Here is a 288358-nt window from a genome sequence, read left to right as displayed (position 1 = left end):
ATGGCGCGAAATTCAAATGTAATTGAAATTTACATTTCATCGTTACATTTGTCGAATTATAATATTATTAATGATTCGATAATTGTCATTTAATTTAATTAATATTAATTGTTAAGAATACAGTTTATGGTAATGTAACTTAAAACTCAAAGATTTATTACCAAATTCTCAGATTATCAATTATCTACACTCATCGGCCATGCATCGAGATTATTCCACACGTTTACCCTACAATATTCCTCTTTTACGTAATTTTATTCCATTCGACGAAACAATGACTCAGTACGAATTAATCATGCAGCTCAATTTCGAAGAAGTCACCTAATCAGGAAGTTGCCTCACCAGAAATTTACGTAGAATTACATTAAATAATCGATCAATTCAACAACTTTAAAAATCAAACGAAAATTTCTTTAAATCAGCCAATCATTAAATAAAAAAAAACCATCCTGTCACTTATCTTATATACATAAATATATAAGTCAAATCCAAAATCTTTATCCTCTCCTATCAAAGAATCGATTTTACATATCTGTATTATAAAACCTATATTTTCTATATATATTTTTATATTTTATATGTATTATAATATCCACAATTTCATATACATATACTTCGTTGAAAAAAATATCGAAAATATCAATGAAATCGAGGAGCCAAGACCGAATACTCGAAAATTCCATATACTATAATATACTATAATACGTATATTATAATTTCATATATATATGTCGAAGAGAGATCGAAAAAAATCGATTTCATATACTATAATTTCATATACATATACTTCATTGAAAAAAATACCGAAAATATCAATGAAATCGAGGAGCCAAGACCGAATACTCGAAAATTCCATATACTATAATATACTATAATACGTATATTATAGTTTCATATATATATGTCGAAGAGAGATCGAAAACAATCGATTTCATATACCATAATTTTATATACATGTACTTCGTTGAAAAAATATCGAAAATATCAATGAAATCGAGGAGCCAAGACCGAATACTCGAAAATTCCATATACTATAATATACTATAATACGTATATTATAATTTCATATATATATATGTCGAAGGAGAGATCAAAAATGATCGATTTTGTATACTATAATACCTATACTATAATTTCATATACATATATTTCATTGAAAAGAATATGGAAATTAATAAAATCGAGGAGCCAGCACTAGAAACCAACACCGAATGCTCGAAAATTCTGAAAACGATCGATTTCATATGCTATAATACCTATATTATAATATACTAAATATCTATATTATAATTTCATATATATATATATATATATGTCGAAGAGAGATCGAAAAAAATCGATTTCATATACTATAATTTCATATACATATACTTCATTGAAAAGAATATTAAAAATATCAATGAAATCGAAGAGCCAAGACCGATTACTCAAAAATTTCCTATACTATAATATACTATAATATACTATAATACCTATATTATAATTTCATATATATATATATCGAAGAGGAGATCGAAAACAATCGATTTCATATACTATAATTTCATATACATATATTTCATTGAAAAGAATATGGAAATTAATAAAATCGAGGAGCCAGCACTAGAAACCAACACCGAATGCTCGAAAATTCTGAAAACGATCGATTTCATATGCTATAATAATGTTACAATATACTAAGTACCTATATTATACTAGAACTAGAAAACAATCGATTTCATATACTATAATACCTATATTATAATATACTAAATATCTATATTATAATTTCATATATATATGTCGAAGGAGAGATCGAAAATGATCGATTTCATATACTATAATACTTATACTATAATTTCACATAGATATACTTCATTGAAAAGAATATTAAAAATATCAGTGAAATCGAAGAGCCAAGACCGATTACTCAAAAATTTCCTATACTATAATATACTATAATACCTATATTATAATTTCATATATATATATGTCGAAGAGGAGATCGAAAACAATCGATTTCATATACTATAATACCTATATTATACTATAATACTTATACTATAATTTCATATACATATACTTCATTGAAAAGAGTATTAAAAATATCAGTGAAGAGCCAAGACCGAGTACTCGAAAATTCCCTATACTATAATATACTATAATATCTATATTATAATTTCATATACATATGTCGAAGAGGAGATCGATTTCGTATATTACAATACCTATACTTTCTATATATATATATACATATATAATATAATATACTACAATACTTGTACTATAATTTCATATACACATCGAAGAGGAGATCGAAAACAATCAATTTCATATAATACTATAATTTCGTATCTGGAAACGAAGCCGCGTGGAAAATTTCAAGCACGGTCACTCCATAATAGAAACGTAAAGCAGTTCCACTTTCCAACGGTGCATAACGTATTCGTGTCCTCGGGGGTCGCGCTGCTGTCACCCCAACCGCACGCAGAAAGACAGACAGAGAGAGAGAGAGGCGCGCATCGTGGACGAATAAAACTCGCATTTCGCAGGAGGAAAAAACGGATTTTCTATTTACGATGACCATTTGGATTTTCGACGGGGGAGGGGGTTTCGCACGGGGGAAACTCGGCAGCCCCGTGATTTCGTCAGCTTTATACCCGAAATTCCTGCATAAAGGCCGGCCGCCTAAAGGACACCCCTCAGCTTTATGCCATTATTACGTATGCAAGTTGGCGGCTCGATTCTCTACCCCGCAGCGACGGTATAATATCATCCGGCCCGATGCTTTTTCCTCCTCCTCCTCCTCGCCGCGGAAATTCTAGGATATCCTCCTTCTTCGAACCTCTTTTCTTTCGTTGTTTCCCTCATCTTTAGGTGGTCATAATATATCAATTTCAATATTTGGAGACACTGAAGAATGAAAAAAAGCTCAAAAGAAAGAAACAAAAAATATTAATTCTGAGATAATGAATAGTAATATTCTAAACTTTAAGAAATTGATAACTTAAAGTGTATGTAATCCTTGAAATGTTGTTTCACGAATGATATCTCGAAATCAAAGTATTATAATTACTGTTGCGTTAGTTAAATTAAGAATTATAAATAAAATATTTGATCTGTAAATTCAGATAGCTGTTCTAATCAATGAATTTATTAATCTAAATGATAGAATAATTGGTCAAGGTCTATTTGTAACTATGCGAAAATGAACTATGGAAAATTTTTTTTCATTTTTATTTTATAATTATATAAATTAATTAGATTTAGTTTAAAATAAAGAATTAGTAAAATTGAAAATACATAACTTTGAATAATTGATATAAAAATCTCTAAAGTTAATAGTATATTTTGGATCAAAAGATTAATTGGTAAAATTGTAATAAAATTTCCAATAAAAATTCCTAACAATGTTAAAATTAAATGTCCAGAAATTAAATTAGCTGATAATCGAATAGATAATGTTCATGGTCGAATAATTAATCTAATTAATTCAATAATTATTATAAAATTGGAAAAACATTCGAATTCGTCAATTTTTTAAACTCGAGTTAAATGCGGCTGTAATACGATTTATCAGCATTAGAAATATTCAATACCGAGAGGCGATAGAAACATTGAGAAAATTACAAAGAAAATATCAGAGAACGATTTTAAAAATCCGGGAGAAAAGAGTTTTCGAAATTCTGAAATTTTTATTTCGAAACGTGACGAGGAACGCGAGCCATTCGTTGTTTCGATGATGGACAAATTCGCCTTTTCGGTTTCGACGGTCCGTCACGCCCAAAATAATGGGACAAGTCGAGAGACGGGGGGGGAAGGAAGGTCGGGTCAGCCTTCGTCCCCGCTTCCTCGGGTCGCACGACGACCGCTGTCCACGTATTTCCGATACAAAGTGCTCATCGTTGCGAATATTCGATGACGATGATTCGAGCAGGAAGGGGGGAGATCGGGGCCAAGGGTCCGGAGGAAGCACCTTTCGAATTTAATTTCAACTCGAGGGAATAAAATTTTTAAACTTTTCAAGATGCTTCTCTCCTCGAAACGCATGGGACAGGCTCGTGGAATAATTCTATTATTTGGTAAAATGGAGGATATTTATTATTTCGTAATGTGCGATTGGGGAAAAAAATATATACGAGAGGGAAACAAGGGGCAAGAAAGATTTCCATCTAGAAGAATCCGTTGGCGGAATAATTCCGAGTGATAAAGAGCGGAATTTACGAGAGTGTTACGAACCGACGTGGCGATCGTTTATCGAGTATTTCCGCTATAAATATGCATGGCCTTAAAAGAAAAAAGAATATATTTTAAGCGCCGTCGCTTTATTAACGATGCACGAGTTAAAAAACTCTTCCTCCTTTCCGATCTCTCCAATTGAACAGAAAAAAAAAAAGAACAAGTTGAAGAATAATGGAAAGAAGTAACGTCGTGGTCGAAAGGTTCTTTTCGAAAAAGAAAGGGAGGAAAAGTTCGAAGGAAAGGAAATAGGAGTCCTAGCCATTATTCGAGATTTCGAGCTGGCCCACAGAGATATCGTGAATTATGCATGGTCAGAGTGGCGGGACGCACCGGTTTCCTCGTGTCCTTCGTTCCCATGCATACCATGCATATGTCGAATGATAGATGGACGTGTCAATTTCATTGGGATCCGGTATCGATGCGGGCTATCTTCATCCGCTAGATCGTGATACGTCCACGACAAGACAAATTTCTTACGCGATTAAAGATTCGTTCGGGCGCGAGGAGGGGGGCAAAAATTTAAATACCATTTTTTTTCTTTCACGATCACGATCACGAGCAAATGAAGATAAATGTAGAATCGCGACGAACGAGTGTCAAAAAAAAAAAAAAAGAAGAAAAAAGAGAAGGAAAAAAGACGCGGAATCAATGCGGAGAAGGAGCGAGCGACATCTACAGCGAGCTCGGAGGCTGGTGCACCGAACACGGTCAAGCCGCATCGTAGCGAGGCATCGAGCCGGCCGTCACACAGCCTAAGGATCCTTCTTTGGGCGCAGACACGCAATTAACTACAGGCTATATTCCTTGGGCGAGGAAGAGGGTGGGGAGGAGATAGGCGAGGGAAAGGGAGGGGGAGCGAGCACGGCCGGGGCAAAAGGGCAGCGATTCTCAGGTCGAGCGCGGCCAGGTTGCCCGGTTGGCGAAGGAACAACGGCACCGTCCGTAAGAAAGGAGAGACACGGCCGAGAGTCTGACGGGTCGAGAGATACCCACCCATCCCCCATAAAAGCTTCCATGCGTGTCAAGCGTTATACGACCACGTTACTATTAAATACGTCAAAGCTTCGTATGTTTATTGCATATTGGATGCCCGTGCACTTTGGCTTCTCCGCCCGGTCACTATAACCCATAACCCATAACGCGCAGCAACCCGAACTGATCACCATTGTCATCCTTCCAATCTATAGGTAGCTCCTCCGCCAAATTTTGCGTCCCTTTTTTCTCGCTCGCGCTCTTTTTAACGGGGCTCGTGGTTCTAAATCTTAATAACTTTATCCGGACAAATAGATATTGCGAACGATACGTGGCTCGAAAAACTCGACTCATCGAATCGATCAGAATCGAGGATAAAATTAAAAAAGAAGAGAGAGAGCCGTAACAAATGTCTGCGTCGAACGATTCGAATGGATAACAATTGGCGAACGATACGGTGGAACGATTCGAATTGAATAAAACGCGTTTCGTTGAGATCGGCCGATAAAACAGGGGAAAGGCGTCGAACGATTTTGCTCGGCGGAGATGATCGGTGGAAAAGAACCCGTGGAAAATTGTGTCGTCGAGACGTGCACACGCTATCTTCCACCAATGTCGTTTTCCCCTTTATTCGCGAGATGATTACGCGGGACGCGAATGAACGAAGCGAACGTGAAACGAAACGAAACGAAGGAGCGTGGGGAGGAAGGGTGGGAGGGGGAAGGAAAGGAAAGGAAACGAAGCGAAAGAAAGAGCGAAGCGAACGTGTTACCGAACGGTGTTTCAATCTCCATAATGACCGCTCTGTTCCCTTTCGGGCTCGTGCGCGCGCCACACGGATACGTATATACACAAGGAGACCGAGTAGATGCTAATAACTGGAGAAGCTCCATACTGTCCGTAGGCATCGCTCATTCAGAGACTTCTTTTGCATCCGCGTTTGTTCATCCTGAAAGAGAAAGCACGGATACACGCGCACGCGCGCGCCTTCTTTCTCTCTTTTCGTTCTCCCTCTCTCTTTCTCTCTTTCTTTATCTTTGCTTTTCTGCTTCGAAGCGAGGCGGCGCGATGCGTGTTTCCATCCATGCACGCTAGATGTACGAGTAGCGCGAGAGGTTATACCGTTCCGTTCCCCTTTTTTCTATATATATATATTTCGAAAAAATGGATCGCATCGTGATCTTTTATTCTCGATGCTCTCGAGATACCGATACTCGATCATCGTAGAGCCGTGGCGGAAAGTGTGACGTAATGTAAGTACAGAAACGATCGAAAAGAAAGAAACCTAATTAACTATGAATTCGCATCGTCATGCCTTCAAATTCACATCGTCAAAGTACGAGTATATCCACTTAACCTCTTGCCTCGTGACTTAGGTTAGATTAATCTACTCCCAAAAAACGTTTCATCGATCCAAACTCGATGGGACGAACGAGAACGAGCACGATACGGAAAGAATAATGGAAGAATCGCCGCGTTCGCATTCCCGTTTACCCTGCGACTAGGAATTCGAGCGGGCAGCTCTCGAGGATTTGGAGGGGGGAGGAGGTAGGTGCGGCAGCGTTCTCTCCTCCTTTCCATTGAAACGAGCAATTCTCGAAAAGCGTACACGTAGACGCGGCGGTAAACAGAGGACGACACGGGCCGGTGGGCGCACAATGTGGCGGGGAGCCCGGAAAGACAACGCGAATCCATCATCTCTCTAGGAGTAGAGGCTGAAAGGGCTTTGCGGCACCGCACTCTGTGTAATTGTGGTCCCGGCCCCTGGTGGCCCGGACTACCCCCGACCAGCACCCCCCTTTCTGGCTTACCGCGATACGTATGGCCGGCCGGCAACCACCTCCACCCCGCAAGCTACTCAACCCTGCACTCCACCGTCCATCGGCCCAACCCAACCCCCGCGCCGTCCCTCTTGATCAACCATCTTCTCTCCTATCGTCTCTATACTCTTTTTTTTCCCCTTCTCTCTCTCTTTCTTTCTTTTTTCTCGAATTTATTTATTCATTTATTTATTGCAGCTGTCGAGATTATCATCTTGAGAAAATTCTCCTTCTCCAGAAAATCGATGTCGTAATTATAACGATTGTATAATAAGAAAAAAATATACGCACATATTCGAATATAAAATTCATTCCACAGAATTTATATATATATCACAGCACAGAAGAAAAGCTTTTATATTTTTAGTAGTGACACGGAGAAAAAGGGAAAATTCGAAGATCGATCGTCGATGACGCGACGCGTGGCGGGGATCGAGATACACCGACGGCGGCCGAGGGCCACGGGGGTTAGGCCCCCGTGCCCTGTAGAGGTCCAGGTCCCCGATTAAGAGGTTCTTCCTTATAGCTGTTCCGTGAGTCGTGGCCAGAAGAGATCTCCTCCTCCTCCACGGAATCTTGCCTTCTAGACGGCGTGGCTGCGAAACGAGAGATAGGAAACCGTCTCTTTTTAATTTCTTTGCTTCCTTTTTCTTGCCTTTTTCTTTCGAGCAGAGAGAGATTAAAAATATAAACGATGCAAAAATATGGAATAATATATCGATGAGAAAATTTTTTGATAAGAATGTTCCACTCTATCTCAGGTTGATTCCAAAGAGTTTGCACTTGCAAACCGACCAAAGATTCAGAAATAACCGTCTCTTCCCCGATATGGCCTTCCCCCTTTCTTCCCTTTGCTTCTTTCTTCTTCTCCTTCCCATCCGTCTCTCGGCCGAGATCGTCGCTGTAGCGCAATACGATCGAAGTGTCGCCCGGCGTTCATACAGGGTGTTCACGAAATACGTGGAAGATTCGAACGATATCGGTTGCATATATACGACTTTAATAATAATTCTACGAAATGTCGCGAGAATGAGAGAGCAAAAAAGTTGGCGCGAGATAGGCGTGTATCGTATCCAAGCAGGGATACGATTTACCTCGAATACTTTTTATATTGCAGTTAATTTCAAAAATTACCACAAAATAGGCGTGATATATCGTAACGACGCAAGCAACGCGTTTCGATAAAATTTCCAAAACGATTTTAAAATTTTGCCAGGTGTGGGGTTCGAACCCACGCTCCCAATCGGGAACCAGAACTTAAGTCTGGCGCCTTAGACCGCTCGGCCAACCTGGCTTCGCGCAATGTCCACTAGCGATAGGCCAATAACTCTCCCAACTTTTATACCGATCGATAATTTATTTTTCCCGTTCCGTCGAAACGAACTTTCAATCCGCTCGTGTCTCTGCACGATTCTAATAGATCGAGATTGAGAAACGAAACAAAAAAAAAAAGAAAAAAGGAAAAAAGAAGAAAAAAAAATCCGAACAGACTGCTGCTTCTTACACGAAACAATAGTCGGCGTGGTGCGCATTCGATGGGAAAGCTCGATCGGGAGGGCCGATATAACCAGAAAGACAAAAAGGGACGGCGGAATATCGAACGAGGAATATCGAATTGGATCGAATCGTGGCCGCGTGGCCGCGTACGTGGCGAGAACGAAATCGCAATGGACGATAGTGGACGGCGGCGAAACGATATTACCAACCGTCGGTATCTATGTTGTACGTCACGCGTCAAACCGATACACGATCAATGGTATCTCTTGCGTGGGAAACGCGCCTAACGGATCTTCGCTATTCAACGCTCTTTCAGATGTGTACATATATATATATATATATCGGAATCGGAGTACACGCCGTTGTCTCTGCGCGGACGGAAACGAGCCGAGAGAAATTTCTCTCTCTCCCGAAAGCCGAGTGGCGTCGAAAGCTGTAAGAGCGCGAGGAGACGATTCCATTAACGGTGGCGAGCATCCGTCCTCTATACAGGGTGTTAATATATACCCGATGGCGGGAGATTTGGGAGGTGGGGGGAAGGGGAGGCGAGCTGCAGGTTGAAATATCCTCGTACTCGCGTACGATGCGATTCGAGGGAAGCGTGGTATTCCAAATTCGTACGATTTGTTATTTTACGTTTAATTATCTTGCTTAACTTTTTTTTTCTCCTTTTTCTTCGAACTACGAGAGCACACGATTATCTCGATTGTTGAAATTCATCTCGATTTTTCAACTCAGCTCACAAGGCTATTATTAATAAACGAGCTTCTTTGCACATCGATCCGTTTCGAACGATCTTGGGGGGGCTCGCTCTTCCATATTATTTTTTTTTCTTTTCGGCACGGATCGATCGGCCCGTCTAGCGGCGATGACCCGTGCAACGTTCCTTTCCTCTCGAGGAGAAGCAGGTGAGCATCATCTCATTGTCCTAATCCGCGCCATCAGCAGCGCTCGAGAGCGGCTCTCCTCGGGGCTACGTGTCACCATAACCGTACCGACCGGCTCCAAGTGGTGGATCGAGCATGCGGGTGTGACAACTCCTCCTTTGAAACGTGCTCCTTCTCGGAAAGTGGAGGGAGCGATTATCGACGGCGTATTTTTTATTTTCCTCCACCGTTTCATTATTACGAATTAACCAACCTTTATAAAGCAATAAATAAATTTAAAAAATAAAAACTTTTTTTTGAAGAATATAAATATAAAATTCACGACTCGTGAAACGAAGAACGAACCGGCGGAAACGAGAAGGAGGAAGAGGAGGATGCGGCGTTGGCGGCGCGTCGAGGGATAGATATCTCGGCGATTCGGCAATATCGCGCGGTCGACAAATTAGCGTTAATCCCGGGTCGTTAGCAAGATTGATGCCAGGATTTCACTTAAGGGCGCACCAGGCCGAAGGGAAAGTTTGGGACGGATGGGTAACCATCCACCGCCGCCGCTGTCATTGTCGTCCTCCTCCCCCTCCTTCGTACGGTTGTAATGAAGTGGGTGGACTCGGTATACAACGCGTGCCTTGTACGCGCACACACACACACACACACATACACATAGACTCGTCGAGACGTTGGAGGAAGGAAAGAGGGGTGGCGAGGAGGGAAATGAGCAAGGGGAGAGGGGAGAGCGGATGACCACGGGATCAATCCACCCTCCCCCTTCCCCCTCTCGCCGAAAAGTCCTTGCCTTACGGATTATAAGCGCGCGTGTGCGAGAAATACGCTCGAGCATATAATTTTTTTGGAGAACCTCCTTTTTTATATATATATATATTTGGAAAATTTTTTCTCCTGAAACGAAGAGGCGAACACGGTGTCGGGTTGTAGGAGAAGGAGAGAGAGGAGTCGTAATCTCGACTCGAGAGGATTCGTAATCGAGGGGACGAGCCGTGTTCCGGAAGTTGGGAGAATGTGGGGGGAGGGAGAGGGAGGGGAGGATCGTAAAAATTTCGAAGCGAAGAGTTTTGGAGATTGGAGAAGGCGATCTGGATTCGTTGAGGAGGGGGAAGGGAGGGGGGAGTCTCGCGCGTCCATGAATTCGGCACGGTTCGATCCGAAGGGAAGAACGAAGCGATGACACGCCGCCTTGGGCGAACATATCGACGAGGGGGCGCCCTCGTCTTTACTACCTCCCGATCCCCTCCTCGAAGCCGCTCTCTCTCTTTTCTCGTCCGCTTTAACTTTTACGAGCATCCTCCACCGACGAGTCTCGTAATTGCCTGTTTAGCGGTAACCCTCCCTGCTCCCTGCCTCCTGGTACCGACCGAGTTCTTCTTCTTCTTCTTCTTCTTTTCTTTCTTCTTCGCTTTTCACTCCTCCTCTTTCTCTTCTTTCATTTATTAGGGAGGAAGAGATGTAAGATGTAGACTGGCTTTTTCTTCTTCTTTTCTTGTTCGTTTCTTCCTCTTCTTCGTTTCCGTTTATCAGGGAGGAAGAGGATAAGGTGTAAGGAAGATGATGGTGTGTAGTACAGAATTTCTTCTTCTTTTCTTTCTTGTTCGCTTTTCACTCCTCCTCTTTCTCTTCTTTCATTTATCGGGGAGGAAGAGGATAAGATGTAAGAATGTGTATAAACCGACTTTTTCTTCTTCTTCTTCTTCTTCTTCATCTTCTTTTCTTTTTTGTTTTTCATTCCTCCTCTTTCTCTTCTTCCATTTATCAGGGAGGAAGAGGATAAGATGTAAGAATGTGTGTAATACGATGGAGGATGGATCGATTTCTTTTTCTTTTTCTTCTTCTTCATCTTCTTCTTCATTATCTTCTTCTTCTTCTTCTTCTATTTCTCCTTCTTCTTCTTCTTCTTTTTCTTTTCCTTCTTGTTCGCTTTTTACTTCTCCTCTTTCTCTTCTTCGTTTCCATTTATCAGGAAGGAAGAGGATAAAATGTAAGGATGTGTGTAATAGGATGGAGGATGGATCGATTTCTTTTTCTTTTTCTTCTTCTTCTTCTTCATCTTCTTCTTCATTATTTCCTTTTTCTTTTTCTTTTTTTTCTTTTTATTCTCCTTCTATTTCTCCTTCTTCTTCTTCTTTTTCTTTTTCTTTTCCTTCTTGTTCGCTTTTCACTTCTCCTCTTTCTCTTCTTCGTTTCCATTTATCAGGGAGGAAGAGGATAAGGTGTAAGATGTAAGGATGTGTATAGAACGACTTCTTCTCCTTCTTCTTCTTCTTCATCTTCTTCTTCATCATCTTCTTCTTCTTCTTCTTCTTCTTCTTCTTTTCCTTCTCGTTCGTTTTTCACTTCTCCTCTTTGACTTCTTCGTTTCTATTTATCAGGACGATGGAAGAGGGATGGATGAGAGAGGGTTGGAGAGGATTTTTGAAAGGAGGATGGAAAATGGACGACGATGTGGACGAAAAAAGAGGGGTTGAATTGTTATAGTAACAGAATCGAGGGCATTTCGTTTTTCCAGGCGAATAACAGATGATAATAAACGAGAAGAAGAAGAGAGATTTGACAATTGGGAGGAATTTATCATTTATTGTCGATGATCCGTTTGATAATTTTTTATTTTCAAAACAGAGAATCTTTTCTTTTTTATTTTTTAAACTCGCGTCGATTCGATCGTTTCTCGTCGAAACGAACGCATCCTCGTTGGATGCCAAGGAAAGAGTTAAATCTTTTCCTAAATTGTCATCATGAAACTTGCACATCGTTGTAATTGTTTGAATCGATTCATCTCTCCACGTTATCTCTTCATTCTCGTAAAGGGTTTTTAAATGAAAAATAGAAAGGAGAGTTACAATTTTACGATTAATCAATCGTTTTCCAATTAATTTCGATTAATTATCAGAAATCTATCATTGAGTGTCGAGAAGAGGATTTTTAAATCGAAAAGGAAAAAGGAAAGATATTACTTTACAATTGATCGATCGTTTCACAATTATCCAACACATCATTGAGCGTTAAAAAGAGGATCGAAGAGGATCTCTAAGTGAAAAAGGAGAAGGGAAATCTACAAAATTAATCACTTGAGTATTAAGTGAAATTTTTATAAAATTAATCATTTGAGTATTAAGTGAAATTTTTATAAAACTTCACCGTTTCCGAAGAAATTCATCGAATACTTTGATTTTATTTTTAAAAACCAACTTAACAATGGCGATAACTTGATATAAATAGATTAATCATTTCACATTTCGATTCTAATTCTTCTCATCCTCATAGCTCCAAATCCAAAAATCCAAAAATAGATCCATCGATTCTTTTTAATCGACTTCTTACCAGTTTCGAGAAAGCACGACAAAGCCTTCTTCGAGCGTGTGAAAACCATCCAACCTCCTTTCAATTTACCCTTCTGCTCGACTCACTTTATATCCTGAATTTTTGAATGATACTCAAACTCGAGAGAATAAGAAGAATAATTAAGAAAAATCGATATCGAGGATACTTCCTCAAACTCAACAACTCAGTCCAAGATTATCCATCTTCCAGTTGGAAAAACGGTTTTTGAAACCGAGGCGGGCGGTCGGTTTATTGTTACGGCTAATTAATGGAGTGGAGCGCGGGGGGAGGAGAGGGAGGATCCGCGCCTCGAACGTGCCAGTTGCTCCATATCTGTCACGAGCGCTTCGCGAGTCACGTTTACGGCTAGCCGTAACGGTTGTACGTGCCCGCGCCGCGTAATTGATTCGTCTTGGGGCCAACCTCTGGGCCCCGAGACGAGAATAACGATGATACTCCGCCGCCAAACCTGCCTCGAAAAACGTCCTCGAACTCGATTCGTCCAACGCTAACCGATTCGTCTCGATACAGCGATTCGCTTGCCAGGAATTTTTGCTCCGAGCGAGGGCCGCTTTCCAAAGCGAGAAACGCGTGGAGTAATAATTCGATCATAACGTATTCATTATCAGGACTCCTTTTTATCCATCGAATCATCTAAAGTAAGGATAAAAGAAAATCCAACGTTGACGTCGAAATTTCAAGAAATCGTCGTGAAGGAGCGCAACTCTTAATCGCGAAGATATCAGGCGGCGCGGGTCGAATATGCAAAGTAGGTTTTTCCTCGAACGGGAGGTTTCCTTCGAGGGGGCGGAAGGAGTTGGAATCCGGTTTACGAGGCTCGTTAAAATATTAGCGAGGCGTGAGTTCTTGGTGACACGCGGCGTGATCCGCGCCTCCAGCCGGCTCTCGTCTATGCAAAATAATCGTTTCTTAATTGCGGAGTAATTGGAAATTCGGGAGGGCGGCTCTCCTCCTCCTCGAGAGAAGTGGAACCGGCTCTCTTAAACTGTCGCCGTCTGTCGCCTCCATTATTCTCGCGAACTTCGACTTAACCCCACCGAAAAACTAGCCTGCGAAAAGGCAAGTTTCCTCTCCTCCATTTATCCGAGACGGTGTCTGCCAAAATATTTCCTTCTTTCATATTTTAAAAAAAAATATAATTTTTAGATGGAACGAATCTTCTCCCCAAATTCGAAAAGAAATTTTTATAAAATATATATCTATTTTGTAAAGTATATATTTTTGTAGTTCGAGTCGCGAAAAACAGTTCGAGAGCCCGTATTCGGAGAGCTGCACTCCGCTCTCGTCTCTTTTCCTGGATAACACGTTGCAGTCCTTCATGCCCGGTCGGCACGGAGCCCCGTGAACAAACGGGCCGCCAGCGAGCCTTATCTCAAGACGCTTTAATGTGTTTAACCCAGCGAAGATAGTGGACAATTTATTGCTCCCTATTTTAGGCGTACTCTCTTCCCCCCCTCCCTCCCCGCAAACCACTCTCCGCGCTCCCCAACGTCTTTCCTCCCTCCCCCCTTGCCGCCCCCCTCCCGCTCGAGCTCTGCTTTTACCGCACTTCGCTCGCCCACCTTCCACGTCCATCTATCTATCTCCGTTTCGTTTCGAAATCGTTTCGAAATAAGGGAGTAAATACCCTTTGCGCGAGCTGTAACTGTTTAACTTTAAGGATTCACATCCGTAATTCGCGCGACGTACGTTTCGGAACGAGCGATCGAGGAAACGAGGAAATGTTTGAACTCGAGCCGAGACGAATCGAATGAAATCGGAGGTCTGCCCTTGGTTAAGAAACGACAGATGTTTTTCATCGAGCTGCACAGGTCAAGGGGATTCTAAACTGTCCCAGGCTCGAAGATTTACTAGCCGATGATAACGTTGGAAACACGTGCACCGTTACGGATACCATTACTCCCGAATCGGAGATTTAAGAGTTTTCTCGAATATAATACTTTTTTTTCTCTCTGCTCTTCCGCTCGGTGCGAAACGAGGGGATCGAGGCGAGCTGATATCTCCATCTTGGGAAAGAATAGAAATTAAATCGGAAACTTGACACGGATAATATAAAGCGAGCGAAACGTTTGTAATTGTACGTCTCTTACATCATACTCTATAAACACGAGCAGAGTGTAAACACGACGCGATCATTAATGTGCGATGATTAATCGTATCGCGTGGGAGAGAGGTTATCGGCGAGAAACGAGGGATCGTTGGAAATCGCGGATCGGAAAATTCGAACACCGCGTAAAATTGTAAAACGTTTCCGTTGCTCGATGAAAAATCGAGGCGAGTGGAAAAAATTGAGTTTCGTTCCGTTCCGTCTAATTTTAATTCGCGATTAATCCGCGAATCGTCCCAATAGAATTTCATCTCGGTAGGAAAAAAAAATTGGATGTCGAGGGTCAGAGAGATAAGCGTCGAGAAGCGTGATTCGAACGAGCGTAAGCGACCACTTACTCGGATAGATGTTTTCGCATTAATCTCGCTACGTTGTACACACGTAGCGGCAAATTTGTTCGCGACCTTTTCTCCTTAAGTTGCGCAATCTACTCTGCGCGTAGGAACGCGTCGGTTACGTTAGCCGGTTAACGAAAATATCGTCGTGGAACGATCGTTTCTCGCTTTGATCCAAACGAATATATCAAATGTATTCGTACGAAATACGTCTCTTTTAACTAGTTTTATCAACTAGTGTCAAGTTTACGAACATTTCTTATATATACGTATCAAGTTTACGAACAATTCTTACATCGAGATTTTTCGAGGTTAGAAAGTTTAGAAGAGTGATATTCGTCTCGTTAATCACGATGAAAGTGGAGAAATGTAAATGGTTTCCGTAATTTTCTTTGTGAAATGTATCTCATAAATCTGGTGTTAAGAACTAGTATCAGTTGTACTTGTCCTCGAGAGAATATGAAACTCGTTGTTACGTACAAGTTTAACGATTGTTCTTCAGCGATCAAATACACTTGTGCCTTTGATATTTTATCAAGTATAAAACTAGTATCTCCAAGAAACTTATTGTTGCGTAGCTGGCTGAATGAAAATATCGCACAAGAATGATTGTTCTTTATTAAGCAAAATGATACGTAATGTGAAACGCGTTTTCTCCCTTTTTACGTCGGATCGGAACAAAAAGTACAAATGTATCGTAATTCTAATCCAAATTTTCCAAACTACTGTTTAAATCGGAGACTGCTATCGTAAGAAACGATATTACTCGAATGGTATATTTTCTTTCTCGATATGTATAACAATCTCAATTTCAAATTACATCGTTCGATAAATTTGAAATAAAGAAGAAGAAGAAGAAGGTAACATTTTGACCTCCCTCGTAAAAAATTCCCAGCTGCGACCGAATGCAAATATCTGGTTAGCGAAGAACAGCGGATTCGGCTGAGAACGACACGCGGCGAGGACTTTGTCGTCGACAAATCGGAAGACATCCGCGCTGGCGTATCCAGTTATAGCTCGGCAGATGGCATCGAGCTCGATCATATCGCTCGAAAATTTGTTCGATTAACGCGAAAGAAACTTGGCGCAGCTGCTCTCTCTCTGCGCGTCGAAATTAACGTTTTCGAGATTCTAAATTATTCCCGAAAAATCTGTTCCTCTTTCGAATCTTTATTACAGTGCCAATACATATATATATATTATCGATTCTTTCCCTTCGCGCCAACAAGAGAGAGAGAGAGAGAGAGAGATTTAAACGATCGTCGAATTTTTTTCTCTTTTTTCCTCGATCGTATTATTACACCCGTTCGCTCGTATTTCCAACGTTGCAGTGGGGAGTGGAAGGGGGATCATCATTACGTTTAGAGATACGAAGCGGCGCGGCACGTGACTCGTGGCTTGATGAAAATGTTAATCATCGCTTTCCCTTTTTTCCTCTCTCTCTCTCCCTCTCTCTTTCTCTCTCTCTCCCCCACCCTCTCTCTGATCCGATACCCTTTCAATGACTCGGTTGCGGAGTTTTGACGATGAATGAGCGCGCGCCCATACGCGTCTCCGGTTACCTCCGCGGATTAATTATGGGGGGGAGGGGGGCGTAGATCAAAAGAGCATGGCGGCCACAAAGCGGGTAATGGAACGGGTGGCGGCTCGTTTTTAGGTGGGCGCGTTCGTGCGCTGGGGAAGGAAGAGGGGGAGGGTTTAAAAGGCCCTCGACTCGTGCGAAAAAGTTTCTCGATCGCTCGGTTTGTCTTCTTCGAGATTATTATTAATCGGTTTGATTAAATTTATATATATATATATAATTTTTTCTCCTATCTTATTATTTTCTCTTATATCGTTATATTCTGGATTTCGAGGATCAAGATTTCCGTTTCTCCAGTTTTAAAACACGATCGGCCGGGGATTTTATCGGGAGTTTGGCGCGAGTACCCTTGACTTTTAGGGTTATCGAATGGAAGAAGGAGAGGTCGAGAGGTCTCCCCCTCCCCCTGTCCCGATACGTACGCGTAGAGTGGAGCGAAAAATCGGTGGCAACGCGATTCGGCCTGCGCTTATTTCGCTCGTAAACACTCGTATCGGCGTCGCCCGATTTTATAATTGTATCGCCTTGATCGATATTCCCCAAATTCTTTTCTCGTTATCTTCTCCTCGAGGGGAATGCGATTCGAAAACAAATTTTCAAAACTTTCTAAATCCGTCCGATTCTCGAACGGAATTAATTTTCGAGCGAGTTTGATAAGATAAGGAAAAAAAAAAAAAAAAAGGAAAAGTTGGGACGAGGGAAAATGGAGGACGCACGCAGTTTTTATATTTAATCTTTCATAACTCGCGTCTCTTTTTGGCATCGCGACGACTTCTAATCCGGCTGGAAAAAACTCGAATATTTTTTTGCAAGAGGAGGGGGGGGGGGGATGAAGGAGGCCGTCTAAAACTCGGTTTCGGAACAGGATTTCCACTTTTGGGATTAGGAAGAGGCGGCATTATTCTCTCTCCCTGAATCAGAAACGAAAAGTTTCGGTATTTTCCAATGTTTTTTTCCCTTCTCCTCTCTTTTTTCAGAACCCGGCTTCCCCAGCCGCCCGCCTCGAACAAACTCTCTCTCGATCGAGAGATTTCTCTAAACGAAACGACTATTTCCTACAATGTGTAGTGTATATAAAATTTTACTCGTTTTAGAATTTTTCCAAAGCTGCTTTCTGATTCGAGAATTAAACCGTGTTACGTTCGATAAATTATTTATTTCACGCGCGTTGTTGTATCGCGTGGGGCGAGGGGAAACGGGTTGGAGGAAGAAGTAAGGAGTTGGGAATCGGTTGACGATCGGTGAATCGGAAAATAATGGTCGAGAGGCGGAAGTCGGAACACACATATATGTATATAAGGGTTGCGGTTGCACCAGCGGTGACTAACTACTGTACAAAGAGTTGTACGGGGGCAAGCGTGGGGCGAGCCGCGACAATGCTCTAATCAAATGTCACGAATCAGCGCCATTATGCGCATCTGCGGCGTGAATTCGTAAATAGCGCCTCGAGGCGGCCGGATTTTCGTTGGAAAGGAAAAAGAAAGGAGAGAGGTAATTCATCGAACGCGTCGATTCGTCGTAATCGCGGTTGTTGAATTTTGAATCGTTCTTCATTCGGCGATGGATTATGGAATTTGGAATTTTTCGGTAATCGTGGATATTTTGAATAAATGTAAATATGTTTCGATTCATCGAGTGGTGAGAGTATAATTGCGATACTTTTGTCGAATGATGTGGTTAAAAATTGGGCTTTTGGACGGAGAATGGAATAGAATCGAAGTGTAGGAATATTGTATGCAACTTTTTCAATTATAGGGGAAATATACGTTTATTGAAAGTTTCGATCGCATTCGTTATATAATAGTACGCGTGGCTGTTGTTAAATTTTGAATTGTATTATTTTTTCAGCAACTGTAGGATCAGAGTTACAGTCGATAATAGGTAATTTTTTTATTTTATTGTTTCTTTTTTTGTAATTCGTTAAGTAATAGTGATTTTTGTGATTATTGTCAAATTTTGAATCATGCCATTTTTTTAATAACTATAAAATATATATCGTATTATAGTCGATAATATAATATATTTTTTATTTTTTTTGTAATTTAATTTGTAATTAATTTATAGTGATTTTTGTGATTGTCAAATTTTGAATTATGCCATTTTTTTCAATAATAGGATCGCATTATAATATATTTTATTGTTTCTTTTTTTGTAATTTGTTAAGTTATAGTGATTTCTGTGATTATTGTCAAATTTTGAATCATACCATTTTTTTCAAGAATTATATAGGATCATATTATAGTCGATAATAGGTAATATATTTTAATATTTCATTAAGTTTCATTAAGTTATAATGATTTTTGTCAAATTTTGAATCTGATAATGTTACTTTTTCAGCAACTGTAGGATAACAGATTTCTTTCTCGAGTTGCAATTCATCAATAATATAATTGTGATGATCAAGTTTTGAATCGTGTCATTTTTCCAACAATTGTAGGATCACAATCAATAATAGATAATATATTGAATGTCTTGTTCGAGTATAATTCATTAAATGACAGTATATGTGATTATTGTGATTATTTTGAATCGTGTCACTTTTTCAACAATTGTACGAATGTTTCCTCTTCGATCGAGTTTCGAATCGTGTCATTTTTCCAACAATTGTAGAATAATAAATTTCTCGAGTTGCAATTCGTTAAATAGTAATATAATTGTGATCATTGTGATTGACAAATTTTGAATCAACTCATTTTTTCAATAATTGCAGAATCGTTACAATCGATAATAGATGTATCGAATGTTTCTTTTTCAAATCGTTAAATGACATTATATATGATTCTTGCGATTATTTCGAATTTTAAAATAGAAAATTAGATTAAACAAATTAAATTAAACAAAATTAAATGAAACAAATTTTAAATTAAAGAACGCACGTTTATCGAGTCATTATCAAATTATTCTCAAATTTTTTATTATACAACACATTTTCAACAACTTCGCCAAATTTTGTATTACAATTATTATAAAAAAATCGCATAGAAATATTATATATCCAAACCGTCAAATTGAAAACGGACACGATTGGAAATATTACAAATCCAGATTGATATTAAATTTTCCCTTAAATCTTTCCCAATAATTAAACTCGACGAATATTTCCAGTTTAAATTCCAACGTACATATACACGCGTTCATAATTACGTTGCACGTCCATAACAACAAAAAAGGACGTCTTACGGTCGAACGCTTGCCAGAGACGGAGACGAAGACAGAGACACAGAGAGAGAGAGAGAGAGAGAGAGAGAGGCGAAGGCGTCACAGTTAGGGTAGCCTGATCGCCCGCGGGTTGGTAACGAGGTTACGGACTCATCTCCTACTCGACCGACTACTCGAGCCCTCGGTTCATCAGGGCCACAATATTACTAATCAGCAAGGAGAATTGGCCGGGCCTCGGCGAGCGCCCTTCGGATTCCCAATTCACCGAACATTTTCGTTGCACTCCCGAAATCTCCAGCCCAATTTCTTTTCCCTCCCCCGATACCTTCATCCCAAACAGAGACGAACCTTCCACTCTGCACAATGCATGCAATCGCAATTGCCAGTTTTTTAAAAAATCTTGCCCGATCATTATCATTTTCTCTCTTTTTCTCTATGTATAATAATAATAATAATGTTGACTGGGCGATGAAAACAACAAATTTGATTATACGTAATTGTACGTATCTGTTTACAAAACATTTAAAGTATCGAAGAAAAACAAAGAGGTACCAACTATGAAGTAGTGGTATTGCTGGCAACATTGAATAATAAAACCACGACTTTAAATTCTATATATATATATATATAATAATAATAATGTTGACTGGTCAGTGAAAACAACAAATAAAAACGTACGACTTTAGCTGAATGGATATATTTGATCGTACGTAATTGTACGTATCTGTTTACAAAACATTTCAAGTATCGAAGAAAAACAAAGAGAGACCAACTATGAAGTAGCGGTATTGCTGGCAACGTTGAATAATAAAATAAAATTTCAGTGAACTTTAAATAATTGGAATAATAATATATATATATATATACACACACGCACACAATTCATAGGTGCTCCTGCACACGAGACGCGCTGTTGATCTTCGCTCGAAGATTCTTGATGGGCGAAAAGGATGGGATCGGTGGAAAATGGGAGCGACGTGGCAGGTGTCGATGCAGCGAGGGGGGAGGGGTTGGCGCGTGGGCATATTATCGATTGGGGCGTTGCAACGTTTCCTCACGAGGCATCGCGACAGGAAGGAAACTCCTCGAGGAAAGATACCGCCCCCCCCCCTCCTTCCATCCGATCCCGTGACATCTTAACGCATTGTTGCCAGGGGGATCGTTACGCGTAATATACACGTACACACCAATTCCGTTTGCTCATCTGATTACGCGCACGGCTAATTACGCCCCGACCGTGTAATTAATAGGGCGAGGAGGACGTCTTGTGTTCCAACATCTCGAGAAGGATTGGAAATTTATTATTAGCTTCGAAAGGAAAAACGAAGGATTATTCCATTCTATCGTTTGGGAGAAACTTTGGAAGGGATTCGTGAGTTTCGAGAATTTTTGTTTTTGTTGCGTTTTCTCCATGAGCCGATGAGAGGTGATTGTGAGGATGAATATTCGGAGAAAATGGAAGGGAAGCGTTGTAAATTGTAAATTGGCCGAGTTTTTTTTCGAAGAAATGTTAATCATACCAGGGATCTGGAATGTTTGGGTAATTTTTAAAAAATCTTGGCCTATTATTATTATTCTCGTCCCTTTTAAAATCGAAAATTTTCTCTCTTTGGAATATCGGGAATGTTTGGGTAATTTTCCTATGGTCGAGATTCGTGAGTTTCGAGAATTTAGAAAGACGATTCTTTACGATACTTTTTTTAAGGATTTTATAATTTATAAATTATTATAAATATTTAATTATTGTAAATTTATAATAAATAAATTATTATAAGTTTATAAGAATTTAGAAAGATATTTAAGCGATAATTGGAAAGATTCTTTGCAATTGTTAAAGTGTTTTAAATTTATGTTATAAATATTTGGACACTGCGATAGAAAATAGAGGATAAACTTTTTTGTAAAAAATGTTAATTATTTCAGGGACCTGGAATATTGGGAAAATTCGTGAATTTCGAAAATTTAGAAGGATATTTTTACGATAATTGGAAAGATGATTCCTTATGGTTTTTAACCTGGATTTACATAACCAGAAAAGAGAAAATGGGATGACAAATGTTTCATCGAGTAAAATGTAAAATGTATTAGTATACATTTCGTCTGGAACAAAGACAGTTGACAAACAAACAACTTTGCGTTCGCCTATTGATCTCTGCTTCATCCGAGAAAATGGACTCAACAATTGAATTAACAAGCAGCCGAAACGAATTTAAAAAATCGATATTATTATCTTAATCCTCCATTACTTCGATCCGAAACGAGATAAAAATTCTCTCTTTTAATAAATCGTCGCAAGAATAAAAATAAGAAACAAATTCCGTCTTCATTACTCAAAGGAATCGATCTCAAAGAAATCGATCATTATCATTTTAATCGTTTCTCCTGTTTTCCTTGCGGGAGAGAAAATCCCGTCGTTTCATTCTCTCCTCGAAATTACTCGAGATTCCAAAATCGAAATCGAAATCGCCGCCGATTTTTGCCGATTTTTTGCCGATTTTCGCCGATTCTTGCCGATTTTCGCCGATTTTCGCGAATTACCACGAATCTGGGAGCGTGAATCGAGGGCCAAGGTGAAGGATCGTTTCGAGGGAATTGAAAATCGGTTCCTACCTCCCCCTTTCCCTTCCTGCCATGGAAAATTCCCCGGAAATTCTTTCATGCGCATATGCAATCGCGTGCAACGCGAGCAGAAGCCTTCCTCTCCCTTCTCCCCCTCCCTTTTTTTCCTTCTCGACTTTTACGCGATAATTTCTCGTATCGCGGTGGCTGGGATTTTATCTCCCTCTCCCCTCCCCTCCTGTTCAGTGGAACGCGATGGAACGAGTCGTGAGGAGATAAGGGAGTAAATTATTACATCGATAAAAAATCGATATCTCGCGCGTTGGTAATCCAGTTTTTTTTCTATTTCTTTTTTTTTCGCTTTCCTTTCTTTCTTCTTTTTCTTCTTCTTTTCATGGATCACACAAATCGGCCCGCTCGATAAATTAAGAGAAATTATCGGGGGAGGAGAGACGATTTTTAGAATTTTTTCCTCCTCTTTTTTTCCCTACACGTCTCGAGTAAGCGAGATCGATCGGTTGGAAGTTGTTGATGGAGACGGATAAGCCGGGTAAAGATTCTGGAAACGGAGAGTTTAATCTTGGAATTTTGGAATCCTACGAGTTACAGCTTCTAGAATAATTTAAAATTTTTCCTCTCCTATTTCTTTCGTGTAATTTTCAATACTTTTTAAACGAGTCGAGGAGTTGTTAAAAGGAGGTAAAAAGGAGAAGGAATTAAAGGGTTAAGGATTTAAAGGCATGGAGAGCGGGACGAAATAATACAACAGGACGCGCCAATTCCCTTTGACGGAGCATCCGATCAATTAGCGCCGTCCCATTTCCTACGATTATTCTCTTTAATCGTCTTAATCTTCCCTAGAAAAATCAAACTCCTCTCTCTTTCTCTCTCTATATATATATATATTTATCTCTCGACATATCAATTAAATCGAAATCACTTCGCGTAGAAATTTTCAACAAATCATCTCTTCAAATTTTCCAACTTCGTCTTTCGATGGCTTCGTTTCGAAGACTTTTCGATTTTTGGCACATAAAGTATGTCCTTGATAAGTATGAGTCGTAGGGATAATTAATAAGGGGAGGGGAGAGGGTAGAAGGGGAGGGTTGGTCGTCGAGGGGCGAGCGAGGAAGAAGACAAAGGGAGAAGGGGAGAGCCAAGGATTTGGGTTTTCTCACAGTGAAAACGTCCTGGTCCCGTTGCCGAAAACCGGACATCTGGACACGGGACAGCTGTGCCATCGTGCTCTCGAGCCTCCTTCCCTTCCGAGGAAAGGAAACCACGAGGGGGCGAGGCCTTCCTTCCTTTCTTTCTTCTTTCCTCTCCTCGAATTATTCGTTTATTGGCCACCGAAGACGTGAATAATAAAAACAGACAAGGATTTAGCTGAATATATTTAATCGTAATTATAACAAGTGAATTTTTAATTAACTCACGTTTCAAATTATTTTTAGAGAAACAGCTACTGCTCGAATAATTTCGGGGGATCGGATTGATTTAATAAAAATAAAAATTATTTGTTAGGCGTGTACGATAAGTTCTTTCTTTCTCACAAATTCAAGATTTCGGGATAAATTGGTTTAGAAGAAGAAGGATCATTCTCCATTAATTCTCTACGTGCGCGAGATTTGAAATTTTAATATATCAGAGTTTCGTTTATTTGTCATTGCGCATCGAACGATTGTATTTATCTCTTTCGCTTAATTAATCATCGATTCATTCTCTCCATCTTTCGATTCTCCCCGTCCGCCGAATTAAAATTTCCGGCTCTGAATCTTCGCCACCGCTTTTTCCACGTTCAGCGAGACGCGGCGGCGCCAAATTTCGACAGCTTCGACTTCCCAAGCTGCGAATGCGAAAGCAAGTTCGAGATCGTCGCCACTCTTTTTAGAAAGGAAAGAACGCTGTTTCGGGTGGCGCTGCGAGCGGTAAAGCGATTAGAATTCGGCGAGAAGTTACGATTCGCGCACCTAACCTATTTCGATCCTCTCGATTATCCTCCACGTTAATTAACGACAATTCGCAGATCGATGCGCGAGACTATCGACGATTATCTCGAAAGGAGTAACGAGTTGTCCCGAAGCATTTGAATTTGAGTGTAAGAAAGTGAAATGACGTCGATGTAAACGAATTATCGATCGAAGATTCGTTAGACAATTTTATTGTCAGCACGGATAAAACGAAAGGTGGTGGAACGAATTTAAATTTAATTCGAAACAAGTTTATTCGATGATCGAAAACGAAACAAGAAGATGGAATATTAACGTTAGAAAAGTAAATAGCGAATTTGTGAGACTCGAAGTATACAATGAAATTCGATGCCAAGTTTGATACGTGTAATATACATTCGTTCGATTTCGATTCCAGAATCGGCCAATTCCAGTATGTATATATTTAAGAATATATCCATTCCTCTCCAAATTCTCCGCTTTCGAAAAGAGGGGCAGTGATTCGTGATTTATATTCTCATTCTTTCGGAGGAGGGAGAAAATCCAAATACCCGTGAGACCTTCTCGTGGTGTGAAAGTACCAACGAATTATTTTTCCGGCCACTCGTTTCTTGAAATTCGCGAATACAGGACGAGATTTGGAAATTTCGTTGCCCTCGATCTTCGTATCGAACGGACGAGGATTCGAAATCTAAGGGAAAAACGTTGTCGGGCGAGGAGGGGAGGGGAGAGAGAGGACGGGAAACCCGAGACAGGGACACATGCCGGTTCGTAAAGTGGCACTCCTCGAGGACGATGATCCATCGACACCGGCGGGGTTTCGTCCAACGCCGCTCGTTCGCGCTCCCTTAACCACGAGCCGCCTCTCGCCACTTATCCTCCTCCTACACCGCAAGGTGTTCCATTACCTCCCCTCCTCCTCCTATTTCTCGTCCACCTCTTCCTTCCCCCGTTTCGTTTTTAAAGAGCGTATAAACAATTGCCCGGATTATGGATCGGGTTTCGATCGAGTTCGATCTTGGCGAGTGTGAAAAATCGAGTATTACAGATTTACAGATGGCGTAGCAGAGATATTTATTTCTTGGAAAGTTTCGATTTTAAATTTTAAACGGATCGACGGGTGTAGTATTAATTTATAGTATTTATAGTAGTATAATAAATGGATTAATTTATAGATTAATTTATAGATGGCAGAGATATTCGTTTTTTGGAAAGGTTCGATTTTAAATTTTAAACTCGAATTTTAAAATCGACGTGTAGTATTAATTTATAGTATATAGTATTTATAGTAGTATAATAAATAGATTAATTTATAGATTAATTTATAAATGGCGTAGCAGAGATATTTGTTTCTTGGAATGTATTTTTACGTTTCGATTTTAAATTTTAAACAAATGTAATATTAATTTATAAATAATATAGGATATTCGTTTCTTGGAAAGTTTCTTGGAAAATTAATTTATAAATAATGTAGGAGAAATATTCGTTTTTGAAAAGTATCGAAATTTTAAACGAATCGACGTGTAATTCGTTTCTTGAAAAGTTTCGATTTTAAATTTTAAACGAAACGATGCATAATATTAATTTATAGATGGCGTAGCAGAGATATTTGTTTCTTCCTTCGATGATTCCGTTTCTTGGCAAGTATTTGAAGGTATTTTAACGCATTGCAAGTGTCGATCATAGATCGTGTAAAAGAAACATTTATTTATACCCATTGTCCATATTCGATTTTTATTCGAGTTCATACTCGATTCGAAACGACACGTATATAACATTACAAATCCTGATATTATTTAATATTTATTTATCTCCAACGATTTCAAACCTTTAAATGTGGACAAACTTCTTAAAAAAATACACGCACATAATACTTTCTAATATCAATTACCACTTGTTCCACAACTTGTTCCACAATCGGAATAGAAAATCTGATTCGAAGCTCACTTTTAATCTCGAACATTGAAACGCTCATTCCCATATCTCTCCCTACGATTCTCATACTCCCATAATTCTTGCCACCATAATTCCCACTCCATCCCTTCATTCGTTCCACGCCACGGAAAAGACCAGACCGGACCAGACCGGACAAGGGCAGAAAACAAACTGGAAATATCGAATCCATCCGCGTATCTCTCGCGAACTGGGGGAGAAAGGAGAAGGAAAAAGAGACTAGGCTAGGGGAAAAACTCGTCCACCGCTCCCGAATCGGGATGTCCCGGACACGGACAACCCGTTTTCGCGTTTTCGTGGGATCTCGCCCTCCCTCCCCTTTCCCATGTCCCCGTCCCAAGAAACTCGATTTCGCGGCCTGCTCGGGGACCCGGTGGTGTTCGATTTCCTGGAAGGGGGGCGCGATCGTGACTGGCGGCCGGCCAGGGTGGAAAGCGATGGGATCGAGAAACGGTTTTTCGCCTCGTTCTCTTTTCTTCTCCGATTTTGTCTTCGGTGGAAGAAGGGAAGGAGGGAGAGGTTTATTTTTTTCTTCTTGGAAAAGATTTGAACGGAGTTATTCGTTTTGGGATTGTGCAATGGTGTAATTTTGTGATTTTGAATATGATGTTTTTGAATGATGTTTCTGGAATTATTGGAAAGGATATAGAATTATTAGCTTTTTTGAATCTGTTTTTGAATGATGTTTTTGAAATTATTGGAAAGGATATAGGATTATTAGCTTTTTTGAATCTGATGTTTTTGAATGATGCTTCTGAAAGTGTTGGAAAGGTTATAAGATTGTTAGCTTTTTAAGTTTTTTGCGACTGTTAATGATTTATAATTTTCTGATTTTGAATATGATTTTGAAAATGATGTTTCTGAAATTATTGGAAAGATTATAGGATTATCAGCTTTTTTGAATCTGATTTTTGAATGATATCTCTGAAAGGTTAGAGGATTATTAGCTTTTTTGAATATAATTTTTGAATGATGTTTCTCAAAGTATTGGAAAGGTTATAAAATTATTAGCTTTTTTGAATCTGATTTTTGAATGATGTTTCTGAAAATATTGGAAAGATTATAGGATTATTAGCTTTTTATATAATTTTCTGATTTTGAATATGATTTTTGACTAATGTTTCTGAAAATATTTTAAAGAGTTATAGATAAATTTTATAACTTTTAGTCTCTTTTCTTCGAAAAGATTTAATTGAATGGAGCAATTTGTTAATCGAGATGGAAATGAATGATTTAAATGAAGTATCGAATATTGAATCCGATAGTTTTTGCTATATCGAGCAATGATTCGTACACTTACTTCGATAATTTTCTGATTTTTTATCAAAGATAAAGCGATGAAAGAGTTACAGATCATGATTATATATTTTTTATTCTTATTAAAATTTATTTAAACGGAATAATCTTCCGATTTTGAATTTGATTTTTCGAATTCCCTTTAATTATTCAACAAACGATAGAAATTTCACAAATTCTTTTCTTTTCCATCAATATAATATTTTTAATAATTATCTTATTTAATGAAATTTCCAATAAAAATTTCCCTTCCCCATAGAACAAATTTTTCTTTCCTAAAAATTCCTTCTCAAAAATTTAATTATTCAACAAAGGATAGAAATTTCACAAATTCTCTTCTTCATCAATACATATATATCACAAATTTTTCTTTCTCAAAAATTCCTTCTCAAAAATTTAATTATTAATTATAACAAAAAATTTAATTATTCAACAAACGATAGAAATTTCACAAATTCTCTTCTTCCATCAATACACATATATCACAAATTTTTCCTTCTCAAAAATTTAATTATTAATTATAAAAAAAATTTAATTATAACAAACGATAGAAATTTCACAAATTCTCTTCTTCCATCAATACACATATATCACAAATTTTTCCTTCTCAAAAATTTAATTATTAATTATAACAAAAAATTTAATTATAACAAACGATAAAAATTTCACAAATTCTCTTCTTCCATCGATACATACATACATACGCGAGGAAGAGACCTCTCAGCCCCCCACTCTCCCTCCTCCATAAGAGAGAGAAAAATGGGATCGAGTCGATCGTGGGAGTGTATCGTTCTCCTATTTAACGTCGCACTCGAGTTCTCTCTCTTCCTCTGTCGACGAGGGCCGAGTTTTCGGTGAGGAGAGGAGAGGCGGCGGCGGGGGACGATTGCACGCGACCCGACAAACTTGCGGTTGTCTCGGCCGCTGGCCAACGTCCAACCTTCCCCCCCGCGCCGAAATGGACACGATGTTTGTTTGTTCCGGTCTCGGTGTGCGTCACAACACGCAGCGGGCTGCTAACTGCCATTACATGTATATATATATATATATATATATGTACATGTATCGTTACCTGACGATCCATCGAGCGTGCGATCGGCTCGTTTCCAAATTTCCTTCCGCGAGGTGTACGAAGCTGGATGCTTGCGTTTGGCTGTGAGCGTTTCTCGAGGGGCGCGAGAACGTTATTTATCGCGACGAATTCGTTTATAAATTTTGAGAAATAAGTAGATAGGATTTGGATTTGGATTTTAGTTTTGGCAGGATAATTTTTAAGATTTTTAGTGATTTATAGATTTTTAATAAATTTTGAGGTTAGTTGTGGAGAAAGTGTCTCTGGTGTCTGAAGTATAGAAGATAGGAATAATTTTCAGGATTTTGAATGTTATTGATTGTCAAGAAAATGCGTCTGGGAAATATTGAGAAATATTAAGGTAAAAAATATTGGTATTAATTAAAAAATATTAAATATTGATTGAATAGACGATTAGATTGAATCTCGTGATAATTTTCACGATTTTGAATATTAACGATTGTCAAGAAAATGCGTCTGAGAAATATTAAGAAATATTAGGGTATTTGAATAGATTAGATCGAATCTCGTGGTAATTTTCACGATTTTGAACATTGCTTTTGAATAATTGAAATTAAATCAGAAGATTTTTTGAGAATTGAATCTCAAAATTTTCAAATCATCGAAATTAATGATTGTCGACAAAATGTGCCTGAAAAATATTAAAATAATTAAATAGTTTTAGACGATTGATTTAGATTGAATCTTGCGATAATTTTCACGATTTTGAACATCGAAATTAATAATTGTCAACAAAATCTGAGAAATATCGAAATAATTAAATACACGATCTAACATCGAAAATAATTTTCACTTTTAAATTGATTTCGAATAATTAAAATTAAATCGGAATACATTCTCTGAGAAATAATTAAACAACCTTAGACGATTGAATCTCGTGGTAATTTTCACGATTTTGAATATTGATTTTTAATAATTGAAATTAAACCAAAAAATTATCGACATTCTCTGAGAAACGATAGACCCTCCTGAAAATTTTCACGACTTTGAAATTAACGAATATTAAATATTAAAAAAATAAAACAATTAAATGATTCGAGCCAATTTCAAATTCTTGCTCCCCGAAACAAAACTCAAAGACCTAAAAACCCCACAAGAAGGTAAAAAGAAATTTTTACTAACCTTCCATCTTCTCATATCTCAAAGAAAATTCGAGAATTGTTATCCGATCCCTCTCCCTTCCTCCCGTATTCCTGCGAGGAATTTTATTTTATTTGCATCTGGAAGAAATTTATCAGGTGGGGAGGCCGGTGTCCGGCTGCGCAAACTCGGCCCCGACCCTCTCCGACACGCATCATAAACGTTTTAAACGAAATCCAGGGAAAATTTAAATCGGTGGAAGGAGAGAAGAAAGGCGGAGGAGAACGGTTGCGGTTTGTCCACTCCGCAACTTACGTATCTACGAGCCGTCCACCTCGAAGTTTTAATTCGAGAGAGAACGACCCTTCCCCACTTTATCCGTCGCGCGTTCGTCGATGCGAGACGGAACCGAAGCCAAACTCGTATAAAATTTGCCATCGAGCGATCGTCCTCTCTCTCTCTCTCTCTCTCCCCCCCTCCCTTCCCATCTTTCGTGGGATTTTTCTTTTCCAGAGGTTTAAGGAGAGTTTATGTGTATTGGGAGGGGGGATACACTTGACTCGCTCCAGTAATTTTCTCTACGCGAGATCGAAAGAGGCGAGGACGAAAGGACGTTATATTGTTTGGCGACTTTAGAACGGTTAGAATACGATGCGCGGAAAAATTGAAACGTTGCATTTAATTGCTGTGTATATATATATAGAATAGAAAATAGAGAGTAATAATAATCGTGAATTCTTAAGAAGCACGGTTGCACGAAATTATTATTATTTTTTTTTTTTCCCTCGCTTTTGATATAGGAAAAATTAACGTGGAATAGAAATATATAATAATCGTGGATCCTTATTATTTTTTTTTCTGTCGCTTTTGATATAGAAAAAATTAACGTGGAATAGAAATATATAATAATCGTGGATCCTTATTATTTTTTTTTTCTCTCGCTTTTGATATAGGAAAAATTAACATGGAATAGAAATATATAATAATCGTGGATCTTTAAGAAGTTGGATGAATATATGGATTTTTATTATGATTTATCGTTTAAAAGTGCAAGTATAGTAAAGTTAATATAGAATAGAAATATATAAATAGAATATAGAATAGAAATTTATCGTTTCGTTAAAAATAAGAATAAATATATATATATAGGAAAAATTAATATTATAATTTTTATTATAATTTATTAACTGATATATAATTAATACAATTTATTAATATTAATTAATTTCGTTAAAAGTGCACGTAAGAATAAATATATATAGAAAAAATTAATATAGAATAGAAAATAATCGATATTCGTGAAATTATAATTTTTATTATAATTTATTAATTAACATATAATTAATATAATTTATTAATATTAATTAATTTCGTTAAAAGTGCATTAATTTTTCCTATATTATTAATATTATATTAATATAGAAAAAATAATCGATATTCGTGAAATTATAATTTTTATTATGATTTATCGTTCCGTTAAGAGTGAAGACGCGTAAGAATAAATGTATATAGGAAAAATTAATATAGAATAGAAATACGTAATAATATTCATGATTTGAATCTTTAAGAACCGTAATTGAATATACCGATTTTTATTATAATTTATCGTTTAAAATGCACATAAGAATAAATATACATAGGAAAAATTAACATAGAATAGAAATACGTAATGTTCGTGAAATTATAATTTTTATTAGAATTTATTGCTTAGTTAAAAATATATATAAGAAAAATTAACGTTGCATTCAATCAGTACATGGAATAAGAAAAGAGAATATTTGTGATTCGAAGCCTCGAGTACGATAAACTGGATCTTGAAAATTGGATGTTGAGAGATGTAATGGGTAATGAAAAATTGCCAACTAAAACGTTAGGAATATTTCTAATAATTGATCAACTTTAATTCACAAAAAAAAATTTATGAATAATTTATAACTCAATTCGATAAATTTTCAATAGTCTTTCATGTATACACACATTTTCGTTGAAACAAAATTTATATTCAATTGAGAAAACACGTCTCCTAAATTTCTCCTTTCTTGTCTAATTAATTGAAGAAAGAAGAGGGGAGGAAAAATTTTCGATCTTTCCATCCGTAAAATTCAACAATGACGAGTCTAGTGTACTAAATTCAGAGAAAAGTAGCTATTCGAACATTGGAGAGAGGGGGAGGGGGGGAGACATTGGCCTAAATAGATTAGATCGGGCGGTTAAGACGCCGGGATTTAATAAGACAATACGCCATCATCATCTCCGTCTTCCGCGTCTCCGGAAAGCGAAGCGGCGGGAATATCAATCGGGCGAAATTTCTAGAAAATCTTCCATTTCCATCCATGGATCCCAATCATCCCCGTATTCACGCCGCGATATTTCCAAAAATCGAATTAATCCTTCTCCTCCTCCTTTTCCTCTAACCAATCCCCCAAATCCCCAATTTTTTCCAAATAATATATATATAAAATTCTAAAAAATGCCCCCTCCCCTCTCCCAAGTTTGAACAGAAAAAGAAAAGTCTGAAACGTTGCACTCTCTTTTTCCTCGCGCCCGCTAAAAGCGAGAAAGAGAAAAAGAAAAAATAATAAAAACAAATATTCAGATTTCTTCCACGTGACGCGAAAAGGCGCGAAAACAAATCTGTCTCTCTCTCTCTCTCGAGATCGACTCTCTCGAGGAATTCGAGGAGGCGTCCTCGCGGTTTCGAAGCGGGCGAGGGGGACGCGAAAACGGCGGGAAGCCGTGGCGGCTGGCCGTGGTAGGGGGTAACTCGTTACAAAGTACTCGTTCGGCTTTTAATAATGCACTTCCGCGCACGCCGGGAGATCTCGAACGAGAGCCGATCACCGTAGAATGGAACCGAATGGTTTTCGGTCCTCTCTCATCGCCGTAGCAACCACCACTACCATCACCGCTATCGACGTCGACGAAAGCGGGACGGAGATAGAGGGGTGGGGGGAGGCGGGCATTATGTCAGATCCCGCGGAATACGCCGCCGCTACGTTTCGAGTGGCTCGCATCCTTGTCGAGAGGCGACCGACCGAGGTACGGGCAAACTCCGCTTCGAACTTGACGCCCCGCTGTAAACGAGCCCCGCAATCGTGGTGGATGTGTTTCGAGAGGGGGCGCAAGGGAGAGAGACGAAGGGCCGAGGCCGGCCCTGTCCCACCGCCTCGCCGCGCTCCTCGCAGCCACGACACATTGATGGAAAGCAACCGACCGAGGTGGATTAATTCTGGCGGATTAGCGGCTTTGCGCCGAATTAGGCACCGTTAACGGCTAATACGATCGTCGTCGTAGTCGTCGTCGAGTGGGTGGGTGGGGGAAAGGGATTCGCGAGGAGGAGAAGCACGGTCAATCCACGCTAAGTTTTCCGTTAGTGGGAAAGTGAGGCTAGGTCTTCTTTTTTATTTTCGGGACTGGCCGCGCGTCGCGTGACGGTGCACAAGTCGAACGGGCAGTCGCAAAGTTTTTTGCAGGCGTTTCTAACGACTTTCGTCGTATCCTGTTACCGTGTTTTCGTTAGAGGATCTTCCAATTCTCTTAACGACTCCCGGCTTCGTGCGTTTTATGCGTTGTTGTGGAAGAGATACGGGGAAAGGTCGAAGCAAGGTTGAGTTAAACAAGTCGAAAAGTTTGTTTTAAAAATATATATAGTTTCGATCGATCGAGATGGTTTAGTAAGTTTACTTCGCGTAACTGTTGATTCCGATTATTATTATCATCCTTACTTCTTTTTTCCATCATCGTTGAAAGAAAATAACGAATTATTCGAAACGAAATATCAAATACTTGCCTCTTAAATGCTTAAGATATTTCCAATTTCGCAATTACCTATCCGTTAAACTCGAAAAAAAATATTCTCTTTGAACGAAGAATGGAGAGAGAGAGAGAGAGAGAGTGAGATTCCTATCCACGGATAGGATCCGTGGAGAGCAAGTGTATACATATATACACGTGTACATCCATCTTAGAGAGTAGTAGGATTCGGAGGAAAAGGGAAAATCTGGATGGAAGATGAAGAGGATAGAAGGGAAGAGACGAGGGGGGAGGGAGCGTGGAAGAATCGAGGGGGGAAAAAGCGGTGGAGGGGAGGGGAGGCTCGTTTTTCATTTCTTTCCGCGAGCACGGCGGACAAAGGCCATTGTGGAGGATCCTATTGTGGAGGATTAACGTATGCACGCGTGTACGCATACGTCGAGCCGATATGGATGCGCGCTCGCGCACCATACCGATCGCACCCATACGTATCGTCGCACGAGGAATCCGGCTTGACCCATGCCCCAACGGTTACTACATATTTATATATATATGTATATATATATGCTCGGCAGAGTTTTCCAAATTTGGTATAGAGCATTTTGAAAAATACTCAAAATTTTTTTGCTATTCAATTTTGATCTTTTGAATTTGTTTCTTACCCCAACAGTTACTATATATATATCTCGAGTTTTGCAAATTTAGTTTGGATATTCGAAAAAATATACTTAATCGGATGTGGAAAATTTTTTATTACAAGTTTGAGCTTGATTGTTCGAATATGGCTCTCGTGTTGGCCGAATTTTCCAAATTTAGGAAAGGCAAAGATTCGCCACTTTTCACTCACCCAACCTAAACGCACTCTTGCACTCCAGTTTGTATCAGGAGAATATGATTTGACAGGAGGAAATTCGAATCGAAAGTCGACGTAAATCACTCGATCCCTTCGATCCAATTTCGATCTCGAAGGATGTTCCTCGCAGAGAGGATCACGAAGGAAGATGGACGGATAGGAGTGCAGGTCGCGAGCTTGGAATACGGCGTACGCCATATGGCTAATGGCTTCCGCGTTGCCAAGCATCATCGATATGTGGCGGTGTCAAGGATCGCGTTCGTGGCCCTTGTTACGCCAACGGCACTCGCCTCCTGCGATCGCTGCTCTCCCGCTCTCGTCGCAAAAAATCCACCCGTTTCCTCATCGCGCTCATCCTCGTTCCAGAGGGAAAGAAAGAAAGAAGGTGCAATTTTCTCTATGGAAATTGATATCGTTAATACATGTCGTTGTGATCTGTAAGGAGATAAGGTTGCATTGCGACTCCAATCGTGGAGACGGGAGTTTAAGATTGTCATCGAATATTTTTCAATGGTAACGGGTGATGATTTAAGTCGAGACTTGAGTCAAGAAAAGGTTAATTCGTGTGTACAGGAGAGGTAAGTGTGGCGTGAAAGAAGGTAAAAGTGTTAATTTTTATTATTATACGTTCTCTATGATGTAAGTTGATAATTTAGGAATTTTTGTCAGATTTCAGGGGAGTGTAATATCGCAGGAGGTGGAAATTTTATTAGAATTTTAAAATTTCGACGCCAGGAATTTTCAAAAATTCCAAAATTTTTGCCAAATTTTCGATTCCGTATCAGGAGAATTTTTGTTGAATTTCCGATTTTATATCAAGTGTTTCATATAATATTACGGGAGACTTTTCAAAAATTCCAAAAAATTTTGTCAGAATTTTAAGATTTCGACTTTTTTAGCGCGTAAAAATTATTCAAATTTTCTAATTCGTATAATTCGACAGGAGGTGAAATCTTTTCTAAAATTCGAATCCAAAATTGTGTATTAGGAGAATATAATCTGGAGGTGGTTTTCCCTTGCTCGTACTTTTCTCACTACACTCTCAACATTTTTTCCAATCCCAAAACAAATGAATTTTCTTTCAAAATTCATCATCGCGCCATCCAGCAAGCCCTAAAATCGATCCGATTAATTTATCACTATCAATCGATTTTTAAAACCCTTTTAAAACCCTTCAAACAACTTCTTTTTAAAAAATTCATCGATCCAATATCGATCGAAAAGAGAGGAACGAGAAGAAAAATTCCAGAATTCCGAATTGACACCGAAAGCAAAAGCAGAGAAGAACAAAGGATAGGGGAGGGGGGCAGATATTAATCCAGTGGCATTAATCCACGTTTCAATTAATTATCCCTCGGTGACGGGTGGAGGGGGAGGGCTCGAGAGAGAGAGAGAGCTTGGCTTCCCCTAATTAGCCGTGTCCGCCACTCTCACGAAACCTTGCACCGTTTCGCCCGCTTCTTGTCCACCGAGCCACGGTGTCAGCTGCTCCGCCAATTTGCCAACGCGTAACCACCGCAGCGCCTCGCATTTATAACGGTAAAATTTCAAAGTGTTCCTACGACACTCTTCCTCTCCTCGTTATTCGCGAAAGACGTTCGGTGGAGAAGGGGGTGGGGGGAAGGAGGGGCCCTCGTCACGTTGATAGAATTTCTCGAGACGAGTGAACATCGTTTGACGAGATATTTTTCCATCTCTTCTCGAATTTTAATATTCGAGTTGATTTCGATGGGGGAATATTTTTATTATTTATGATTTATCGTTACGCCAAACGTACGTAAGAGTACGATGCATTCGACAATAGAAATAAACTGGACGTGACAATTCTATCTCGTAACAGATGCGGGGATAATTCAACGAAAAGCAGATAGTAAAGATTGGAAGGAATAAAAAAATTGCCAACTAAAGTTAAGAATATTATTATATACATATTTTGTACGATTTTATAAATTGTATTTAAGGCAGCTTAGGTGGAAATTAATTTCAGTACAGTTTTGCAATGAATCGAATTTCTAGTTAACTTCAACTTTAATTTACAAGAAAAAAAAAGAAACCGAAATATCTCTCAACCCCTATTTAAATTGCCTGTGTATATGATATATTTTGTTCCAAAATTTATTAAAAATTTCAACGTGTATATATACACGCAATTCGAACGCAATTCTTAAACGAATAAAGAAATCGGAGGAAAAATGGGAGATTCGTCGTTTGTCGAGAAAACGAAACGACGACGACGACGGCCCGACATCGGGGACGGGCGTATTTATGGTAATCCCGTGGATGCGTTTTTATCGACAATAGAGGAGACGATACCGCAAGTATTAAAAGCCTCCTCTCTGTCAACCCTTTCTTCGAGCCCTTGCTCTCCCCGGGGATGCACCCTATCATCGGTACAACTCTCCTTCCCTCCCCGGGGAGAGAACGATCCCCCTTCCCCCTACTCACTCCCCCCTCCCCTCCCCCCGCCGCCCGTGCCGTGGTCGGATCTCAATCGGTCGCAAAAAATCTCATTTAACCATTGTTAAACGCGGGGCGTCGTTGGCCGCGCGAGAAACGAAAGGCAGCGGGGGAAAGTGGGAGGGAGGGAGACGAGCGATTTCTACCTGTTCGCTACACATCCACTCCTTGCCCGTTCTGGTATCCTGTTTCCGCGCGCCGACCCCACCTCGCGCTCCTTTCCAACTTCCTCCACTCCGTTGTCGCGGAACGTGTTTATTAACGGTATCGCTCTTCCCCCTCCCTTTTTTTTCCGCTTTCCCTCCTCTATTTTAGGATCCCAGGCGTGGCGTGGCAGTAGTCGAGGGCCGCGGGTCGAGCTGGCATCGAATTTTGTGTTTATGTTTACGTCGCGTATCGTATACCGAGACGAGCGGGCAAATTTGCCCGAGAATTTGGGAAAAGGAAATAATTTATATTCGAATATAAAGAAATATATGTATATATAGAATTTCTTCTGTCGAATTATAAATTGTATTGAATATAATTGGGGAAGAAGGAAGGAAAATGCGGCGCGCTAGCATATATATATATATATATAAAATTTCTTGTATATATATTCTATATATCGAATTACAAATTGTACAATTGGGAAAGGAAAGAAGGAGAATACGCGCTAGCGTTTCACGTTTATATTCGTATTGTAGAGATGATATACATATCATGGAATTACAAATTGTATAATTGTCGAAGAGAAGAGGAAGGAAAGAGAATTCATAGAATTATATGTTTGTATTGTGGAAATGATATTGTTTATATATACATATAGGATTTCTTCTATGTATCGAATTACAAATTGTACAATTGAGGAGAGGAAGGAGAATGCGAGTTGTGGAAGGGGGGGATGGGAAAGGGAGGGTGCGAGTTTCGAAATCGGTGTGGCTGGTCGCCTCCTCTCTCTCTCTCCGCGCGGTTGCACCGCGAGAGAACCGCAGGGATGCGAATGAGCAGATTAAGGGATGATCCTTTGCCGCGGGAGGGCGCCCCGCCGGTGTCGGCTAACAGGATTCGCGATTAACGTGTGGGCGGTTGCGGAGCGTGCAACCGTTTTCAACCGTCCCCCCCTCGCGTAATCGTCGTCGGCCGCGAAATCTTGGCCGGATGGGAAACCGCCGATAGTCCGTGAATATTTAATGACACTTGTCGCGATTCCGCCGAGATTTTTCTACGCGCAGATCTATTGTTCAAAATTTATATCCCCGATTTTATTTTTATTTATATTATTTATATTATTTTATTTTCTTATCTTATTTTTCTTTATCGAATAAACTTGTTTCGAATTAAATTTAAAATTGTCTAATAAATTTTCGATCGATAATTCATTTATGTTGATATTTTCGATTTTAATCGTAACTATCGTTTCGAATGAATATTTTTATTTTTATTTTTCTTTATCGAATAAACTTGTTCCGAATTAAATTTAAAATTGTCTAATAAATTTTCGATCGACAATTCATTTATGTTGATAATTTATATTTTCGAGTTTAATCGTAACTATCGTTTCGAATGGATATTTTTATTTTTATTTTTCTATTCCACGTATAAATATATATATACTATTTTACTTTCTTATCTTATTTTTCTTTCGAATAAACTTGTTTCGAATTAAATTTAAAATTGTCTAATAAATTTTCGATCGATAATTCATTTATGTTGATAATTTATATTTTCGATTTTAATCGTAACTATCGTTTCGAATGAATATTTTTATTTTTATTTTTCTTTATCGAATAAACTTGTTCCGAATTAAATTTAAAATTGTCTAATAAATTTTCGATCGATAATTCATTTATATCGATATCATTTGACTTTTTTATATTTAAACCCAAATATTTCGCAACAACAATCTTCCCAAGATCGTCGTCGATGGTTTTGCGCGTTAATTTATAAATAGTCGTTAATTATCGCGAGGAATAATCAACGAAGGGAGGATCGAGATACATCAGGCGTGCGAGTAACTTGTCACCGAATTTCATTGTATATTTCGAGTCTTACAAATTCGCTATTTACTTTTCTAACGTTAATATTCCATCTTCTTGTTTCGTTTTCGATCATCGAATAAACTTGTTTCGAATTAAATTTAAATTCGTTCCACCACCTTTCGTTTTATCCGTGCTGACAATAAAATTGTCTAACGAATCTTCGATCGATAATTCGTTTACATCGACGTCATTTCACCTTCTTACACTCAAATTCAAATGCTTCGCGACAACTCGTTACTCCTTTCGAGATAATCGGCGATATTCTCGCGCATCGATCTGCGAATTGTCGTTAATTAACGTGGAGGATAATCGAGAGCATCGAAATAGGTTAGGTGCGCGAATCGTAACTTCTCGCCGAATTCTAATCGCTTTACCGCTCGCAGCGCCACCCGAAACAGCGTTCTTTCCTTTCTAAAAAGAATAGCGACGATCTCGAGCTCGCTTTCGCATTCGCAGCTTGGGAAGTCGAAGCTGTCGAAATTTGGCGCCGCCGCGTCTCGCTGAACGTGGAAAAAGCGGTGGCGAAGATTCAGAGCCGGAAATTTTAATTCGGCGGACGGGGAGAATCGAAAGATGTAAATGCGAAAGAGATAAATACATTCCATGTGCTATGACAAATAAACGAAACTCTGGTACATTAAAATTTCAAATCTCGTAGAGAATTAATGGAGAATGATCGGTTTTTCAAGAATTTTTCAAGATTCAATTTTTGTAAATTAAGCTCGAGTAAACTCTTTCTATTTCTTTTTACTGCCGTATTAAGAAACTATATTACTATTTTACCATCTTTGATCCAACGAATTCTTCGATTCATATTTTTAAAATAAATTAAATATTTAAATGATGTAGATTCAACTATAATTATATCTATGGAATGAATTACATCTTATATCATGATATATCCACATTTCCATCGTTATTCATTTCTTCACATCTTGGAGAAATAAGCAATAACGATACTCCACGATTGCCACTTTTTCACCCCTTTCGATCCTTCAACATTTGTGCATTAATATTTTCAAAAAAGTCATAAATCGTAACAAAAATAACAAGCTCAAAATCGAAGAAAAATAACTTCATCGTATGAAATCATATTCAACCAAAAATCTGTCTGAAAAGAACATTAAAAATACACATACTTTCTCTCTCTCTCACACACGTTTCACCGTTGAAACGAGCTACGCGCGTATTATCGACTCTTACGTGCTTCTTAGGCTGCTCTTAATGGAGAGAGAAAGAGACAGACAGATAGATAGAGAGAGAGGGGAGAGCTGTCACGGTTACGGATGATTCGGACGGGCCCTCGAGACGGTTGATCAATGCTTATATAATTCATTGGGCGAGAGAAGGTCCGATGACCGGCCAGGTTTCTGGATCCGTTACAACAGGTACGTAGAGAAGAGGACGGGGGGAGAAAAGAAGGGGAAGAGGAGAAGGCTCGGCCCGCCGCGAACAACAAACCCGGCCCGGGTTTTTGTCTCTCACACGCCGAGCAAAAAGGGTATACCCGATACCCCCATTGTTTGCACCTAGAACAGAGTAATTACCTTTCACGAATCTTTTCCTCCGCGGCGACCCACTCCGGGGGGATCGCCCTTTATTTCTACCCTCCACCCCTCCCCCCACCCCTCCACGAGGAGTCTGAAAATTAACCGACGACCACGATCGAAGATCCAGCTCCCGAGGATCGTACAGATATTTCCGATCGGAAGATCCAAGCTTCATCGAGACGTTCGCAATATCTCGTCTAAATAAATTTCTCCTTTCCATTTTTCTTCTCTCCGTCATTTCCCACGTGTCTTCCTTTTTTTAAAAACGAAATCTAACTTGAACTCAAACTGTACAATTTATACGACACAAGGGAAAAAAATATAGTTACGCAAAAAAATACGTATGCGATAAATATATCGGTTCCTAAATTCGCGTGGACGAAAACGAAGGAAGAAAAGAATCGAAGGATGCGCGAACACCGCTCCAACTCGAGACGGGGCTACGTACACGCGCTGCGCGCGTAGGCAAAGGTAGGGCGGGTAGTGGGGTAGGAGACAGCCGGGCGAGGGGAGGGGAGGCAAAGCTTAGAAGCGGGTTCACGGGTCACGGTAGCGGATTTTCGGCGCGCAAGGTCATCGCGTTGCCGGCTCTCTTCCTTTGAGAGTGGCGCGCGTTAATCAGTCGAGTCTCGGGGACCGAGCCTCGGAGGATTAATTAAGCCGTAATTACTGGACAGCCTCTCTAGTCGCTAATGGGCAACCTGATATCCGTGAAAGGCCGCGTAACGCCGCGTGAATAGGCCCGCTCCCGAAACTACTGACCGTCAGTCAGTCAGTCAGTCAGCCAGCCCCCCTCTCTGCCGATAATTATCGAATCCGACTGGATGCGCATCATCCGTGTGTACGTTCCATCTCCCGAGTCGGGCTTCTCCCGATTATGCGCCTCGTCCATCGATACTTTTCACCCACGATCCCCCCCTCTCCCTCCATCTATCGGTGATTGTGAATCGGGAACGAGAAACGTGTCCACAATGTCCAGGATGGATTACAGAAATAATTAATCGAGATGTATAATCGAGAAGTCGTATCGATTTTTTCTCTCCCTCTCTCTCTCTCGTTTCGCGATTTCTCGATAGAGTTTAAAAATTATGTTTATTGTATATATATATATATATGTTTCTTTTTTTCTCGTTCGATAAGGAGTAATTTTAGGGATGAAAATATTAGGAAATAGGATAGTTGCGAGTGATAACGAGTTAAAATGGATAAACGATGACTTTGATTCTGTGATTTACGCGCACGCACACGCTCGAGGCCCCCTTTGAGCCGTAGCTTAACTCGTTCGATTATTCGAGCGTGCGTGGTGGGGTGCCGGGTGGCTCCTCTCCGCGCCCCCTTTGTCGCACGTTGCGCGACTCGTGTGCTCGAGAAAACAGTAGGTACAGGTGGACAGGTAGATGACAAACAACTGTATCCGCTTACCACACCGTTTTCCACACGAGGGAGTTCCCTGGGTTGGAATTAAAAGATTCGTGGACCGGAATAACAGCCGTACCACGTCTCCTCCGATCGAACGACAAGTTGGCTTTTAACGCGTTAGAATTTGAAGAACGAAAAATTTCCTCTTCCTTCGTTTCTAATTCGTAATCGCGTTAGATCGCGTTGAAGTTTTTCCTTTTTGTTTCTTTTTGTTTCTTTTTGTTGGTGACCAAGTTAACGTTACGGAAAGTAGGATAGGAGATATACGCGAGTGAAGAAGGGAATGGCAAGTAGCGAAAAACGAAGAGAGATCGAAGAGGTAAGGGTTTAGAGAAATTTACGATGCACTTTTTTTCCGTGTAAAATTACACGCTTCACCGAGCCCGCCAAGGTTTCGAATATACTCGAGGAGCTCGAGCGTTACACGCTCGAGCGACGAATATATATATATACTATACTGTACATTTTTTTCCTCAAGTTTTCGAAGTTTCGGCCGCTTATCTGATCGTAAATCTTTTAAAGCGCTAGTTCTGACATTCGATACGTCGTTACTTCACGTTTGACTGATTTTACGATCTCGTTATATCGTGGAGCGTTGTGGTACGTCATTGTTTTCGTCAGATGAGAAGTGCGATACGCGTCGACTTACTTGCTTACTTTTGGACGAATTAAAAGAAATAGGAAAAAACAAGAATACAAAGAAAAATTATAAATAAATTTCGTCGTGGCAATGTCGAAAAATTTCGAAAAAGTTCGTTACATTTTTTCTCATCGGTGTAAATTTCGCGTAAAAATATCGGGAAGGAAATTTAATAAACGGTTGGAATAAAAATTTGCAATTATACCTGCCCTCCCCTACACCCACGGGATAAAAGTTTCGCGACGATCGCGCGCACAAGTGGAGTGGAAAAACCGAAAATAAGAAGAGGAAAAGAGGAAAGAGAGGGGGGAGGCCGATCCTCGTAAACCGAATCGCGGTATACACGCGCGATATAGCCGGGTACTCTCGAATTTTAGGTTCGAGCGAGTTTCTAAAGCGCGTAACTAGGGAATGGGTTTTTAATCAGGGTATTCCGGACAATAGGTCCCCCAGGGGACTCCCGCCACCCTCGTAGTAGTACCTTTCTTTGCCGTTGCTGCGCGTAGGTGCTTTCGATCACCCTTCCTCCGGGATACGTTTTCATTCTCGGGCGCAACGTATGTCATTAGTGTCGGGTATTTCCTTTCCGCGCAATTAATTCGCCGCGTGGAGCCGCTTTACGCCGCTCTTCTCCAGCCGTCTTCTGTTTCGCGATACCGCGTTACACAAGCCGATGCGCGTACACTCTCTTATTACATCCATCGTTGCGGTATCGACCAATTATTTACGCGCAACACAATTTCAGCCTCGACCAGACACCGAACGGTAGGCAATTCTGAAAGAACGGAAAGCACTATTTCTACGCACTTTTCGCACTTATACACACACACACATATATATATATACGTTTTGCTTTCTTTCTTCTTCTTTTTCGCGTGTCCATAACTCGCACGCTCGTTTTCATTTTTTCAGGCTTAAGCGAGGCGAATGGATGGACACGCGAGTCGTCATAGAGACGAATTCGACAACTGCGCGTTGGAGAGGAGTAGGAACGGCGGACAATCGGTATCGGCCATATGTCAGCGCGGTTTGACGCGGTGTACGCGCGCGCGATCGAGGGGAAAACGGTGCCCGTTTCCTTTTGTGCGGCCCGATGCCGTTGCGGGCTGACATTGTCCTCCCTGATAGCGGTCGCTTTCTTTCAAAAGAATCGATCGCTCGGCAAAGGAGGAGGCCGCAGGTCGATTAAATCGATTTTTCGCGTTGACACAATCGTTTGTGTCCGGTTTAAAAGAGTTTTGAAAATATCATTTCATTCAATTTCGAGATTAACGATTTACTGGAGTTGGTTGGATTAGCAAATTTTTAATTAGACGTAAAAAAGAAAAAATATCGTATTTCGTGTGATATTAGTTTTATTAAAAAATTATAGGGATTAGAATGATGATTATAATAATTTGGAGAATAATTTATAGAAAATTAATATTCAATCCGATATTAAAATCGATATTAAAATCGGAAATTTCAGGATTAAGTTTAAAATTTTCGAGTGCAATTTGTTCTTTTTTGTATAAGGTGTTTTTTAATGAAAATAAAATAATTTCAAAATTATGATTATTCTCGAATTAATTATAAAACAAAAATTATAACAATATTCGATTAAAAGTATTACTTGAATGCCAATAAAATTGGGATATATCGAATAATTAAAAATTAAGAATCAAAAATTCAAATTATTAAAATAAAATTAATTGGAATAAAAGAATAACAATGAAATAAAATAAAACGAAATAAATTTCTTCCGGATAATAGATAAATTATCGTTCAAATGTATCGTAAAAATAAAACTCCCTCTTCGAGCGAAAAACCCACGGCAATATTTCTAAAATACACCGAAAAATGCAACAATGTAACATTCGAAGTCACTTCGATCGAATTTATTCAAATCGCAAAATAGTGCCAAACGTTCTTGTTAAATCGAATCGATACAACGAATTTCATTCACATAGTGAACATTATTTTCCACCACTTTTTCCGATCTCTGCACTCGAATTATATCACTGCATTCGTTAAAATTACAAAAAATATATATATATATATATATATATATTCGAACCGCCTTAAATTCTTCAAATCCGTAATAATCGCTTGTCCGCTCGAGATTATTCCGCGAATAAATCTAAAGATCCCGCGAGCGAAAAGAAACGGGAAGAAGGAAAAGCGGCGAGGAAGGAAAGGGGGGGAGGCGGAGGGAGAGCATCTGCGGCTGACACGGGCTGACCGGGCTGGATGGATCGATAACCGCGAGAGCGAAATGATTCGAGGAGGTTGGCACGAGATCGAGACGCGTCCCCGTCGATAAACCTGTTTACACAAGGAGAAAATTTCACGGAAGATTAATGAAACGACAGAAAAGTTTGCCGCGCCTTTTTAAACGGCCGTGTCCGATGTTTGACACGAGAGGACCATTAGCGTCCCACCTGCACCCCCCTCTCCCTTCCTTCAAGCCACGTATCGCTTCCTTTCCACCGGGATTACCGGACAACCTTCGTTCGCAGGATCGTTAATGATCCTGCCGATCGATTGTTGTTCGGTTTTGGACGGTTATTGGGGCGAGGAGATTGAAACGGACCGATCGTCGCTCCAACGATTTCCGCAGACGATCCCTCCAACTCTCTCAATTTCCATCTGGGAAATTTGGGCATCGAGCCAACTCGTTTATTCGGGTGACGCTTATTCTATTACTTACTTACGAAGGATCTCGGTGTATTTGGAGATAAGATAGGTATTCCACAGAAACTGCAACGAAACTGTTGAATCGTTGGATAAAAGTAATCGAACGTAAAAACTTTGAAGTATTTTGAAGTACAAAGGTGAGGTTGGTCGGACAATTTGGACGAAAAGTTGTTGCATCTCTCGAACGAATTAGCTCGGCAAACATTCGAACTGTCGCGTGGAGCGGCGAGGACCTCTGGAATGCAACGAAGGAAACAAATGAGTCGCGGGAGATTATGACTCGCGTTACAGCGGCTCGCGAAGGTATTTGGAAAGATATTGCACTGGATGTAACGAAACTGTTGAATTGTTTTTATTAAAAAATATTATTCGGAACAAATTAAACCAATATGATATTTGACCAAGGAAAGACATAATCTATAAATGCTATAAACTGGTATTGACAGATTAATAAAATTAGAATTCCAATTCTAATAAATAGAACTCGAGGTTTACGAAGTAAGTTGGAACAATTTGGCCAAAGTTGTTGTCTGGTGTTTCCATTTTTCTTCTCGACATTGCAGAGGTGACGAGCAAGGAACGTAACTATGGAAACGAATGATTATTCGACCAGCTCGCGTTACTAAAATATCGATGGAAGAACTTACGCTTGGTAGAGCGGCGCGCGACTCGGTATGAAACCTGATATTCAACTTCTTCTAGGAATTTCAGTTGTAAATAAGTTTTAACAGTTTACAAAATTGCAACAAAAAAAATATAAATAAAAAAGATAGAAGATTTTAGAGAATTTAGGAAATTATTAGCTGCTAAAATTATTAGGATTATTTGAAAATATGAAACGTCAACGTATCGCCGTTCGGAAAAATAATAATAAGCATTAGATGTGCATGCAAATTATATTATTCATAGATAAAAGATGACAAATGGACCGATCAAAACGATTTAAAAAAGACAACCGAACTTTTTCTTCAAATTGTCCGGATCAACTTCAGCTTCGTATAGAATGTTTCAAAATTTTATATATTCAAAATAACAATATCTTTCCAAATACCTACGAAGATTCTTCATAAGTAGTCGAATAAGTTTAAGTTTTACCCATCCACTAAATGTGATTCGGAAATTTTCTCTATAATATTTTTTCTTGCCAGAAGTAACTGTAATTTGGAAGAAGCTCTTTTTTGAAGCCACGATAAACCACGTTAAAAGGGAAATTAGAAGAGGAGGGAGGAATTTTGCAAAGGAAATTTTTCCAAAATCAAAAAGAAAAAAGAAAAGCAAACTGCGCTTCCTTTTATCGAGATTCAGTAGCGATCGGCTCGGAAGGGAACGAGTTCTTGGGCCGGTCGAGTGGTTTCGGGCCGAAATATTCACATAGCGGAAGGGGCCATAAATAATTAGAGGGACAGTTGGCACGATTTGAATTTTCGCGTGAGACCGGCCTGCGAAGAAGAAGGTTGACCCTCGAAAAACCATTAATTTATCGTAAACTCGAACACGTCCGGAAGACGTCGTCGTTCCCGGCCTTCCCTCCATCGGCCCCTCCCCCCTCAATCTTGACCCCGGATAATCGTGGGACAGGTGATCCCCAAAACGGAGCCGGCCAACTGACCACCGTGTCCGATAGTTTCGCTCTCCCCCCCTCCCCTATGCAAATGCTTCACTCCCTTTCCGGAGGGGTCCCGTTACCCTCCACGGGGGTACGCTTTGATATATCGGCCCGATTTTGCCCGATCATTTCCCCGTGTAAACTCTCCGATACGTATCCGTAATTGGAACCAGTTTCATGCGTCGTATAAAATATGTGTCTTTTTTCTATAAATTGCGATATTTTTCTTTCTTTTTTTTTTTTTGATATCGATATTTGCTACAGATTTCGAAGGGGATCGTAATCCTCTTCCACGATTCGATTGATTTGTCGGGTATTTTTATCGACTCGTCGTGTTCGATAAAAATAAAAAATTCGGTAGTGGGGAGAGAGGTTGATTCTAAGAGGAATCTATTCGAAAATTTGAATTTTCGAAATCGAATCGAAAAATTGGATATTTCGGAAATTTAAACGATAAAAATTTGGCAGGGGAGAATTAAAAAGTAACTACTCAAAAATTTCGAAAACTTTAAATATCGAAGTAACGACCTCGTCGACTATCGATCGAAAATTCCGAAAGATGGACGAAGGGAATCAAAAATCGGGGGGATCGAAATCGTTGGAAGACGTAAGGAAAAAAAAAAGAAAGGAAAAAAACGTTCGAGAACACGGGGACCACCCTTACCGAGCCACTTTCCTTCACCGACGATAAAGCGAAGAGGCAATAAAGGAGAGGAAGCGTTATTAGAGCCCTGTCCTCGAGAAGAAGAAATCCGCTTCTCGTCCTTGCACTCGCCTCGACCATTCGCCTCGACCAAGGGGTTGAACCGTTCAACCTCCTACCTCGGACGAATCGTCCTCCCAGCGGGACGATCTCCTATTCTTTTCCTCCTTTCCTCTTCCATTCTCCCCCTCTCTCTCTCTTCCTCCAACGAGTTTTCGTTTTGGCTCATAAATAAATTAATTAAGCGGAGTAACAGATAATGTTAAAATAATACGGCTCTCCCCCCTCCCGAATACAATGGAGAGATCGGGTTCGGGCGAGCGGTGTTTCGAAATATATATATATATATATATATATATACCTTGTAGCGGTTCTTAAACTCGCTCCTCCTGGCTGGAGTTAATTTCGCGGCATTAACAGTCGAAAGAGTGCGAACAAAAGGGAGCCGGGGTTGGGGAAGGAGGGAAGACAGATAAGGGAAGGAAGGAGGCAACGCAGGAAATATGAACACGCTCATAATGCAGCCCGCGACCATAACCACCGCTCCGAGCCAGCCGGGGGACTTCTCCCTCTCCCTCTCCTCCCCCCTTTGTCGAGTTCTCGCCTTCCCCGCCCGCCCCGCCGCTAATCGCACGCCCTCGCGTAGCCCCCGTGTTTTTTAATCCGATTTTCGAACTCTTCCACTCTACTCCTCCGCGATACAAAATTTACGGTTAATAATATATGTGTATGTATATATAATGTGGTTGTATCAAATCTATATCCGTTTTATTTCGTCAGATCTGTTGGAACGTTTGGGAACGAGCGAAGGATATGCGGGACGATTCGAATCTATCCGTGTTTCTATTAACCGTTCGCGCTGCAACGGTTGACTGTATGCGGCGCCACTCTACTCCACGCTATAACTCGAGCAAGGTGACTTTCAGGCACCGCGAGACGAACGATGTATTTGTTTACGTTAGATTTTTTGTAACGAATACATCGCTACGTTTATGTGTGGTCTTATAAAGCGTGGAACGGAATGTTTAGGTTTTTTTCCATCTGAAATTAGATCGTGAAGCAATGAAAGTATTATTTTCAATGTTTTAGTGGAATACGCGGGTAAAGTGAAATTAGTTCGAGGACGAGTCAATTATTCGTCAAGGAATAATTTGAAATTATTGGTGGGTCGAAAAAGACGTCTCGAGCGAAACAGTGGAAAGAAGAATTAAGAAACCAGATGAAAAATATAGATCGACGTTTCGTTCGACGAGAGTCAAAGACCAATTCGAATCTGTCCTGTGCTCTCCTATTACAAATCTAACTACGTGAGAATGATTCCAAGCATCGTATTCGCGTCTGAGAGGAAAAAAAAAAAAAGAAGAGAGACAAAGTTCCATTGGAGCACCCTCTCGCGGCGATAAGAAGAGAATCGAGTCGAAGATGTGGGACAATTCGAAAGATATTTCCGGATCGTTGGTCCGTGCCACGTTACGCGATCACTCCCGATGGCTACCTATAATTTAAAATACTTTAAGCGAGCTTCCATTTACCGCCCTTATCGAATATCCTATCCTCGAAACTGCCGCAAACTCTCGAAGCAAACGCTCGGAAAGAAAGAGATAGAGAGAAAAAAATTCATTCTCTCTCGCGAGAATGAAAATCAAGAGAGGAAGAAAAAAGAGAAGGAGAATAAGAGAGAGGGGGGGGCCGTGGTCGACAATTTCGATAAATCATCTCGAGAGCAGCGCGTTAACGTTGGCTGGCACTTTAAAAGCGTCGCGCGTGTCAGCGCGTACGGCGAGTTTTTTAAAAGAAGCGAGAGAGGGAGAGAGAGAGAGAGAGAGTTTTAACTGGCGGAGAGAAGTCAGAGAAGGGGGGACGAAAGCTACGAGGGCTACGTTTTCGACGTACAAAAAGTAATTATGGGATGGTTTCCGGTAATCATATCTAGAGCGCATTGAACGAGCGCATTGTTCGGCCACCCCTTCGCCGATATGCACTTGTACGCGGCGCCAACCCCCTCGACTCCTCTCTCTCTCTCTCTCTCTCTCTGGTTCTCGGTTGAACCGTCGCCAACAACCACCTACCATCGCGTTTAAACCACGGGTTTACACCACCCTTGGATACGTCGCACGCCATGGATACTCGACACGTGGTGTCCGATCCATCCACGTTCCTTTCGTAGATTCATCGATATATATATATATGTGTGTGTGTGCATATATGCGTAACATTTTTCGACGTATTCTTTTTTACCGACGAAATAAGAGGGATTGAAAAAGAGTTGAAGAGAGAAAAAGAGAAGAAGAGGAGCCTTTCGTGTCTACGAACGTACCCGCGAAGGAGAGTCGGAAAGGGGTGTGGAAAGGGAGGAAAGAGGACGAAGGGAGGGAGGAAAGAGGAGGAGGAGCAGAGGGCAAAGAGCGGAAACGCGAGGAAGCGGAGACGGCGAGGTTCGGGTCCACGACCCGACTGACCCTGCGTCGACGGCCCGGCCGTCTTCGAGGCTGTCGGTCCACCCTACTCCTCGGCCACCCTTACCCTCACCCTTACCCTCGGGGGTGGATTGAAGCGGGCCGGCCCATTTTTCGCGCCCCACTTGACTCCTCGTCCCCATTGGTCGCCGCCCTCTCCCCGTCCCTCGTGACCTCTCATCCCCCGTAGTCCGAGCCGCGACCGTATATACAACACGCAACGCAGCGCCGTGTCGCCGAACGAGGTACAAAAGAAGTATCCAAGGAGACGGCGAAGAAAATCCGTGAAAGGATCCCGATAACGGCCGACCGTTTTCTCTCCTTTCTCCCCGCGAGCGGACTTCGAGTCGATCCCCTTCGAAACCCGAGGAAACTGGAATTGGCGGCGTAAACGCGATCATCGGATATCGCGGCACGCGACGAGGCAACGTCGCAAAAGCGGTACGAAAAAAAGTGGCGAGAGCGAAAGAGAGAGAAAGAGGGGAAGAAAGAGAGAGAGGTAGACAGGATTTTCGTTCGGGATGGAAAAAAAGGGGATCGGTCGAGGGATCGGGTAACGCGCGAGAAAGTAAGGATAAAAAGGGAAGAGGAGAAAGATAGGTCAGTGGATGGCGGTGTCCCGGCCGGGCAACGGGAGAAAAAGAGCCGCGGGACCGCGCGAGAGGGCGGGGGGTTGCGGTTCGAGGAAAGGAGGAGGGAGACGGCGAAAAGGAAGAAGAAGCGAAGGAGGAGAAAGAAGAAGAAGAAGAAGAAGGAGAAGAAGGAGAAGAAGGAGAAGGAGAGGAGAGAAAGGCTCGCGGGCCGGTGTACGTACGCGGAAGGACTCGGCGAAGAGGGACGGAGAGAGAGAAAGAGAGAAAGAGTGAGAGGGAGCGAGGGGTCGGAGGGCGCGAGGGTAGGGCAGACGCGGAGCCAATGAGAGGCGCGTCGGGGCGCGCCCGGGACTCGACCCCACCTTCGGTAGCCATGGCAACCGGCGAAACCCGCGAGAAAGCCGCGAGAGAGTCGGCAGTGGTGGGGGGCAGGTCGGTGTCAGGGGTCGTCTTAGTCGGCAGTCGGTCTCTGGTCGGCCCCAAGAATAGTCGTATCGAGGCGGTAGTCGAGTATCACCTCTCTTCTTCTCCTCCTCCTGCTGCTTGTGCCGGCACGAGCGCACTCGTCGTCGCAACCCACCGCGCGCACACGGGAGAACACGCGCGGCTTATCGACTGGGCTGTGCGCGCGCGCGCGCGCATTCCTCCTCCTCTCTCGCTCTCTCTCTCGCTCTCCCTCTCTTTCTCTCCGTCTCTCCTCACCCGGCCCTCCATCTCGCCTTCCTTCCTCCTCCTCCTCCTTCTCTTTCTCCACTCCGCACGCAGTACCTCGTGACTGGCCTCTCCTCCTCCACCACCTCCTCCTCCTCCTCCTCCTCCACCTTCTCTTCCTCCTCCCGGTCCGCTCCTCCTCCACCTCCGCCACCTCCACCACCTTCGCCTCCTTCTTTCCTCTTCCCTCTCGCACACACACGCGCGCTCATACGCGCCCCCTCCCTCCCCCTCGCCCATCTCCAGCGGTACACTCCACCCTGCGGTGTCGTCGTGCGTGCGGAGCGCACACCCTCTCCGCCCTGTGACTCGGCGGCTCGTGCCACCGCGCATCCACCCAGCGCCGATATACCGCGATACCGCGGATACCACGACGCGGGGATACGCGGCTGATCTACCGCGTGCGCGCGATCGCGATCTCGATCTCGATCCCGATTCAGATCCCGATTTCGTCCGAGGCTCGAAGGCTCCGCTCAGTGTCGCCGCTCGTTCTTTCGCGTGTGTGTGTGTGTGCGCGCGCGCGCGCGTGTGTCCTACGACCCGCCTTCTCTCTTTCTTTCTTTTTATTTCCCTCCTTTCCTTTTCCCTTCTCTCTCTCACTCTCTCTTTCCGATTCCTTTCCTTTCCTTTCCTTTCCTTGCTCGTCCGCCGAGGAGCGTATATACGCACGGAGAGTAATATCCACGTTGTTGCGAAACAAGGTGCGAAGTGTGTGCGCGCGATCGTCGATCGTCGTCGTCGCTGGTGGATCCATCCATCCGACCAACCTATCCATCCATCCATCCATCCATCCATCCATCCACGTTTCCCCGTATCTCGTCTGTCCCCGGCAGAGCGACGAGCAAGCGTCTCTCCCGACTCTCTCGAAGCTCGGATGCTCGGGTCGGCGACGAAGGCAACGAACGGGGAACCCCGCCGCCCGACCGAGATGTCGCGCACGGGACAAGGATCCCAGAGGTCGCGCGAACTCTGCCTAGTGCGCGAGTGAGTGAGGAAGAAAAGAGTGCGTGAGAGAGTTTGTCGCCTTGGCCGAAGCCGAGCGATTTCGACCGCCTCTCTCCGAAATTTGTCTTTAAGGTGGTGCGCGAGACACGCGAAACTCCGTTGGAAGAGGGAACGGGACCAAGAGCGAGGCCAGGACCAAGCCCGAGGCCGAGGTACGCGGCCGTGCGAGCGCGTGCACCGGAGCAGCCGAGGCAAGGAGAAGCGAGTAAGAAGCGAGTGACGAGAAGGGCGAGGAAGAGAAGTTGGACGGGGTGGTCGCGGCCGCGGAAGAAGAGGAAACCGGCAGGGTGGTTCGAGGCGGGACAGGAGGCGCTGACGCCCTGGCGACTGCCGGGGTGGTTTACCCGGCCGCGACAGCGACGTTGTTCCCTGGCCGGGTGTCAGCCGGACACCACCACCCCGAGTTCACCACCACGTTGGAGGTGGGGTTCCCGGCGCGCGGCACCACCGCCTCCATGGCGTTGGTGGCCGCGCCGCCCTCGTGGCCTTCGCGGGACCCTGGGGCCAGCCTGGCAGCGACCGGCGCGGCCGCGGCGGCAGCCGCTGCCGCGGCCGGCGCCGCGGCCGCCGCCGCATCCGCCACGGGCCCAGGCCCCATCCAGATCGCCCCCCCGCCCCCCATGCCCCCGACCCACCTCACGCCCTCCGCCACGCCGGAGGACATCACCTGCCTCGTGCCCCCGGCCGGGGTTCTCACGCCCAGGGACCCCTTGCCGCCCAGCACCACCCCCGGCAGCCAGGCCAACAGCTCCCAGTCGGGCAGCTCGCAAACCGACAAATCGCCCAACATCGAGTGCGTCGTGTGCGGGGACAAGAGCAGCGGCAAGCACTACGGCCAGTTCACCTGCGAGGGTAAGCTCTCCTTTCGAGGGAGGGGGGCGTGATTAATAAATCCGTTCCTTCTTTTCCCTCCTTACCCCGCTTTCCTCATCCCCCGAGGACGCGAGGGAGAGTGACAGGGACGAGGGTTAATCGAGACGTATAGCCAGGAAGAATCAGGAGTTACGCGTCCTCCCTCGGGGAGGTTCCACCCGTAATTTCGTTTTTCCCGTTTCGAGGGAGAGGGAATTTTTCTCGCGCGCGTGCTTGTTTCCTCGAGCATGCGAGAGAGATGACGTTACCGTTTAAAACGCCGCTAAAAATAATGCCGTGGGGATTAGCTGTCGCGCATCTGGGACTCCTCTCCCCTTCCTCCTCCTTGCTCTGGGTGTTCGCGCTCGTTAATTTCCAACAATTTGTGCTCGGCTCGGCCCGCGCCAAGATTCGACCGGGTTAAGAGTCCGTCTCTTAATTGAACGCTCGAGTTACAGCTATCCTCTCTCTCTCTCTTTTCTGCTCGGCCGTTCCAATTACAGTCGTGCTAACGATATTTACCATTGTTAGACTCCCTCTCTTTCTCTCTCTCTCTCTCTGGGTGTCGCGATAATTTCTATTCGCGGTAATCTTAATTGCCCGCCACTCCCTGATTTTCCCCTGGCGCCGAACGCTTTCGACTCCCCCGTTTTCCCGCTCAGTTCCACTCGAAGCGAAAATATTTCGATCGACGATTCTTCTCCGCTCCTTTCGTCTCGTCTCAATTTCGCCCGATCAACGACCACGCATCGAGCAACGATCGAACGAGGATTTAACGGCGGCCGGGATTGGCCGGCCGCGAATCTTTATTGAGATTCATAGAAACGTGTATATATATGTATATATATATCGTACACGCCTTCCGCATTCGACGTTCATTGGCGTAATCGGGGTGATTGTCGGCTCGATCTCTTTATTACGACGAATTGATTTTCATGTCAACCGATGTCAAACGGTCGCGAATTACCGTCAATTTGTCGCTTCTGAAACAACGGGATCGATCGGCCGATCGATCGATCGATCGAGCGATCGAAATCGTCCAGCTTGCACGAGTGCTGGAATGGCGGGGGTGGGAATGGCCGCCGAAATCGTGGGGATTCGGGGGGCCATCGATGCCCCGAGATTAAGTCGGAGGAGCGGACATTAATCTGCCGATTACAGGGGCCAGGGAACCTCCCATTCGCGGTTACGCGCCCCGTACAAGGTTCTTCGTCTCCGGTTATTGCGCGACGCACGGTCCACCTACACGCTCCCTTTTCGCACTTCCCATCTTCGACACCCTTCTCGAAAACCTGCTTCGAGCTCCGTCGTGTGACGATAAGAACCTCCGCGCTTTTGCTTTTCTCCTATCTTGCCAGAGCGAGAGATCAATCTATATTTTATATATATATATATATACATATATATGTATGTGTATTGGAAGATGAATCGATCCGATCGATGGAAAAATGACAAGTGAGCGGAGCAGATTATTCGAAATAATCTCCATCCTATCCGAAACAATTGCGCTATTGTCTCTCTACCCTCGATAACCGATTACCACTGCCTTCTCTCCGATCAACTAACTCTCCGTTCCCCGGCTCCGTCCAGCTGAATTTCGGACTCTTTTCCTCTCTCTTTCTCTCTCTCGATGCAAAAATAATGGTAGATACGTTTCATCGAAGAGCAGAAACCTCTTCTCTCTTCTCTCCGATTGTAATAAAAATAAAACTCGTGTAAAATGTACGCGTGTGACGCGTTTATGGAACGACGTCGTCTCGTAGCGAATCGAGGCGAGGAAGACCTTGATTTTTTCTCCTTTTTTCTTTTTCTTCTCCTTTTTTTCCTTTTTTTTTCGCCAACGATTTCAATCCGTTCCGTCATTGCAAATATATATATATGTGTGTATTTGTGTGTGTAATGTATGCGCGATGTGAAAAGAAAAAAAAAGGTGTATATATATATATATGAGTATATTAAGATGTAATAACGGTCAGTTACGAGGATGGGGAGAAAAAAACTCGGAGAGCGCGAATTCACCTGGTTTAACGTTCGAAGATTCGTTGGAAGGAGGATCTCGCGGGCTATGGAGAAATTAATTCGCTCGGCGGCCGCTAGGCCGCATCCATATGCATGCGTTTTTCAACGCGTCACGATGATAACGTCAATTTCTCGAGCTAGTTTCGATCGAGTCATTTCCTTTACGTAACAGCTCCTTTTCGTCGAAAGTCTCTTGTTTCGAAACTAATTTTATATCGAATAAAAATATCGAGATAAGACGATGCAAATACGAGCGAAATTCTTCTCAACAATATACGTAAAAATAACCTGTCTCCCCTTCTCTCTCTCTGCTTCGCTTTTAATTGCAAAGCAACAGTTCAAGCCCTCTTTAAGCGCGTTCGTCGCTTCGAATCGAGACGTTGAAATCGAGTCGCGTTACGAGGATCATAATTCTTCTTCCCTCCTCCTTATTATTTTTTTTTCGAGGGGGAAAATTCGGGAGCGGAAAAGGAAATTTAATTCCGGTTTCGCGGTCTCGAAAGGTGTGCCTGCACCACCCGCGAAGGGGCTTCCTGTTGTTCGGGGGTCTCTCTCTCTCTTTCTCTCCCTCTTCTCTCTCCCTCTTCGTCGTCGAGTCTTACTTACGGTTACTTACCGACTTACGGACTTATGGCCGGGTAGGCGACCGCGTGCAGGAAGAAGCCAGACATTCTGCAGCCCGCTGCTCCGCGGGCTAATCGCTCTAACGAGATCATATTATATTATTCCGACTTTGCTAATCTTTATTAATCTCATTTCACGAGCCCGCGTTTCCTTCGTTCACTCCCCCTATCTCTTGCTCGCCAGTTGTTGTTGTTGTTGTTATTATTATGATGGTTCGAAAATTCTCGAAAAGGGAACGCTTTTAAGAGAATTTCTCGTATTTATTCTCTTCTCGTTCCTCTCCGTTCTCGTTCCGGCCACGGTCGACGGAGTTGATCGAGTCGAGGAAGTTGGAAACGTTTGCGCGAGTGAGCACGGCCTCTTGCACCGGTACGCGCGTGGACTTTACGCGTTCCGCGGGGCGCGGAGTGGATAGCTCGAGCGAGGAATTACGAACCGCGACGACGCATCTCGAAACGCATCCTCTGTGACCAATTATCCCTCGCGCTAACGAAGCCCGCGCGCGCAACAGCCAAAGGCTAATTAATTATAACAATGTCGTTAATTTTACGCGGCCGACTCGAAACTGGTTACTGACCGAGTCGTCCCTCCTCTCTCTTCGAGGCTAGCCTCTTAAGTATTTTTCTTTTGAGAAGAGAAATATGGACGGACTCGCGAAACGCGGCGGTATTTGGAAGCCGTTTAGTCGTTTCCGTTACGAGGGAGAGCCGCGGCATTTGCGCGCGATCGATGGGAAGGATAGATCGGCGATTCGATACTCGAGGAGCATTGTATTCGAATACTCGGTACGCGAAATGGCAGCGAGCGAGCGTGGAACACGGAGCAATGAAAATTCAATGACGCGAGCAATTTGAACTCTCTCTCTCACTCCGAAGGGCCGCGTATACGATCTGAAAGTATAAACAGTAGTTGTTTCAACCTTCTTCCTCCCCCTCCCTCTTCCTCATCCTCCCTTTGCCGCCGCACAGCTTCCACCCCTTTCCGCGCCCGTCCACCATTTTCTCTGTGGCGGGCTACCTCGCGACGCGCGCATGCGCCACACTCGCGGTGGTTGCCTCGCGCACCGTAATCGCGTAATTTGCGTGTAACGATGCAATTTGTAGTTACGCCGACCCTCGCGACAACCTCTTTCGCAACGGAACAACGATTACGAGCGTGGTGGTGGTGATGGTGGTGGTGGTAGTGATGGTGGTGGATACGTTCGGGCGCAACGGATCGGGCGCGAGATCATCGAGAGATCGAATCGTTGACGTCGAAACGCGGCCCGATCGGATCTCTCGTCGACCATGCGTCGGTCACGTGACCGCCCGCTCGCCAGTCGGCCATGTCCATCTTTCGTTTCGCGCTTTAACGCTCTCTTTCTCTCTCCCTCTCGCGATGCGTTCGTCCCAACGAATTTTCGACGAGATTCGGAATCGACGGAAAGTGTATCTATATTCCGCGGCATGCACGGAAAATACAGCTTCTCGATTTGTCGAATAATCTAATCGACGATTCTTTTTCTTCTTCTTTCTTTCTTTCCAGTATCTCTCGCTCCCGATAAGAAAGTTGAGCTCATCGAAACGTTTTGTATTAATTCTTCAAGAGAGAGGATATAGGGGGATTCGGACAATTCGATCATTCTCTCTTTCTTTTTCTTCGATCACGCTGAATCGTGCATCGTCTTTGGACTAAAGTTTCTCGCGTATACGAAAATCTTTTCTACTCCTTCGAAAAACGGAGAGACACTAATCTCTCTAAATCTTTCTCTTTCTCTCCTTTCCCCGGATCCGATGTACGTATCCTGAACTCGTTAACGGCTTCTCCTCGCGCCGATGGGAAGCGACCCTGTCGCTTTTCGTTATCGCCCACCTTTTTAAACGTGGACGTAGGAAGAAATGAAATTGCGGGGAACCGGTTCCGTGAATGGGCGCGTGAATGCTCCCTCCCCCCTCTAATTAATTTTCTCGTTAATACACGCTGATAAATCTGCGCCGATCGCGATTCCGCCTTCTAACTGTTTTAACTCTCGCGGGCAAAACTGGCCCGCCTTCGAATAACATCGTGGATCATTTATTTTCGCGCGAACCACGCCATCACCAGCGGCCGCGCAGCGTCGCTTCTTGAAAAGCCAGCGGCCGGGAATCGAGATACGTTATCGATCTCGAGGAACCGTTTCGAGCGTAACGGGTCACGGTCGAACCTTCCAGCCTAAATTCGTAAAAACGAGAGTGAAAATTTTTATTTTATTATTCCGCGCCACATTTTGGATAATATCTTTTCCAAAAGGACGAAATTCGTAAATATTTATCTCGTGTTTCTTTCGCGCTACAGTTTCGATAAATATCGAACATCGTAGAGTTATTTCGATTTTTCGGTTACGTATCTCTTCCAAATTGATTAAATTCGTAAAATCGGGAGTGAAGATTTTTATTTTGTATTTTGCAACGCATTTTGGATAAATGTCGAACATGGAAGATTTATTTCTTTCAGTTACGTATCTTTTCTGAATTGATTAAATTCGTGAAAAGAGAGCGAAAATTTTTATCTCCTGTTCGACATCCTCCTTTCGCGCTACGATTTGGATAAATATCGAATATTGGAGAATTATTTTTTCCAAATTGATTAAATTCGTAAACGAAAATTTTTATCTTGTATTCTTTCTCTACGATTCGATCCTTCTTGCGTATTTCTTGCAATTTTACACGTATCTTTTCCAAAAGGATGAAATTGATTAGACTCGTAAAACGGGATTTTGTCAAATTTTGTCAAACGTCCGAGTATTTTATTTAAATTTTTCAGTTATTCCAAAAGTATGAATCAATTCAAACATTTCGATCTTTTTTCCTTCGTCGGGACACTGTCTTTCCGAAAAATTAAAATCAAAGAAAGAACAAAAGAATCGACTAATTTCGACTAGATTCGAGGCAAGATAGATATAACGTGACGTGAAACGGCGCTGAGGCAATCGAAAGTTGGCGATCGGCGATGAGAATCGCGAGGGAGGGGGCAAGGCGCTCTTTATCGAGCGGTCGAAACCGTTTTCATACAGTGAACGCTTTGTTGCCGCGATATGAATTGCCTCCTGATTGCTTCCAAGTAGTATACTTGTACCAGTTGTACGCCAAGTTCGATGAATCGCGGTGCAAGCGATCCCGTCCTTTCCCCGTCCACCCAAATTCTCGAAATAATTCGCCGAAGTAACCTTCTTTCTTTCCTTCCGTTCCCATTTTCAACAATTTTCTCGTACTAAATTAAATCGATCCCACCTTCTCAGATTCCATACTTCTCAACGCGTGTCGTTATCTTTCTTCTTTCTTTCCTTCTCTTTCGGTCGCATTCGAAGTATATTCGCTCGAGAGAAAGATGAAAAAGAAAGAAGGCGTTTAAAGGAAGGAGAGAAAGATGGTCGGAGAGATTTCTAACGCGTATTAACGTTTAATTCCCTCTTTTCTTCTCTTTCGATCGCGTTCGAAGCCCGAGAGAAAAGAAGGAAGGTGTTCGAAGGAGAGAAGGAGGGTGAATATGAACGTATGATTCGATTTAACGATGGCGCGTGACAGTTAGGCAGGGGAGGGGTGGGGAGCGTTAAACAGGTTAAAGGGGCGATGGTGGCGGCGTTGGCGGTGATCCGATCAACCTCGACGTTACGATTCCCGCGAACAACACGGGCAAATGGGAAACTTTTTATTAACTTCTTCTTCCTCTTCCTCTCCTTCTTTCTTCTACATCGTTCCTCCGACACGCGTCTTATTTTCAATTCCTTCTCTGAAATCGAATCCCTCATCGGTTCCACGAGCATCGAGAAAAATAATCTGAGAAGAGAACGAGGAGGAAGGCGATCTTTTCTTTTGCTTATAATATATATATATATATATGTATGTATATATATATATATGTATACATCTTTCACTTTTGCCTCTTTCTAGGATGCAAAAGCTTCTTCAAGAGAAGCGTAAGGAGAAACCTAACTTACTCGTGTCGGGGGAATAGGAACTGTCCCATCGACCAACACCATAGGAATCAGTGCCAGTTTTGTCGATTGAAAAAGTGCCTGAAGATGGGCATGCGACGGGAAGGTACGTAACACCTGATCGTAAAATGATATTTCGCTTTCGAGGGGGATTTTCGAAGCGAAGAATAGATTTGAAGGGAGAAGGAGAGAAAGAAAAGGGGGAGGGGAGGGGTGTTGGCCGAGTGATCAAAGTTCAACGAGGCGGAAACGGTTTCTATTTATTTGCCGCGCGCCGATTCTGAGCTGGGCACCGACCAGGAGAGGCAACGGTGTTCGAGCATCCTTGGAACTCGTCGCGCTCCAACGCGGGAGAGACAAGTGCGCTTATTTATATCCGGCCGAGTTCCTCGCCCTCCCCTCCCCTCTTTCGGCCACCGAATCGTCGATCAGGATGATCGTCGAAGGGGGAGGGGGGGGATTTGCGAGATCTTTTTCGCGCTGTCGAAACGTTTTTCTCGTTTCTGGGGAATAGATAGATATCTCTCTCTCTCTCTCTTTCTCTCGTCGCGCGGATTCGCTGCTCCCCCCCTCTCCTCGAACTGTTCGAAGTTGTCGAAATCGTGGAAATTTTGCGGAACGAGACCTCTTTCCGCATTATATTCTTAATAATTCTTTCTTAATATTTTCTTGATAACTTAATTTTCTTAATAATCTAACTCGGTTTGAAATTAAATTTCTTAGGATCGATCGAACTGTTCGAGGTTGTTGGAATCGTGGAAATTTTGGGGAACGAGAGCGATCTCTTTACCTTTCCTTTGTATTTTTAGTAATTTCTTAATATTTTCTCAATGTTAATTTTCTTAATAACTTCGTTTGAAATTAAATTTTTTGGACGAAAGAATTTCGTGGAATCGTCGAACTGTTCGAAATTGTCGAAATCGCGGAAATTTTGGGGAACGAGAGCGATATCTTTATTTCTTATCTGTCGAATTTCGAAATTTTTTGAACGAAAGAATTTCTTAGAAATTCGAAAATTTCGTGGAAATTTTGTACGATTACGAGATTTTCTTTCCATTCTTTAGATTTGAATTTCCCATATATCATAAAATTTGCAACGATTCCGAATGTTTCTATTTTCCTATCGAATTCCTTAAATCTTCTTCGAGATCGAATCGTCGAAATTTTGAATATCTTGAATTTTGCTTTTTATGTTTTAAAATTAATCCCTCGTCGAAATTTTCAACGATTCGATTAGAAACTTTCTTCTATTTTTCCCCACCTTCTTTAGAATCAATCGCTCGTCGAAATTTTCAAGTGTGAAGGAAGCCCTTCTTTTTTTCGCTATCAAAATCAAATCATCGAAATTTTAAACGATGGCTAAACTCCTTTCATCTTCCCTCGAATTCCTCGCACCTTCTTTCAAATCAAATCCTTGAAATTTCGAATATCTTATTCAATTTTTGTGTCGAATTCTTTATCTTCTTTCAATCGAATCAAATCATCGAATATCTTGATGCTTTTAATTTTTATATCGAGTTCCTCATCTTCTTTAGAATCAATCCTTTCCTCGAAATTTTAATCTTCTTTGAAATCAAATTATCGAAATTTCGAATATTTTTTTCAATTTTTGTATCGAATTCTTTATCTTCTTTCAAATCAAATCCTCGAAATTTCAAATATTTTTTTCAATTTTTATATCAAATTCTTCATCTTCTTTAGGATCGATCTTTCCACGAAATTTTAAACTATGACTAAACTCCTTTTCAATCTTTCTTCGAATTCTTCATCTTCTTTGAAATCAAATCATCGAAATTTCGAATATCTTTTTCAATTTTTGTATCGAGTTTCTCATCTTCTTTAGCATCAAGCAACTTCTTTCTTCGAAATTTTAAATCATGACTAAACTAGTTTCATTTTTCTTCGAATTCACGCCTTCGAATATCTTTTTCAATTTTTGTATCGAATTCCTCATCTTCTTTCAAATCAAGTCATCCAAATTTCGAATATCTTTTTCAATTTTTGTATCGAATTGCACACCTTTTAAATCAAATCCTCGAAATTTCGAATATCTTTTGAATATCTTTTTCAATTTTTATATCAAATTCTTCATCTTCTTTAGGATCAATGCTTTCCACGAAATTTTAAACCATGACTAAACTTCTTTTCCATTTTTCTTCGAATTCTACATCTTCTTTGAAATCAAATACTAGAAATTTCGAATATCTTGATGCTTTTTCAATTTTTATATCGAGTTCCTAATCTTCTTTGAAATCAAATCATCGAAATTTCGAATATCTTGATGCTTTTTCAATTTTTATATCGAGTTCCTAATCTTCTTTGAAATCAAATCATCGAAATTTCGAATATCTTTTTCAATTTTTATATCGAGTTCCTCATCTTCTTTAGGATCCTTTCCTCGAAATTTTAAACTATGAATAAACTCATTTCATTTTTCATTGAATTCTTCATCTTCTTTCAAATCAAATCAAATTTCGAATATTTTGATGCTTTTTAAATTTTTGTATCGAGTTTCTCATCTTCTTTAGCATCAAGCAACTTCTTTCTTCGAAATTTTAAATCATGACTAAACTAGTTTCATCTTTCTTCGAATTCACCTTCGAATATCTTTTTCAATTTTTATATCGAGTTCCTCATCTTCTTTGAAATCAAATCATCGAAATTTTAAACCATGAAAAAAAACTCCTTTCATCTTTCTTCGAATATCTTTTTCAATTTTTGTATCGAGTTCCTCATCTTCCTTCAAATTCTTCACACTTTCTTTCAAATCAAGTCATCCAAATTTTGAATATTTTTTCAATTTTTGTATCTAGTTCTTCATCTTCTTTCAAATCAAATCCTGGAAATTTCGAATATTTTGATGCTTTTTAAATTTTTATATCGAGTTCCTCATCTTCTTTGAAATCAAATCATCGAAATTTCGAATATCTTGATGCTTTTTCAATTTTTATATCGAGTTCCTAATCTTCTTTGAAATCAAATCATCGAAATTTCGAATATCTTTTTCAATTTTTATATCGAGTTTCTCATCTTCTTTAGCATCAAGCAACTTCTTTCTTCGAAATTTTAAATCATGACTAAACTAGTTTCATTTTTCTTCGAATTCACGCCTTCGAATATCTTTTTCAATTTTTGTATCGAATTGCACACCTTTTAAATCAAATCCTCGAAATTTCGAATATCTTTTGAATATCTTTTTCAATTTTTATATCAAATTCTTCATTGTGATCAATGCTTTCCACGAAATTTTAAACCATGACTAAACTTCTTTTCCATTTTTCTTCGAATTCTACATCTTCTTTGAAATCAAATACTAGAAATTTCGAATATCTTGATGCTTTTTCAATTTTTATATCGAGTTCCTAATCTTCTTTGAAATCAAATCATCGAAATTTCGAATATCTTGATGCTTTTTCAATTTTTATATCGAGTTTCTTATCTTCTTTGAAATCAAATCATCCAAATTTCGAATATCTTGATGCTTTTTCAATTTTTATATCGAGTTTCTTATCTTCTTTGAAATCAAATCATCCAAATTTCGAATATCTCTTTCAATTTTTGTATCGAGTTCTTCATCTTCTTTAGGATCCTTTCCTCGAAATTTTAAACTATGAATAAACTCATTTCATTTTTCATTGAATTCTTCATCTTCTTTCAAATCAAATCAAATTTCGAATATTTTGATGCTTTTTAAATTTTTGTATCGAATTCCTCATCTTCTTTAGCATCAAGCAACTTCTTTCTTCGAAATTTTAAATCATGACTAAACTAGTTTCATTTTTCTTCGAATTCACCTTCGAATATCTTTTTCAATTTTTGTATCGAATTCCTCATCTTCTTTCAAATCAAGTCATCGAAATTTTAAACCATGAAAAAAACTCCTTTCATCTTTCTTCGAATATCTCGCAGCTTTTTCAATTTTTGTATCGAGTTCCTCATCTTCCTTCAAATTCCTCACACTTTCTTTCAAATCAAGTCATCCAAATTTTGAATATTTTTTCAATTTTTGTATCTAGTTCTTCATCTTCTTTCAAATCAAATCCTGGAAATTTCGAATATTTTGCTGCTTTCTCAATTTTTACATCGAGTTCCTCATCTTCTTTCAAACCAAATCATCCAAATTTCGAATATCTTTTTCAATTTTTATATCGAGTTCCTCATCTTCTTTCAAACGAAATCATCCAAATTTCGAATATCTTTTTCAATTTTTATATCGAGTTTCTCATCTTCTTTAGGATCCTTTCCTCGAAATTTTAAACCATGACTAAACTCCTTTTATCCCGCTGCTCTTCAATTTTCCTCTTCTTCAAAATCAACAAATATCAAACGATCACCAAATTCCCCTCTATCATTCTCCCTAAACCTCCCTAAACCACAACTAAACCCACTTCATCTCCTCATTATTCCTCAACCTTAACATCTCGAATTTTCGAATCCTCCCCCCAATCCCTTCATCCAAATTTCCTCTCCTCACCTTCCTTCTCTCTACCCACCTGCCCCCTTCACCCCGAGAAAGCCAAAAATCCCAAAAAGCAACAAAACTTCCCTCCCTCTCCAATCTCACCCCTTCGAGGAGAGCAGAAATTCGGAAGGAACGCAACGACTCGACCCGCCGACTCCTCTCGACCCCTTCTCGCCACCAGATACCATCTGACCTTGTTCGGGGCGTAAGAGAGCGAGACGGTCGTCGACACGAGCCAACGGTCACGGATCCGTGCAAAACTTGCCGATCCTTGGATTACACGCGTCCTCGCGAGCGGATCACGCGTTTAAGGAGGCTGCGAGCGACGCGGGAATGATAAATCGCGGAGGAGAGGATTTCACCTCGGTGGAAAAAGGGAGGAGAAGAATTCCCACGCCAACGTCCGCTCATTGCCCTCCCTTTTCGATAATAATTCCTTCCTCCTCCAGCGTAGACAAATCTTCCAATTCTCCTCGATCTCTCGCCCTTGATGCTCGGCGGGATTTTGGGATCGAATTATCGGGGCCGAAGAATCGGCGGGGAAGGCAAGAAGGCATCGCGGAGGAGCTGTTTCGAGGCGGCGAGCGAGCGTTGCTTGGCTGCGAGGGGAGGAGGGGAGGGGCGAGGAGAGCCGCGGTGGAAGGGGCCTAGAAGAGGCGCTGGGGAGGGGGAGGGGGGCCTGGGGCGAGTCGGTGGTCCGAGGTCAGCGGGGTGCATGACCTTACCTCGGGGCCCCTTCCTTCCGTGGGGCCCCCGAGGCAGACAGGATGCGCTCAAGATTACCCCGCAGATACTGTCCGCGATGATTACAGAAATCTAGGAAGCCGCTCGATTTAATTAACCCTTAATTGCGAGAATCCTCTCGACGGGGAATGAAAATTCCAATTTCTCCGTCAAATTTCCCGAGACCGGCCATCGCTCGAGAAATCGTCCAAAAATCGTGAAAAAGGAGAATTAATTCTCCAATTCTTCTGGATCGAGGGAAAAGAATTGTCTCCAGAAACGGAGAGGGAGAGAGATCGAACGGGATCGATTAAACGCGGAAGAAATAATCGATCGGTCGAATCGGTGTTATTAGGGAGCCTAGCCGATATATCTGGCTAGCCGAGGGTAGTGGAATCGGTGTGGATTTCACTCATGTATCTCCCTCTCTCTCGCTCCCGTGGCTTCGAATCGCCATGCTGCGCGGCGTGCCGATGCAACGACGACGATGGCCATTATAGCCGCATTAACTGAAATTAGACATTGTTTCCCTTGGAGCTGGTCGGAGCGATGCAACAATGGGAGGACGACGAAGGCGGATAGCTCGAACCGACGGTTCGGGGCAAACCAAAATGGATGAGAGGAGGGAGAACGCGAAAAAAAGTGGAGAGGAAGAGAGCTGGATGGAGAAAAATTACGCGAGAGGCTAACGTACTGGCTCTCGAGGGTGGAGAGAGAGAGAGAGAGAGTGTGCAAAGTCCACTAATTTACCTCTTTTCCATCTCGTGCTCCATCTATCCGTCTATCTATCCATCTCTCTTCTTCTCTCTCTCTCTATACTTTCCTGCCTTTGCCCCTCCCATCCTCCGAGTCCACCTTTCTCCCCAGTGTACGCCGAGAGAAGAGATTGCCGATATTACGGCGGGGTCAGGATCGTGACTTTAATCAATTAGCGAGAGGTTTCTCAGACCCGGGAAATGATTAGTAATCCGACTGACGCTCGATTCTTGATCCTCCGGCGCACCACGGCCAGATTCTTCCTCCACGGCCGATATCTCCTTCTCGAGTTCTCAAGCGTATATTGCACGAAACACCGGGTCAGATAACGTCGGGTAGAGAAGCGCGGTTGCTCCGTCCCGGGGGAAGCTCGAGGAACGAAAGGCCATCGAGCGCCGTTTGATAAATGCCATCGTCTGTCAGATTTTTTCCCCCCTCCCTTCGCCAATCTTGCCGGAATATCTCGCATCTAGGATAGCGAAGCCTTCGATAAAGCGGCCACGAGTGACCGAGTTAAAAATTTCGAGCAGCGTTGTCGTTAAAATCGTCGAAACGCTTCTGGAATTTTGCGTTTAAGAACACGTAGCTTTCGGGTTAATCCGCTCTCGCATCGAGGATGTGCGAAGCCTTTCGATGCTGGCGCCCCTAGCGGCGCAAGTTTTAAAAATTTCGAATGAAGTTTATCGTCGTTGAAACGCTCGAATTTAAACGTTTTTCCTTCCAATGTTGCCGCGTATCTTGCATCTAGGATATCGAAGCCTTTCGATACGGGCGCCGCCAGCGGCACGACTAACAACGACTAAGAATCTCGAGCAAAGTTATTATTATTAAAACGCACGACTGGTTCAAAATTTCGAACAAAGTTTATCGTTGTTAAAATGCCCGGATTTTTCCTTCGCCGATCTTGTCGCGTATCTTGCATCTAAGACGTAGGATATCGAAGCTTATTATTATTATTATTAAAATACTCGAATTCAATTTATTCGTAATCCGCTCTTGGTCGTTATCATCGGTTATTAATGAACGATTAACGAGACATAAATTTATTTTTAACTTAATTTAAATTTTACCCGTACGAATCGTAGGAAGCGAAAATTTTCACGGCGCTCGCACGGAAGATTAGTCACGAATAATGTTTTCTCACGACCTACTTACGCTTTTACCGAAAACAAAAAGAAAAAAAAGCCAAGAAAAGGAAAAGAAGTCTCGATGATAATTAACTTGTTTTACACGTATTTATTTGGACGTATACCTCTTTTCCAATTTTACGTTAGATTTAATTATTAATCGTTCGATCAGAGAAAATGGAGAAAAATTTCAACGTTCGGCTTCGACGACGAGTAACTCTAATAAATATAATTTATTGGATAATTTATTATCCAGATAATTTCACTCCATTATTAGCCGCATCCGTTTCTATCGCTCGACAATTTTTCACGTCACGCGTTATAATTTAACTCGATTCGATATCCTACTCGACGAGAGTAAACACGCGATTTTGACAATATATATACATATATATATATATATTTATGCGCTTAACAAGATAGCGCATTCGCGGTACACGGAAAAATCCTGCCCCGTATAACTCTCCCTCTCTCTATCACTCTTCTTCAATTCTCGCTTCAATTATCCTCTCTCCTATTTCCTCTCTTCCAGAGAGGCAACGATTTTAAAGATACTTCTTTAACCGTGTCTCGAACCATATTCGACAATGTTCGATCAAAATAATGCTCTCTTCCGTTCCCTTCTGAGAAGAAATTGAACGACGCATATATAACAGAAATATAACATTACACGTAAAATATATACAAAGATATCGATCCGCGACGCTGTTGTGCCTATCCTTCGGACAACTTGGAAACGTCGTTCGTCCGAGCGTTTATTTTTGGAACAATTCCAAATCGCGGAGCGAAGGGGGAGGGAATGAAAACGGTGCCCCCTCCCCTCCTTCCCCTCCTTTATGTTTACGCATAATCTCTTTCCGGGGCATTAAAATATAATAAAGAAGTGGACTTATTACCATGACAAAACTGTCGCCGGGTCAAGAGTACCTGACACCGTTTCACCGTTGCGAGTGGAGGGAAGGGGAGGGGGGGGATCAGAGGCGATCGGAACTCGGCCTCGTTATGCATATTCAGAACGGTGCAAGGTCCGTTGCTCGCGCGTTACCCTTTGCCCCCTCCGCCCGCGCGTACGTCTTCGTCTCAGGACCCGCCTCGGATGGACGAATGTCCTTATCTTATCTCATCTCGCCTTATCTTATCTTCGAGCAGGCGGTAATTATTCGTTGCAAGGATGGATTGGCGAGTGACGGATCGATTTCGGGGGAGGGGAGGGGGTATGGGAGGAGAGGAACGACGACCTTCGAGACGGAGTCGGAGCTCTCGCGCGATCAGAATGTGAAAGTTCAACTCGGAAAAGGCGGTCAAACGCTACTACCACGCTTAGCCGCGCACCCACCACTCGCTCTCTGCGCGTATTTATATATACGTACGTGCATGCGCGGCCGTCCTATAATTCTTTTTTCCTCTCTCATCCTCTTTCAGATACACTTTGACCGGTTTCCAACCTGTTTTCCCTCTTCGACTCGAAAATAGTCTCTTTTGAGAAATCTCGAGAGAAATTGGACGGATTCGATCGCTGGTTTTCTTCTTTTTTTTTTTTTTTCGTTTCCTCGAGTTTTCTTCTCGCACAAAAGCGACGGGCCGAGTCGACGAAGGGGGGGGAGAGGTTAAACTCGATGAATAAAACTCGGGACCAGAGTTCGAGCTCTGGAATGGAATGCGAAATTTCGATCCTCTTTTTTTCTCGAACGAGAAGAAGAATTATTATTATTATTATTATTATTATTATTATTCTTATTCCTTCTTCTCTTCTCGAGTGTATTATATTCTTGGAGAAAAGAAGGATTCGAATTTGGAATTTGGAATTTTCTCGCCTCGATCGAGATTTGTTTATCGCAAGGAGGGGGGGAGAAGAATCTGGGGAGGGAAAAGGATGGATGAAAATATGAACTGCTCGTAAAACTCACCTGCATCGCGAGCCAGTCCCTCGATAAACGTGGGCGGATAGAGTTAAAGCGCCTTGTTTTTCTCCAGTTCGAGCTTTCCACTGCTTTTCGAGCAATCTTTGAGAATTTTCTCTCGTTCCAACGGGGTCGAAAATTTTTGTAATAATTTGCAATAATTTCAAAAGTTTTTCTCTCGTTTGAACGAAGTTATCGAAACGAGGAAAAGGAATTGAAAACTCTCTCAATGATATAATTCGAATTAAATATCGAAATTTCGAAACCCATTTCAAAATGTCTCTCGTTCGAAGCGGTTTCCTTGTTAAAAGAACGAAAGTGATTAAAAATTCTAGAAACTTTTGATACAGCGTTTAAAAATTTCAAAATTTTCCTTCTTCCCAACAAGGAAAATTCGAGATGGTCTCCTCGTTAAATTCCAGAAACTTTTGATATAGCGTTTAATAGCGTCTCCAATAATACAATTCGAGGTATTGAAAAATTTGAAAATTTTCTTTTCATTCCAAGGAAAAGGAGAATTGATCTCTCCGTTGAAAGAAGAAAGGATGCAAATAGAAAATTTTCCAAAAACTTTCCGTATCGCGTCTTCAATTTTTCCAATTCGAAATTTTTGTCATCGAAAAATTTCCAAACTTTTCTTCTTCTTTTCCAACGAGGAAAGAAATTCAAAGTGGTTTCCTTATTGATCTCCAAAAAATATACAATTCGAGCTAAATATTATTAAAAATTATGAAAAATTTTCAACGCATTCTTTTTAACGGGGAAAGGAACTCGAAGCGACTTTCTTATTCAAAGGAATAAGGCGATCAAAAATTTCGAAAACTTTTCGCATGATTCGAATTAAACATCGAAAAATTTCGCCGCGTTCCTTTTTTACTTTCGTTCGAGGAGGAAAGGATTCGCCTACTTCTATCGAAAGGAGAAACGAAAAAACTGACTCGTCGGTCAAAAATTCCAAAAACTTTCAGCATAGACTTCAATCGTGCCTCCAATGATACAATTGCAAAAATTTCAAAAAGAGAAGTGGTCTCCTTATTGAAAGAAATTTTAATCAAAAATTCCAAAATCTTTCACTGTCTCCAATTTTCCAATAATACAATTTTCGAAGTACAATTTGAAAAATTTCAGAAAAAGGAACTCGAAGTAATCTCTTTATTAAAAGGAGGAACAAGAGGAATTGACGCAACGATCAAAAATCCCAAGAATTTTTCGCATAGATTTCAATTTTTTAATAGTACAATTTGAAAAATTTCAAAACTTTTTCTTCCAACAAGGAAAGGAAGTCGAAGTGGGTCTTTTTATTCCAAAAATTCCAAAAATTTTTCACAGATTTCAACCATGTTTTTAATTTTTCCAATAATATACAATTCGAGAAATTTCAAAACCTTCTTTTTTCTTTCCAATAAAAAAAAGAAATTGAAGTTTCTTTATTCCAAAAATTCCAAAAACATTCTACACTGTGCCCTCAATTTTTCCAATAATACGTAATTTTCAAAATTCGAAAACTTTCTATTTCTATTTAAACCTTCCATTTTCTTTCAAATAAGAAAAGGAACTCGAATTGGGCCTCTTTATTCCAAAAATTCCAAAAACTTTCCTCACAGACTTCAACTATGTTCAACTCAATTTTTCCAAAAATACAATAATTTCCAAAATATAATTCGAAAAATTTCAAAACTTTCCTTCTTCCTTCAAATAAGGAAAGGAACTCGAATTGGGCCTCTTTATTCCAAAAATTCCAAAAACTCCACACAGATCTCAACCGTGCCCTCAATTTTTCCAATAAAATACAATTTAAAACTTCAAAACTTCTCTTTTTTCTTTGCAACAAAAAGAACTCATAACAAGAACTAATAATTTCCAAAATATAATTCGAAATTATTCTTCAAAACCTTCCATTTTCTTTCAAATAAGAAAAGGAACTCAAATTGGGCCTTCTTATTCCAAAAATTCCAAAAACTCCACATAGATCTCAATCGTGCCCTCAATTTTTCCAATAAAATACAATTCGGAAAATTTCAAAACTTCTCTTTTTTCTTTCCAATAAAAAGAACTCGAATTATATTTCTTCATTCCAAAAATTCTAAAAACTTTCCACACAGATCTCAACCTTGCCCTCAATTTTTCCAATAAAATACAATTCGAAAAATTTCAAAATTTTCCTTTTTCCTTCAAATAAGGAAAGGAACTCGAATTGTACCTCTTCATTCCAAAAATTCCAAAAACTTTCCTCACAGACTTCAACCGTGCCCTCAACTTTTCCAATAATACACAATTTTTCCAATAAAATACAATTCAAAACTTCTCTTTCTCTCTCCCTCTCTCCCTCTCTCTCTTCCTGTCTTCCACCGAACTCGAGCTCTCCTCAAAATCAAAAGGAGGCACGGAAAGGAAGCGGATAAAGTATGGGAAAGATACGAAGGATTTCGGTGGGTCGCCGCGCGAGTGAATCACGTTCCGAAAGTGGACGGGCGGGCGGCGGGAGCGGGGGGCGATTGGGAAAGACAGTGGGTCAAAAAGTGGGGTCTGTCGGCCGCGCGCGAAACAAGGACATCCGCGTAAGAGGAAGAAATTCTTTCCTCTTCCAGGAGAGACTCCCACGCGATCGTCGTCTCTCCTCTTCCTCCAGGCGATCCGGGGGGGCGGCCCCCTCACGCGTGCCCTCCATTTTCCCCACAACGCGAACCGGAACGAATTGCGATTCAACAGTCGCCACTTCCTCCTCCTCCTCCTCTTTCTTCTTCGAGGAAAGGTGTTGTTGTTGCGCGAAATTAAGATTTGTTGTAAAAATTGTCACTGAGGGAAAAAGTCCTGGTTGGAACGGAGTTGGAATTGGAATAAAAGGAGCTCGGTTAATTTGGCGCAATTATAAAACAGTTTCTTGCCAAAATTTAACTGTAATAATAATAATAATAATTGGGAATAATCATTTCGAAAAATCGATATATATATTGTTTTAAATTAAAATTCTTGTAACAACGAAAGTGTATCGATGGTTGCTCCAGTTCAAATATCTTCAAATTCGTTATCGAAGATTAGATGGATAAAAAGGAATATATTGAGACACGCGTAGAGATCGATGTATTCGAAGGAACGTTAGTTGCGAACAGGTCGTTGGAGAAGTGGAACGAGTAGAAAAGATGGAAGAAAGCGTGTTATTGATATTCCAGATCGATTTCATAACTCGTCGTTTCTTCCATTCATTTCGGTAGATCTCTCGTTTTTTCTCTCGAAATATATATATATATATATTTCTCGCGAAGTTGCTCGCATAACGCAAGATCGTGGGGCATCGAATAGCATGCGAGCGGAGGTCTGGCCGCGAGCAGGCACCGTGGGAATGTTAGGCGGGCCCACTGGCCGCTGCCCTCTCTCCTTCCTCTTCGCTCTTCCTTCCTTTGCCTCGACCTCTTCTCCTATCCGTTCTCCTATTTCTTCCTTCCCTCTTCCCGCCCCCCCCTCCATTCCGTTATTGGACGCGTTTAACCACACTTGCGCGCAACTTTTTCTTCCTTTCCTCCTTTTTGTCTCGTTCGCCGATACAAATTCCCCCTTGAGACTTTTCTCAAAAGCGATGAAAATTTCATTCGTCATCCTCGTCCGTCTCTCTCTCTCTCTCCGTCTACCGTGCGTGCAACTTCCCTTCTCTCGCGCAATTTTGTCTTTAAATCGTTCTTGGAAGGGCGAGTTGAAAATTGTCCCAGTTGAAAATTTCACACGCGCGGAATTTGTACGTTCTTTTCGCCATCGAGCGGTAAATTATCCATCTGAAAAGATACAGGTACGTGTAGATATAGATTTTTGCTAAAATTGGACCGAGTGTGAACGATCGAAGAGAGTTGGAACTCGCATCACATAGCTCCGCCGGCTACGCGAAATTCTCGCTCCTTCGCCTTTGCCAACAGTTGGGCATTAACCCTACTTGAAAAAAGTAAACTGGTTAAAAATAAACTTACTTACGAGTAATCGTTTGTTAAAATTGCTTCCGATTGTTATTATTATTATTATTATTCTTTCGAACGATAATAAATCGAATCGAAGTAATTTTATTATTCGTATCTTGCTTCGACTGTTACATTCACGAGTACAATACACCCAAACACGCTTACGCAACCACGAATGACGAATAAAATGAATCGCGAGATCACGGAATGACACTTATTAAAAAAAAAGGGGGGAAAAAAGAAGGAAAAAAGAAACGAACCAGATTCTCAGTAATCTCGGTAAGCTTGGTTACCAACGTATCGTCGAATTAACGACGACAGGACGAGTAGGTAAGGGAGGGGGGGCGAGGAAGGAGGACGCTCGCTGTCTCTTTCTCTCGAGGAATGGGAGGGGATAGGATAGTCGAGGACGAGGCAAAGTCGGTAACCTTCTTTCCGGCGAAATTATCATAATGGCTCGGAACAGAAGCATGGCCCGAAGCGACCTCCGCTCGAGTCGAAAACTGGCCGTTGTACGAGATGCATGCGCTACGCTCGCTTTGGACGGGTATGTAAGCGCGTGTGCTCGCCTCGAACCCGACCGAGGTTGCCCTGGCGGGCCACAACGCCGGCTATATACACACACTTCCAATGCCTCTCTCTCTCACACGGTAATTACGTGACGTATTAATACCAGTTATTCCGCGTCGACTGGTTCTCTTGCCCGTCTCGATCCGCAGGTGTATTTCGGATCTCTCTCGATCCTTCTCTCTCTCTCTCACTCTTCTCCCTATCTCGCCGTCTCCGTCTCGCGCGCGCACGCGCTCTCGTCTTCCTTTCGTTCGTCCCGTCCCGTCTCGCCCGTCCCCCTTCCATATAGCGAGGATTCGTTCCTCTCGCCGGTTTCGCGACTCGCACGTATCCTCCCACGAGGAGAGTACCGCGTCTACGTGGCCGCCGTTTAATGGGATAGTTTTTTCTCCTTTTTGTAGAAGAAAAGGAAGAGTTTTCGAAGGATGGTGCGCCGCGTGTTAATACCCGCGTGAATCGGAATAAGAAGTAAAATTCGACGGAGTCTCGAGCCGTCGATAAAGAATATATTCGAACGAAGAAGAGAGAGAGAGAGAGAGAAGGTGAAAGCGAAGAGAAGAATCGATATTCGTCGCTCGAAACGTAATAACGAACGTTGCTCGCTTCGAAATTTTTAACTACTTTCCTCACCGCGGATCAACTCCGGTCCGAAGCGTGAACGCGTGTAACGGGACGACGATACGGAAATCTTAATAGCATCGACTCGCGGCACTTCTCCCGCCTACTCTTTGCCTTGCCACCTTCGAGCCGGAACTGTTGCCCGCGGGGACGAGCACCCGCTTATTAGCCGTGTAAAAATCACTCCACGCGATGCTGCGTCGGCCACGCGATACCACCACCCCTCCTCTCCGCTTTCTCCTTTCTTCTCGACTCCCTCCTCAACTTTTCGTTTCCCATTTTTTCATTTTTACGTAACGCAAAATTACGTAACTCGCAATACTCGCGATATAATAGTCGAAAAGAAGCAATTACTCGTCGGTACAATTTTAAAAAATTCGCCCTACTCGCGATTAACGCTCGACTCATTGACTGGCTGGCTCGAGAATCCATTACGGTGAAAGAAAGCTTCGATACGGCCGGTTGAAAAACTGAAATCGTGGCAAGGTAAGAAAGGAAGGAAAAAAAGATGGATAGGTGGGTAAGAAGCTCCCTTCCCATCATTAGGCCGTTTGGCCGCGAGGCCGCCGCAGGGTTTTACGTAGGTGTTTATTTATCGTCGGAGGCCGCACGGAGGAGAATTAGTACCGGCCTGTATAATCTCTATTTGGAGTAATTATCTTGCAAACGTTAATGGATCTCGTTCCGCTCCATCTTGGTCGAGACGTAGAACGGAACCCTTCTCGATCGTTGCATACGAATCGATGGAATTTTCTCGAAAATTACTATAAATTCAAAGTTTGGAAAGAAAGGAAGAGTTCATCGGAGAGTAATAATCCATTTTATCGATTCTATCCAATTTTTCCGCAAGGGAAAAATTTTTAGGAGGGGATGGGACAAAGTTGGAGGAGAACGCGGAAGAAAGTTGGTCTCTGCAAGCGGCACGTACGAGTTTACGAGTTACGGCGAGATACGAGATATGTCGTAATCGGCGACCCAATGACCTCGTGCCTGATGTTCATGTAGGTCGTCGTCACCGTGTGAATCGGCGGGAAAATCGCCGATTTCGACTAGACTCCCTCCTCTTACCTCGTTCCTCGAAGCGTTTTACGTATTACTCGCTTTGGCCCGGCGTGAAAATAAATCCGGGCTCGAAAAAAGAAAAAAAAAATACAATCGAATGGAGCGCGTTGGAAATCTGCATGTTCACGGTTCGTTCGTCGAAATTGACGAGCGCGCGCGACCGTTGGAGCGTGACGAAAGCCCGAGCGCGGGTCGGATCCGCCTATTGAACTTTAACTCCTCGCGATACACCGTGAAATTTTTGCCAACGCCAATGGAATTGCCCCTTCCCGATCGAGCTCCTCATTCCGCTCATTTTGCTTCCGACCGATTCGAATTTTAGCAAGCAAGTTTATATACCCGTTTGTATTTATATTTCCGTGGACCGAGTAATTATTTCGAGTTTACAATTGTATTTATATTTCGCGTGGTCGGTCGTTCGAGTAATTATTTCGACGTTCCGTCGCGAGGGAGATCTCTCTGCGCCCGCGGAGTGGAGAGTGGCGAGTCTTTCTCCTCCTGCCTCCCCACCCTCGATCGCTTGACCGCTTCGTTCTCTCACCGCGGCGGCGTCACCGTCGTCAATCCACGTCCGACGATTTCTCTGTGCTTCTCCAACTCCCCTCCCCCAACGATCGAAGAAAGAACGAATTTCCACGAGCGAAAACCGTCTTCCTCTCCTTCTTCCTTTCCTCCCCTCCTCCTGTTCGAGATTCCGGATCGGAATCTTTGCTTGGACGCGAAGAAAAAGAAGAAGAGAAAGGAGGAGGAGGAGGAGGAACATTCTGGAATGGAAAAAGATTTCTCGGCCTGGACTTTGACACGCCGGCAAAGTCGAAGATAACGCCGTTTATCGCGTTTGTATGTACGAAGCTTGTCGAGACACGCTTTTTTTTTCCTCTCCTTTCGCCTCGACTCGGACCGAGTTCTTCCCGAGCGCGTGTTTTCGCGCCGATTCGCGACCGTCCCGCGATAACCGTGAACCGGCCTCCCCCTCCCCCGCCCCATTTTTCGGGACAAAAAATAAGTAGCGGCCGCCGCCGATAACGATTAATGGCGGCCCGACGGTTATCGGCCGACCTTCGACCTCCCTCTCCGCCTCCTCCTCCTCCCCTCCCCTCCACTGCTTCCTTCGACAACAGAAGTCGCGGTTAGGTGGAGGGGGAAGGACGCTAGTCGTGTCGAATTACTTTGTTGTTGTTTGTGTCGTCGTCCTCGTCGCGCTCGTGTCCCGTTTTTTTCTTTCCTCTTCTTTTCGGTAATTTTCCTCTCCTCGAACGAGATACGCGTTTCTTCTTCCGAGTGAGACGGTTTCTATGTTGTGTGAACTTATACGATCGAAGGATAATATTATTTCGCAAATGTGAGAAATTTGTCAAGGGAGGGACGTTTAATCTATTATAATCGAAAGAGTGGAAGAGTGGAAAAATATTGCGCGAAGTTGTAAATAAATGGTTGTTACAAAATTGTAGGCAAATATTGAATTCATTCTCTTCGCTTATACGCGCGCATTCGCTTTGAGTCGTAATCCTCCCGGCGCGGACAAAAGCCAGCTCCTTTTACGAACGTTATACGCGAATAAAATTAAAATACATTCATTTATAAATTTATTACGTATCCATAAGCGAGGGAATTCTCCTCGATTTCCCCGTTTCCCACTCTCTCTCTCTCTCTCTCTCTTCGAATACAGAATTCGCGTTTGTTTAAACAAATATTTTATTTTATATCGAATGCGCGAATCTTTACGAGCACGAACTTCTTAATGCGAATTCTTTCTTCTTTTTTTCCGTCTCTCTCTCTCTCTCTCTCTCTTCTTTTCTTTTCTTCGCTTTTCTTTATTTTCACCGCGACGAATAAGAGTCGAACTCTTCCCTCGCGTACGTTTCGAGAGTTCTCTCGATTATCCGGCTACGAATTTCCACCAGCCAATTATTTTCCGCTCGAACGAGCCACGAAACGAGTATCCGTGTTCGGGCCGGCCGCGGGGTAACGGTACCCCGCTTCTACACCGAGCGAAATAACAGAGTCTCCTCGCTCGATCGTAAGGGAAACCGATTCGCTCGATCGAGAGATCGGCGCCGATCCTTTTTGATATTTCGAATAACCCATTTTCGAATCACGATTTTTTCTCACGTTCGTATAAGAGTATAGGAGGGTAAATGGGTAAATGAGACGCTGTACGAACGCCTCGCGAGTTGGCGAAAGGAAGCCATTGGGGGGAAACGTATATTTTTCTATATTTTTCTATTTTTAAATTCTTATTTCTCTCGATCTTTCGAACGGCGATTTTTTTGAGCAGTGTGCTATTACATCTCACGGGTTGGTAATTTTACGACGTGAAAGAGGAAGCGAAAGGGAGGAAAGTCTAGATTTCGTTATTTTTAAATTGCAAATTTTTCGATCGAATAACGATTTTTTTTCTTTCGAGCAATACGCTGCGTATGTTACAATCTCACGAGTTGGTGATTTTCCAATATGAAAAAGAAAGCGAAGGAAAGGTAAATTCTAAAGTCCAAATTCCAGGATCTCTCGAATGGCGATTTTTTTCTTTTAATTTCACGAATTAGTAATTTTCTAACGTAAAAAGGAAGCGAAGGAAACGTGAATTCTAAATTCCATGATCTCTCGAATAGCGATTTCTTCTCTTCGAGTAGAAAGAAATGTGAAATTTTCTTATTAAATTCCTATTAAATTCCAATTTTCCATTTCTGAAATATGAATAGCGATTTTTTCTCTTCGAGTAGAAGGAAATTTTCCTATTCTCAAATTCCAAATTTCTCAAATATGATTTTTCGAATAACGATTTTTTTTCTTCGAGTAGAAAGAAACGTGAAATTTTCCTATTTTTAAATTCAAAATTTCCCTTTTCACGATCTTTCGAATAGCGATTTTTTCTCTTCGAGTAGAAGGATATGTGAAATTTTCCTATTCTTAAATTCTCATTTCTCAAATACGATCTCTCGTGATTTTTTCCTTTTAATTTCACGAATCAAATTAATAATTTTCCGATATAAAAAGGAAAGGAAAGAAATGTGAACTCTGAATTCCAAATTCCACGATCTCTCGAATAGCGATTTTTCTCTTCGAGTAGAAGAAAATATGAAATTTTTCCTATTCTTAAATTCCAAATTTCCATTTCTCAAAAATGATGATAAATAAAAAATAATATAATAATATAAATAATAAGATATGAAATAGGAAATATGAAATGTTCCTATTCTTAAATTCCCATTTCTCAAATATCTTTCGATTTTTTCCTTTTAATTTTACGAATCAAATTAATAATTTTCGATATAAAAAGGAAAGGACGGAAATGTGAACTCTGAATTCTAAATTGATCTCACGAAGAGCGATTTTTCTTTTCGAGTAAAAGAAAATATGAAATTTTTCCTATTCTTAAATTCCAAATTTCCATTTCTCAAAAATGATGATAAATAAAAAATAATATAATAATATAAATAATAAGATATGAAATAGGAAATATGAAATTTTCCTATACTTAAATTCCAAATTTCCATTTCTCTAAAATTTTCCTATTTTTAAATTCCCATTTCTTAAATACGATCTCTCGATTTTTTCTTTTTAATTTCATTAATAATTTTCCAATATAAAAAGGAAGCGAAAGAAATGTGAATTCTGAATATTCCATGTAGAAAAAAATACTAAATTTTGCTATTCTTAAATCCTAAATTTCCATTTCTCAAAAACGATGATAAATAAAAAATAATATAATAATATAAATAATAAAATATGAAATAGGAAATATGAAATGTTCTTAAATCCCAAATTTCTATTTCTCAAAAATAATCACAAATAAAAAATAATATACTAATATAAATAATAAAACATGAAATAGGAAATATGAAATGTTCCTATTCTTAAATCCCAAATTCCACATTCTCTGTAACAACAATTTTTCCCTTTTAACCTCGTAATAATATAAAAAAATATCCATTGCCCCAAACATACTTCTCCCTTCTCCCTTCTTATATCAGAACGATTCAACGAAAGAAAAGCAACAAGAAAATCCGAATTTCGCCACTCGAAGGACGACGTCGACGCAGGAATTCGAGCGTTGCCCAGCGGGGTGTCGGCCCCGCCAGACCCCGACCAAGAAGAAGAAGAAGAAGACCGAAACAGCCTCCCCCTCCCCTCCCCTCCCCTCCCTCCCCCAATCGCGAAACAAAGCGGAAAGAGACTCGAGCCCTATTGGAACTCGAGGCAGGAAGCGAGCGAATAAACGAACGAAACGAAAAATTGGTGTGTTGCAGCGGTGCAAAGGGGACGAGTGCCGCCGTCGCAGCCGTCGCTGCCAGGCCTGCCGGGCCAGTTCGCCCTGACGAACGGGGACGCCGTGGCGTGCGCGAGCCTCAACGGCCACTCGTACCTCTCCTCGTACATAAGCCTGCTGCTCAGGGCGGAACCCTACCCGACCTCGCGCTACGGCCAGTGCATGCAGCCCAACAACATCATGGGGATCGACAACATATGCGAGCTGGCCGCCCGGTTGCTCTTCTCGGCGGTCGAGTGGGCGAGGAACATCCCGTTCTTCCCCGACCTCCAGGTCACCGACCAGGTAGCCCTTCTGAGGCTAGTGTGGAGCGAGCTGTTCGTGCTCAACGCGAGCCAGTGCTCGATGCCGCTCCACGTGGCGCCCCTCCTCGCCGCCGCCGGCCTCCACGCCTCCCCCATGGCGGCGGACCGCGTCGTCGCCTTCATGGACCACATCAGGATCTTTCAGGAGCAAGTGGAGAAGCTCAAGGCCCTCCACGTAGACTCCGCCGAGTACAGCTGCCTCAAGGCCATCGTCCTCTTCACCACAGGTCAGACCTTTTCCCCCTTCTTTTCTCTCTTTCTTTCTCTTCTTCGCGAAATTCGAACCAATTTCGGCGAGTTTCGGGCACGGGGATAGCGATCTGGGGAGGAATAATGGGACGGCGGAGGAGGAAACGTCCGGATAGAGGCTTCCGTAAATGGCGGCGGTTCGATAGGGGGGACAAGTCCGCCTGGATCCTCGCCTTTGATCGGGACGGGGAGAGAGATAGTGTTATCGATGGAGGGGAGGGCTGTCACGCGACGAGGAGAGACACGAGGGATGGATTCGATCGGCGTCGAGCACAATGCCCCCTTCTCGAAACACCTGTCGATCGCTCTCCTTCCGATTTCATCGCGCAGACCCGCCGATTTTTCCCTCTCGATGCGCGGTGTACGTTTCCTCGTCCTCGGCGCGAAAAACTGCGTGGAAAGGAATATCGTGTATCGATCGAGGAGAGAGAGAGTTCAGACTCGGTTTTTAGACGCGTCTGATCGGTAAAACAGGGGCACGAAGCGCGCCCAACCGGGTTAGAGATCGGCGCGCTTTCTCCCGTGACGCGTCTGACCGGGCGAAATAAATTCGTTTTCGAACGAACGTGGGGGAGAGAGAGAGTGTTTCTGTGTTTCGAGAAGCAGCGAGGCTAAGTTTTTCCCGTGGACCAAAATCGAACTTTTTCTTACTCGAAATTTTGGGGAATCATCGATTTAATTTTTTTTAGTATTCTCTGCTTGCGAATTGTTGGTAAGAATAGATTATCAACTAGGACATCAAAAGTTAAAAGTCGTCTCTCAGATTCGAATCGCAAATATCGATAAATTGCAATGGAAACTTCGGGTATCCCGAAAGCTTAAGAGGGAAAACTTAAGAGTTCAAATCATTTCCGTATACCGACTAAACGTCGATTTTATATATCATATATATTTTTCTTGTACGCTCATACTCTCGCGTTTTAATTTCAACGAAGCGATAAATCGCGATAAGAACCGGTATTAAGTCTCTGGTCGTTCTCCGATCGATCGTAATTGCCGTTAAAATCGTCCGATATTTCGGCACGATCTCTTTCTCGTTCGAGGCCACCCCATAGAGCGTTGCAAATCCGCGCCGCGGATGTATTTATGCGGCGAGGCATTACGGCGGTGAGTTATATATATATATACGTGTACCTCGATGGGAAACACTCCCACGATTATGCGGCATGCGATGCAATTCCCTTTGCCTCGGCGGAGGGAGAGCACAACTCGCATGCTTTTCGCCGACGACTACCTTGCTCCCTATTAACCAAGTAATTGACCATGCGTATATAACTCTCTTTCCTTCCCTCCTCGACTCAGCCACGCAGAGAAATCCACGTGGAAAGCGGACGTATTCAGCTTTTCCATCCACCCATTCCGTCTAATGGATGTCGTAGTTTTTAAATTTCTATATATATATACTCGAACGTAAATGTATATAAGCGAGAAGTCGGTGTGAAGGAAAGAAGAAAAAATCTCGATCTCGTCGTCGAGAAATTTCGCGTAGTAGTAGCGAGCAGGAGCAGCCTCTAAAGAGCATCGCGAAACGGGGACACGGCGCGGCGAGGAGAAAGTATCGAGAAGTAATCGTGGCTCGACGCAACTCGACATGCGCCTTCTGTACTACTGCTCTATCGGTAACCGGATTTCGAGTCAGCGGGCCTAATTCCTCGATCGATCATCGGAGGCTGGAAAAACGTAAAATTCGAGACGAGCGTTGAGGTAGGAATGTAGGTAGGCCGTTACGAAGAAGCAGCAGAGAAGGTGGAGGGGGGAGGAGGCGGTTAACCCAAATCGAGAAGGGAGATATTCTCCGTCGCGTGTCGCGTTCGAGTTGGCGATTTAATACGTTGCCTGTCCGCGTATTATTGACGCGTTTATCGGTGTCGTTATTAACGCCGTCTGCCGTTCGCGCTCACCTGTTAACCTCGGATAATTTATCGACGCGCTCGAATAGAAGACAGAGAGGGAGTCCAATCAGTGTCTATCTAGAGGAGGAGAGAAAAATTTCTCTTACGAGCTATTCTATTGGTCGGCCGATACGGTATAATTCGATCGCGTATACCAATACGAAGCTACGTTTTTAAATCAGCGTCAGATAGAGAATTCTAACGTATATAATACAATGATACAAAAATTTGCACGTTTCTCGTGCAGTTAGGACGAAGAACACGAGCGATAGAAATAATTTCTACGATTTCGAATATATCCAAGCTACTCTACTATTCTTATTGTTCCAACCAGTGAATGCAGTAATTATTATTATTATTATTATTATTGCATTATCTCTAGAGAGAAACAGGGATCGGCCCGCTTCTTTTTCTCTCTCTTTCTCCTCTTATCAATACGCAGCTCGAAATAATGTTCGATCGAAAAATCTTCGATCGTGGGTCGAAAAATTTGCGAATAACGAGAGAGTTACGATCTCAAGGGGCGAGAGTGAGAGGGTCGAGTCGGGAGGGGGCGAAAAATTGGAATTAATGCCGATGTGAACGTGTGAAGAGACGAGGGGAGGGAAAAGGAAGGGACGAGGGAAGGGGACGACGGAGGGCGCGTTATCTGCGTAACCGGGACCACGAGAGCGCCACGGCTCTCGCGGCCGCCCGCTTCTCTATCGGGCGCATTGTTGGCCGGTGTTGAGCCGAGTCGGGGTCGCGTCCCTTCCCCCCAACCCTTGACTTTCAGCGTTACCTACCCATTTTCCTTTTATTATCTGCCCCTCTCTGGCGTTCCGCTCGCCGTTCATCGAAACCGGATCTCGCTCGCGGGACCTTGCCTCTCTTTCGAATCTCGTTTTCTTCCACCACCGTGAATCGTGCACCACCTTTTTTTCTCCCCCTTCCCTTCTTTTTACACTTTTTTCCCCCACCTTTGTTCCTTCGAGCTTGTTCTAGGGGAATAGGTATTTCTGGAAACGGTATTTAAGGTATAAAAGGAGGATTTATCCCCTTTTCGATTCGATGACTCGTGTCTTCCTAATCCTCGAACACATCTGATTTAAAAAAGGAAAAAGGAACACGCAAAGAAAACAAGAAAAATTGAAAGGAGGAATGTCGTTGTGGAAGAACAGAGATGAGACTCTAATAATCTGACCTAACTTTAAACCTAGAAAAGGAAAAAAGAATACGAAACGCAAAGAAAACGAGGAGGAATATCGAAAGAACAGAGATTCTAACCTTAAAACTGAAAAGGAATATATCGAACGTGAAGAAAACAAAAAAAATAGAAAAGGATGAATATCATTGTGAAAATACATGAGATTCTAATAATCTAATCTAACTTTAAACCTAAAAAATGAAAAAAGAATACGAAACGCAAAGAAAACAAGGAGGAATATCGGAAGATTCTAACCTTAAAACTGAAAAGGAATACATTGAACATGAAGAGAACGAAAAAAAATAGAAAAGGATGAATATCATTGTGGAAGAACAAAGATGAGACTTTAATAATCTAACCTAATCTAACCTGAAAACTGAAAGGAATATATCGAACATAAAAAGAACAAAGAAAATAGGAAAAGAGGAATATCGTAGTGGAAGAACACGAGACTCTAACAATCTAACCTAACCTTAAATCTAAAAAAAAAGAAAAGAATACGCAAAGAAAACAAGAAAAATTGAAAGAGGAATATAAAGACACGAGACTCCAACAATCTAACCTTAACCTAACCTAACCTCAAAACTGAAAAGGAATACATCCAACGTGAAGAGAACGAAAAAAAAATAGAAAAGGAGGAATATCATTGTGGAAGAACAAAGATAAGACTCTAATAACCTAACCTAACCTAACCTCAAAACTGAAAAGGAATACATCTAACGTAAAGTGAACGAAAGAAATAGAAAAGGAGGAATACCATTATGAAAGAACACTCTAACGATCTCAACCTAACCTAACCTAACCTAAAAAGGGAAGAAGGAATACATAAAACAGAGGGAGTAAAATTAAGAGATGAACAAATCCCTTGCACGAACGTAATCCTCGTACGAGGAAAAACAGCGTTGGAAGGAGAGAGAGAGAGGGAGAAAAGGAAGGAAGGAAGGAAGGAAGGAAGGAAGGAGGAAGTTTTGCGGGCCGGTCTTGTGTAACCCTTATCGGCGTATCGCAGGGCAAAGGGTTGGCCCGGTATTGGAGTAAGCCGCGGCATTAACCTCGCAGTTTAATATAAACGAGGCGTCGGGCCGGGACAAGGCGTCGTTTCGGGATGGCGAGGGTGGCCACGTGACCACCCTCGCCTCGGACAATGCGACCCGCGCTTATCGACGTCCTCGCCCGAACCCCTCGCGGCTCGCCCGTGCCCCTCGCGCTTCTTCCCTAACCCACCCCCTCCCCCCCGTTCCGCCGCGGCTCCTCCGCTTAACCCGCGTATTAACCGCGCTCCACGACACCCGACACCAGCCGGCCTTTTCCGGCCCGTATTTCCGCCCCTCCACCGGCCCCAAAACTCGCCCGACCGTGATATCGGCCGCCGACGTCCACCACCGAACAAAGCGCCCATCCTTCGCCTCCTCCTCATCCGGCATGGAAAAAGGTTTTTTCTCGAAAGAGGTTTTTTCTTTCGAGAGAGAGAGAGAGAATTTGGTGTTTTGAAAAGGAAGAGGAGTTATTTCTCTCTGGCGAATTTCTCTCTGGGCTTGGTCTGATTGATCTTGGGAGAGAAGGAGAGCGTTATTGGGAGAGGAGAGGAGGGAATATAAATTTGTAAGGGATTGAGAGAGATTGTTGGGTAAGTAAGAGGGAAAATTGAGAAGGGGGATGATTTGATTTAAGGTGTAATTATTAAAAGAGAAAAAGGAATGTGTATATATGGAAGGAGGAGAAGGGAAGAGGAGAATTATAAGTAATATGATCTTACTTGATTTTGAAAAGAGAGAAAGGAATACGTATTCTTAAAACAAAGAGGAAGAGGAATAAGAGGGAAAATTGTGCTGGGAAAGGGAGGATATTTTGATTCTTGAAGAGAGAAAATGTGGGGAGAGGGAAATAGAAGAGGAGGAGAAAGGAATTATTTATAAAAATTGCGAGTTTTCCAGAATGAAAAATTTTAATAACCTGATTCTTAAAATGAAGAGAGAAAAGGAATGTATCGAACAGGAAGAGAGAGGAAAATAGGAAAGGAGAAGAACCAGAGACGAGACGAATTATTAATTAAAAGGAAAAATTGCTTTGGAAAAGGAAGATCTTCTTCTATAATTTAATAACCTGATTCTTAAAATGAAGAGAGAAAAGGAATGTATCGAACAGGAAGAGAGGAAGAAGAAACGAAGAGGAGAAATTTGACTCGAAGAGAAATTCGAATACGTTGAACGCGGAGAGAGAAAACTTTTACTTGCGATTCTAAAGAGAAACAGAAAGAGAAAGAGGAAAAGGAAGAGGAAAAGGAAGAGGAAGAGAAAGAGAAAGAGAAAAAGAAAAAGAAAAAGAAAGAGAAAGAGAAAGAGAAAGAAAAACACAAAGAGAAAGAGGAAGAGGAAGAGGAAGAGGAAGAGAAACATAAAGAGAAACAGAAACAGAAAGAGAAAGAGAAAGAGGAAGAGGAAGAGAAACATAAAGAGAAACAGAAACAGAAAGAGAAATAGAAACACAAAGAGAAAGAGGAAGAGGAAGAGGAAGAGGAAGAGAAACAGAAAGAGAAAGAGGAAGAGGAAGAGAAAGAGAAAGAGGAAGAGGAAGAGAAAGAGAAACAGAAATAGAAAAAGAAAGAGAAACACAAAGAGAAAGAGAAACATAAAGAGAAAGAGAAAAAGAAAAAGAAAGAGAAAGAGAAAGAGAAAGAGAAATAGAAACAGAAACAGAAACAGAAACAGAAATAGAAACAGAAACAGAAACAGAAATAAAAAAAGAAAGAGAAATACAAAGAGGAAGAGAAACAGAAAGAGAAAGAGAAAGGAAAAGGAAGAGAAAGAGAAATAGAAACAGAAACAGAAACAGAAACAGAAACAGAAATAGAAACAGAAACAGAAACAGAAATAAAAAAAGAAAGAGAAACACAAAGAGGAAGAGAAAGAGAAAGAGAAAAAGAAAGAGGAAGAAGAAGAGGAAGAGAAAGAGAAATAGAAAGAGAAAGAGGAAGAGGAAGAGAAAGAGAAAGAGGAAGAGGAAGAGAAATAGAAACAGAAACAGAAAGAGAAATAGAAATAGAAATAGAAAGAAAAAGAGGAAGAGGAAGAGAAAGAGAAAGACAAAGAGAAATTTTATTTAAGCGCGCACCTTCTCCCTCCCCCCTCTCCCTTATCTTATCCCCGCGGATCCTATCGCGGAGCTATTAACACGGGGGATCCCCGCCAAGAGGGATAACCGTCCTCCTCTCCTCGGAATCCGAAAAAACCGCTCCTCTTTCGTTCCTCCCCTCCCCACCTCCACCTCCATGGAACGAAAGGAAAGCACGAGAAGGAAGAACGTAAGAAACAGCGAAATAAAAACAGGAGAAAGAGCATACTGTCGTTTTTTCCACGGATTCCCGAGCTAAAACCGCCTCTAAATTAAGAACGAGATCCCGAATTTGTTGCGCGCGTGCCAATTCGCGCGTACGCGCGCACGCTCGAGAACTCGTCCCCAAACTTTCGTTCGCGCGGATACGCGGGACGAGGCGAGGGCGAGAGGGGGAGGGGAGGTGCAACATTCCTAGTCCCACATGCCGGGCGCAACCGTCGGAACGTGGCCGACCGCGACTCGCTGCTCGCCTCCACCACCAGACAATATCGCGCATTCACAGATTGCGCTGTCAGGCGGCCGAATAATATTCGGGGTGACGCGCCATGTATCCGCTATGCGGCCTGTATGAGTCAGCATCCCCTAACCGCCGCGTCGTCTAAGGGGGTGTCGGGAAGGAGGATCGTGGAGGGGTGGAAAGGAGATGGAGGAACAGCAGGAGGGGTCCTTTTTCGTTTCGAGCGAGATCTCGCGCTACACGTGTCCGTGACCGATCCAATTTTTCCTTCTTCCCCTCCCCTTTCTTCTTCTTCCTCCTCCTCTTTCCCTTCCCCTCGATACGAGACCTTCTCCCTCTTTCCTCGATTTCGAAGATATCGGATTTACCAACGAGATTCGTCACGGTCGACGCGCATTATTCCGATTCCGAATTATTCGTGATCGAGGGAGGAGGAGGAGGAGGAGGTTTGGAGAAGAGTAAGAGGGTCGATCGATTCTCCGCAGTTTCTTCTTTTGCTTCCTTTTTCGCTCGGTCCTTCGCTCGATACCTTTTTCTTCCTCTTTGTATTCGTATTCTTCTTCTTCTTCTTCTTCTTCGTTCACCGGAGTTTAATTAATCCGATTTACATCGAGCAGCATCGGCCCTCCTCGACCGTGACAGAGGCCGGTGCGCATACCTTCCGTTACTTCCTAATGGGGCACTCATTAGGAGGGAAATAGCCTACCGAAAACGTCCGCTCTGCGGGGAATTACACGGGCCGTGTTGCGCCCGAAACGAGAGGAGTCCGCTTACTTTCTTCCACGCTTCTTGAATCTCTTTAACCCTTCCGAGAGGATGAGAATTCGGAACGAAACTGTGGAAAATGGGCTGTTTATCGCTGTTGTTACGGGCTGTTTTCTGTCGACGATATTTTGAATACGGGAGGGATCGTAGCCTTTCTCTTCACGAACAATTGTAATTATGTACAACGAGCTCGATTTAACGTTATAAAGAAAATCGTTTGTCCACGGATACAAATTTATCCATGGATTGAAGAATAAGAATTAGACGAATTCGTGAATTTTTGACGAAGAAGGGATACGAAATAACGGAGAGAGGAGGAGGATCGGTAACTATTTGGTCGAGTGAGCAGAGGGTTCCGCGCCAATGCTTGGAACGCGAGACTTTCGGCGGTGAAGTGTCAGGCCACTGATAAGCCAAAGGCATTAATTTTACGGCAGGACCCCTTTTGCTCTCCGTGCAACCCCTACCCGACTAATACAATTACGTTATAACCCCATGCTGACACGACACCACTACCATCTCCCTCCCTCTTCCTCTCCCCCCTCTCTCTCAGGATTCTTCCTTTCCCTCCCGAAACGCGTCCCCCTTTCCACTTTTGCCGACAATCTAAGATAAAGCTTCCGAATCACCTACGATCCGAGGACGTATCGCTCACTGGCCGAAAAGAAGGAGTAAATAACATTGGAGTAATAATATTGTACGAATACGGTATAGTTTCCAAAATGTTATTCCGCGAACGTTATTATTCCCGCTCTTCGTTCGCGCCGAATTCGGACGCTGGAATTATCGACGGGAAAAAAGGAAGCAAAAAAAGCGAGTAACTTCGTAGACCAGCCTCGTCTATCTCTCTCTCTCTATCTCTGTCTCTCTCTGCCCTTTGGGAAACCGAGAATCGAAGTAAAACTCGCGGCGCACAGGGAAGGGGAAAGGTGGGAGGAGGGGAGGGGAGGAGACAGTGAGTTTTTGCGAGACTCGGCGTATGCTAATCTCGGCGCTAATTCCTGGACGAGATTGGCCGGGACGGGACGTTGGATCTCTTGCCCTGGTACGGGATTACCATGCGACGTATACACGAGCGCCGCAGTGTGGAAAGAACCATTCCGTCTTCCAAATGCAATAATCAAGGCTGGATCTACACTTGTCACGTATCCTCATTCGAGCGACCGCATTCGGAATCCTTAATGAAACGCTTAATGAAACGCGAAAAAAGAAAACGAAGCGATAAAGCGTTTGCTCGTTTCACGCTTCGACGCACCACCGAGGTGGTCGAGAAAAATTTTTCAAATCGCCGTGCCGCGAATAAATATTGACAGACGATTAATTTTATTTAAAACAGTTTCGATAAAATCGCTCGTCCGAATCTTTTTCCCCGATCCGAGGAAAAGGAAGGCCACGCTTTGTTCGAAAAGTGAAAATCACGCGTGGAAAGGCAGAGAGAGAGAGAGAGAGAGTACAAGCGGGTCGAGCGAGGGTTAAATAATCTGATTAGCCGGTCTCGCTGACCGTCCGAAGTATGGAAATGAAGGGCATTCATTGGACAGCGGCTGGTACATCGGCGGGGATCCGAAAAGGGTGACAAAGTTTAGTCGGGGTGGTGGCGACTGCGTACCATGTAGCCACGAATCGTGTTACACGCCGGGGCCGGGAGTGGATCTCGCGGACACGAGAGAGTGTCGCCCGTACCGACAATTAACTAACGAGCAGTTGACACAACTTATCAAATCGTATCGCGTCACGGAGCCCTGCCTCAAATACCCTCGTTCAATTATCGCTCAGACGACGGGGAGGAGGCTTTCCTTTTTTATATCCTTCCTGCGAAATTTTCGAACAAATTCGAAATTTCGATCTGTAAATCGAACCTGTGTATAATATCTCGACGATACTTTTACGGAACGGGCCAAGTTGGAAACGGAGAGAGAGAGAGAGAGAGAGAGCGGGATAACGTTTCGCACGCACTTCTTTTTCCCATGCTTCGTTCGATAAACTGGTTGCCGGCCAACGCGATATCCTCTCCCCTCGACATTTCGAATTTATTTCGAAACGTTTTATCAACCGGTGTTTAAGAGAGATTGTTATATTCCTTTTCCTCGTCTCGAGCGAAGAAAGCAGAAATCGTATCGCGCGGATACGTAGGTGGGATGGGGGCGCGAGCGTCGAAGCGAGAATGACGGTTAATCGTAACGCGTGGCGCATGCGCATGCGCCACGCGTTACGATTAACCGTCATTCTCGCTTCGTCGCTCGCGCTTCTCTCGTCCTCTCTATATTTTTCAGTGTATCGTTTCCCTCGATGAACCGCTAACGTATTGGCAATGACCTCCGGCGCCGTTTCTCTATCGGTGGCTCTATCGGCGTTTGAAAAGTAATCCAGCCTCGAGGAATGTACGTATCGTAGATTTCGATTGGAAATATATTTCCATTCCTCTTCTCGTTTCGTGGTGGATGGAAATTCGAAGCGATCCTTCGTAAAAAGAGAGAGAGAGAGTTATCGTTAAAAAGAATTCGCGGAAGACGAGTCGCGAAGGGTGATTCGCGTGTGGAGGAAGACAGCGATAGAAGGAAGGAAGGAAGGAAGGAGGGAAGAGGAGCGCAATTCTCCTCCTTCTCCTCTCTTCTCGAGATCCGAGATGAGAGGGCAGGCCGCCTCGGATCCCGCGAGTGGATAATTATTAATCGTTATTTTCGCCAATCACGGCCGTTTATCTGAAAGCACGCAACGCCAATTATCTATCGGCCGTTCTCGAACTCGGGGGAGGGGGAGGAAGGAAAGGCGAAACGAGAAAAGAGTATGTTGAGCCAGGAGGAGGGCGAGGGAGGAAGAGGAAGGCGAAAGATAGAGGTGGATCGAGAGGTGAACCGCGATCGAGGAACGGTTCGGGGGAGGAGGGGGGGGCAGAGTGAGAGAAGGATAGGGTCTGGGGGGAAGGGAGAGATGGAACGGTCGGGACCTAGGCTCTTACGTCGTTTAGCCGTGTTCTCCTCTTTTCGATCTTCCCTCGATCGACGCTCCACGCGAGCGGTCCGTGTCCGGGCCACATGCATCCACCCCTCTCTCTCTCTCTCTCTCTCTCTCTCTCTCTCTCTCTCTCGCTCTCTCTCTCTCTCTCTCTCTCTCTCTCTCTCTCTCTCTCTCGCTCCCTGTGTTCGCGCAGAACAACGTTACGAAATAAAGCGGCGTTGCGAGTGTAGTGTATCGAGTAGCGAATTTTTATCTCGGTTACCGAGAAAGGTAAACGTTGAAGCGTTCGAGGTCGCGCGCGTCCCCCCCTCGATTTCGATCCATTTTTTGGCGAAGAAAGAAAGGAAGAAGGGAAGGTGTCGACGTTCGAGGAGAGCAGAGTAGAGTGGTTTCACGTTTTCAATGTCCCCTCTGACGCAAAACACCGCGTGATTTTGCAACGTGGATTCGTACTACTACGCGTGACTATTTTTACCCTCGAACGATTTCACGGCATCCGCGGGATATTGCAATGTCGCTTGCAAACCGGTTTTATTTTTTCTCTCTCTCTCTGTCCGTCCGTCCGTCCGTCTCGGTTAAATAAACGACAATACACCTTTCGGATTGTAAAATCGATCTCGAAAACCGATTCTCAATCGAAATTTTTGGAAGAAAAATTCTTCCGTGGACGAAATCTTGGAAGAATCTTGGAGAATACCGGTGTAGTGGTAGTTTGAATTGAAGGAGAAGGAAAAAGATTTCTCGAGATTTCATCTCTGTGAAATTACATAAATCTGACGCGTGAGGAGAGGATAAGTTTTGGCCTGGAAGAGCGGCCATCGAGAAGCCCGATGAAACTTCTCACTTAGCTAAGAGGAGAACCCCTTTCGAAAGGCCCCGCTCGAAAAGGAAATCGCAAACTTTCCAACCGCAGCGCCGCGTTTGTTCGCCTTCGAAAACGAAGTTTAAAACTCAGCCACGCCGCGAATCCAATTCCGTTGGATTCAAGGATCCCCTTCTTTCATCAGAAACGGCTCTCTCCTTCGAACGTCCAGATCCGAAATATCGCGAGGGGTTCACGAAGGAAACGTTTTAAATTCACAACTTCTCCCCGAGAAAAAGATCTGGGGACGTTTCCAAGCTCTGAATTCTCAGGTTGGACGTCCACGAAGGGTGTAAAGATCGACCCAAACAGGATTTATCAGGATTTAAATTCGGCTTCGAGATTCCTTTTCTTCCTCGAAACTTCATCCAAAGAGGAAAATTCGACTAGGTTGAAAATTCGTGACCGTCGTTTTTCCCAAAAGTTGATCGAAAGAGGATTCATTCAGATATTGCTAATTGGATATTAGATTCAAAATTCGTAGCCATTATTTTCTTTCGGTCCAAATAGAACGTCAAATATTCATTCTAAAGAGACTTCACGAATAGAAGACTCGATTCTCTTCTCCCTCGTTCACTAGTTTTCCTCTGAAATCCATTCAAAGGGGACTGGTAAATTCGACAAGGTTCATAATTTTTCCCCATTATTTTCTTCCTCGTGGAAAAGATCGAAAAGACGAGCAAATGTTCCAAATCAAAATTTAAATTCTCTTCCTTGTCCACGAGCTCTAAATCGAATGGAAAAATTCACGATTCACGATTTTTCCTCCAAACGAAAGATCCATCCAAAGAGGATATCGAAAAATCGGCTTCGTCTTGTTCCAGACGAAGAAAGGGAAAGAAAGATTCGTGACTAAGATAAATTCACACGATATTCCAAACCTCGATTCCTCTCGATATTCAAAAGTTCGGAAATAGCTGACTCCGTGTTCGGGCCAGGTATCGTGAGAGATGACGCGCAACGTCGTCGTCGTTGAAGAGTTTTCGTGGAAGGAAACGCGGCACAATGCCGTCCGAGTCTTGGAATCGAACGCGGCACAATGAAGAACGGCCCCCGAACAGCGTTGAATAAACATCGATCATACCGAGCGCCAAAAAGGAAATATTATTTTCATATTCGAGCCAGCTGCCTCGCCTCTCGCCTCGAGCGAGTGGACAATGCCCGATGATCCAATAACGGCCCCCTCCACCGCCGAATCCACGCCGGAAGGAAACACGACGATCCTTGTTTCAGCCGTCGCCGTCGCGACGATCCGTTTCCTCCGTTTTTCCTACCTTCGAATCCTCCTCTTTCCCCCTCCCCCTCCAATAACCGGTTATGGAAAGTTTATCGCGTCTAGCGTAAGCAATAAACGGCACGGACATTAAAAACCTCGCGCCTCGTTACAACAAACCGCTGTCACTCGTGTTTATTTACACACGCCGGGAAAGATCGGGATTATTACATTATTATATCGGCCGCGATCAACCTGTCTTTCGAATAAACCTCGCCCTCTAATGGCTTCTATCCCAGCGAATAGACGAATGGAAGGATGGATGGATGGATGGATGGATGGAAAGTGGCGCGCGTGAAACGGTGGCGCGCTGCAAATCGGATAATCCGGGGGCGACAATAGGTCGGGAGGTTAAGCGTGTTTGCTCTTCTCTCGAGAGCCGCGTCCGTGGCCGACAATGGGGGCCCGCTTGCGAGGCCGCTTTTCGGTGAAAAAAGAAAAAGGAGAGGGGAAATGGACGGGGAGATAAAGAGGAGAGGGAGGGGGGAGACGATTTTCGAGAAGGAAAGAAAGGAAGGGAGGATGGCACGAGTCTCGGGCGGGCCAAGTGCACGCCCGAATCGGCCACAATGAGGCTAATCAACCGGCCAAGTGTACACACAATCGACAACAAACCGTATATTATATTCGTCGAGAAACGGTCGCAAAAACCGATGATCTTTATCTCTCCTTCTTTCTCTCTCTCTCCTGCAGAGAAATTTGTCGAGCGGGTCTGAGAGGCAGATGCGTACCCTCTCTCTCTTTCCCTCGCTCCTTCTCTCTTTCTCTTCGCTCGGTAGCCGAGTGAATTCGCGCGACGAATCGCTCTCTTCGCTCGATCCTCTCGGTTATTCGAGAGGTATTTAAAGTCCGTTAGAAACGAGGCTCTAACGACGGATGACTCATTGCGCCGTTTCGACCGCGGTCGGCGGGCGACGAGGCTAATTAAAATATCTCGAACGAAAGAAAAAGATGGAGAGAGAAAGAGCGCGGCTCGCTTAAAGGTTATCGCGATCGAGGTTTCGCGAACTTTCCCTCGCGTATCGCGTTCGAATTATATATGCGGCCACGGATGATAATCGAAAGTAAGTCGATCGTGACTCTGTCGAGAAATTTCAACGCATCCCTTCCCCGTAATTGGACACTGAATTTCGCGAAAACAAGCCATCGCTTGGATCGATGCGGCGATAATATCTATTTACGTTCCACTTTTTCGGAATATCGCTTCGCCAAGGTATACTCGTAAGTTGTTTACGTATTATAAAGCGTTTTTTTCAATCTCAACCGTGATCGAAGTACATTTGGCCCGAGTTCTGGGCATAGAAATGTTATTCTTTCTTTAATGAGATTCCATGGAGATTCCTCGATATTCTGCTCTTATTATTCATCCTCAAATAACCTAACAACGGTGTATATATATACATATATCTTCTTCAACGTATCTCATCATAAAAATTGATAAATTATTTTAATCGATAAATAAATTCGTTTCACCCCCTCCAGCCTCTTCTCGTCGAGAAGCCAGAACTTTTTGAAAGAATCTTGAAAAAAAAATCGTCGTTCACGAAACTTGGAATTCCCCCCTCTGGTACGAAAGATACATCGATCGGTCGTTTTGTAACGGAGGATCGGCGATAAAGGCAGAGGGGCGCAGCTGGCGAAAATCGGCACGCCTACGGGGGCCGTCGGGTCTCTTTTCGAAAAGAGGAAAACACGGGTTGCATAGAATGGGTGAGCCGGGGCGAGAAACGCTCGAGGAGAGGTGGTTATCTCTTTCAGTGGCACGGCGCGGCGCGGAAACCGTACGATCCTTCGTCTCGCACGCTTCGAGGACCTCTCTCCCCCCTCAGAAGAACGAGAAGGATGCCTTTCGACGTGGCATTACGCGGCTGTCAATGTACAAATCACACCCCATTTACTCCATTCAAAGCAGCGCTCGTTTAACGACACTCGGACAGGAGGAGGCACGGTCGTAAATTTTTCACGAGACCAGACTCTCTCTCTCTCTCTCTCTTTCTCCTTTATCGAGGCCAAGAGAAAAGGTGGCTGGAAGACGAAAAAACGAAGAAGCGTGTTTTCTTCTCCACGAAGTAATTGCTCGATCGAGTAACTTCCGTTTTAATCCTTTCCTCCAACAGTAGGAAAGATTCCATCTTGCTAGATGTATTCCTTCGAATAGTTAGGATAGTCGACCGATCGAGCCTTTCTCTCTTTTTATTCACATACACACACACGCGCGTATAAATACACTCGAAATAATTGCGCGCAATTATCCTCGATCGGACGGAACGATTCGGATCGGGCATCGCGTTGGAAAAGCGGGGGAGGGGAGGGGTTACGACGCGCAACGGCGCGCGCGTGGACATGGACGCGACGCGGTGGACGGTAGGGAGATAACGAACGAGACGAGTGGAATTGATTCGAGCTGGCAACTCCGCTGTTAAATTGAATTAAACGGGGGAAATTTTTCGGGAAATTTCAATCGCGGGAAACTCGATCGAGGATATCGCGCGTGAACTTTAATCCTTGGAACGGGAAGGAGAGGAGAGGAGGGGGAAAATCGAGAGAGAAACAGAGTTGCCGGGCAAGATGCCGGGAACCCGTTCGTTTAATCGGGCGCGCGAACCGCAATTTGCGATAAACCGCACTGCTTCCCTCTCGCGGCCGTTGTCGTGGTCTCGATCAACCACGGATAGACGTAATTTATCGCACGGCTCCGACCGAACAGGTTCGCTGGAGATCCGATCCAGAGACGACTTTCCAACGACGATTAACTTTCGGTATCGAGTCATTGAAATTCAAAGAACCGTTTTCCTCCTTCACGATTTTCCGTAACCACGTTTCTCGCGTGAAACTTTTGTCGTTGTAATCTCGATACGTTTCAAAGAGAGAAGGTTCGTTGAACTCTAATATCGTCGTTGTTCTAAACGCCATTCGCCCTCAATTTCTTCGCGAACAGAGGTAATCTCGTCGACTCGAAAACATTGAAAACGAATATTTCTATCTCGATCTAATTTCGGATAAGAAAATCCACTTACTCGCATTATTCTACGCTTTGTAAGACGACACGTAACAAGGAATCTATTCGAAGATTTAGAACGTTAGAATTGCAAAGATACACAGGTGGACGCTAAGATTCCGTTCCGGATCGCGCGATAAAGCAGGCGAGAGAAAAAAGGGGGACGGCGAGGAGGGGAGGGAGGGGGACAAGACCCCCCAGCGTTCAATGAGAGACATTTCTCATCATTTTCCATTCAAACCGTCTGAGTTATTGAGCCCCGCCACCCTCGAAGCCCTCTCGAATCCCGCCACAATCGTTCGATTTATTATAACCGCGAGAACCCTAATGAATTTAATTTCATATTTCACGGCCGGTAAGTAGCCAACGGCCAACGTCCGCTTCCTTCCTTTCTTCCCTTTTTTTCTTACCTCTCTCTCTCTCCTCGAAAGAGAGAAGTCGTATCTCGAGACAGGCCAGGGTTATATCGTTCGATATTTCTCCACCCTTCTCTCTCTCTCTCTCTCTTCACCTTTGCTCCTAACTCCTTCGAGTATATGCAAATATATATATATATATATATAATCTCGGCCTCTAATGTTTCTCCAAAGAAGGGAGCAGCACACCCAACGCGACGCATAAAAAATCGAAGGACCACGGCGGCTTGTATTCTTTATCGTGGCCGGATTTATCGCTAACCGTTGCGAATGGAAGAGGGGGAGGGCAAGGGTTGGCGAGCGAGGCGACCTTTCTTCCTTCCTTCTCCTCCTCTCCTCCTTCTCCTGCTCCTCCTCGAAATCCGACTGATTTTTCCGGCTTTCTCTTCGGGAAGGAACGTTAACGAAATAACGAGAAGGAAGCTGAGTAGAGGTAGCCGAGTTATTAAATTTATATCTCCTTTCTCGAGCCAGACTCGAAAGATCGGGTCCGGTGATTTATCCGTTCCTTTTTTTCTTGCGCTGCTTAACGACGCGGCTACGGAATATGGGCCGTCTCCCTTCCCTTCCTTCCCCCTCTTCCCCTCCCCTTTTTTTCCTTCGACCACGCGCCGCGATAAATTTCCCCGCTTCCTCCCCGAGGAGGGTCCTCCCCCCTCCGAAACCGCAAGAACGAGAGAAAGACAGAGAGACAGATAGGTCAGACGGAGAGAGAGAGAGTGTCCTTCTCGAATATCAACAAACAACAACACAACACACCACGACCGACGACGGTTAATTGCCCTCCGTCTTCTTTCCTTCTAAACTCTGCCAAGTTTTTCGAGAACGAAAGGGAAACACGCGCACAAAAACACGCACGGGAAGAAGGAACGCACGGGCGCAGGCGAAACGAGGCGAAGCGAGGCGAGGCGAGACGGACGAGGCGAGGCGAGACGTGCGAGGCGAGGCGAGGCGAGGCGAGGATCTCTCTTCTAGGTTCCGCATTCCCCGAGCGGCCGAGAGAGCGGAGAATGCAGGGAGGAAGAATGCTCGTCGTCCTGCGGACGAGGAGCAGCGCGCGCGGTAGTTGCGCCTTGACGCGATGCAACCGCGACACGGTTCGCTTCGCGCGCGTATATACTCGGGGGAGGGGGAGGGGGGAGAGGAGCCTATCCTCTCCCCTCTACTGCGCTCCGCGCGGGCCGTTAAACGGAGGATTCGCGGGAGGGCAAACGACCGTACCTTGGGACGGCTCGGCTCGGCACGGCTCGGCTCGGCTCGACGGCGTGGTCGAGGCCAGCCAGGCTTCGAGTCCGGCCAGCCTCGATGCGCAACCAGCTTATAAAACGATGGATTCCCTCGAGTGTATCCAGCGAGAGAGGGAGAGAGAGGGAGAGACTCGTTCTCGCGCACGAACCTTGACGCTAATGGCATGCATTACCGCTAATAATAGTCGGACAAGGAGAGGAATAGCCGGGAACGTAGACGGGTGGATGAGGATACGTGCGACCACCATATCACCTTTGGAAAAATTCAAGCGTAATTAGAGAGATAGAGAAGATGTTTCTAGATACATCTGAAACGAAAGCGGGTAGATTCGTCGCGTTTTTCTTCTTAGTTGGAAACGTGTGTGTGTGTGTGTACGCGGTTGGAGAGATCGGTTTGGAAGAGAGAGAGAGAGGGAGTGAGAGAGGATGTTGAAAGACGCGCGAGCCGGCCACGGTCAGTACCGTTACCGGCGTTAAGAGATCGCCGCCGCGTCGATGACCTTTCGCGATGCTTAATGTTACGACTTTGAGCTCGGCCGGCTCACTCGGCTCGGCTCACGCCGCCGTCCACTTTCTTTTCACTCGGGAATTAGCGCTACGGTTTCGTCGAATCATCCGTCGGGGACAAATTACACGGGAAATTTATCGTTAAATTTATCGCTGTGACGAACGCGTTCCCTGAAAAATACAGCGTGTCTTAATAGTCGAACGCGGCTCTCTCCCCTCCCGCCCCTCTCTTTCCTCCACGCAAATAGTATCTCTGAATTATACTCGATAATAACAACTCCACGCGTTTCTCTCTCTCTCTCTTTCTTTCTTTCCGTTTCGAGGTATCATTTCGAGGATCGAAAAAAGTATTAAATTCGAAAGAAAGGACTAATCGACTCGCTTCGTACCGTTCGCTTACGTTGTACGAGAAAAAGTACGGGAAAACAGTGGTGGATGATAGTAAAGAAAGAAACGGAGAGGGGAGGTTGATCGGGAGACGATCAGCAAGACGGAAGACGGTCGATCGCAGGTGACGCGAGCAACGGCAGAGCAGCAGCAGCAGCTGGCGGTCGATAGGACGTTTTGGAAAAGTGCACGGTCATCCGACGTAACTGGCCGACCGTGGTGAAAATCGCCACGGTTTTACGACGCGCTCGTAACGCGAGAGGCGCTGCGAGCAATCACGAAAGGAGGAAGCGTAACAGCGGCGGCTAGCTTCAGCGGGCTAATTGCAATAATTGCGTTACGCGTAGTAACGCAGCTCGCGCCAACAACGCGATAACGAGCGCGATTCGTGGCTCGGACATCCTGATCCGAGTATCAGTCGGGGAAGAATCTCTTGGATAATTTATCCATCGATTTCTCCATTTCTGGCGAAGATTGATTTTTTTTTTTTTTACGCCAATCTTCGATCCCATTCCGTTGATTGCCGTTAATCGTTCGATTTCACTCGGTCCAAAAATTCGATCGGTAATGTAGGACCGCAAATGTAGAACACGTTCGAACGATTAGAAATATATCGAAACTTGTTTATCGAGTTACAAACAACTCTCTTCGCTATTCTCCGATCCAAAAATTGTGCGCATTAGAATATACACGTATATAATCTCCTGACTATTCTCCAATCTAAAATTATATACTTTTTACGAAAGAGAACGAAACTAAGTGAACTAAGTTATAAAGAGGCGATACACGTACGGTTCGCTAAAAATTCTTCTTTCCTTACGCGTGGTCTCGTTTAAAGGAATAAATAAACGGTGAATCGGGTGGATTATTTATTTGCCCGTCCCGTTTATTATCCCGCAGCCGTAAAACCACGGAACGAGCAAAGTGGTACGAGGGCTGTTGCAGCATAGGGCTACATCGAGGGGGCTAGGTTGCTGCGACCCCTGCTGCCGCGGCTCCTGTCGCTTCCTGGGGGAGCCACGACCCCTCGTGCTCGGAAAATAATTCTATTAGGTTATATCGCGGTCTGCGTGAATGACGCGCGCACGCTTCGCTCAAGGGTGGTCAGGGAGGTCTGCGGTTTGTTACGCGTAACCAGCAGCCTCGCTCCTCGTTCCGGAGAGCGGAACGAATCCGCCTCGGGCCTCGTCTCCTTCGACCCTCCTCCTCCTCCTAGATTGCCCACCAATCTTATTAAGCCCCTAATTACGTCCAATCTATCGCGTTACCAACTTCCCCCTCTCCCTAATTCCACAAAGATTCCAGAGATTCTTTTTTCTCTTATCAATCCTTATCTCCTTGTCCATTTCTCGAAAGAGTCGCGAAAATTCCCCTCTCGTCCGAAAAATGAAAAATTGGTCCAAATTGAAGGAGGCAGCCCTCTCCTCTCCCGCAGAATGTCCTTAGGTAGGTGGCGCGTATGCTGGGTGCCCGGCAGTATATCTCGGTTGTGTATAAATCAGCAATGGGCGGAACCGACATGGAGAGACACCGTAGAGGTTGGAAGGAAACCCCTCTCGAGGCACGCCGCTTCCTTCGATTTATCGCGGGGCAAAGGCAAAGAGATTTCGCCTCCCTTCCTTCCTCCCTCCCCGCGATAATCGTCTCCTTACGCGCCCCCTGTTTACGCGCCCCCCTCCACGCGAATTTTTGAGGAACGAGAGGGATGGAAACGTGCAGAGTGATTTTTAGAGGGAAGGAATGGAATGGAAATGGTGGATGCATCGAGTTTATCTCGCGAGTGGTCGTTTACTCCTCTACTCGATGTGTAACAGCTCGGACGGAGAGCGTGATCGCCTCCGGAAGCGTATTATCTCGAAGGATTCGCGCACACGTCACTCCACGCGTTAACCGTTCTCCTCCGTTCACCTTCTTCCTCCGTTTATCGAATGCGATAGATATTTATTCGCGATAACGGCACGGAAAATGGAATGCGATATCCTTTTGTAGAAAGTTGATTCATTGAAAATTAGGAAATTAGGATTTTTAGAATCGAATATTGTCATCCGTTCGAGTTGAGCATTTTTTAAATTTGGTTGGATCTGGATAGACCGAAATATCGAGGGAATCCATTTTCTACGATTCTCGACCGATAACGTAGAATTCGGGTTTGAAAACATTCTCACTGTCTCTCTCTCTCTTTCTGTCTCAGTCGCTCTCTCGCGGCGAGTCGCTTCTCGTTGCTCGTTTGCATGGCAAACTGCGGGTCTCTACAGGTTACGAATCGGCGGTCATGTACCGGGGAACGGAATCGCGCAACATCTCGCCAGGATGGAACTGGTTTTCTAGTCGTTACTCGTGACTGCCCACCGCGAGTTTCGACGCCGAGCACCGCCGTACACGCGATCGCTTGTAACGTTTACCAACGATCCCAGCGCACCACGCGGTGAAATTTCATAAACGCTCGAATACGTCCAACAGGAATCGTAACGTACGTTACGCGACATACGCGGAGAAAACCGAGACTAATTCGTTATCTCTATCGTTTCTTATTTTCCTCTTCCCCTTCGATTTACGGCCCCAAAGATTCGATTCGATTCGATTACCGACGAGATCGAGAGAGAAGATAGATTCGCGGCGCGAAGGAAATGGAGGGGAAGTGTCTCGTTCGCATCCGAAAATCTTATTATTCTCTCTCGCTCGGTCTCTCGAGCGCGGAGAAAGCAATCTCGGGGCGACGAAAAACGCGCTTCCTGCCCATAAAATATTCCGCGCTATTTTCCCTTCCCCCCGGCCGTTGGTTGGAATAGGGTGACCACAACCCTTTGTGTCGCAAAGCGTCTCCTTCGCGGCGAATTATCCGATCCGCTCCTCGAGCGGAAGGAATATAAACTCGATCTCGGTCGCAGCGAGTGAACCGCCGCGCCGCCTCGATTACGAAACCCGGTGATATCGACCACCTCTCTCTCTCTCTCTCTCTATCTCGAAATTTCCGTGGAATGAGGAGGAGCGGAAGAGAAGAAAGAAAGGAAAAAAGAAGACGCGGAGAAAGGGCATGAGAAGATATATATATATATCTATATATATATATATAGATATATATATATATATATATAGATGGCAGAAGAGAGAGAGAGAGAATGGTCGTAGTAGAGTTTGCCGGAGGCGAGGCCTGACATTTGGTTACTGACATTTTCACCCCGGGGTTGACGGCGGGCAACCCTTTGGCGTTACCCGCGCTCAATCACTCCATTGTCTCGAGCGGCGCTCGTTTTATGCTCGCGTCAACGCTTCATTATGGGGCCCCGGGTCCGCTCGACTTGCCTTCTATAGCCCACGTGCTCGCCACATTGTCTATCCCAAGAATATATTACGCGCCCACGCGATCGCGAGCCTACCGCCTCGCACCACCGCGCGCCACGTAGCCGTAAGCCGCTACGTGTACCGCTACGTCTATGTCCCTCCCTCTCCCTCCCTCTCCTCTCCCTCCCTCTCTCTCTCTCTCTTCTCCTCCAAACACCGTTCCATATAGCGAGCGAAGTGAAAGAGAGAGAGAGAGAGAGAGAGAGGGAGTTTTCTCCGATTTCCTCGACCGATTCGATATCAACCGGCCTCTCGATTGCTCGCTTTTCGAGGATGGAACAACACGTGTGCGCATGTACGGGCGCGATACAGGTATATACGTACGGGCGCGTGGAACGAGAGAGCGGGCAAAAGCGGCGCGGGCAATTAATTACGGCGCAAAGTCGCGGCTGTTCGTATTCGATTAATTACCGCGGGTGGTGCGCGATCGGCGTCCGCATAATTGACATTGTTGCCGCATTGTTTACAGTAGCCAGTGAATTTATCGATAGGCAGAGGGCAGGCAGGCAGAGGCTGGCTGGCTGGTTGGTTGGCTGGCTGGCTGGTTGGCTGGCTGGTTGGGCTGTTCGAGGCATTGCTCCGTCCCCCCTCCCCCCCTCCCGTTTCGCCGCTTGCGTCTCCAAGGTTATGGCGTTTTTTTTCTCTCTATCTCTCTCTCGCTCCCTGTTTCGCTAGCTTTCGCGAAACATTGGCATTGACGACCGCCCTTCTCTCGGTCGAATCAATTTCCTTCCAACATTTTTCTATTATTACATCTACTATTTAAGTTGTGTGAAGCGCGGGAGGGGAAGGGGAATATATACATCGATATATAACTTCTCGCCACTTTTTCTTTTTCCTCCCTGCACATTTTTTCCTTTGGCATTTGAGAGAAGGTAGAATTTGGAGCGGAACGAAATCTGGGGGGGAAGGGGGAAAGGTCGAGGCGAAAATTTCGGGAGAGGAGGAAACCTTTAGCGCGTGGAACCCCTGTCGTTCCCCCTTTCTTCCCCTTACGTTTCGATCACGTTCGCCTTTGTTTAAGTTACATAATAACAGCAGTAGTAGTAGCTGCTGTATATTCGCCCGTCTTCAATCCTGCAATCCGAGGTGGAGCAGGTACAGCGAAGGTCAAGTTTTTTTAGCAAGCAAGCGGCACCTTCTCTTCTTCCTGTTCCTGTTTCCCCCTTTCCCCTTCGCCCGAAGAACGGACCCCTTGTCTGTTTTCTTTTCTTTTTTTTCTTTTCTTTTCTGGCCTTGTGCGTGTTGCGTAGAAACGAGGAAGAAAGAACAGAGAGAGAGAGAAAGGTATAAAGAGAGAGGGTTTCTCGGTCTGTTTCTCGGCACACGTAACACCATGGACCGGTTTCGAGAGCGGCCGCGGGGGCTAAATGTCAACAACGGCATAACGGCCCGGTTAGAGGATTACCCCCGTTGGCTCTCGCCCATCGCCCAGAGGGTAACGCCAGACAAAAGGTCGTGAACTTTCCGCGTGTTATAATCCGTCTGAGAGGGTTCGCCGCGGCTTCTCTTTCTACGCTTATTCCTCTCTTTTCCCGCCATCGAAACGCGCCAATTCGAAATTTCCTATACGGCCTCCGCCTCGCGCGAAACCTATCGATTCCTCCTCCGCGCGCGCGGAGCAAGAAACGCGAGGCGGTCGCTCTTCGCGATGCGCGAAAATTCAGTAAATTTCGATTCTCGAAGAGGAAATGGAAGACGATATCCTTCACGACGCGTGGAAAATTCAAAAATTTCGGTAGTCTTCACGTGTATAGAGGAGGAAATGTAAGGCGAATATTCTTCGTAACGCGTGGAAAATTCAAAAATTTCGATTCTCGAGGAGGAAACGTAAGACGATATCCTTCACGACGCGTAGAAAATTCAAAATTTCGATTTTCTATAGCTTCTCTGCATAATTATCGTTGCACAACTTCAGAATATGTGAAAATTCAAAATTTCGATTCTTGATAGCTTCTCTTCGTAATTATCGTTGCGCAGAGGAAGAAATTTTAAGATGTAAAAATTCAAAATTTCTATTCTTGATAACTTCTCTTCATAATTATCGTTGTACAGAGAGAGAAACTTCAAGATATGTGAAAATTCAAAATTTCGATTCTCTATAGCCCCTTTATATAATTATCGTTGCACAGAGGAAGAAATTTTAAGATATGTAAAAATTCAAAAATTCGATTTTCAATAGCTTCTCTGCATAATTATCGTTGCACAGAGGGAGAAATTTTAAGATATGTGAAAATTCAAAATTTTGACTTTCGATAGTCTCTTTGGATAATTATCGTTGCACAAAGGAAGAAATTTTAGGATATATAAAAATTCAAAATTTCGATTTTCAATAGCTTCTCTTCATAATAATCGTTGCGCAGAGGAAGAAATTTTAAGATGTAAAAATTCAAAATTTTGACTTTCGATAGTCTCTTTGAATAATTATCGTTGCACAACTTCAGGATATGTGAAAATTCAAAATTTTGACTTTCGATAACCTCTTTGGATAATTATCGTTGTACAGAGAGAGAAACTTCAAGATATGTGAAAATTCAAAATTTCGATTTCGATAGTCTCTTTGGATAATTATTGCACAACTTCAGAATATGTGAAAATTCAAAATTTCGATTTTCGATAACCTCTTTATATAATAGTCGTTGCGCAATTTTTAAATAATTTTAAAATATGTAAAAATTCAAAAATTCGATTCTCGATAGCTTTCACGTGCATAGAGGAGGGAACGTAAGACGAATACCCTTGGCGACGCGTGGAAAATTCAAATTTTCGACTTTCACATATGGTGATCGTCGCGCAGAGGAAGAAACGTAAGACGAATACTCTTCACGACGCGTGGAAAATTCAAAATTTCGATTTTTCGTACGCGCAGAAGAAGAAACGAATACTCTCCACGATTCAAGATTCGATTCTCGATAATTTGCACATAAGCGGAGAAAGAAACGTAACGCGGTCGCTCTTCGAGATGCGTGGAAATTTCGATTTCGGATAGTTTTCACGCTTGCACGGAGAAAGAAACGGCGTGAAGATCGGAATTTTCGATTTTCAATGGCTTCCGCATACGTGGAAGAAGACGAATGCTGTTCACGTCGCGTCCAAATTCAAAATTTCAATTTTCGATAGCTTTCGCGGAGAAAGAAACGCAAAGCGTTCAAATTCAAAATTTCGATTCTCCATGGGTTTCGTTATATATCGTCGCGCAGAGAAAGAAACGTAGGGCTCTTCACGAAAATTCAAAAATCGATTCTCGATAGCTTGCACGTGCATAGAGGAGGAAACGTAAGACGAATACCCTTGGCGACGCGTGGAAAATTCAAAATTACGACTGTCACATATGGTGATGGTCGCGCAGAGGGAGAAGCGTAAATCGTTCTTGAGAATACGTAAAAATTCAAAAATTTCGACACGGAAGAAGAAAAGTTCAAAATTTCGATTCTCGGGCATGGCTTCTCGTGTATACGGACGTGAAAATAAGACACTTGCGTACGGCTCATAATGCTCTGTTGGAAATGAAAAATACCGACGCTAGAAGAAACGAGGGGAGGGAAGGTCGGCGGGAGGGGCCTTGGGTCCCGAACGAGGCGAGGCGCCCTAATGGGATCGGCATCAAGTCGTTAACATGACAATGCGGATCCTAAACGGTGCGCTTATAGGTATGCGTGTACAGCGGTGTAAGTAGCAAGCAACGAGGCACGTACGGCGATTAAATGCGTGTCGCGTCTGCCCGATGCGTACGGCCGATAGGGTCGCGAGGCATCTTGTCTCCAAATACGAGCCTTGTTATGATAATCGCTCGCTCGCGCCCCCGTTATACGCCACCTCTCTCCTTTCGTGCCTCCCTCCCCACCACCACCACCACTTTCCTCCTCAGTTTCCTCTTCTTCGAAACGAAACAGCCGACCTACCTCTCCCTCTCTTTCTCTCTCCCTCTGTCTCGAAGGGTCCCAGGCCAGCAAAGGGAGACCAAGTTTTGGCTCGTATTGTACGAATATTTCCCGTCCACGAATAAATAGATCGCGTTACATAGAGGAAGGAAAGGTGACCACGGTCGTTATACGGGAGGAAACGCATTTCGAGGCGCCGTCGCGTTCATCAAACTCGTAATAACGTAGGGAGAGGGATCTTGGAAGGATTTAGAATCTCGTCGAAATAGAAAATTAAAGAACAACGTATAGGAGATGGAGCAGGTTAACCGCATGGATGCTCTTATCTGCGACAGCTGCGCGACTCGCTCACGTGACTCGCAACTTCTACAGTCTACCGCGAGACGTCACTCGATGCTCCGTTCGTTTCTCAGATCGCCTTGTCTATCCGCCTGACTGGCGGACGTCGAGAAAATCGGAAGGACGACTTCCTTCGTTTCCGACGCTTTGTCGATCGCGAATCTCGCCCAGACGACGACGGCCCATTTGTAAACAGCGTTTAGAAGAAGTCTACGGCAAGTATCGAGACGCGATCGATACTCGGAAGAAGTGGTTCCTTTCCGTTCCATATTGCGCCCGTAAAGCCTTACCGTGCCGTGTAATCCCACGATATTTTCGCGAATCAGCGACGCGCCCCTCCGTCGGATAATAATAATACTTTTTCTCGATCTCTCGATTTCTCGAAATTACGTGTCTCGACTACGAGAGAGGGGGGGAAGAATTATCATAGATTCGAGCATCGGCGTCGAACGATAATAACAATAATAATAGTAGTAGTAATAACGAAAGACAAGAGGATCGGACGGCACGGCGGCTCGTGGGATTGTGCACGCGCGTAACAAATAAGGCAGCGAGGAGAGACAAATGACGCGGAGAGGGATCGGCGGAGCCGCTCCGACACAAAGCATCCCCCGAACACCCTTTTCGAGTCGGAGGTGACGTCACTGACAATGGAAGGTCGAGCTGTGATTAAAGATCGAGAGACTCCGTAAAAACTCCTTCAAAAGTGTAGGAACGAAGGAGGAGAGGCGGCGGGCCTACCGGCGTGAAATATTGCCTCCGCGGCACCCGACAGCTATATGACGTTTCCGAAGGGCATGAAAGAATCTCTCTCTCTCTCTCTCTCCTCGCTATCATCCCGCTGACCATCTTTTCTCTTCCTACCACCACTACTACTCGTCTATTCTTTCTCCTCGATTCTTTCTTCTCTAACCACTCTCTCTCTCTTATTCTCTCTCTCTCAAGAAGCGCGAATCTCTCGATTTGGAAATTACACGTCTCGAGAGCGGCGTAGAGCGCGCAGAACGAGAGTGTGGAAGAGAGGAAGAGGGAGAGTCCGAGTTTAAAATCGGTTAATTTAGCGGGCAGCGGTCAACGAGGCGCCAGGGCATTTAATCGGTGTTGTCGGCGAGAAGTGGGGTGGGGGAACGTGATCGGGAGAGGAGACTCGGCCGCTCGACTCCTCGTATTATTCGAATTGATGCGGTGAATTGGCGCTGACGACGTCTCTCTCTCTCTCTCGCTCCCTCTTCGCCCGCCAATCCGACCGTTTGTTTATTGACCGCGTTGGCGCGTTGGCGTTGGGGATTCCTCGCGGGTGTACGGTTTTAATACGAGGCGCCCGTCCCCCCTCATGCGCTACGGGCCTGAAACTCGTCGTTCCAATTCCTTTGGGCGGCCGCCACGTGCTCGTAATGGGCCATTACGGCGCCGTCACAATCCGTGAACCGAGAAGTTGCACCCGCTCTCTTCCTCTTCCGTTCTCCACGCGGGAAGAGAATCGCGAATCCCTCGATGATCGGCGAAGATGGCGGAGTTTTCAGGCGACAATGGTGGCGGAAAGGGGCACCGCCGCGTGATTAGTCCGCCGGGGGAGGGGTTTCTATCTCGGTTGGCACGCATTCCAACGAGTCCCTCTCGTCACTCGACTGCGTGTCTGCTCGCCCGCGGGCTGTGCAGCCGACGAGGTTTAAAAATCCGCGTCGGATACTCTCTCCTCCCTGCGCTCCTCGCCAGCGCCAGTTTAACCGGGGGATCTCCCCCACCCTCTTCCTTCTCTGTTTCAGACGCGTGCGGGTTGTCGGACGTGGCTCACATCGAATCGCTTCAGGAGAAGTCGCAGTGCGCGCTCGAGGAGTACTGCAGGACCCAATACCCGAACCAGCCGACGAGATTCGGCAAGCTGTTGCTGAGGCTGCCCTCCCTGAGGACGGTCTCGTCCCAGGTGATCGAGCAGCTGTTCTTCGTGCGCCTGGTCGGGAAAACGCCGATCGAGACGCTGATCAGGGACATGCTGCTCAGCGGAAGCAGCTTCAACTGGCCCTACATGTCCACGATGTGACACACCGTCTGGCGACACTTGGCTTCCGCGTAATCGGCGCACCCCCTACTACCCCCTCCCCCCGAGTAATAACCAGGTGATAATCTCGAGAGGATCGTGTGAAGAGGAAGATCGAAGGTACGGAGAGGACGAGAGGAAGGAAGAGCTGCGTCAACGAGGACGACAATAAGTGGAGGAGGGAGGGGATGGAAAGAAGAAATTGTAAATTGACGGGGGGAGGAGACGCGCTTCCTCCCCTGCCGCCCTTTTGTTTCGGCGAGCTTAAGTAACGGAGAGCGATAAGCTCGTTGGCGATCGGGACAAAGCGTCGGTGCCAAGACCTGTCTCGTTGTTTAATCCCCCCTCCCCTCCGCTCGATCGATCGATGGGGATCGAGCAACGATTATTGTTGCGCGACTCGAAGAGGCGCGCGACCAGCCTGTAACTGAACGAACGCCTATATTTTTCTCTGAACGCGGATATATGTTCGATCGAGGGCTGGCCGCGTGTCGCGAATTCGAATATGTGTATAAAATGTTGTTACACGGCGATTCTTGGGAGTAGTACTCGGGGGGAGGGGACGCAATGTGATAATAAGCGTACGTGGAGATTCCCGAAACACGGTGCTTTCTTACTTTATAAATAAATAAATAAATAAATAAATAAGTAAGTAAACGAATGAATGAATGAATAAAATAAGTGAATAAGTAAGTAAATAAATACTGTACGATAAAATGCCGGGGCTCGACGCGTTGTACAGGGTTGGCCGGCGACGAAGAGAAGAAGAGATAAAGGAAGGCGGGGGAAATGATCGAAGACTGCGCCCACGACACGCGTACGTGGCAACGTCGAACTAGTTACTTACAATTAGACAACCATTTAGGGGTATATGGGAATATTTCTAATATTTTTAAGCAGCGAGCGATTTTCTTAAAGAAAAAAAGAAAAAAAATGCGACGCGCGCGCGCAACACACACGCATACACGTAAACATACACATACAATATATATATATATATACGCAAGGAGCGAGGGAGCAGCGCGTCTCGGTGAAAATCTACGAGGAATCGAGTCGAGTCGAGTCGAGTCGAGTGGATTCCAACGCCCGAGACGCGTCCCCCTCGTCGAACGCGATTTTTTCTCCCCGGAGAAATTGTATTATATATATATATCGAACACGAATGTGCGTTGTGTGGTTGAATGTACGTAGACCGAAAATCGGACATCTATGTAGCGTTATGTATAAAGGCGCGAGAAGATTTTTGTATAAAAGAACGTGTACATAATTAATATATATGCATATATATATATATATAAAAGATACAGATATAAATACGATTATAAATATACGAACGTAAGCGCGAAATATAAACACGTAATATACGTATGAATGTAAAGAAATATATATGTCAGAATTACAGTGTCTTGCAATCGTTCAATCGCATATCCAACGAAGAGGAGAGTGTGTATATATATATATATATATACGCACGCACACGCGCGCGCAAAGGTAAGTTTTAGAGAGAATGAAAAATCGACGATTCCTCCCCTCCCCCCTCCAGGTCTGGGACGAGCCAGTTCGAAGGAGAAGCATGGCACTCTAAGTATTTTCGAGCTAACAACCATTTCCGAGCATTCCTGCACGAACGTATTTCAATATAAACAATCGCCGGGCGAATTTCCCTGGGCGCACGGCAGCGCGGCGGCAGTGATTTCTGGCCGACGTGACGGCGATGCCTTCGTCTGCGAGCGCGACCCCGAGTGCCCTCGCTCGAGGAACGCAACTCGTTTCGATTCTTCTTTAACCTCTCTCCTCCTCCTCCTCCTCCTCCACCTCGCTCGGTTGTCCGCTCAACTCGCTGCCACTCTTCCTCCTGTTCGTATGCCTGCCCGAACGAAACGTAAGTAAAGAAAGAAAGAAAGAAAGAAAGTAAGTAAAGTAAGTATGTATCCTTGTTTCGTTTCTCTTGGGATTCCTCGCGGTGACGGAGCTTTCAAACTGTACCGAAAGGAAAATCCAGAAGAAATTCCAGAAACGTTTCGCAGGTGTCTGCCGGTATATACGGAGTTCGGAAGCGTGGCGAGGATCGCGCGTTCTACGGGGAGAACGCATAAAACGGGGATAAATCACGCGAAGGATGCCGAGCTGGGCTAGGGCGGAGAAGCAAAAACCCGAGTGCGAGAGAAAGAGAGGCTCGACGAACCAGCCGGATGCTTAGAATTTCGATAAATCTAACTTGGCAGGAGAAACAAACGGCCCAGTGAGAGGCTTTTTTTCCGTCCGATCATCGTCCGCCGTTTTTGGCTCCCGTTCAAAAATCTCGCTTCTTTTTTCGTACCCTAGAATCCGTATCCTGTGCACGCGATACGTAAACGAATAATGGACGGACGGAATTAACGCGAGAACGGGATCGAGGGGAGGGGAGAATATCGCGATATCGCCCGACTCGCGGTTACGTCATCTTCTATCGTCGTCCACCATCCGCTATCGACGATATCGACGAGAACCGCCTCTCCCCGCCGCCCTGTCGGACTTAACTTTCGAGTAAACAGCCATTTCTTACTGCCGTCTTTCTCCAATCGTCGTGCGACTCGACCGCGTAACGCGATAACGATGCTACGTAAGTAACAGTTCGTGGCGATCAAAAATGGCCACCTTTCGAGCCGAGGACCGGTAAAGAACACCCATCGATCAAGGGGTACGCGGCTCGTCAAACCGACTTCCGTGTCCGTGTTCCGTTTCTTGATGGAGCAATGCGCGTCGTGTGTTTCAATTGGTAGCCGCGGCCCACACGCGACTCGCGATTCGTTCGATCGAGCCTTACCTCGCCCCTCGTCGCGGTGAGGACGCGTGAACGCGACGAACGAGGCCGTTTTTAACGAGCTCGCGCGCCTACCCCGTACACGCGGTCCCGCGTAAACGAGAGGCGGAGCAACTGCTTCCAAGAGGTCAGAGGCCACTACCAATCGCAATCTCCCGATAACCACTCTTCTCACTGGCTCCTCTCCTCGGATCAACGCCGAAGCGCCACTTTTTTCCTTTCTATTTACACGTACCGAGGATGCGTGGACGCGTACGCGCCGCCTTCTCCTTTCCTCTCTTTCCCACTTATTCGCGTCACATTTTCCTAGGTTACGCTGTTTTTTCCTCAACTATCGTAATTCGTAATAAGGCCGAAAACCTAACCGGATATCAACTCGGAGGACTATTCGTCACAGGAATCGATCTCATCACGCTTCTCTTTTCGACGACCTCGACCGTTGCGATAAACGATGTGTCGCGGCATTCGCATAATCGTTCGATTTGTACACGTCATTCCTTCGCTCGTAATAATTTTCGACGAGGCGACGTTGAAAGATTCGCGCGTGCTTTCGTTTCTCATTCGATTTCCTATCGACTATGCTTTACACGGAAAGAATCGTTTTTTTCTTTTTTTTGTTTTTCACTCACGTTGCATGCTATTTATGCATATATACGTGTGCTTTTAACTAATCGTTTCTTTCCACTACACGACTACTTGAACTACGTAACAATAGAATCTATTGAACTACGGAATCACGTATCTTTGTTTCATTGTTTTATCTTCTTTAGCTGGTTTTTCTTCTTTCACAAATGATTCATAGGTAAGTACGATCCATCCAAATGAAAGTAAAAATTTTGCTTGTTCTTGTCTTTCTCTTCGACTGAATATGTGGAATCGGAACGAGAAACATCGCGGCACTTCGTCAAACTTTTCTCCGATTATCCTATTAGCGCCATCGTTTGATCAATTTTTGAATCTCTTACGTCGTGGTTAAAACCAATAATATTGTACCTATACTATCGATATCATTCTGTGAGTTTCGATTTGATTCGATCAAGGAGAATCGATACTGTTTTGATACTTGACGAAAATATCGATACGACGAGTTCGATTCTGAAAACGATACAACGATAAATGTTAATGCGGTGTTAACGATCACGAACGTGTTTGATTCCAAAGTACACATCTCAGAAAATTACGTAAGTAAGTAAGTAGACATTCGTATATCACATATTTACTGTAACGATTTACTGTAACAGTTGTTGAAGAATGGAAAATATTTTTGTTTCTTATTGATAGAATTTTATAAGTGGCCTTTCAAATTCTGAATTGTCAACTCACAATATTTTAATGTGATATTTTTATAAAATCATAATAGAATATTCAAATTCGTCGTTATCATTTTATCCTCTGCAAATACATATGATCGTAATTACGTTCGAGGTAAAATATAGGTTAAAACATCGTATAAAATCACGAGAAAAACTCTTCGAGTATTCGTTAGATAAAAGAAATTTTTAACAATTTGTAAAGTTAATATAATATATCAAACTGTATAAACATTTATAAGTATTTCTTTTTGAACATAAATAATTAATCGTTTGAATCAAAATATTACAAATTCGAATTAAATATTTTTTATTATTTTTTAAGTATAGACCGTTTATACATACATATAAGCCATTATCTCTTCCATTTAACATTCATTTATTCAACGGTCAACTTCTAAATATCGTTTTTATTCTTGATTCTATATTTCTTCTTTTTTTTTTTTAGAAAGTTAATAAAAGAGAGCGTCTTTATCGACATTATCGACGGATAGTCAATTAATTAGTTGAGCGCATCACAATCGTGAGCGCTTTCGTCCTGTTCTTTTTCTTCCTGTATTCACATAGTTGAAAATAAATCGTTGTAGAAAGAACATGTGTTGAGTTATTGCATTACGAATATCCTTTTTCCTTTAATTCTTTTTCTTCCATTATCAAATTCAGTGAATATAGTCACATCAAATCAACAAGTGTAGAATCAGTTAATTAAAGTGATGTAATTCGATCTTCAATTGTGATTTATAAAATGAAATGTAAAAAAGTAATGGCCAATTATATCGATTTCGAAAATATCAAATACCGTATTAAATCGATTTAATAAAAATAACTAATGACTAAAATAAAAAACAATTTATTAACGACAATATCTATAATTACACTATAATGTATCGCGCGTGGGAAGCAGTATTTCATTTGATAATATCGCTTAGCTTTTTTTTCTTTTTTTTTTTAAAGTCGGACTGTTAAATAGATTAACCATCGTGTAATCGATTAAGATAACCAGCAAACGGAACCTATTGAGGATAAGATCAAGTCGAATAGTGACGAAGGATCAATGTTTCGGTGATTTCGTGCAAATCCTGATAAAATTGTAAAATCAAACGAAAAACATAACGGGACGAGAGAAGATTAGATAACGAATTTGGATAAATTATCAACCACATTCGAACTTCTGAAAACAACTATTTTCTATTGGACATTGTATTCTGTTCATCTTTACCTCACATTTCGTAAGATAAATAAATATCAACGCGAAACTAACGTTATATGCGTATATATATTTATATTAAAATTAAACGTGCACGCTGATGAAACGCGTCTGGAAACACTCAACAATGATCAATATTGTTTTTGTTGAGAGTCGTGTTACGAAAGATACGTCCAATGTTGAACGATGCATAAAATGTATATATACATATACGATAATAATCAGTTTGTGCAACACTAGAGACACTATTCGTAATATTTTTGTTTTGAAGAAAAAAAAAAAAATAATTACACGCATCGACCCAATTATTAAACAATTACGAATTTAAAACATCTTGTCTCATTTAGCGTTCCTTCGCGTCATTATTATTAAAAACTGTCGTACGTAAATTACAACGACACGAGAGATAATTTAATTAATCGGTCAAAACATCGTAAAATTATTCTGACGAAATATTATCTCTTTTTTTATTCGACATACAATTCGATCTGCACTAGACACTCGAGTGCTTTCGAAATATATATTTACAATATACACCGACGACGATTATCGCATAATTTATTAAAGTTTTTTTTTTTTGTTTAAATACGTTCACAAAAAAATTGATAAAAACTTGTACACGCGTGTATGAATTATTATTTCGATTAACTTTCAATCGAAGATTAGACATTTCTTTCGAGTCGATGTATTTTCGTAATTTTCATCTAAATTTCACGAATTATATAATTTCCCAACTTATTCACGGCATTGCATCTCTAATGCATATGTATTCTTATGCTCAGGGCACCAAACACTTGCTGCATCGAAGGCATCTCGTGGCTATTGTTTTATTTTATTTAATTCTCTTTTCAAAATAAATAAATCGTGATTACTTGGTTCGTTTAGTCGGTAGCATTGGACGCCAAAGTATCTCTATCGGTAATATCAGAATATTTCAACTCGACAGTAATAAGTTGTTTAAAGATAATTTTCTCGCGTTCTCTCTCTCTCTCTCATCCTCTCTCTCACTCTCTCTCTTCTCTTCACTCTACTTTTTTCCCTCCTATAGTTTTTCTTTTCGCATTTATTGCGTAAATCTTTCTGCACTCCAGCGCCTCTTATCTTTCTTTCACACGTTTCGCGCGCGCAGACACACGGTTACGATGCATCCTGTACATTACACTAGCACACTCACTTCCTGCTTTTTTTTTTTTTCATTTCTATCGGTGCAAAAAATAGTCTTGCTATTATACTTTTTTACTTCGCGTTTTTCGCGTTTAAAAACTGTCGATTAAAATTGTACTTCATAAATCTAAGCACTCTGTATATAGTAAAGTTAATACATCGAAATCCGTTCATTTCATATGACGCAAAGGTACTCGCGCTTCGAGCATGAGAGTATGGAGTACTAACGTTACAACATCTCATCGTACTTACGTCCATTTAAATACATTAATTATACGAAGAATTACGCGAAATATATTCTCTCGTTGGCAAACTATTCTCCAAGGATAGAATATCGAGGCTCGAAATACATTTCAAATATCGGTACATGATCCGTTATAATCGAGTCAATCGGGTATTTCATTCGATTACAAAAGCATTTCCGTGAATATTTACTTCACGTCGCGCGAAACGTTACGATGGAACTGAGGCCGTTCAAATAAGTAAAGCAACAACAAAGCGAGTTTATGCTCCACACTCGTACGCTAGAAGTGTCCGCGAACAAAGCTGTACGAAGTTAATGCTTTGTAAATATATATAGTGTATACTACGTGCAGCACATCGCGTTGCGTGACTGTCGTTAAAGAAGACACACCGGATCGTATTAGGAAGGAGCGAATAACTTTGAGTTACAAGTACTATCAGCCGGAACGCGATACGTCTCGAACGTGCACACATACGTAGGTACTTTTTGTATGTTAACCTCCTTACGGTTATCTATTTAGATGTCTTGTAGCTTATTTATCATTAGTACTATTACTACCACGGTGCCCTGGCTGTCGGTAAACTACACAACGTATAGCTATATTATTAGTATAGCTAAATAAATTAAATATATATATATATATATATTTATATATATATATAGCTATATTTTTGAAATAAATCTATATTCATCGACCGAGATTGCGTTATGCACCATTCGTGTGCTTCGTTTTCCCTTCGTGTGTAATCGATTTTTCATAATCCATTCGCTTCTGCTAGATGCTGAGCGAGATATCGATCTCTCGAATCTCTCCATCATTCGATCAGGTTCGATAAAAAGAAAAAAAAAAAGAAAAAAGATAGGTTAGTTGTCCGAGTTGAAAATAGAAATATTTTATTCAAAATTGAGTGGGGTGTATTTAAAGAGAGAGAGAAAAAAAAAGGAATGAAAATATTCGCGGAAACCGAATAAGAAATTTGGAAATTCCCCGTATAATTATAGATTTCTATTTTTAATTAATGTAAAATTACTATAAAAGATATATACATCAACCACTAGATTACATCGATTATCTCTTGATTAACGTTTCCCTCTTTGTTGTGTTCGATTATTCACTATGCTTTACCCAGCGCCGTAAATTTCTCTCGTTCTCGCATTTTGTAGTTTCTGAATTGGGCTGCGCATGTACATGTGTTAGGAACCTTAATAAGGCAACGAAGGAGCCCTGAATTTTACGAATGTAATCGATTTTCGTTTTCACATTCTTTTAAGATGCTTTTAAAGCTATACAAATTTCACAATGCTCAGGCACGAACGAAACCGTTTATAAATAAGTAATTATTTTATAAGAAAGAGACCCGGTACCTTGTATGATTCTCCTTCTACACGCCATTTATTTTCTATACATCGTATTTTTCTTCTCTTAACCAATTAATCGATTAATTGCAATACATTTTATTTGATGATACATCGTATATTGATACAAAAAAACTATAAAGCACAAAAAATTACGCAAAAGCTTGTGCCACGATCACCTACAGATTGATTATTATTCCATATTACAGCGTTTTCATAGCGAAAATATTTAATTACATGTAAATAAAAAATTAAAAAAATATCTGTCGATATACCGATATAAGTTTTCGATTATCCATATAATATTGTTACATTCAACATAAAAATTAAACAAAATCTATTACGATTAAACATATAATCAATTATTTTTTTTCGATCAATTCATAGATAACACTCAGACAAAAGCTCTCAAAAAATATATAAATATAAAATATCCTTTTTTTTATACCAACAAATTTTTAAATTTTTTGAATGAAACGTAAGAGCACAATCGAACAGAGTACAACATTCGTAAAGTTCAGTAATCATTAACAGAGAAAACAGTGATTTGTATACAAAACTTTTAAACAATATCATATCACAGTACTAGCTATAAATACAACGTTTAAAAGAGAGCTGGAAACGAGAGCTAAACCAGTGCTTCGTTCGAAAAAGGAGAGAAAGAGAAAGAGAGAAAGAGAGAGAGAGAGAGAGAAAAAACACCGAAAGAAGTCCTACGAAAAATTTGTACACGATTTGCGAGAATCACGGGACCGAGGCTCCATCTTTGTTTTTTACCATTAATATTTTCACTATAAAAAGAAAGAAAAGGAGGGGGGAGGGAGAAAAAAGAAAGGGAGAATAGAGAAAAGAGAGCTTATTATGCTACGTATCGAAGATCGGATGGAAACGAATATTCACGAATAGAACGATAGAACGAAAAAACAAACGTATTTTATAGTTGTGACATCACTAAAAACGTTACAGTGCGCATGAAAATATGTCGGTTCTTCCTTATCACATGTGCAACGATTTTCGCACCTGCTTGTCTACAGAATATTTATCATTTCCGTTCTTTGTAAAAACAACACGACATTTTTCTTTCTTTTTTTTTTTTCCCCTTTTTATAATCTTTGCCATGTTCGTTTTTCCTTTGCCCTTTTCTTTTCTTTTTCCTCTTCATTCGTATCTTGTTGTGACAACGTACAACGTATACGTCGCGCTCATCTCGTCACGTATATATGTACATGTAAAAGCGACTGGCTGCCGATGATTGACTGGACCGTATTCAAAAGATAAAACGAATCAACCATCCATTCGAGATGTCGTTGATGACAACGGAGGGTACGGATTATGTACCAAGGCCGGAATTCCAGTTGCGTCAGGCTGCTGACTGGTTGAAACCGAGCAAGAAATAGAGTGTTGCTATTTCTTAGTCGGAGTGCCTCGTTGCGTCAATCCTTCGAATCGTTTGAACGTGTAATTGATAAACACCCAGTCCTTGTATATTACTTCTCCGTCTTGAGGCATTGGTGCAGATGCTGCGATCGTTGGGAGGGGAAAGAGAGAAGAAAAAAAAAAAAAAAAAGAAAAGAAAATTACATTTAATCTTAATTTAACCAAATATTCTATCGTCGTCGTTTTAAAGTGGAACAAACGTTTCGTACACTTACGTATTTCCAGTTTCACATCTGGAAATTCGTCGAAATTGGAAGTATCGTCGATGGAACGTACTTCGACTGGGATCGCGGCAGGTCTTTCTCTGATATGTTCCCAGTCCACGCCACGGAAGAAAGGGGCGAGTTTAAGTTCTTCGATACCTCTTTGCGCGCCTAAAGGAATAAAATGATTTTATTATTTATTTAACAATAAAGAAAATGTATTATTATTCAAAATTTGAAAACGAGATATTAATAACCTAATCTTCTATCAGCTTCGCAACAAAATCTGATTATGGTATCCTTAGCTTCCTCGCTAATAGGAACTTCTGGTGGGAAAACTAAAGTCTCTCTCCAGTTCATAACTTTCCTGTAAGTTTCTTGAGGATTTTCGCTGCAGAATGGAGGATATCCTGAAATAAGTCAGCCAATAATGAATAAAATTGTTCCAAAACCGGATATGGCGGTCTATAATAGAAGAGTATAATATACCTATGAGCATCTCGTACATAATAACTCCCAAAGACCAGCAATCACAAGCAGGTCCATAACCAGTTTGTAAAAATACTTCCGGGGCTATATAATCGGGTGTCCCTACCGTGCTGTAAGCTAACGCTCTCCTATTTCTTTTCCAACTCTCTGCCCTTCTTTTACTATCCATCGCTCCGCCGCTTCCGCTTCCACATGACGTCACTATAAACAAAAGCATTTTGTTCAAACGTCGCCCCTTTCGATACAGAGAAACGGAGAATTCAGAAAGAAGGAAAACTTCTACCGAACTTACTGAAATCCGAAGGTTTCGCTTGGCTAAGATCTCTGTAGAAATCGGTTCTATGAGATTTTTTCAAACCCGTGCATAATCCAAAATCAGAAAGCTTTATATGACCTCGCGCGTCTAACAACAGATTATCCGGTTTGATATCTCTGAAAAAAAGGATCATTAAAAAACGGTATCACTATAATATACTCGTTTTCGTTTTTCGAATCTCATCTTACCTATGAATAAATCCTAATTTATGAATAGAATCGATCGCCAACGCAGTCTCAGAAATATAAAATTGTGTACACTCCTCGGAAAGCGTGTCTTTCTTCATTAGCAGTGTCATCATGTCACCTAATAAATTATCGTAACGCGATTTTATCGAGACGTACAAACATACATAATGAAAAGTTATATTTAATCAATCATATAATAAATATTTATCGTGTAATTACGTATAATGAAATCAAGTTGCGTATAATCAAAGTCGCGTATTATATTTATATATACTTTCAACGATAAATATATTCAATTTGTGAGATAAGGAAAAATATATAAATAAAAAGAAAGGATAGACAAAGAGGGAATATCATTTGTATGGAAACAAAAATGGCTTACCGCCTGGAAGAAACTCCATGATTAGATACAGATTTATAGGATCTTGAAAGCTATAATACATTTTTACGACCCATTGGTGATCAGCCTCCACCAATACGTCTCTTTCGGCCCTGACGTGCGCTACCTGCTCCTTCTCCAACATGTCCGCTTTTCGTAAAATTTTCATCGCGTACACGTGCCCGGTGTCCTTCTTTTGCACGAGTCTTACCTTTTTCGACACGCAAGAGAGGTCGACAGATAATTAATCTTGAACCGGTCGCATTATATATATATATATATACATATGTCTCCATCTATGCGGTGAAAAATTTACCTCTCCGAAAGCGCCTCTGCCGATAACTTTGAGAGGTTCGAAGTCTTCGACGCCGAGCCGAGAGCGTTTCAAGCGAAGAAATTCAGTTTCTTTCTGGGCATGTTGCAACCGTTTCTCCTGCTTCTGTTGCTCCGACAGTCCTTCGTCTTTCAACGATTCCTCTAATTTCGCAAGCCTCTGCTTTCGCTCGATATGCTGGGCTATCAAATTGCTGTAGTAATTCTCCAAGGTTACCTAAACTCAAAAACATATAAATCTTGACGTAGAGAAAACAGTTATCCTCATATTTGTATATAGCGTATATATAGGAAATGGGTTAAAGTATTTTTTTCTAAAAAGACGAAAATTATTATTTTTTTTTTTTTTTAACGTATTCGTTGTTCAAATTTTAATTCGAAACGATTTGAAATTGATTAGATAGAGATAGAAAAAATAAGGAGATGAGAGAGAGAGAGAGAGAGAGAGAGAGAGAGAGAGAGAGAGAGAGAGGAAGGGAAGGAAGACTCACCTTGGCCTTTGTAGCCTTGTCCAATGTGTGCCCGCTGAAACGGATCGTGCTCTCTGTGGCCGCCATCTCCAACACCCCTGTAATACACGCAAAACGAGGTCACCGAGTGTCGCACTACGATCTCCAGAAGCGAGGTCTCGTACTATGACAATGACACAAATCCTTCCGCACTCGAATATCTCAATGTAATTAAAAACAGAGCGCGAAGGACCAGTAACGAAAAATCTTACGATTCGGATCTACCGATCGATTGTCGGTCGGTAAAATAATATTCACAAAAGAACTATCTCGATCCTAACTCTTCTCTTAATACCCCGTACTCGCACATTCTCTCTTAACTTTATATAGAAGAGCGAAAGATACGTGGAATACGAGATATCGTATTTAATTGAGAAGAGAGAGAGAGAGAAAAAAATTTTAAACAAAGCATTTTAACCGAGAAGAGCGAATAAGAATTATCCTCGAATCAAGGAGACAAGCCACGTACGTGCAGGAAAAAGATAAAGTCGAGTCGATTCGTTATTCTTAACGAATTTCCTCGACAAAGAAGAAGACGCAAATACGTTAACGAGGAAGGCTCGTTTGGCGGTTAACGTTTGCCTTAAACGTTGCACGCCTCGAATGCAGCGATCGCGGAAAGGTTGGCTAGCTTTTATTAAAAATAAACGCCGCGGTGAATACCGTGTGCAACTCGGTCAAACAACAGTGCATCTATTTACAGAAAGCATGGAGGTCTTTCCTTAAGGATCGCAACGCGGTGACGAGTGTTCACGAATCGACATTCTGTTTTATTCTGATCAAGCGAGGATTACTTACAGCAAGGATTCGAGCGTGCAACGCGTCAACGCCAACGTTTCTCCCGCGACGTCCCCGTGAATGTGACAACCATAATATTTCTCGACACAAACACGAGCAAGAGGGGGAAAGAGCGGAGAAAGATCGCGCAAATAATCACTGTACGCGTATTAGTCGATAGATGGAACGGCACGATTTGCCGAATTCGCGTGTGCGTCCGCTGCGCTCGTCCTCAAGGTATATTTCGCGATCCGATCCTCGTAGAACTAGGGAGTAGGTACAATGACGTCACGCGCTGATTACATTACGGACTACAAGGCCGTATTAAACTATTCTAGAAGCCGTACTTTGCGCGTCTCTTGCGTTCAGTGTGCAAATAAAGGGTAACATAAGACACGCGAACTGTGTTCTTCGCGAGCTCGTTACGCTTCCCGCTTCGCCACATTGCGCCACTCGCAATTAATCTAAATTTACAGTTACGCGTCGCTAACCAGACTGCATTATCGACGTTTCGAACGCCAAGAAACTTCGAATCGCCGCCGGTAAGTCGATACTATTGTTCGATCACTTCAAATCGAAGAAAGATATACGAGTGATTCGTTTCGAAATCAAAACAATTTATGTATATATATACAAATATATCGAGTATAGAAGTTTGAAATAATTGAAATAAAATATTGTCACAGAGATCAAAGATACGAGAGAACGGTGCTCTTCCTACTGTTGATCGTACGGTTTCTCTTCGACACTGATTACGTAAAACATGTTCGTATCGCGCACGCGGTGAACCTTTCAACGATGGAACACACAATGGTTTATCCGTGCAATGACGCATACCGTTATTATTTTCGTTGTTAGCCTGCCTGCCCTCCTCTCTTCCTTCGACCTTGTCCGGTAACAAAAAATTGACGCTAAGTCTTCATCACGCAAGCCTCCTCGTTTCTTTTAATTTTTTCTCAAAAATGGACGACCTGGAGCTTAAACTTTTTCTAGAAAGCACAGAGGAGAAACAGATGGGTATTGTCTACGATTAAACTAATTGGAAAGAACGATGGATAAAAATCTGTCAAATTGTGCGATATCCTTCCTGCATGGTGATACTTGCAGCTGAAATGCTGACATTTCGAAAACCTTCGTGTTATATGCTAATTTCTTTGGAAGCTAAAGCAAACTTTCGTAGACTTTAACGCTAAAGAGCTATAGCGTGTCATGAATAAATATACCCGCGTTCAAAAGTCGAAGCTATTCTTGAAGAAAAATAACTTATGTGTAAATATTTTTTATAGCTATTATATGTATTCGTGAAAATACATATATGTACGTATATAGATGAAAACGAAGTTATTTTGATACATGTACGAACGCAAATTTTATGTACCAGAAATGGGAAAAGAAAATATTCGAGATAAATGATAATAATAATCGTACGAAATAAGAGCATGAATAGCTTGCGATACAAGAACGTCGTTGAACTTCAGTTAGAAATCGTGTGAAAGTGAAAACGTCGATTGCATCGTGCTACGGTGACCTCCGATACGAACCAACAAGTAGGAAACTATCGTAAATATACATTCGAATCAAATATATATCCGGATAAATTGGAAAAAATCTTTATTTCGCGTTATTTTCTTCGCTTTTTCCTTATTTTCCTATCAGTCATCGGTTAACTTTCCTTTCACTTGCTCAACTTTTCCTTCTCTTATTTCAAATATCAATGGTTACATTTATCGACATTTAAACGATCTGTTTCATTAGACGTTATAAAAACTTGTAGTAAATATAACAAATTTGTATATCGTACTATATTTAAAACACGACTAGATAAGTGAAACAGTGTTTATCGAAGTTTTCAAATATACGTATCAAAGTTTTACGATTGAAATCTTCGATATTATACGTACGAAAAAATCACGTCACAAAAAGCGAGAAAACGTATACTCAGCACATGGAGAACTATCAACAAAAATCGCGTGATGCACTGAACAAAATTGACGCGTCAGCGGCAACGCTTATGCGATCATATCGTTCCATCTATTCTTCAAAGAAATATTCTCTAACCAAAAATTTACATTCGTTTGAACTTCGCTTGCTCTTCTTTTAGGTTATGTCCTATCTAACATTTCGATACATCTATAAAACCGTTCGTTTATCGTTTCTGTTTGTGTCATCCGTGTCAGGACAAATAAATTGCACTGTTTCTAGACTTTTACGAAAATACTTAATACTTTTTAATTTTATCCAAAAGATCCCAAGACATGTGGAACTTCAAATTTCAACGTATCTTAGAAAGTGGAAAAATACTAGGATATTTTTACTGAAGAGGGCAGCACGGATGCATTAAAGGAACATTGAGAAATTTATCTTTTTACCATTCGATAACGAAACAACGGGATTCAAATTAATAATTCAAATAAGTTTTACACGTGAAAAGTTGTCAACGATAAGGGCTCTCCCATATAAGTAAATAAATTGCCGGTTAAAATATATTCTCGAACGCGGTAAAAAATAAATACGTAAAATTTAGTGGAATTCATTATTGATTTCACATCTTTCTTTAGATAAGCGTCTTAATAAAGAAAGGCGTTCACGTATATACTTATATACACAGAAGTATATGTTGGTAATCAGCTAAGGGTGGAGATTACACGTATGCACATATGTAACCCGTACTTATACGTATCGTGCGTTATATGAGCGTACCAACTATCGAGAGCATGAGTCACCCTATGCGTAGGCGTAGATGGTAATACGCTTATCGGCATGAGCGCTTTTAGAAATTATTTACATTCGGCGACCGTGTAATGAAGGCTTTCTGTATGGCGCGGAGACACATACGTTACTAAGTAATCGCGGAAAAACCAATTCCTACGTGATCGACGATTACGAACGTTTCAACCGGCGACACATTTTCAAACGCGTCACGTTTTCGCGACGGTGAATGAACGGGTAATGACCGCCATAAGAATCCCGCATAGACATTCTTCGAAATATTTGCAATTCCCGATGGATCATTCCTGTTTTCTAAATGGATATTATTACACTAAACGAAAAACTATGTCGAATCGTCGACGTGCGCGAATTTATATACTACTCGATGACGCGTAAAATCCTCGTTTTCATCCAGACTTTTCTCTCTTCTTTTCAACCTTTCCTTTCTTTGTTTCTCTCTCTTTTGAAACACCCTTATCGATCTTTGCAATTTGCATATTCCAAATATGTATTTGACGTATTATACGTACGTATGTTTGTTAGGTTAGGTTAAGTTCTTTTCTTTACCGCATGCGCGTTTATAATCTGGTGAATGCTATTACTTTGAAAGACTGAGAAATTTTCGCAACCAATGCCAAAGTTGCCACGGATCTAAAAACCAGCATCTAAATTTATCTCGAGGATACACGCGGTGAGTGCAACCATCGATCGATATCTCGCCGCAAAATTCAACAATGGCTTCTTCAATAGCGACAAAACCAATTTATTCGGATGGATTAATAAATACATGCGAATACATTTTGATTGGAATACATTTCCTCTTGTTTTAAAATTTGCATTCTTGTTTTTAAATAATGTGCAGTGAGAAGAATCAAGATACAATTTTATAAGAAATTTCGAGGCGAAGCGAGTTCAAAAACGGTATACTTTTATTCGGCCATGATATCTCACGGTCAAGTACGGCTTACCTCTTCGAATCGATATGAAACTACTTCTTCACGAGATACACTTAGTTTGTGAAACCTACTCTTGTCTCTTATCGTACGTGTCGAAATACGCGTCACATATATTATACGTAACACAATAATAAAGCTCGATATATTTTAATGAAAATATTCCGAAATAAAAGTAAAAAAAGAAGAATCACGGAAAGGAATAACTTTCTAACCGTTAACGATTATTCTTAAAATTACCGAACAAAATTGAATGAATAATTGAAAAAAATATAGAGAACAATAAATTTCCGTCAATTAACACTTGGATGGCGCGTGTTCGCAAATAATCGCGGTGATTAATTTTTTATGGTCTGTGTATTGATTTTCTCCGAGTAACGCTAAAGGAGAATCCATCGCGTGGTATAGCGGAATTAAACAAACGGTACATTCACCTACAAAGCCGGACGAGCATACGATTTTCTGAGAAGGGGCCCTTTCCGTACCCCGTTTTTCGAATCTTTTTTTTCTTTCTTTCTATCCTTTCTTGAGCAGATCGATCAGAAGCGTCGTTTATTTTTGTTATATCGAATAAACAGTACACAGTGGTGAAAAAAAAAAAAAAAATTACTCTAATCCACTTCTCTGACACGGCCGATATGCTTGCTCAATTGGAATCGAGTGGAATCAACGTGAAATAGAACAATCTTCTTTCTTTTCAAATCACATTTTAAATTGCTTTTTTAAACTACATTATCGATAATAAATGAATATATATAATCGGCGCACGATGAATTGGAGAAGAAAGAAAAAAGGTCAGTTTCGATTGCTCAATAATTTCTCGAAAATACATAATCAGGTTATCGCGCTTCTTACACGCGTATCGATACACACATGTACGTGGTTCGAATTATTCGATGCATCAATTCAAAAGAATATTTTCCTACTTTCATTTCTTCCAATTTTTATTTCCTAATTTTTAAGTTTTAACGTCAAGAAAATCAATAAACACGTGGACGATCATTGTTGGTATTTGCTACGTAAATACTGTGCAATCGATCGGGATCCGGTCACTTTATTCAGGTCAAAACGTTCGTATGTCGGCTCACTGGCAAAGGCGTACCCCGGGGAAAGAATTTTCCTTCGAGCGAACTATGAAATCGCTGTTACAATTTTTAGACAGTCATCGTCCTCTCTGGTCGAAATAACGCGCCCCCCATAATCATTCGAGAACGATATTTTAAAAAGAATTCTTTAAAGAATCTTAAAAAAAGAATCTTACATAGATATTTATTATATGTGTATATATATATTCAGAAAATCTCGCAAACAATTTTTTTTTCTTTTTAAATTTCTAATATCTCGTTCCCTATGCTCAAATATTAAAGTTATTAAAAGGCGCTGTATCAACGTGCCGATTTCCGAAGAAGAGAAAAATGAAATCACATCAAAGACCGTTTTTAACGTTATTGGATTTTCATGCGTCGTAGAGCATAAATTATTACTCATAGAATAATGAGTGGTGGAAATGGTGAAAAGATTAGAACAATAATACAGTTGTGGAGCATTTACATAGGTAGATCTATGTCACGCCGGATACCCAAGTCTGAGTCATTCGCTCCCGTTCGCTCGCTCGAGAGTTCGTTGCTCATCGTGTTTCGTATCGTGCCCCGGTCCCGTGCTCTTTCACCTACTAACGGTTGCTTTACCGTTCTTCCACTCTTGCCAAACGCACCATCGTTTTACATCAGCCACGCTGCTCGCACATGGAAAACATGATCGATCTTTTCTCTTTTCTGCCGCGAGTCGTAACGAACGTTGGAAATAAAAATGGATCGAGAATAAAAATCGGTGGAAAAACGCAGTTTCCATATGAATGTTTGTCTATAATTTCGAGTTCGGCATTTATTCTCGAGCTTTAATAACACGTCATAACGGTGAACACGTTTTACGAGGACATGTTGCTATTTTAGATATGCACGGTATTAGTCGATGCGCGATAAAAGCGTCACTTTGTACTCACACGTAAAATAAATCGTCGTTCCTAACGTTAATTCAAGTACCACACGTTCGAGAGTGGTGGTTGCCGTTCAAACGCTCGTTCCGAATTCGAATGTGCTCGCGAAAAATAAGAGAAAGAGATAAAAATAAACGAGATAAAAGTGGCAATAAATTGTAATTGGTATGGAATTTAATAATGGCAATAATAAGCCTAGGTACACGGTTTCGTAGCTTTGAAATATCTCGAGAACGGTTAAAATGTTTTGCTTGCCTCTTTCCGATAATTATGCAATACTTTTATTCAATTTTCGCAGAAAGTTTTCCTCGAGGAGCGTCACCTTCGCGTTGTCCATCGAAAGTTCTTGGCACGTTTCTAAAGAATGTCAGTCTCTCGATTCTCGATACGATTCGTCAACTCTCTACGACTTACCGTGGAGAAAAGTGTTTCTACGTTACGTAAAGGAAAACGTTCAACGTGTATCGCGACGCGAAGAAAACTGTACGAACGTGACAGCTACGAAACAAGTTGAAACAAAGTGCATATATACCTTTCTCGTTATCGTTTTCGAAGCGATTTTGCGCGACTGCGCATCATTCGAATATGGTGTCGGTCAACTAGGGACATCGTGCGGTCGAAACAGTAGCCAATTTTAGCGGGTTTGGTCAAGACCGTAGAGCACGCAGACGTTCGAACGGGTGCGAAAAGGCATCGGGCAAAAAACTGCACCACTCTTCTTCGGCTCCTCGAGGATCGATGAAACGACGAACCACCAAATAACGGCTATCCACTTGGAACCGTGCAACCGCGCGATTTTCTTGTCATTCGAGCCTCTCTCTCGAGGAACGCGACAGAGAAGAGACGGTTCGAACCGTGCGAAACAAACGCAACGAGACGCGTCACACGAGTGCCAGCCGGCGACTCCCGATCTCTTTCTCTCATCTCCTCTCTCTGTGTTTGCTGCGCGGCGAGATCCTATACAGACCGAGAGGAAGCTCGTCCAGAAACACTAGCACAGGTCGAGATCGACAGGCGGCGGGAGGGTGGGGGAGAGGAAGGGGGAAGGGGACAGAGGGAGGGGAGTAGGAGAAGACCGAAAGTGCGCGCGACTACCGAGACCACACCACGACCACGACTACGACCACGCGGGCAACGCGACGATGCCGCGACGTAGGATTTGTCACCTGATTGCGGCCGCCCGCCTGCGCTTCTGCCGTTTCGTTTTTCCCCCCTCCAACCCCCTCTCATATGCTCATTCTTTATTTCTGCCCCTATATATATAACACCCCCCCAAGCGTTCGCTGCTCAACCAATCTCTTCGACTCAATCTCATGGTTAACGGCGCCTATATGCCTCTCTCCGCTTCTAACGTGTTTATCACCCCCTGCTCCGGAGGAATTAATCTCGAGGTTTTCGGTCACGTGACATTTTCTGCAAGAACGCGCGAATCGGTTTTTTTACCGATCTATGAATATTCCAGCCAATAATTAAATATTCTTTTTTTTTTTTTCTTCCTACCAAGTTAGTTTAACTCGTGTGAAGATCTATTCAATATCAATCATTAATTTTTCAATATCCAGAAAAGATTAATAGATATTAAATTATCATTTTGAAAAGCTACGTAAACCTGTTCGAAATTAATTTCTAAATATATAGAAGATAATCATCTAGAGAAATGATTTCTTTTTTTTCTTTTTTTTCTTTTTCTTTTTTTTTTCTATACGGTTATTTGTGCTTGTTATTTGAATCCTTTCACGTCAATGTCGCTTCAAAAGCCGAGCTGAACTTTGTCAAATTTTTCGAGTTGCAATGCTCGTCGATTTCGAATCTTTCTCTTCTTAAGCAACACCTAAGATTTGGTTTGTTAATCGTGGCAGCGAGAGATTGTGTACCAGAAACGAGTGGAGTAAATTACGCGGATCGAGATAAGAAAATAAACGAATAACGCGAGATGAAGAAAAATGCGGTAGAAACGGTGCGGTTCGACGCGGTGCGGCGCTCACGTTGCCCTCTATATCTACATCGTTCACCTCTTCACGTGGGAATATTGATTTCGCCGCGTCAGCTGCTCGCTCGGTTGCTCGACTTTGCTTGGCTATTCGTCCACCGCCGTTTGTCCTCCGTTTCCCCCTCCCCACGATTTCGTTCGTGCACTTGTTCCACCGCTTTATACATTATAATTTGCATAGCCAGTCTATCACGTGTTTCCCACCTCGCGAACTTCATATATTATCAATTTTTCACGAGGGAGCGTATCTCGACCAATTATCAGCTATTACGAAACATCGAAAAAACGTTCGAACGTTTGTTTATCCTTTTTGCACGCGTTAAGCGATTTACCATTAAATCGTGAATTTTCCCGACTCGTTTCAATTCGTCTTGAAAAAAAAAAGGAAAAAGTTAAAAAAAATTGTCACGTTTGATGCAGATTTTAATTTTCCGCGATTGGGAGCAGGTCGATTAAAAAAAGAAAAAATTAACACGTGCCGAGACTTCGACCGAGGTCGAGCATGAATCACTTTCTGCGATCGATTCTACAAATTCTACGCGTCTAAAAGAACGTTGTGTAAAAAATAGGAAATTATTATAACTTCATATCTATCAATCTGGTATCAATTAATCTTAATAAGAAACGATCTAAAATCGTTATTAATGTCGTAATTAACGTTGCTAATATTACGTTATTTCCATATTAATTGGATTAATATCTAGTTTTCTTCTCGAGCACGAGTTATCCTTATCCAATTTTTTTTCCTTTTTTATATTAATTCGAACAAAAAAGGAAGAGAGAAAAAAAATAAAATTTATCTACATATCTTCTAGCTTAATAAAAATCGCGTTTCGTTATAATAAGATCGTAGCAAAAGATGACGATTATTAACTTTCAATCGCGATATTCATATTCGAATTGAATCCGCCAGAAAAATGCTTAATTATCGTTTTTTTTTTTTTTTTTTTTTTTTAACTTTCGTTGATGGATTCATCGGAATATTATGAAGACAATAACGCAGTGGTTGCGCATTCCTCCAACGATTTCTCTTACCGTGTAATCGGAGAGCGATATCGGTAGATTTTCTAAACTCTGTGATTTACCGTCCATTTTTTTCCCCCGGAGAGTTTACACGAAATGCTACGATACTAACCTGAAACAAACAAAAAAAAGAAAAAAAATCATACACAATGAATTTTGATCAATTTTATAAACGCGTTTATATTTATCAAATTTATTATTCATTTCTCTATGCGTCTCGTTTTGATACGAGCAAGATACAAGGGAAACGAGAGAGAAAAGAAAAGAAAAGAAAAGAAAAGGTACGAAAAAGCAAGAGTAAAAAGTGAATAAAAAGTGAAAGAAACATTATTGATTTTTCAAATATATCTGATCCGTGCTAACAGCGAGGGGAGAAGAGCTCTCTCATCGCTACCAGTCTTGTCCTATATTTGCCAGTAAAACCTTTAAACAAATATGGGAAGAGACACGTCGAAATTGATATTTCACACCGCGATCCCAATACTGTTCGTCGACGGAAAAAAACAAAAAAGCAATCGAACTTGCCGCCCATCTTAAATATTGTTAAAAAAAAAAGAAAAATACATTAATAATTTCCAACCTGTGCTTTCACAATCGAGTTACAAAATTTTCTTCGCCTTAACCGTTATTAATATTACATACAAAAGAGGTTAATTTAAAAGAAAGAAGAGAGAGAAAAAAAAAAAAGAAAATTGAAAAACCGTGTTTCGAAGAATGAAAAAAAGAAAAACTTCACGTTCGGACTTCGTTTCCGCTTATCGATGCAAAGCGCTTCTCGCATCGTAAAATTCTTTCCTTCTCTATTCCTCTATCTGCGTTGCCACGGTAACAGCCTAGATTCGAGAGGTTGAGAGATGCCGGACCTACGGAGAAGACAAAGGGCAATACGCTCGCGCGCGCGCTTACCGGTTTACCTATATATTTACGCATTTATATGCACTCATACTCGTGAGACCTTCGAGAAGAAGAACGAAAGAGAAGTGAAAAGAGAGAGAAAGAGAGAGAGAGAGAGAGCATTGTCGTTTGATTTTGTTCCTTTGTTAAGGATTTCCGGTACCGTAGGCTTACGACGGACGTAAACAACTATTCATTGAAATGTACAGATGTATACCTGGCCTTTGTACACAAGCGTGCGTATGTGTACGTGTGCACAGTTGACGCGAATTCCCATTCGAACAAAGTCGACGAACGCTTGACCAATTTCCTTCCCTTGAAAATATCTTGAATATCGTGATATTCGTTTCCAATTTGCTAATAATTTCCGCGTTCTATCTACCTATCTATCCATTGAAACACGTTATACAAAGTGGTGCGAACGAACGAAAAACGGGTCACGATTTTCCCAATGTATCTGGGAAAGTGGATTCGGTTATAATATTTCAGTCAACGTATTATTATTATTATTATTATTATTATTTCACAACAGGAAAAATGAATCAGGAAAAATTCAAAGAGGAAAAGAGAAAAAGGAGAAGAAAGAAAAGTTATATAGTTTTCGATTATTAATTCTTTCGGTCAACGTACGATTGGTATATGAGCGGTACAAGGACATCGAAGTAACCGCGCGTTGTAAACACGACTCGACCGTCCCTTGGAATCGTTTATCTTAATTGGAGGACATTTTCTCGACGACGAGCATTCGTCGATATTGTACGAAGGAGCTTACAGAAATTATCGAAAGAATAGTGAAAGCGAAACTTTTGCGGAGAAACGACTATAATAGATTTCGAAACAGGATTTCACTTTTGATTGTACATTTATGAATAAAATTAAACGAAACTATTCTTTTTCTTTCTTTCTCTCTTTTTCCTTCAGACGGCTCAATAATACTCGAAAGCTTTCGGAATTTTATTATCGAATTCCTCTCGCTTGGCTTTAAATATCGTATTATAAATTATAATATATGGTATAAATATATCGACACTTTGTTATAATTTTCGAAATATACGTGTATCTCTAAAATTTTGTTTCGGTATCAAGAATTTCGTACACGACCCGACCTTGCCCTGAATTTCATTCCTCCTGAACTGTTGGAGAATTCGATTCCCCTTCCATCTAACGTTTCAAGCCAACGTTTTTCAATCCGCGTAACCCGTTTTGGGGAACAATAAAATTGATATAGTGACTCGTAATCGTTATTTCGATGTACATATATCACCATATAATATCGTGTAATATTTATATCCGAATTTAACTCGTGGTAACAAGATACGAAACAGCTACGACGTATCAACGAGATCGAGAACGAGTGACAAAGTATTTAAAAAAAAAAAAAAAAATAGAAACCGGCAAAAACGAGCACAACTAAAATTTTCAATAATTTCAAATCGTTCACGGATGCGTGACAACATGCAAAGCGCACAAAACGCGACAACATTATTATATACATTTGAATAGATTAGCACGCGGTGGATAGTGAATTCAATAGTGGAAAGTGAAAGTACATCCGTCTAGCGAGCAACGTTTCCACCGTATATTTCGTTGTGAATTTTATTTGAGCCGGTATCGTGCATATATATATATATATATAACCGTGTATATACATAATTATACCGATAGTTTAACGAGGCTTAAACAATTTACTCGAGTTCGTATCGTTAAAAGCCGATTATTTAAAAGCAATTATCAAAGATAAGAGAAAAATGTTATCGTCTAACTATGGAGGAAGGCATTAAATGAAAAAGAAAAAATTGAAAATTTTTTTTCTACATCCTTAAATAATTGTCAACTAGATATTTCTTTAAAAAAAATTGTTAACCAGATAGTCGCTTTTCTCCATAGATTAACCAGTATTTGAATTCACAGTAAAGTTTGGATAAGTATCCGAAACAATATATATATACAAATACAAGTGTCCAATAAATTAGTCACGCTAATGGAGATAAACCGTTAATGCAGGTACTTTTAAATTTCAATACCGTTACTCCATAAATTTTAATATTCTGTCAGATTTTTAGACACTTATCCACCGTTTACCGTAGAGTATAATAATAACGATGGAGCGTGTCGAACCCTTTAGGCGTTGGGACAACAATATGATTCATACTGGCTCGTCGAACTGACCCGAAAAATAAGACTTGGCACAGGTAATGTAGCTGCACATCTGCCCTATCCTCGTCCACACAGTCTTGAACAGTTCCGAGTCGTACATTGATGCCAAGTTGCCGCTTCCTTCTCGGTAATGGTTTCACTCGGTTCCACACGATTCAAACGCACTCATGGACGTGGACTGTATTCAACTGTACCGTCCAAAGTTTTCTTGATCTTTTTTTATCCGATAATGCTTGCTCTTTTCGACAGCATGCTCTTTTCTTTCCACCAGCGGTTATGTAAGATCGTTACGTTACTTATGTAACATTTACGCGTTATCAATGAAATTATACGTTTCCATAATGCAAACATCGAACGGAAATCGAATTTATGGAAGCTCGTTGCCGGAACGTTTTTTCATTTCTCTTCATTTTTTTTTTCCTTTTCTTTCTTTCGTTTCAATTCGCTATACGAACTTTCTTCTAATCTGTCGAAAAAAAGGATAACGAAACGAATTTTTAATCGAGCACATGCGGCGTGACGAATACACGAATTAGAAGAGAATCTTGCACTTGACGAAGCGAGACAGAGAGAGAGAGATGACATTCACGCTCGTGTTTCGCTTCATCTGATGCAATGATTGACGTTTAAAAAATTGATGGGAAAAAGCGATGATTTGAAAATGACAAATCTCGAAAGACAAGTTGGAAGAAAGTGTTACGCTAATGTTACGAATCTTCTTCGAGGAACACTCATTCAATCATAATCGATGCATAAGTAAGTAAATTATTATCCTTGACTCTTTATTAGCTCCTGCTGCATCGGCCTTCGCACCGCGATTGATTACGTCATCGAAAATACGTACGATCCCGTAGTCGGTACCCTTTCTTTATGAACATTAAAATGTTTATTTTTATTGTTATTTTTTATTCACGAGTGCGATAGGATCATGTTTAATTATTATTTCTATAACATTCTTTCATCTATAAGAAAAATAAAAACAAATTTCGTTAAATATAATCTATATGCGAGATAATGAGAAATTGAAATTAAGTGAATAAACACTTTCCCTATGGGTTATTTATGTTCGTATTAAAAATATTATGCAAATATAACGACGCAATAAAAACTCGAAACCACTATTTCCGTATTCGTCAAGGTTCCACTACTCGCGACATTCTGATAAAAGTTGAGCCAATGAAAACTTCCTGCCTCGAAGAAATATCGATAATCGACAATTAATTGGAATATTATCGACAGTAAATACGATAATACGTTAAACAAACTTGGTATTTTAGATATCTTTTGCAAAAGATATATATTTCTCAACTTTATTTTATATATTTTATTTAACGTTAGAAAAAAATTTAAATATTGCATAATTTTAGAAACTTTCAAAAACAAACTTTCAAAAATCTTGCGATGAATCGCGATTTCGTATTTAACGTATTTAATTTCGTATCAAAACACAAATCGTTCATCCAAAAAGTTAGGTTAGGTTTCACGATAATTATAGATTAAGATTAAATTTATTGAGAACAATAGTATCACGTTACTCGTACACGAACAAAGTTGTTTCGAGGAAAAAAATTTGAATACAAGATTGGTTGAGATAAAAGATGAAGAAATACATCACGAAAATGATCAAGATGAAAGCGAAGGCGAATCGGTGTGAATACAGCGTGGCGTTCTCGGTACGAAAACAACATGTGTCATTGACACGACGCGAGCGCGATAGTAAAACAATACGAAGACTTGGAAAGAAATGGAAAAGAAGGTATATATATATAGAATTTCGCAAATCTTTGAAATTAACTGAACAACACGACACGATTTTGAAAGGGGGAGCACGAAACCCACCGAGATCAAATGTTCGAACCAAATACTTAAAATATCCGCGCGAATATGCGAACGTAAACCGATGACCGTTTAACCGAGTGACTGAAGGATCGACTAACCGTTCGATGGTCGGTCGAACGCAATCGAGTTCGAGTGTAGATGACACACAGTATGAAGAAGATAGGGGGAGCTTCGATGCGTGTCCACGTATACTTGCGCATGTTTCTCGAGTATTCGAAGAACGTGCGTCGTCACTCCAATTAGACAATTATTCGTTTCACGTTCGAGAGAGTTCCGAATCAAAATCATAAGTGTTTTAGCGCATTTCACGTTTAATGCATCTCATTTTATCCAGCGTTTCTCGCAATTACATTTTGTAATTCAATAACGTTCTTTAAATAGAAAAATCAAAGATAACGTAGATACGAATATAAATATAAATTTTATCGCCATTTTTATCTAATTCTATATACCGATTGTGCGTCACGAAATTTAAAAATTATATTTTTATCACATAACGTACACGTTATATATATATATATATATACCTACATACAAAAGCCAGTGAAATGAATACGACGATGATCTTATATTGACGCCATCGACCTAAAAAGGTGCGTGCGATTAACTGTATTTCGAATCATGACCAAGTACATGAATAATCGAACGACAAACACATAAATATCGTATGCATCTATAATAATTGATATTGAACGAAACAATGTCATTTATAATGTGAAAATATTGTGCGAGATATACCACTTTACGCGGCATTATTCATAGATTTTTTTTATACGAATGAATGCGTCTTCTCGTGTCGATATTCAAAAGAAAAATACGAGACGAGGTAAATCATTTTAGAACGAGCAATCGGTCGTAAACTCTTCTTCTTCTTCTTCTTCACCAACGATCGAAACACGTGCTCATTGTAATAATCGTTACGTTGCCGGCACGCATCCTACTTTTATCCGTTACTTGGTTCCGTTTCACCATATCGCATGCGAACAATAAATTTCCATGACCTATTATCCGCTCGTTTCGTTTCGTATATTTAATATAATATATTATTCGCATAATGTACAATTTAATGAAAATGAATACACGCGATTCGCACAATCTGATCATCGTATTTATTGAGAAATATATTTTTTCCAATTATTGAGAAGAGAGGAACGAGGACTTCGCACGGGTGATTAGCAAGATTAAAAAAAATGACAGATGAACTCGAATAACGTAATATAAATGATGAACAATAAAAACATCGATCTTAATTATCTTCCTTTCGGATGTATATTGTTTTCTAATATTAATGATATATCGATATAAAACGATATTTCTTCAATTCCATTCCTATCACTCGTTATTTAAATAAAATAATATTAAAAAAAGGAGGGGGAAGAATATCTTCGCTTCGTGAAGATCATAAATTTTCTAGATTCGAAATCGTAGATTTTGCAATCGTTTTTAATTTTCGATGCAAAATTAAAAAAAAAAAAAAAAATGTTATTCTTCTTTGAAACGATAAACGATCATTGTTATTTGAGAAAATGGACAGACAAAAATAATCGAAAAGATGAATTTATATCCAACGTTTATCGAATGATCCATCCTTTTGATATTCGTTAAATATTTTTAGTAGTGATCATACGCCCGGGCAAATATCTGCGCATTTTTATGTTTCGAACGACGGGCAAAGATTCGTCGAATCCGTCCATTGTTTAAGAATAACGTGGAAAAATAAAAAAAAAATAAAAAAAAAAAGAAAAGAAAACGATAATTTTTTTTTTTTAAAAATAATTGTTCTTCGGTTTATACAGATTTAAATTAACGATCGATCAAAGTGTAATAATGATACATTAATCGAGAGTGTACTTACGCAGGAATTCATATCAAGAAATAATCGTTGAAATTATTTAAACTAAAACAAATAAACGTTTTATTCGACACACATATATATATATACAAAGTGTTAATAAACACGTGGGACACCTTCGAAGAATTCTAGACATCGAAACGATGAAAAAAGTTCATATACACATATACCCGATAAGCCTTAATTAACGAGTTATAAACATTTTAAGTTTGTGTTAGATAGAGCGAGACGGCGAAAGAGCGAGAACGCTCAGCTGGGCGCGCGCCAGTGCCGTATTGCAATGTCGCGGAGCCCCTCGATGACAAATAAATACACCGATATTTTTTTAATTAAAATCTACGTAATTGTTTAACCTACCTCAGACAAATATATTTCATTTAAAATCATAAATAAATTGTATTTCATTCAACCTGCCGTGTTTATCGAAATCCATAGAAGCGAATCAAAACACAACGCCTCTATAAGATCTTATAGAGATTTTTTTGATTACTTTCACATGTACAAGAAAGTCCGAAATTGAGTCAATTTGAATTTCAGATTAAATTATCACTGACGGATATTTATCTTTATCTCACTCGGACTAAATATTTTTTAGTTTTATGAGAGAGAAATAATAATCGACCTGAATATCACTTGTTAATAATATGAATCGATATTACACATTAATATCCATAAAAAACGCATACATATCGCAATTGTTTTTTTTTTTTTTTTACGTATGCTCGAATATTACAAATTTACTAATTTTATTTTCACACTTTTATTTCTAATATAAAACATACAAACCCAACATTCGATTTTGAATATTACTATCTCATTTTTTCTTTCTGTCGAGTCTTTCAATTCTCCTTTTCTAACGCAATTCTCTTTCTAATTCAATTGTCAGCAATTTAGCTATTTCATTTATAACACATTGTCGCGTCGCGGAATCAGTTCAGAATTTGATGAAATAACATTTGAATATTTCTTTAAAATAATTTTATTCAAAGAAATTAATGTGAATAAAAAAAAATCTAATCTAATGTAATAATAACGGGAAAAAGAAAAATGCTTATATTATATCAAAATACAAATTTCATATCGGAGTAAAAAAAAAATATTGAATTGGATGCTTGATGAATTTCAAATTGATTCGAGTATGATTAGTGACTTTCTTGTGTCATACAACGATTCAACTATGGATTTAAATAATATATTTGTACCATAAAATAATTTATCTATGTAAAGCGGTGTATATGTTAATATTTTGGAATTTAATAAAACTCCAGATAAGATTTTGTTAAATAAGAAGAATACGTACATTACATTGTATATAAAAAAGTATCAGTGTATTCATTTTCATCCGCAAGCGACATTGCAATACGGCACTGGCGCGCGCCCAGCTGAGCGTTCTCGCTCTTTCGCCGTCTCGCTCTATCTAACACAAACTTAAAATGTTTATAACTCGTTAATTAAGGCTTATCGGGTATATGTGTATATGAACTTTTTTCATCGTTTCGATGTTAGAATCCACCCTCCAAAGGCGTCTCACGTGTTTATTAACACCCTGTACATATACATATATATATACATATGCATGCATGTACTTTGAACTTAGACGGATCACGTTGAATGCTCTTTTAACAAGCCCGAAGAACTTCTGCCAAAGTTATAACGTCGATCTTTGGCTGTGATTCCGAATTCTTTGACTTAATTTTAGTAAAATTGTGCGCGCGTGTCAAGGGCATAATGTTATAAAATGACGATTCACCTATCGTCCCTTCGAATGCAATTTTCGAATAATCTAAAATTTTACGCAAAATTCTTCTCTACATACGTTATTCTCTACTCTAGATTTATCTCGTCGTTTCTTGATTGAAAAAAAAAAAATTATCGGAAATTTAAAATCCAATTAAAAATTAGATTAAAACATTGTTCGATTTCCAGTACACTGTGTAACTTGTACATGAAATTAATACGAACGTTTCTCATAATCAAACTTGTGATCCAACGATATATATATAATCTCTTGTTATTTCCGCTGCCCGATTTTAACAATTGTTTATCGGATGAGACACGTTCCATGGAATACGTTCGTAATACAGATTCAACGAACGCGAACGCGTTAAGATATATTAATGAATTTTTCGATAATATAATTAATTTTTTTACACGATAAAGTTTCACGAATAATTGAAGTTATTTAAGTTGAATGAAGTTTTTATAATTATATCGTACAATGGGATAATAAAGTATGCAATTAACTGTTACGTTATTAAGGAATATATAATGTATAAGAAAACTGGCGGCGAGGAACGGATAGGTGAGAGACCGAGTAAGGCGAAAGGAGCAATGCTAAGTGGTAACGCAATCGATTGCATTTTATCCTGCGAGAAAATTTAAGACTTCTTACGAAATATATATATATATATATATATACACACGTGTATGTATGTATATTGAACCGACTCGTTTCCGCGTCGTTAATTCAAAGTGGAAGTGAAAATAGGAAAGAGAGAATCGAATAAGAAATAGAAAGCTAATAATTCGATTGAAAATATTATTTCTGAAAATATACGTACATCAAATGATCGATTTTTCGTTTAGTCTATTATCAATGATTTCCATCGATATTCCTTTACAATCAGTAAACATTTCTCGTTCCAACAACGCTTATTGATCCTGATGGTTAGATAACAATGGGAACAAGTAATTCTCACGATATAGGCGGCAATCGATTACACACGATTAATGGCAAATAGTATTTCGCATTCCCTTCTAATCTCCGTTTCGTGCGAATATATCGCATGATACGTAATCCATATAAACAGAAAAATTCAAATGTATCGTTCATCTTATGGAAATATATTTTTATAGTTGTTTTTATACGATATTATTTGGATGATTGAATCGGATCTCTTTACGGTTAAATTTGGAGGTTAGGTTAAGTTTGGAACACGTCGAAGAGTTCAATAAAAATAATAGAAAAGAAAATTATATGGAAATATGTTTCAAAATATAGGAAACATATTTCATTGATCAATTTATTATGTAAATGTCGATACATGTATCGAATTGCACATAGAATTTTACATCCTGCATAGCACAAAGTATAGAATGACAAACTTCTCGGTCGGTAGATTCACGCGCTTGCGCACACGTGCGCTGTTTATTTTTTCTCGATCAACAATGTAATATTTGCGTAATATCTCTTCATTTTTGTTTTAATAACATATCGGTGCGTATTATGTAATTATAAGTTAACGTTAATGATTTACGTTACAATCATTATGCGATTTCTCTTGTATCAACAGAAAATATCGACTTCTTTGAGAAAGATAGAAAACAAGATAGCAAACAAGGTTATGTAATTTTTAGAAAATTTTCCATCTATAGTCATTTCTACAACTGTAATACACCGATGATACATCATACTTTTAATAACTTTTCGTCACTATCGTTACAAAACTGTCATTTATTACGTATTATCGTGATATTTATCGTGAATTCTTTCATGTTTTACATCTACCTGAAAGATATATTCTTCGTCGACAATCGATAGACATTCAATTTTATACGACTTAACCTCACCTAACCTAACTCTCTTTATTTTTTCAAATATAAGATATCACAAATTGCTGTATAATTAAAATTCACAAATATGGTATTTATCGCGGAGAGAACGAAATTTTGAAATTGCCATTGTTAACGGATACACGTTCCAAAAATAAGGACGAGAAAGTATCAAGTATAATTTCGCGACGCGTACGCGCGACAATGGTCGCTTTGTTCGCTAGTCGGTATTTAAGCATGTATTAACGTAACATATACAAGTCGAGTTACCATGATTTGTAAATACTAGTCTCACTCGTGAGTAATCCTTGACTCGTAAGATTATATTTTGTCTTTCCGCAGCACCGATTCACAAAGAAGAAGAAGTCGTGACGTTACGGCGGGGATACACGCCTATATAAAATTACTCTTCGGCCACCTGAGGCATAACGATTTAAATGACGCTCCGTCCAATTTGAAAGTTTGAGAGCGTTAATTCGATACGATTGAACGTTTCGCGATAATTATAGCCGTAAATAAATGGAATTTCTCGATAAACGATAACCCTTGCCACCCGGGTGGAAACGCGGAGGACTTGAAAATAATAATGTCGTTGGTCTCTACGAGAAGAAAATTTTAATTCGTTATTAAACGCTTCTGTTCCGAATTTCGAAATACCGTTTACGTGCCTCGAAAAACAATCGCACTCTCGATCTCTCGAAGGAAATTCCCCCTCAAATCGAGCTTTTTCTTTCACGATAATTTTAGTAGTAGTCCCCCTCCTCCTCCCTTTTTCGAACCTGTCTGAACAAACGCGTCTCGTTGCGAAGTCCTCGAATTGAAAGAAATGATTTATGATTCACAGTGGAAAACGACGCGGGCATGTTTGCATTCGCTTAGGAATATAATTTAAGGCAGGTGACATGCCCGACGTGTATATTCTCGCTCGAGCACCTGTGTGTAACCTCCTTGCGAGATTACGAGCCATTGCCCTCGTATCTGATAGCGTATTGCGTGACAACGGAAAGCCAACGCATAAAGAAACATTCTTCGGTGTGAAAAAAGAAAAAAATTAAAAGTACAGAGATAAAAACGTTGATCCGACGTTAAATTTATTTAATTTTTACCTCGAATTAAATTAACGAAAAAGGAAAAAAAATGTATTCTTTTTGTCGCAACATCCGCAAGCTGGCGTTCCCTGCAAAAAACTAATTCTCGCGGTTTATGAATTTCCCGGAAGCGTTTCAACCATTATCTCGGCGCAAAGAGAAACTGATCGTGATTCGAATCCTAACTTGCATTTTAGCCGCAACGTTGCCAGGTGGTACTCAGCTTCACCCACGCGTAAACGAGCCAAGAATTACACAACGCGTGTATGCGACATCGTTGAAAAGTCCCTTCTGCTTTTTCCCGTATGGAACGACCGTGGAATATCCAATTCCAGCGTGCTATTCTCTATAATTATAAATTATCGACGCTCCTTTTTTCTTATCTTATCGACAAATTATTCGCTATTATTCGTGAAATCGTCTTTTTCAAAAAGCGTATATCTAAAATCGCAAAAGTTATCGAAATTTGTCGCAATGCAAATATATGTAATCGAATTATATAAAATATTAATTCCTGACAAATTATCGGACCAATTATCGAGTTATATATATATATAACAGTAATAAAGCTCGTGCGTAAATTACGAATAAGATGTAATAATCAAGGTACAGTTATAAACGGCAACCTTATGTAACTTGTTTTTTCGCTCATTAGACTAATTAAAAACTCGAATAATGCCACGACATTGTATACATTTATTCCACGTCCTTGTTGTTACTTTATTCTAGATTTACTTGCAACTGGACAACGTTGTACTTGTTCGTTATTAATGGATTATTATGAAGCGCGATGTTGGAGAATATATCGAGAATAATAAAAGATATCCCCCCCTCTTCATCGCCGGTTAATTGCCGGCCGGAGAAAAAAGGGCCATAACAAAGAAGGACGGACGGCGTAGCGCGGTTATTATACGAATTCTGCGGTATGCCGTTGCCAGCAACGATCGCGACCTGGTTTGCACACCGAGTCTAATGTTTATTTATCAAGTTTACGGTTCGTCCTCTTTCCGGCCTAGTTATCGTGTCGCGCTACGTTGCCGGCCAGTTTTCAATCTCAAGAATAATCTTCTTTTGTTCGTTATTTTTCAGACAAACGCGTTAAACACGTTTCCTTCGGGGCCTCGGGTAACGTAATGTGACGAACGACGTCGATAATACGACGATTTATTACCGTCACCGCATAATCGTCGCTCATCGTTGATACATTAAAAAGCAGAATTACGATATCATCAAGCCCCGCGTAATTCCTAACGAATTGTATGAAATCGTTTGACATTGACGATTCACTCACACGGCGGCGAGCGTCGATTCGTGTATACAAGCTACACACGTCGTTTTTCTCTTATTAATGAAATACCAGGCAATATATATATATATACTATATTACGCGCGTATACGTGTAATGGCTGTAATGTCATCATGTTAATAGCCGGGAGGCTGAAATACGTAATCGATATCAATATCAAAAGCTAATCCAAAATGCTGCCGGATTGCAACATCATTCCTTTATTTTACGATGACATTTTAAGTAAATTAACTATTACTCAACGGTTTAACAACGTTTTTAATTTATCATCCATGAAAATACAAATATCCATCTCCGTGAGTGTAGTTAATGGATACACGCGTCTTGTATATTTACGATACGACATAAAAGCTTTGGTAAGTACTTTTGTAATTAAAGAAACGGACGAAAAGGGGGGGGGAATCGGCAACTACGGATAGGACGTTACGCAAACGATAATAATTCGCGCATAGTTGGGAATAGAAATGCATAAGAATGGAATTTGAAAAATCGATGCGACGAAGCCTGGTCTCCTCCGTATGCACAATTGCATATTAAGGAAAACACGTTATAAAGCCTGTTGAAATATCGTACAATGGAAGCCCCGTTAATACGATTCTGCATTCGTCATGGTAGCCCGAGTACATTGCACCAAATACTCGACGTATCGTTAAATAAACCAGCAACTTGACACTGATCAGTTGTTAGATTTATTTTATTTGTTTTATATAAATATATATCCATACACGTGAGACAAGTTATTTCGATTCGTTTGCTTACAACACGCAATTTCACCAGTCTCTTTTCATCTAAATCACCGTTAATGATTTTCGTATTAATCACAAATCTATTCAATTATCCGTTGCCGCGAATGCACATAAATACGCACTTTTTATTAATGGGCGAGTGCCATATGTACGGAACACCTGCGATGACTAACAGTACCGCGAACCTAATAAGACGAGAGTACACTCGAGTATATTCGTGTCTATATTCGCGTCATTCCGCGGGAATATCGATTTTTCCGAACTCGTCCTTTAAGAGTGCAAACACGTGGCTAGCTCGATTGAACGGAGTAATCTATCTACAAGAGTGTTTATTTACAATTTTATGATGGAAAAATATGATTTCGTTTAAAAATTGTATTTTATATTTGCGTATAAGCGTGTCGAAAATAAATTGGGACACGACGTATTCCAAATTTCTCGACGATGGTCGGTTCTTTCAACGGAAATGAATGATTAACAATTTTTAATTCATTACCTGATTTCCCCATTGGCGGTTGACCAAGTCTGCTGAACCACCTGAGAAACCTTCTAGCAGTGGTGGCAGCAGGTGGTCTACATCCTTCGAGTATGACAACTCCATTATTATTATTATTATTGTTGTTGTTAGAGGTTGGACGTTCAGAGGGAGACGCTCTGCTGTATGGCGACATCCAAGATGTAGTCGTGCTTTGGATAGTGGCACCTTTGACAGTGGTAATAGAACTGGTTATCTTAGCCGGGTGCGGGACCCAATCTTCTGAAGCGACGGGCATTTGTCTCGTCCTCTCGTCGGACGAGTCAAAAATGAAGCCGCAAAACGGGAAAGTCATTCAAAGTTTCACGCCCTTCTGCGAATAGAATTGCCCGGCAAATTCAAACATGTTGCTACATGCTTTCGAAATACGCGACAGCACACAAAACGACGATTTCCAACTTCCCTCGATTCGTGACCAACAAACCGATCGCAATCTTTGACGTTTCCTTTAAACTCGGCCAGCGAGTTTTTCTTCGCGACTCGTAAGTAAAAGAACGTATATACGTATATATATATATATATGCGGGTATATTTTTTGCGCGTATCTCAAGTTTTGCGGTCGTCGCTTCCAATTTTATCTATGTTGTTCGGATGTTTGCTCTAGCAGATAACAGTCACGTGCTTCCCCTTAACTTGTTGCACATACCTCGACGATTCTTTCTGTATTCTAAATGGGTCTTTGCTTCGCTCTCCGATCGATCCGAATGTTTTCCTTTTCTCGACTAATCTCTCTGCTCTTCTTTTCCGTTGTCGCACAACGAGCAGGATTTCGTTATATTCCCGACGATCATCTCGACCGATCTCAATTTGCCCTTGTTTTTCTATATTTTTATCTTTTGCGCAAACAGGATATAGATATAGACACCAGATTAAACAGTTTCAAGTTGATAACGACACGTTTTCTTAATGATTTAATTCTCTTAAAATTCCTAAACAAAGTGAATCTACTCGATTTATTTGGTACTTTCTAAGGTACTTGGTTTTCATTTGCAGCCTTTCTATGTAATACTATGCTATCCAGTAGAATATATCCAGATAAGTTATTAGCAAATAGAAGAAATATGTATATAATATGTATATATTTAAAATATTATTATTTATGATTTAAGATATTTTTCAGAGATCATTAGTTTTTTAAAAAATTTTAAAAGTATACAGCACAGATTTTTCCTTAAGTAGGATTATTGCACTTTGTCCTACTTTGCTCGATCCGATCCAGTCTCGATTAACGGTTTCTCGAGGACCAGTATAAAAATTTCTTCATAGAAGTTCGCACACATCGAACGATGAAAATTTTCTATTATGATCATGTGGTTTTCAAAGTAGATGGATAAAACGATTGTATTTCCTGAATACACTTCTTAACCCTTGGAAATATAAACTCGTCGAGATTATACTGTCGGCAACGTATTTGGAGGTCGAGGTTGATCTTTCTTATTGCTAAATGTTGCTCGGTCGGTCACGTAGTTGCCGCATTATCCGTGTTTCATTGCGCTATTGCCATCGACTATCCCCTTCGTCCTCGTCTTCGACGTCGTCGTCGACGCATACGGTTCATTCGATTTCGATAAACGAATGTTCACTTATATCGCTTATTTTTTTTTTTTTACTTGCAATTGAATAATCTTCTCTCGGTTCTTTACCAAAACGAAAGAACGAAACGAAAAAAGAGAGGGACGAATACACAAGTAAACGTGCCACCTCGATCAGTGAGCTGCGTTCAAACAACTTGCACAATACGCACACTAATTTACACTTTGAAACACAGCTTATCGAAGTTTGCACGTAAGATATGATCAAGAAATAACGGAGAAACACTCTTTAACCCATATTGAAAAACGCCGCGAATACCCCTCAATCACACAATTTTATTCGGCTCGCGAGAAACTTTGACGAAGATAAGAAAATAAAAATGCGAAGAACGTTGCCAACGAATCGAATCTAACCACACGTTTCTTGACCTGACGACAGACTCGAACTGCCACCGACCGACCACTTCTCTCGACACTGTCTCTGGCAACTTGGTTCTTCGTGCTCCTCTACCACTCCTCTTGTCTACTGTCGCTCTTCCTTCTTACTCCCTCTTATTCTCTTTCTCTTTCCAATCTGCGCGCGTGTTCGTGTATCTATGCACGCATATACCTTCGGCACAACACCGACACCCGCGTTACCACTACCGGCATACTGTCGCTAACTGCCCCACCACACCGGTACTTTTTCTTCGGTCAACTCCCTCTCGCACTCGATACTTTGTAACTGTTTCTTTATCTTCTCCTTCCTTCTTCTTCCATCTCCGCGCTCTTTGTTACTCTTATAACACTTTTGCTAGAGAATACAGTTCAGAAATGTCGGAATAAATACAGCTAGACTTTTGCGACAACTTGCCATTCTCAGACACAGCAACACGTTGTCGTATTCCATTGTGTTGACGTTCGTATACAATGTGTTTCCACACTGCGATACGACAAATATGGCGCCTGTGTATATACTATATGCTTATAGACACGATCGGTGAACAATTCTATGCGACGAACGTAGTAGCTAGCCGAAAAAGACGAAAGATCGGAGTAAAAGAGATGAACGCATATATAATAACGCTGTGCAAAAATGAGATTTTGTGCGAGTAAAATACGTATACATAACGTGATTTCTTCAAGCTCAAACCATTCCTCCCTATTTACTTGCAAATACGCTCACGTGACCATGTGCTATGAAATCCTTCATGTGTCTTTGTATTTCAAATTGTACGTGTTTCTTGTATATGTTTAATTTAACGTTAACATTTGTTCAAGATTTATTAAAAGTGAAATTGACGATATATTTCTATCGTTGCGTTAGTTTTGTGAAAACTTTGGGATAAAATTTAACAATATAACTTGATTTCAAAATTAATCATTATTTATTACAAGGTTTTAATTGGACATTTGATTAGTTTAGTGCAAACGCGTGTAGTCGTATATTTACCAAAATATGATTTCAAAAGATCCTCTTATTATTTGTTTTTGGGATTGACAGAAAATCACTTACGTTGAAAATGGAAAGTCGTATTTATTATTCGGGCGAGGAGCGTAACTGCTTGTTCTAGAGACGAAGTAAAAACAGAAAGCGTGTCCGATCGAGTTCACTGAGACTTCACGCCTCTTCCATTAACTTCCTCTTTACGCGTTTTATATATTTTTATAAATTGCAAAAGTTCTTAAATAAAATTTCATCAATTTATTAATTTGTAATAGAGAAGGAAAAATAATACAAAGAATGATTTATAAAATATTTAATACCAACGTTTATATTATACCACGTACATGTTTTGATTATTTCAACATATCAATCGCATAACGCAAATGATTATCATCAAAGCATTCAAACATTCGGTTAAAACACAATGTGAACATTGAAAGATAAATCGTATCGAAACAAAATAAAGAATCAAGAATCATTTCAACCACTTGAAACATAATATTATCTTTTATTTTTCGTTAGATTAAGTTACGTATAATAGAAGATTTGAAAACTTTTATATCACGATGATACAATTGACAATGTGTAATTTTTGTTAAAATTTTAATTAAAATTATCGATTTGTAATGATTGAAGATTATACAACTCGATAAATGTGTACAAATGGTACAAAAAGTAGTATCGGAATTAACGCAACTTCCCGCGCTTCTTCCATGATGAAAAGTGAGGTTAGAACGTTGTGCCAAGTTACGTCAAATATTAAGAATATAATATCAAGTTATCGTATTTAATTTCGACTGAACAACTTTATTTGTATAGAGTGTCATTAAAATTTGATGCCAACATAAATATGAAAGTGCGTCAAGGGAACGATATTTCCATATCATTACCATATTTTTGATCGTTGTTAGAAACGCAGGATTCGAAGATACAGAAAATCGCAGAGAGCATTTCTACTTAAATATCGATTATAATAACAACATAATTATAAAAATAACGCTTTCTTGCAATTTTTAAAAACCAGATGATTTCATTCCTGTTACGAACGTGAATTTTCAGATTCTCTTAAGAAAAAAAATAAAAAAATAATCGTCAAATCGATAAGATAAGTTGTTTCAAAATAGAAGTTTGACTCGCGATAAGTTAAATTAAGTTCAACGATTTTATATAAAGACTGACTGAGGAAATGTCGATAAGCATCTATTATTGAATAAATTTGCAGTTAAACAGACGAAATCTAGATGTCTAGGGTGGATGTTGATTGGCATCGTCGATCAGAAGGCGCGACTAACGCGAAGAGTTCAGTAATATATATATATAAAATGGTTAGACGCCAGTGCGGTATTTTCCGCATAAAAATAGAGGCGCCAACGAGGATTCCGTAATGAACGTAAGTTATGCAATCCATTAAGGACAGTACCCTCCGTGTACAGATAAGGAAATTCACGTGTGGATAAATCGTTCGATTACGCTTCGAGATCTTTTCTTAATGTATCTTACTTAACATTTAATTTTCTTTTATAAACTCATAAATCTTTTAACCTTAATTCTTTTTCTTCCTTCTTTTTCGCGATGTTCGCTCGATACCAAATGAATTCAAATAAATACAAGAAAAGGTACAATGTCGATGAGATCGTTGAACTGTACAGCCACCTTACCGTTTGTTCTCGCGGAAAAGAAAGTGACTTATTAACGCTCTGAAGATAATAACTCTCGAGTATACAAGTTTCGATAATTACGATTTTAAAATGACGATTTTCTTCGCTTTACTTTTATTTCTTCTCAAAAAAAAAAAAAAGTGCAATTCTGATCAAAATAGATAAGATAATAAGTTACAAGATATAAGTATTAAAGATTTGTTATTTCAATTAAAGATATCGCGAGGATATGATTGGGATCGAGTATGTATGCGATTCAAAAAAAACTTCATTTTGGTGACGTTGATGATCATTAAAATACACACTTGACCTAGAATATCCATAGGTGAAATGAATACAAAGGCGAGGTTACAGAAGGTTCGAACGACGAAGAGGAAAAACCAGGATGACAAAGACAAAGAAATTGTTGGCAACGGTTCAAAGCGCAGTTCGACCTAACTAAAATACTGCAGTGCTCTACTACATGTCGCATACCAGGTGAAAATATTACGGAACTGTTAGCTTGCGAACTAAAAATACATACTGTATAATTAATTTTACTTTTCTCGCAAGATCGATTAAATATTATTTATTTCCTTGTTGTGTAAAAATATCGAAATTTGAAGTATTTCTTATAAACAAGACAAGTATTGTTCGTTTTAAAATAAAAAAAAAAAATTATCCGACAATGCACAAAGAATTAGAAGATAATTTTTATGAAAAAGAGGAATCGGTAGAGCGATCGCATAAATACAACCAAGCAGGATTTCCACTCTAATAACGTCAACACAGTACTCGGAACGTGCATGGTAACAACGATAGTATGAATCAACAAATACTAATTGTAAGCCACGTCGAAGATTTTAACAATTTCTTTGTAACGGCGGCATTATTCGAACGGGTGCGTCCTGTTGCTTGCCGTTCGAAGATATCTACGTTACCAACCGATAACGGATAAAAGATGCCCAACCGATAATATTTCTTGTATTCGTTCAAACAGAATCGAAAGAAACACTTGTTCGATCCTCCATTGTAAGTACTTCGGCGTCAAACTTGGATACATACTATGCAATATTCCGATATAGCATAATTATTGTATCGATCATAAATTTACAATTTCTTTCTGTATTTGATATTTATAGAACAAATAACGTGTCTATATATAAAAACACATATAAAAGATTTTTAAATTTGATTGTGAATTGTTTACGGTAGAAACTCACGGTAACGATATTATTTCCGCGTATTATAGGGAGATTTACGAGAAGATTTACACACTTTCCATTTCTTTCATAGAAATTGCGAATACAATAGTCCTTACACAATAAATTACACGTCGCACGACACAAAGAATACTTTTTTCTTGTTATTCTTATAATACATATACACATAAACTCAAATGCAGAAACGTTTTAAAAAATATATATATTTTAAAAGTACGTGAGTTAAAAAAGTTGAATGAATTTCGATCGAAAATATCACAGAGAAATGTTTGAGAATACGTTTTCGGAACAAAGTTTATATCGACGAAAATCGACTTATCGACGGATCATTTTCTACGATATGTGCGCACACTCATTTCCTTAATTTATTTAACGTAAAGTAGCATATATAAAATACACATGAAAATTAATTTCACTTCTAGTTTCCAGTTTTCGTAAGGATTAAGAATCGCGAATAAAATTGATAATACTACTTTACCGACCCACGTCATAAAAGAAGTTTTATTCGTTCGAAACCCGTTAACCTTCAAACACTTGTTAACATTGTCTATTGTTTTTCAAACACGTTGAATTTAAGTAAGTAAATTCTCGTTTCGACAAAGAAACGTTTTATGCGTGTGCGAAGGACACTTTGTAAAGATGAAACCGCGAGAAGGGAACTATGGTATCCCACATTTTAAGCCCGATGGGCTAAGATCAAAACACGGGCTAATAATACGGAGGAGACGAGAAAAGGATAAGGGTCGTTAAGTTCGCTACAATAATCGTTGTGTGAGAAGTGCAGCTTTGTCGCATCGAGACTTTCCGTATACTTCCGTGTTCGTGTAATTAAACGGATTAATAACCGCGCGTTTCTTAACGTTTTTCCAAGTTAAAACGAAGAAAATGATACAAACTGTGAACAATACTAATTGCAAATTCTTAAAAAAAATTATATTATCTTACATCTACTTGTTCGTTATATGCATTTCTAATTCAACAACAATAATAATAATAATAATAAAAGTTAGAAATTATTTAATTATTCGACGATAGCAACATTCATGACAGAGCATTCGTGTTGTATATCTCGATAGATGCACACAAGTGAGTCAAAAAAAAAAAAAAAAAAAAAGAATATTTATATTTTCAAAAAGAACTCACAGTTCTGACACACGTACCTTCTTGGTTGGGGTTGTTAACGTTAGGGTTAGGATGAGAAGTCAAAGAGGACGGCGTCTCATCCTCGGCGACGCCCATCGTTGTTGCTGCCGTTTGCTGATGATGCGTCTCCACTTCTGTAGCCTCTTCGCACCTGCAGTATAACAGAGCTTTGGATTGGAATACGCTTTGAAATGATCAATAATTTAATTAATGATTAATGTAATGACAAATAAATTATAAAGAAAAATTTGTTAACATCATGATCGCACATTTGATAATATCCCCCCCCTTTTTGTTTTTTCGATTTTTGAAAAAAAAGAAGAAAAGAATATCAAATTTTGCGAAAAATTAAATCGTGAAAATTTCGAGCAACGTATGCTGTATGAGAAGACCTTTATATTTCGACATTTCTAAACAACCGTAATAACAAGGCGAGTATATCCTCGTGGATAGAAAGTACTTACGTAAAACTTTATTTGTAGTGTTAGAGTCAAGAACCCGATAGCTGTATCGTAAAGCATATACAAGCGTGAATAAATCAAGATTTATATTTACAATGATTAACGTAAGTCTAATTGTAATCTCATTGATATTCAATGAAGTAAAAAAAAAAAAAAAAAAAGCGAGATGTATTATGTGCTATTGACTATTTGTTATTTGTACATCATACGATAGATCGTGGATCATTCATTTCCATTACCAATTCCAATGTAATATTTGTCGATGAAAATTTTTATTTGACTTCTGAACGCTTGTTAAGAAAAGTTGAAAACGAACAAAATTACAAAATGATAAAATATACCGCAAAGGCTGAGTAAATTTTCTGCACGAATCTATATATCTATCTTACGATATATGATTACGTGATGTTTTTACGTCGAATGAAAACAAGAGGGAGATATTTAACTGAACTCTAACTTATTAACAAAACATTGTGCAGAAAAAATACCAATGATTCATCGTTGCATAGATATTAACACATTAAACTGGCTTGAAATCCATTAAGATTTTTTAAGGTACAATAAAAATCAAGACAAAGGATCGTTACGTTGAATCCTTATTAAAGAACGGGAATAAAATTAAAAGTGATATAGTCTCAAATAACGATATTATAAACTCACTTGGATGCAAAATAAGGTATTACATCGTATAATTATATCGTATCATTATCTAATTGTAAGAACGCTTTCGTAAGATCAAGTAAATTTATAAGAAATGGAAAATGCGATGCTCGTAAGTTAGCGCTACGTGACGCGCTCAGCGAAATAGAAAAGAAAGAAAAGAATATCGTGGTGTCTCTAACGGTATATTGACCTCCGCGACGCCGATTACCGTAAACACATATTCCATATCTCGTACGTGACTAGTATGCTTGTCGAATTTTTAAATTTCGACGCTTCTTTTTATATACCATATTTAAATTACCTAAATTAATTTATATCGTTATTCAAATGTACAATTGCTTTTACGACGGTTCGATTGAATCGAATAAAAAAGAAAATACACAAAAAAATAATACGTGATTTGAAAATATATACGTGTATTAAAATAAACTTAATATAAAATAATTCGTAAAATTGAGAAACAAAGAAAAAGCGAATTATTAGTAACGAAGCGGAGAATAAAGTGATAAATTAAAAAAAAAGCTACTTTATTCGCGTGCTAAGGTAACGTTATCGTTTGTTCGCGGAGCTTGACTTGAAAGCCCGACAGGTTGAACAGACTCAACCGCGACGAAGATACGTGTTCCCCGTAGCGAAACAGGCTCTCCTCCGTTGACTCGAGCAAGACTTGCTGGGTCGTTTCTCCTTCGGCCAACGACCGTCTCCTCTCTACCTTTAGTTTCAACGCCGCTCCCTTTACGCGTGCTTTTATGTAAATACGATAGTATTTAACTAAATTCGTACATCTAATTCGTATATCTCTTGTATCATTCGTATATCTCTGAATGGCATTGTGAAAGGGAACATCTCATTTAAAGAAACTGTCCTTGAAAATATATATGTTTGAATGCATTGAAGTTCCGAATGCATAATGCAGATATTATAAATTGATATCCACACAGTAGAAATGAAAGATATGTTATGATTAATATGTACATACATATTTGAAATAATAAAGATGATATTCACATTTACATATATATATATATTATTATATATGTATATTACAAATCTATTAATACGTATGTTTTTATTTGCATGCAATAAGAAATGAATTTTACAATAACGAACTATGTTATTGTAATATAGAATTCTAAAGAAATAGATTTCTTTTCGTTAAAGATATATATTTTATTTAAGATATTTTATTCAAATAATATGATTAATATTTTTAAAAAAATATCTCTGAAAAGCTAATGTATTTTGGTGACATATATGTAATAAACTAATTAAATATAATTTATTAAAAGTATATTTAATAATATTTTGTAAATTGAATCGTTGACGAATTATTTGATATTGATAATCAAAAAATACATGTTATACAATTGAGAAAAGAAATGTGAAGGAGTAAATATATGTATTTTTGTAAAAAAAAAATATTAAAAAAATTAATACAATGTCCATTTTGAATTTAATGTAAATGTTCAAAAGACTAAAATTGATAAATCAAAATTCGAAGCTAAAACGAGAGTGACGGAAGAAAGAAATCGTGGAAAAATTGAAATTTTAAAAAAAATAAGACCGATTTCACTCACGTTTCTGTCATGATATTCATGATAGGTATGCGAATATAAGTAATAAAAGTATAAGTAAAACTGACATCATTGATAAAGCACATGATATATGATATAGAAAGAGACGTGCGCGGATTAAGCGCGAATATACATAAAGGGTTATGTGTTGTGCAGAGTTCGATATAGATGAATTGTATTTACAATAATATTTTCTACTTGTATCGGTAGTTTTCCGTACCGTCTACAAAGACAATTTTTTCCACTGTCTTATACTTGATGAGGAGCCGTTGCGATGAATGCAATGTTCACTGGCAATGAAACTTTTTCTTCTTCTTTCGCTACAATTTTCTCGTGAAATCCGGCACGATTACTCACATCTTAAAACGCGATTCCGTCTTGAAACTGCATTCGTAGGCCCGGTATTTGATGCTTGGATGTTAAAATCGCGTCAGCTCTTTAACTGTTATTCTCGATCTTTGATATTTCACTGTATTACACTCACTCACCACCGCGCTTCCCCCGACCCTTAAATAAGATAGATAATATACTCGGCCGAGTTACAGACCTACCGAGCTACCAGCTATCGTCCCGAGTCCCGGCCAGTCTCGATGTCTTTTTTCCGCGCTGAGAACTCTTCACTTTTCAGTCTGGTTTATATATCGATTCGTATAGAATAGTAAATTTCTTTTTATTTGGATCACTAAAATCACTTGCCTTGATAAAAATTGCGCGATAATTTCTTATGAACATGTATGAACCGTAAAAATCGTGAAAATGATGAGATATTGACAAATACGTTGCGGCGTCGCGACACTGTCGACTAAATTTCACTTGACCACCAGTTGGCGCCACGTTGCGATCCCTCGTCTTTTGATTTGTAAAAATATTCTCGCCGACAATGAAATATTTTATACTTGGTATCTATGCTCTTTTACATTATATATTGCATAGATTTTTACATCAAGATATTATATGTTATCTTTTAAAATTTTCATTTTAATTTGATTTTTAATCTTTAAATAATATAAATAAATATCATCTATGATCACTTTAATTTAAAATTTTATAATAATTTGTTTTGATATTTTTTAGTAATATAAATTATTAAAATTCTTAATTTTTTGAATTAAATATTTATTTTATAATTATATTAAGTTTTATATAATTATCGCAACATTTATTTATTTTTACTATAAATTAAAATAATTAAAAATTATAACAATAATTATATTATATAAAATTTAAAAAAAAATTTATTATGTTTTCGATTGTATCGTTTTATAATTTATATGACATCTAATATTTTACAAATCGAAAATATGGCGGGTTTATTTGAATTAAACCATAAATAATTAAGTACTACAAGGTAAGGCTATCTTCTTATAATTCACATTAAAATGTTAAATAAATCGAGATAACCATTTTTATATATTTAAAATATTTATTTTAATTTATTTGTTCAATTATATTTTTTAATTAAATATTCATAAAATTTATATAAATTTTTCATCAATATTTATTACGATATGTATTGTAACCTAAAATAATTCATTTTAAATATCAAATACATTTTCTATATTATTTATAATTTATAGTGTATTTTATTATACAATGGATAATATTTTTGGAAAAGAAGATTCTGGGAATGAAAGTGAACATATAGATATTGAAGGAAAGGAAGAAAAAGGTAGTCCTTCACAAAATTCTGGAACTAAAGATGTAGAATCAATAGATGTTAATGATAATGATAACGTACAAGTTAAGGTATATAAATAGGTTAATTATATCATAAGTATAAAATTGAATTAAAAATAATAAATTAATTTTTAAATAAAAATTAAATTCATATAGTTTTATTATTCTAATATATTTACTTTTTTATTAGATAGAATATGATGCAATGAGTTCGCAATCTCAATCTGATGGAGAAGAAGTAGGTTCTAATTTATTATGTACAGTAGTAGAGGATCAATTGGAAATTGTCAAACATGAAAATGATAATAGGGAAGAAGAACAAACAACGGAAGACATATTTGAAAATGATATAGTACTACCTCATGCAAATCCAACAAATGTTAAAGAAAGAAGAGAAAGTAAAGAGAAAAGTAAAAAAGAATTGGAAGAGGAAGAAAGGGAGAAAATGCAGTATGTATTCATTGTTCATCACATTGTTATTATTACAATTATATGTACTACTTAAATATAAATACAATAATATTATTTAATTTTGTTTGTTTACAGAGTATTAGTATCAAATTTTACAGAAGACCAATTAGATAGATATGAAATGTATAGAAGAGCTGCTTTTCCAAAAGCAGCAATAAAAAGAGTAATTGTGTTTATTTTTTCATATTAATGTGTTTCGTATTTTTTAATATCTAAATATCTATCATAAATTGTATTTTGTATTGCAGATTATGCAAACTATAACAGGTTGTTCAGTGTCGCAGAATGTGGTTATTGCTATGTCCGGTATTGCAAAAGTATTTGTTGGAGAAATAGTAGAAGAGGGTAATATTAATATTTCTAATGTTGAAAAATAATTTCTAATGAGAAAAAACAATTTTTTCTTTTTATTTAAATATAATTTTTGAACTAGCTCTTGATGTCATGGAAGCTCACCAAGAATCAGGACCATTACAACCAAAACATTTAAGAGAAGCAGTTAGAAGATTAAGACTTCAAGGACAAATTCCAAATGGTCGTGCCTATAAAGCATTTTTCCGATTATGAATCATCTCATTAGCATAATCATTTAAAACTGTGATTTAATACAAATGCCTCCAATAAGTTGCAGAAATTAAATAAATATTTTTGTATAAAAATATGATTATTGCAATATGTTAATATTCACATAAAAAATTGTTACATTGTAAAAATATCTTAGAAGTTATAAAAATAAGGATATACATTTTAATAAATAAATATATACATGTCTATTATTTAAATATTATTATATATTAATTATAATCTAATTTTATCTATTTTATCTATTTTTCTTTTTTCTTTTTTCTGTTATTTGATTTTTTTATTTCTAAATATAATTCTGAAAAAAATATTTGATCATTTTTTAAAATATATTTATTATTTCAAAATTAAATTAAATCACTTGAATTTTCTTGAGAAATTAGATTATCTTATTAGATATTTATTATTGTAAAAAAATTCATTTTATTAAAATTACAAAGAAAATAGTAAAAAAACAGTTTTTTTTATCACTTTTTTATCACTTTTTTATCGCTTTTATTTGAATCTATAAGAAAAAAGTAAATGTACTTTGTAGATTTATGTCAATTATATACACATATATGTTAAAAATTTTATTGAAATTAATTGTCACAAAAATAGCGATGAACATTGAAAGATATAAATTTATAAATTTTAAAGGATCATGGAATTTTGAACTTTCTGTCAGCAATTGATTAATAATATGCAAATATAATTAATTGTAATTACGATATATTTTATCATAAATAACTTTCTATACGCGCGCGCGTATATATGTACACATAATATAGATATATAATGCTGTCAAATTTTATTTACTTCATAAAGTATATTAATTTTTAACCTATTAATGTTCAATTTATCTTATTAATATATACGTCGTATTTCTTTGATAAAACATTGCAAAAGTTTAATATGATATGCGATTATTATTTACATTGTTATTAACTTGCATTATTTTAGAAAAATTTAATAATGGAATTAATTTTGAAAAATTATATATTTTTAAATCAAAGAAAAATTCTTTAATAACAAATCCAAATATTTTGAAATCCCACATAATTTATAAATGGTATGAAAAATGTTTTGTTTATATAATTTGTTTATGTTTTATTGAACATTTTATAATCATTTATTATTTATCAATTACATTATTACATTAGTTATGAAGCTTAACCTTAAGTTTGTGAAATTAGTATACACAATAATGAAGAAGTAAGCTCTTTTTCCACTGAATTGAATTCCTTGCAAATAAATCGGGCAAATATTAAAGAGAAAATTATTCCATCTTTTTTTGTACCGAATAACAAAGAATGCAGATGTGTCAAGGTCAGTTACTTAAAATAAACATATTATTCATTCCAATAATATATATATATATATATAAATATAAAATTTTAAATTAATGTTAATTTTAACTTTATGTTGGATCTTTTTTTTCTTTTAAGTTTGGTCAATTAGTACTATGGTATGACGAAAGATTTTATCATAGTCCATTCAATCATAAAACTTCAACAATTCGCCAACGCAAATTACTTAATTATTTAAAAAAAACACATTTTGAAAATAATATAAATAATGAGCAATTACAACGAAGGAAACAAAAGAAATTCTTGAAATATGCAAAAAATGCTAAAAAGAATAATTCTTCTAGTAAGAATGATTATATGTATATAAATTTATGCATATTAACCCTCATTTTTGTCAATTATGTGTCAGTCAATTCAGTATCAATATTTTATGTCTGGATTAAATCTGGTATTGTTCATTTTAACTCGTATCAGATTCTCGAGATTATTTTTTGATTTTTTAATAATAATTACTATCTAATTAATAAGATATCTAACTAATAAGATAAATAATTCTTTAAAAATTATAGGTAATGAATCATGGGATGGGTGGGGTAATTGGAGTTCATGCAGTGTAACATGCGGAAATGGTCGTCAAGTTCGTTGGCGTCATTGTGCAGCAGAACATTGCACAAAAGGATTAAAGAAAGCACAAATAAAAACGTGTCGTTTGAAAGAATGTGAATCTAAAAACATTCTTAATTGGCTTGGAATTAAAATTAAATAATAAATTTAAAAAGAAAAATGATAATGAACATAATGAAAATGAAATACATATATTCATATTCATATTTAATTGTAACTTATTTATCTATTTATTCAATAAGATTAGTAAAATAAATTGCAATATTTTTTATATAGTTGGAAATAAAATATATAAATATTTTAAATCCTTTATATGTAAGGACTATTTTACTGATCGTCGAAATATTTCCATATATATATATATATATTTATATTAATTATATTCATATGATTTTTAAATATAGTTTAAATTAGAATTATCAATTATATCTTTAATTTTTTTTATTATATAAAAATATTGTGTACTCTTTTTTTATTTTTATTTTTCTATTATATTAAAATATTATTAGATAATTTCGTCTATTAATAGACAATTTCAGTCAATAAAAGATATTACGTGAAATTAATTAATAATTAATAAGAATGTAAATTATGTTATATAATTTGATAAAATCGTTTTTTAAATCATTCATCATTTTATTTGTTCTTATGGAATGTTTATTATTTTTTCAATCCGAAAGTCATTTGAATAACACCACATTAAAACCTTATAAGAAATCAGTTTCCGTATCTAAACTTACAAACGTTCAAAAGGAAAATTTGCATCATGAAACACAAACATCCGCTATTATGAATGATGAAAATAAAGATGAAAAAAATGAAAAACAAAGTATAAGTTATAAGCAAAAAATTTATTATTTTATTGTTATTCAATAAATATAAATATTCTAAATTTAAAGGTTATCATGAGATTGTTTTTATTAAAAATATTGATTTCATTGTTACTAATTATATTACTAAATAATATTAATTTTAAAATTTAATACTTTATAATTTTTTAACAAATGTAATAATATAATCAAATAATATTTTAATGATAGATAGAATGGGTCGTCAAGGACCAAAAATATGGGATCAATGGGGAAACTGGTCAAGTTGTAGTGTTACTTGTGGTATAGGCAAACTAACAAGATGGAGACATTGCATAGGGGGAAGTTGTTCATTAGGTGAAAAGAAAGCACAATTAAAGACTTGTACTCTTCCAGCATGTTAATGGCTAGATTTGTAAAATATTAAAATTAGTAAAATATATAAAATTCAAAAAATTATTTTGTATTTATTATTAAATTCAAATTGTAATGATATTTTATTTGTTAATGAATGTATCTGTTTGTAACATTTTATATTAATCCTGAAAATAATTAAGTTTATTGAAATATTTTTATTTTATATTTATAAAATTCATTTAATACTTCTTAATACATACCTCTTAAGAATTAAGAACTTTTTTTCATTATTTGATATAATTATTAAAATAATTGAATTTATTATTTTATTTCAAAATAAAATATCATTTCATTCATTCTTAAAATAATCATCAGTTTTATAAATTGTTGGAGGTTCATATTCTGGTAATCTATTTGATACTATAGGTTCCTGAGTTTTTTTCTGAAATAAAAGAATTCAATTAATCTTATTAATTATAATATCAAAAAAATAATAGCAACTTACAAAGAAAGATAAACGATTTAACATTCCAAATAATTTATCAGAAATTCCTAGTTCAGTTTCTGCATTATCAACAGCAGCTTCTAACGTTGTTAGATTTACATTAATCATTGCTATAACATGTTCTAATGCATCTATTCGCCTACTAAGATTGATAACTTCTTGTTGCATATCTTTTAATCTTGGTATATGTTGATCGATACATTGACTATTTTCAGATTGAACCTTTTAAAATAAAATATAATGTTTCTATTATATGTTTACTGAAAATATATCATTAGATTAAATTATGATTTCTAACCATTTCAATAATTGATTGAAATTCTTCTAAACGCATCATTACGTCTTCAATGGTTTCATGAAAATTCTTCATCTGGAATGTAATGTTGTATTGTATTTTATATTTTAATATATATAGATTTCTGCAACTATAAGATATAAAAAAATATTCTTTGATAATAAATTAATATTTTGATATTGAGGTTATGTATACTAAAGTGCATACTTGACTAGATAAATCTAGTTTTAAATAATTTGCATAGTCCTTTGCCAATTCGTCGACAATCGGTGTAGTATGTGAAGTCATTTTTACTTGCTTTTTTTTTTACAACTTATTAAATTAATAATGGAATGTTTACATTCTTTAATACTAATAATAGAACAACACTTTTAAATAGACACCATTTTTTTACAATGAAATATATGAAATTTGAAACATTTTCGATTAATTTCTTATCTTTACAAAATAGATTAAAAAAAAAAAATAAAAATGAATTATATGATATATAATAAATCCTCGTATAAAAGAGATTCGTTTAATATAAATTCTCGTAATGATAATGCAGTATAAAAGATATGTTAGTAAAGTACTTTAAATGTGAAACATTTAAGAAAACACATAAAGACAATATTTGAAAGTAAATATAAATAATTATTATTTAATTTTCATACTGTAAAAAAAAATCATTAAAACATTTTAATAAATAGTAAATAAAGACATCAAGGATTATTCATTCATGAAGAATTATATTTTTAAATATATATATATATGAAATAATAATAATAATATATAATAATAATGTATAATATACATATAATGTATAATTTATATTTATTTAAATGTATAACATATAAATCATATCTTTTAATTATCTATGATATTATATTATACATATTATACGTATATATTAAATAATTTTTCAATCAAATTTTTTATTTATAATTATTATTATATATTATTTATAAAAAAATTTATGTTTCAATCTATTTATGTTTATTAACTTATTTATGTTTATTTATTTTAAATAAATAAATAATATAACTGATATAAATGCTCAATAATTAACATTATTAAGAGAGAGAAAAGCGGAAGATAGAAAGAGATTTTCTAAAAGAGTAATATACTCAAATGTCAATGAACTATAATGTATATTGATTTTATGTAAGGCTTTGCGTAACGAAAATTTTTGATATATAAAAATATAAGGTGATATAAATAAAATTAGTGAAAGAAATATTATATGCAAAAATATTTCAATCGAAATTATATCAATCAAATTATATCATAAAATATTTTTTGTATTAATAATATTTAAAAAAAGATGTTATATAAGTAATGTAATAAATTATGATTTTTTTAATATAAATTTTTGAAGAGTAATATTAATTTTTTTTTGTAAGTGAATTGATAATCTCAATTATAAGATTCTGAAGATTAAGTTTTAGAAATATCTCGTATTTGTTCCTTTTTTTTCAAAATATATGCAAATATTCAAAATATTATGTAATTTGGTTTTATGTATATTTATAAATAATAATTAACGAGCGAAAGAAATAAAATTGCGTGTTTTTAATTTTCTTTAATTGTTTTATTTTATAATTATCAGATATATCCATCAATCTTATCCATCAATTTTTAAATATTACTTACAAAGAAGATTCAAGAAAAATATTCATAATTTTATTATATATTATAAATATATAAAAATATTTTTGGAAAGTAGAGGCATATTATAAATTATTGAATTTAAGATTTTCAGAAAAAAATATTAATTGAAAAAAATTGAAATATATTCAATTTACTTAGCAATTTTTACAATAAAAATATTATATCTAGATTGAAATATTACATATTTTTTGTAAGAAAGTATTATTTAAAGAATTACCTTGTTATTTAAAAAAAAAGATTTATTTGACTATTTGATAAAATTTATATTAAAAGCGAAAGTCTATTAAATTTATAGAAAAATTGGTGGAATTTAAATAACATAGTAATCAGTAGTTTCAGAATCATTTAACATTTGACGTTGGAAGCAATAATTAATGAATAAGTTTACAAAGAAAAATAAAATGCGCGTCTTTTTTGTATATAATACGTTGCACCAAAAGATGCCGCAAGAAAAATTGTTTGTTTGAATTGAAAGAAAAAGTGTAATTCGTTAACCTAAGCACAGGTGGGGATACAATATTACTCCTACTTCGACTCTTACAATCAAGTCAGCTACGTTGAAGCTCAGTAGGTTCGAACACAGTGGTCCACGACTGTTCTTCCTGTACTTTGGTTTAGATCAACTGATTATCCGTTACATTTGCAATTCTCCTACTAATCTTACACATTAAAATACTGAAAGAATTTTATCTCGTTTTTACCGAACTAGTTTGATCAGGTAAGTACATTTTTCTTTTACGTCCTTTCTATGTCATCCTTCCTTTTTTTACTGGTATATAATTTTCTATTATAATTACCATATAATTAAAATAATTTTCAATCTTTTTATTGTTTTATTTATTTTCAATTTCCTATTCAGTTCATCGTGTCTATTTAACGAAATTTTATGAAGTTATATTTTATAGTTTATTCATTTGTTTGATATCTTTTACAAATATAGAAAGTAATTGCGCTGTAACGGACAAGTGAAGTGATACTTGTTTGTTTTTATGTATCGTTCGGTTTTCGTATCGTTTCATTTCCTTTATATGTAATTTACTCGTGAAAAGTTTAACGTTAAAATAATTATTCCAATTACGAATCAGAATAGAAGTTAAACAATTATTTAAAATAAACTCTCTTTAAAAAATTTTAAATATCTAATGTTAAAAGAATTTTATAAAATTCTGGAATCATATTTGATTTTTCAGTGAAAAAATATCTTTTAAACGTTATTAAAACATTTTATTTTTATTTTTTACATTAAAAAAAATGAATGTTGGAAATTAATTTCATATAAAAATATAAAAATTATAGAAATAAAAAAAGTTGTGGTTTTACATTAGCAACATATTTTCAAAATTATTAAATGTATAATCGATATCGTTAAAAATTAAATATTAAATTATTTTAATTAATTAAATATTTTACGTGATAATTTATGATAATTATAATAGTTTTGTATTTCTCACTAATTTATAGCTATAATTCGTGAATATTTTTCACTGATGTTATTGATAATATTATAATGTTTTAATTAAATCGCAATGATAATATAAATATCAATATTCATTTTCTGAGTTAATGGTTTCTTTAAAATCAATTTGATTTCGATTATTGATTATCGATTATCGATTAATCATATGTTTAATTTTTAAATAATACATGAATTAATGCAATAATGAAATATTGCCCTCTTTATGCCAAATATGTAATTCGATAACTCGAAGTTTTAAAGGTAAAATATAAGAAAATAATTATCGAGATCAACGTTTCATTAAAAAACTTCAATTCGACTAATTAATAATAAAACATCGTTCTATCATTATGAATTGAAGTTATAAATAAGAGAATTAAAGAAAACAATAATGCTTATTCTACAATGTTTATTCAATATTTATTCCTTATCAAATAAAAAATTTACAAAAATCATTTTTAACACAAGATTTGTATGACCAAACTTTTAAATAATTTTTCGTACATGTGCAATCAATCTATACATTTCATCATTATTATCATTATTATGGAAAATATCATATTATTATGAATTTCGAAATTAATTGCAATTAGAAATATTCGATAAAATGAAAGTACATACATTTCTTATTCTTATTAAAAAAAAAAAATAATAATCGTGTTTAAATTATTTTACGGAACATTAAGCTTCTACATTTTGAACTATATTTCAGTTTTGTAATTTGAATTTAATATTATAGTTGGGAGGATCTTAAGAAAGCGAATCCTATTCGGTGTTGCCACATTTTATACTATCGATTCAGTAGACCGTTCACTTTCCGATGAAATAAATTGTGCTCGAACTTTATCATAGTTAGGTGTTTCGTGCAATGCTCTTTTTTGACGAAGGCAAATTTTTTTCCCAGTATCACATTGCACCGTATCGATTCTAAATACTTTCGTAAATTGCAAATTAATTGCATGTCTTCTGTTCTTTTTCGCTGACTAATACTAATTGCGCGATATATCCTACATATATCTTTCTTATAACAACATCGATGTACTTTTTTCGAAATTTATTTAGCTTATATATGCGTTTTTATAATTTTCCTCGTACATTTACATTACATTACATTTATATGTAACATTCGTCGCATTTGTGGAAATGTTGTTTTATTAAGTTGATAGGATTAATTTATTCTTTTATAAGTAAAATTGGAGTAACAACGTATTTCATTTGAAAATTATTTAAAAATTCATAATTTCTTAGACGAAACAAATGCTTGTACATTACGCATAAATGAGAATTAAATGTAATTGTAACGTATGTAAAATAAATAAAATAGTTAAATAAATAATGAATAATATTTGATATATATTACTTTCTCGGGAATAATTCTTTCGACATCGTAGTTACATATATTATATCATAGTAAAATTTATTTCATAACTTAAATGTTCATATATCACGTTTAAATATTTCATCCGATAAAAATATGGAATCACTATGTTGCGAGAATACTTTCACTCACTCTCGAGTACACACGCGGCGTACAATTATATCGTAAATGTGATTGCGATTCATCCTGTTCGTATAACGAGAAAATGATTTTCTTAATAAATCAAAACAGTATATTATATCATACAACGTTTACAATAATTACTCATTTCGATTTGTTTTATTCTTCAATTAAATGTCGAGTATCTGTAATTGAAATTTTTTTCTTTTTTTTTTTGAAAAAAGAAAACAACTGATTTTCGTTCTTAAGAAATTGGAAGAATTTGACAAGATCGAAGATTCATTAAAATGTCATAAGAGATATATGGCGAATAAATTGTGTTTCACAATACGAGCGAATAAATAGTTATTTTATTGCAAAATAAATCTACTATGTTATATTATTTATTATTTAATAAATTAAAATCTGTTTAATTAAAAATTATGAGTTGCACAAATATTTTAATTATGCAATATATCAACGCAATAATGTGTATCATTATAATAAAAGAAGAAAAAGTAATCCTAGTTTTTTTAATAATTTGTAAAAATTATTCAATTACACAATACTTAAAAAAGATTAGTTTAATTTTATTTTCTTTTAGACTTCGTTTATGTAACGGAATGATGAACTTTGCCAAGATTTATAGATTGATGAACATGCAATTATTGCGAAACCAAGAAAGGAAATAAAAAATTCGAAAAAAATAATGATTGAAAATTAGATAACATTAAGCAAAGAATTTTAAATTTATAGATCTTAAGAATACATTTTTATTATTTTAAATTATATATTTGTTAAATAAACAGTTGAAGAATATTTATGAAATTTTTAGAAATTAAATTTTTATTTAAATTCATTACTCTTAATAAATAATAAACTAACTAAAAAACAAAACTAAACAATGGATGTATAATAAATAATATAATAAAAAAAATTAAATTTTTAAATCAACTCTTCATTCGTATGCGAAAAATTTTTCCAATTTATTTATTCACCGATGATGTCTGTTCTGTTCAAAACACGTTTGAAAAATTGAGAAATAATGCAAGAAAGAAATAAAATGAAAGAAGAAAGAAATATGAACATGGGAAAGAAGATGTAGTGATAAGATTACATAAATTAATTTTATTTTAAGAAACCTTGACCTCGATTGATGAAATTTGTCTAAAATAAAAAATCACTCTTTCGTAAAAAAAAAGAGAAATTTACGATTGCATAAAGCAAAACACTCGCGCATATACTTTATCATTGAACTTTTATTCGTATATTTGTAATAATAATAATAAACAAAAAACAAGAAAATAAGAATATGCTTAATTCATAACATAACAATAATTATTAATAATCAATTTTTCGATTAATTTTTTTCTCTTATTCAAAAGTTTTCGTGTTATAAATTTTACACGAGTCGAAAGAAATTATGATAATGCGCGATTCACAATTGTTTTAGATTTGAAAGAAAAATATGAGCGAATTAACGGAAATACAATCTTTTTATAAAGGAAAGAATATCTTCGTAACCGGTGGAACCGGTTTGATGGGAAAAGTTCTTATTGAAAAATTACTTTATAGTTGCACTGATATAAATAAAATTTATGTTTTGATACGGCCAAAAAGGGGTCGTACTCCGGAAATTCGTATGGACGAAATGCTTAAATTGCCCGTAAGTATTTAAACTTCCTTCCTCTCTTTCTTCTTTTTTTTTTTTTTTTTTCCATTAACGACATCGAATTGATCTTGTAATATTATATCCGTATACGTGTTATTAATTATGGAAAGTGTATATATAATTTGTATCGTTTATACGTTTATTATATTTGACGAAAATTATTACATTACATTAATGATACTTTTCATCGTCGATATTATTATTATTATCTGTTTGTAATGACTAAAATTTGAAATAAATCTTATTTCAAAATAATATATATTTATTTCAAAATAATATTAAATAATATATAATTTGAAAATCTTAACAGATGTTTCAAAGAATACGAAAACAAAAACCACAAATGATGAAGAAAGTAGTAACGTTAAATGGGGATGTTAGCGTGGAGAATTTAGGACTGAGTAAAGAACAATCGGAGATATTGATGAACGAAATTGACATAGTATTCCATTTTGCAGCAACTCTCAAATTGGAAGCTAAATTAAAGGATGCTATAGAAATGAACACAGTAAATTCAATTATTCCATCTTCTATATACAAATTTTGTAATGTGTTTAAAATATCAATTATTTAAGTGAAAAAAAAATATTATTCAATTTTAAGATATTTTTTTATTTATTTATTTTACTATCTCGTTAACGTTGTTGTTTTAAGATTGGAACGAAAAGAATATTAGAATTGGCTAAAAAAATGAAAAAGTTGAAAACATTTGTACACTTAAGCACGGCTTTCTGTTATGCCGATAAAGAGGAACTCGACGAAAAAGTGTACGACCCATCTACCGACCCTCACGATGTTATGAAAATGGTCGAATGGCTAGATGAAAGTGCTATCGATCTCATTACACCCAAGTAATTCACTCTATAAGGAATAAGAAGTATCAATTAATTTTTTCGTAATTGTTACGTTACACGATATATTTTCGTACTTAATTTCTTTAATCTTCCATTAGCGTACGTTATCCATCTATTAGACTAATCCATATTGATTTTGTTAAATATAGGTTATTGAATCTTCATCCAAATACTTACACGTATTCAAAGAGATTGGCCGAGAAATTGGTAGCAGATGAATATCCGAATTTACCTTGTAGCATCGCTAGACCATCGATAGGTAAAAAAAAAAAAAAAATAAAAATAAATAAATAATTACGCAAATTATACTTTTACTTTTATTATATAAACTTCGATTTATTTCAAAGAAACAGAAATATTTGAGGATACTATGGACAGCTTTGTGTATCTTTGTCTTTTATTTATCTCAACTGATCGGTTATTTCAAAATATCAATGCAAATGAAAATATCTTAACCTGTAACATACATATTTATAAGTTGTGCCAAGCAAGTTTGTCAAAATAGGGATTTTACGTGAAAGCAAATTTTATGTTGTCATATTTACAGTAACTCCAGCTTTGGCAGAGCCGTTACCCGGTTGGGTGGATAATCTAAATGGACCTGTGGGAATTATGGTGGGTGCAGGCAAAGGAGTTATAAGATCGATGCTTTGCAATGGAAACTATCACGCCGAAATGATACCGGTTGATTTTGCTATCAACTCTTTAATCGCCATTGCTCATAAGACTGCTACAAATGAAAAGTAATTGACATTTTTTTTTTTTTTTTACAAATAATCCGTTTCCCAAATAATTCTAATATTTCTTCTTCCACGTTTACCACGTTTACGTTTTTTTTTTCTTTTTTTACTAGGAATACAAGTATACCGGTTTATAATATTACGCAAAGCGGTGTGGTACCTATCACCTGGGGAGAGATACTGGGGAAAGGGAAAAAGATCGCTTATCAGTATCCTTTCGAAGGGCAAATTTGGTATCCGGACGGAGATATACGTAATAGCAAATTCGTGCACAATCTAATCGTCTTTTTTTTTCACATTATACCGGCATACTTCATCGATTTCCTCATGTTGATATTTCGACAAAAAAGATTGTAAGTGTCTTTCAGTAACTTTCACCGATCTATTTTTTTTTTCTTTTTTCTTTTAGAGGTTATGTAAGTCAATTATGCAATTCAGTTATGCATTTCACGCGAGAATTTCATTTTTCTCTCTTTTTTTGTTACTATTGCTATATTATTTTTTAGCATGGTTCGTATACAAAACCGTATCTCCATTGGGCTTGAACTTTTACAATATTTCACTACGAGGGAATGGGTTTTCCATAACACGAACTTGTTGATATTGTGGGGCGAGATGAACCCCAAGGACAAAGAGATCTTTCCAATTGATTTGTTGTCTATCGACGACAATGAGTATATAAAAACTTGCGTCTTAGGCGCAAGGCAATATTGCATGAAAGAAAATTTATCCACACTGCCGAAAGCTCGAAGGCATCAAACGATGTAAGCGTTATAATATTATGCCACTGTCGGAGAGTTTGGATTAATAATTTTTACGAATTATCGAGATTTAACTTGTATTCTGCTTACAGGATGTACATCATTCACATAATTGCCGTCTATCTGTTCTATTTTGGGATATTGTATTTTATTTACAAAAACTTCGAATTGGTAAGATTTGGCCTGGATACTGTCACGGAGCACATGAAATCTTTACCAATTTTGAACAAAGTTATGCAAAAATTTGATCATTAGTGCAATATATGTAATAATATAAATTTTTATCTTTTTTTTTTATATTTTAAAATCATCTTGCTTATTGTAAATAGATTAATAAAAAATGAACGGGAGGCTTTTTAATAAACGCTTATAAATCATAATTTGATAACGATTTTTATTAATAATACGAATGAAAGAATATTGATCATATAAAAGAATAAATTAATAAAATTATTTTGTATTAAATTTTTAAACTGAATAAAAAAATTTGTAATCGTTATACGTGTAAATTCTTCAATTTGATATCTAATACAGTAGCGCTGAGAGAAATTTTAGGTTCAACACCGAGTCCATTATTGATTTACCCTTATCTCACCAACCTTCGTATCTTTATTTAATTTCTTTTGGACTTATTTTTTCCAAAAAATGCAATTCAATTACACTTTTTATATCATTATTGTAATTAACTAAATTATCTGAAAAAGTTCATAAAATATTATCGTTTAATAAAGAGTTTGGAATCACTAACGAAGTTTCATAAAATCCAATTATTTAAAAAATAAATGGATTAGTTTAAAAAAATTTTTTCATTTTCAAAAAATTCATTACGCTATCTATAACGCTAATATCAATTTAATAACAAAATTAAAAAATTAAAAAAAAAATTTGATTCCAAATTTTTGATTATGTAAATAAAGTGTACAAATAAAAACAAACTTACATGATACATCAGAAACACGAAGTTGATATAAAACACTGATAAAGATTGGTGGGTGAGTGAAGAATTTCTATCTCTGTTACCACACATATATTCCAGGTATTTCAGCAATTTGCTGGTTTCTCTTCGAGAAAATTGAGAAAAAAAATGTGTATAGGTCATCGGCAGTCGTAGTTTTCGTGAGAAACGCGAATATAAGTAAAAATAAACTTATACAATATACCCGTGATGTACGAAAAAAATGATATGAAATGTCGATAAATGTTAAGATTAGTGCTTGAAGGATTCCTACCTCCCTTTGGTACGTACGCCTGGTATTTGACATGTATTTCGATAATTTCACGAAGGAATCGGGAAAGGAATGAAGTGTAGGTCACCGGCAAGTAGTATCGTGTCAAATGGAAGGGCATAGGGAGAGTGAAGCGGTGGATAACTGCGCCGATGACGCGAACATAGTTGTGTGTATGTGTAAATATCGTAGTGGTAAGTTGCGCATGCGCCGATTTTCCAGGATAGCAGAACGGGTAGGTCGGGTAGGATCGGACAGGACTCGAAGCTTATTCGAAGCGCGAACAACATCTAGTCTGAATTTGTCTACCGCTCGATTCACGTACGTGCTCGTTCGTTGATCAATCGTGACACCGGTGTGAAAAACATTTATTGACCGAAAGTATCCTGCGATCACGACTCGAACAAGGGTGAGTCGTGGATTTGTCCTTTCGATTACCGTTGTCGTTAGCTCTTTGTCGTATCGCGTTTATTTTACTTTTGTGTAACTTTTTTTGTGTAATAGATGAAAGAAAAACGTAACGAAGGATCGGAACATGAGGTGTAACGCGTTCGTTTACGCGTTCTCTTGTTACATACGACCTCAACACTATTATTCACATTGCGAATCGAAGAATCAAGAATGGCGCTCGTTGTTATCGTGAAGAATTTTCAAGGATTGAAATGTAAAGGGGACAAGATTGTCAAGGTCGATTTTCGGGGTAAGTTTCGAATATTATTCTTTAACGATCGACCGATTTTCATTTTTCCAAAACACGTTGATCCTTTCCTCTGTTTTTCATAAAACATGTTCGTAAAATGTTGCTTTTGAATGTCGTAGAGTTGATTGAACTTTGCAAAGGTGCTCGTTCGAATCAATTATTACAAATCAATATAGCAAATAGTCAATCAGAATTTCATAATGTTGTATTATTTCCTCATAAGCATATAGATATTTCTAATAAATTCAAACTCGAATATTTAATTTTATTTGATTTGCTTATATAAGGGAAATGAGTAACTTTAATTAAAAAAATATATTATCGATATGATAATTTTTTTTTAAATTTTTATATTAGAAAATTAAAATTCCATGTATGAATAATATATTAAATATTTGAAAGTAGAAGATAACATTGAATTGCAAAGCGTTGAAAGTTTGAATCAATTACAGGATCGATTCAAACAGCAAATACGAGTCTAAAACGTGATAGTCATTCTACATTGCATTCAAGATAACAAGTTCTCAACACTGAAGTTTTCAAGAGTTGTTCAATTAGTGAAAACTTTAATTGTCATTCAAGCCGTTCAGAAAATCGCATTTATCATTCTTTCATTTTTAGATGTAACTTGGATATTTTCATAAAGTTATAATATTAATCGATGATATAAATTAAAATTAATCTTTTTAGAAATAAATGTTTTCATTTAGAGTTGTCGTACGTAGAATATATAATTTGCGTTTCACGTATTGTGTTTAATCGACACGTGATTTTCACGATATTAATGCTTTAGAAAATTCGATGACAGAAAAGGCAAGAAAGGAAACAAAAGCCTTTCTCTATACATAGAATGCGATGTTTCATTTAATTCTCTTTATAGATATTTGTGCTTTACTTGGAACATATTATATTGTTATCATTCTATCAATCATCGATTGATTTTTTCCGACGTGCAATCTTATCGTATGCAACAAATCATTTTTAATCGATCGTTCACTTTTTTTTCTCCTTGATCATATTTTTATATAACAGTTTATTTTATTGAAACAATAATATCAAATGAATGGTTTAGCTAACCGCAAGTTATTAAACAGACTCGGATCATAATATCGACCACATTAATTACAGTACTCGACTATTCTAATACCCGCCTACATAAAGATATTATTTGCGTGTTTAATTATTCACGTATTTAAAGAATCTTGACATGTAAATAAACTCTTGGAATCAACATATATCTTTTTCTTTATATTTATTTGTTAGATAAGTCCATTTTCTAGATTATATAACAAAAATAACAGATAATATTTATATATATTTTGAAATAAATTAATAATAATTTTTTAAAATTTTTTCTTCTTGTTTTAACATTTTACTTGTTAAAGACTAAAGTTTAATTGGAAAATGGTAGATCATTTGTTCAAAATTCTCTACAATTTCCATGAAACGATGCAACATTTCATTTTCTTAATTATTCTTGCTATCACAGTAAAATAACTAACGAGATATTTCTTACGATTACTTGGAATTCCATTATATTATTGAAAAAAACCATTAAAGATAAAAGTACTATATATTTTCTTAAACGGATCTCGCTAATAATATAAAATAATGAAATAAAAAGTGTTCAAAGCATTATAAACGTAAAGCTTTATAATTATCTATGCGCAGCATTTAAGCGAATGTCAGTGCTTAAAAATAGGAAAAAGCAAGAGTTTTAAATTGAACAGTTAATATTTATCGAAGTGTGATGATCTTGAGAGTAAACGATACAATTAGAAAGATTAGCGATGGGTGGTTAAACAGCAACTAATGATTGGCTTAGTCGGTCATCTCGCGGGATTGCGAACAAACATAAAAGGAAAATTCAAAGGCAAGACAAAGTAACGATGAATATCGTTAACTGGAGGTTAACCTCGCTTCTGAAGGAGATTAAACTTTCATTTAATTATGCTTGCCCCAGTTCATGGACGATCCATGGCTCGCGTGATACAAAGTTTTCGCGTCAAAATCTTATGGTTTTTATATGGTTTTTAAAACATTATTTAGATTTATTAATGTTCGTATGAAACGTATATACATTTTCCTATTTTCCTTTTCGCTCTAATCGTTTTCATCTATCGTGTTTGATTATTTATGCTTGACCTATTTATTTTATGCATCACGTTATCTAAAATTAAGCGCGTGTATAATTGTTCGACGCTTTTATAAAGAGGAGAACTATGAAAATTTAAAATGTAGAAATACACTTCTGCGAAATTTATGCAATATTTATTATTATTGCGAATAGAAATCCGAAAATGATTCTGTTACATTTCATTTTTTAATTATCAATACAAAAATTTTTTCTTTCCTTTTATTTCACATTCTATTTCAGTCACATTTACGTCACGATTGTTACATTTTATTTCTTTCCTTTCATGACAAATAAAACAGGTAGTCGGCTTATATTTTTCTCTCTTAGCTGTATCATAATAGAAAGGAATGTGAAGTGTGAATTTTCAAGACACGATACTTCGAACGTTTTTACTGTTAGTTTTAGAGTTTGCGTGTACACGCGCTCAAATAGCATAATGAAAGATAAATTGCAAACTAATTTAACACGTATTATTTGAAGTATGCAATAAATTTTGAAACAATACAAATTTTTCAAATTAAATACAACAATGAAAATTTAATTACTATTGTTATATCATAATATTTGCCAACAAATAATGTTATGAGAGTCGAAGAAGAAGAAGAAGAATAGAAGCAAATTCGACGAAGAGAAGAGATGAATCTATTCGTTTGAACTTTCAAAATATCGTTTTCAATGATTCTTACCAATTTTATTTTTATTAATTAAAAATATTTCAATCGATATTTTAAAACCAAACGTGAAATTTATAGATTCACGTTCTCATAAAACGTTTCGCTCTAAAATATTTATCTTATTGCTTTCTAAGTAGCATATTATAAAATATTCAATATAGAGAGAAACCTTATCTGTATACATCTAAAGCTTTCTATCCGTTTGCGTGTATGTTTGGATTTAAATGACAGAAATTCTAAAATATCTTTCTCAAAGCTTCTCTTTTCATTTCCTTATACAGTTTTTATATACAAATTCAATTTATTTTTATCTTCTCTTTCCGTAGAATAAACTTAAAATTAAACTTACTTTTTTTTCCCTTTATAATTTAATCATTGCTTCTCAGCCTATTTCGACCAAATATCCGTAAAATAATGATCCAAACGAATTTCGTTACAGGTGTTTCCCATTATTCAAAATGTCTGGAAGAAAGCGGGGATTATATTTCGGTAGATGAGGTAATGTAAATTAATTTTAATTAATTTCCATTCGGTAAATTTCAACCGTTCAATTTATAAACAGTTTAACGATGAATTTATTAAGAAAAGTGTGAAAATCGCCATGCCAGTTTAGTAGTGCTATTAATGCAATTAGAAAATAAGTTAGCCGTTGACAAGCTGTACGTTTAATTTATGCATAATTTAACTTTCTAATTACATAGCAATTTACCCTTTCTCTCTGTTCGTTGATTCAATGTAATTAGCATGCATCTCGTATTTTGGTACGGACAGATTTTTTTCAACTCCTTCGAATAAATTCACATTCACTGTGGTTACTCATTAAAAGTAAATAAAACATTCTCGGTGTAAAAAAAAAAAAAAAAGAAAAGAAAAAATAAAAAAAAATCGCAAAAGAAGAAACTTTTCTCTTTTTTCTCCTTCCTTCTTTTTCCTCCAGGAAAGTTGTACGTTTTCAAGAAAGTTAAGTGTGGTTAATACTTTTGCTTCGCGTTACAAAGATTGCTTTGTAATAGTTCCGCGGGAATTTTTCGAAAAATTATATGCAAATTCGCGATCGCGCAAGGGAATTTAAACTTGCGCAAAAGGAATTTAAACTTTGGGGAGGGCAGAGCGAAATTAAACGAGCGAATTAAACTACATGCAGATGGTACGTTTTGTATATCAAATGCTTATCGCGACCCAGTTTTTTACTCGATTGAAGTTTACGAAAACACTTTTGTTACGCTTCTTTTTTAATGTTTTTTATTCAATATCCATAAATTTTCATCGCTTGTCATTTTATCGTTCGTTGCACATTCGCCCATCACCGCCATCTTGATTATTAAAATCGCAGAAGCGAGCGGAAAATCGGGACATCGACGAAAAATAATGGCACAATATGTATGGATAATCAAATATATTTTTTTTCATTTTTACGTTGAACAATTGATTCCAATTTGAATAAAAATATATTACTCACCGAGCTCGTGCGTTACGCCGCTTATACATACATATATATGTGTATATATATGTGTATATATATATATATATATCGATTAGTCGATGTTGTGTTAGCTATGTGCTTGTTACAAAAAAGATGCACCTCGGCGGTGTACATTAAAAAATATAAATAATATTGGCATTTAAATATCAAAAGATCACGTAAACATAAATCAAAATAGAGGTTAGGTTTGCTCGCGCGTAATTAAATTAATCGTTCGAATTTTAATCCGACGATCAAAGGAGAATTGCATGTTGATGAAATAATAAATTCATAACTGGGTCAACTAACGACTTGTAATTCACATTTACGGGAATTTTATTATAAAAATTGTGCATGAAATGTTACGAGAAAAGTATACACACGCGAATAGAACCAATGGTTGCAATATATAAAATCCAGATGTCATTCTAATCGAGCGAACCAGTTTCTATCGTTAAAATTCTTTTTGCAATGCAACAACAAGACGATCGAATTTTTCTTGAGCTTTGTATTCCATTTTCTTTTTTTTTTTAATGGATTAGCAAGATTAAAGAGAAAGATATAATTAACGAACGTAATTCAACTTAATTGCTATTCAACTCGCGACACAACGTTGACACAAATTCGAAAGCTTTCCTTAACTTACTTAGTCAAGAGTGAATTTACCAATTTTCGACCGAGTTTGAAAGCTATTTCACACGATCGTGATAGGATAAAGCGTAACCAGCAATCTATTACGTCGTTGGTATGCTATCGAATTAATTCCTGTGAATACTCGTCGATAACGGATCGAATTATATCGTACTTATTGTTTCTTACGTTTGAATCTGAACCGAGTATTGTAATAATACTGTATCTCGTTGACAAAAAAAAAAAAGAAAAAATTAAAATTTACGAGAAATTTAAGTTGAAGAATGAAATTTTTTTTTTCCAGAGTTTCACTTGGAACTTGGGAAGACCGGTGGACGAAGTGGAAGTATTGCAATTGTCAGTGATATCGCGAGGAGTTTTAAAAAACGAGAAGGTGCTTGCGAAATATGGTTTGGTTTTGCAGACAGTGGTGCGAGAAGGACGAATCGACATTACGGATTTTTTAGTGGACTTGAATAACAAACCACTTCCGGTAAGTTGGAACAACGCGCACGATAACGAGTTTCCGTGTTCAATTCCGTATCGAGCGATTTGAATTTATAAAGCGACACTGGATATATGCTAAAATTTTAATTTCTATAAAAAAATATCCGATAATTCTGAATATCTTCGTTTTTTTTACAATTCCAAGAAATTGGATATTATTTCTTGGTCAAACTTGATGGTTGTTAGATTTTTAAATGATATATTAAAGTTTTAAATTCTATTGCCATTTTATAATGGTTTCCATATTCCATATAATAAAATCCATTTAATATGCGCAGACAGTCGTTTGCTTCGAAATTCGATACAATCCTCCTGACGGAAGCTGCAGCTCGTATGCGGCGTCGGAAATAATGGAGGATGAGCAACAGATGCTGATCGACATTGAGCAAAACATTGCAAATCTCGAAAGAAGCCTGGAGCAAGCTAATACTGCCGCCGAAGCTGGAAAAAGAAAAGGATCTTGGCACAGCCCTCACAAAACTTCGAAGAAGGGTCTTCTTCAAAGGGGTAGCTCGTTACTGACGGATGAAAAGTCACCTGATCGAAAAAGGTGAGAAATAGCGAACCGATATGTGTGTGTGTGTGTGTGTTGCGTTTCGCAACAATCATTTTATTTACTCCTCGAAAGAGATCAAAAGGATCGAGTAAAAACCGAAATATATCGTTTCTTCTCTTGCTTATCCGATGCTTCGCAAAAGCGATAGAAATGTATTTCATTAATAGCAGATAATCGAGAAACGTATGGAAGATTTGGAAAACAATAGTATAAGTCACATTTTCCAAGTTTAAATTTTCAGTTCAACAAATCAATTAAATATTTCGATAATATTTCGAATTTGGCGGCGATTTAATTGATTTGTCAATTGAAAGTTTAATTAAACGATAAAGAGAATTATTAAATTAGGTTATATCAAAGAATGTGAGTTACATTGATTACCTTCTCTTCATACGTTAACAAATTTTTATTATATTCTGTTATATATACATAGGCAACTAGAATAGAAAATATTTAAATATGATCTATGTATTTATATATATTTAATCTATATATAAATCTATATATAATCTATATTCTAATCTAAATCTATATTATATCTATATATAAATAATCTATGTATTATATATATATAATATTTAAATATCTATTAAATGATCTAACATTATAGATAAAGAATAATTTATCTCATTTCGGTTTACTATTAATCAAAATGCAGGAAAAAAAATTATTTTTTGCAGTAAAAGTTCAACGTTGAAAAGCATGAAATCCTTCATAAAATTGGGTAAACAGAGGCCACCTAGAGCTCGATCCTGCGACAGTGGCTCGGATACTAGCGAATTACTCGATAGAAGAGACTCGAGCTGTCCGACATCGAACGAGCCTTCAAGAACGAATTCGATGACTTCTTTGGAGACGAACATTTCCGATTACGACACTCAAGTTGGATCAAACGCGACGGAACTTCAGGACATGATTGTAAAGTCAACGAAAAAATCAAAACCAAAGGTTCGATTTTCACATAACCTTCAAAAGTTTATTTCTCTTTCGTTTATCGTTGAAGACGATTTATCGTGAATTTAGAGACCGTTTCGATACCATCTTCTTTGATCGTAAAATTGGAAAACGACTTTCTAAATAAAATCCTGGATATACGAAATAAAAATTTTAAAGCCGAGTTAGATTGGCTTAAATTAAAAAGATTGAAACATTTCACTCGAGCTATTTGCTGATTTAATTTGAAAAGAATATTATATCGCATATTTCGTAATATTTTTAAAACAATATCCTATCATTTAAAAAAAATACGATTCTATAGCGTGTTTTCTACGAATATAAAGTTTCTTTCAATATACTCTTTTCTAAACATAAGATGCCTATGTTCCCGCATGTGCCTTCCTCAATTATCGAAATAATCGATAGTTCTCGCAAATTCCGCAAGATTGCGTAGAGAGCTCATTAATTTATTCCGCGTGTCGTGTCTCAAGTACCGAAATTGTAAACAAAACGGAGAATATTCGTTTGAACACCTTATAGAATAGAAAGGAAAAGAAAATAGATAAATGACGCGATAAATTGGATAACAACTTTTGCATAAGAATTCTTCGAGCCATTTCCGTCTTGGAAAATCGATGATTTCTCCCGACTTGAATGAACGATATAGCTCGTGAGAAAATTTTACAAGAGGTTCGTTCCGTGCTTCCTTTTCGCAGACGATCGACACAGGGCAAACAGCGTTAAAGGCGCAAGATTATCAAGTTTGCATCACCATTATCGAGGCAAGGCAATTGGCGGGATTGAACATGGATCCGGTCGTTTGCGTGCAAATAGGAGATCAACGAAAATATACCAGTGTCAAAGAATCTACGAACTGTCCCTATTATAACGAGGTAAGTGTCGTTTTCGATCGAATAATTTTCGAAGGAAATAGTATTCGTTTCAATTCGACTGTTTAAGAAAAATTATCGAAAAAATTGTTAAACGAACTGTGAAAGGACGTAAAAAAAAAAAAAAAAAAAAAGAAAGAAAGAAAAAAAACGAGAGAATAAATCAGTTATTATTATCTTTCCCATAGAAAGTTTCATGCTAATTATTAAATCAATACAAATATTCCACTATATTGAAATGTATGCTTCATTCGAGCGGACAATTCTGTTTTTTTTAATTTTCTCCATTTGAATTTTTCGCTTTTTCTATCCGTTTTTCAATGTCCACCCCCGTTCATTTTTTGCAGAAATATCTTTCTCGCTCATTTTTGCGGAAATATTTTTCTCGTTCATTTTCTCGTTTTTTTAATATATATACGTATGTATATTTTCCCCATTTTATTTTCTTTGTTCATTCAGATCGAAAGTTACAGAGAGATAATATTCCCGATTTCGGTTTGTTTTTTTCAGTATTTCGTCTTCGATTTTCATATGTCACCTGTAATGTTGTTCGATAAAATCATCACACTGTCGGTAAGTCGCTTATTGAATTTTTTTTAAACACTCACACAGCTATGAGGTTGCTATTTATAGAAAGTTAGGAAGCTATTTGCTTCATTAGATAATTAGAATTAATTGGCCTTCGACGATACGTTTTAATAAATACGGTAACGTCCAAGCAAAATAAATTGCAGATCGCGCTTCGAATAAAACGTTCTCGGCATTAAGTTTTTAAAGCGCAATTTATTTTCATCTTGTCTTTTTCAGACGATTACCGATCGTTACATTAACAATTAACTTTAAACGGTTCCGTTTCTCGATTTGAGAGGTAAAAATTTATTGTCGACAACGTTGTATTTTGAATAATCAATTACTGTCATCTCTCATGGTCTGGACGCAGAAGCTGTGGGAATATTGATTTACGATGCATGGTACATAGAGAGAATCGTTGCTCTTGAATTTATTTCAAGGTATCGATAATTAACAACGGTCGATACAACAGTATCGATAACAATCTATTTCCTTTACATGAAAAATTATCTTATACCATTCAACTTGCTTGCCGATTGTTTGAAAAATCTATAGATTGTTAATTTATCACAAATCTGGATAAAACGGAAAGGAGAACGGCGGAGAAAAAGAACGAAATATTTCTTAATTAGGGATATTTAGAGGACGAAATAAAATTTTAAAACAGGTTAGCTAAACTCGCACACATTACGGTGGCCAATGATAATTATGGAGGGAGCGAATTACTTGAAGTGAATACCTTGTATTGATATGCAGGTGCAGCAATCGCGGAATCTCTTACGCGCTAATCTAACGCTGGGCAGCTTTAAATTAGACATCGCGACCGTATGGGCGCAACCAGGTACATTTTTACAAGTTCTTCGAAAGGGATTCTAAAAGTTATTCTTAAATCATCTTTAATTATTTCTCACTCTCTATCGTGTGTCAAGATTCTAAAAAAAAAAAAAGGAAACGTATATTCGTCTCATTGAAGAATATAATTTCGCAACATGAAATCTCGATTAATTCATATCTTCTTTCTCGAATTAAAACAGGAACGATGAAATTCATTCTCATCTATAACGAATTTTAGATATTGATTGAAAATGCAACGAGATGAATTATTATTATTTTACGCATGCTTTGTAATAATGCATATATTAATAATTTCGTGCAACGCATGAAAACAATATCTCGATTGGGGGGAAAATAAAAAAAAATGGCTTCGTAATAATTTTAAATAATTACACGTGAATTAAACGGAAGGATAAAATTGCCAGGTTAAATAAACGTTTGAGCGTAAAAGAATCGTACAGATTGAAACGAAGGGAAGCCATTGTCTCGCGTATCACATCATTTTTCATAATTCATAATATTTCTTTATATCGCTTTATATAGCTTTGAGTGATGCCGCTTCTGTAGCATAGAATATCCATTTCGATTGCACGTGAAAGATATTACGATATCACGAAAAAGGGAAAAAAGACGTCTAAGCAAATTTAAATTGCATATAAATTGCATATGGATAGAAATAGCATGTTTTGGAAATGATCGTGTAAGTATCTAAATATATCCTTCTACGATACGATAAATTCATTGCACGTGTACGACGACACGAGATTCAATTAACGCGTTTTAAACACGTTCCACATTTTCATCACATGTACCATCAACTTGTAACAGTAGGTATAACCTCAACGATTATCTTTGGCGCTTCATTTGAATCAATTCTTATTTTCTTTTCTGTCCTGTTATATATATATATGTACTTATATATTTAACCTAACCTAATATTCCATAATAATCGAGTGACTTGCTCTGTAGATCACCAATTCTACCACAAATGGGCGCTGCTTACGGATCCGGACGACGTGGCAGGAGGTCCAAAAGGTTATTTGAAATGCGATATAAGCGTGATCGGGAAAGGCGACACGGTGAAAATCCCCCCGAAAAGCGAAAAGGACGAGGACGACATCGAAGGTAACCTTCTGCTGCCGGATGGTGTGCCTATAGAGAGGCAGAGGGCGAAGTTTATCGTGAAGGTGTACAGAGCCGATGGGCTGCCAAAGATGAACAGCAGCATAATGGCGAACGTGAAGAAGGCGTTCACGGGCGAGGTGAAAGATCTCGTCGATCCGTATGTTCAAGTCTCTTTCGCTGGATTGACCGTAAGGGCAACTATATAACTACGAATATATAATTAATTAAATTTAAATTTCCAAATTGGGATCGATCCTTGAAATATTTCTTTTTTTATTCAGGGTAAGACGAGCGTTAAGAGGCACAGTTACGCGCCGGTTTGGAACGAGCAGATCGTTTTCACGGAAATGTTTCCACCCCTCTGTCAAAGGATCAAGATTCAATTATGCGACAACGACCCGGTCCACGCGACCGTGATCGGCACGCACTTCGTCGACTTGAAGCAAATCAGCAACGACGGCGAGAAAGGCTTCCTGCCCACGTTTGGGCCAGCCTTCGTCCACTTTTACGGGAGCATTAGGGATTACAGTATCATAGACGAGCACTCGACGTTAAACACTGGATTAGGAGAGGGAATTTCTTACAGGGCGAGGTTGTTGCTCGTTTCTCGATTAATTAACGTAATGAACGAAGAATGGAAGAAGTAATTACTTTCGTGCATTGTAGATTATTAATAGCTATCAGGACAGAAATAAGCGATAACGTAGAGATGGCCCCGTCGGAGGTCGAAGTCGAACCCACGATACCTATAAACGAATCCGCTTATACGAGGAACGAGGAATTCTTCCTCTTTGCGACGATAATGGACGCCACTATGATAGACAAGAAACTCGGTGACAAACCGATATATTTTGAGTTATCGATAGGGAACGCGGGAAATGCGCTGGACGGTCACAATGAAAGCTCAAAGGTGAGATCGAATCGGGTTGTAACGATGAAAACAATGTGAAGACAACGGGTGAAAAAGTTTTACATTCGTTTTTTAATTGGACAGATGTGCGACATGGGGCCAAAAAGTGGAACGAGCAGCGATCAAGAAGAGCTTCAGGAAGTGTTGAGCGGATCTTGGCAGAGCACCACCCCATCTTGCAAACCGATGACTCATGACAAAATTTATTACTTTCTTCCTTATTGGGATGACAAACCATGTCTTCATGTCAGAAGCATCTGGCCTGATTACAGACGTAGAATGTACAATAGCAACATAATCAGTAAAATTTCTGATAAATTGGTGAGTCGAGGGGGGGGGGGGGAAAAATGAAGTTTCGTAATTGTTTATTTATTTGTTTATTTGTTTTTGGAACAGGAAGAAGGATTATCGGAGGTTCAATCGCATATAGACGATTGCTCAGGGGAGAAAATTTTAAAATCCACGTTAGAAGAATTAAGTAGCAATTGTAATCGTTACGTGAGCATCAGCAAATCGAGCGTCACTGGGCCAGGAGTTGGGAAAACGAAACTCGACAAGGAAAGGACTAAATTGTGTCAAAGAGAATTGGAAGGTATAGGAATGATGTCACGGAATCTTAAAGCTGTTGTCACTAAGAGTAGCTTTAAGGAAAGATTGAAGACGGCTCAGGGGTATTTGCAGAAATTAAAATTTCTGGTCGAGGACGTGAGTGTTGCTCAACGTCTTCCATAAATTTTTACTATTCCTGCTGTTACGCTATTGTAAGCTATATAAGTTAGACATTTTATCGTTAAAAGAGAAACGCATTTTCAGCCTCAAGATTCTCTCCCGGATGTTTTTATTTGGGTAATTAGTTCAGGACGACGAATCGCGTATCATAGGATACTCGGAAGAGATTTAATTTATTCGATCGTCGATGAAGAGTGTGGTAGATATTGTGGAAAAGTCCAAACCATATTTCTCAAAGTACGTTTATCTCGTCTTTAATTTATTCGTTTATAAAACTTCTTGTTATTCATTGATTCTAATTAAATTGATCAATAGCTTCCAGGTAAGAAGCGGTTTGGTCCTTCAGGTTGGGCGATACAAGGAAAATTGCAAATTTATATGTGGCTCGGTATCTTGAAACATAAGAAATATTTCACTCAAGGCTTGCCAAAGGGATACGAACTTAGTCACGAATTGAAAAACGTCGACAGACCTCGTGCTTTACCACCAATCATTATTCATTATGTTGAAAAACACGTAGGTATATATGAATTATCGAAAATGACAAATAGTTAAATTTGATGAAAAATTTTCACTTACTAAAATATTTCGATTATATCGAGTAGAAGTTCCAATTAAGAGCGCACATGTATCAAGCTCGGTCTTTGATCGGTAGCGATGCATCCGGTCTTTCCGATCCCTTTGCAAGAGTGATTTGCGGCGAATTTTGCAAGTCCACTCAAGTAATCGACGAAACTCTGAGTCCTACATGGGACGAACTTCTTCTTTTCGACGACATATTGATTTACGGGACTGGCGAGGAAATTAAAAAGGATCCACCGTCGATCGTTATCGAGCTGTTCGATCAAGATAAAGTGGTATGATGAAAAATTTTCCTGATATAAGATTCTGCTTTATCTTTAGTTGCGATACAATGTTTAATTGAAAGAAAATAACGTTTTTTTACGATTGATTAAATTGATTAATTTTCTTATCTTTTTGTGATTCTTTTTTTACAGAGTCATTTTGTAACTATGGACTGTATAACACTGCATGAGGGCTCTGCTTTAACAGTTTGTATATGATATACAACATTCATACGCAAAAAAAAAAAATACACGCTTCCACATTTTATTTTTTTCGATATTAATTTAGGTACACCGTTCAAAATCGTTTTGAAATTGAATTTGCGTATATGGCATGTCTGTAACGTTTCAGATATAGTTGATCAGAAAACAGAAATTATTATTTTAACACAACTTGAACATTTTTTTTAAAGAAATTTTGAAAAAAATGAAAAAAGAACATTTTTATTCATAATAAGAAAATTTATTGTTAGAAAAAAAAAAGAATTAATATCGACAAAATTTATTCAGACAAATTGAATAAAGTAAATGCACGATGGTTTCAGGGCAAATCTGAGTACATAGGTCGAGCGGTTGCGCGACCTCACGTAAAACTGGCCTCAGAAACTTACACACCACCGAGATTTCCACCATCGTTGGAATGGTACGATGTAACAAGAGGTGCTGCAAGAGCGGGCGAACTTCTTGCTGTTTTTGAATTATTGGAATATCCTTCGACGAAAGATTATGGCTTACCTACATTGCCAGATCCGAAAGAGATAATAACTCAAACTCCTATTGTGACTCAGGATCAGGGACCAATTCTTCCGGTCCCTGTCGGTATTCGACCAACTCTGTCCAAATATCGGTAAAATTTAAAACAATTTTCCAACGTATCTATAATTTTTTTGCAATTTTTAAAATTGTTAAATCTGTTCATCATCCTCGTTATTTTCTGTCGCAGAATCGAAGTTTTGTTTTGGGGTCTGAGGGATTTAAAGAGGATACATTTGATGACCGTGGACAAACCTCGAGTAGACGTCGAATGTGCTGGCCATATTCTCTATTCTTCGGTTATAACAAATGCAAAAAAGAATCCAAATTTCAATACACCGGTGAAATTTTTGGAATTGGAATTGCCTGAACAAGAACTTTATCGGCCACCTTTAACAATCAGGGCTGTAGATTGCAGAAGTTTCGGTCGTTATACTCTTGTTGGAACGCATACGATAAATTCGATCCATAAATATATGTATTGCCCGCAAACGAAGAAAGCGAAGGATGTCGAAGAAAAAAGGAAAAATTTATATCAATTGCAACAATATACAAGTAAAATGATTTTAATTTTAGAAATTTAAATATATATATATATATATATATCATATTTTTTTCAATTTTTCATGTTAGGTTTCGATACGTCAAAAATCAAATATCAATACGCATCTTTACCAGAATCTTTAACCGATCTTGAATTCAGTATCGGAGATGCGATCATTACTCTAGGTTTAGAGCAAGGTTGGCCAACGAAGAGAGATAAAACAGAACAGAACATAAAAAAGAAGCAAAGTTTAGTCAATGATGGAAGTATGGGTGAGTATATCATATTATAAAATCAAAAAATAAAGTAACGTAGTAAAATCGAAGGAAATCTTTCAGGAGATTTCAGTATTTTCGAAGACGAGGAAGGTTGTCAAGATTGGTGGACGAAATACTTTGCCTCTATTGAAGCCATGATAGAAGAAAATAAGGAACTTCGTAGAGAGAAACCAATATTTCAAACACAAGCGAATGGTACTGTTCTAAATTACATGGAGGAAAGTTGCAATCAAAATCAAGTGAATCCATCGGATGACAAGAGTCCTGGTGTTACCGCGAAAAAATTATTTGGCCTAAAGTCGACGGCGAATACAGCGAAGTTTGTTTCGAAGCTTAGTCCTAAGCAAACTTATCGGAAATTTCCGAAAACAGCGCTGTTGAAAATTTATCCGAACGAATTAGAAGCTCAACCAGAATTCGAACAGTTCAAAGAATGGTTGCACACGTTCGAATTGTACAGAGGAAAGAAAACTGGAGATGAGCCTGAAGACGAGTCTAGAATAGTTGGATGCTTTAAAGGAGCGTTAAAAGTTTATAAATGGCCTCTTCCTAAAGACTTAATAGATCACACGGTTATGGGCTTCGATCCCCAATATGGTTTTTTTCAAGGTGTACCTTCGAACGAACCGATTCATGTATTGGTACGAGTCTATATTGTCAAGGCAAACGATCTTCATCCTTGTGATTTGAATGGAAAAGCGGATCCATACGTCGTTCTGCAGCTGGGCAATAAAAGAATCAGTGATAAAGAGAATTACGTATCAAAACAGCTTAATCCTGTTTTTGGCAAGTATGTATAAAATTTCTTCATATCGAAATATTACATTTTAATACATTTTATTTTCAAGGTGTTTCGAAATAGAAGCAACCTTTCCACAGGATTCGTTGTTGACTGTCCAAGTATTGGATTGGGATTTAGTCGGCACCGATGATATGATCGGTGAAACAAAAATCGATTTGGAAAATAGATTTTATAGTAGGCATCGTGCTACTTGTGGATTAGCTAAAAAATATGACGAGTAAGTTTTTCTTTGGAAATATTTCGTAATAAATGATAGACTTATTTTTTTTTTAATTTTTTTTTTTTTTTATTATTCAGATCTGGTTACAATAAATGGAGAGATGCGATGAAACCAATGCAAATCTTGTCAAAACTTTGTAAAGAGGGAAAGATCGATGGACCAGTATATTCACACGGAAAAGTATCAATTGGAAGAAAAACGTTCTCTTTGTCTAACGAAGAAATGGAATGTTACGTTCATTCGAAAGGTAAATAAGATTTAAAGTAATGGAAACATCATCGTTTTTGTTACAAGATTTGATTACAATCATTTGTTCTTCTAGGCATAGAAGAGCATCTTGCATTGGCAGTTCTTCATCAATGGCATGCTCTTCCAAGAATCGGTTGTGCCTTGGTTCCTGAACATGTAGAGACACGTCCACTTTATAATCCTGAAAAACCAGGAATCGAACAAGGAAAGTTAGAAATGTGGGTTGATATGTTTCCCATGGATATGCCTTCACCAGGACCGTCGATCGATATTTCACCGAGAAAGCCTAAAAGTTACGAGCTTCGAATTATTATATGGAACACAGACGACGTTGTATTGGAAGATGATGCATTCTTTACTGGTGAAAAAATGAGCGACATTTATGTTAAAGGGTATAATATTTGTATAATTTTTACAGAATGAATTAAGAAATTGATTAATTTGAATTTAAATTAATTGTAATTTTTTCCCCATGATTTAGATGGTTAAAAGGCCCAGAAGATTGCCAATCCACAGATATTCATTATCGTTCTTTAACCGGAGAAGGGAATTTCAATTGGCGTTTTATATTTCCGTTTGATTATCTCGTAGCAGAAGAGAAAATTGTTATCAATCGCAAAGAGAGTCTTTTTAGCTGGGACGAAACTGAATGCAAGATTCCAGCTCGTTTAGAATTACAAGTGATATATATATTACATTAAAAAAATTCATATTCATATTTATATACATTACTTTCATATTTTCAATCCATTTTATATAGGTTTGGGATGCAGATCACTTTTCAGCCGACGATTTTTTGGGTGCTATTACTCTTGATTTAAATCGATTTCCTCGAGGTGCAAAGAATAGCAAACTCTGTACATTAAGCATGTTGAAGACCGATGGGTCTGTGCCAACTGTAAATATTTTCAAACAAAAACGGATAAAAGGCTGGTGGCCTTTCTATGTCAAAAAGGAAAATGAGGATATGGAATTGACGGTAAATTTTAATTCATATTTTAATTTTAACATGATTCACATAAACTTGGAAATTATTTCACATTGAAATACCTTACTGCAGGGTAAGGTGGAAGCTGAAATTCATTTATTAAGTAAAGAAGAAGCTGAAAAAAATCCTGCAGGATTTGGAAGAAATGAACCGGATCCACTTGAAAAACCAAAGTAAAAAATATTATCAATTTATATAAATAAAGAATTTATTATTTTCTTAACTATATAACATAATTTGCCTTTAAATATTACAAATTTAAAAAATTTTGAATATTTAATTCAAAATTATCATTATTTATTACGATTAGAATATTTTTTTTACAATTTTTTTCACAATAAATCTATTAGCTTTTAAATATATCTTTAATTAGTTTGTTTTATATTTCAGCCGACCTGATGCATCTTTCATGTGGTTTATGAATCCTTTGAAATCTATTAAATATATTATATGGCACAATTATAAATTAGCAATCTTAAAAGCTTTTATAATAATTGGTTTAATAGTACTTGTATTATTGTTCTTTTATGCTATACCTGGTTATTCTGTTAAAAAGTTATTGGGAGCATAAAAATACTGCTTGCAAATTTTATTTATATATATGCTCATGATACTTTAAATAATAAAACATGATATTTTGATAAAAAAAAAAGGATATAGAATATAGTTAAATTATCATTTAATATTATAAATATAACTTCGAATATTTTAAAGATAGTTTTGTTCACTAGAAATCTATATCATATTTAACATTATATTTAAAAACTTATTTTTTCAACATTTAACATTTATATTAGACTATATTCTATCACATATAAATATCATAGGCCTCGAAATTTAAAACAATTAACATCTATTTTTTTATTTAATAATCCAAATATTTTTCTTTCTTTTGCAAACAATTTTAAAACAATTTAAAATAGATTATGCTTTTACATAAAAGAGCTTTTTTTAAATAAATAATTGCTGTATAATGGACCAACGAAACAGTAATAAAAGCTAATATGTACATAAAAGAGCAGTACAATAATTGATTAAAAATCATTAGATGCAGTACAATAATGCGTGTAATATACATAATATTTTTACTTATCAAATATTTCGTTACAAACATTATAGCCTATTTCGTTGTAAATAGATAATATATATAATGTGTATTGAGAAATAAATAAAAATTATTCATTGAGAAATAAAAATTATTCAATGAACAATTAATATTTTTATATATCTGTTGATAATGCTTCAAATTTATTAACTACATTTGGTAATTCCAATTCCTCACTTGTAGTTTCATCAGAATCTTCAGAATTATCACATGTATCTTTTGATATTTTCTTTTGATGTTTTTGATTTTCTAAGTGTTCTTCTTCATCTTCATCTTCAGATGAGATATATACTTTTTTTGCATCGTTAATATCTTCTTTGTTCCTAGCTTGAATCCATCTAACTAATTCAACTTCCGAATGATTCTCCCATTTTTCTGTATAATTATATAAATTATTATTTTTTGGAATTACTATTATTTTTTTAAATTATTTATACTACATAATCTACAATAATAATAACCTTTATTAAGAACCCAATCTGGAGGATATACATATATACAAATTTTTCCTTCAAGTGCCATTCTTAATAATGAATTAGCTGCTCTATAAGTATCAAGTCTAGCGGTTCGTGCAGTAATGAAATTTCGTTTAGAAGCCCAACTATCGCAAATGTCTATAGCAGACCATGTATCATCATTATCTAAATGTTGTAGTTTAAGTATTTTAGGTAAATCTATTCTTTCAGCTAGAAATTTAATTGTTGTGTATGGTTCTCTGACTTGAGCTATTGGAAAAGATCCCATTAATATTTGCAATTGTTTAGGTATTATAGATGGAAATACTAATCCCGGACAATCACAGAGACAAACAGTTTTTGTAAGAAATATAGTCTGAAAATGTTTTGTATGTCCTGGTGTACGTGATACACTAACAACTTTTTTTCCTATGAAAGATATTCAGCAAATGAGATATTTACATATTATTATTTATTACATTTTAAATATATTATAAAAAAATTTACCCATTAATGCATTCATTAAAGATGATTTTCCAACATTTGGAGTTCCAATACATCCAATACTTAAAACTCCATTTTTATAGCGCTCATGTTTAAAATAACTTGTATCTTTTTTTTCAATAGTAACATTGTCTTTGTGATCAACATCATCTAAATCAAATTCCATTTCCATTTCTTCTTTAATTTTATTTTGCCAAGAAGTTAAATCTACATTATCTCCAACAATTTCCTTGCAAATATCTAATAATTTTTGAGCTCCTTCTGCAGCCATTTTAAGTTTTCCTTTTCTACGCCTTTGTTTTATTCCTTCCGTTTCATTTGTATTTCCACGCAAATTATAAGTAGGATATGATGTGAACATTAAAATATGTAACTTTGGATATACAGTACGAAAATATTCTTTCCATGCTATTACTAAAGCTGGAGGTGCTAAATCAACTTTATTTAATACTAAAATCATATCTTTTTTTTGTTCATTTGTTATATATTCATATAAATATGGCGGAAACATTAAAACACAATACCTAATATCAACAATACTTAATAAAATATCAGACATTTCTAAAACTCTCCATAATTGTCTCCAAGTTTCTAAATTTAATTCAAAATAACTTACAAAACTTAACTTTTCAATATTTTTTAGATATTCCTAAAAATAACAATTTATTAATTGATACTGAATTTATTTTTCAATAAATATAAATTATAATTAATAAAAATTATAATTATAATAATAATAAAATAATTATAATAATAAAAATTATAATTACTTACAGTAAAATATTTTTGTTCTCTTAATTCTAATTGTTCTTTTGACATATTGAAATTCCAAGGTGGTCGTTTTGGCATATTAATTTCAGGTGGAAAATAATTATTAGAAATTTCTTGATCTTTAAGAGATAAAGTTTCAATAGCATTTCTAGCTTGTTCTTTTCGTTTTAATAGTTCTTCTTTACTTTCATGGAAGAATTGTAAAGTATATCTATTTTTAGAAGAATTATTATCTTTTGGCTGCTTATTAATTTTTTGTATAGCATTATTTTCAAAACCACTATAATGGTTTATTTTGTCTTCATTGGATGTACTGTAATTTTCTGCTGCTAATTGTAAAATAAATTATTTTCGAGAAATATAAATAAAAATATAAAATATATAAATATATATTATTTAAGTTATTATATTAGTTAACTTTATATTATATATACCAAATAAAGTCGAAGATTGTCGTTGTTTTTTGGCTTGTAATTGCTGTTTTTTAGCTTTACCGCTAAATGGTTTTTTTCTCGTTCCTTGCGGCATTTTTTAACAATCTTAACCTCTCAATTAATTTCCTTATTTTTGTATGAAATTATAACATATTTTTTAATTAGCACATCTTGAACATTTATCAAATTTAGAATATCAAGACTTTAAAACACTTGTTTTAGAAATAATAAATTTTTAAAATATTTATAATCGAAAATAATTTGTTACGTACATTTCTTATGAATATAATTCATTCTAATGAATATAATACATTTATATATATAATATCCAGTAATACCAAATTTGATTAAGACAGATAAACTATATCACAATATTCCTAAAATTTGATTTCGAAATTTATACAAAAAAAAAACATTAATTTTTATTACGAATTCAAATTTAATGTAATAATAATATAATAAATTTAATGTAAATAATTTAAATGTAATTTAAATGTAATTTAAATTTAAGTTCATTTATTTTTCATATAATCAATACTTTAAAATTTATTTATATTACTATTTAAAAATTTAATATTTATTTATAACAAAATAATAAAAATTTTAATAAATTATGTTAACAATTATTATGTTACACAAAATATTAAATTACAATTATTATTTTATAAAGTTAAGAAGGTAATTCTATTTTCTATATTTTATATTCTATATTTTTTAATTAAAAATTGAAATACATTGCAGTTTTGAAAAAAAAATGAAAATATTTTCAATTTCTAGTACTTTTGTGATTACGCGCCAAAAGTAATTATAAAAGAAAAGCAAATAGTTAAAGGATTGAGATTGGAGATTATAAAAATTTAGGAGTTAGCGCCATCTCGAGAGTGCTGCAAATGAAACACATGAAGAAAGAATAGAAAATAATAAGAGAAGAAAAAATAGAATATGAATTTATTTTCAATATCATTTCTTGGATATCAAAGGCAAGCTAGAATAGAAAATTAAAATTATAATAGTACCATTTCTTGAATGATTTTAGAATGATTAATGTTTTTGGAATTTACAAGATGGCGTTAATAGTCAATTTTTATTTATTTCTATCTTTTTTTCATTGTTTGCTATCTTGTCTTCTATATGTTTCATTCGCGACATTCTAAAAATGGCGCGAATTTTTGAATTTTTATTTTATTTTATTTCTATATCCTTTTCCAAGTATTTATCTTTCTTTGCGTTCTTTTTTTATTTGCTCTCTTCTATACTTGCATCTAAGAAACAGCTTCGATTCTAATTAATTTTATTTTTTTTTCTAACTTATTGATTAAAAATTTTAACAATTTTAAAAGTAGCATTTTTTTAAATTATTTATAAATAACATTTTTATAAAAAAAATTCATAAATTAATATTATTTTATGTCTTATATTGCAATAAAGAATATAATTTCTAATTTCATAAATACAATTTATATGACTATCATAAGTTTATTTACTTGAAAATAAAGATCTATAAATATAATCTAATACATAAAAATATTTATGATAGATTATAATCAAAGAAATTATTTTTAAAATTTTTTGACTTTAATAGTTTTTGTAATTAAATTCCTACAATTATAGAAAGTATTAAATATATTTTTTGCATGATTAATATTTCAAAACATGAATACAAAATCTCATTAAATATATTAGGTTAAGTCTATCTTACATCATATCTGTAATAGTGATAATATATTTTTGATTTATTGTTGATACTTTATTTGCTTATTTTTTAATATATAATAATTCTTTTTTTTAATATGTTTAATATTCATTTTTTCTATATAATTTATTAATTCAATATAAATTCCGTGACAAAACATGAATAATAATAAAATTATTGTGTAATAAAATTAGAAATTTAAATATAACCTCTATATAATCAATAATAATTATTTTTTGATATGTATACTAGTTTAAAAAATTCATTGCCAAATTTTTCTATTAATATTTTAAAAAGTGTTACAAGAAAATATACAAGTTTGACTCTAAATGAAACAGAAAATGCATTTTATCCATCTATATTGGATTTATCCTACGAAGCTAAACTTAAAAGGAAAAATGAAGAATGGCACAATAAAATTAAAAAATTAGAAACTGTAGAGGAAAAGTTAATAGGAATTAATATGCCACGTTATTATGGTTGGAAATCATTAAATTTAAAGGAAGGATTTGTACCATATAATTCATTACAACATGCTCAATATATTACACATACTCATGTTATAAACAATAATAAATTACCTGAATTTTATGATACAGTAATTACATCTGAAAAAATAAATGCTTTAGTACAAATTATTAAACAGAATATAGAAAATATTATCATTTTTGAATATAATCATAGATTGTAAGTATAAATTATTAAAATAATAATAATTAAAAATAATTTATATAATAACTTATAATAATAAAAATAATTTTTTTTTAATATAATATTATTTTATTAATAAAATTATATTTTATAAAGTTAAAAATATTTATAAAAATTATTTATAAAATTAATTTGATTATAATATTATTGTAAATTCATATTATAGAAAAAAACAAGAAATAACGGAGGAAGTGGATACAAAAAAAGAAAAATTATTGCAAAATGATATTACAAAGGCACTTGTTTTTCAAATCAATCGAATAATATTAGCTGTTTTATCTTCAACTACACCACATTTATTAGAAACTGAAATAGATTTTGAACCAAGAGTGGAGGCATTTTGGTTTGCAGGTGGTATAGAACACCAACATTTATCTAAAATACCAAAAGTGAAGTCAGAATTTCTAAAAGAACGTCTACGTAGTGCAGTTACTATACCTGTCCAATACGTTGGTTCTCCAATTTTACAATTAAGACATCAATTTCCTTTAAGAGAGATTTTTTCTCTAAATCAATCTTTGAATTCAGAATTACTTATTCCTGAATTCAAATTTAATCCTAGAGTTCTAGGTTATAAATTTTCATATAAACATGCAACTTGTATACCTGGTTTTTGGCCTGGCGATCCTTCTGAATTTGGTTTATTATCATACCATAATATAAATGATTTAACTTTTAATTTCTTACCTTTAAGTGAAGAAGCAATTACTGTACAAGCTATCTATGCATCTTATAGTTGGTTATTATCACAGGCTTGTTATCAAGGTATTAGCTTAAGTAAAAAATTATTTTTTTTAAAACAAAATTATTTTTATATAACTATATTTTTATTATAACTATTTTAACAAACAAATATGCATATATTTTATAATTTTTTTTTTTTTTAATTTTTAGGTTTTTCAACAGTTAATGATATAACATATCCATTAGTGTCACAAACAATTTTAACAAATGGTCAATACTGGTCATTTTGTGTTTATCAATTGAATACTACATTAGTCCATTCAGAATATGCAGATAATAATCTAACACGTAATATATGTTGGATAACACAACCAATGATGTTGTTTGATAAAGTGGAGAATGGAAAAATTTATGGATTTAATGAAGATGTTTTAAAACAATTGATCACATTTTATATGAATGCACCTGTAAAAAAGAATGAAAATATGAAACCATATTTAGGTGATTCTATAAAGTATCTTGCTGATATTACTGATATTGAGCGAAGAATATGGCTAGAAAAATTATTTAAATATTTAATGTCAAATAGACCAAGACATTTGTAAGTATTTAAACATATGAATATTTAACTACATTAATCAATTTTACAAATTTATTATAAAATTTAAGATTAATTATATATATCATTATGTAAAATACCACTCGCACGTGTAAAATATATATAAATTTCTTTTTTATTCTTATAGCAAAATACCTGAAATGTACCATTGGCAAAAAATTTATTTAGTTGACAATAAAACTCGTTTCTTGGAAAAGAAACGTGATCCATGGCAATTTGGTTATAAACCTTATAAACGAAGATTAGATGATCATAAACCAGTTTATGTTCCAAAATGTTTAAGAGAGAATCCCAAAAAGAAAAAAATAGGCCGTTGGGCAAAATCATATTATCCAGATGCATAAAATGTTAGATTTTATATTTACATAAATATTGTTAACAAAAGCATTTGTAATTTATCAATATATATTTATCAATATATATTATATCAATACATAAATTAAATTTTAATCAATTTATTAATTATTTTCTTTTTAATATGTAATTATAAGTTGAATATCATATAACGTGAAGAAATTATATAATAAAATTATATAACATCGTTAAAATAATTTTAAAATGAATTCGTTATAATGATATATATTTAATTTTTTAAAATCATTTTCTCTTTCTTAATGCATAATAATATTATTGCATAATATTAATGCATAATAACATTAAGCAATTAAACAAAGTTAATTAACAGTGTTAAGATAGATTATTTTATACAAAATATTCTAAATACAATTTAAAAGAAATTATTTTATTTTTTTTATTTTTTTATAATAATCTTATAAGATATTTTATTTTTTTTATTTTTTTATATAATATTATAAGATATCTAATTTATTATTTAAATTCTTATATAAGAATTTGACATAAAATATATAAAAGCATTTATGTTTATAAAAATGCTTATAAAATATTTCTATTTATTTTATTTATTTTATTCTATTTGATTTTTATTGCTTCTTCTTCCTACTTTAATCGTGATTTAGATTAAAGTAATATTAAAAAAATTTTTATTATTTATATTTTAAAGTATTCATAGACTGCGGAGATAATTCCAAGCAAAGTTTATTATCTTTTTGCAAATCCTTTAGAATTATACGTTTTGTAGAAGTGGCCCTAAAAAATAATAAAAAACTAATAAAATATCAATAGCTGCTACGTACGACTGTGTAAAGAAAGAAATTTATAATTGAAATAAGTATTTCATTATTTTATACTCTACAATTATGCAATAGAAAAATAAATTTTTTGTTACCCATTGTATAATACAACAACCGTTTCTCCCGAAGGTGTAAGAAAAGCTGTAGAGTTGACCGAATTATTATCAGTAATAGAAATTCGGAAAGAACCTCTATCAACGAATCTGCTAACGTGTTTGATAGCATAATACAAAGGTTGTTTATAAAATTCATCGGTTTCTGGATTTACGATAATAGGAGCGTCGAGTTTGTTATTAGTAACGGTTGGTCCACCAGTTTTATCCAGAACCATATTCCAATCTACCCATCCAACTGACCAATGATTCATGTACTTAACATAAAATATGTTATTTATAATTTAACAATGTATTTAATAATTAACAATTTTTCAAATAACTAATTTTTAAGAAATTTTTAATAATATTATAATAAAATTCTCTCACATCTATTATGCTTAAAATATATTTTTCGCCTCTCTGCCATGCTTCTGATTTAAGTTTACTGCTAGAAGTCCATATTGAATCAACTAAATGATTAAAAAAAATAAGATAATTAAAAGTTTCTATACATATTTGTTTTATAATTATAGATAATTATTCCTTTATTGAAATTTGAGCGTAAGAACTTACATATGGATGCTTCGGTCATAAGAATAAATTTGTCAGGAAATTTCTCGTGTATATAATCTACGACAGTTACAGGATAAATTAAATCTTGATACCAATGTACACCTATTCCAGCAATATATTTTCCTCCAATCTTAATCGCTGTTTCGACATATTCGATTATTTTGTTTCTGTTATCGTCGTAAGTTAAAAGTAACGTTTTATTAAACGGTGATGATGCCAAAGTCGGGCCGAAATAGTTAGCAATCCAATTAGCCTGTGTTTCAGGTATCCATGTCATACTAATATTTGAATCGTTGATCATAAAACCGAGTAACGGTTCATTGCTAGGTGTAATTCCCCATATATCAAGACCGTTTCTTTTATATTTATCCAAAAATTTAATCAAATAATTAACGTAGGTTTCGTAGTGTTCTTCTTTTAAATAAGCTAATCAATCAATAATTATAAAATTTATTATAATAAATTTATAGATGTTAATTAAATAAAGAAAAAAAAAAGAATTTGTTCTATCACTTTTTTTTTTAACTTTCTAAACTTTAATTTCAAAACGTTATTATCATACGTACTGATATTGTTGTCGAATTGTTTCATCCACAATGGGGCACTCCATGCAGCGGCGAACAATAATACTTCAGGATTTAATTCAATAGCTAATTTTGCATATGGTATCTTGTAATTGTAATCTTCCGGTGCAAGGGAAAAGTTTTTTAACAAAGTATCACCGGGAACATCGTCGTACGTGTAAATTCTTGTAGAGAAATCGGTGCAGCCAATAGGTACACGGCCCAATGTATATCTGCTTCCTTTTTTCGGATCATAATACGCTCTAAACAATTTAAAAATCGTGTATTTTAAGTATCAAATTATCATGCATTTCCTTTAACCTTTTAAGCAGAGATCGAATTACCGAATCAATTGATTCTGAGTAGCTCGACTGAGTTTCGCTATGTTTATACCAGTGGCATCGGTAAATGCGCCCCCAAATCCAATTATCTTTTGATATTTTTTCTTACTGTCTACGGTGATTGTTGTATCCGCGTCGAAGTTCTCACAACTGTCAAACTTTATTTCTGACACCTTCATTCGCAGCCCTTGCTTATTTGACACGTACCAATAGGAATTACCTTCCGTAGGTACTTCCGGACTATTATCCGGTATACCATCGCAATATGTCGCATTGCAGACACACGCGATTATTTCGTCATCTACACGGTAAGGCACACAATCGTTTGCGATACCTATAATTAATTGAAATGATCGTAATTTAATTCAATTAATTTGAAAAATTAGTTTGAAAAATTAATTTAGTAAATAATGTATATATCGGTTGGATGCAAGAAAGATGATTTCAAGATAATTCAGGCTTACTCGATATATTGGTCGATAAAGTCTTATTTTTAAGAGTGATTTTAAAAATATGATTTTTCTAAAAATATATTTTCTTATATTTATTATATTATATTATATTATTAGACATTATTAGACATATAATTGAATTATATTTGACTCACTTTGTTTGAAGAAAAAGGAAATTATAAATAAAAGTGTAGTCCAGACGTCTTTGGTGTTCATTGCTAAAAAACGAATTTATGAGGAAAGAATTGTAACTAATGTATAATTACCTAGATGTTTTCTTTTATACTTTTTCGAATGAAAATAAAGTAAAACTGATATGCTATTCATATAAGTGATATATTATCTGTATTTGTATGTTGTCTATTATTTCTTATCTTTATAATAATGTTTGTTAAACAAAATAAATATAGAAATTTATCGATATTAACGAACTAATAAAGTATTATTTGTTTTACAATTTAAAGTATTTACACATTTTTATAATATTATACAAAGTCTGGAATTATATTTATATAACTTAATGAAATGGAAATAATACAAACGCAAAATACAAGTGGCAAAGTGTAGTTAATTTAAAAAAAGAATTAAAAAATTTATCTACTAGAAGAATTAAATAAATTTTTTAAAGTATATTTCTGTAATTTATTTAAAATATTATTTAAAAGTGTATTTTTTTTTATTTCAATTCATCATTTAAGATTAATTTTCCTCAAAAACTGACATATTTCTAATGTAAATTGGGCAGTTATCTATCTTCTATTAATGATCTTCAAAATATTTGCAAAAAATCAATGAAGAAGAAAAAAAAATTGACATAAGAAAAGAATATATTAAAATTTGCGATAAGAAATGTTGAATTATATTTAAAATTTGAAGTGAATAATTTTTAAAAATAAAAATTATTGAAACAAAATACACAAAAAAGCTTTCTTTTTATATTTTTAATATATATAATAAGTGAAATTACTATAATCATAAAATGCAAGATATATTTAAATATGTGATTATATTTGAATCATTTACTGTTACTACTTACAGGAAAGCATTGAATTAATTAATTGAATAATCGATTCTCGATTAACATAATTTCATAAATGTCGAACTTACCATGCAAATTTTTCTTTTTTTTCTTTTTTTTTAAAAGTTTTTTTTTTTTTAAAGTAATTGCTAATACGTGTAACGATATCTAAGATATTTATTTACTCAACTGATCGATATCTTAATTGATAAAAAACAACATAAAAAAAAAAACTTTTAAATTTGTGCTTTGAATCGTGTTGATAATCGTAAAATGAAAAGCGAATTATTGAATAGAAAATTCAGAGATCGTTCTCTGAATTTTAATTGAATTATAATTGCAGAGGGCGAATTGTAGGCAATATTCGCAGACAAATATTTATGTACGAATCTATAAATTATTTTCACAAAAGAAAATGCCAAATTTATTTATATGCACCTTAACGTGTATATATTGTGATTATTGGGATATTTTCATGATATACAAAAAATACATTGTTTGAATATTATTATTATTTATTAGAACAAAGTTTTATTTTAGTTAATTAATTTTATTTCAATAAACATAATAATAATACATTTTCTCATTTATTATTTATAATTATTTATAATTTTATTTTACATTTTTAACATAATAGAATTTATAATATATTTCATTGGTTGTTTTTGATCTTCATTTCATACGAGCATTCTAACCTATTTGTTGTAAATTACAGTATTCATAGAATGTGGAGGTAATTCCAAACAAATATAATCTTCAGTTGCCACATCGTTTAGAACCACATTTGTTTTTTCATCATTGCTGAAAAGCAAGATAATTGTTATAAATTGTTACGCACTTTTGTGTCGATTGCAAATAATTGAAAATAAATTCTCATTTACTCGTTATACGCAACAACCACAATTTCGTTCGAAGGCGTTATAAAGGCTGCGGCTTTAATTTCAATCGTATTGGTGATGAAAATCCTGACCGATCCTCTGTCGACGAATCTGCTGTAATGCTTAAGAGCGTAATACATTGGTTGTTTATAAAATTCATCATTTTCCGGGTTTACAATAATGGGCGAGTCGACGTTATTATTGATATAGGTTGGTCCACCATCTTTGTTCAAAGCTATATTCCAATCCACCCATCCAATTCCCCAATGATTCATATACTTGAAAATAGATTATATTTGTTATAAGTAAAAATTGTTTATATTAAGACTAGATAATAATATCCTTTCTCCTTAAAAATGTTCATCATTATAACTATTTAATCACTTTACCTGTGTTATACTTAATATATATCTTTTTCCTCTTTCCCATGATCCCAACACAACCTTTTTTTCCAATGGAAAAGATCCTGTACAAGAATATTTTTTATGAGAGAAATTCATTGATTATATCGACAGACATTTGCGAGATCAATTTGTATTTTTTTTTTTTGTATATACTTATTCGAATATTTTAAAAGAATGTTCTTATAATTAATTAAATTAATTAAATTGATTAAAGTAATTTATGAATATATATCTTACCTTCACTTGCTTCGGTCATCAACATTTTTTTACCAGGAAAATTATTGTGCGTTTCATCTAATACTTCCGGTGGAATCAATACATCCGCGTACCAATGTATGGCTATGCCGTAAACATAATTTTTCGCAATTTTATTTTTAAAGATCTTGTCGACGAACCAAGGTAATCCTATTCTTTGATCGTCCAGAACAAAAATTCGTGTGGCGTTGTATTCGGAATTTGCCAAAGTTGGACCCAAGTTGTTAGCGATCCAATCGCCAACCAGCTCTGGCGTCCATCCCATACTGTTAAGACGCTCAAAAGGAACATAAGCATCGAATGGCTCGTTTCCAGTTGAAACACCCCATATATCTATTCCATTCTTTTTATATTCATCTAAGAATTTCAATATGTAATTGGCATAAGTCTGGTAATATTCGGTCTTCAAGAAACCTGTGTTTCAAAAGAAACAAGTTGTATTCAGCGTTCGGAAAACTTACTCAAAACGTGGTATTTATTTTAGAAGAAAAAAGGATCTATATATATATACTTTCTTAACTTACCAAATCCATTGATTCTGTGATTAGTTTTCATCCATGTCGGGGCCGACCACGCGGCGCTAAAGAATCTTAAATCGGGATTCAATTCGACTGCTTTCCTCGCGTACGGTATCTTATACTCGACATCTTCAGGAGCAAGCGCGAAATGTTGCAACGTCGCATCACCATCGTAATCGTCCAATGTATAGGCTCTCGTAGAGAAGTCAGTTCCTCCTATTGGTATACGGCCTAACGTATATCTACTTCCATTTTTCGGATCGAAATACGCCCTATAAAACAAGTTAAACACAGGTCTCGTGACTCGTTGCACACTTTACTTTTATTTTATTGTATATTTATCGTTCGTATAACCAATTTATTTTTATCCAAATCGAATAAGTGATAATATTTCACCATCGATCCGTTATATTACCTGATTAATTGATCCTGAGTAGCCTCGCTCAGATTCTTGATATTCATTCCCGCAGAGTCGGTAAAAGCACCACCAAAACCGAGGATCGTTTGATATCTTGTCGAGGTATCGATGTTCAGAGTTAAAGATTCATCGTTTTGACAACGGCCGATCTGTCCTTTTGACAAGCTCAGCCTGAGGCCATCTCTGCTCGATACGTACCAGTGAAAAGTACCTTTCTCTGGACTTTTCGGCTCTGGTTCCGGTGTGTTGTCGCAATAAGTCGAGTTGCAAACGCATACGATATTATTTGTCCCGAAACTTCGTGGCACGCAGTCGTTTGCAACACCTGTTGCGGTTCATGTTTCGTGAATATATTTTGATATTTGCGCGCATTTTAATCGGGAGATTTTTTTTTTAATTTTCTTAATTTTTTGATTTTTAACGATTGATTGAAATCATGCGGGAGAGAAAAGAAAGGGAAGGAATATTTTAAGAAACGATATTGTAAAATTGATCGAGTATTTACTTTTATTCGTTGCAGCGGACAGGATTACGACCAACAACGCTGCCTTCCACATAATTTTCCGATTTCTGAAACAAATAACTCGTAATAATTTTCGAATTTGAGATGTATCGAGATTTATTATAGAATCGATATTAGGGAATGGGCGTGTGAATAGATTAGGAAAGAAATAGATTCGATTAAAGAATTGGAAGGCATCGTCTTTCTTTCTTTTTTTTTTCCTTGCATTCTGCATATCATCGTTGCGTTAACAATAAATATAGATACGATAAACACTAAATAGGAACATTTTTGAAAAATGTAGAAAAAAAACATAAGAAAGAAGTTGATTGAAAATAAAAAATTGCATATTCATAGGAGGTCTTACATATTTTGAATATTATTTACATCACACTCTTTCTTATATATAACAAATTAATAAGAACAATAAAAAAATTCTTTTCCTGGAAGAAAGATTATAGATCGATTTTATAAAAATAGATACGATGTATCGATCAAAAATGTTACATTTACAAATAAAATCATATAATAATATCGAACAAAAGAAGTTGAATGATTCCTTTCGCTGGACTTCTTGCCACGCACAAATACAATATTTATATAATAATAATAATAGATAGCAGATAAGTTAAAATAGAACGAATAAGAATAAATTTAGAGATGATTCACTTATGATTGTTTTTCATTAATTTATTTATTTATATTTCGGAAAATTTTGGAAGAAGAAAGAAACATAAAAATTGGTATACAAAAATATATAAGCTTCAATTGCTTGATAAATTAAATCGATTTAACTTTTCGTATATCAAGTCTCGTTACAGTAATCTCTCTTCTTTAAATTTAAAAATTTTTGACACTTCATATTTGTATCGATAAACGTTAAAAAATAAATTTAAACGTTTATTTATTCATTTTGAAATGAATATGAAATTTTTTGATTTATCGATGACATTTATTAAATACGGTGACGTTATAATTAAATAAAATAAATCGATATCGAAAGTTTTAATAAGAATTCTTGCGAAAGATCAACAATAGCAACGTATGAGATAATTGAAAGATTATCGATCCCACGTACACAATACGAATAAACTTTTACAATTTTTCCAGCCACGCCACAAAAATATTAAAAACGTTGATTTGAATTAACATTGACAGACTCGACTATTTCTTGAGTCATGAAGTTTGACCGATCACTGTAAGTTTCTGCCGCATTTGGCGGTATACATATACCAAATTATCTATGTAATAAATACAATACGTCATTCAACGCTATTCTGATAAGTTAAAATTTTTTCATTTGCCTTCGAAGTTATTTATTATTTATAGAAATTATTATTATATAAAATTGACATACGTTGATACTCGTTTTTATTCGGCACTGTTATTTTATTGAATTTTTGGTAACCGAGTGAAAATAAATCGAAAATAAGAACGCCTGCAAGAGGAAATAATTGAAAAATGGGATTGCAATATATTTATAATTAATATGGTAGAAGAATAGTATAAATTTCACGTGGAAATAAATTAGGTTATAACCGGATATTACGTGTTAAAAAAAACTTAACTTAATGTTGAACGAATGAAAATCAATAACGAAAAAAAAAAAAATGAGTCATTGTGACGTGTAACGTCGCGTTATATTATATAATTGTTGATAATAGAAACTATTAGTAATTGAGACTTTGAGGATACTCCATTAAGGCAACACGTGGGACGAACGAGGGAAACGCTCGCCGTGCTCAACGACGAGATCGATTTTAATAGTGGTATAAAATTTACATTTTGGTCGAACGATCGACAAAATTACCAAGCTTTTCAACTAGTTTCTCTGAAATAAAGTCGAACGCAACGAAAATGGAGGATTTCCAGTCAAAGTCGGTTCGTTTCCAATCCGACGTCTATTAATCCTCATTAAGGCGTATTGTGTTTCCAAAAAAAGAAAAAAAAAAATCCGTATTTTCGTTTTTTTAATTCGATATCGTACCAGTATACATTTCCTTTATCTATTCTAATTATTAATGGTTCGATCATAAATTATATAACTTTTTTACTCGTTTATTTAAAACATTGTAAAAAAATTATATGATTAAAGTTCAAAAAACAAATTTGCATATAATTATCTTTTGAAAAAGTTTTTAAAAGAAAATTATATTTTAACAAAAAAAAAAATTGTATTATCTTAATATTTCTTCGTTAAATGTTATATTTTATCTTATTTATATTTTTTTATAATTATTTACATATAAGAATCGTTTTATCGATTTCTTGGAAATAAGTTGAATAATTGTTCGAAACAATTATTTATTTTTTTTTTTTTTCATTTTTTTCTTTTTCATTATCGTTTTTTTTTTTTTCATTTAGCGAAATACGAGGAATTATATCCCGTGTAAAAAATCGACGAACGACGGTAAGCTCTTATCAAGAATTTTTCGATAGATTTAATGTAACGATCTGTTACAGAGGAGAGAAGTATCGTGGTTGGTCGTCTGAGCGGTGGATCACGGATAAATTGGAAAACAAGGCCGTGAGGACAGTTTGTCAGTGCTATTCGATCCCGTTCGGAAATAGTGGTGCGAACTAGACGGTGAAATCCCTTCGAAATTACTTGTTCTCAAGAGCTGAAGAATCGAGTAACACTGAACGTGCGTTCGATATAAGAATCATTCTTAAAAATATCGAGGAGTCGTCTTCCACATCATCCACATATGTCAGTCGTAAAATTATTCGGATCAAGAAAGTTGTATCGTGGTAACATTTTAGACGTAAATTATTTTTCCTGCTCTTTCGATCTTCATATCAAGGATTTAAGATTTTTAAATATCTTGTTAAATATCCTCGTCTATTTTTATTAGATTAAATGTATTAATTAAATGTCAAGGGGATCGCAAGTTTAATCTCGCGTTGGACGGTGTATGGAACATCGTGAAGTGGTGTAGTTATGCAAATCGGTAGCGAAACTTTTTAATGAAAATTTGTAATTTCGAATTTTCTAAGAACTCTAAACTTTCGAGATGCGATGAAAATGTTAATCAAACGGTGTCTCGGTGTTTCAGCGGGATATCCAACGCCTGTTGTGACTTGCTGTTTGCATTTAAACGTAGCTATTCAGACAATCTTTGTTCGTTTTAATGCAGTGATACTATTTCTATACTTTGGAAATCTTTTTAGAGAATGGATTTTATTTCAGCACAAGCTCATTCGATAAATCAATTTATAATTGTAATTACGTATATCATTATACGTATATCCAATCATTTGCAAGGAATTTACGATTAAAAAAGGATTATCGAGCGAGGAAATAAAATGGCAAAAATAATACTCGAGTTTATTAAAAATATTATGTTTACGATTAATGTCTTTTTACGAATGTTCTTAATTTTGTTCTTTTCCTTGACAATTTCCTCGACGCATTTTCCAGATTCTATTGTTTATGAGAGAAGAGAAAGAGAAGAGAATACTGCCGTGGGAATATTATCGCGCGAGATCAGAATTGTCGGCAACTACGATACTCTACCTCCTCTGTCGCTAAAATGGCGAATTTCTATGGAGAGAATACATGACGTCACATTATCTTCATATACCACTGCGTCACGTGACATGATGCTTAGTTTTGACTGGTCACGTGATATACCTTTACCTAATACAGCAGCGAGAGCAAATAATACAACGTCAGTCGGTTTTAATGATAGAAGACGTACCGTGCTTGTTTAACAATGTTACTCGCAACATTTTTATCTTATAAATTGTTGAATTTATAGTTAAAGTTAATTAGTGAGATAGATTAATGATCAGTTAATTATAACTTATTTAATTTTTGCTAGTATACGTTCCAATCCATGTGACACGATGCGACGTTTGACTTTGATGGAAACCTGATATACTTCTGTCTAGCGAAGCAGTGGGAACGAAGTAATAATATATTTTTTTTTTAATAGTAGAGGGGATGATGTTTGATCTGATAATTTTTTTTGGAAAAACTAACTTATTGTTTAGCATATCGTTCGACGTATTACATAATGATCAATAAAACGAACCGAACAATAACAATTTAATTTTTGTTTATTCCATTATCGATACGGTACGATATATGATTTTAATAGAAGTCTCGTCACGTGATTTAGCGATAGAGGGACTATCGTGCAATTTTGTTCAAAACTTTTTTACCTAACGCGTCATTCCGCGCTTTACATAATAATTAATATCAATTAGTCGACCAATGATGAGTTAATAGCCAATAATAATTTCATTTTTTATTTATTCAATGACACAACGCGATGTGTTTAGCTTTAGAAAGAAGATTGGTCACTAATGTATCTCTATTTAAGTTAGCAGTGGGGGCAAAATAATCTAACAGAGTCACTTAATGGTAGAAGGAATAGCATACTCATCCAATAACTTTGCTTAGAAATTTTATGTGACGCATTGTTCCGAACTTTATCGCAATTATTAGTTAAAGTCAATCAGCGGTCAAAATCAATTAGCAATCGATATTAATTTATATAATTTTTTTATTTGTTTCGATATATGTTCTAACGATGTAATATTTGATTTTAGAAATCTGGTCACGTGATATATCTCTGCCTAATCCAGTAGAACTATTTTTAGTAATAGAATGGCAACTTTGCTTAGAATTTTTTTGCCATCGTTGTTTTACTCAATGATCACTCAGCAATCAATAATAATTTAATTATCTTGTTTCAGTATATGGAGATTGATTTTACAAAGATGTGGCTACGTATACGTTGTTAGGTTATAATTTTATATCGATCGAAAAACATAAATATAAGCGAGATTAATAAAAATAAGGAGAAGAACAGACAAGATACGAATAAGTAAGTATCTCAACATCTTTCAAATTCAAGAGATAAGAAAAGACTGCATAGATCGATGACATTTATAAGAATAAGTCGGTACTTTACTCTGCCAGGATGAAATTAAATTCAACCAAGATAAATGGGAGCGCTAAGCGTGCTTCGCTTCGGTGAACATGTGAAATGTAAATTAGTTTGAATTAAGGTGGAGTTCACTGGTCAGGCTTCTATTAAATGTATAAATACGCGTGGCCGGTTTCCAGCGGCTGCGATTCGTGTTTCGTGTCGCGTTACCAGCTGCGACACTGTTTCTAATTAAATGATACGCTCTTTTAACAAATCGTTGGAATTCATTTTTGTTTCCGATTGAGGTTAAGTGAATAATTTAAATAATTATGGTTATATAGATAATTAAATAATCGTGATTGTATGGAGCAATAATTACAATTATATGATACTTGTAAATATAATATTTTAAATATGATTTTGCATATTTTGATAATGATGTTGAATGTATTCGTTTTCTCTTTTATTATAATCAGAATATGAAATGAATAATTCGAAATATTTAAAGATCGTATATTGATTTTTTTAAATTGTAACAGTATTAATTGTATTGATTAGATTAGATTAGATATGTAAAACGATAGTTAATATAAATTAAAATTTAAATTAGTCAACTGTTATTAAAGGTCTGGTCGTCGAGATTGCTGAAAGTATATCGTGCAAGTTTCGTGCTCAAGTTTGATGTAAAAAATTCTAGCAAGTGGACACTATATGTATGTATATATATATATATATACACATATACCATGTTATGTACAATATTTTCATCACAAGTATAAGAATACATACGTGGCTCTTTTTATTAATTTTTTGCATAGTGTGGAATTCATTATCCACGTATCTCTTCGTTCGATCAAAAATTTAATTTTCAGATCGTATCTACGTACGTAAGAAATGTGTTTTGATCATTTTTTCGGAATATATCGATAGAATGAAAATATATTTTTATCATAACCTCGCTTATTCATCAAACCAACAATTTCCATTGCTCCTACCAGAACTTTTAAATATTAAAACTAATTTCGAATATAATATATACAATGATCTTTTTATGTATGTCAATAAATTAATCAAGTGTCGAACTTTTATTACCTTCGATTCGTGAATAAAATAAAAGAAACTTCACTTTAGAAAAAAAGTATAAATTTCGTAATATGACGTACACGATCTTTTATTTTTTTTTTTCTTTTTTTATTTCATACAGTACTCCTGTTAGTAAGAGCTTTTCGTAGGATTTTGTAATATTTCCTGGTCACGTTCGGGTTATGCATGAACTTTAAAAAGTGGCGCTTTCGTGCTTACGGAATATTAAAGTCATTCATATTTACCAGCGAGTGGATACTGTAGACACGTAATAACGCACTGTCTTCTTCTTCTTTCTTTTTCCCTCTTTTACTTTCGTTCCTCCTGAAATTATCGTCCCTTCCTGCTCGTTTCGCGTATTCACCGTAAGATGACGCCACTTCCGATGTTCGGACTCATTGCTGGGCCATTCTCCCTTCTGATTCTGGCCTATGAATATGAATTGCGTCAATTACGCGGACATGATCCAACTCGTTAACTACCGAGCGTTTGAAAAATAAGAAACACACGATTTTATTTATATATATCAATGTTGAATTAAAATCTACAATTTAATTTAATTATTCTGGCTTATAACATCCCATTTGAGATACGGAAAAAATGGATGTATTGTTTCTTTCGATCTTCAGGATATCTATATCAATAGATTCTCCTCGAAAGGATTGCAAAAAAATTTTTTTTATCAATTTCCTTTCAAGGAAAGATGGGAGAAAAATGATAAATAATAAGTGTTTTTCACGATACTTTATACAATATCGTAAAAAGAGAGAAGAAAAGAGAGAAAGTTAAAGCAAAGTGGACATTATGCCACGAGGCAATATAACATATAAACGTGGAATTTTTAACAAGTTCCATTGTGCGATTTCAAAGGCGGTGAAAGAGTGTATGCAACGTATATACGTGGCGTTCTCGATCTCGCGGATCCAACTATTCCTAATGGATGCAGGACGCATCTATCATCCCTCGTCATCAACGTCAAAATTCTGGCCAAACACGGCAGCCATCGTCTCGCCACTGAATACCGACTACTGAATACAAAAGAGCAGCTGACGAATGGCAGACTACTTTCCGCCATCCTCTTTCGGCCTTCTCTTCTCGGCCTGTACACGGACGCTCGTTATTCGGAATTACTCATTTATTCAGGCGAATTTTTATTTCTCCTCTCGACCGTTTGATTTCTTTCTTTCCCTTCTTTTCGTTTTAATTTTTATTTCCAACTTGAAATCGACGAGAAGAAATGTTTAAGAAATGTTTAAGAATTTTAACGTATTATTAAAATTGCTCGTTAAACGAGTAATAACGAACTAACGAAGTTTGAAAATTTTAGTATGAAATTTTCGTAATTTTCAATGTCCTTGTTCCAGCCGTTTTTTACACGAAGCAACGTTGTTCGAAGAACGTTTGCGTCGATTTTTATTAATCTTTAAAATGAGTTGCAAGACAGGCACTTCTCGTTATCGGGATTAATTATCGGGGATAAAAGAAAAAAAAGAAACGTAATTGCGCGCGTTAATTGCGATGTGAAGGAAGATTTTTTTCAAGATAAGCAAAAGAATAAGATACTGTGCGATTTGAATTTTATTACTTATTTTATTCGAATGCGTTGTATGCGCGCAATACAAAGCTAAAGAATATATAAATTAAGCAAAAACATTAGCGTCGATGAGAATTTGGAGGATATTAACTAAAGTTTGAGCTAGAAGAACTGCCGACACGTTGGCACCAGCTACGATAGATGAAACCAAACTGTTGATTTGGGAAACGACCTAAGAATAGATCAGGTAATTTTATTGATTTTTTTTTTTTTTAAATTCACATTTAAAAAAAAATCGTATTCAAATCGTACTTACATCTACATTCGACTCGGCCTTGGCACTGATCGATGTTTTGGCGGACACATCGCTGACCAACTGTTTCGATTAAAAAAAAAAATTTCGTTAGATTCAAAGATCATCGAGTGACGAGAAGAAAGGGAAAACTGCGATATTCGAACAAATATAATTCTTCTTCCAAATATCGAACGTGAATCGAAAATTTAAAAATGATCAAGGAAGAATATTTTCTCAAAAATATGGAATATCGTTATCAAATGAGATAGTGGATAAGTAGATAAAGCAAAGTAAATTATATGAATTTAAAAATTCGTGTGGACGAATGAAAACTTTCGATAACCGGTAGGATATTTTAAACGCTAGGGGAAACTAGATGCAGCTCTCGAGAGACACGAGTCAACTAATTGGTCGAAAGAAAGCCTTGGACGTATAATGAGACAACTCTCGCAGCAGAGAGTTTGAAGAGAACGGCAACAGAGTAGCATAAAGGGAAGGAAATAATGAAATAGTTAACGAAACGATTAATCAAGATATTTTTACGTGTAAAATGTTCGAAATTAATGTAAATAAGCGATGGAGTAAAATATGAATATTTACCATGGCTACGCAGAAGGCAGCTAGGACGACGACAGCAATGATTTTGCTCATTTTGATTTGTGTGTTGTTTGGAATTGCTTCTAGAAAGCTCGGTTCGATCTGAATCTCTATTTACTGTTTCAAACTGTTTCGGCGGTTTATATACTAATTCCTATCTTTTTTATAACGTCATCACGAATTTGGTCAATTTATCTTTGTCAAAATATTATTTACTGGATATATTTTTAAAGGAAATAAAATAATCGTTTTTCCTATTTCGTTTGAGAGGTTATTAATCAAGCAAATGCAATATATGTAATACACGTGATGTGTTTGTTAATAATTTTTAGAAGGAAAACGGAATTTTATACGGAAATGTTATAATTTTAATTATAATTTTTAATTATGTTTCTTTATTTTTAGAATATTTTCTTATTTTCTTCCGTAACGTGACATGATTAAAGTAATATTTGTCATGTTCCGTGAAATTTTAGATTTTAATGATATCACATTTTTATTTGAGAGTAACACGATACGATTGCTATCTACAGGGACACGTGTGTTAAGATACATTTTTCTTTTGACCCAATAATAAATTATATCGTTGGAACTTTTATCGTTGCATTGCGATGACATTGAATTTTTCGAGATAGAATATATATGCGAGTCAGAATTGTGCCTGAAAATTTAACCCTGAAAATTTAAATATAATCTAAATCCTTATTCGGCTTGACTATATTATTTACTATTAATTCGATGATCAATTCCATTATTCCGTTTACCATGATTATTACATTAAATTTTTGCGAATAAAATGTGTCGAAATTAGTTTAACATTGGAAATGATAAACGGTGTAAGTGACGTAGGCAATAACGAAAACGAAGCGAAACTCTGTAGATAATAAGGTACGCCAGGATAGAAAGAGCCCAAACGTGAGAACGAACTACCGGTAACGACCAAAGTTTGTCACTGTGTGCCGTTCAAGGTAATGGCGAATGGTTGGACGAGCGCGTGGTCAAACACTCTGGATTACATCGAAATTCGAACGGTATAGAAAGCAAATCGTTGAACCGAATGCGACATTCGCCCATTTAAACTTTGTTCAATAATGTAAAACTAATGGAATTATCGTTCTTCGAGTTTCTTGATCGTTCCCATCTTAATTTCTTCCTTATTTCTTCGTTAAATAATTTTCCTAATTATCGACTGTTCAATCGAGATCTTTTCTTTGAAACATCCTTTCGTGTCACTTTTTAAACGATTCGTCCACTTTTAATTATTTTTAACATTTTATGGTACGTGTAAATACTTTCTTTATATTGATTTAATGATGATTTCTATATAAATTCTTGTCTATAAAATTAATAGTAAAGTTTCAAAAAGAAGAAAATAGCCTTGAAATGAGTTTGCGTGCAAAGATAAGTGTATCGGGGCGAATCGAGAAGGATTACAAAATTTATTATATTGAGAATTTCAATATAGCTTAAACCGCTTGTTTCACCGTGTCATCCGAGTCTATTCTCTTTATATCTATCCTTTTTATATACATTGTGTTCCTCGGTTTCATATTTATCATTTATTCATATCATACTATATAATTTAATCCTTAGATCGATATAAAAATATTAATTTAGCGCAGAATGAAATTTCGGGACGATTAAATTAATTTTCAAATCGTTTTTATTTATTCATAAAAATAAAAATGTTCGTCGATGTCGTTAACTATTTCGAATTTATCTTGACTGAGAGAAGCTGTCGGTACTGCAGATATATTTTTTTTTTTACGAAGAATTTTATGAAGAAAATATAGTGGAAATTATAAAGAACAAGAGAAGTTATCGATGCCTACGTAATTAATAAGGGTAACAGGGAAAGCACGAGACGAACATAATTTACAAGAGACTTGTATTTTACTCGAGAGTTTTACGGCTTAATTTGCCTTTGTTGCAGCAAGTGGAGATAATAAGAGTAATGCCCCGTGATTATAGAGTTGGTCGTTGTATCGCTTTGTTACCGTCTCGTGGGGCCAACATGAAAACTCTCGTCCGCTTTCTGCGTAACTTATCAAAATCAAAGTGGCCGTACATCTAGTGGAAAAAATGCTTTACGCGACTTTAATCTACATTGTACGGACCATGGAGAGAGAGAGAGAGAGAGAGAGAAAGAGAGTTTCCCTACTCGAGAAACAAAGCAGAGTGATCTAGGGAAAAAATGCTTCCCTAGTTAAAAGAAAAGTTTACCATACGAAATGAAGATTTATCGCATCTTCGAACAATTTATTTTCTTTGTACATTTCTCTTTTTCGCATCTCTTGATGAAATTATTTTATCTGAAATTGATTTTATCGAAATTACCACGCGAGGATGTTGTGTCGTATTTTTCCACTTTACCATTAAATGATAATGTCGTAAAGCAACTCTCTCAAGATTATTGAATACCAAGTGATTCTGATTCGCTCTGTACAATTTTTAAGTCATCGTGACAAATCGTTGAATTTATTATATTCGTTTTAAATATAAGCTATCATAATCATCATTGATTATCATAGAAAAAAATATTTAGGAAAATTCGTGGCTCGAGAATTGATTTACTTCACTTTGTTTGGCTTCTTGTCAACGAAACGAAATCTTTATCATATAGTATATACATATATGTACATTTTTTTTCTCGTAACCGACAACTGTAACGGGACCTAATTTTCATATGAATCCGAGCACCGTGAAAGTTGCAGTTAAATGGAGCAAGTTTTTCTGCCATTTCTATGCTCCCTCCGTTCTCGCCAAGAATATACTTCCGGAATATACGTGCATATATACATACGCGCGCGCGCACACACACACACACACACACACACACACTTCCGGCCACGTTTCAAAGGAAAAATAGAGAAGCACCACCGGGCATGCCACACCTATTCTACTCTCCCTTGAAACATTTTTTCCCATTTCTCCCCTTTTTCCTTTTTTTTTTTTTTTTTTGTCTTTTTATTCGCATTTCCACCGTGCAATCCCACATATTACTCTTCCGTGTTTCAACAACGTGTGTACAGACTCGTTTACTTATGCTCGTTTTCCTTCGTTTCTCTCTTAACTCCTCCCTTCAATAGGCCTTTCGCATATCTTTCACTATTCGTAGTATTCCCACGTTTTTCTTCCACGTGTTGCTTCCATTTTTCGTCTTTCGCGTCGATCGAAAAATAACGACACGAGGTTTAAAAAAAGAGCCTTGATCTCCCAGAAAAAGAAACGCTTCGTGATTTTTATCAACAAAAAAAAGCGAAAAAAATCACTTTAAAAAAAAAATCGTTTCATGACTTCGTAAAAACAGTATATACGCGTCATCCTGTAAAAAAGAAAAAAACAGATTACGACTCTCTAAAAACACACATCTCTACCTTTTAAAAAACACTTCGCCAACAAAAATGACAGCGACTACTTTTAAAAAATACTTCTTTTCGAGAAACTTCCGCGTTACCTTTTTAAAAAAATCCAAAACATCTCTCGACGAAGCTCATTTAACTAAAAATGACAATGATCTCTCAGAAGAAAAAAGAAAAAAAAAAAAGAAAAAAAAGGACTTTTACATCTCCCCTTACAAACGTTGGGAGCCGCTTGTTTCCAAACAATCTCTTCCTCTCTCTCTTTCTCTCTCTCTCGAGAATTTTCCAATTCAGAATTGTGGGATGCGATTGTTTGGTAATTGCGGCGGTAATCGGCCCAGCATTTCTGAATTCGCTCGAACGTGGCCCCCCTCCCCCGATGATCCCGGTTTCGACAATGCATCGACAGTGAGAGAGACTCGTTGCTTTGGAGAAGGATTCGCCCCCCCCTCTCTTTCCACCACTCTGCTCCATTGTTCGTTAAAAGTCATTCAATAGTCATTCAGTTAACTAAATCGTGGGCGCGTGTAACGTTGGACATGATTGCTCTCGAAAAAGTCCTAGCTTTGCCTCCTATGTTATTTTATTATGGCCGTTGAATGGCGGCTGATTGACTGTTCCGCTGTTTGCCGTATGCGAAATCTCCTCTTTTGAGAGAGAGAGAGCTGACTCGCGTGTATCGGCTCCACTCTTCGAATCGATCGAGTTTTCGCGCACTTTGTTCCTTTTTTTCCCCTCTAGATCATGATCGAACGAAAAGGTGAAGGATTTTTTTTTACACGTTACACGTAAACACATCTTCTTCCTTGTAAATTTCAAACATCTAAAGTACTTCCATTTTGAATAGGTATTTGAATTATTTTTTTAATTTAATTATTCCCGTACATACGATCTTTCTACGAACAAAGTGATAACAAATCTAAATCGATTATTGTACAATTTTTTTTTTGTTTCTCATCTATATTTTAACGAGCGAATAAATGTTCTAGATGATTGTAATAAGTATCGAAGATAAGACTCTTTGAAGCTAGTGAAGTGTCTTTAGAAAATTACAACTTTCCTTACTTCCAAGTTTACTTTTGCAAGACGGTAAGAGGCGCGTATATATCTGCTCTTATGGCTTTTCTCACTTACCTTGTACGTACGTGGTAAATATGTTTCTACGCTTTATTTTCGAGATAAAATTTAATGAATTTCGTTACTTCGCCGAATGAAAAAATAATAGTAATTTTCAAGGGGAAAAAGATTTTCCAACGAATTTTAAATTTTTTCCTCCATTTCCAATGACAAATCTTGTTTCTAAAATTTCTTCTGGTCGAAAGAATCAGAAGGAAACTTATATTGGAATAATTCGTCGACGCTAAAGACGCTAAGGATTTTCCCTAGCGGTAGAGATAAGAACTCGCTTCGTGCCAAGTCTTTATTATCATCGGTTGGTCAAGTCTTTATTTACAGTTTGCAGCGTAGAGATATTCAGTGTGGAATGCAACAAAGAGACGGTTGGTGTGTTTTGATCGAATTCGTGAAACTCTTCCTTTCTTCTTTGCCAGAACAATAAATGTGATGTGAAACGTTAACCGAGTTGCAGCCAGTTTTATCTCGTTTCTACGTCGCCCACGAAATTCGAGGGGAGATCGAAAAAAGAGTTCTATAGGAGACAGTTTATAAGGTTGTAACAATCGGTATCGAGGGATTCAAAGTTTGCGCGTAATGGCCGGCCAACCGATACGATTGCAACAGTTTTCCAACAGTTTCTTTACTCTCTTCGCGGTGAGATATCACGTGCTCGTCGAAACTAGTCGAAACTAGTCGAACGTGTTCGAAACGATGTCTTGTTGTGTCATCCTCCATATATCTAATATATCGTATTCACTTGCAGGGGGGATTAGAATTTTTGCGAAAGTTTTTGCAAGCGATTCGAATTTTTCATGATAACTATATCGAATTCCAACTCAAAGAATAAGTAACAACTCTTCTCTCGGAAAAAGAAAATTTCCTTCGCTTGCAAAGAAGATGGAGGAGATATATATATCATATGCCAATTTTTCAAGTCGGGATAACGACGAGAAAATCGATTTTACATCGGCTGTCACCTGTCCTCTCGTCGACGTGAAAGTAGGAATCGCGATCTTGGAATTGAAATGGTCAGTGGAGGTGTCTGAGACGAGAAAGAATCGAGAAATTGGACCAGCGTGGAATCGACGAGGAGCCGAGTGAGATCGACGAACACTTGCTGTCTTCGTTTCGCGCATCCAGACGATTTATCTTTCCTCTTGTATTATACGGTAGTTTATACAGTTTCTCTCTACGTGACAAGTGTTCGAATACTCTGAAATTATATTTATTCGTTGCGATTTAGAGATGATTTTTGAGTGACACGCGGGTAACTATCAATTAATTAATCTGTCAAAGAAATCGTAGCTCGGAGGGAAAAAATCTCGTAGTTGAAAATCTCGTGGCACGTGCTTCGCCTTCCAAAGATTCGATAGTGATTCGAATTCGTAAAAATTTATCAGGGAAATGAATTATTCGAAAATCCTATTCCAAATTTCTGTAAGTGTTATTTATTAAGAATATTCTCCTTTTTATCGTAATTTCTGTTATTCTTTAAATCTTAAATCTTTTTAACGTCCAGCGAAAATACTATATTATTCATATTATATTTTATTCGAACAAAGGAATAATTTGATAGAAATTCTTTCGTTTAGAAATTAGAGTTTTATTATAGAATTTTATTATACCGCGATAACGGGAACAATTTTGCATATCTTTAGGAAATATTTGGTCACTTTTTGCAATTCGTCATGTCACGCTCTTATCTCTCGTGCTTGAAAAATATTCCCTCGTATTCCATATGACGGAGTAGCGTCAATTATCATTCGTATTATTATCTCGTAGAATTCTGCTTAAAATTTATCGCAATTTTTAGACTTTTATTTAACGACGATTTGCAATTATTTGCGTTTATTAATTTCCAAAATTGTCCCGATGAACCTTATCCTACACCATTTTTCAATATCCTATAAACAGTGTTATATAAGAGGCTCGTTGCTTCAACCTTTCTCATCCTATGAGATATTCGCGCAGATAAAAGTATTTGAACGCTGAAAATTATTCTTACGCTTTTCACAAAAAAAAGATAAAACATGGATTTAACAGCGTTTCGACCCTACCTTCCTAACATTTCGGACAAAACCGGATGTCTCGCGAAAATTACTTTCGAAATTCAAATTGCTTAACTTAAAACTTAAAAAAATAACGAAGAATTATATATTCATTTTTATTAATATTCGAGCGGATGATTCGAAAAATTTCACTGTTTATATTATTTTCCAAAAAAATGAGAAACTGCTCGAAACCGTGTTTTTAAAAATTAAAAAGAAGAAATCCAAAAAAAAAAAAAGAAGCAAAAAGAATTGGAGAAAGACTCGGGAAATGCACCTCTCCCTTCCACTAACTTTCTCTCCTATCGCTTCCCTTCTATTCCGGAGGAAGAAAAATGGGGCGACGTTTGACAACTATATAGCCGGCTCATAGCCACGGAACACCGGGCGAGCGTAGTTCATAAATTCTCCTACTTTTCGGATGAAAGAGTTCCTCCGAAGGTGGTGGACAAGCGTTCGGCTTCGTGGCGAGGGAGGAGGAGGGGAGAGGAAGGGATATGATATATAGAGCTTTGATATCGGGGACCGTCGTCCTTGGAGACACGCGATTGATCTCGAAATGGGTCGGTCGAAGATAGGGCGGGCGTAAATATGTGAAAAAAAATTGCAGTTCACGTTTCATTACCCATCTCTCGCCAGATTCTTCTCCTTTCCTCTTCCTTTTCTTCTTCCCCCCTTCTGTTTCTATAAGATAATTCAGTAATCTGCTTGATATTGTTGGTTGCCTCATCGAGTTAAGTGGGATTGTATATTGATATCGAATTTATTTACGTAAAAGTGCACGAATATTTTGCACGTTGTGTTTCTCTTTTGCGCAAAAAAATTTATTTCTGTACGAGTTTGAATGTTAAATATCGGGTTCGATTCAAAAGTTTAGGAAATGAATATCTTGAGAAAGATAAATCGAAAGCGAGAGTTATATGCGGTTATACGGAGCTCGAAACGGTGGAAGTTCGTTTTTGAGTGGAATTAATAAGCCGAGAAACGGATGACGGCGATGAAAATCGTGAACGAGCTCTGCGAAAATGTTTTATTTACGATTGTTTTTAGAGAAATGAAATATTGGACACTCTTTCTTCGCGCAAAAATTTCGTAAGAATGGAATATGTCGATTATGGAATATCTCGTTGGGAAAAGATCATCATTAAAGTCAATGGGTCGATCGAATAAAGATTACAAGTTTCGAAAATATATTCTTCTATAATATTCAATATTAAATCCGGAAACTGATTCACCCTCGAGTTCGATTTAATTCGATCGATATTCTTGTAAAAAAATATTAAATATAAAGAATTGAACTGAAGTTACAAATTTAATATTAACTCTAAAAAAAAGTAAACCCTTCGATTAATAAAAAGTTAAACTAAAAAGAAAAAATTAACTTCAAATTATTATTGAAACTAATCGTGTTAAACTAACTGTAATAATATAAATAATAATTTCGATCGAATAAAGATATATCGTTTTTCTTCCGACCAACAAAAACATGAAATTTCACAATCTAATATATATATATATATATATATATATATTTCTTTCCTCGTCTTTCACACGATAAATTTTACAAGAAATCCAAATCGAAATATTAGATATAATAATAGCTAAGAAAACGTGAAAACAAAGTTCTCGAAATAACCTCAGATCCAAATAATAACGACGAGATATATTTTCGTCGTCACGCGATGTACGACGACATTGTTCACCGCTTAAATATGGCCGTTTCGTCGGAATTATAGAGAGAGAGAGAGAGAGAGATAATGAAAAAGCGCGAAAGAACGGACGGACGAAATCCATCACGCGTGAAACAATGGCCGTCAAATGAGATGGTAAAGGCAATTGACCGGATCCCGATGGTTTGCGCACCGTGCTTCCCCCTCCTTTGCTCTCTTTCTCTCTATTTACTCGGCTCTACGTGATCCCTGCAACGCAAACTGCACAGAATGCAGAAACCGGGTAGAAAATAGCTATCGTCGTTCACCGACGAAACACCAAAACATTTCCCCCTCCACGCCAATGGGATTTCCGATTGACACTTTCGTTCGGATCGTTCCGCCAAAACTTCGGACAAACTTTCCGTTTTACTTTCCGTTTCTCGATACTTTACGTTTATCGTTTCTGAAATCTTAAATTTCTTGCGATTTTTTTTTTCCTTTTTTTTTTTTACTCCTCGAATCGAATCAGCGTTTTTGGAATACATATTGATCGATACATGTATCGATCGGTTTAGATATAGAAATACGTTTTCAGAGATGGGCACGCAGGTAGAAAAGTTACGTTTAAATAAATTTTTAATGGAAAATTTTGCTCGAAAGTGTTCAAAGTTTTATTTATTTACGTGTATTTTATAAAACGCGGATTTCATAAAATTTCGTACGATAAAAATCCGAGTTGTGGTTATTATTACCAACTAACGTAAACGTCGAGTCACGCGACGAGAACGCTGGTCTAAATAATGCTGCTCGAGACGATCGCGCAAGATTTTGGAATGAAAAGGAAGAAAAAAAAAAAAAGAAAAAAGAAAAAGAAAAAGAAAAAAGGGAAAAAGTGTTGATCACGCGAGAAAAAAATTACTATGCTCAAACACGGTCATTTTTGTCCATCGACAAAAGAAATTTTCGATCGATAACGATGATACACGCGCGGGGGCAATTGATCGGTACGTTAAATATGGTAATGAGTTTCGGCGCATAAGGTCCACCAATAGTCATCAATTATTCTGAATAATGGCATGCAAATAGGGCGACGCGTAGGCAATTAATGCCACTATTTGCACAGGCTTATCCTTGGTGCACAGGACGGGTTGGTACAGAGTTGCTCTACACGCACATGTATATTTGTCGATTGTAGGTAACAATAAACGGGTGACAAACGCGATACCGATCGTCTGTTTATAATATAGTTTGTACCGTCACATTATCCACTGTATCCTTCGAGACACTCCCATTTGCGGTTTAATGAAATTTCGACGATCGACCAATGAATGCACGTTTCAATTTTCAAATTGGCAATCGCGTTACCCTCGAATTAAAATATGTAGATATATGTATATATTTTTTTTATTTTTATAACAAATTATTTTAAAACAAATACGAAATTTGTATGAATATAAATATAAATTAATTAACATTTAAAATTATGTTACGAAAAAATAGTGATTAATGATCATTTATAGTTTCTTTTTATCAATAATGATGAAAAGATTGAAACGAATATTATATTATATTTTTTCAAAAAAATCTTTTTTCAAAAAAAATATCACGATCATAAATTTCCTCCTCACCGAACGAAATCGTTAATAATCGAAATATACGCGAAAGATAACGAAAATTGGCAAAATTCGATACACATTGTTATCATTTTGAGTGCACTTAACTAGATATTTTAAACGAGCCTCTCCTCCTTTCCTTCCCCCCTCCCCACTCCTTCTTCCCATACATCCTTAAAAGTTGGCCGGACTTCTTGTTAGAACTTCCTCCTCTTAGAAGATTTCCACACACGTGTTGTACACGTACGTTTGTCGTACGAAACTAATCAAAAGTTTTCACGGTGCATGAATCCGGCATGTATCCGAGAAAGACGCGTGGAAGTCGCCATTGTCAGTCGATTCGCTTCCCTGATCTCATTTGTTCGGAACTGGAAAAACTCTTTCAATTTCGATCGTAAATTACGGCCCCGTCCGCATTCGGGCTACGTGCCGCAACGTGGAAACCCCCGAGAATGTAACCAAAGAACACGAAACTCTGTCCGCCCCTCGTCCCCTCCAGAAATCGAATTATACGGGTAATCAGAAAGTTAAAACCGCAGTCTATTTCCCCGCCGCAAGAAACGATCGAATAGTCGTCGAATTATTAGACCGTTTTGAATCGTGGCCTAATTAACTTGGCTGGAAAGGTGAATGGTTTTAATTATTTGCAATTTTGTTGAATTTTGCTTTCGAAAAGGATTCGTGTTAAAATTCAGAAAGATTTTTATCGAGTTACCATCCGATGGTAATTTTAATACATTTATCGAAATAGATAGAGCGTTTCGTCAATTTATGCACGCACGAAAGCAATGAAGGTTCAATTTTCTTGTTACTGGAAAGAATTGGAAAGAAATAGAAATACAAAAGATTAAACGATTACGAAAATATTATTAACCGATGATGTCGATGATATTACATCGATACCGAAGATGAAATTCGTCCGAGACGAATTGGGACGAATCTAACCGCTATGTCAATCCACGTATTCAGAGGTATACTTGTATCTCAGGTTTCTGCTCGGGACTAATGAAAAAACTTTGTTCCACAAAAAAAAGGTTGCTTCGAAGGGAACGAAGCGCGTCTGTTTATTTCGTGCCAAGGACGTTCCTCGAAAGTGGCGGTGCTGCATGCATCGTGTGCATGTGGTTTTTAATGCGGTATTTCGGCCGTTGGATTTTAACGAAGCCGCCATATTCGACAGCGAATATATACTTTCGATATAATTTCTCACTAATTCCCTTTTATTTTCCTTTCATTATTGAAAGGCTCGATTGACGATACGTGAAATACATCGTTCAATTTTTAATTTGTAAGGATATAGTCTTTTCGAACACGCGAAAAGAGTATTGCTATCACGAATTCATCTGATGAGTGGAACGTGGTTGGAGGGTATCTCTAACGAGGGTATAAGGACATTGCTACGCGTTGATATCACGACTCTTCTTTCTTTTGCTCGTTTCTTTTTCCAAGCCTGTGCCCTTGTGTATTATTCTTAATTGGACATGCGCGCGAAAAGTATGTAGACACCAGTGAGAATTATTCGATATTTTTAACGAAGTATATTCCGTTTTTTTTTCTTTTTTTTTTTTTGAGGGAGATTTTACGAATTTTGTTACACGAGAGAGGATAATTAAAACGGAAAAGGATTAGAACATGAACGTGAAAAAATCAAATATTTTCATAATATGAAAGCGAATTATTATATTATTCACGAAGATAAAATAACTATCTATATAAAATAATATTCTTTTTTATTCGTACTTTGAATTTTTTTAACACATCGATTTATATCCAACGTATTAACTAAATGAATTTTCTATCCCCATTCTCGATAAATCTTATTCCTATATATTTACAATAGAAAACGTTTTCCCATTATTTTTCCTGTACAACGGTATAAAATCGTCATTTTCCTCGAAATTCTTCTTTCATCCTATTTCCTTACCGATCATCCTTCGATATCCTTTCAAGAATCGGATCTCAATTCATCCTGAAAAAACTTCTCTCGCGAATATCGCGTAGTATACGTAGTAGAAGTAGAATAGAAACAATCGAAGAAAGCGGTCGGTTACTTAGCGGCCTTCCTTTTTTCGAAACCACACCGTTTCTCCAATGGAACAGATACTTTTGCGCAAAAAAGAAGAAGAAGAAGAAGAAGAAGGAAACTCCGAATGGTGCGTTCTTTCAGGGGGAAAAATGTCGCGATTTCAGTGTTCCCGAGAACAGTGGAGGGGATTTTCGTTCGAGGCAGGGAGCGGGGAGGGGAGGGGGAATGTAGATCGTTAAGTCGGCGAGGTGCAGAGTAGAAGACGTAACGAAGGGAGAATAAGCGAAGGCACGCACACGTATACACGCACGCGCAGGCACAATACACACACGATCTTGGTAATGGGAAGAGCGCAAAAAATGGCGTGAATGCGGATTCGAGCGGAGGCCTGCCTCGTCGAGCTTGGCTGTCGTCTCGTCCCGCTGCCAGAGGCTCGCCGCGACTCTGTAATTAAAAACGTAGAAACGTAGACGGAAATTGTTGACGTTGAAGGCATCATCGCAGTTTTTTCTTATTCGCCTCTTGGTCCTCCCCTCTTTCTTTTCCATCCATTTTATTATAGAGCCTGTGTACCACCAATCTTTCTCGACGCATAAGTGTACGAGAGTCCTGTCTACCCGAGCAAAATTGGAGGAATACGAGTCTTATGGCGTTTTCATTGGAATTTAATCCTGAAGATGATCGAGACGAATCCGTGTTATTCGAATCGGAGTTTACTTTGCTGTTTTAAAAATTGAGGGATTCTTTTTTTCTTTTTTTAGAGGCACGACGAGGCGATTCGTTACGCGTTCGATGGTTAATCCACGGCAGTAAATTAGGTTAACGCGTTAGGCTTGACAGTTCAAAGTTATTGATCCCGGCATCGATCACCGTTTCGTTGTATAATTTCCTAATTTCAATGCTCGTCAAGAATGATAATAATCCACCGCTTGACACGGATGATGTATGGATCGATCGTCGGGAAGAATAAATCATTGGGGGATTTTCAGATTTTATAAAAATAGAGAAAGGGAGGAAATTCCTAAATTTAAAACAACGAATAAATTGGGACGATAAGGGGACTTAAACTTTTAGGAGACTGAAGTTAACAATGAGAAAAGTTCAAGCCCTCGAATAAATCCCTGGATCGTTTTAAAATCCAAAGACTGTTCCGCACCTAGTTTTTCTTTTTTTTTTATTTTCCTTTCCCCCCTCGCGGATTCAGCCGAGTCTGGGAATCTCGTGGGATCAATATCATATCGAGCTTCGGGGAAGATTCGTGCATCTCGATGTTTCCTTCATGTTCTCCGTCGAAGACGATGATTGCATTTCCTCTTCAATAACGTACAGAGAAAAAAACAATTTTTATTTATACGTAAAAAAATACGTCAGTTTCACTTTAAAACAATTCGTATCGATTAAAAATTTGAATCTTCCATTTGTAAAATAAACCAAAGATAAATCAAAGTATTCGTATTCTTTTGAAGCGGAGGAATCGTTTAAAGATCGTTTGCTTTTCATCCAATCGGAACGAGAACGGACGGTTAACTCGATTTCTTCGACAAAATGACCTGTCAGCTCGGAACATTCCTCCTTTTTTTACATCTACACGTCGAATTACCTGGACACAATGCGAAATACAGCCGGCTCTCCTCCCTTTGACCGAGAAACGACGTCTTTGACGGGACGATAAGTCGGAAATGATGCGGTTTCCTTCTTCTTTTTAAAATCTCCTCTCAACCCCTGTTCCGCAGAATTTTTCCTCGGTGCATATTTCCGTCAGTTGAACTGTACGCAACTTTTTCTTGCCCCTCTACTCACGTTTAAACTTATACGTGCATACGGAGAAATTTTACACATGTATTTTATTCGTATTTTATTCTCGAGTTTGACGAGGTAAGGAATTCCTCTTCGAGAAGGATTAAAACCGTTTAAACGTGCTTCATCAAGCTTTACACCTCCGTGAATGGCCGATGTCAAAGTTTTCATCTCGGGAGAGGTGGTGTATTTATAGCTGACCCGTATTTCATTTAACCGAAACTATCGACGCTTTGTCGGCGGGGCGACGGTTTAATGAAGCTTCACCCGTTGTACCTTTGTTTCTGGCGGAGGCGTGTAATGGGTGTCGAGAGACACGAAGAGCGAACGATGTCCGAGATAATCCCGTGATTGCCTTCAGGCACCAATTACCGACCCTCGACACGAGCCGTGTTGGGATTGCTCAAGATTGCTCTCTTTCGAATTCCTTCTCTCCCATTCCTCCCTTTTTTTCGCAATTATATATAATATAAAATTATAAAAAGGAAATTACGGAGCGGAGGAAGGTTCAATCGATGATCTTTGGAATAGGATTTAATTCTTTTATTTTATAATTTGCCAAAGAGTTTTCTTTTTTTTTTTTTAATTTGTAAAAAATGGTTGTATTGTGATTCTATTGTTATTGCTATCGGCTCCCGCAGACGTGCCATTAACGAGCCCTTTGATGTTGCTGACTGCAATTACGCCGTTAATTGAGGCTGGCTGGGTGTATTTTCGGAAAACGTCGTAGAAATTGTTATCTGCTCACGGATGGAACAGTTGTTTCTACGTTTTCTTTTTTATCTTGAAATTAAAAAAGAAATTTTTTTTAACCCTCTGATCGAATTAAAATTAAGAATTGATCATCTTTGTTGGGTGGTCAATATGACGAGAAGTGATTTACGAACGAAAATAAAACAATAGTCCACTTCTTCGAAACATCGGAATCGAGCAAACTTTCGCAACTGCGTAGCGAACTCTGCCTTGATTATTTATGGACCTAGAAATAGCTCTCTTCGGAGGAGGAATGCTCGAACGTCAAGTCAGTTGGAAAGTTAATAACTCGCAGGATTAAGAAACACGATGCCGGTGAAAAAGGAGGAAAAAAAAAAATTCGAATCTTCAATATTCATTAGGAATTCCAACGCGTCGAAATAATTTACGAGGGTAAAAACTTTCAAGGAAAATCCGACTCGTTGATCTAGCTTTCAAGCACCGTGTACGAGAAACTGAATATCAAATAACTAAATGATACGGATAAACGGTTTCACTTGTGAGTGAATAATTGCTATCGTATACACAGGTTTTGCTTGGAAAAACAATAGAAAGTAAAGCAGCTTGGAAGAAGATATATTTCGATCCAGCTTCCTCGAATGCAGGAGTTGCGATAGAAAGAATATCGGTGTTCGGTAAGTGAGGCGTGATATTGAGGATTTCTACTCCGCTGTAACAGCAGAAACACTCGTATGGTCTTTTCGCTCTATCTTTCTGTCTTTTTCGTAGCAAGATTCTATTTTTTTCTTTTTTCTTTTGGATTATACATCGATCCATCCATTTCTCACGAAATGATCCTTTCATCTTTGTATTAAAGAAATTGTTCACTCATTAATCGATTCGAGTTTGCACACTGTATAATCTATGCACGGTGTAGACGTTGCGTATAGTTTCAACACTGCGCAGCTATCTCGTAGAAGATCAGAGCAGTAAACTCGAAGGAAGACGCATGCGCAGAGACATTGTGACAGGCCACAACTATACCAGCAAACTCGTTCGGCCAGCACAATGTTCGGCTGACCGTGTGCACCGAATGATGCGAGTTGTGCAATGTTTGTTCCAATGTACTAACAAAAGCGACTACGAATCGCGAATTATCGATGACAAAATTTACGGCTGGTTTGCTCGAACGATCGATCGATTAATCAGAATCACGTTGACGTGCCTTTCAATCACTCTCAAAATCACTTTTCGCGAGTTTCTCTATATTACCTAATCTTATTTTATGAATTTCGATTGTAAATTAAATGTATAATTAATACAATTATTTTAAGTTAATTTGTAAAAATTATCTCAACATACTAATTATAAATTAATAAATCGAATTAAGAAGAATGTGAAAATATAGGAAGAAAGTTATTCTTTCCTTAAATATTGATTTATAAATATGAATTTCATCGTGATTCACACCATTACGATTCTCAACCCCCCAGAATGGAAAAATGAATTTTGAACGTGATAAGTTGTACGATATAAACGAAATTTTTTTCTCCATAGAAAACCTACAAGAGAAAAATAACTATTACAGCAAACATTGAAAAAAATTATTAAAATTAACGAGCAAAAAGGAAGCGATCGCCGTGAAATTTTGAAGAAAATAGCACGGGAAAAAGAGACGAAAAACCACGTACTCTTGGTTCGCCTCTTTGTTTCGTTAATTCGAACCGTGGTCGTAGATAAAGCCGAGGTTGCTAGTTCTCAACTCGACCATTGCTCAGGGCCGTTATGCCAGGCCGTGAACGACAAGGAAAAGGAGATAGGGAGCGAGAGAGATAGAGAGAGAAAGAGTGAGAGAATTATAACTATGAGAGGCGCGGCGAAGCAAGGTGTACAAGGCCTAGGACGTTGTTACGCCCTCGGCAACCTATTCAAACTTTTCTCTCTCCTTACGACGAACGTGCGCCAATCATTACCGAATGCTTTTCTCCTTTCCCTTACACCTATACCTACGTTTCTCTTTTGGCTTGGCCTCTGCCTTTTCTGCTTTGGCTTTCGCGGTTTCCTCGACGTCCTAGCAATCTTCTAGCCCCTATTGTCAAAGTTATGCCACCCTTTAATGCATTTCTCTGTCTGTTCTGCGTTTTTTAACGACACTTTCGCGTGAATTTTTGTAATAATATAGTAACATATCTTTTCATCATTTTTATTATCGTTTAAGGATTTAATTTTCGACTCAGGTTCCGTTAAAATATCGATTTTTTTTTAGATGAAAGTTTTATAAAAAGTTGCATTCGTTCGATCCTTCTTCGATAAAATTCCTCGCGGTGTTGCTCTCAAAAGCATATTGTATTCGCAATCGATAAAATTAATCGAGGCGATGCGTTGCTTTATCTCAAGGTTATTTGAGATCACTTATCGATTTTGTTGTACAGTGGTACAACGTTCTCTTAAACATGAAAAGAAGTTTAAATTACGCGTAGATACAGTTCGACAATTATTTTACAAAAACTTTTGTTAAAAATTTGTTAAAAAACGAGAAAGGAATATTAAGAAAAATTGAAAAAGAATATAATGGAAATATAAAAATAAATTTATTTTGCAGTGTTTATTTTACTTAACTCGTCCCGTTATCCAAAACAAAATACATTGATATATATATATATATATATAAAATAAAAAGTAATGCAACTAACTTGTGTAGAAAAGGCAACGAAAAATTTTTAGCCATTGAATAAACATTTATATTTGACATGCAATATTTAAAAATTTTTTAAAACTTCAACAAGTAAATCCGAACTTCGTTTGTATATTTATCTTCTGTATCGATAAATTGTTCATTTTTATTTATATTCCATTTCAAATTTCATGCCACACGTTTCATTAGAATTTTTCATATATATTCCAATCTTCATATCTTGTTATCATATTCCTCGACTATTAAATTACAAAATTAGAAAGGATCCTTAGATACGAATTTTTCTTATTTTCAATTTATTTTTAATTGAATATCCACCATCGATAAAAGTGTTTATCATTTTATTTCGCGATAATAATCAGATAAGCCATTCCGCGAATCGTATATATTCGAAGGAGGCCAATAGATCAAGGTAAATGTGTTGAACCGATGAAAAAGAATGGAGTATACCCAACTCGTCGATGCTCGAGTGCTCGTGGTCGATAGATCACGCATCTAAGTGCACTAAATGTCTCTTTTTCTCGTACGTCGGCTATTATGCCGCAACTGCACCATTTTCGAATACACCGATTCGTAAATTCAACGCTGTGATCAGCAGAAATACAGTACACTCGAATACGTAGACGAGGTCGTATCGTTATTTCCGTGAATCGAATATTCACGTTAATTTTTCGTTCCATTTACTGAAAATTCACTTTTTTTTTTTTATATAATGGAAATAAATATCTATAATTTCGGTTGAAATTCAGAAAATTCTTTCCTTTCATTCCAATTCCATTTATTTTCAAATATTAGATAATCAGGGATTAAGAATGGATGTTCAAAAAAATTTTTCTTACCTTGAAACAAAGATGGTTGAAGAAATCACTCGATTGAACGCGCATATGATCCGTATTCTCAATTATTTTACATTTTGAAATTCCATTTTAAAGTTAATATATTCGTGGAACGTATTCAAAGGATTAATCTCTGGAAGAGTTCGAAGCGAATGCAAAAATGCCAATCGGGGCTTATTTATTAAGTTACAAGCAATTGAAGTTCGCGTTAGATAAAGCGAAACGGGAATAGAGTAGGACGGTGTTGCAACAGAGACAGTGTCTCTTTTCGACTAATGCAAACTTCATTTAATTATAGCTTGATAAATAAGTCGTCAATCGATATTTTTGTAGATGTTTCACGAATTAACATTAACGTTATGTACATTATGAGATTTAGAAAGAAATTAAATTTAAAACATCACCGCATCGATCGAAATATTAATTACGCGTTGCACGTAAATATCTTGAAACTATTTAATACAGATTTCAAAGCTGATCGAATCAATTACACCGACGCGTGCCAAGTCAATTTAATGGAAAGTTATGGAAAGTTCACGAGATTGTTACGCTCTAGCCAGCCGCAATATTTACTTTGGAAATTTCACCAGCGTATTCGTTGATCGTAAGCATACGTGATCTTACAATTAGTTTACTCATTGCGACTGCGCAGCTAATGTTCCAAGAGGTCTCGGTTACGTGTACTTTATAGTATAGTGTGTGCAAGTGAGTATACATGGATAGAACATATCTTATCTACTAGATATAACGTATCTACTTATTCTTAGATCAATGCTATTAACGCCAATGCGAGGAGAGAAGAAAAACCGAATATAGAAAGGAAGTATACGAAATTAATGTTTCGTGTACACAGATTTTTATCTTCTTTGTTCATCGATGACTTTTGTTATTGTATTTATTTTTCGTATAAAAATATTATTCGATTTCTGAAGCGATATCGCGTAATATAGATTTCTATAATAATATGATGTAACATAATATCAGCTTTTCAAAATTTCGCGAAGGTTATATTTAAAATTACAATATTAAAAAATCGAATCGATCAAACTTATCTCTAACAGGTTATATATATGTACATATGTAATGGGAAATGTTAACGTATTTTTGACGCTGAATTTTTCTCTTTTCTTTTTCCAGCATAAACGAGTATCTATTGTTTTTTTTATTAATATCGTTAACAATATCTTTAACAAGAAGTGTTTAAATTTGCAAAAATTTTTCACGAAAATGTTATTTTCATTATGTCCTTTTTTTTTTCAAATGAAGTAACTCTTTCTTTAGAAAAAAAAAAAAAAAAGAAAGTTGACGAAGGTAGGTGCCTCGAAAGAGCTAGATTACCGATGGAGGGTTAAGTACTTTCGCTGGAAACGGTACTACTAATGACAGAAACAATTATTTTTCCGTTTGCTACAGGAATGCTACCGAGACAGGGATGTTTTTATCTTTTTGTCATTCCGGAAATGTAACACGAGACAGGGAGAAATCTCGCGAGAAGCCGTTTCAAGGAGTTATTTGTGCCTGGGACACGTGACATCGGTAATCTCGAAATGAAACGCAAAAGGTACAATTGCAAGAATAATTGCCGTCTAGTTTGTTTCCTCGATTCTTAAAATGGGATCGTTACAAAAGTATTGCTTACTTTTCGTGGCGGGGAGGAAGAAAGGGACGAGTAAGAGAGGAGGGGAGGGGGAGTATGTTTTTCTCACGTAATTAGCCACTTCGAGCAAGAAACGTACTCCGGATAGAAAAAGGAAATGGTTCTGTCGGGAACACGAAAAGAACGTTTTTACCCGGGGAGAGAGAGAGAAAAAAAAGGGAAATAATTAACCTTACTTTTTTAACCATCGTATATAAACACCTCTTGTTTCTTAAACTCTTCTGTTCGAGATTTTCAATGTTTCAACTCGAGAGAGCGAAACGGGCTACCTGTCTTCTAGATAACTAGGGGAGAAAAGATAATGGGGGGGAAAAAAAAAAAAAATGGAAAAAGAGATAATGAAAAGGGAGATAATGAAAAAGAGTATCTAACTGTAAAATATGTAATTTTCCGAGATAATTGTAAATCTTTCATATTTTAGAGTTGAACTTTCGTTAGAAAAATCGATGAAATAATAAATCGAAATTTTGCAAATATTTGAAATAATAATTTGTTTAAAAATGAAATTTTTAAAGCGCCACGTTTTAATTTTTAGTTTCATTATTATTGTATTATTAATTATAACGTCTTTTTTTAAATCTAATACTATAAATCTATCCGGATAGATATTTTATCTTAACAATGGAAGCGCAAATAACCGCAGGAGGCAACTATCATCATCCGTTTCAAATACGTGACCACAATGTAAACTCTTCAATGTCGAAACTTGGTCGGATTGGACAAATTTTAGGAATTTACCCCAGAGCTATACGTCGCTCTATAGCTATAGAAGGAAACGAGATTACCGGCTCTGGCTTTGATTAGTATCCGTCGAGATTGTTTCTGATCGATAGTTGAATCGCACCCACGAATTTTAATTTTACACAATATCGTAGTTACATAGTAGAATAATATTATCATTGTCGTAACTATAATTTCATTTATGCATTTATTCTTCGAGTTAGGTTAGCACGACGTTACTGCATTATTCAATAAAAAAAAAAAGTGCGTAAAAAAAAAAAAAAGAAATACGAACAAAAATATTACCTATTCTCCTTTAGAAAGAATCTGGAGATTGCACTGGTAGGACATGTGAAAAGTAAGAAAAGTATTCATACCTGGAACAGGGTATGGTTCTGGATAGAAACTTTTACCGGCCGAGTCCATGTTAAGCGGAAGTAGAGCAACGAAACGAAAAGTAGAGCAGCTCCCGGAGAGGAATAGTTCTCAAAGAAATATCTATGTAATACATGACTTTGCTTTAAATTGCACAAAAGTCCCTTTAGCGATATAACATTTGGCGTGAATATGCGTATTTTTCGGCACTGCGATCTGTAATACACTACGATTCTTTTTGAAAAATACGTACAAAGAGGCTCCCTGGAATGTATAAATGTAATCAACATCTGACATCTCGTGACAACTGATCGTACACACGTGTCAAACTTTTTAGATATTGCAAATTTTCTTTTTTTTGTAAATCTGCACTAAAAATATAATAGGTAACGAGTAATTTAACATAACCTAACATAACCTATTTAATTTTTCGATTCAAGTGCACTTCGATATCGAGTATTTTCGAGTATTTTCATATTCGAAAGATGTCTTAACTAAAAAAGAATCGAATGAAGGTTCCACAGGATGATAAATAAGAACGATAGCAATGATTTCGAGGAGAAAAGCGGAAGAAAGAAATTTGAGATGAAACACGAAGAAACGGGATTGCAACGATTTTCACCAGTATCATCGTACCGTTAACCTAACCGAGAAACTTCGTAATTTGTTCGCCCGTTGAAAATGTATCGCGCAAGATTTACAAACATCAAGATACAAGCACGAACGTGTACAACGAGAAACAAGATTACCTTCTAATAAGATTTATACAACTACAAGTCTGTTTACCCGCGGTACGGTATACCATGTAAAATTCTTATTTTACAATGAGAGCACCGAGAGCGATTTGCATAGAACGAGTTACGCCATCCCTTTTTCTCGTTAATTGCATCTTGCTTGATGAATACGTTCGATCCAAGAGACACGGAGCTGCATCAAGGGCTATTTATCGTTTACACGTTACGATAAGTAGTTGGACCGCCTCGAGTTTTCCAACTAAGGGAAACTAGTTTATAAACTTTCCAATAATAAACGAACTTTTTAACTCGTTCCTTTCTCGAACGTACATACGTGAAAGCGTTATAATAGATAGAATAAATACGCGTGACTAATCTTCCTATATTTTCTAGCAACTTTTATATTAAACTTTTTGCAACATAAATACATGTAGATCATATACTGATGAGTTCGTCGAAATAATTATTTTGAACGAAGAAATAATCTCGATCATCATATTCGAATATAAAACGAATAATTTATTTGGTTTATGCATAGTATTTTATGCAAATTTTTCTCAATGGAATTTTAAAGGGGGGAAAAAAAAAAAAAAAAAAAAAAAAGAAGAAGAAACAGTAGAAAAATGAATAATTCATCAAAGTGAATTCGAATAATTCAATTTACGACACGAGATCGCGAGTAAAAAGATACGAACGATGAGAAAGACCTTTTCTCAGTATTAAATTATTTATGACTATTTATGCAAATTCGCATTTTTACGAACTAAAAAAAAAAAAAAAAATGGTGGAGTCTAGAGTTATTTCCTTTTTCCTCTGAAATCATCGTCCCCATAATATTTTGTCCCCATAAATTCGTAGATGTCTCTTCAGCCACGAAACATTCCGACGATAAACATTCCAAATTGAAAGGAACTAGAAATTAAGAAGGGGAAGAAAACGAAGAGCGAGTCGGAGGATAGCGAGTCGAATTCTTGGTCTCGACCACTTAACCTTCTTAACTTTAATCGATATATTTCAGACGGCCCTTCCATAATTAGAATAATGGAAGGTCTAATAAGGGGTTTCTATGCGAGGAAGATAATTGTGGATGGAAAGTTTAAAAGCATTTCTGGTGCCTTTGGTGATTAGAGAGTTCAGTGGGCGCGGTTACTTAGCTAGTTAACTCGTTCGCTTGTACGGCAAGTCGAATCGAAAGCACGTTTCGCTGACACGATTCTATCCTTCCTCTTATCTATGCAATTCGAGTAAAACACAACAGATTTTCAAATAACATTAACCGATGTATTGTTATACGTGTACTATCGCAGTGATTTGCATTTTCGACGAACGAACGTCACATTTTTATTGTGTGTGCGAATCGTTTATATTCGTTTATATTTGCATTTTCGAATATCTGGCTTTTTTTTGCATATTATGTAAATTAAGCGATTTACAGAGCAAAGTGTGCCTCGAAATTTGAAAAAATAATTCGAAAATAAAATAATCATTCGTCAAATAGATAAAACGTACGATAATGTTACATAAATTTTCCAAACAATTATATCGCGTTTCAATAAATCGGTAATACGGTAATTTTTATCGATGTTAAAGGGAAGAGCGAGGTCTTAAAATATCGTTTCAAATTTACAGCGATGTGCGCAGCGAGTAAAATTATTCGGTATTGAATTCAATCTGGATTTTAATAAGACCGCAACGAAATGTTAGACGAATGTGTGAAATTTATGGATCCTTATCGAATTGCACTCGACACTCGATCAAAAACGAATACGCGAAAAAGTTTCTCGTGTTCACGATTTAAAACCTGGAAATATTCTCTATTCGTATTTTATCGATAAATGCACGAGCGACTATACATTTTTCTCGATTACTTTGATGAATATTGAAATTATTATTATTATTATTATTATTTTATTACGAAACGAGTAAAAGAACACACGAAAGCCTCGTCACGTCACTAAACGTACGTTCCACTGAAGTACACACTGAAGTTTGCTGCAGTCGCGATATCGATACGCAAAATATTTCACTCGAGGAATAGCTACGTTCATGGATATCGTTCCCTATATATGTATATGTACATGTACGTATACGTTTTGCGATACATACAGTCGTACACACACCTATATGAGTATATTTCACGTAATATTTAGTGTAAGTTTCGCGTCCGTTATGTACATCGTCAAAATTTTTGTTCTTTCCTCGTTTGATCTTATATATACGTAGCATGATTTACAACGTTATTGCTTAGGTTAGAAAATTGCGTGTAAATAATTTAGTGTCCTATACGTATGTGCATAGACGTTGAGATAGAGAGGAAAAAAAAAGAAGGATCGGGTAAATGCAACATGTCTGACATTTGACACATTGAAAAAAAAAATCCATAGCTAATAATAGACATCAAAAACGTTTGGAATAGAAGAATCATGAAATAAAATTTCGAGTTTAACCTTGGATTAAATGGATTGATCTATCACGAAAAATTCCACAAACGGGTTAAAAAATCACGAGATCACGATTAAAAAAAAAAAAAAAATCAATGAAGTCGAACGTGCGGTCAAAAATTGCAAAAATTTAACAAAACCTTTTTCGCCGGTTGCGCATACATTTGTACGGGAATAGAATAAGCAGAAAATTTCTCTCCAAAAATTTCCACCGATTATTTATCACTATTGAAGGAAGAATAGATAATAACAATTTTCGAACGATAAAATGAAGGTTATATTTTCGAATCCCGTTCGTCCCCATTACTGCAAATGAGAATAAATGTGGCAAGTATAACACCTTGAGAGTGTCGATACATGTAAAGGGAAATTTTTTAACACGTGTTTACCTTATTATCACGCATCGTTTATTTAAAGATGAAAAATCATCCTTTTCCCCCCTTTCCTTTAATTTAGCTCGAGCAAAAAATCCGATGAATATTTACATCTTATCACTCGTGTATGAATTAATCGTTTTACGTTTCATACGTAAACGATATAATTTTCATATTTCACATTATGAATGTAAACGACAGAGAGGAGAATAACGCGTCCAACTATTCGGGCAAATTTATTATATTACAAATTTCTATTAATCTACCTTTGTGTGTTTATACCGTAATAAATTAATTATTTTCAGAATAATTAAATTTACACATATGTAATGACCGTGTCAAGAGGAATATATATCTCGATGGTGGTTACAATTAAATATCGATACAATTTCATTATTTGTCCTTTTTAGAAAGAGAGATTGGAGCCCTTATAGCCCGATATATATATATATATATAAAAAAGATAACTCTTCTTTCGAAACGAGGCAAGTAGTTTTTTCTTTTTTTTTTTTTTTCTTCTGTTCTTTTATAGTAATTCAGGTATTATGAATTTCCTTTCACGAATCAAAAAAGGAAGGATACATAGAGGTGTTTAAATTAACGCTTGATCCTTGAATAAAGGGCAAAAAAACCAGTTTCTCCAAAGTTTCGTGGCATAAAAGATTAATTACTTGGGCGATTAAGCTCGCCGGACAATAAGGAGGCCGGATTAAACAAGCAGATTGATCGATTTACCCTTTCTCGCTTCATCCACGAGGCGTTTAAACTGTAAGAAAGTCGACAAATATTTGTATTATTCTCTCTCTCTCTCCACATGCGATTAATCGTGGATATTTTTCCAGGAAATGACAATAAAATAATTTTCGAAGCGACTATGGATTTACCGCTCGATTCAAAGTACGTAAGAATTAAAAGAAAAAAAAAAAACTGCATCAAAAAATCTAAAACCAACTACTCCCCTATTTTTTTCCAACTACTATCTCTTTCAAAAAAAAATAAAAAGTGAAATCGAATGCGAATAGTACGGTCGCGTGTAATGATAAATTAGAATGTTTTACATTCACCGGTCAAGGGATATCAAGAGTACGAAAGACTCGGCGGGCGTGACGGAGTGCACGATGAACGAGGACAAGACCTACAGCGCTTCTTTCATCCTGGAGAAGAAGGAGAGCCCGGTGAATCCGTACAATAGGGTCGACTGGACCAAGATGTGCACGAAATGGACATCCTCCGAGAGCGAGATCTGCGTCGTCAACAGCCTGCCGCAACTTGACTGCAACTCGTTCCCCAAATCGTACATGGACACGTGCTCGTGCTGCCCCCGTGACATATTCGACGGCAACTTGGACGTGATGAACGAGAGCTACAGAGGCGCCATGGTTGGCAAGGACGAGGACTGCTGTAAAGTTAAGTGGGAGAAGAAGGAACGTTACCGGAAAATTAAAACGAAAGTCGTTAGAGCCATCAAGGTATACGTTGTTATATATAAATTGTAATAATATAATTGTATAATTATATATATATATTATAATAATATAATTATACGTAATATACAAATATTAAAGGTTAATTTAAGTGTGCGTTTTAAATAAGAGTTGGAAAAATTGGGATATTATTTTGGAGATTGATCGCTCGAATTCCGCGCGATTTTCTTTCGAGGATTTCTTCCAAGGATCGCGTAATGTTCCAGAGACACAAAATATTTTTGATACGAGGCGAATTACCGAAATTGAAGGAAGCCCTGGAGAAGAGAGGTTGGGTGCAAAAATACGAGGCAACAAAAACGAGAAATTTACCTTACGGTTAGTTCCCCGCCGTTTCTTAATTAAATCTTTTCCTTTTTTAAAATTCTACTCTCTTTGATTAAAAATATCAACGATATATATATACATATATCTTATAATTTCGCTCGTTTTTTAATTCCCCTCGTAGAAACGTGAATAGTAGTTCGTAAAAAAGCTAAAAATTTATTTACCAATTTTTAAACCGAGGAAATGAACGCCACCGATGCTTCCAGGCAGCGTGGCAAGCTTGGAGGCTAAATCTTTGGGCGACTTGACGCAATCGGACGGTTCCTTGAACGAGAGGGCGATAATTTTCGCTCTGCTACGCCACAGATCGCCAGACTTCATATGGGACTGTCGAAACGACTTCGTCGACTGGCATCGCAGCCTTAGCAGCAACACGGTCCTCAACAGATACCAAAAACCTTCCGTCTACACGTCCAAGGTTGCCCTTGTGCCGAAAATTTTTCTCGAGAACCCGTTTAAAAATATCGAAATAACGTGTGCGTGTAGCTAGGAATGGCTCGTTTGTTGGAGGACGCGCACTGGTTGTACGAGAAGGACGTGTCCTCCGTTTTGTTCCCGAGAAGTTACAACCTGAGCAGGGAGCCGAAGATCTTCCTCGAGGACTTCCGCCTGACAGCGGCCGCGGGCCTCTTGAAATGGTTCGTCGAGAAGATGCAAGACTGCTGCACCGACCAGAGCTGCTGCAACTTGTGCGGCCACCGGCCGATCCTCATGAACCGCCTCGAGTTCGCCATGAAGCGGTGCGAGGAGTTCGTCGCGTGCGAGAATCACCAGAACATCGACGAGGACATCGTGACCGAGTTCACCGAGGAGGAGTGGAACTCCTTTCTGGACGACTATATGGCGGCCGTGCACGAGGGTGCCGGGATCGAGATCAACGAGAAGTATCAAGATCAGATACAAGTGCGCCCCCAAAAATTTTTTAAACGTCGACCGATCTTCCCCCTTCGTTGTTTTCGTAGAAGTACGTGGAGATGGCGAGCTCGATATTGGCCAAAATGAAGGAGGTCGACCCGCAATACGAGCTCAACGGGATGAGGAACATGTGGATCTTGAAGCCGAGCGAGCTTTGTTGCGGCACGGGGATCAGCATATCTCACAACTTGAAGGATATATTTCGCAAGATAAAAAGTCGGCCCAAGGATTACTTCATCGTTCAGAAGTACATAGGTAAGGCATGGGTGAAGCAAAGTTTTCCTCCTCAACACCTTCCTCCTTTTCTACTTTGATTTCAGAACATCCTTTGCTCGTTCACGATACGAAATTTGATATAAGGCAGTGGTTCTTGGTCACGAACACCTTCCCTCTCACCATATGGATATTCAAGTAATTGATTTCATTCTGTTTGAAAAAAAAATTAGCTTGAGAAGATCAGTCAAATCAGGCTGTAAACATACTTGGTGGACAGAGAGAGAGATGGAAAGAATTTTCCCTATTTCCTCTCCTTATATTCCAGGGAGGGGCTACTTCGATTCAGCTCGAAACCCTACACTTTCTCGACCTATCACGAGGCGATTCACATCTGCAATACCGCAATTCAGGAGAAGTACGACGAGGAGAGGAGAAGGCGAAGGAAACGTGGAAATCCGGAGGAAGTCGTAAAAACGATTCGTGATCAAGGATGGGACTGCGAGAAGCTGAACGAATATTTAAAGTAAATCTCTCTTCGTTGCGCGAAGCATGACTCTCTGCTTTTTCTTTTTTCGCTCGATGGCGTTTTATTCGAAAGGGCGATGCTCCCATACACGGTCTCTCTATTATTTTCACGAGGGATAATATCAAAATTTATGTAAAATCGTCAACTTATATATTCGTATAAAACGCCCTCTGTTCTTCTAAAGTACGAAAAGCACTCGGGGGAGTTTTCGAAAGTAACGTTATGACGTTAAAAATTTAATAAAAGCGTTGATAAAATTAATCTTCACTTGCAGGCAAAACTTGGGGCTTAGCGGGGAGCCGTATTACGACAATATATATCCAAAAATGTCGGAGGCAATAATTCTTACGATGCTGGCCTCCCAAGAGCACATGGACAGGCGGAGGTGCAGCTTCGAGCTGTACGGAGCCGATTTTATGGTGATGGAGGATCTCTCGGTCTGGTTAATCGAGATCAACACGAATCCCCGGATGCACCCGCCCAGCTCGAGAAATACCAAGCGCCTCTATTCCAACGTTCTCGAAAGCCTGGTGAAAGGTTAGCAAACCACGATTCTACAGAGCGCGATGTAGACGGAAGCAAGTTGTCAGAAACCGAGAGTACGTGGATGAAAGTTTGTAGTGGCCGGGACAAGTGAGCGGGACGATATATTTCGATCTCCTTGCGAATACTCGAACGAGCTTTCGAAACGTTTAGCAATCGATTCCAGTTCCCGTGTTTCGATTAAACAACTAGAAACGTCAAGTCTCCGTTACACTTGAAATTTCGTCGCTCAAAAATTGTCCAGAAAATAGAGGAAACCATACTCTTTAAATCATTTTTTGAATTATCTCGATATCTCGATCGGTTGCCGAGATATGAAGATTCAAAGTTTATGAACTCGGTGACTTATAAAAATATATAAATACGCTTTTCCAGAAATCGCTTTTATCGCTTGTCCGTGTGAGATAAGTCAGTGAGGCTAGGTGCGAGCGATAGATCCGACGAGAACGAAGATAGTAAACGATTAAAAATTACTCTTCTCTTTACGCGACGATATCTCGACAACCGAAAATCGTATCGAGATGAATCGAAAAGCATTTTAAAGCGCAAAGTTCCGCGGTTCTAACGATCTTTTATTCGTTCACCGGAAATTGTTACATTTGGAGTTACAGCGATTCAAAGTTTTTCTAATTTTAATAGAATTTTATCAGGTTTAAGCCAAACGATTAAAAATTACTCTTCTCTTTACGCGATGATATCTCAGGAACCGAAAATCGTATCGAGATGAATCGAAAAGCATTTTAAAGCGCAAAGTTCCGCGGTTCTAACGATCTTTCATTCGTTCACCGGAAATTGTTACGTTCAGAGTTACAGCGATTCAAAGTTTTTCTAATTTTAATAGAATTTGATTAGGTTTAAGCCAAACGATTAAAAACTATTCTTCCCTTTACGCGATATCGAGATGAATCGAAAAACGTTTTAAAGAGGAAGATTCCATTCATTCGACATCATCGTTTTCGTTGTAAATTTTCGCTTTAAAATCAGAAAATATTTTTTCTCAAGATACGTTTCCGGAAGAAACGCGAGAAGAAGGAGATTAATTTTACGATTAATTTCAGTGGTGATGGACATACCGTTGAATCCAGACGCGGACACGGGCGGTTTCACCCTGATCTACAAACAAAATATACCCGATTTCCGACCTTATCTCGGCCCCTGCCTCTTCGTGTTCGGCAAATCGATAACGCTGGTCGAGCATCCGCGGAAGCGAGATAAGAAAAAGAAGAACGGTTGGGCGAAGTCGCAGCAGCAGCAGCAGCAGCAGCAGCAGCAGCAACAGCAAACGCAACAGCAACGCGCGTGGACCGCCCCGCCGATGATTCCGCGCCTAAGGGAGCCGAAAATAGTCGACTTTATCGACTATTTGAACACGGCTCGGTGTACAGCGGCCAACTGAATATTCCCATCGTTACCGCCGATGCATTCGTCCGATCGTTTAATCGGGGAATCCGGCCACGAGAAATCGCCTTTTCCAACTTTAAGTGAATAAAGGGGACGGTGAACTCTGCAACCTCGATACGGGGAAACGTGGAACAGTCGTTTTAAAGTCGGGACGACCCAGTTTTTCGCGGGGAAGGTCGAACATCGAAAACGGTTCTGGTAGGCGCACGCGTTCAACCTTTGCGCCCGACCAGTTGGAGGAGGAGGAGATGGAATTCTCTCTTCCCCGAAGAATCGGGAATCGCGTTATATTCTCACCTTGGCGGCAAATTTCGTCGTCGTTAAAGGACACGAAATTCGTAAAACAAAAAATTTCCCTCCTGTATCCGCCGCTCGAGAGAGGAGCGTATCTCGTTGGACCACGATTTTCTCCCGGCTTCTACCTCCGTTTAACCGCGTGTTTTAGCGCGTATATGCGGGGTATGCGAGTTGCACCGTTAATTGACGCACGAGAACATAACGAGAGATAAAAGTAATCGACGGTGTCGTTAGCAGTATCGTCGCTATGTCATCGTTTCTTCGACTGAAAACGTGATCGTGGAAAGCTGAAAAGTAAAGTCCACTTTTTTTTCTTTTTTTCCGATTTCTTCTTTCGTTCTATTCATGGTGCGAAATAGAAACGAATTTTCTAGTAGTTTATTATACACATACACCGGTCATTTTTTTTTTCTTTTTTCTTTTTTTGTATCGAATAATTTTACCATACGATGAAAATCGTTTCTACATTTTTCTAAATAATTTATGAATAATTTGAAATGAAACATTTGGGAAACATGAAAAAAAAAAAAAATTTTTTTGCGTTTATCGGCTAACTTTTGGGTAATTCGGTAAAGAGAAATATATATATATATATATTTATAAATTTGTTCCCCTCGGATAATATTTAGAGAAAGAGAAGTCAAAAAAAAAAAAAGGTAAAGACAATCGTTTTTATTGATATGTACATACAATAAATTTATTTACAAATAATACAATAAATTTTTGACGTCGGTACGTTATTCGCCCTTGATGATATATCTTAACAAAATACTACGCTTTTATCGATTATTGTGCCGTGCTGATATATCGAAAACTCTTTGGTCACGGAAATTGAATGTAAATGTAGGTAATTATCCGGTTTTTACCCTGCGCAAATATTTATATCCGAACGAATGTTATCGGATCGTTAATAGAGGCAGTGCGAATCCATTCGAAACCGCGTGAAAATCCCGGGTAAAAATTCTCTTCTCCCCCCCCTTTAATATCCCCCGATCCTCTATATATACCCCCTTATACAAATATTACGTTGGCTACTATTAAAATTATAAAACACATTGGCAGTGTCTCGGCGTACGACGAACTTCCATCTCCGTGATGCATGGCTGCCGGCCTTTCCTCTGCAACACACAATCGTTTCCCCTCCGTTATTCCTTTATTTAATCTATTCGATCTTATTTATTCATTTTCAAGCAACGTTCTTCTCTCGTGATTTCAAATATTATATATATATATATATAATAAAACAAGAAGGGGTTCGATTCGAGAGGGAACGATCAAGGGAAAGAACAAGGGAGCAGACGTTTCGCTGATGACGGTGATAAATCACCGGCCGTCGCACGCCGACCGACGTGTCGCATCGATCCGCATTCGCGTCAGGTAAGGGGTGTGTATCGCGACCCATTGTACCGAGCAATTAACGCTTGAAGTTGATAAATAACCAGCCGGAAACTCGGGCTTAACTTATTTCGAATTATCCACCATCGCCATCGTTCTCGGCTCCGGGAGAGGTTGATAAGCTAGGACCGTTGATAATTTACCGAATAAAACGATCTTGTTCTCTCTCGATCTATTTTCTGAAATTTCTGCTCGTTTCGGAGGTGGGAAAATATAAGTAAGTAGATAAATAAAAGCAAGTTTGGTAGGAGGTATTTCGTTCCGGTTTGTAATAATTTTTTGTTCGAGAGGTAGAGAGAGAGAGAAAGCGAAACAGAACCACGATGAAACGTGAAACCACGCGACGCGTTTAAGCTCGTTCCTCTCTCTCTCTCTGCGCTGTTGCTACTAGAGTTGGCAACCGTGTCAACTTCGCGCCTTCGTATCCACTCGTCGAGACTCGTGTCGACGTAACGCCTCTTTACGAATTTTTAAATTCTAAGCGTCTCCGCTCCCCACTCTTTGCTCGGATCGATCCGGACAAAAAAACGTCGATTCTAGAGCGCGTCTTTCTTTCGTCTCTTTCGTCGTCTTCAGAACGAGAGAAGAGAGTTTTCGAGGAGACGAAAAAGGAATTTCGATCAACTGGAAAAATAGGGCGATTCTCACAGTGGACGTACGCGCGGATATTTTCCACTGTCGACGAACACGAGTGCAGATCGCATCGCGTGAATTTCGGTTTACTTTATGACTGGTTGTGGTGGGGGGATTTTTTGCATCGTGGCGGTCGACGTGAACGTATCGTGCATATCTTCTACGGTGATACAATACGATCGGATGAAGAGAATTTCCTATTCTATGCTAGTTAAGGATCGTATAGCGAGGATTTTTCTGTTTTATGACGGTCATGGGAGGATCTCTTATTCCGTGACGTGGATGTACGCGTCATGGCGGATTTTTCGATTCCATGGCGATACATGATCGGATCATGGGGATTTTCTATTCTATGCTGAGGATCGTTCTATTTTAGCGAGGATTTTTCTATTTTACGACGGTCACGGGGAACGTACGCGTCCTAGGGATTTTCTATCTACGTCGTGATCACTTCCCCATATTTATAACATGTATCGTGACGCATGTATCGTGAAATTTTCTCTTCTACGATAATCGACGCATACGATCGCGTCGCGGAAAGGTTTTTTTTCCTTCTTTAACTCGACGAGAATGTACGCGAAACTCACGGGGAGATTTCATATTCTGCGATCGGCGCGAACGTACAAGAATTCCTAGTTCCAACGATTACGTGGACGCACGCGCCACGTAGATATTCAACCGCACGGCGATATACGATCGGATTTCTCCGTATATTATACACGTGACGTATGCATCGTGAAATTTTCTCTTCTATGATAATACGATCGCATCGTGGAAAAATTCTTTTTTTTACTTCGAACGCGTCGTACAATGATCGTCCCATGCATTTTTTCAAGAAGTATGAGAAAGAAAAAGTTTTTTTTCCTCTCGAGCACGAAAATAAGTAGAGTACAAGTATCGTCATCAATATGCACGCTCATTTTTGGATTCCTTTCTCACCTTTTCCTTCTTCTTTTTCCACTTTTCTGATAGAAGAATTCAACGTTCCCATCGTTGAACGAGAGATTAAATTTTTAGGTTGGACGCGTTAAAAAGGAAACGTTCGACTCACCGTCAACAACGTGCACCTTGATTCTGTTCGGATTCGCGTTGCTCGGCTCGCAGGTGTATATCCCAGAGTCGGTCATCACCGCTTTCTGGATCATTAAACGGCTCGTCGTTTCTGGCCCTTTCTCCGTCACCAGGCTAATACCTCCCCGCGGCGAGTCGAAGTTAATTACCTGCACCGAGAGATAAAAACATCTTTATTTTTCTCATCCCATTTCCTCCCCCTCTCGTCGATTCCCCTTCGATCTTTCGCGAACACACACACACATCTTTATTCTTTTTCATCGGAATCGAAATCGATGAGATAGAACGGGGTTTTAAAAAATAAAGAGGTTGCGTTACAACTCTGAAGCAGTCTGGTAAATTCTTCGATTCACCGTGAAAACCAAACGGTCGGAGGAAAGAAGAAGGCTCTCTCCTCCCTTCCCCGGATTAAGTCCGGATTACTTCTCCGGAAGGGGAGGGAGAAGACACTTGTAAACCGTGGAATATAAGGAATATAAAGTCGCGCTCGTTGAATGGAAGCGCAGGAGATGTACGATTTTTTTTTCTTTCCTTTTTATTCGATTTGACGTGGAAAAGAGCGTTATTTAACGCGGACGTACGTTTGTGCAAAGGGGTCTAAATACGACTGTACAACCGAATCGTATTTACCCTTCAATCAGCAGATTTAATAGAATCCACAACAACAGGATGGGTCCGTTTGAAGAAATATGAGTTTTTTTTTTTTTTTACACAAATATAATACGTTGACCTACTTCTCTCCCCCTCTCTATTTCACGATTTATTTATCTCGGGATTTATTTCCTTACTCGACCGGGGCAATGGCAATGTTTCGTGATATAATTTGAACAGCTTGATTTTTTTTTTCGGACCGCGCTTTACAAACCACCGTGAAATTGTAAACTGTTGTTGTGACGTTAATGCGTCTCTTTCGTTGAAATTAATCCTTTGAACGCCACCGTCGCGATATCAACGTAAATTAAGATAAAGTTAATAATAATAATATTATTATTTCTCATTATTCCTAATGTTCATTGTATTTGTATAGTGTAACGGAAAATATTCTTAAACTTGGCTCTCAGTCTCAAATGTTGAACCTTTTTCTTAAATAAATAAAAAGCTCGACAAATTGTTGATTAAGAAATTATTACTTCGTTGCGTTTATATACATACTCGAACTAAACACAAATACACAAATAAATTCCTCTTCGAAATTTATAATAATCGAGAAAAAAGAAAATTAAAATTAAAACAATTCCTTTGGAAGAACAGGGAAGATTAGCCGCGTAACTTCTCCCGATTTTCGGGATGAAACGCGTGGCTGATGCGCGCGCGCTTTCTTTCTCGAAGAGAGAACAAACAGAGAAAGAGAGAGAGAAGAAAAAGAAAACAATTTCGCAATCATCTCCTCTCCGCGCCCTGTTTCTTTCTCATTTATTTATACATGGAAAACCGAACACCACCCAGCGGATTCTCGCATTGTAATAAAACAGGAGTACAAAAGGTATTCTTCAAGGTTTCGCGAAAAGAATATTTCCTTTGAGCGAAAGGGAACGAAGCGAGAAACGAACTGCCGGATTAATAAACACGCGGCCTGCCCACGTGCTATCCTCGACGAATCGAATCGAGAGCGTCGACCCCCCACCATTCCGTCTCGAGAGATTATACCCACCTCGCTGTTGTGACTCCAGATCATCATGGGCGGTGGTTCCGGAGCGTACTTCACCACGCAGGTTAGGTTGATCGTGCTACCCTTGTTCACGAACAGATCGGGCGCTCCTATGATGATGGTGATCGGTTCTGAAACCAAGTTTTTTCTTTTTTTTTATTTTTTTCAAGAACAAAACATAAAAGTGATCCCCGAGAATCAGAAAACAATATGTAATATCAATATCGTTTTTTACTTTTGATTATCTGTCGTCATAATTTTTTACAACTTTGATCAAGAATTTTTATATACATGTACGTATATTTTTCTTTTAATTTATATTATTATATTTAATTTATGTAATTTATGTATGTAATTCGTTATTGATTTAACAAATTCGAATAAAAAATAATTGACGATTATAATTTTCTTTTTGGCGACGATCAGAATTATATATAGATAATATCGACATCGTTTTTTATTTCTGATATTTGTCGTTATAATTTTTTACAACTTTGATCGTATTTTATTTATAGTTTAATTTATGGATCGGTAGGTTCATCTATAATTTTGTCGTGGTAAAACAATTATTAATCTGTCTCGTAAGATATATTCACCTGGATCGATAAATTTTAAATGTATTTTATTCGTTACTCGTTCAATAAATCCGAATAAAAAATAATGACGATTCGAAAAAGTCGGAATCTTTATCAGGATGGATTTCGATGATTTTTATAGATACGTTATAAAAATCGACATTTCTTTTATATATGTCGCGCGAGCACATACATTTTTGTTATCTCTAATTCTCTTTAATGTAAACAAGCACGGGAGTGGCCTGGCAAGTGAAAACATATAACGGATGAATTAATAAAACATCAGCGGGTTCACACGAGATGCTGAAATAAAATATAAAACGATCCTTGATGATCAAAATAATAATTGAAATTATATCAATATTATTTTTACTTTTGATAATCTATCGTTGTAATTTCTTGAAACAACTTTTTTTTCAAACGATCGAGCAAGAGATTTTTCATCATCGATCCATCAGCAATATTGTATTCGACGTCAGATTATCGATCTCAAATGTGGAGAGAATAGGTTATATTTTTTAAAATGTATATTCTATGTACATATTCTTTATTAAACATACTAATAATCCATCAGCAATATTGTATTCGATCTTTGATGCCAGATTTCAGAAATGTACATTCCAATGTAATGATCCATCAGCAATATTCGACGTCAGATTATTGATCTCAAACGTGGAAAGAATGGGTATTATATTTTGTTTAAAATATATATTCTATACTTTACGTATACTTTATTAAACACTAATGATTCATCAACGATATTGAATTCGATCCTCGATCCTCGGGATCAACGATTTTATCATCCCTTCTTCTAATATAAATAAAAATTATATCCATTTAAAATACCTATGATTAAAATATCAATTTTTATTTATCACTTGCTCGAACTATTTTATAGCTATAGTTGATCACCGCTTAATGGCCTCGTTCAACCAGAATTTTTCGTTTGATATTTACCCTTTAAATCGTAAGTTTGAACCGTATTTTCTCATTTTTAACATTTTGGATTTAAACTGAAACGACGGAGCAGCGTGAAAACACGCGGTTTCTTTTTCCTTTTTGAATTTCGAATCGAAAGGAAAACATTTTTAAAACGAGACATCGAAAAAGGATCGAACGACGAGAGAGAATATACGAAAGCGTACGTTGGCAAAGCGTTTTCAGGTCAAGTCAGCGCGATAAGATCTCCCACTCTCCCTCTATCTTTCTCTCCCTCGTTTAATAGTACGAGAAGGTGAGAAGGATATCGGACCAGTCATTAACGGCTAGGATATACGAGCCGCGGACGGCCTCGTTTCGAGACCCGCCTTTGTAACGCTCGCGTAAAATCTTCCGCGTATCCTCGATTAATCCTCTCGCTACACATTTATCTTCTAATTTCAAACGCATCGATCGAGAAATACTTTACGCTCGTTTTCTTCTCTGCCAACGACGAAAAATGCTCTCGTTACTTAGATTTTCTTCTTCTAAATTCTTTTTTTAAATATATTTTCGTGAAATTTATCGTATCTTTTTTCCAAGTTCGAATTACATAGTTTCGGTGAGGAATTAATCAAGGAGAAGGGAAATTTTTGAAATACGAAATTCGATTTAAGAAAGATCGAGAAAGAGGGGGGGAAATATCGGTTAATTTCGTTTCAAAGGGCGAAGCCTCCACTTTTGCGCGCGCTTTCGAATTGAATTTTTTCACAAAGGCCCATTTACACGTAAAGGGCAAAACAAGAGTAAAAGGTAGTTTCTTTCTTCCCCTCGAATATTTAACAAATTCAAAAGATCGTTTAAAATTCGTCGAATGGCGAATCTGTATCGAGGTGTACCCCTTTGTGCCTCCCTATGAATTATTACGCGATTTCTCTTTAAACTTCTTCTTTTTTTTTTTATCGATGATCGAAAAAGCAGACACGCCTCGAATTTCACGAAAGGCATATATTTATATTTGTGATGAGTTTACGTTTGAATCTATCGAATTGTTACGTCCATAATAGCATCAAAGGTAACATCGCGATATGAAAATTCAAACAAATCGAATATTTTGATATTTCGAGATACTTCGAGGGACGGCTGTTCTCGAGTTACGCGATAAAACTGGGAGAGGAGGGGGGGAATACATGAAAACAGTTAGGAATAGTTGAAAGTTATTTTTTATCTCATTCTTATAAATTTATTTCCATATTAAACTCCAACGATTAACTAAACCAACTAGCTCGTTTCTCCATAGTTGAATAGACGATGGCCCTCCTTCTTTCGAGAACTTGCGAAAAAAAACTTTTCCTCAACTCGGGGAAGGATAAAGTTTTCCATCGAAAATCTTCCTTACCGACTATAGTCAAGTAAACGGGATGGCCGATAGGCGGTGTCGTTGATATTTGGCACTCGTAAATACCGGAATCCTTCTTCTGAGGATATCGTATTCTCAACGTCCATTCCTCGGCGTGGGGAAGGTGCAACGCCTCGAACCGTTGGTCGCTTGTGTACGTGTAACGGCCGACCGTCAATAGATGTATGTCTCGATGCCTCACCCAGGAAACCTGAAACGAAAAACTGTAAACAAACTTTCTCCTCCCCCCAACAAATGATATTCCCCTCTCTGTGTTGAAGCAAAATTGAGACCATCGCGAGACTCGTACGCTTAAAACTGAAAAACGCTCGTCACCCCATAATAATTTTCCTCGAGTAGGATGAGAAGGGAATATCATCTATTCTTAACACCCTTCTTAATTGTCTTAACACCCTTCTTAATTGTCGACGGGAGGAGAAAGTAGACCAGTCAAGTCGGATTTCCAATTTTTCCGATATCTCTCTCTCTCTCTCTCTCTCGAATCGACGAGAAAAAAAAGAAAAAAAAGGAGAATCTCGATCACGACGCGTGTTATACACTGCGTATATATATATATATGTATATACGTGTCCGCGCTTTAACGATACGTTTAAATCGATTAAAGCTCGCGGCGATATCGATGAAACTGTGGACGTAATTACGCCGAGTGCAATCCGTTTGCTTGGAATCGTGCGCAGCGATGGCCTTAATTGTCGCACGTCAAACGAATGGACGAAAGGAAAATCGTAATGCAATTAATATTACTCGATCTCGGGATAGGACGCGTGATACGGATTGAATTTCTGCGATACGATTTTCGAGCGATTGTGAATAAGGGGGAGGGAAGTCTTTGTGACGTAATAATAATAATAATAATAATAATAATAATAATAATAAGAGAATCGAAATGGAAATCTATCTACGTATGTGAAAACCACGTATGATGCGAAGAATAGAGGTTTTCTCGAATAAAAATTAAAAATTGCCTCGCGAAATTCGATTCTGTTTCCTGAAGGTTAACAGAGTTGAACGCGTTTCGTCCAACGGTTAAATTATCGATTCTTATTTTTGAGAAAGAATAATTAATTGTTTATGAAAATGTTATGTTTATAAAAATGTGAGACACCTTTAGAAGGTGGATTCTGGAACGATGAAAAAAGTTCGTGTGCACATATATCCGATAAGAGTTAATTAACGACTTATAAGCATTTTATGTTTACATTAGATAAAACAAGACGGCGAAAGAGCGAGAACGCTCAGCTGGACGCGAGGCAGGACCGTATTGCAATGTCGCTTGCGTAGCGGAGCCCCTCGATGAAAGTAATTATAAACTGAAATTTTTTTTATATACAATTGATTACTTCAAATGAAGTTAAATATAAACACCCTGCATAAATGACGGAATGAGGAATTAAATTTTTATTCTCGATAAAGATTCTCGAGATTAAATGACTCGTTTCGATTGTTAATTTAATATATAATCGAACTAGTTTTTTAAATCTTTTCTTAACAATAAACCTAATTGAAATTGGTCCGAGTTGAATTATTTAAACATTTGTTTTTGATATAAAATTTTTAAAACGAACAAATAAATTTAATACGATAATTTTTTAACGAACAATCAAATGAAATTTTCACGAGTCAACTCGGGATAATGCCTTTACAAAGCTTTGAACAATTATCGATCATTTCGTTTATTGATAAATCCAAGTCGAAGTAATCCAAGATAAAAAAAAATAAAAAAGTACGTAAGTGAATGCGGATTCTCTCCGCGGATCAAGTAGAATCTTGGAATCGGAGAGTGCGAGGAAGGCGAGGATCACATGGAGGATCGTTTCGAGGCTATTTCCTTTCCGCGCATCATCACCACCAGTTCCAATTCCCCATATAATGACGATGTCACTCCAGGCAAGAGTGTGACGTCACCATGGAGACCTGGTATTGTCCTAGGTGGGTCGCTACCAACCTTCCATTCGCGAGAGTTTCCGAGTTCTCGAGATGGCGCTGGTGTGTCATCGGCATTAGCCGCGGTATTGTTTCGCGAGATTCAACCAAAATCTATGCACGTATATCTTCCGCGATGCAGGGATCATGGATGCGTTAGGCGTTGTCTAAACCAAAATTAAAGATAAGTGGAACGATAGTCCATCAAAATGAGCTGTCCTTCTTCGTTATTCTTTACGATTCTTACGTTCGTATAATACGTAGATAAAAAGAATTGATTGAAATATTCAAGTCAAAGGAGAGAGTCGAATTAATCAAGCCAGACTTGATCCAATTAGAAATTATCGTTTCAGAAAATTAAAGGGCGATCTCTTTTTAAATCATTCTATGTGTTTTCTTCGACGTAAAAAATTTAATTGGAAACTATCGATAGAATTTTTGTGAAATTTATATTCTTTCAATAAAAAATTAAAGATAAACAGTGTTGCAGTTGGCGACTATTCTAGTGAAATTTCTGTGAAATTTATACCTTACCAAATCAAGTATTTAATTGGAATATAATTTTACGATTAATGAATGTGTACGTAACAGGTGGTTCTGAGATGAAATCTAAAAATTCTAGAGTGAAATCTGCCTACGATGCGATGCGAATTTTTGTGATTATCGTTCGTGCCTTCCTTCCTCTCCTTAAACTTTATTTTCCCGTTTTGCCACGAGAATCTAGGGTCGACAACGTGAATCTTTCGACGTGAAACTTTTTCGCGAGGAGAGGATGATTTGTATATTTTGATTAAAGGGAAGAAACGATCGATGGAAAACGTCGAATCGCGATGTTGCCGCGTTTCCACTGAGAATACGTCAGTGTTGGATGCTCGTCTCACGAGTTCCGTTTCCATTGACGCTCCCAGGGATTACCGTGCCTCTTACCGTGAAAGTAGACAGCGGGGGAAAATGGGATTGGCGAGGAGGGGGGAGGTGGATAGATCTCGAGGAAATAAGGACTCCGGTGATCTTCGTCCGGATAAAAGGGAGTCTTCTATCCTTATTCCTGCACGTGTGTGCGTGTATACATCCTTCTCGCGCACACACGCGTTCGTATACGTGCACTCTCCTGATATTCGAGGAGAAACATGCTACTGTGTAATGATCTCTGAACGTTTTGTCGCGTCACGTTGTAATCCAGCAGGAATTTCAACGATAGATGTTTGTTCAACGCTTTAAATTTCTTTCTCCTCCATTTTTTTTCTTTCTCCTCCCCTTCCCTTTTAAATTGTCGACGTGAATTGATCCTTCGATCGAGGATCTCGAAATTGAGGATCTGCGAATAATATTTTAAACTCTATATCTTAATAAACAAGGATGATAATCGAGATAATAATTCTGTTTATACATGTAAAAATAAAATTAAGAAATTTTATTTATCATCGGCTCGTTGAACGAAAATTAAACGGAAAAACGGTTAATTATTCTAACGAGGATAAATTACACGTTTTCTTTAAGAACGTATTACAAAATTACACGTTATTCATTTTGTTTATCCGAAATAAATGATACTCGTAATCGAGAGTAATGAATTTCTAATTAAGCTAACCTAATGGATTTCTAGAATTATCGAAGGAAAAAAAACGGACGAAAATTCGTGTTATCACGATTTCATACATACGCGATACATTTCCTGGAAATCGTTAATATTCATATTCACTTCCGTTTATTTTATACTTGCGCATTAGTTTTCGTGCAAGAGATACCCGTGCATAGTAATTTATTTATCGTTGTCATTATCTCTGTTTGTCGATTCCTCGATTATCATATCTAATTCCAGTATCATTGTTAACGATATCCAAAACGAAAATATTTACCGAGACACGTTTGACGTTTATAATTTTAATTTTTTTTTTTTTACGCTTCAATATTTTAATATAACGTAATTTTTTCGCAATCTTCATGAACAGAATATTCCCTGAATATTCGTTAATTTTTTTTCGAAATCTCTCTGGACTGAATCGTTCGTCTCGTGAATCGAATTATATATTTCGGAGGAGCGACCCTTTTGTTTCGATCATTTGACAAATTGATTTAATTCCTTGTTTAAAATAAAAGGGAGACAGAGAGAGAGAGAGGGGAAGAGTTTTGAATGAAAGGATTTGTGTATACACAAGGAGGAGGATTTGTGCTTTTGTGCGTCAGGTAAGACACGGCCGCCATTGAAATTGCTTCCATCTGGGAGCTGTAAGTCGAACTGCTGTTGATTAGCTCCCTCTATGCTATTAACGAAGACCACAATTAGCGTTGGCGGTGTATCAAACAGCAGCTTTTCTTAGCCTGTTTCAGTCGTGGTTATTATATACGTGTTACAACCTCGTGCCTTTGAAACCGCTTGTTTGTTTTTGCTTCGAATCGAAGCACATTCATCATCGAGCGTACGAGTCGGTTTTCGAAGTTGTGAAAGCCCCAAGTTCAAAAATCGAAGATAATATTCCAATTGATTACTAGTTAATCGTTAATTTCTTCAGATTTTTCTTTTTCTCTCTTAATTTTGGTTAAAATTAAAAACTATGCACGGATCGATTCGAAGTGGAATAAGATCGAGAAATTTTATTCGACTCTCGTATAATTTCCAATTATTTAATTCGAAGTTTGCGTAAATATAAGATATTCTCAATTTTTTAGGAATAAAAAAAAAAAAATAAGAAAAGACTCACCGTACGATTCCCGAGATTTTTCACTTTGCACACCAGATGCACGGTTTTCCCCACCAACCCGGTGAAGTTCGACTGCATCGAGGTGTCGAAATGGGGCCCTGTGCCGGGAGTTGGCCACTCCTCCAGAAAGTCGGTTCGAAAATTTCTTATACATGACGCTATACCACCTGAAACACGGATAAAATTCAATATATTTTTTCTTCATCCTCTCTGCAAATATTTTCTTCTAAATTCTCGATTGCGAAAGATGTATCTACTCAACGCGAGCTGAACGATTAATAAGAATAACCGGTCGAAACAAACGTTACTTTTTATATGGTTGCTTGGTTAAAGAAAGAAAGATAGAACGAAGGAAAGAAACGCAACGGCTGTTTGTATACGCGTTCCGTTTATTTACGTCGAAAGGTCGCTTAAAGGGCGTTTAAGAAACTTCACTGAAACGACGGCTGGACGGTTCGAGAACGAAAACAGTTGAAAAAGAAAAGAAAAGAAAAGAAAAGGAAGAGGCGAGAAGAAGATTCGGAATTGAATAATTTCGAGCTAACTGGCTGGCTATTCAGTTAAGCGATCTCTCGAGAGTTTGCATAAAGACGGGCGCGTCCTATGGGACGCAAGACATTTTGAAAAGCCGTGAAGTTTCAAAGAGATTAAAATGCGCGTCGAGCATATTCGCGAGAGGTAAAAAGTTCCAGAAAAGGTAACGGATCGGATTTCCTTCGATGTTTCGTTCCTTACGATAATAATAAGATTCTCTGGCAGGAATACGTATCCTTTCTATTGGCGAAAAATTATTTTTTCATTTTGTTTAAACATCGATTGAAAATCGAATCTCTACGCATATCCCAAGAGATTACGTTTCTCTTTTATTTATTTATTTATTTTTTTCATTCGGTTATCTTTCGCGACGCGATACGATTTTCCAACCGACTGCAATGTTCTATTCGAACATTTCGACGAAACGAAAGAGAGAGTTCGAATACGGAGAACAGAATAGATTGTAACGAGTGCCAGCCGCATTCGTTCAAAATATATTTTTTTTTCATAGACACCCTCAGGTCGATTGTCGGCACGAATACGCATAATCTGCGTATTCCATCACGCGAGATCAACTCGATATATAGAATTCAACGAGCACTGCGAATGTTTCTCTTTGTATGTACACGAATCGTGATCGCCTCTATTCGACGTAACATCATGAACGATTCGATCGATTCGAATCTTTCGAAAGGTGATTTTGATGAGACAGAAAGAGACAGAGAGAGAATGAAAATTCGAATTGCACAAATATATATATTTTAGAATTTTATAGCGAAAAATTGAATCGAAGTCGTATTGTACGATATCGAGAATTTCGAATATTAATTTATCGAGTTATTATTATTTACATTATTTCCGTGAACTATTCACTTGCGAGTTTTATTAATTTAATAATAATTTCAGGGAATAACTGGGGAATTATTAAGAGCGAATAAACTCGTTTTTCGAATAAACTTGAAAACTTGTTGGATGGAAATACCGAGTAACCAAAGATACGCATTGGCGGTGAATCGGGAATCGGGACGAGTAGAGAACAGTTTTGCGAGGGTAACAGCGTGTAACGCGACCAATGGGTTTACCCAACATCGACCTGTTTTGCCCCTATTCTACTGAAATAACATCCATAGAGTGCCATTGTTCACGAATGATCGACTTTCCTTTTCTTTCCGTCCCATTTGATACCCTTAAATTGTTCCTTTCGAATTATACAGCGGGGGAAGAAGCCGCCAACAATAGTGTATATTTCGTTATTTTATTTCTTTTCTACGTACATAGATTTAACTCAAGTATTTCTTATCGTGGATTTTAACGATTCAACATTTAATGGCTTAATAATTTTATTTAATTTTTTATAGTAGAGTATCTAATCCTAGTTTTTCACTTTTTAATTTCTACCAACATAAATTATAATTATTAATTATTAATTTTAAATTTCACTCCAAATTTAATATATTTAATTATAATTTTTTTTATTAATATAAATCTTATTAGAACTAATTAATTTATAAATCGAGTTTAACCGCTGTTGCTCATATTTATCTTTTACTAGAATTAATTTCCGAATTAAACTTTCATTCATTGTTTCAGAGTTATCTATTAAATAAATTTTTTTATTTTTAATAATTTTATATTTTATATATAACAAGTCATCCAACAAGTCATTAATACAATTAATTTCAAAACCATAATATAATTTTTTTTGTTTAATAAGTCACATTAAAATCTTAAATTTTAATTTTTCAAAACTTATTATTCATATTATTTAATATATAATCGATAATATTAGTATAAATTTATCATATTACTTTAAGATTTAATTTTTAATATTCCGCACGTAATTATTTATTTCATCATTAAAAATTATTAATTCAGTTAAACAATTAAATTTTTATTTAATTTTGATTTTATATAAACGTTAGAATTAATATGGATAAATTAATGTCGGACAAAAATTTGCTTAATTTCCGATCTCATTAATTTCATTAATAATAATAAATAATCAATAATAATAATAATATAATATGATTCACTGTAACGAATTTGAGAATATTAAAAAAAATCGAAGAATCATACGTTTCTTTCTTAAAACAGCTCTAGTTTATTAAATCGATATTCATATATTTTTATTTATAATTATTTCAACACCGCACCAATTATTCGCACGTAACACAAATTTCGAAACGAAGAATGGAAATAAACAATGGCAGGAAAACACGAAGCGCTCTCTACCGAAGTTATAACGAACTGTAAAGTGGAATTGGAACGCGCATGAAAGTTGCGCATAACGTTACGATCTCGCAAACTTTGAACCAGCCAATAAAATCGATCTAGGTTATATACGAGGTTAGGTTAGGTTAACAACTTTTTTTCAACGAAAACGAGTAAAAACCTTGGCGATATTATCATCGCTCGCCGATATTCATCGATACAACTTTATACATAAATATTTTCTTACATCCAATTACGAATTAACACTTGTTTCGAATATATTTCGAAAACGGAGAATGGAATACAAACAACGCTAGGAGAACGTTCGAGGTCGTCCCCTCTCGAATTTATAACGAATTGTAAAGTGGAATTGGAAACGTGAAAGTTGGGGCATAGCGTTACGCTCTCTCGCCAAGTTTAGAGGCAATAAAATCGATCCGGGTAGAGGTAGGAGCGAATCAATGGAACGGGATAAAGTGAAATTTAAATAAACATCGGGATTTCGGGATAATACGTGAATACCGGGCGGATCCATTTGTTTCCCTCTGGAAAAAGAATGAGCGTAATCGTATATTTGATCCCGAAAATCCGATCAAAGGTTTTTCGAGAAACGGAAATCGAGAGGCGCGCGCGTTGAAAAGAGCCCGTGGATCAATGGGGGAAAGCGAAGTTGAAACGTGGACAAGAATGCTAAGCTTTTCTTTGCGAACCTCCCCTCTTCGAAATCATTCGCGTGTGGAGCACCACTTTCACAGTGGAAACTTCTCTTTCGTTAGTTTACTAGACCGTGCGCTCGTAGACTACGCTTCGAAGCTTTCCGCCCTAGAAGTGGTTAAGACGAGTTCACTCCGAGCGTCGTACAAGATACACGTCCCACCTCTCGCTTCACAGCCATTGATCCCCGAGAAAGAAACCCGATATACATCGCTCCTTCTCTTTCTTTCTCCGCAAGACGCTTCGGATATATTTATACGGTATTTAAAAATATCGTAGATATCCTCCCCCCATTCGATTGTATTTTCCCTTATTTATTCTCCAACCAAGTTATAGGATCTGTTCCGTAGTTGTAGGATGTGTTACTTCTCCAAACGGTATTATTACAGAGACTGGAAGAATCATGACATCGTAAAAATGGTTCTCCATCCAAACGAATCGAACCGTAAATGATATTTATTCGATCGTTTCGAATATTTATATAAGCACCTGTGTTGGGAAGGAATCGATATATATTTACAACTCGCGTATATAGGTATTATTTCGAAGCGAATTATTACAACAAGCGTAAAATTTTTCCATTCCGTTCTTATTTCTCGCACTTGACACTTGCAGTATCCATTCTTTCGATTCGCTACGTACTCGCTCATTAAATATTCAAAAAGTTCGAAAAATTCAAGTACTTTTGTTCCCATGTTATTTAATTAAATTACTAAATCCGTGGCACAATGACTAATTACCAAAAAATAATTAATGAAATTCACATTTCGAGCGTGTAACGAATTTCTCTGTCGATATCGAATTCCGCACAAATAACAAAAATTGCACATTGTCTCGAAAATATTCTCGGCCTTGTGCCAGATTCCAACAACTGCTCGCTTTTCTTCTTCTTCTTCTTTTTCTTCTTCCTCTTCCTCGGCCAATTTGTCAGGATTCTTTGGAGAAACTTTATTTCTCAGCTCTCCAATCGCGAATGGTAAAGCAGAAACACCGAGCGAGGCAAAAATTCAGATACAATCCCCTCTCTGCCGCGTAAATTCATTTCACGCCGGTTGGAACGAGCCTCCCCTCTCCTCGTTTGCAGTTTTCGGCCGCGTTTCGATGAACGAGCGACATTAACCAACCAACCTTTCGGGAGGATTGAATTTTTTCCTCCTCCACTTTTAAACCGATTCTAGATCGAATTATTCTATTTCGAGTCTGTTCAGATATGTGCCGTACATTCAGAATTTTCGTTCAATTTCCCCTCACCTTGTGCGATACACATTTGTGCAGTCACGCGAATAAAATTATTTTGCTTCTATCCTTCGCTCCGTTTACAACCGAATGTCGCGTTTGACCGAGTTTATTTCAAAATTTCGCGGGTAGATGGCGGTACTTTCCCAATAAACGTCTCGACTTCACACACTCGTCGTATAACCGTCTTGTCTCTCGTATTAACGGTATTACAACGAGATACAGCGATATTTATTTTTGTCGCTTTATTACGTTCATTCTAACGATTCTCGGATATTAAATGTTGGAATGGAGTTCTGACTGACTTTCGCATTCGATCTTTCTTACGAATCTAGTTCGAACAGTTAATGGAGTAAAGCAAGTGGCAAATTTTGAAAGAAACTTGAAACGAACGAAACTCTTTCACCACTCGCTCAATTCTCGTTCAATGGAATTCACTTGAAGGTAACTTCCCGTGGATAAATTTCACCGCTGCATCTCGTAACGGGTTAATTATAATAACTTTCGAACGAAGATTTCATTCTAAATTTCGATGAATTTATCCATTTCATTTATTTATTTATCTATTTATTTTTTCGTCGAAAACGAAATCGTTTATACGAGATTCTTGGAAAATACGTATTCATTTCGAAGGATTTTTCTAAGGGGAAAAAAAAAATGAAAATTCCAGCAACATAGGTTGTATTCCACGATTTTTTCCCGGTGAAAAGAGGTCGAATAAGTTCGCAGCGAGTATCGGATAATCTATAATCCAGCGGCTGTGCCGGAAATTAATTTTGCGCTCGAATCTACTAATCCATCTTTGTTCCTCTCTTTGGAACGCTTCTTTTTTTTCCCTCCTCGCCTCCTCCGTAATTTTATCGGGAATATCTTCGCAAGAAAAATAACATCGTATCATCCGGAAAAATATCCTTCCACGGATATGATCACGCGAATACAATGTCGCTCGAAATAATTAATATACTTATTATCTTATATATATATATAGTGTATGTAGAACATTTATTAACGTCGAAAATATACATACACATAATCGAATATTAATTTTTTTTCAACAACATAATTAATTTATTTGACATTTTAACGATTCAATACGTACCTGGGAATTCGTAACGTATATTCATTTATTTAGTATTTAACCGGCCAATATTGCATGCACGATTATGATGAAATAAAAACACAAATATACAACGTGTAATTACGAAACAAAATGAAAGCTTGATTAAACAAAAAACTCAATCGATCAACTATTATTAAAATGTAATGAAAAACAAAAAAATCGCGACTGATCCAAAAAGATATATCCATGAAAGTTTAATCGCGAACGGATGCGACAAGCGACGACCGATTTTCCGCTCGAACTTTATCCGGGGCGGGAAAAAATTTAGCGTCGCAAGATGGTTGAATAAGTAACTGGTTCAGAGCCAGAGAAGTTTCCAGGGGGAGCAAGCTCTTCGAGGCGCGGTGACGCGGTCGGCCACCACGTAAGATGTCACATCCCCCCTCTTTCCTCCCCCCAATCATCCTCCACTTTTCGAGTATCTTTTTGGAACTCTTTCTCGATCCACGACGTCCGTCAACATTCTTCGCCCATCGTAATATAAATATCCCTTCCATCTTTAAAAATTTTATAATCTTCCATCATCCACTTTTCAACTTTGCGCCTTCTCTCTCTTTCGTGCGCGTTTCGAAACGTTTAAACGCCATTATTTTTTAGACCCGATTTTTCGAGGAAAGGCAAATATTTCTAACTCTTTTTTACACGAATATTTAAACAAAGTTTATCGAAAGAACTGTAATAATTATAATAACAATTTTCACCTGCGAAAATGACGAAAATCTCTCTCGAAAGGATTCCAAGGAATATGCGAATTCACCCTCAAGAGTATTGTTTCTCGCAGACGGACACCGCGTCGAGAGTGAAAATTATTCTCCATCGCGATTGCCACGTTATCGAGAGCGATTCAAGAGGATATTTTTGTATCTCGAACGTACACGTAACGCCGGTAATTCTAATATCGATTATTCGAATTTTTCATTCGAATCCACGGGGAAAATGTTTACATACAGAGAGAAATATTTTATCTCCGGTTCCCGGGTTTCATTTTTATTTCCATTCGCTTTTGTTCGGGGGAGGGAAGCAGCCGATGTTTCGTTCGTTCGCTTTTACTTATTTATCGATATTTAAAGGGGAACTCGTTTTCTTTAACGGCCGCACAATAGTCGGGTATAATGTAGGAGATTCGAGAACAATTATTAAAAGGGATCAATCGAGTTGAAAGCTGGCCACAAAGGAAAAACCGGCATAATTTCAACTACATTCCCTCTTTTCCTCCCCCTTTTTTAATATTTCTAATAGCTTCGAACCTATTACAGGACGTTCAAGTTTTGTACACAAAAACTAATCCCTGGGAAGATGATATCGTTTCAAGAGGCAGTGAAAAGCCACTCGTCTCTGATTTTCCTCCTTTTCAACAAGCTCAACGTTTAGTAAAATAGAATTTCAAAGGAAAATGCATATCTCCTCGATAATCTTACCACCGTTTTATTTTCGCGTTATCGCGTATAGTGTTTACACAAATCGCATTATCAGAGAATTTTATATAACCTCGAAACGTAATTACAACTTATCCAAGTTATTTTTTTCTAACGAAAGAAGAAGAAAACGTTCCAATTCATCCTTTCAACAAATCATTCTAGTAGAATATTAAGCGGAACTCTTTACGTCTTGGAATTGATGGAGGATGAAAATTATCCAATTTATGATCTTAATTTCACTGTGTGCGCGAAAATCAGTTTTACAAAAACGAAATCTAGGGAAATATTTATTTTCTCTATCGAAAAAAATCGACGTTTCTCGTGTATCGAGATTTTTATTCTACAGGGTGTGATGATGAGATGAGTGAATGCATTCTTCCTTTTTTTTTTTTAATACAAAATCTCTTGAAAAGAAGTATTGGAAAGTATTTGGCTGGATATTTTCGAGTATCAATCGAAGGAGGATGTGCATGCACGGTATCGGGGGCTTGATCCCCCTACAAATCGACAGAGGTATTTTCTATCGATCCTGTACACCTCGCCGGACACTTTAATCCACGAGCAAGGACGATCAACTGAGAATCATTATTTTCGTTAACGCGCCGCTTTGTCCGGCATCCCGGCATTCTTGGCCTCGAGGCAAGTGATGGGTTTAAAACCACTCGTTTCGAGACGTGGCGGAACTAGTATCAGCGCAGATTCGAGCGATGGGTTTAACCGGCTCGCGATCGTGAACAAGATATTTCATATTATACGACGATATAATGTGAATGTCGTTGCTCGTCGAATTTCGAGAGCTGATCTTCGGAGTTGTAATTTTCAAGAATGAGCAAAAGTTTGTTAATTTTCACTCTACTTCCGCGTAATAATGAAATAATAATAATAAAAATAAATGGACGCGTAATAACGAAGGTATAATAATTTTTTTAATAAACTTGATGTCGGATGAATTATATTTTGGGTCGTGAAATATTTTGCTATGGGTCACAAATCCATCGCTCGAATCGATCTCCGTATCGCAACACTTTTATAGATCATTTGTAGAAACTATATTCGATCGAGGCAGCATTCTGTCATTTCTCAAACTCATCGCTCGTTTAATTTACATCACACGTTTTTGTATCGCGAAATATTTTGTTCATTGATCACTTCCATTGCTTTGCAACGTCTTAAACCCATCACTCGAATTTTCGTCCGCATCACAACGCGTTTTAACTTCTATTGATCGAAACATAGTTCTACTTCCAAATTATTTCTATTGCAACGTCTTAAACCCATCACTCAAATCGACATCTAACTTCACACGTCTTTAACTTGTACGAAATATTTTGTTCATAAAACCATTGATCACTTCCATTGCTTTGCAATGTCTTAAACCCATCACTCGAGTCGTCGCCCGCATCACAACGCGTTTTAACTTCTACTGATCGAAACATAGTTCTACTTCCAAATTACTTCCATTGCAACGTCTTAAACCCATCACTCAAATCAATGCCTGCATCACAACGCGTTCTATAGATCGAAACATCATTCTACTTCCAAATTACTTCTATTGCAACGTCTTAAACCCATCACTCGAATTGATACCTAAATCCGCATCACATGTTTTTAACTTGTATCACGAAATATTTTATTCATAAAACCATTGATCACTTCCATTGCTTTGCAACGGAAGTCTTAAACCCATCACTCGAATCGTCGCCCGCATCAGAATGCCTTTTAACTTCTATTGATCGAAACATAGTTCTACTTCCAAATTACTTCCATTGCAACGTCTTAAACCCATCATTCGAATCGACATCTAACTTCACACGTTTTTAACTTGTATCGCGAAATATTTTGTTCATAAAATCATTGATCACTTCCATTGCTTTGCAACGTCTTAAACCCATCACTCGAATCGTCGCCCGCATCACAACGCGTTTTAACTTCTATTGATCGGAACATAGTTCTACTTCCAAATTACTTCCATTGCAACGTCTTAAACCCATCACTCAAATCAATGCCCGCATCACAACGCGTTCTATAGATCGAAACATAGTTCTACTTCCAAATTATTTCCATTGCAACGTCTTAAACCCATCACTCGAATTGATACCTAAATCCGCATCACATGTTTTTAACTTGTATCACGAAATATTTTATTCATAAAACCATTGATCACTTCCATTGCTTTGCAACGGAAGTCTTAAACCCATCACTCGAATCGTCGCCCGCATCAGAATGCCTTTTAACTTCTATTGATCGAAACATAGTTCTACTTCCAAATTACTTCCATTGCAACGTCTTAAACCCATCACTCAAATCAATGCCCGCATCACAACGCGTTCTATAGATCGAAACATCATTCTACTTCCAAATTACTTCTATTGTAACGTCTTAAACCCATCATTCGAATCGTCGCCCGCATCAGAACGCATTTCAACTTCTATAGATCGAAACATCACTCCACCACTTCCATTAACCGTGAACCATTGCTTTGCACGTCTCAAACCCATCACTCGAATCGTCGCCCGCATCACAACGCGTTTTAACTTCTATTGATCGGAACATAGTTCTACTTCCAAATTATTTCCATTGCAACGTCTTAAACCCATCACTCAAATCAATGCCCGCATCACAACGCGTTCTATAGATCGAAACATCATTCTACTTCCAAATTACTTCTATTGTAACGTCTTAAACCCATCATTCGAATCGACATCTAACTTCACACGTTTTTAACTTGTATCGCGAAATATTTTGTTCATAAAATCATTGATCACTTCCATTGCTTTGCAACGTCTTAAACCCATCACTCGAATCGTCGCCCGCATCAGAACGCATTTCAACTTCTATAGATCGAAACATCACTCCACCACTTCCATTAACCGTGAACCATTGCTTTGCACGTCTCAAACCCATCACTCGAATCGTCGCCCGCATCACAACGCGTTTTAACTTATATTGATCGAAACATAGTTCTACTTTCAAATTACTTCCATTGCAACGTCTTAAACCCATCACTCAAATCAATGCCCGCATCAGAATGCCTTTTAACTTTTATAGATCGAAACATCATTCTACTTCCAAATTACTTCTATTGTAACGTCTTAAACCCATCACTCGAATCGACATCTAACTTTCATCACACGTTTTTAACTTGTATCGCGAAATATTTTGTTCATAAAACCATTGATCACTTCCATTGCTTTGCAACGTCTCAAACCCATCGCTCGAATCGTCGCCCGCATCAGAACGCATTTCAACTTCTATAGATCGAAACATCACTCCACCACTTCCATTAACCGTGAACCATTGCTTTGCACGTCTCAAACCCATCACTCGAATCGTCGCCCGCATCACAACGCGTTTTAACGTCTATAGATCGTTTGTATCGTGGGATTTCTCGTCTACAATGCTATTGATCGAAACATCACTGCACCACTTCCATTAACCGTGAACCATTGCTTTGCAACGTCTCAAACCCATCGCTCGAATCGACGCCTGCACCAGACAAAGAGCGTTTCAACTTCTGATAGACCGTTCGAATATCGTCCAATATCTCGTCCAACGGCACAATATACAAATTACATCCCATCGCGGAATGGCCTCGCCCGAACGAATCTTAAACCGATTAACTCGATAATAATGATGATCGAAACTCTCCATCAGTTCCAACCATTACCATTGCTTCGCCTTAAATCTTAAACCTTAAACTCGCCGCAACATAGTTTCAACGTTCTTGAGCTATCGTGATACCGAAATCGTGGTCGAATCGCGTTTTCACGTTATAAATACGAGCAGCCGCCTATATCGCTCTATAAACACCTCGTGGCGAAGGTTGGATGGCCGATTCACTACCTCCGGCCTCGTTCTCGACGGATGGACGATCAAAGTGGATTCGCGAGCTCGATCTCATTGTCCCCCATAATCCGAACAGATTAAACAAGACGACGACTCGGAATCTGCTAAGCTTCGAAATCAATCTTCTCTCTCTTTCTCTCATCGATATTGCGCTTTTTGTGAATTTTTCGTACAATATTGTCGCGATAAGATCCGAATCAACAATGATTCGGTACAACGAAAGGGGGGAGGAGAGTTTGAAATATTCCTGACAGGATATTTTTCGATTTATTCTTGGAAATTAAAATTGAAAATAAATTGTAAATATACAAGTAACCGTTGGAACTTTTATAATATCTCGCGATGAGATATTTCAGTTTAATTTATCTTTTTAATTTTACGTTTCGAGGCAATTGAAACTATTCAACTTTTTCTATACGTATACTTTATATGCGTATAAATATAATTTTACTTTTTGGAAATCGAAGTCGAACATTCTTCTTTGGGTGAGAAAATAATCTAAGAACCATAATCGAATTATTATTGTATTCATTCGATGTGAAACAGATCGATGTAGATGATGAAGATCGATAGAACATTGGAACAGATAGACGAATCTACATTATCGTCGATGATCGTTCACGGTCGTAAACGAGATTCCACGTTTTCTTAACGCTTAATTATATAAAGAAACATAGAATAATTTCCAATAACTCGACTTCGTTGTTTCATCTCAGACGATCAGAATCGAAATCAAAGATTGATCCCAAGACGACGAAGAGAAGAAGTAAACGACCAAGCTCAATTTTCCATTCGAGACAAACCTGCGCGCGAAGATATAACGGAAAAAAACTTAATAATCGGAATTAAGTAAAAAGAAATGTTGAAAACAGTGTAAATGTTCCTGAAAAAAAAATTGCTGCTTAAAAATTTTATAATTCGCGCTAATTTCATCAATCAATATTTTCCTTTTCCGAAAATTTTAAACAAAATCCACATTTACTTAACTTGTTGTATTTAAATAGAATGATGTATTTTTTCTGACATATTCTCTATAAAACCTACTAAACTACAAATAGAATTAACTCTCATGAAAAACTGCTAATATAACTACTTACAGATATATACCAAACTGCAAATAGAATTATATATTTCTTAATTTATTATTCTCTACCTAAAAAAAAAACCTAATTAGCTCTTGAAATTTTTCGACAGATCGAAATTCACGAACGGGATTTTCAATTAACGAGAGGCAAAGATCGAGAAATCGCTTTAGCCGGGGAAACAAAAGAGGGCAGCAGATTCGCCAGATTCGGGTGCAGAGAAGGTAACCGTTCTGTGACGAGTTCGGCGGAGCGGCGGAAAGCGGGGAGGGACGTAAGTAAACCGTTTACAGTGAGAACGGTGTTTCGAGAACGTTCCTCGCGGTCAACGAGACCCAACTTGGAACACGTTGCACTTCGAGCCGATTTCTTTTCTCCCTTTTCTTCATCCTTTTATTCTCTTCCATATACATTAATTTATAAAATTGTTTCGCTGCACGATGAAACGATCGAGACGAGGACGAGAATTGTTAGATTTTTTCATCGATTTCTCGATTGACAATTTCTTTTTCTAACGAATTGCTTCGATAAGGTGAAGTGAATTTAACGTCATTTCAATTAAAGATATTGGATTACTTAAGATTCTGTAAGAATTCTGATTCGACGAGCGACGAAAATATTTTGATACGAAATTGATAAAATAATAAATATCTTTTGAACGAACGAAAAAAAAATTCAACGTTTCTTATTCTTCTTCGTTTCAATATCGAATGGAATCGAATAGAATGGAAAAATAATTATACCGCAATCGTGAGGAAATATATGGACGAACGAAGTAGAAAACGATTATTATTGCGATTCTTCGCGCCCGTGTTGGTCCCCTTTCATTGTAACTTTTTCACGGAAGCCACCAATTCTCCAAAGGAAATCTCGACTCGTTGGAAGAAAGAAGGGGTCGAAGCACTGGCCGAGAGATTATTCGTGCGTTAAATCGTGCAAACCTTTCCAAACCTTTTTCCATTATTATTATCTCAACCTCCATCAAGCCTAAACAAAGACACTTGCTTACCTATATTTTCGACGCACACACAATCCCTGATTATCAACCCTGATTATTATCCTTTCAGAGCATTAACTCGTCGAGTTAAAAAGTGTTGTTCACCGATGGAAAAAAATCTCATCTATTTTCTTTCTTCTCGGCGATCTGTATTTAAATCTACTCGATTTAACTTAAACTTTGACTCAAAAGTAGAAACTAAAAAAAAAGACTAACTATTATTATATACAATGATATAATTCACACAGAGATATATAGAAATTTCTATTGAAATATCGTACAAAATGATTTAACATCCGACTAATAATTCTTTTATTAACGATAGTTCACTTTTTAAATGTAATTTTCTGCTCCACTAGTTAAGATAACAATTACACGAATAAGCTAAACTGTGCTTAATATATGAAAATAATTTTTACGATTTTTAATATTCCTAACCAATTGAAGATATTTCGAATAAAATTACTCCAGTTATTTAAATTACTAGTTATTTAAAATGCTTTCGAACCCTATTTTGTTTTTATCTGCAACTATTAATTATTTCGAATAAAATAAAGGACCACTCATGTTGAGCGAGCGGATGCGAAGGCGCATGCAATTGATATTTCGTCGCATACAAATAGACGGTTTCTTTGTAACTACGCGGTTGCAATACGAGTCCACTTATCGTTAAAAATATATATATATATATATAAACCGTTTGTCTGACGACAACAACCACTATCAACGCGAACAAGATGAAACCGGACAATTGCATAACGGCGACGAGAGGAAATATGTATGGAGAAAAGAACCTCTCTTCTCTTCTTCCCTCCGTTGAAAAATACGAATAGAAATTGTGGATAAATATATATCGAGAAGAAAAAGAGACTGGGATCCGTGGTGAGCAAATTCTAAATTAAATACACGGATGCATATAGAAGATTGGACGCGTACAATCAGGCTGGAGTCCATCAAATTCAATCAAAGATACATATATATATGTATGGGGAGATAGCTCCACCCTGGCGCGCTCGCGCGGGACGAAATGTTGTGTCAAAGTGTGGCTGGGATCGAGAGGGATGTCATGAATAATACAAGGCAGTGGGTCAGTCGACGGTGGAAAAACCGTCGATTTGCAAGTCAAACGAACTCGAGTGTCTTACTTAGTTAAATGAAAAAAAAGCGAAGGAAAGAAAATGAAAATTGATTATATATATAATTCGAAACAGTGATGGGAACAGGAACGAGACGAACGAATTAAAAACGCTTGAAAAATAACGTCCACGCTAAATTTCAACCGACACGGGGATTAATCGCACTTTTAATCGATCTTTTAAGAAAATTTATATTATACGTGTCCGTTTATTCGAATCGTTTAAGCCGCTCGGGACAACGATGACGACTTAAAAACGCTCGATCGATAAAAAAGATTTCTACGATTAAATCGCAATCGACTTCTTTTATCCAATATTCTTTTCCAAACTTTACTCACCAAAAGAAATGATAAAACAGACGAGTACGGGAAGAGAAGTAGACATCGCTTTTCCTCGGCGAGGTTCTTTCACATATTGACGATATACACTATCTCACACGCATTTCGCAATCGTTTCACGCATCCTTCTTCACCGCCCTAACTTCACCACTTTCCCGATCGGGGCGGCATTTCGCGCGATCAATCGCAATCCCTCGCACTTCACCACTTTTACCTATCACTTCGCTACGACACCCTCATGACACACGCTCTTTCCTTCACTCCTCGCTCTCCTCTTCTTTCCTTCGGAAAAGGAAGAGGAGGAAAAAAGACAGCAACAAACAACCCGCGCTCGAGCTCGACGTTTTATTCACTCGGCGAAAATATTCAGCGGGAAATGTATAACGCAACGTAACGTAACGTACCGTAACAACGCACAAACCCCCGATTGTAGACGCGAGAAACCCCGCTAATGAATGTAATTAACGACGTGGGACGAAGGGAGGGAAGGCGGGGGAGGGAAGGGGAGAGAGAGAGGTTATTTCGTGGACGGGTGGCGGTACGGCGTCAGTTTGCACTCTGACCTAAGATCGAAGAGAAATAGAGAGAAAGGGGGAAGGGGGAGAGAGATAGAGAGAGAGAGAGACAGAGAGAGGTCGGTCGGTCGACGCTTTTATGCCTCTCGCCGCATTCACCGCCGCAAAGTCGTTCGCAATGCATTAGGCGGCGAACTCGTTAAAGTAATTTCCTCGACAACCTAGACGTTCCATCGATCATTCCTTCTCCTTCTCCAGCGCATCCTTTCCTCGAATCTCGCCTATATATGTATATGTATATGTATATTCCCTCCCTTTCGATCGAAAACTCAATTATCCTGTTTGTCGCGCAACGTACACATTTCCTTCCTTCCCCCTCGACGTTCCTCTTTCTCTTCTCCTCGTGTGCCGAATCGTGATAACGAGCGCGGTCGAAGGGATCTTTCGATCACCGAAACACGATTCTCTTCAACATCCACGTTCTCGATTCCCTCGCGCAACGAACTTTGTGAATTCTTCTCTATCCAAAGATTCCTTTTGTAAAACGACTTGTGAAACGACTTGCCGATTTAATTTCGCGTGCATGGGAAACGACGTTGGTTCGCAGGCGAGATTCGGACGAGATTCAGCCTCGGCGAACGATGATCCGATACGTCGGACAGTTCACCGAGCAAATCGCACGAAGAATTCGCGGCCGACTACTACGCATCCTCTCTAGATCGGTGGACTCTCTGGATTCTCTCTCCCTCTCTTCGAGTTATCCACTCGCGCGTGCACTCCCGTCGAAAATCGATCTCGTGGATCGATCTCGGACCTCCGAAGGGGAAGGGTTGTTTGAAAAATGGTCGGAGCCGCGTTTTTACGCGAGTGTCCTCGTCGTCAATGTTCCATCCATGTCCCGTCCCAGGTTCACCGAATCACGATTCACCCAGTGTTACGTCACTGCAACACATCTCTCGTTCGAGGCTGTTCGATCTCCTCGTATTCACCACGCATCACTGACCCTCTTCTCGCTACCTCTCACAGACCCCCCTTCTTCTTTGTGCACAATTTTTAAAAAATAACTCGTAGAGAGAGGAGGAAGAAGGAAGAGGAGAACAAGGAATCCACACAGTCCACGCGATCACGAGTATCGCCTCCTCCTGAACAGCGAACGACGGGAGAGAGAGAGAGAAAACGGAGAAGCGGCAGTTGGCGTTTGACGTTTTGACGGAACGCGCGCGACGGAGGAGAAGGTCGCGGCTGTTTCGAAACGACGATGCTCCCGCGTCAAGGATAGCCGAGGGACTACATTGCGCGAGCGCCGCTCGAGCCTCGAGCACGCAGCCGCCCCGTGCATCCTCCTCTCTACTCCGTAACCGTCGCTCCAACACCTTTGCGCGACCCCGTGTCCGTGTCCCCTGCTCGCACGAGTGTGGGTGAGGGGCGCGCATGCGCATGCGCGCCCCTCACCTGTGTCGCGCGTGTGTCCATAGCTCGCTCGCTTGTGCATCGTACCACCACCTCTTCCTCCTCCTTATTCTTTCGCCACTTCTTCTCTCCTCTCCTCTTATTTCCCTTCCGCTATTGTGCCGTTCAACCGCTTTCTCCTCTCTCTTCCTCTGTCCTTCCTCCTTCTCAACTCTTTCTTCTTCTCCCTTCCGAGATTCCCTTCTGAGAGGGGAAGATGATGGACGGTTCGATGGACGTGTAAGAGAACGCACGAATCCGATTATGAATTATACGGGATACGTATAATTGAAGGAAGGGAGGGATCGAAATCAATTTCGCGGTGACCGAACGACTCGACTCGGCTCGATTCGATTCGATTCGATTCGATTCGAACATGAGAGAGAGAGAGAGAAGGAAAGAAAACGCGATGAATAATGGAAGGTGGGAATGATATCTTTTCTTTCTCTTCCCTTTTTTTTCTCCTCGATCGATTTTAAGATATATTGAAAATATGGAGGAAGAAGAATTTTCGATTATTGATTGTCGGAAAAAATAGGGGGGGGGGGGAGAAGGAGGAAAAGATCGACGGTCTGCCTATACTGTCTGTGTAATTGACTACTGACCGAGTCGAGTTTCGCCATGCGGAAAACGTGAATATGGAGACTCGGTCTGATCGATGTGTATATATCGAAGAGTGTTCGAATGGGTCCACGTATCTCGAAAGGGGATTTCATCGTATATATTAACCACTGGTTATTAAATCGGCCAACTTGCTTCTTCAAGTTCCGTGATTACGATACGGTCCCATGGATGGAAATTCGTTTCCGATCGAGAATATTTTCTCCTCCCTCCTCCTATTCTTCATCATTATTTTTATCATTATTTAATTAAAATTCGAATTAACGAAAGAAAACGAAAGAATTTTGAAAGAATCTTCTCGACGAATTATTTCTTCGTAACGTTGTTCGGCATAATTTTCTATTCGATGTAGAAATCGCTACCTCTATCGCTACTTCCACGTTCAATTTTTTTACGGTCGCCGGAACGGATGGAACAAAAGATCAACGAACAGTAGACGATGCTCGACGAATGAATTTCGCTACTCACGAGTTTTTCCACCGTTGCTACAAATTCGCCCCATTCGTTTCAAAACCTTTTATATCGGTCGCGATCTGTATTGCGTTCCCAACTTCTGTCTACAAGTTATTTTTTTTTTTTACGATATTTTTTATATACAAGCAACAAAGCTTAACAAAGCCGATAACGATAAAATTACAAGATAATAACATCTCTCGTCGTTTGTAATCCCGTTCAACAACTTTCCCTACAACGTCGAACAAACTATTTACGTTTTACCTCAAACTTGCATCGAGTTACGAGAGAACATCCTCGAAAACTTGCCCACACGTAGAATCCATATATATATATATATATATACTCGCAAAGAGGGGGGATAGAACGAGTCGATTCTTCTCACACACTTCCACGGTTTATATCCGCGTCGAGAGCTCACGAATGAGTCGTCGAGTCATTGAAATTGGAAAAAAAAGTATTTCGAGGATTCCGAGGATAATACGCGTCCGATGATACGCTATTTTATAATTCGTCCTCGCGTCGGGAAGAAGCGAAATGGAGGAGAGGATGAAGCGAGAGAGGGGGAAGGAGCGCAACGGAGAACGAAGTACGGAGAAAGAGATCGATAGATAGAACGATTCGCGCGTTCTAGATTTTTCGACGCGAAGTGCTCGCCGCCTTTCATTCGAATTACCGGCAGAGGAAAAAAAGGGGGGAGGGGAGATTTAACGGCGAGATTCCACGGCTTTGTCAAAAAAAAAGAAAGGAAAAGAAAAAAAGAGAAGGAGAAGAGAACAGATCCAAAAATTGTCGAGAACGCGATACTCGAACAGGGAGTAATAATAATTCCGATTTTACCCGATGTGCGACGAAAGTTACCGAATTCGAACGCTCGCATTTCTGGCGAACGAAACGTATACGTTGAAGATAACTTGTTTAATGAGTGGTGTATTGTAGGAGGGAAATGTCAAGATTACGTCGGCAAAATTTGAAAATGATTCAATTCACGCAGTAGTTGTAAACACGCGCTATTAACAGGTTACAAAAGTATTTGAATATTCGACATTTTTATAGATTTTATACACGAGTGAGAGCATTTTTTTACGTTCGGTTGACGTCAAACTACCGTTCCGTTAACAATAACATAAAAGTATGCTGCGATATAATATTCGAAACGTCTTATTTATCTTCGCATACGTATATATATATATACATACTTTCGAAGCAGGATTTTTACGAGAGCCGATATTAGAGAACATTCTTAGAATGCTGGAAGAAAATCGCGATAAATAGGCACCGCCAAAGGGGAATTTCTTTGAAGTTTTTACGTCTTCTTTCGGAGGGCAAGCAGCATTCGCTCGAACGGAACGAATCGTTCGAGGCGAAGATTTCCATTCGACGGATGGATAAAATCGGACTGCTTTAATGCTTCTCATTTCAGATCCAAATTTCTCAATAAAAATTTAGACTCTCCAAGATTCCCATTTCGCTCATTTGTTACTGGACAAGTTCCCTTTGCTCATAGCCTCGAATCGTACGATTCGTCGCGAATTTTAATCTAATTTTCTCAGCGATAGGATATTTACTTACGATTTTCTTTCAATTCTTTACGTATAATCTTTACCAATAGATAGATTTTCTTATCTCAAATTAGATCGAGGCCGCATTGGGCGCGAGTTTCACGGTTCGTGGCGACAGGGATATTATTTTCAAAGTTATTTTCCAGTTTTTGCAAACGTGGCGACGATTAGCCTCGATGAGCTTGATTTTTCGTTATCGATGAAATTACTTCCATTGGCGATAGATAGATAGGTAAGAATAGGAGAGGAGTGGTGAGAGCTCTCGATGAAATGAGAAAGAGATTTTACCTCGAGAAATCGAGGATGCTTAATAAAATATCGCGCGAGTTCAACATTCGAATTTTCTTCCCTTATAAAGTGAAATATATATAAGATGTGAAAGTTTTATTTTGGGTTAATTTCACGCGGGTGAAATCGTTTCGAGTGAGAAATTCATCGAGCGTGTACGAAATATATCGTCTCGAGTTGTCGGGAGAAAAAGGGATATATAATCTTTCGACGTATGTGAAAATTACCCGACCCGGCTAATTCGTTTTAATCTCGTGAAAGCAGCCCACGGATGGCGAACCGAAGTCATCGAATCTTTAAATTCGATCCTGTCAGAATTTCGAACGAGGATAACGCGAAACCGCGGATATGTCGCTCCGTTCTCCTCGATTCCTTAAAGGAGAAGGCTCGAAACGCGGTCCAAACGATGGAGAATTCGTTATTAATATTCTTCTATGATATTAAATCCAGAAACTAATTCTGATTCGATTGAATCAAATGGAGTTCGATTTCATTCAATTTCAATGTTCTTATAAAAAATATTGAATACAAAAGAATAAACTAAAATTACAAATTTAATCTTGATTTTAACTCTAAAAAAAAGTAAACTTCATATTATTATCGAAACTAATCGTATTAAACTTATAACTGCATAATTACAATTCAATCTACGAATAAAATAAACGCTCGATACCTAAAACCAATAATATAAATAAATAATTTCGATCGAATAAAGATTACAGTTTCGAAGGTATGTTGTTTTTATTTGGATCAGAAAAGAAAAACGGTTTAATTTCACGTGATAATACACAAAATACGGTGTATCTCATCACGAGAAACATTATAATATTCGACGATACTCGCATCGAGTCAGTTACGGCGTATCGAGTTACGCCGAACTGACTCACACAACCGAAACCGAAACCGAGCGAGACGCGCAGGCGAAATTCTCTTTTGCGAATCGCGACGGATATATGTTATTGCTAAACGCGCGCGAGCTCTTTCGCTTTTTTCTCTTTCAACTCTCCAAGGACGTTCCGTATTCCCCTTAACGCCGGGTTATATCATCCACGGCCGCATCCAGCTATTTTCCTCCGGGCACTTTCTTCAAAGTTAATGGAATTCATTAATTCCGTCTGACTGGAATCAGCCACTTCGTTATTCTTATTCAAAGATGGATTGCTCGAATGTCCGCCCATGGTACAGCATCCATTAACGGTTGAGCGAAAGCTTCTGGTTCGATCCTTCTTTCTTTATTTTTCACTCCAGAGAGAAGGTGTTTCGTACACGTTATTACACGTTTCGCGCCTCCTCTTCTTTTTCCCTTTCTTTTTCTTTTCGGATAAAATCTAATTTCCAACCAAGTCGGGATTGGCTTATCGCGTTAACAAATTGAAATATCAAGATTCTCTTTGATGTTGTACAATCTCCTTCGTTTAACCCTCCCAACTTCTAATATTGGGCAAGAGTCCACCGAATTCCATTATAAGTAAAAGTAAGTCTAAAACCGGCCGACAGAGGGACACAGAGGTTTAAGAAAGATCCGTGGAGGGGGAAGGTCCGTGTAGTATGCGTCGAGCTTCTCTCTACTAGTAGTTCGACTTTAGTTATTTTTCGAAGATTCGTTCATGAATTTCGAATTCGCACAGAGATTTTCGGTATCGTCGCTGTAAATTGACGTGATGCATTTACCAGAGAATATAATTCTACTTCGAAGAAATAGTATTTTCAATTGTGACAAAAGTGATCGTGGATAAATACAAGCGTTGAAGAAATATTTAATATTCAAAAAATTTTCTCTCGAGGCAAACAAAAACTACGAAACGGCGACAAATTTTAAAAAAAAACAAATGGACGATAAAAAATTTGATTACACATTGTTGGGGATAAATATTCGGGAAGAAAAATAGATCGAAAATTTCCACGGAAAAATGAATGAACGTTAACGAAGAAATAAAGGAAGATTCCTCCTCGACTGGAAGTTTAATCTACCCCTACGTATGTAATAATAATTCGAATTCCGCGTGTAATAAACGAGGTGCACGACTCCATCATCCGACAAACGTTGAAATGAATTTCAACCAAATTCCTCCTCCGATCGCGCCGATTTTACATTTACGAATTTGTTTGCCCGCGAATAATTCACCAGCTCCCAGTCTCGATCTCATCTTTAATGAAACTGCTTGCGGAACCGCTTATACATACACGCACGGGAACGGAGATACGAGCGCGTAGCGGCAGCCTTAGTTACCTTCGAAACGGGATTTATGCGGATTACGTTCCTTTACAGGTTAAATTTCGTAGAACTCGGTGCGCAATTTGCGTGTAACGATTAATAGGCGGTTAGACTACGTGCTCGCTTCGACGATGAAGAACGCAGTATTCGAAATAGCGGGATCAACAGGAGGACCTTTTTCAATTCTCCCGCTCTTTTATTATTATTTCTTTCTCTTCGTGCACGATTCTCGTATAGCACGAATGTTTCCACCACATTTCCGACCCTTTGTGCCGGAGACTTGGCTGTTTTGCCTTTTCCTTTTCGAACCGGCGCCATGCTGCACTATCGATCGATTAAAATTAAAAGACACTTTTGTATTTGTTTTTTGGATCCATCAAAGGGCTTGCAGCTAATTAGGCGAATGATGAAAATGGTAATTTTTACAAAATATGACAGTCACGTTCTGACGTATATCTTTCTCAAAAAATTATTTTAGAGAATTCTTAATAATTGACAAAGCATGACAATTCACATGATAATAATTAAAAAAATAATAAGAGAACATAGCATATTTGATTACTTTTTTTTTATTTATATTTGTGGATTATAATATTTTAATTTGTGCTTCACATTTTAGAGAAACTGAATTTATCACATTTCATCTTCATCTTTAATTCAGAGCTATCGATCCTTTCTATTAGTAGTTCGCATTCACTAGTTCACATTTTGTTCCTCACGGATACAAAAATCGAGCGGTGTAAGACTTGGCGATCTATCCTTAAGTTTCTCTTCAACAATAATTTATTCTTATTATCCCTTTATTAAATATTTTCCAGTAAATATTTCTCACTCGTTCGATACATAATCGATCTTCCATCGTAACAACAATGATCAAAGAGAGAGAGAATTATCATCGTTCAAAAATGATTGTTCAAACTCTCGCAATTTGTCTCGCTCTGCGAGACTCGTGTTATCTTTTACGCGCATGCGCGTACGCACGCTGCCTAGCGAACGTTTGAAAGCAGGTGCGCAAGGGGCCGAAAGTCGGAGACAGTGTGAAGCTCGTAACTCGTCTGCGAAGAAGGAAAAGGAAGCATCTTATCCAGCGGAAAATGGGCGGCACGGTTAAGCTCTCCGCAGGCTTGAACTTCGCCTATTACCGTATATAATAAAGAACCGTTATTCCGGTGGCGCTCTTATCTCTATATAAGACCGTGAAATAAAGAGACGTCGGGGAGGGGGTGGGAGGAGAAGGAGAAGGAAAGAGACGTTGCGCTGCCAGACGAGGGCCACTCTCGACGCGGAGACGGAGCAGAGAAGAAGCCCACAGGCTTCTGCAAACATTCGCGTCGGTCGTCGGAGCGAAAACGAGTCACTTACGCGCATGTTACGGGGGAAAGAGAGAGAGAGAGAGAGAGGGAGAGTGGTCTGAGGCTGATGAGAGACGCGCTTCTCGAGATACGTTTGTCGCAGCCCTGATAGAAAAACCTCTCTCTTTATTTCATCGAGACAATGGGTCGAGGAACGTATTATAAGCGACCACGCTTCGCGAATTGGCTCCTTCTTCCTTTGTTATCGGATTTCGACGTCGGGATCGGATAAGAAACCCTGTGAGAAATATTGATGCGCCGATTAACGAGAGACACTTTTCCAACGATAACACTGGAAAGTATACGATTTATTCGCAAGATGCATCGATTCGGTTCTCAATTTGGGATAATAAAATTTGTCGAATTTCTTTAATTTTCAAGAATCCTTAATAGTATTTAAATTGTTGGGTTGCGATTATAGTTTTATTATATCTTTTCAATCGTCCAACAACGATGAGTATTTTCAATTTCGGAATTGAATCATCGTTAACAATTAATCACGATTAATTAAGCGAATCAAAAGATACCTCTTTATAAGATTTTGTACCAAAATGAAATAAAGCCCAGTTTTTCTTTTATTATCATCGATAATAATCGTTCGTTTTACTTTTTCATTCGTTGAGGAAATCTACCAAGCATTTAACATCTTTTTCAATTAATTATAATTAACAGTTAAGTGAATCAAAATACAAAAATACGTGTACCACAAATATGTAAAGGCATCTCATTTTGTGCATCAAGATGAAATAAAGTTTCTTATACATCATCATACAACTTTTTCTCTATCGATACGTCGGATGCATAAGAAATCACCTCGTTTCTTCTTCGTATTTCGAATTATTTATTATCAACGAAACGATTTACGCGTAAATACCCGAGTTAAATCGTGTAATTTATCGTTCGAAGGAAAAAGGGTGCGCGATTTTACAAATATTTCGATATCCTATATGACCTGTTAGGCAAGCGCATATTTATCGAAGCGACGCTTCGAAATTAATTAATAATATTTAGCGCGTTTCGTATTACGTCCGAATGTGAATATTGCGCTCTGGTTATACACGACAAACTTTTCCTATCTTAAAAGAGAGGGAGAGACAGAGATAGCGATAGAGACGAAGAAAGAGACAAAGACAGAGGTGGCGTTAGAGACGGAGAAAGAGACAAAGACAGAGATGGCGTTAGAGACGGAGAAAGAGACAAAGACAGAGATGGCGTTAGAGACGAAGAAAGAGACAAAGATGGCGTTAGAGACGAAGACAAAGACAGAGATGGCGTTAGAGACGGAAAAAGAGACAAAGACAGAAAGAGAGAGAAAGAGACAGAGAAAGAGACAGATAAAGACAGAGACAGAGAAAGAGAAAGAGTCTGATTATTTTTGATTCGTACGACGAAACGTGTTAAATGAATTAAATGATAAATTTCCACGTCGAAACAAAGCGATATTCATTCCCATGATTTCGCAAGGATCGATCTCTACGATCCTTGCACGCTTTCGACACAATCAAATAGGGGGAAGCGAGAAGATTTCGCGGTGCAGTTTTAATTTCGATCTTGTGGATCCTTGTCAATGATAAATTTCGGTTCGAGATCAAGCAGAAATCTATTACAGCCTTACTGGCTAAAATTGAATTCCCCCTATATCGTGTCGTAATAGACTTTAGAACCGGATATCGTGTCGCTGATTATACGAATATATACAGTTATTCATCGAAATCGAATTTTATTTTTTTTCCATCTAATGGACTCGAAATTTTTCGCAGTGTTATTTGAAAAATCGTACAAAACATAATGCGCGTACATTTTTCCATACCGATATTATTATTTCCCGTGGCGAATTTTGTTTCAAATTTTCCCCCGTAGCCATTCCCGTAAATTACTTGAAAATGCGTTTCCCGCGGTAATGTTTAATTAAACGAGGAATAATTGTGAAAAGGAGAAAAAGGAAAATCGATAACTCGTGTCGTTCGAAATGACGATTAATAAATTAAAATATTGAACCGGGAAATGCTTTTACGCAAATAACTAATTTTTATTAGGGAATTTGGAAAATTGAAGGTGAATTAAAGAATTATTCACCAATTTCGAATAATAAATATTGCTTCCTTCCTTATTCTTCTTCCTCGCTTTGAGGTTATAAAAAAAAAGGTTTCGATTTTTTGTAATTTTTTTTTTTAAAATAGAAATGTAATTTTCGAAGATCCTTGAAGATCTATTTTTTTATATAAATTTGTATATATACAAAGAATTTAAAGCTTGAAATGATTCTAAAATCTATTTGAGACATACGTATTCATCAAGTTGCAAGTTGATACAAACGGGCAAAAGATGTTCCAGAAAGCATTCAACCAATTGGATTCTCGCCAACTCATCAGTAATTGCGGGAGGCGATGTACAAAAATGAAAAAAAATATATATATATCCCTCCGCCAAATCAGTTGCGAATGTACGACAATATTAAAAAAAAAATCAACTTCGATCAATTAATCTCGAAGAATTAATCATTATTGCCATCGCTCGTTTGAAGAAAATTATATTTCAGTTTTTATTTTCCAACTTGTAATTTGTTCTATTTGTATAAAGATGGCTCAAGAATTCCAGGCAAGAATAGTATATCGTCACTCAAAAGTTATTTGCTTAAAAAAAGAATCGAGCAAAATTATATTTCAAATCGTTGCAAGGAGCTTACGAGTTAAACCTTTTGTAATCCTAATTTATTTCAAGTCGATTCCAATTGTATTTTTCCGTTTATAATTTCTTCTATCTATTAATAAAGCGTCACGTTGAAGCTAATTCCAAACAAAAATACTATTCTCGCTGTCCAAAAGTGACTTGTAATTGTTACAAATATTTAAAGTTCATTGAAATTACACAATTTTATTTGTAGTTTTATTTTTGAATGTTGCCAGCGGCACTATTTCATGTTTAAATTGTTTTCTTACCCATTTGTTTTCTTTCGCACACACCTTCAAATGTTTTGAAACAGATACGCGCAATAACGTTTTATCAAATACGTATTTATTCAGCCAAACCAATCGTTTCTATTGTTCAGTCAATAATAATATATATTATAACTATTTTATATATATATATATATATTATAATGTATTAAACGAACGCTCGATCTCGAAAAAATGAATTAAAAGCTTCGAATTCTCGAGAGTTGTCCGTTTTAATAAAGTATGAAAAACACGTTCGAAAAGTCGATTGTAATAGCTCCTTTCCGTCAAGTTCGGTTCTGCAAGGGAGGGGGAATCTCACGGCGGCCGTTGGAAAAAACGCTAAAACCGCGATAAGAGGCGCTATTACGGGCCAGTGGTGTATTCACGAACGTGGACAGCTAGGTTTTATTTGTAACTACGTCAGCAATGGATGGTTCGTGGTTTTCGGTTGGCCTCCGCTATTCCGTTTAAAATGTAAACCAGAAAAAAGGGATAAAAAGAAAAATCTTTCCACGCTGCTCGTCCATTGACTTTGTAATTTAAGCCGGTTTCTTTTCGTTCCATCGTCGTCCAGACAGACGACTCTCGTTGCTTTCCGTCTTATCCGTCCATCCTTTATATGCGTGTCACGAATTTCATTCCTCCCCTCGAATCCATTTACGGATTCGCGAAAAATCTTTGGATTTTTCTCATCCTTTCGGACAAGTGGTGTCATCCTCGAGGTCGAGGTCGCCAATAAACTGTGTTTATATTTAAGGCCGTTCTTTTCGTGTATGATTATAGTTGCGAGAAAAATTAAAATGGAAAAATTATAAAATTGGAAAGCGATACTTTCGAGCTAGAAAAAACATAGAAATCTATGAAGAAACTTCGTTGCGCCATTCCATTTCCCAAACTTTATTATTATTACGACTGAATAAATCCTGCGTCATCGACGAACTTCTCGAAAAGCATCCAACTACACGTCGTAAAAATATTTTCAATCTAGATTGCGTTAATTTATTAATTCAAATCTTAATTTCTGTTAAATTATTCAGCTAGCTCGATGAAACGTCGGATTTTTTTTTCTATAATAATCGTTTCGGGCAAAGATGAGGAACGCAGGGAAGAAGAATGAGAGAGGCGAAACGAGAAAGGAGGAGATATATAGATGGCGCTTAAAGAGGACTTGGCATTCAAGGTTTCAACATCTTCTTTCCCCCTCCCTCCCCGTCATTCTTCGGGATAATGTTTGTCTTAAGTAATTCTCGGGAATAATATCCTCTTTTTTTCCCCCTCTCCCCCAAAATGTCGTCACAACACCTCTCATTCATCTTATTCCGAAAGGAGAGGAACGGTCGATCGACAAATGGCATTTATTACGTTTCAAAATGTTCCAATATCGGGCAGGTATTATTTGAGGAGGAGTCTGCAGCGCGATTTTCATTCCAAAGAATCTGCTGCAGCAGATTCTTGTTGCCGCGAATTCTTCAACTTTATGGAATTTTGCAATTGCGATTTCAAGGTTGGATCGCGAAGAAAGGAAGAATGAGTTATCCAATATATATATATATATTCAAGCAACGTACCGGCTTATAATCGACTTTTTTCTTTCAAAATGATTCATCGTCCCGACAGTCGAAGAATAAATTGGAAATATTTTTGAAATATCGCATTTCAAATTTTACAGGTTACCGTTATTGTTTCGATTTACTTCTTTTTTCCCACTTTTTGCTTTCCGCGCAATTTTAAAAGGGAGAGAGAAGAAAACATCGACTGAACGTTTTACGAGCGACCTTTCGACCACTTTTACTCGAGGGTGAAAGTTAAAAATATAGGCTGCGTAAATTATCGATCCATCCCGTTATACAAAATCGGGAGAAATCGGAGAATTTCTCGGATAAAAAAATTTTGGACGACGATATTAAACAAAAGTCAGAACTTGAAAATGGAACTTTTGAAAATTACGAGATTAAAAAACCTCTCTTTGTAACGAAATTAATCTTGTCATAAAATTTTATTGTGACTCTTTCTTTTCGATTTTTATTTACGTTTCCCTTTTTTTTTTTTTTTTGAATAAACATAGAACGGATTCGTTCGAATTTGAAAATATGCATGGCGAAGGCAGTGAAAATTTGGCTGGACGATAGAGGGGATCGAAAGTTTGATAGATTGAAATTTTTAGATGATGGATAGTCTATTCTAAATCTATTTCTATTGTACCTATATTCGTCGTGCAACGACCGAGATAATCTATGCGCATGCACAAAAAGTTTGAAAATTTAATATAAATTTAATATCCAATAATATAATAACAATTGCGGAGGAGGAGTTTAAAATTTCTTAGAAAAATTTTCTCGATCGATTTTTAATCGAACAAGAAAAATCTGTGGTTACCAGATTTATAGGGGCGAAACGAACGAGTTGAAATTTATGAATTTCCTTTCAGGGAGCAAGAAATGATGCAGGATAGGAGATTATACGAGTCGTAAGATGAATCGGTCGAAACTTCCTTCGCGGAAATATAACGGGATATATTAACTTTTTCCCACCAACGATTCTTTCTGATCGGTATCGCGAGACGTTAAGATATTTTTCCAAATTTATTAGAGCGAAAGAGTGGAGAAATATTATATTATATTCTCTTTATTGATCATGTTAAACATTGGACAATTAATCTCATTTTTTTGTAATTATTTTAAAAATATGTCAGAGAGAAAGGTGGTAAATTATATTATATTAATTAATTATATTATTATTTTTTTTATATTAATTAATTATATTAAAAAATTATATTATATTCTCTTTATTGATCATGTTAAACATTGGACAATTAATCCCATTTTTTCGTAATTATTTTAAAAATATGTCAGAGAGAAAGGTGGTAAATTATATTATATTAATTAATTATATTATTATTTTTTTTATATTAATTAATTATATTAAAAAATTATATTATATTCTCTTTATTGATCATGTTAAACATTGGACAATTAATTCCATTTTTTTGTAATTATTTTAAAAATATGTCGGAGAGGAAGGTGGTAAAAATGTAAGAAGCGCTTTTTAATTGATTTATAACCATTATATAGAATCCAGGTGAATAATAAACAAGAATTAGGAACAAAATGCGATATTAAATATGGAACGATAACGAGAAGTTTGTAAGAAATTTATTAATATTTTATTATATTTCGCGCATCAATATGCTTCCTTCGTTAAGCCGAATTTATTACAGGCGTAGCCCTTCTTGACGCGCATATCGTGACGTGTCACCTCACGACGCTAATCGATTTCTGGCAATTCCGCAAACTTGGTCAATATCGGTTCTCCTCAACCGAACTTACGTAAAAGTGGCAGAACTAACGCTTGATGTAATAAAAATTAAGAAAAAAAAAGTATCGTTTGCTTGCAACTCACTTTGCGAGAGAACCGATCTATTAAAAATTGAATTGAATGCCTATATATTCTACAATATTTCCAAAAACTGTATATAAAAAAAAAAATCGACGCTGTATCATATATCGAAATTGAGTTGTGTTTGTAAAATTGCAATTATATTTAATAATAGGAAACTTTAATGGAACACAGTTACGCAATTATCCTGCGCCATGTATCGTTTATTATTCGACAAGCACGCGCCATGTCCGCGTTATCGAACGTTAGTAATAGCATTAAAACATATTTTACGAAATACCGTTCGAAAATTTTTCACGATGGCGCATCGCAGGAGAAAGGAGGACAGGAGAGGTCTATGACGCCCTAGGAATTCTCACGATTGTTATTTATGATGGACGAATTTACGTCTAGTCACGGCGATATTTCAAGGAAAGTGGCATCCGGGGAGCGGTGGGTGCAGTCATGAAAAGCTATGGTGCCTATTCTCCATCGCAGCGAATCTTTTGGCTTAGCTCGCTCTTTCGCAGGGTGCACCGCGCCCTTAGCCGCTTTAACTTCCCCCTCCACATCTCTCGGGACCGATTACATCGATCGTTTTATGGAACCAGTCTTGTTACACGATCCCGCAGGAACGTCTAAAACCTATTTCTGACCCATCCACGCCCGTAAAATATACGCCCGCGAAACGAACAACGTTGAAGTCTGTTTTATCCTTTTTTCCATTCTAATATCGTCGTGTTATTTGTTGACGGATAAATAATTAATTTGCACACGAAAAGATAAATGGAGAGATAAATTCTATACGAAGACTTTTCTTCACGCATTTCGCTATTTATTATCGCTATTACCGTCGAACTATTTTCTTCTGGAGAGAGAATTATAGGAACGCATTATCGTGAAATCGTTCGAGATTGTCCACTTTCTTTGTAAATGTGCTTAATGTTCCTTGTCGAGCGAAGTCTCTTTGGGAACAATTAAATCGATTGTTTTATGGGGTCATCTCGTAGTTAGTATGTACTGGATATTGTAGAAAATTTTAGATCGAACATTGAATCAAAAATTATTTTTCAGTATAATGTTAATATACGTTGATGTTATATACGAAGTTATCTGTCATTATTTTGTTAATGTTTCGATGTTTCCCGTGATTTCGAAATTATCTTAATAATTGAAAGGTAATATGACAAGTAGAAGTAAAAATATAGATTCGAATGACTTTTAATGCAACAGATATCTCCAATGGGAAATGTTAGCATTGATCGTTAGCTGTTTACAGATTCCCCGAGGAACAACTAATATTCGTTTCGCTACGTGTTCACTTCGATGCTCATCAAACGTTCAATTGCAACTGTTACTCTCTTGATTCGCGTTTGTAGGTTAACAACGAAATGAAATTTCATACGTTACACATGATCATTGAAGATTAATTTATGATACGTAAATCTATTTTTATTTATACGTATGACACCATGATTTGAATTTCGAAATATATTTCCTTAAATCATTCGAAAAACTTTCACGATACGAGAGATATATGGAAGTGTTCGATTAAAAAAAAATAAATTTTTATTCAAGAGGTGTTTACTTACATATTTATGTACCGTGCGAGTTGTTCCTGGTGTTTTCATTCTTGACAACACGTTCTTGACACGAAAAGTGGAAAAAGAAAAATGGAAAAATGTAGAACGAAAAATCAAACACCATTAGTCGCCATATTACTTACATTGCAACGTCTGCGCGTAAGTTGATGCGCAGTGATCTGAATCTGAAGTGCTCAAAAAAATCGAATCCATCACGTTGACATCTCAATTTTTAAAACATTAACTTTAATCGAAATTCATTTGTTCGTGAAATACGATCGTGAAATTAAGTATAGAGATACTTTCGGTATAAACATTTGCGAAGAATAGCAAAAAATATTGGAAGCTGGCAAAACTGTATCTTGATTTTGGTCGCGTTAAAAGATTAAATTAATACCCAAGAAATGTTTTCATACAATTTATGTGACGTGTGAGATATATTTTTATTTTTGACAATATTGAACATTGTTAATTGATAATTGAAATCGAACGAGAAGAAAAACACAGAATGAAGAATCAAAGTTAGTTACTCTATTAGTTCGCGATATTGCGCATCAGCTTGTGCGCAGAGATTCAAATACGTGCTCAAGAAACGATCGTGCGTGGCGCCGCGTCGTGTCATTTCGTTAACGTCTGTTTCTAGAGAAAACTTTCAATTTTAATCGAGATTCGTTTGTTCGTAAATTAACACTTGTTTGTGAAACAATCTTCGATTCAGAATTATGGGAGAAAATATTGCTGGAAAGTGAGGACCGCAGAACTGTAAGTCTTTTCTTACTTTAACGTTTAGGTTAGATTACTACTGCTTCGTCCATATTGTCTTCCATTTTGCACGTATATATCAGAATCGAGATCCGAAGATCCGATAATCAATTCTTTTGACTGGTCAATCGAATCGTTTATAAACCCTGATTGTCGAACGATCTTCAATCGGAATAGAAATTACAAATCTTCGTATATAAACGACTACCGTGAAAAATGCGAGAGGTTTATCGGTAAACGCGTAAAAAGTTCTGCGTAATGCGAATGAAAGATCGGAATCCGATAGGAACAAAAATAAATATTTACGTTGGCTCGTCACTTGCAACCGGTCGCACGCTCATTCGGCTCCGTTACTCCGTTACTCCCTGTGCGGAGTCGAAATTGCTCGAATTATTCGAAAAATTGGCCTGCTTCCAGATGCTTTATTCCTATCGATTCTCGTAACTCTTGTTTATCCTCGAATCGGACTTTTAACTTCAAAAACCCAAAAAACGAAAAATAACATTCTCGTGCAATTTATCGATGTATCGATCGGTCTTTGCCGGAACACGTCACGTGTTATATAAAGTTCCTACCATAATCAAACGGTTACGATCTCGAACGAGATTCTCGGCGTTATCCCCTCCATCTTCGAAGAACAAAATTCCGATGAATTTTGATTATTTGGATGAAATATGCAAGAGATGGACAAGTTCTTGGAGAATCGAAATTTCTCGATCAGTTTATCCCGTATTCTCATTCATTATAACAGGAGTTCTGAGTTAACGATCAATTAAGCGATCGCGGGTAATATGGAATGCCAGGCACGTAGTAATGGCCGCATAAGGATCCGCTGGAACCAATGGAAGGAGAACCAGCGGTTTCGTCCAAACGACCAAGTGCCTTTGTATTCTCGAAACCATCCATTATTTGAGATTTTGATTTATTCAAGAAAATCGATTCTTAATCTCGTTATTCCTCTTAACGATCAGAAATTTCCGTTTCATGATTTAGCTCGATCGATTGATTTCTCGCATATTATATTCCCTCGTTTTCATTTTCTGTCAAAATATTATTTATCGTACGATAAAACGATGCGTTTCGCAACAAATTTGGCACGAAGGAGAGTGTCGAGTAGCCGAGACGGAACAAATATCGTGATAAAACTCGCGGTCACATTTCACCCGAAATTTTAAAGCTAACATATCCACACATTCACGTATTTAACGGAATGTCGGATGAGAACTTTGCTCGTTAATAAATCGTCCGTTTTTTTTTTGCACGCGTGGCCGTCCAGAAATGTTTTCGTTCGCAGTACGATCATTTTCCTGTTTTGAACGATTCCATCTCCGCGTAAAAACCTATTATAAACTATCGAATGTAACCGGCGCGCGCGTTGCACACTTTTTATCATTTTGACCGCGCGCACGATCGAAAACATACGGTGCAACTTCATTATTTGCTGGATCTATACAGGCCCTTTATAACGTTTTACGTCCAGAGAAAGTTTCTCTCGCGGAACATAAACACGTTTTGCGCCCGGGGCGGAAACCCTGCTAATTATTGAACTGGTTTTATGCTTTGTTTATGAGTTTCCCAGCCAAGAAATATCGCTTCCGCGGCCTCGATATTTTCCCATCGTGGCGCAACGAGCCAAAAATTTATATACGTACAAAGGTAACGATTTTACGCATTAAATTAAACTGAGACGAATTCTTACGCGAATTTGACCAATATCTTCGAAGTTAAAACGCAGAAAAAGAGAAAAAGGGAAAAAGAAACGAGGAATAAAATATTTTTGCAGTTTCGAAAGACAGAAATCCATCCGTAAAAAAGTAATTTCTTTGAGTTTTCCATTCAACAAGTTTGCACACGATGTCACAGTATTTCCGATGAAACGTGAACACATTTTTTTCCCCCCCTCCCCCCAACAAAGAGACTTGCTCAGACCTATTTCTACGGTTTCTTTTTAAACGTTCCACGTAAAAATAACGCCACTCTCGTGCAAAAGAGTCGATCGACTCGGCTCGGATATTTTCACTGTAAATCACCCCCCGCAAAACGGGGGGTAATTTTATCGGTTCTAATAGAGACAAAGAGTTGAGAATTTCGAAAGTTGGAAAATCCACGTCCTCGAGTCGAGGCGAAATAAAGGTGAAGAATTAACGGGCGATAAAGTTTAAGGGACGACACCAAGCCTCCTTATTTTAATCAGATCCTATCTATGCAAATATATACATCGGTGTACAAGCTGACCCGAGCTGAGACACCGAGTATCCGATAAGCGTGGTGGAGCTGCATATCCGATTTGAAATGGAAATCGATACGGAAACAAGGCTGATATCGACCCGTTTCGGTTTCCCTTCCGGTCCGAACATTCATCACTTTGCTCACCGGACACCGTAATAGATTTCTCGAGACCTGCTCGGGCGAAACGAGGCCCTGATTACACTTCTCCCCGCGCGATGCTTATGACAAAAAGGGAAGCCACGATTGCTCGACTTTTCTCTCGCGCGGATTTCAACTTTGCCCCGATTGGAAAAGTTGCGTTTTGAATTCCACGCGTATGAATTCCTGAACGATCTTCTCTGGGGAGGGGAGAAGGGGCAGGAGTAGTTGCGGCTATGGAGTTGAAGAGCATGGATCGTTTAAGAATGTTCGAGATTGTGCTTTCTTTTTTTAGAAAGGATTTCTAACGTTTCTTCCTTTCGTAAAATTGTAATTAATTGAAAAATTCTGAAAGATGTCTCTCTTATTCCCGCCACGATTAATAAGCATGCGAAAAAATTTAAATTCATACGCGACAGCGCGGCAGTGAAGAGTAGATTTCGTTAAATCGTGAAAATGTTTTCCCTGCCTCCATTTCCGGCGCGGTGGGGAATTTCGTCTAGTTTTTTGTTATTATACCGGGTATTTATTCGCGGGAAATGTTTTCGAAAAATTTCACTGTTCCATACGTTAAAAATATTTATTTAAAAATTCTAAGGTTGTACAAACGTGATGCACTATTACGATAAAACTAACGCTCGATGAATCTTCTTTTTTTTTTTTTTATTTACACTCGTTTTTCGCGCATTTTATGGCGAATAATAAATCACGTATGCGCGAAAATTGAATCGTTTTCATTGCCCTTGCTCGATCGATAACAATGGTAATAATAAAAATTCGATCTCATTCTTATTTTCTATTTAGTAGAAAATTTGTATTTTGTATAATTTGACGATAACCAATTAATATAATATTCTTTTCTAATGTTTTATCAACGAAGACGGTTCGAAAATTTTTGCGATCGATCTTGTACGATTCGGTCCCAATTCAAAATTATTTCTCGCAATGGTTGTCAAAGTAACAGTAATCCTTTCATCCCGAAAATTTAATTACACCCCTTTCACGTATCAAAAAATTCTCGTGAATTTTCCCCAATTTGAAGAACGCAAGAGTAATTGAGTTTACGAACGGTATATTTGCCAACTTACGACAAACGTTAATTTCGCTCAAAGAATATATATATATACACGCTTTACTAATCCTTGTGCGTGGATAATAATTTTCTAAGGAATATCACTTACGCTTTTGAAATGGCGTAACATTTCTGGTAAAATTTAATTCGAACAAACATTGGTAATTTTTTTTCGAGAATCTAAAAAAAAAGAAAAAGAAAGGCTGAAACTTTTGAAAATTTCGTTTCGACGAATAAATCGTTCTAATCGTATTTACATTTTCGAGTCAGGTGAATTTGGAAGATAGATTTTCAAATATTTGTCTAGATAAATTTGTATAATTGAAATTAATTTTTAATCGTCTCTTTCAAATTTTAATCCAAGTTTCCTCCAAATGATTTTATAATATCGGAATTTTTGATTTTTGAAGGAATTGTACTTTATCAATTTACACGATGAATCAACCGCATTTTCTACATAATTTTTTCTTTCAAATTTTCATCCAAATTTCTCCGCGATTCGAAAGAATTATACTTCATTGAATTCACAATTTACACGAGACGAGGTTATTTTTTTTTTTCAACAACTCGACCGAACCGCAAAGGCAAATATTCTCGATCGAAGAGATTCGAAGATCGTTTTGCCACGGCGTAAAAGCGGCGGCAATTCGGGCCTACTTCACGAATAAAATTACAGCGAAGGATGGTCCCGAGCCGGCTTAATTTCATTTCGTATTTGTTGCGTTATTTGCCTGACGTAATATCGCGTTCCCGGGGCAAGATACGAAGATCTGGAAACAAATAAGCCGTGGAGAATTGAGCGGCGAGGAGGAAGGGAGGGGAGAGGAAGCGAGTCTCCTTCTCCCTCCCTTCCACTTTCTTCCAAGGAAGACGAGGAGAGGAGTCCCGACTTCGAGACTATTCAATTTCATAATCCGATTTGCCGTACGATTGCGGGAAAGCAGAAAACTTTCGATTTATAGCGCGCTTTAGGACAAAATCCTCCAAGATCCACCGGTATATTCCACGTTTGGAGGAAAACGCAATTTCCTCTTTCTCTCTTTCCTCTGCTCGCCCTACTTTTTCTCTCCCTGTTATAATTATAAATATATAAAAAAATACCTGTATCTACCAGTTACTTGTATCGTCACGTAATGAGAAATCGTTATTGAAAGATAAATCTTTTTGTTTAAAAAAAAATTCAGCCCACCGAACCGATCGAATGGAACAGAATCGAAGAAATATATTTGCAGCGAATTACGGTTGGATTGCAGCGTTGCCGTATCCTCCGTGCAGATGGTTCTCGCTGCGTGTTAGATCCGGCCTCGGTTTTACCCCATTTAGCAAAGCCAACCAAAGCTTTTCCTCGCCGCATAAGCATAGAAAGTTTCGAAATGGCGACCGCGTTGTTGCCGCGAAATTTATACGCGTGCACATCCGCCGCCGCCGCCGCTATGCCGCGCAATACTCCGCTTTCCGAGTAATCACTTTCCGAGTACGGGACGGAGCTTTCAGAAATAACGTCGCGGATAGGACTGCGTTTTTTTTCTTTCTTTTTTTTGTTATCCTACGCTATCCAATGCGGATACGGGATACACGCAAGGGAGTATAATCGACGGGAGGAAATTTCGCGCGAATCAAATGTATTAGGGAATAATCGTTGCGACAGTGAACTCGATCGAAGAAAGGATATATTTGACGACGTAAACTGTGTCGTATGGATGTGAGTCGTGTTCTTTGCTCTACTATATCTGAACTCGCGTTTATTTCTTCAAAATATAACGAATAAACAACGATAGATATGGATAAATTAGTAATACAGGATAGGTCGAAATTAATCCACGAATGTCAATGGATCAAAGAATCTAGGTTAGGTGACGAGTAAAACGTTAAAATTAATTTTAATATAGTTTTGCAAAGTTTCGCGAAATATGGTGAAAAAAAGTTTAATTTATAAAAAAAGACAAAAATTTTCAATAATTTAAAACGATTTAAATTAAAGTAGATATTATATCCGTTATAAAATTGAAATTTTTAAATGTAATATAATAAATTTATAAAATATTTTTCAATTATTGAAATATTACCAATCAATTATCCGATTAGTTCTCTGCCTATATAAATATATATACGCTTTTAATAAGTTTAACGTCATCATAGGTTATTAACGGCTTAAAGAAAACTTTACAGTCACTAGAATTTAGTGAAAATCTCTATGCTCTTGCAGACTCTCATTAATGCCTAGCTCCCTTCTAATTTCATTACATTCAATCAAAGATGATTGGCGCTACATTTCTCGCATGATTATTACCCATAGCCTACTTTGTTCA

At 37.6% G+C, this 288358-nt stretch overlaps 14 protein-coding genes, 3 long non-coding RNA genes and 1 other non-coding gene across 58 annotated transcripts; 7 read left to right on the top strand and 11 right to left on the bottom strand.

Moving 5' to 3' along the window:
* Window positions 1–8223: 8223 nt before the first annotated feature.
* Trnal-uaa (transfer RNA leucine (anticodon UAA)) lies at window positions 8224–8307 on the bottom strand. The gene has a single exon. It is a non-coding gene; the product is annotated as a tRNA-Leu (tRNA).
* A 42764-nt stretch (window positions 8308–51071) lies between these two features.
* LOC108003229 (nuclear receptor subfamily 2 group F member 1-A) lies at window positions 51072–108799 on the top strand. Of its 2 annotated transcripts, XM_062076611.1 has the most exons (4): window positions 51074–53156; window positions 59708–59857; window positions 79165–79716; window positions 107129–108799. In XM_062076611.1, the coding sequence occupies exons 1-4, from the start codon at window positions 52760–52762 to the stop codon at window positions 107401–107403; spliced, it is 1374 nt and encodes a 457-aa protein (XP_061932595.1). In that variant the 5' UTR covers window positions 51074–52759; the 3' UTR covers window positions 107404–108799. The 2 variants fall into 2 exon arrangements, with proteins under 2 accessions (XP_061932596.1, XP_061932595.1); XM_062076612.1 differs by lacking the exon at window positions 59708–59857 and having other exon boundaries at window positions 51072–53156.
* On the bottom strand, window positions 71608–74067 carry LOC133666307 (uncharacterized). Of its 2 annotated transcripts, none has more exons than XR_009830316.1 (2): window positions 72681–74067; window positions 71608–72487 (listed from the first exon to the last, which is right to left on the bottom strand). It is a non-coding gene; the product is annotated as an uncharacterized LOC133666307 (long non-coding RNA). The 2 variants fall into 2 exon arrangements; XR_009830315.1 differs by having other exon boundaries at window positions 73865–74067.
* Window positions 82043–85301, bottom strand: LOC133666308 (uncharacterized). The gene is made up of 2 exons (XR_009830317.1): window positions 84920–85301; window positions 82043–84769 (listed from the first exon to the last, which is right to left on the bottom strand). It is a non-coding gene; the product is annotated as an uncharacterized LOC133666308 (long non-coding RNA).
* Window positions 108800–115121: 6322 nt separating the features above from the next.
* LOC108003247 (serine/threonine-protein kinase tricornered) lies at window positions 115122–152910 on the bottom strand. 17 transcript variants are annotated; one of them, XM_062076601.1, is made up of 11 exons: window positions 152772–152910; window positions 149734–149867; window positions 119321–119397; window positions 118813–119046; window positions 118500–118707; window positions 118118–118235; window positions 117906–118045; window positions 117614–117814; window positions 117382–117534; window positions 117137–117295; window positions 115122–117004 (listed from the first exon to the last, which is right to left on the bottom strand). In XM_062076601.1, coding segments are annotated over exons 1-11 (1542 nt in total). In that variant the 5' UTR covers window positions 152774–152910; the 3' UTR covers window positions 115122–116888. The 17 variants fall into 17 exon arrangements, with proteins under 17 accessions (XP_061932585.1, XP_061932593.1, XP_016920881.1 ...); XM_062076609.1 differs by lacking the exons at window positions 149734–149867; window positions 152772–152910 and adding exons at window positions 131850–132303; window positions 140187–140843; XM_017065392.3 differs by lacking the exons at window positions 149734–149867; window positions 152772–152910 and adding exons at window positions 131850–132303; window positions 133677–133817 and having other exon boundaries at window positions 117131–117295.
* On the top strand, window positions 120381–155344 carry LOC108003232 (transcription initiation factor TFIID subunit 11). Of its 4 annotated transcripts, none has more exons than XM_062076613.1 (6): window positions 120381–120657; window positions 153992–154160; window positions 154282–154541; window positions 154638–154725; window positions 154811–154907; window positions 154996–155344. In XM_062076613.1, the coding sequence occupies exons 2-6, from the start codon at window positions 154008–154010 to the stop codon at window positions 155127–155129; spliced, it is 732 nt and encodes a 243-aa protein (XP_061932597.1). In that variant the 5' UTR covers window positions 120381–120657; window positions 153992–154007; the 3' UTR covers window positions 155130–155344. The 4 variants fall into 4 exon arrangements, with proteins under 4 accessions (XP_061932597.1, XP_061932599.1, XP_061932598.1 ...); XM_062076615.1 differs by lacking the exon at window positions 120381–120657 and adding an exon at window positions 153206–153313; XM_062076614.1 differs by lacking the exon at window positions 120381–120657 and adding an exon at window positions 153309–153762.
* A 2206-nt stretch (window positions 155345–157550) lies between these two features.
* On the top strand, window positions 157551–158322 carry LOC108003243 (adhesion G protein-coupled receptor B2-like). Its single transcript, XM_028669458.2, has 2 exons — window positions 157551–157886; window positions 158098–158322. The coding sequence occupies exons 1-2, from the start codon at window positions 157649–157651 to the stop codon at window positions 158268–158270; spliced, it is 411 nt and encodes a 136-aa protein (XP_028525259.1). The 5' UTR covers window positions 157551–157648; the 3' UTR covers window positions 158271–158322.
* Window positions 157890–159566, bottom strand: LOC108003242 (biogenesis of lysosome-related organelles complex 1 subunit 4). 5 transcript variants are annotated; one of them, XR_009830314.1, is made up of 5 exons: window positions 159231–159565; window positions 159027–159147; window positions 158729–158950; window positions 158484–158665; window positions 157890–158408 (listed from the first exon to the last, which is right to left on the bottom strand). XR_009830314.1 is itself a non-coding variant. In XM_017065383.3 (4 exons), the coding sequence occupies exons 1-4, from the start codon at window positions 159309–159311 to the stop codon at window positions 158573–158575; spliced, it is 468 nt and encodes a 155-aa protein (XP_016920872.2). In that variant the 5' UTR covers window positions 159312–159566; the 3' UTR covers window positions 158309–158572. The 5 variants fall into 5 exon arrangements, 2 of the variants coding, with proteins under 2 accessions (XP_016920872.2, XP_016920874.2); XR_009830312.1 differs by having other exon boundaries at window positions 159027–159098; XR_009830313.1 differs by having other exon boundaries at window positions 159027–159153; window positions 159231–159564.
* A 1639-nt stretch (window positions 159567–161205) lies between these two features.
* LOC108003267 (putative fatty acyl-CoA reductase CG5065) lies at window positions 161206–168132 on the top strand. The gene is made up of 9 exons (XM_017065423.2): window positions 161206–161391; window positions 165060–165272; window positions 165589–165786; window positions 165933–166129; window positions 166282–166391; window positions 166680–166875; window positions 166986–167225; window positions 167379–167636; window positions 167726–168132. The coding sequence occupies exons 2-9, from the start codon at window positions 165075–165077 to the stop codon at window positions 167886–167888; spliced, it is 1560 nt and encodes a 519-aa protein (XP_016920912.1). The 5' UTR covers window positions 161206–161391; window positions 165060–165074; the 3' UTR covers window positions 167889–168132.
* On the bottom strand, window positions 168011–169086 carry LOC108003268 (uncharacterized). Its single transcript, XR_003698927.2, has 2 exons — window positions 168574–169086; window positions 168011–168328 (listed from the first exon to the last, which is right to left on the bottom strand). It is a non-coding gene; the product is annotated as an uncharacterized LOC108003268 (long non-coding RNA).
* A 331-nt stretch (window positions 169087–169417) lies between these two features.
* Window positions 169418–187423, top strand: LOC108003262 (otoferlin). Of its 6 annotated transcripts, none has more exons than XM_028669431.2 (28): window positions 169425–169559; window positions 172810–172868; window positions 174767–174955; window positions 175248–175519; window positions 176206–176473; window positions 177178–177354; window positions 177862–177924; window positions 178678–178762; window positions 179725–180068; window positions 180162–180472; window positions 180547–180790; window positions 180875–181111; window positions 181187–181495; window positions 181604–181756; window positions 181835–182035; window positions 182125–182376; window positions 182518–182571; window positions 182910–183211; window positions 183308–183672; window positions 183751–183933; window positions 184000–184729; window positions 184788–184958; window positions 185039–185208; window positions 185284–185602; window positions 185692–185890; window positions 185971–186189; window positions 186271–186371; window positions 186589–187423. In XM_028669431.2, exons 1-28 carry the CDS (start codon window positions 169481–169483, stop codon window positions 186767–186769), a joined length of 6237 nt encoding a protein of 2078 aa, XP_028525232.2. In that variant the 5' UTR covers window positions 169425–169480; the 3' UTR covers window positions 186770–187423. The 6 variants fall into 6 exon arrangements, with proteins under 6 accessions (XP_061932577.1, XP_028525232.2, XP_061932572.1 ...); XM_062076588.1 differs by having other exon boundaries at window positions 183988–184729; XM_062076593.1 differs by lacking the exon at window positions 172810–172868 and having other exon boundaries at window positions 169418–169559; window positions 183988–184729.
* LOC108003263 (guanine nucleotide-binding protein-like 1) lies at window positions 186389–189794 on the bottom strand. Of its 2 annotated transcripts, none has more exons than XM_017065419.3 (5): window positions 189468–189794; window positions 189037–189359; window positions 188266–188911; window positions 187765–188187; window positions 186389–187678 (listed from the first exon to the last, which is right to left on the bottom strand). In XM_017065419.3, exons 1-5 carry the CDS (start codon window positions 189559–189561, stop codon window positions 187419–187421), a joined length of 1746 nt encoding a protein of 581 aa, XP_016920908.2. In that variant the 5' UTR covers window positions 189562–189794; the 3' UTR covers window positions 186389–187418. The 2 variants fall into 2 exon arrangements, with proteins under 2 accessions (XP_016920908.2, XP_016920907.2); XM_017065418.3 differs by having other exon boundaries at window positions 189037–189362; window positions 189468–189778.
* Window positions 189795–190369: 575 nt separating this feature from the next.
* LOC108003237 (large ribosomal subunit protein mL65) lies at window positions 190370–193624 on the top strand. The gene is made up of 4 exons (XM_017065380.3): window positions 190370–191847; window positions 192038–192636; window positions 192766–193156; window positions 193302–193624. The coding sequence occupies exons 1-4, from the start codon at window positions 191402–191404 to the stop codon at window positions 193516–193518; spliced, it is 1653 nt and encodes a 550-aa protein (XP_016920869.2). The 5' UTR covers window positions 190370–191401; the 3' UTR covers window positions 193519–193624.
* Window positions 193625–193895: 271 nt separating this feature from the next.
* Window positions 193896–196813, bottom strand: LOC108003239 (putative glucosylceramidase 4). The gene is made up of 7 exons (XM_017065381.3): window positions 196505–196813; window positions 195901–196231; window positions 195560–195819; window positions 194994–195419; window positions 194808–194890; window positions 194421–194695; window positions 193896–194281 (listed from the first exon to the last, which is right to left on the bottom strand). The coding sequence occupies exons 1-7, from the start codon at window positions 196563–196565 to the stop codon at window positions 194179–194181; spliced, it is 1539 nt and encodes a 512-aa protein (XP_016920870.2). The 5' UTR covers window positions 196566–196813; the 3' UTR covers window positions 193896–194178.
* A 1083-nt stretch (window positions 196814–197896) lies between these two features.
* Window positions 197897–227179, bottom strand: LOC108003248 (lysosomal acid glucosylceramidase). Of its 6 annotated transcripts, none has more exons than XM_062076582.1 (8): window positions 227143–227179; window positions 200346–200410; window positions 199838–200165; window positions 199429–199694; window positions 198887–199318; window positions 198635–198711; window positions 198249–198523; window positions 197897–198168 (listed from the first exon to the last, which is right to left on the bottom strand). In XM_062076582.1, the coding sequence occupies exons 2-8, from the start codon at window positions 200395–200397 to the stop codon at window positions 198063–198065; spliced, it is 1536 nt and encodes a 511-aa protein (XP_061932566.1). In that variant the 5' UTR covers window positions 200398–200410; window positions 227143–227179; the 3' UTR covers window positions 197897–198062. The 6 variants fall into 6 exon arrangements, with proteins under 6 accessions (XP_061932566.1, XP_028525236.1, XP_061932565.1 ...); XM_028669435.2 differs by lacking the exon at window positions 227143–227179 and adding an exon at window positions 226573–226702; XM_062076581.1 differs by lacking the exon at window positions 227143–227179 and adding an exon at window positions 206551–206638.
* On the bottom strand, window positions 207866–208877 carry LOC108003250 (apisimin). The gene is made up of 3 exons (XM_017065401.2): window positions 208735–208877; window positions 208156–208215; window positions 207866–208071 (listed from the first exon to the last, which is right to left on the bottom strand). Exons 1-3 carry the CDS (start codon window positions 208783–208785, stop codon window positions 207946–207948), a joined length of 237 nt encoding a protein of 78 aa, XP_016920890.1. The 5' UTR covers window positions 208786–208877; the 3' UTR covers window positions 207866–207945.
* Window positions 227180–232004: 4825 nt separating the features above from the next.
* Window positions 232005–239299, top strand: LOC108003234 (tubulin glycylase 3A-like). 2 transcript variants are annotated; one of them, XM_062076579.1, is made up of 12 exons: window positions 232005–232135; window positions 233176–233638; window positions 233713–233767; window positions 233943–234339; window positions 234561–234672; window positions 234888–235099; window positions 235168–235584; window positions 235644–235851; window positions 235917–236007; window positions 236138–236335; window positions 236613–236875; window positions 237940–239299. In XM_062076579.1, exons 3-12 carry the CDS (start codon window positions 233745–233747, stop codon window positions 238275–238277), a joined length of 2259 nt encoding a protein of 752 aa, XP_061932563.1. In that variant the 5' UTR covers window positions 232005–232135; window positions 233176–233638; window positions 233713–233744; the 3' UTR covers window positions 238278–239299. The 2 variants fall into 2 exon arrangements, with proteins under 2 accessions (XP_061932563.1, XP_061932562.1); XM_062076578.1 differs by lacking the exon at window positions 232005–232135 and having other exon boundaries at window positions 232171–233638.
* On the bottom strand, window positions 239237–267496 carry LOC108003259 (zwei Ig domain protein zig-8). Of its 4 annotated transcripts, none has more exons than XM_062076585.1 (7): window positions 254813–255659; window positions 253475–254715; window positions 250865–251031; window positions 246219–246429; window positions 243330–243457; window positions 241659–241827; window positions 239237–239697 (listed from the first exon to the last, which is right to left on the bottom strand). In XM_062076585.1, exons 3-7 carry the CDS (start codon window positions 250940–250942, stop codon window positions 239591–239593), a joined length of 693 nt encoding a protein of 230 aa, XP_061932569.1. In that variant the 5' UTR covers window positions 250943–251031; window positions 253475–254715; window positions 254813–255659; the 3' UTR covers window positions 239237–239590. The 4 variants fall into 4 exon arrangements, with proteins under 4 accessions (XP_061932569.1, XP_061932568.1, XP_016920901.1 ...); XM_062076584.1 differs by having other exon boundaries at window positions 255064–255659; XM_017065412.3 differs by lacking the exons at window positions 253475–254715; window positions 254813–255659 and adding an exon at window positions 265497–267496.
* Between the last annotated feature and the right edge of the window lie 20862 nt (window positions 267497–288358).

Source organism: Apis cerana, linkage group LG6 (assembly GCF_029169275.1).
Source record: "Apis cerana isolate GH-2021 linkage group LG6, AcerK_1.0, whole genome shotgun sequence".
In the NCBI taxonomy this organism is placed as follows: Eukaryota; Metazoa; Arthropoda; class Insecta; order Hymenoptera; family Apidae; genus Apis; species Apis cerana.
The sequence above is the reverse complement of the archived record's forward strand: the minus strand, read 5'-3'. Positions and strand labels throughout refer to the sequence as shown.

Coding starts and splice junctions, on each gene's coding strand:
- LOC108003248 (XM_062076580.1), bottom strand. CDS start 201,494: ATGTTAATTCAAATCAACGTTTTTAATATTTTTGTGGCGTGGCTGGAA. Junction 200,411..201,441: donor GTGGCGTGGCTGGAAAAATT/GTAAAAGTTTAT, acceptor TATTTGTTTCAG/AAATCGGAAAATTATGTGGA. Junction 198,169..198,248: donor GTGGTTGTTGCGTATAACGA/GTAAATGAGAAT, acceptor CTTGCTTTTCAG/CAATGATGAAAAAACAAATG.
- LOC108003232 (XM_062076613.1), top strand. CDS start 154,008: ATGGATAATATTTTTGGAAAAGAAGATTCTGGGAATGAAAGTGAACAT. Junction 154,161..154,281: donor ATGATAACGTACAAGTTAAG/GTATATAAATAG, acceptor CTTTTTTATTAG/ATAGAATATGATGCAATGAG. Junction 154,726..154,810: donor CAAAAGCAGCAATAAAAAGA/GTAATTGTGTTT, acceptor TTTGTATTGCAG/ATTATGCAAACTATAACAGG.
- LOC108003267 (XM_017065423.2), top strand. CDS start 165,075: ATGAGCGAATTAACGGAAATACAATCTTTTTATAAAGGAAAGAATATC. Junction 165,787..165,932: donor ATGCTATAGAAATGAACACA/GTAAATTCAATT, acceptor TGTTGTTTTAAG/ATTGGAACGAAAAGAATATT. Junction 166,876..166,985: donor AAGACTGCTACAAATGAAAA/GTAATTGACATT, acceptor TTTTTTTACTAG/GAATACAAGTATACCGGTTT.
- LOC108003229 (XM_062076611.1), top strand. CDS start 52,760: ATGGCGTTGGTGGCCGCGCCGCCCTCGTGGCCTTCGCGGGACCCTGGG. Junction 53,157..59,707: donor CGGCCAGTTCACCTGCGAGG/GTAAGCTCTCCT, acceptor GCCTCTTTCTAG/GATGCAAAAGCTTCTTCAAG. Junction 59,858..79,164: donor GATGGGCATGCGACGGGAAG/GTACGTAACACC, acceptor GGTGTGTTGCAG/CGGTGCAAAGGGGACGAGTG.
- LOC108003234 (XM_062076579.1), top strand. CDS start 233,745: ATGGATTTACCGCTCGATTCAAA. Junction 233,768..233,942: donor GATTTACCGCTCGATTCAAA/GTACGTAAGAAT, acceptor TCACCGGTCAAG/GGATATCAAGAGTACGAAAG. Junction 235,100..235,167: donor CTTCCGTCTACACGTCCAAG/GTTGCCCTTGTG, acceptor GTGTGCGTGTAG/CTAGGAATGGCTCGTTTGTT.
- LOC108003250 (XM_017065401.2), bottom strand. CDS start 208,785: ATGAGCAAAATCATTGCTGTCGTCGTCCTAGCTGCCTTCTGCGTAGCC. Junction 208,216..208,734: donor CTGCCTTCTGCGTAGCCATG/GTAAATATTCAT, acceptor TAATCGAAACAG/TTGGTCAGCGATGTGTCCGC. Junction 208,072..208,155: donor AGGCCGAGTCGAATGTAGAT/GTAAGTACGATT, acceptor ATCTATTCTTAG/GTCGTTTCCCAAATCAACAG.
- LOC108003242 (XM_017065383.3), bottom strand. CDS start 159,311: ATGACTTCACATACTACACCGATTGTCGACGAATTGGCAAAGGACTAT. Junction 159,099..159,230: donor AACTAGATTTATCTAGTCAA/GTATGCACTTTA, acceptor ATTACATTCCAG/ATGAAGAATTTTCATGAAAC. Junction 158,666..158,728: donor TAAATCGTTTATCTTTCTTT/GTAAGTTGCTAT, acceptor CTTTTATTTCAG/AAAAAAACTCAGGAACCTAT.
- LOC108003243 (XM_028669458.2), top strand. CDS start 157,649: ATGTTATATAATTTGATAAAATCGTTTTTTAAATCATTCATCATTTTA. Junction 157,887..158,097: donor TGAAAAAAATGAAAAACAAA/GTATAAGTTATA, acceptor TTTTAATGATAG/ATAGAATGGGTCGTCAAGGA.
- LOC108003237 (XM_017065380.3), top strand. CDS start 191,402: ATGTATACTAGTTTAAAAAATTCATTGCCAAATTTTTCTATTAATATT. Junction 191,848..192,037: donor TTTGAATATAATCATAGATT/GTAAGTATAAAT, acceptor TTCATATTATAG/AAAAAAACAAGAAATAACGG. Junction 193,157..193,301: donor TCAAATAGACCAAGACATTT/GTAAGTATTTAA, acceptor TTATTCTTATAG/CAAAATACCTGAAATGTACC.
- LOC108003263 (XM_017065418.3), bottom strand. CDS start 189,561: ATGCCGCAAGGAACGAGAAAAAAACCATTTAGCGGTAAAGCTAAAAAA. Junction 189,363..189,467: donor ACAATCTTCGACTTTATTTG/GTATATATAATA, acceptor TTTTACAATTAG/CAGCAGAAAATTACAGTACA. Junction 188,188..188,265: donor TTTAATGAATGCATTAATGG/GTAAATTTTTTT, acceptor TATCTTTCATAG/GAAAAAAAGTTGTTAGTGTA.
- LOC108003239 (XM_017065381.3), bottom strand. CDS start 196,565: ATGAACACCAAAGACGTCTGGACTACACTTTTATTTATAATTTCCTTT. Junction 195,820..195,900: donor ACTCAGAATCAATTGATTCG/GTAATTCGATCT, acceptor TAAATTGTTTAG/AGCGTATTATGATCCGAAAA. Junction 194,282..194,420: donor GTTGTTGTATTATACAATGG/GTAACAAAAAAT, acceptor ATTATTTTTTAG/GGCCACTTCTACAAAACGTA.
- LOC108003247 (XM_062076594.1), bottom strand. CDS start 143,050: ATGACTTTCCCGTTTTGCGGCTTCATTTTTGACTCGTCCGACGAGAGG. Junction 118,708..118,812: donor GCAGAGGCGCTTTCGGAGAG/GTAAATTTTTCA, acceptor GTGTCGAAAAAG/GTAAGACTCGTGCAAAAGAA. Junction 118,236..118,499: donor CATGGAGTTTCTTCCAGGCG/GTAAGCCATTTT, acceptor ATAATTTATTAG/GTGACATGATGACACTGCTA.
- LOC108003262 (XM_062076588.1), top strand. CDS start 169,481: ATGGCGCTCGTTGTTATCGTGAAGAATTTTCAAGGATTGAAATGTAAA. Junction 175,520..176,205: donor AAGTCACCTGATCGAAAAAG/GTGAGAAATAGC, acceptor TATTTTTTGCAG/TAAAAGTTCAACGTTGAAAA. Junction 181,496..181,603: donor TAAAATTTCTGGTCGAGGAC/GTGAGTGTTGCT, acceptor ACGCATTTTCAG/CCTCAAGATTCTCTCCCGGA.
- LOC108003259 (XM_017065412.3), bottom strand. CDS start 265,542: ATGTCTACTTCTCTTCCCGTACTCGTCTGTTTTATCATTTCTTTTG. Junction 251,032..265,496: donor CTGTTTTATCATTTCTTTTG/GTGAGTAAAGTT, acceptor TCCGTGTTTCAG/GTGGTATAGCGTCATGTATA. Junction 243,458..246,218: donor CGTTTACTTGACTATAGTCG/GTAAGGAAGATT, acceptor ACTTGGTTTCAG/AACCGATCACCATCATCATA.